Consider the following 232,835-nt stretch of genomic DNA (forward strand, 5'->3'; position numbering starts at 1 on the left):
CAGGGACCTAGAAAGCTGGTTGTTTACAAATGGAGAGGTAGCACAGTTGACCGTCGCTCCAAAAAATGCAAGCCACAAAATGTCGGACAGCCTGAAGTCAAAGGGTGAGGTTTTATTTGTGGGTTGAACCACAAGCCATCTCGCCTCTTCAGTCGAGAGTGCCCCTCCGCGATCCATGTCAGTCGTCTCTGCAGAGGGAGGACACGACACGGGGCTTATAAAATGCGGCTTCCCGGCGGAACGCGAAAACGGGCCACTTTAGGCCCGTTGGCCCTCGGAGCAGATTCCCGGGACCCAGGCCCGCCTGGCCGCGGATGCGGCGGCGTGAGGCCGGCGGAAAGGCAGCGAGCGGGGATGTTCGTTTTATGAATGAAAAAGATCTCCACATTCCGCCACGCCAGCCACGAGGAGAGCCTCCCACCCGCGGCCCTGGCTGCTTGGTGTGCGGGGAAGGATGGGTGGGGAGGCCGCGCGCGCCCAGGGAAGCGCTCGCAGCGCAGCCGGCTCTGCCTACGGACGCTTCACGCCGGCGTGAGACAGACACAGGTTAGGCAATCGCTTGCTTAAAAACCACAGGAATATTGAAGTCACGCCTCTCTCTGTTCTCGGGCTCTCTGGCACTCGAACAAAGGCCGGGGAGGCGCCGCAGCGCCGGGCGCGGAGTCGCAGCCCTGGGGAGGCCCCAGGGCCCCTGGGGACGGGGCCGCGCGCAGGGGGACCCCTGGGGGAGAGGCGTGTTGACGCGGCCCTGACAGAACTCTGCGAGTCAGGATCCCGGGTGGGAATCTCAGCTCCTTTACTAACCAGTCCCCCCGCCCTGAGCGGTCTGACTGCGCTTTCCTAGTCTCTGATCCTGCATCTGTCAGCGAGGGTTGCAATGATACTTCTGTGTTGAGAACTGAACGAAGCCGTCGTAAACACAGATTGCAGACCCGGCTTCCTGCTCTAAAATCCTGTGACTGTTCAGTTCAGCTTTGCCCACTGTTGGGCAGCCTGTTTCCAGTTTGTCTTGAAGTTGAAGAGCAGGCCAACCGCGTGCCAGATAGAGCAACACAGAGTTAAAAGACCTGACCGGACTTCTCGTCATCTGCAGGGAGCTTAGAACAATGATGTAACCAGGCGTCAGTATCCCCAGATGGCGGATGGTGACAACCCCGTCCTAATCTGCCTTCTATAGATAAAGCCACAATATGCTGCATCCTGCCTGCGGTGCTTTGATAAGCCTTCAAGAGAGCTGCTATAGCGTTGCTACACTGCTGAGGAGGGCCGGGGGTGGGGGGACACATGGGTGTAGGTAGGTATGTGATTGAATCATTCACAAATGAACTTCTTGTGATGCTAGCAGTGTCGTCACTCACCCCAGCCCAACTCAGCGTTCCTGGTGACTACAAAGAAAATAATAACCTCTTATGGTTCTACTGTGAACAGACATGCCTCACTCCCCACCCCAACCAGTGGTCATGTGTCTGAGAGACCTCCTCTGCTTTGTCATTTTCAGACTGCTTGGGGGGGGGGGGTGAGGTGAGGGTGGGGAAGGGCTCCTGGAGGGGGATGGAAATACCCCTGTACAGAAGGACCGACAATTCCAGCAACTCTGTCTCTCAGACTGAACATGATTTTGTTTCCCATGGGGAGGAAGCTCATCTAATACTTCAGAATTCTCCACCTATGCCTTTCCCACCTGCCCCCATCCCATCCCCCCCAATCCCATCCCCCTAAATCATCCCCAATCCCCCTAAATCAGCTTAACCTTGTACCACACTGTTGCTAAGGCATTGCTCACTGGGGGGATTGGCCTCCTTCAGCTGCTGTGTAGGAGCTGAGGTTACACAGCAATTCCAATAGTTCACCGTAGCCATAATCACTAATGGTTGTCAACATCGTCCGTAAGAAGTCCTCTTTCTGTCCCAACTGAGTCATGTACCATATGTATACAGAAAAGCAATCTTACTTCTCTGATCCTCAGTTTTTTTCTATTATAAAATTTAAGGATAGAATTCATTGAACTTTAAATTTCCTTTTAGTTCTAAAAGTCTCTGCATATTAGTAGTTGTTAAGAATGATATAACCTCCTTAATAAAAATGACTCTCACAAAGAAATTTGATCCCAAGATTGAACGGCATATCCATTTTTTCAAGTCATTAGTATTTTATTAATGTCTGGGCCTCATGCAGATGGTGAGGCAAGTAATAATACTTCCATCGTAGGACTTGACAGTGTGTCCTCGTCTGTTCAGGCTGCTATAACAAAAATGTCATAGACCGGGTGGCTTAAACAACTGAATTTACTTCTCACAGTTCTAGAGGCTGAGAAGTCTATGATCAAGGCACTGGCAGGTCTGGTGTCTGGTGAGAACACACTTCCTCGATGCCAGACAGCTGCCTTCTTTATGTAGCCTCACATGGAGAGAGGGAGGGCAGAGCAAGCTCTCCTGTCTCTCCTTACAAGGGCACTAATCCCATTCACAAGGGAGCCACCCTCATGACCTAAGGACCTCCCAAAGGCCCCTCTTCCTAATATATTACAGTGGTGGTTAGGATTTCTATATATGAATTTTGGGGGATGCAGACATTCAGTCCACAGCACAGTGTGAAATTATATTCTTGTATATAATCTCATTTAATCCTCACAACAACTCTGGAAGATCACCACATTTTCTTAATTTTATGATGTACGTATTTTTACATTTTAATGTTGCTGAAATCGGGACGTATACTACAATTGACACATACTTCTCTCTCCATGCTTACCTTGAACATTTCTTATTAAATTGATAATGCAGCTTCCAATCACTTAGAATCATGGAAATGTTTTATTATTTCCAATTTACAGACAAGGAAACTGAGATGAGGAAGCTCAAGATCTTACAACTTTTAATGGTGGATCTAGAACTGGTCTGACGTCAAGTTCAAAACATTTTCCTTTAAACCACAGTTGCTAATGAGGACTTCCCTCACAGTTACTGGTGGACAGTCTAGGGGAGCTCAGGAATGCAGAAGTCCATGCTCCCTTTCTGTAACAGGGAAGAACAAAATCTGACTCCATGTTGGATCTGTTTCTTTTACTTTAACCTTTGCTCTTCATTGCTTTTTGTTACTCTAATCACTAAAAGGATATTGTCTATAGCTATTGGCATACATAATGGCCTGCCTCAGGGAACCCTGCCCCTCCACCTGAATGTTACTAAAGTGGCTCTGTTCAGCTCACAGGGAGACAATCAGACCCTGTCCACCTGTGGATGCCTGCAGAAAAGAAGAAATTAACATATCCCCTCCCCGAGGGTGGCCATTCCAGGAGATATTTTGCAAGACTAATGGCCTTTTTCCTTTACTTCCTCACTTCCTCCCCCTCTCTGTTCTATAAAAGAAACTGGCATCCAGACCCCAATGAGATGGTTCTTTTGAGACACTAGTCTGCCATCTTGTCAGTCTGCTGGCTTTCCGAATAAAGTCGTATTCCCTGCCTCAACACCTCATCTCCGATTATTGGCCTGTCATGCAGTGAGCAGAGTGGGCTTGGATTCGGTAACATTTCCTCACCCAGGGCCATTGAACGTGCAATTCTCTGCCTTCCCAGGCTCCCCCACCCTCCAGGTTAGGTGCACCTCTAATAAGCTCCTGGAAGTACCCTGTGTTATTCCTCTGTAGCCCTATCAATCATTGACTGCTATTTTTGTTTATGTATCTCTCTCCTTTAGACAAGAAGCTCCTCAAGGATTGGGATCCTGTCTATCTTGTTTCCCGGGTGTATTTCCTCTGCCATTGTCTGGCTCTGACTAAGTTATCCATTTTTGTGGACCAACTGACTGGTTGTCAGTTCAAGAATATCCATCCCCATAAACTTCCTTGAAAAATTCTGGTGGAAGTAATTTTTTTTTTCCTGTAGAAGATGTCAACAGATCCACAGGGAAATTTTCTCTGTTTAATTCTGAGGTTCAAATACGTTATTTAGTTTTTGTTCTTTGGGGGGTGTGTGTGTGTGCACACACGCACACACACCCTTGCGTGTCTTCTCTTAACATCCTTTATTTATTCTTTTTTTTTTGAGATTTAATTTTATTTATTTTTGGCTGTGTTGGGTCTTTTTTGCTGCGTGCAGGCTTTCTCTAGTTGCGGTGAGTTGGGGCTACTCTTCATTGCAGTGCGTGGGCTTCTCATTGTGGTGGCTTCTCTTGTTGCAGAGCACGGGCTCTAGCTGTGCAGGCTTCAGTAGTTGTGGCACACGGGCTCAGTAGTTGTGGCTCGTGGGCTTAGTTGTTCCGCGGCATGTGGGATCTTCCCGGACCAAGGATCGAACCCACGTCTCCTGCATTGGCCGGCGGATTCTTATCCACTGCGCCACCAGGGAAGTCCCTTTTATTTATTCTTGACCTTCTTACTGTTTAACCTGATTATTCCTACTTGGTTCTTTCCTCCTTGATCACCTCCATCTCTATTCTGAACTACTTACAGATCTCAGAAAAGTGGCCCTATATTTAATTTCTAGTGTCATCCCAGTTACTCCATTTTCCATGGCCTTTTTTTCCTTTAAAAGGGAAGCATTTGGACACATCTGAACAACACATTAATAATTAAAATTCTGTGATGCACTGTCATCAAGGCAGAGAAAAACACTGTGTCATGAGTTACTTTATGCTCTAGCATGGTTTTTATGCTTAAAGTCCCAGAAACACTCAAGACGTAAGATGTTACCTCTCCTCCTCAAAAAGCACAAAGAAGTTAAACAATTTACTCTGGGCAACACAGCAAGTTACAAGTAAAACAATCAATCTACTTTGCCCTTTGAATTTTAAGTGTAAAATAGAGTGGAATTTAAGGCTTTATCAGCTAAAAATAGATGCTGTGATCTCAAGCGTAAGAATCCCTGAAACACATTTTTAAATGAAAGCTTATGATATTTTTCTTTTGAGTTACCTTTTGTTTGTTTATTTGTTTGCTTTTTACAATGGAAGAGGAGTCAGGAAATTTTAATAATAAAAATCTACAGCCCAAGAACCATATGGTCTAAAATAATTAGCATTTAACTAGAAGAAAGCAGCCACATCTACCTCTATGCACAGCACACCGCTTCTTTATGGCCAAGTTAATGAGGAACAATTATCACTAGCAACACAAAGCATCCTCTCCAGGGTGTACAACTGGCTTCTTTTCTGGAAGATAGATTCTATAGAGGAAACTTAAAATCCAGCCACTTTCCCCTTCAGACGTCCTTGACTGGTGCTTAACAGTTTCCTCTGTTAACTTTTTGGATGCCAAATAATGACTGTCTCTGTGTCTCTCCCTGCCCCCTCCAATTCTAGACTTTTCTTCTCTATAAATCAGGAGACCTGTTCTTGGAAAGCCTGCCCTTCTCTCACTGCATCCTTTGCAAGCAAAAGGTTTAGAATAAAATCTCAGAAGAAGCAAATTGATTCCAATTTACAGGACTCTATATATCTAGGGAATCTTTATAATGCATGGAAACTAATATTATTACCACAAAAGCAATTTGGGCTTCAAATATTTCCTTATGGTTACACATTTCAGCCATGAAAATTATAACAGTACTTTCCATTTTCATGGCACCTTTTCATATATATTCTCTAATCTGATCCTTACAGCAACACAGACTGGCCTGGGAGATGGTAAAACTGAAGGAGGGGCCCAACCCCCATAGTAGGTTCTCACCAGCCATGCTACTACAACTTGACCCCAAACCTAGGCACAATTGTTTAGTCCAAGGGTAGTACCTGACCAGACTAGGCCAATCAGAGAATCTTTTCTTTCTGAAATGTAAGACTGAAATCCAGAGAGAGAGTCTGGATGGGCCTCTAACACCCAAGTTAAGGAGCGTTGTGGTCCTAGAAAAAGCAATAGAAACAGAGAGAGAAGAATAAAGCAGAAATGCAGAGACAGCAAAGAGGGAGGGCCTCTGAGGGTCCCACATCCTTGCACGCTTCTGAGACCCAGCTATACTCATGCTATTGGGTTCCATAAAACACCCCACTACCCTAATGATATTATGATACCGTATTTTCCTTTCAGAAAAGATAGGGGTTCAGAAAGGAGTTCAGAAACAAAAGATTGGGTTGACCCATGTGCTTATTCAAAGGACTGAGGTAATGTCCTTGTTTAATTGGATACTTCAGTCACCTCTTTTTGGGTGTTGAAATTGTTCTGCTCTCATTCTATTGGATTCTGGCCTTGACTATTCATTGGTTTTGCTCTTTTCATTCCTGCATGCTGTTTTCTTCCCACGGCTTGACCTTTCCAGTCGGCTAAGCTTCCGCTGCCCCTTTGCCCTCACACTGACTACCACTGTACTGGGCCATTGCTTTCCCTTTGGGGGGCCCCCAGCTTCCTCTCCCTGACCATGACAGGAGCCATGGCTCTGTGACGTTATTACTCTCTCCACTTGATATTCTCAGACTGAAAATCAATGGGATGTTAGAATGTACTTGGTGGTACCTGCAAGTCCAATAGCCTCCCATAGTGAGACAGAGGGCAGACCCTTAGGTTGGTAAATGGTAAAGTGCTGTGCGTGGAATAGTAAGTTGGTTACTTGGTGGGAATAAGAGAGATCAGAAAAAGTTGTGGAATATTGTGGGGAAGTGATTTCAAACTCTGATAGCTTTATTCACCCAACGTCTCTGCAAGGACACACCACCAAGGAGAAGAAACTCATAAGCCTCCAGGAAGGGCTGCTTCCCTATGGCGGAGTGCTGAAGACCAGCCAAAACAGTATTGCTGTCCAACTCACTCGCCCAAAGCATTACTTTTGTCAGGGAAGTCACTACACACTTAAGTAGACAGTAGCTTCCTAACATCAGTCATATTTGACTTAGTTCTACCTAAGAATCCACCCAGTTTCGGTAGAAATTTGACAAACCTCCTGGGGTCTGAGGCAGTGTGGACATTAGGAGTGTGGGTTTTGGAGCTTGACTGGATGGGCTGGAATCATGGCTCTAGCCGGGGTAACTTTGGCAAGATGCCTAACCTCTCAGAGACTTGGACTCCTCAGCTGTAAAATGGAAATAATAACAGTATATGCCTTGAAGAGTTGGGACAACTTAGTGAAATACATATAAAACACTAAGAAAAGTGGGCAATGCTTAGTGCTCAACAAACATGACATATTACTATTCTACTACTTTTCTGCCTCCCAACAAATGTCATATGGTTGATTCCCAATAGATATTCATGAATAAATGAACTGCAAGTAGACGATTTTGGCTGGAGTCTAGGGTTGTATTTGGGGATAGTGGGAAAAGGGAGCCGCATATCTTGCAGGAGTTAGAGGAGGAGACGGGAGAGCTGTCAGAACCAATCTATCAGGAAATGAGTGTAGTTCCTGGGAAAAATACAGCCTCTGCTCCAGAGGAGCCTAATACCTAAGGCAGATGTCACAGTCAGGGCAAAGAAAACATAGAGGTAGTAAGCTTGCTGAAAATAGACAACAAGGGTTTTTAAAATACAAAAGAAACAAGGAGAGTCTTTTAAGTATTTACACTATTCATAGGTTAAGGGTTGAATGTTGATTTCAAAACTTTTAGTGAAACAATGCTAAATAAAGAAATTGTGACCAACTTTTATACTTGTCCATCTTTTATATACATGTAACTGGATAGTATTTCAAGACACTCATCAAAATAGTCTCAATAATTTTTTCTTCAGTCATTTCTCTTTATCTCCAGGTCCTCTTATTGAAACTCTGTACCCACTGCCAAGGGATGATTCTCATAGTAGAACCAGAGAGTAAGAAGAGTCAGGTCTTGGCCTGTGACTCCCAAATAAGGTTTTGAACTCAGGGCAAAGACGGTATTTTAAGAGAAAAAAATTAAATTTCAGAGTTTGAATATAAAAAAAAATTCTGAGTTATAAATAATGCGGGACACATACTTTATGTCATAAATAATAGTTTTAGAAGACTATAAGATCGGTTAGTTTTTCCCACCTCAGGATAAAACAAAAACCAATCAAAGAAAGCACCCCTTAGGGGACGAGGAGACAGTGTTAGGAGAGCTGAGATACTGGCTTGTCACCAGGAGGGCGCCACAGATCTCTGCCCTCATACTGGCCCTGCAGGAAGGGATAAGGGATCACAGGCACTTCATACGTGTCAGGGGACCTGAGAGCAGGGCAAGTCAGCGCGTTGATTCCTGGGAGAAGACAAGCTTCTGCAAGCTTCGCAGAGGGCCTGGTGGGTGAAAAGGCAGTGGAGCTGAAATGTGTCTAGACAGACAGGCCAAGGCAGCCCAGCTGGGTCCTGCACTCCCCGCAAGTGCTCCAGAGGCACTAGAATGTTTTTTTCGTGTGTGGCTTATTGCGGCTCACGTCCACCCCAGAACACTGGCAAAGCTAAAGTGCCCTAGTAGGCAGAATCAACAAGAACCGTATGACCAGAAGCCAAGCTGGAAATCTGCTGTCTCAGCAGATGTCAATGTGTGTGAGGATGACAGTTACGTGAGACTAGTTGCTTAGTGCCCCGGTGCAGACACACACTCTCATGATGGAAAGCCCTCCAGGACTCAAGTTCACCCCAGGGAGGAAAGGAGGCGGGGGAAGGTGTTTGCCTGGAAATGACTGCGAGAACACCTAATAGACAGACAACAAATTTCCATCGCCAGCAGAACCGTGGCTGAAATAAAAGCTGAATTCACTCAGAGAGACTCTAAAACTTCTGGAGTTTTCTAAATGCTCACCCTCCTCTCTCTCCAACTCTGAGCTAAGAGTTTGATCAAAGACTTGAGTCCTTTGGACATGTGCTTTGCAGTCTGGTTGAACATCTACTCTGAACTTCTGACCTGCCCAAAGGGGTCAAATCCTGGTGCTACTATGGCTGGACTACTCTTTTCATCCTCGTCCACTCCATCTTCATGTGAACGAGCTTGCCAAAGAGTCTAGAAGCAGGTGATGTGGCCCTAAGAGCTGTGGGATAAATTCAAATGATCTAACATACAGGTAATTGAGTTATGGGAGGAAGAGAGAGAGAGAACAGGACAGAGTGTGATAACTTAAAGGTATATATTGTAAAACCTAGGGCAATCATTAAAAATAAAATAAAGTGGAATAACTAAGTCAATAGTGGAGGTCAATGGAATTATTTTAAAAATTTTCAATTCAGAAGGAGACAGTGAAAGAGGAAAAAGGATTAAAGAGCAGATGTGATAAATAAAAAACAGGTAGAAAGATGGTAGATTTAACCTGTCATATTAACAATTACATTAAATGTCAATGTTCTAATCACTTCAGTTAAAAAGCAAAGATTGTCAGATTGGATTTTATTTATTTATTTTAAAAATTTATTTATTTATTTTTGGCTGCATTGGGTCTTCACTGCTGTGCCTGGGCTTTCTCTAGTTGCGGAGAGCTCTAGGCATGTGGGCTTCAGTAGTTGTGGCTCACGGGCTTAGTTGCTCCACGGCATGTGGGATCTTCCTGGACCAGGGCTCGAACCTATGTCCCCTGCACTGGCAGGTGGATTCTTAACCACTGCACCACCAGGGAAGTCCCAGATTGGATTTTAAAAAGCAAGAAATCTACTTTAAATTTAAAGACACACAAATAGGTGAAAATGTAAAATTATGTAAAAAGATATTCTGTGTTAATACTTATCAAAAGAAAGCTAGAGGGACTATATATTCAAAGTACATTCAAAATGAGAAATGTTGGCAGAAATAAAGAGGAATATTATATACTTAGAAAGGGGTACTTTTTTTTTTGGCCACACCTTGTGGCATGGGGGATCTTAGTTCCTCGACCAGGGATCGAACCTGTGCCCCCTGCATTGGGAGCATGGAGTCTTAACCACTGGACGACCAGGGAAGTCCCAGAAAGGGGTAAATTTAAGAAAACATAACAATCCTAAATGTGTATGCAGAGTGTATTAACAGAGCTTTGAAATATATAAAGAAAAAAATGGAAAGCATTGAAAAAGAAAAAGTCAAGTCTATAATTATAGTTGGAAGCTTCAACACTTCCCTCCAATGGATAAGGCAAATAGACAAAAAAAATCAGAGATGCTATATAAGACCTGAACAACATCACTAACCAACTTGATCTAATTGACAGTTATAGAACATTCCATCCAACATCAGCAGAATACACAGTCTTTTCAATTGCACATAAAACAGTTACTAAAGTAGTCCATACTGTGGGCCACAAACAAACAAACAAACAAACAAAAACAAAAAAACCCTCAATAAATTTAAAAGGATTCTCATCATTAAAACTATGTCTTCTGACCGCAATGAAAGAGCAAAGCATAACCAAAGTAAGCATAAGAAAGGAAATAATGAAGATCAGGGCAGAAATCAGTGAAATAGAAAACAGAAAAATGACAGAGGAAATTAATAAATCCAAAAGTTGGTTCTTTAAAGATCAATAAAGTTGATAAACTCCTAGCAAAACTAATCAGCAAAAAAAGAGAAGAAACAAATTACCAATATCTGGAATTAGAGAGGGGACATCACTATAGAGCCCTAGTCACTAAAAAATAAAAAATAATGAGATTATTATGAGCAATTTTATGCCAGTAAATTTTATAACTTAGATGAAATGGATTAATTCTTTAAAAGACACAAGCTACTCAAGAAGAAATAGATAAGCTGATTAGTCCTTTATCTGTTAAATAAAATGAACTCATAGTTAAAAGCATTCTCACAAAGACTACTCCACGCCCAGGTGGCTTCACTGGTAAATTCTACCAAAAATTTAAGAAATTTTACCAAAAATTTAAAAAATAATAGCAATTTTGGGGAATTCCCTGGCGGTCCAGTGGTGAGGACTCCACGCTTTCACTGCTGTGGGCCTGAGTTCGATCCCTGGTCAGGGAACTAAGATCCTGCAAGCCACGTGGTGCAGCCAAAAATAAAATAAAATAAAATAAAAAGAGTTCAAATAGGGATATGCACCTTTAAAAAAAATAGCTATTTTACATAAGCTTTTCCAGAAAATATGAGAAGGCAACACTTTTCAACTTGTATTACCAGCATTACCCTGATGCCAAAACAAGGCAAAGATCTTACAAGGAAAGAAAGCTACAGACCAATGTCCCTTATGAACACAGCAGCCAAAATCCTTAACAAAATTTTAACAACTCAAATCCTTCAATACATAAAAAGGATAGTACTTCATGACCAAGTGGGGTTTTTCCCAAAAATGCAAGTCTGTTTCAGCATTAGAAAATTAATTAATATAATTCAGCCTATTGATACACTAAAAAAGAAAAAAAAAAAACCTATGATATGATCATGTCAATAGATGAAGAAATAGCATGAGACAAAATTTAAGATCGATTCTTTGTTAAAAACTTTGCACAGACTAAGAATAGCAGGAACTTCCTTAACCTGATAAAGAGCATTTACTGAAAACCTATAGCTAACAGCATACTTAATGGTGAAAAACTGAATGCTTTCCCCTTAAGCTCAAGAACACTGCAAGGAATGCCTTCTACTACTTCTAGTAAATATTTTTCTTGTGGTCCAAGTCAGTGCAATAAGTCAGGAAAAAGAAATTAAAGTCCTACATATTAGAAAGGAAAAAGTAAAACCGTATTTGCATACGACATAATTTTCGGCATAGAAAATTCCAGAGAATTTACCAAAAAGGTACTAGAACTAAGTGGGTTTAGCAATGTTGAAAAGGTCAAGATTACAAAAATTAACTGTATTTATATACGCTAACAATGAAAAATTGGACATAAAAATTTAAATACCATTGTATAAGCATCAACAAAGTAAATATTTAGGGAAAATATTAGCAAAATATGTGTAAGGCCTATGCACTGAAACATATAAAACGTTGTTATCAGGAATTAAGGAAGACCTAAATAAATGGAGAGATATGTTGTGTTCATGGATTGGAAAACTCAATATTGTTAAGGTTTCATTTCTTCCCAAATTAGTCCATAGGTTCAGTGAAATTCCAATCAAAATCCGTGAAGGTTTTTTTCATAGAAATTGACAAGCTGACTCTAAAATTTACATAGAAATGCAAAGGATCTAGAATAGCCAAAAGGATTTTAGAAAACAAACAAACAAACAAAAAAACAGTTGAAAGACTCACAGTACATGATTTCAAGACTTACTATAATACTACAGTAACCAAGACAATAAGTATGGCTTAAAAAAAAAAGATATATATATATATATATATATATATATATATATATATATGGGCAAATAGAGCAGAATAGATTCACACATACATGGTCAATTGATTTTTTTTACAAAGATGCAAAGGCGGTTCAATGGAGAAAGGACACTCTTACTAAGTGATTCTGGAACAACTGGATATTCATAAGCAAAAATCAAGCCCTTGCCATTACCATGCATCATATACAATACATTAATTTCAAATTGACCATAAACTTAAATATAAGAGCTACTTTGATAAAACTATTAGAAGAAAAGCTTTGTGACCTTTATTTAGGCAAAGCTTTTTAGATATGACAGAAAAGGCACAAACCATCTAAAAAGTTGATAAATTGGTCTTCTTTGAAATTAAAATTTTCTGCCCTTCAAATGACACTGTTAAGGAAATGAAAAGACAAGCCACAGACTGGAAGAAAATATTTGCAAAATGCATAGCTGATAGAGGACTTGTATCCAGAACATCAAAAAAATATATATGGGTGAATGATTTGCACAGACCCTTTACCCAGGAACATACACAGATGGCAAATAAGCACATGAAAAGAAGCTTCACAACATTAGTCATTAGGGAAATACAAATTAAAATCTCATGGGGCTTCCCTGATGGCGCAGTGGTTAAGAATCGCTTGCCAATGCAGGGGACACGGGTTCCAGCCCTGTTCTGGGAGGATCCCACATGCTGCGGAGCAGCTAAGCCCATGCGCCACAGCTACTGAGCCTGAGCTCTAGAGCCCGCAAGCCACAACTATTGGAGCCCACGTGCCACAACTACTGAAGCCCACGCGCCTAGAGCCCACGCTCCGCAACAAGAGAAACCACCGCTATGAGAAGCCCGTGCACCACAACGAAGAGTAGCCCCCGCTCGCCGCAACTAGAGAAAGCCCATGCGCAGGAACGAAGACCCAACGCAGCCAATAAATAAATTAAAAAAAAAAATCTCATGAGACGCTACTGCATACTCACATGAATGGTTAACATTTAAAAGTCTGACAATGGGAAGCGTTGATGAAGATGTGGAATAACTGAAACCCGCATCCATCTCTGGTAACAATGTGAAATGGAACAGCCGCTTTGGAAAACACAAATATATCATAGAGTCCACACAGATATTTACCAAGAGAAATAAAAATACATTGTCTACACAAAGACATATTTCATGCAAATATTCAGAGAAGCTTTATTCATAATGGCCAACAACTGAAAACAACCCAAACCTACATCACAGGTGAAGAGATAAATTATGATACATACAAGGGAATATTGCTCAGCAATAAACCACTGACCTGATACGTGCAGCAACGCAGAGGAATCTCAAAAGCATTGCATTGAGTGAAATGAATCAAACACAAAAGGCTATCTACTTTATGTTCCATTTATATGACATTCCAGAAAAGGAAAAAAAAAAAAAAAAGATAGGAACAGAAACACAGTTCAGGGACTGGGGACTGAGGCAGAGAACTGAATGCAGAGGGAGCTTTTGGAGTGATGGAAATGTTCTGTATGTTGATTATGATGGTAGGTGCATCAAAAAATTCATCAAAACTCACTGAGCTGACCACTTAAAAGTGAATTTATTTTATGCAAGTTATATCTGTTAGTTTTCTATTGCTAACAAATCACCATAAACTCACCCACTGAGCTCACAGCTCTGCGTGTTGAAGTCGGGCGTGCTGTGGCTGGGTTCCAAGTTTGGGGTAACACAAGGCTGAAACCAAGGAGTCAGCCAGCCGAGTTCTCGTCTGGATGCTCTGGAGAAAAATCTGTTTCCAAGCTCATTCTCGTCATTGACAGAATTTAATTCCTTGCAGCTGTAGGAATAAGGTCCCTATTTCCTTGCTGGCTGTCAGGCAGGTCACCTCTCGGGTCCTAGAGGCCACCTGTTCTCCTTGCCAGTGGCCTCTCCATCTTAAAGCCAGCAGAGGCAGGTCAGACCTCTGACTTCCTCCTCTGCCGCCAGCCAGAGAAAACTCTCCACTTTAAAAGGCTTATGTGAGGGGACTTCCCTGCTGGTCCAGGAGTTAAGAATCCGCCTTCCAATGCAGGGGACGCGGGTTCCACCCCTGGTTGGGGAACTAGGATCTCACATGCCACGGAGCAACGAAGCCCGCGTGCTGCAACTAGTGAGCCTGCGCGCCAACACAGCCAAGAATAAATAGATAAATCAATAAATATATATATATATATTTTAAATTTATTTATTTATTTTTGGCTGTGTTGGGTCTTCGTTTCTGTGTGAGGGCTTTCTCCAGTTGTGGCAAGCGGGGGCCACTCTTCATCGCGGTGCGCGGGCCTCTCACTCTCGCGGCCTCTCTTGTTGCGGAGCACGGGCTCCAGACGCGCAGGCTCAGTAGTTGTGGCTCACGGGCTTAGTTGCTCCGCGGCATGTGGGATCTTCCCAGACCAGGGCTCGAACCCGTGTGCCCTGCATTGGCAGGCAGATTCTTAACCACTGCGCCACCAGGGAAGCCCCATCAATAAATATTTAAAAAAAAAAAAAAAAAAAAAAAAAAAAAGGCTTTGTGAAAAGGGCAGGCGCATCTGGATAAGATCCCTGGTTTAAGGAATTCCTGGGGGCCAACATAGAATTCTGCCTGCCACAATACCTGAATAACTCTTTCTTTAAAAATTAAATTTCATGTAATTATACATTTAAAATGTTACCTTTCTGAAAATGATAAAACGATTTACATTTGGGACTGTCCCAGAAAATCTGGTATATATTGCTGCCATATGATGTAGTTACTTTCCTGCTGCATACGTTAGGATAGGACAGAGGGGGACTAAGCTAACATATTTTGAATGCCTACCATATGCCAGACACATGCTAGACATTTTACATAAATAAAGCATCAAAGGGCTGCTGATTCAAAGGAATGGTAGGAGGGGGAGATGGACACGATTTCCAATCAGAGTTGAGAGAGTGGAAATGTCAGAATGCAAAGCTGGGTCATTCTGGGATTCTGTCCGCAACAAGGCTGAGAAGAAGGGAACCAGAATGAAGGGGTGATAGAGGTAGAGCAACAAGTAGCCCCCATCTAGGTGTCTTGGGGCACAGAGCTTCCCAGTGGAGGGTCTTGAATGGGTTACGGGTTTTAGGGGCTGGGGAAACCAGGGTAGCCTCCTCTGTTTACCCTGCAAGCTGTACCAATGTCATCATTTTAAAAATGTGCTATCAGGGGCTTCCCTGGTGGCACAGTGGTTGAGAATCTGCCTGCCAATGCGGGGGACACGGGTTCGAGCCCTGGTCTGGGAAGATCCCACATGCCGCGGAGCAACTGGGCCCGTGAGCCACAACTACTGAGCCTGCGCGTCTGGAGCCCGTGCTCCGCAACAAGACAGGCCGCGACAGTGAGAGGCCCGCGCACCGCGATGAAGAGCGGTCCCCGCTTCCCGCAACTAGAGAAAACCCTCGCACAGAAATGAAGACCCAACACAGCCAAAAATAAATAAATAAATAAATTTATTAAAAAAAAATATGTGCTATCAGGTAAAAAAGCTTGAGAAGAGATGGTCTGGGGTAGAAGACAAGCTTCCTGCAGAAGCAAGAAAGAACACAGAGGACCTAGGCAGAACAGAATCATGCTGCATAAGGAAGGGTTCTGGGGTGGGGATCTGTCCTTCAGTCCCACGGAAGTGCTGGCACATCTTTTCTAAACTATAAGGCAGCAGAAAGGTCTGGGATTTAGGCGTTGGAGGACCAAGGGTTATTGATATGCTCTCCTGACTGCAGACCACAGAGGAAGGAACAAGACAGGCCCTGTGAGAGACTGGGGAGCAGGTTGAATGGTGAGCTGCCTGCTACGGCTGCTGCCTGCCCACTGTCCCCAAGGGCCCCCCAGCACTAAGGCCTTGGCACGTACAACGAGCCCAGCCCAGTCCTGAGCTGAGCCAGCCCAGGTGAGGCACTGCGGTGGAAGGGCCAAGGATTCTGGAGGGAGACTCACCTGAGGCCCCTTCCTGATTCCACTGCTTCCCAGCTTTGAGCTCCCAGCAGAGGCCACCACTGCTCTGAGGCTGTGTCCACATCTACAGAATGGGGCTCAGGGGGTGGTGAGCATGACACGAAGTTGCTGTCTGCCTCAACGCCTGGCAAGTGGTGGGCATTCCGTGAATGGGAGCTTGGATCCACCTGATGGAGAGGCCTGGTGTTATGGTGGCCTGGGGGTGCGGTGCCTTTTGGAGATGGGAGAGACCACATACCTATCCTCTGCTGGGTTGACCCAGTCTGCGTATCGGGACTTTCTTCCCTGCCCAACTCTAGCTTTTCTCCTTTCCTCTCCCGTTGGGGGTTGGACCCCGTCCCTTGTCCTTGTGGCTGCGTATCAATGTTCTTCTTCCAGTAAGACCATTGCTCAGGACCACAAGGAAGCTGCACCTTGACCTTCCTCCATTGCTGGTTTAGATCCCTCAGTTCCAAGGCTGGGCTTTTCCATACATCTTGAGGCTTGTTGGAGTCTGCTGGAGGCTGTACATTTGGAGGACTTTCCTCTACAGGATTAGCTCCCCTGGCCCTGTTTGTTTCCCTCCTTTTCCATCCCGCACTGCCAGATCTCTGAATGGTTTAGTCTGTCTGTGTGCTGAGAGCTGAGGGTCAAGAAGCAAGTAAAGGTGACACGAACACGCACAGGTCCCCTCCTCACTCTGGAGACACGGCTTGCTGGGAAGGAACATTGGGTGGTGAAGAGGGCGGGAAGAGGCTTCCCAGGGGTGGAGCTGCTCAGGCCAGGTGCCCGGGAGGACGGGAAGCTTTGGGGTGGGGTGGGTAGAGACACCCAACCCAGAGAGCCACTGCTGACTTGTATCTCATCTTTCCTCCCCCAAACTGTCCTGTCCCCCGTTACTGCTTTGCTAAGATATATTCCTACCCCCAAGCTTTTCCGTATCAGAAAGTTGCACTGCGACTTCCCTGGTGGTCCAGTGGGTAAGACTCTGCGCTCCCAGTACAGGGGGTCTGGGTTCCATCCCTGGCCGGGGAACTAGATGCCGCATGCCTGCCGCAACTAAGAAGTCCACATGCCACAACTAAGAGTTCGCATGCCGCAACTAAAGATCCCGTGTGCCGCAGCTAAGACCCGGGGCAGCCAAAATAAATACATAAATATTAAAAAAAAAAAAAAAAAAGAAAGGAAAGTTGCACCGTCAGCCACGCAGTTGCCTAAGGAAAAACCCAGCGCTCACCTTGGATTCCTCACATTTATCTCACATCCCAGTTCACCACCAAGTCCTGTTGGTTCTACTTGTAAAACTGGTCCGCAGTCAGCCCTGCCTCACCCAGCTCCATCCTCCCTTCTCTAGTTCAGGCCACCATCGTCTTTCCCCTGGACTATTCCAGTACCTTCCTAGCTGATCTCATTTAGTTTACTCTTGCCTCCTTCCTCCCCTCACTAGTCAGTAGCCATAGTGACTTAAAGCACACACACTCTCATGCTGCAGCACCCTTACCACGGCTGGAAATCCTTTTGGTGCCTCCCCTGCTCTTGTGATAAATTTCAGCTTCCCAGTAGGGCCTCACCCCTGTGAAGACAGAGACCCCACTGCCTCCCATTTCATCTCCTGTCCTTCTCCCCTTCGCTCCCCGGCTCCTGCCCCCCTGGCCTCCTTGCAGCTCCCAGGACCCTGCAAGCCCTTCCTACATCCTGCCCTGCAAGGAGGAGCCCCTGCTGGGAATTTCCTCCACTGTCGCCTGCTCCTGGAGAGCCTTCTCTGACCAGCCCCTACTTTATTTATCCTGGGTTTGTTTTTTTGGTTTTTGGTTTGCTTTGTTTTGTTTTTAGTTAAAGAACTTTTCACAATCTGCAATTCTCTTGCTTTCTGTTTATTGACTTTTCTGTGGTTTGCTTCCTGAGTGAAAGTACAGTCTGGAGAGAAGAGACCAGGCCTGTCTTGTTTACTGTTCTCTCTGCAGAGCCTAGCACAGTGTGTGGTACATAGTAGGTCCTAAATGACATTTGTTATTTTATTTATTTATTTATATTAATTTTTACTGGGGTAGAGTTGCTTTGCCACGTTGTGTTAGTTTCTGCTGTACAGCAAAGTGAATCGGCTATACGTATACATATATCTTCTCTCTTTTGGATTTCCTTCCCATTTAGGTCACCACAGAGCTGAGCAGAGTTGAGTGGCATTTCCTGTGCTATACAGTAGGTTCTCATTTGTTGTCTATTTTATACATAATATCAGTAGTGTGTATATGTCAATCCCCATCTCCCAATTCATCCCAGCCCCCCTTCCCCCTTGACATTTGTTATTGATGAAGGCCGGCATTCCCACAGATAAGTAGGTGGGATGAAGTGCTGGCCCTGGGGTCTTTCTCAGGGTGTGTGTCATCTACATGCTTGAACACAAGCGGGAGGCTGGGGCATGGTCTGGGAGGAAGGAAAGCCTCATACAGGCAGGGCTGTGCACCCGCCCAACCTTCAGGGGGGCACGGTGTCCTCCCGAGCCCGCAGATGGGTGTCCTGCCCCACGCCGTGCTTCCCGGCTGTGGAGATGGTGCAGAGGCTGAGTTACCCGGGCAGCCTGCAGACTCACACATGGCGGAGATTAGAGCAGAGCCCCGCGGGGCCCACTAAGCAGCTTAACCGCCAAATCTGCCTCTGCTGTTTGCCAGACATTCCAGTACATTCCGCTCACCCTTCTCCCCGGCCTCCAGCAGAGGCAAACTCATAAAGACCTCTTTCACCATACACACGTGCATGGTGTGTGCCAGCTTCGGGCTATTTCAGCAGGACCTAGAACTGGCTGTATTTCAAAGATGAAGGGATTCTGGTATTTATAGCTTTAGTGAGGGTTTGGGGCCTTTTGGTTGGAAAGCACAAGTAAACTTCAGCTCTCGGAGTTCAGTTCTCTATGAGGTTACTGCATAAAAAGTGCAGTTTAACAGCAGTGCTGACTGCAACCCTTGCAGAAAGGGTTATAACTTGCTCACTGTGGTCAGCACACAGCTCCTTCCCCAGGACACACTGTGAGGGCATTCTCAGGATTCATGCTTTGTGCTTCTTATTTCCAAGGAAAGGGACAAATTCCTGTTAAGTGGAAGAGTGTGTTGCCCAAAACCAAGAGTAGAATTTGTGGATTTACCACTGTCTTCTTCCTTTTTCCCTTAAGAAAAATTTTATCACTGTTGCCGGTGAATTTAAGGTTCCTTCTTCATCGTGAAGGAATTCGGACATGAAGTGATAGGTGAGAATCAGATTTATTTAGAGAGGAATCACACTCCACAGACAGAGGGTGGGCCATCTCAGGAAGCAAGAAGAAAGAGGCCTCAAAATATGGCGTGCTTAGTTTTTATGGGCTGGGTAATTTCATAGGCTAATGAGTGGGAGGATTATTCCAACTATATTGGGGAAGGAGTGGGGATTTCCAAGAATTGGGCCAACCACCCACTTTTTGACCTTTTATGGTTGGCCTCAGAACTGTCATGGCCCTGGTGGGTGTGTCACTTAGTGTGCTAGTATATTACAATGAGCGTATAATGAGGCTCAGGATCTTCTGGAAGTCGAATATTCCACCATCTTGGACCTAGTTGGTTCTCACTAGTTTTCATCATGTATTATGGCTATGTCATTCTTTTAAAGGTTGTGTCCTGCCCCCTTCCCTCCGTTTCATCACCACTATGAATCTAGTTACTCTGTCTGCATGCTGGGTCCAGAAATGATCTGCCTGGAGCTATTGAGAAAAATGGGGGAAAACACTCCTAAAAATGCTAGGTATCTCCACCAGCAATGCTCTGGTCACTGGACTTGCCAAAAAAGAAGAAAAGGAAGAGAAAGAATTCAGGACACGGGTTGAGGCCACTGAGGGGAGCCAAAAGACAAGGATATCTGAAATGTCAATGGCCGGAGGTATTTAGAAAGGAGCTGCAAAAAGGAATCAATAAGTCATAGGGGAATGAAAATTCCTTGTGAGCCAGAACATAAAGTCACAGGATGACTTGCTGATGGTCTTAATGCTTCTAGAATATTTATAGCAAAGAAAAGAAATCAGTAATTTGGCCAAAAGTCTGCACATGAAGCCTCTGTCTAAGGTTGGGGAGCAGGATGTGTTTGAGATGGGAGGCCCAACTGGGGGGCAGAGGGCCATACATGCTGCCATTAATGAAAAGCTCAGGATGTCTGGGAGTGTTACATCTCTTATCTTATCTAAACATTACAAACACCTCTAGAAAGTGGGCACCATCATCCCTATTCTACAGATGCACAAACTGAGGTTCAGAAATGGTTAAATCTTTTTGTGTGTGTGTGAAGTTACAGAGCTCATGTTTGGTAGTCCACATTTTCCTTTCTTGACCCCACTGTGGAATAAGAAGAAGCAGCCTGGTGTAGTGAACATGGCATGGATTCTGGAACCAAACAGGCTCAGGTTTGAACCCCAGCTCCAAACACCTACTAGAGGAGTAGCTGTAGAGCAATTGTCTCACCTCTTCAGAGTTTAATTTCCTCATCTGTAAAAATTGGGGCAGTTTTTAAATAAAACACTAGCAAACAGAATTCAACAACACATTAAAGGATTATACCCCATGACCAAATGGAATTTATTCCTGGAATGCAAAAACTGTACAACATACAAAAGTCATTCAATATACCACATTAACAGAATGAAGGGGGGAAACACACTATCATCTCAATTGATGTAGAAAAAAGCAAAATTCAACACCTTCTTGTGTTAAAAACACTCAACAAACTAGGAATATAAGGAAACTACCTCAACATAATAAAGGTCATATATGAAAAGGCCACAGCTAACTTCATACTCAATAGTGAAAGACTGAAAGCTTTTCCTTTAAGATGAAGACAATGATGCCCACTTTCCCCACTTCCATTTAACACAGTGCTGGAAGTCCTAGACAGAGGAACTAGGCAAGAAAAATAAAAATAAAGGCACCCAAATTAGAAAGGAAGAAGTAAAATTATCCCTGTTCGCAGATGATGTGATCTTATATGTAGAAAACCTTAAAGATTACTTATAACACACACACACACACACACACACACACACAACTGTTAAATTAATAAATTAATTGAGAAAAGTTTCAGTATACAAAATCAGCACACACAAGTCAATTGCATTTCTATATACTAACAATAAGCAACCCAAAAAAGAAATTAAGGAGACAATTCCATTTACAACAGCATCAAAAAGAATGAAATGCTTAAGAATAAACTTAACCGAGGAGGTGAAAGACTTGTACACTGAAAACTAGAAAATGTTGAAAGAAATTTCAAAAGATGCAAATAAAAGGAGAGATATCCCATATTCACGGATTGGAAGACTTAATATTTTTAAGATGTCAGCACTACCCAAAGCTATCTAAGATTGAATGCCAACCCTATCAAAATCCCAATAGTAGTTTTTGAAGAAACAGAAAGATTCATCCTAAAATTGATATGGAATCTCAAGGGACCATGAATAGCCAAAATAATCTTGAAAAAGAAATACAAAGCTGGAGGACTCACACTTCCTGATTTCAAAGTGTACTACAAAGCTATAGTAATCAAAACAGTGTGGTGTTGGCATTTGACAGACATGCAGACAAAGAAATAGACTAGAGAGCTCAGAAATAAACTCTCACATATATGGTCAAAGGATTTTCAACAAGGGTGCCAAAACAATTCAATGGGGAAAGGACAGTCTTCTCAACAATTGGTGCTGGGATAACTGGATATCCACATGCAAAAGAATAAAGTTGGACCGTTACTTTATGCCACATACATGAATTAACTCCAAATGGATTGAAAACCTAAACTTAATAGCTAAAACAATAAAGCTCTTAGAAGAAAACAGAGAGGAAAAGCTTCATGACATTAGATTTGGTAATGATTTTTTTGGGTATGACATCAAAAACACAGGCAACAAAAGCAAAACTAGACAAATTGGACTGTATCAAAATTTAAAATAGTTGTGTATCAAAGGACACAATAACAGAATGAAAAGGCAACCAATGGGATGGGAGACAATATTTGCAAACCATATATCTGATAAGAAGTTAATATCCAGAATGTATAAAGAACTCTTACAACTCAAGAAAAACAAAAACCAAACAACTCCATTAAAAATGGACAAAGGCCTTGAATAGACATTTCTCCAAAGAAGATATACAAGTGGTCAATAAGCACATGAAAATATGCTTAATGTTAATAGACATCAGGGAAATGCAAATTAAAACCACAATGAGATACCACCTCACACCTATTAGGATGGCTATTATCAAAAAACAAAGCAAAACAAAACAGAAACCCAGAAAATGATAAGTGTTAATGAGGAAGTGGAAAAACTGGAACCCTTGTGTACTGTTGGTGGGAATGCAAAATGTTGCAGCCACTATGGATGTAGTATGATGGTACCTCAAAAAATTAAACATAGAATTACCATATGATTTAGCAATTACATTCCTATGTGTACACGCCACAGAACTGAAAGCAGGAACTCAGATATTTGTATAGCCATCGTCATAGCAGCACCAAAGCCAAAAAGTGGAAAAACCCCAAGTATCCATCAATAGAGGAATGGAAAAAGAAAATGTGACATATCCATACAATGGAATAGTATTCCACCTTAAAATAGGAGGGATTTCTGACACATGCTACAACATGGATGAACCTGGAGGTCATTATGCTAAGTGAAATAAGCTGGTCACAAAAAGACAAATACCAGATGATTCTACTTATATGAAGTACCTGGAGTAGTCAAATTCATGGAGACATAAAGCAGAATGGTAGTTTCCATGGCCTGGGGGGAGAAGGGAACAGGGAGATTCAGTTTGGGATGACGAAAAGAGTTCTAAATATGGTGGTGATGGTTGCACAATAACGTGAATGTACTTAATGCCACAGAGCTATGCACTTAAAAATGGTTAAGATGGCAAATTTTGTTATGTGTATTCTACCACAATTAAAAATCCTGTTTAAAACATTGGGATAGTGACCTGTACCTTGCAGGACTGTTGTAAGAATTAAAGAACCTGTGGGGAAAGGCTTAACTCACTCGCTGGCACATAATAGGCTTTTGGTACATACTAAGTTACAGTCTTCTCTTCCAGCAGTGAACATAGAACTCACCTGGAGCCCACGCTTCTCAACAACATGATATTCAAGAAAAATCACTTGTTTTCTTCATTGTTTGTGTTGGTAGCTTTCCCATGTGGCCCACGTCTGTGTCTCAAGGGAGTACTCCATGTTGAGGAGGACCAGAATGTGCAGATGACAGCCGAGGCTGCTCAGACTCTGCTCGCATCGCGTGGGTGTTGAGTGGCACCCACTGGACTGGAGGAGCTGCCATTGAGACAAGAGCCAAGCTGGCAGCAGCCGAGCCTGGTGCTTCTCAGCCAAGACCAAAACTCTTCAGACGAAGCTGAGGTGAGCTAACTGGGGGGGTGTGGTGGGGGCTGAATTGCCTGGATCAAAGTCCAGGGATTTGGTTGTTTGTCTTTCTTATTTTATTTTATTTTTATTGGAGTATAATTGCTTTACAACGTTGTGTTAGTTTCTGCTGTACAGTGAAGTGAATCAGCTGTATGTATACATATATCCCCTCCCTCTTGCATCTCCCTCCCACCCTCCCTATCCCACCCCTCTAGGTGATCACAGAGCCCTGAGCTGAGCTCCCTGTGCTGTACAGCTGGTTCCCACTAGTGATCTGTTTTACACATGGTAGTGTATTTATGCCAAACCTAATCTCCCAATTCATTCCACCCTGCCCTTCTCCCCCTATGTCCATACGTCTGTTCTCTACATCTACGTTTCTATTCCTGCCCTGCAAATAGGTTCATCTGTACCATTTTTCTAGATTCCTCATATGGTTGTTTGTCTTTCTTCTGGAGGAGGGCTTTGGAGTTGTGACACCTGAGACTGAAGTCTCAGCCAACATATAGAGACTATTTCTCTACAAGAAAGATGGAGGCCACCAAGAGGGAGGCCAACAGAAACCTTTTCCCATGAGATTTTCTAGGGTGTGTTTTCCAGGAGTACTGGACAAAGGAGTGTGCTTTTTTGTCATATTGCTTTTATTGACAGCTGGAGCTGCCATGACAAAGTACTGTAGGCTGGGGGGCTTAATCAACAGACATTTATTTCTCACAGTTCTGGAGCTGGGGAGTCCAAGATCAAGACAGGTTCATTCTGAGGCTTCTTCTCTTGGTTTGGAGGTGGCTGCCATCTCACTGTGAGCTCACACCACCTGTTCTTTGTGCACGTGTTGAGAGGGTGAAGGAGCAAGGCACTGGTGTCTCTTCTTACAAGGGCGCTAATCCCTTTGGACTAGGGCCCCACCGTATGGCCTCATGTAACCTTAATTTCTTCCTTAGAGGCCCCATCTCCAAATATAGCCACACTGGGGGTTAGGGCATCAACACATGAATTTTGTTGGGGGCGGGGGCACAAACATTCAGTCCATAACAGTTGGCAACCTCAGGAACACTTAGAAAAGCCCTGGCTCCCTGGGGGGAATGTACTCTCCTCACTGATAACAGGAGGGCCATGTAGACCCACAGGAGCCCTTCTGCAAATGACATGTGTGAGGCTCTGGCTTATGGATGCCCTTTACCAAAAGGTAATTGATACTGAGAGAAGTAGCAGAAAAAGCCTGGAATTCAGAGTCCAAAGACCTGCTTCACAATATACTAACTTTAGACACAACCTAAATCTTCAGAACCTTAGTATCCTCATCTCTAGAAGAGGTGAAATTACATCTGCCCTGTTCTTGGTCACTGGGGTTAGATGAGATGTTGGACATGAAAGGCTCTATAAGCTTAAGAACCTGTACAAAATTTCAGGCAATTTTTATTGTGGTATAATATATATAACATAAAATTTACCATTTTAACCATTTGTAAATATATAATTTAGAGGCATTAAGTACATCCATATTGTTCTGAAACCATCACCTCTACCTGTTCCCAGAACTTTTTCATCAACCCAAACTGAAACTGTATCCATTGAACACTAACTCCCCATCCCCCCTTCCTCACAGTTTCTGGCAGCAACAATTCTACATTTTGTCTCTATGCATATGACTGTTCTAGATACTTCATGTATTTGTATTTGTCTTTTTATGACTGGCTTACATCGTGTAGTATAATGTCCTCAAGGTACATCCATGTTGTAGCATGTATCAGAATTTCTTTCCTTTTTATGGCTGAATAATATTCCATTGTAAGGATGAACCACATTTTGTTTATCCATTCACCTGTCCATGGATACATGAGTTGTTTTTACCTTTTGGCTATTGTAAATAATGCTGCCATGAACATGGGTATACAAATATCTGTTTGAGTTCTTGCTGTCAATTCTTTGGGGTATATACCTAGGAGTGGAATTCCTAGATCATAGGGTAGTTCTATGCTTAATATTTTGAAGAACCTCCATACAGTTTTCCATAGGGACTGCAATGTTTTACATTCCCACCAACATACAAGGGTTCCAGTTTCTCCACATCCTCCCTAACACATCTTTTTCTTTCAGGTTTTTGTTTGTTTTTTTTGTTTGATAAAAGACATCCTAATGGATGTGAGGTGATATCTCATTGTGGTTTTGATTTGCATTTCCCTGATATATAATAATGTTGAGCATCTTTTCATGTGTTTACTGAAAGACACGTGTTTCTTCTTTGGAGAAATATCTATTCAAGTCCTTTGCCCATTTTTGAATGGGGTTGTTTTGTTATTGTTGTTGATTTCAGGCATTTTAAAATTCAACAAATGCTTAGTATTTATCATGCAAGAACCCACTTAAGTCAGCAGGCAATACAAAGATGAATGAGACAGTGGCTCCCATGCAACTTACCACTGTGGTTCACACTGTGTGGGGAAAGGAGGGTGAACAGCTCACTCAGGAGAGACAGTGCAGGGTAATGTGGAGCTCCCAAGGTACAGGGGGGTAAGGGGCCAGGGGAACAGGCAGGTTCCATGTAAAAGAAGATGGCATTTGACTTGGTGGTGAAAGCAAATGAGATTTCAACAGATAGAGATGGAGCAAGGAAATGGCCCAGAGAACATATGAGCAAAGGAACAGCCTAGAACAGATTCAGTTGTGTTTATTTATTAGTTGGAATGTTTGATGGAGACATTCAACTCAAGGACTTAAGTAAAATGGGAATTTATTAGCTCATGTAATTAAAAAGCCCAGAAGTAACTGGCCTCAGATATTGCTGGCTGTGGGCACACAAAAGAGATTATCAAGGCTCTCTCTTGGACAGGCTCTCTTGATGAGAAGAGCATGAATCCTGGCCTTACATTTCACTAATTTTGCAAGTCCTCTCAGGGAGGACTTGACTGGCTGGGCTTGTTCCCCTGTCCATTGTCCTGTCAACTGCTGGACCCCCAGGCTGGGGCAGTGGGCTGGATAGGGATTCCTGACTCACTTGCCCGTGGAGTGGTACTTAAGACATCCCCATCGAGAATGTGCCTCCTCGCATTAAAGTGAGCGCCTATTGTAAGAAGGAGGAGGAAAGGACTTCCCTGGTGGTCCAGTGGCTAAGACTCTGCGCTCCCAATGCAGGGGGCCCGGGTTCGATCCCTGGTCGGCGAACCAGATCCCTCATGCATGCTGCAACTGAGAGTCCGCATGCCGCAACTAAGACCCAACTCAGCCTAAATAAAGAAATAATTATTTTAAAAAAAGAAGTAGGAGGAAGAAATGCTGAGGATGTGTGAACATCAAATGTTCACTACAGACTAGCCCTTTGGATGGCTTACAGTGAGTTTTCCTGAAAGAAGCTGAAATGAAATATTCTCAGCTTGTGTAGGGACAGACAGGAAGAGAAATCTGCCCTCTTCTGGTATTAAGTGATGCCCAGGCCATGCCCCAGTTCCTGAGACCTGTCTGTTTCCCGCCATCACCCCCCTGTACAAACACACACATGTACACATGCATGCCCACTTGCATGTGCACACACAGGCACAGGCATGCACACATGGAGGTTTGTCCCAGGTAGTCCTGCACCTCCAGGGTTCCTGGGCTGCCCTGATTGTCTGGGGTGGGGCTCAGCCCATCACCATCCCCTTCCACCTTCTCCTCTACATCACACAAGGGAAGCTTGGGACAACATTTTCCAGAATCCCCCTCCACATAGTGTTCTGGTCAGAGTTTCCCAATAAGAGGCGCTCCTGAGACGTAGCAGCCGGAAGAGAAGGAGAAGTAATTCTTGTCTGGAGGGATCTGTAGGCAGACAGGAGGTTTGCAGCAGTTTCTGGGCAAGCTCCTGTGAATCACCCATTTTCAGGGTACAGGCAGCTGAGGGAGCTGGCAGCTGCTTCTGAGAATCGCTCATCTGTGCTGCAGGCTAACGCACAGCGAGTGGGAGCTTCCAGGAGGTTCTTGGTCATTGGAGCAGCTCCTGGGTGAACTTCTTGAGAATCGCCCCGTTGTGGACTGAGATAGGTGGGAGAGTAACCCCAGACTTCATGAGATTCGCAGTGGTTTTGGGGTGGATTCTTGAAACCCACTGCTTGGCTGTGCAGGCTGAGAGGAGGGCTGTTGTTTGTCTGACTGTCCATCCTCCATTCTCTCCAATGGCTCTGTGACCACCTAGTCCATTTAATCAACCCTTCATCCCTGCATACATGGAAGGTTCTGCTTCCCTGACCCAGCCTCAACTGATGAGACGGCCTCTCCCAAAGGACCAGGGGCGCCAGTCCCAGCCAGAAGAGAGCCCACCTGCGCATAGACTGAGCCAGCACTTCTCTTTCCTGGGAATTTACAATTGGGACAAAAGGATTCCTAGTGGTTGGTGGAACGGAAATGAGAGAACATTAAGAGGACTGCACGAGCCTTGTTCTTCTAGAAGGAAAGAAATTGAGTTTGTGGAGAGAAAAATCAGGTAGATGCTTAGAGAGAAGCAGAGATGAGAGGCCAAAAACTTCCAAAAAGAAACAGAAAGGAACTGTCTCTGGCTTCCCAGGTGCTGGTTCCAGTACCATGGGAAGCCCAGCATCTTGCACTTGGTTCCGTAAATGTTCCTGCATCTTTTCACTTCATTCCCTTCTTTTTGTTTAAGCTAGTTTGAGTGAGTTTCCATGACTGGCAACCAAAATAGCTCTGACTACAACTAGAGGAGGTCCAGTGTTATTCTTTTGGATCATGAACTGACACAGTCCCTGGCATACGAGGGCTTAAAATTATTGATGAATTATTTAATTAAAGCCCAACCACACTCCTGGACAAAGCACAACAACTGAAATAGTTTATCTTTGGGAAGTAGCCTGTGAAGTAAACACCGATTGCCAAATCTTTTTTTTTTTTAAAGAGGACTCATTCTCACGAATAAAACTTCCTTCAGGGTCATAATTCATCACACAATGGCACAGTTATGGGAACAGAAGCAAGAGGTTTAGAAATAACTTGAATTGGAACCTTAGCACTTGGAGTAAATAAGGGTTGTGACATGGCGCAGGCTAATAAAACTATCCTAACTAGGGTGGCAGCTTGCCATCTCTGTGCTCCCATGGCCTCAGGGCGGTTTGGGATTTTCTCTTTAAAGCAGAGGTGGGCTGCTTGAAGAGGTCTCTTGTTTTTGGTTCATGTCAAGTCTCCTGAGAAGGACATTAGCTCTCACGGCTGGAAACGTGTCTCCTTAAGCTTTGAGCTGCCCCTCCCATGGGACACATGACTATCGAACTCAGCTCAGATCAGGCCCAGGATTTCCCGACACAGCCTTGGAAAGGATATTTTTAAATGGCATTCATTATTTAAGGAGCAAGTGTTTTTTTTTTTGTAGGCATGTCTTCAGAGTAGGCAAGTTTCATAATCATATTAATTAGCTATTCTTCATTTACCGTTGAAGCTAGGAGGGATAGTCCGTTCTTCGTATGGAGAAAAAATTTTTGAGACTACCACCTCCCTCCCCTGCCAAAGAGGTTGAATGACTTATTCAGATTATACAGTGAGTTAGTGACAGAGCTATCTACTCTGGAGGAGAGTCATTGAGCCATTTATGTTTTATGTGTAACACAATAACATGTCCTGGCCAAAGTCAGCTTTTCATTGAAAACTTTTATCTTGGTGGGCACTTGAAGTGTCTAGTATATACTCAGAGAATTTTTAGACTTGTCTAGCAGAATCCTTAATAAAGTACATAGCTGAATCTGTAGGCGTTCATTAATTTTTTAATAAATAATGTCTGAGTACCTACTACATGATGGCACTGCGGATACTGCAAGAAAAACAACAATCAGACATTTCCTTCCCTTGTGAAATTTATAGTTTAATGGGAGGTAGATTTTAAACAAAGAATCATACCAACCAATGTATGTGTACAGGTTTCTTTCTTAGAAAGAGAAAAAGGCTCCTCATTTTCCAAAGCCACCTGCTGGATCTTGGAGAAAATTTTAAACTGGATTCCAATCTGTTAAACTCAGTCCAATCCAGTGCTTCAAATCAGTTCCCTTTGGAGAATTTATTTCCTCACCCTGCACTGACTTCTTTCCAAAACGGCGTCTGGGTATGTAGGGGTTTGTGTGACCACCTTGAGTGGAGGGAAGGGGCCAAACAGGCACCAGTCCCTGGGTGTCACTGACTGGGGTGTGATTAGTGGGGTCATCTGCAGCTGAGGTCATACTCTCTCAGCCTCTCTGTAGCCCTTGGCTCTGGTGTCACGGTGCCTCAGTCTCCACCTTTGTCTCCTCCTCCTTTCTGGCCAGCTCCCCCGAAAGTCTCAGGAGAGGATGGGGACCTCTGTGTGGCTCAGGGCCCTGCATGTGTATGCAGGAGGCTCGGTCTGCCTGCCCGCGCCGCTGCCCCAGGCTGAGCAAGGTCCTCTCCTCCCGGAGTCCCAGATGGGAACCCGGGCACATTCCCTCTGCTTTCTGCTTCGCCTTCATTCCGTGCTGTAGCCTGCTTCCCCACCCTGGGACTTCACCCAGAAAAGGAGGCCGAGGACTTCCCTGGTGGTGCAGTGGTTAAGAATCCGCCTGCCAATGCAGGAGACACGGGTTCGAGCCCTGGTCCGGGAAGATCCCACATGCCGCGGAGCAACTAAGCCCGTGTGCCACAACTACTGAGCCTGCGCTCTAGAGCCCGCGAGCCACAACTACTGAGCCCACGTGCCACAACTACTGAAGCCTGCGCACCTAGAGCCCGTGCTCTGCAGCAAGAGAAGCCACCGCAGTGAAAAGCCCACGCACTGCAACGAAGAGTAGCCCCCGCTCGCCGCAACTAGAGAAAGCCCGCATGCAGCAACGAAGACCCAACGCAGCCATAAATAAATAAATTTATTTTTAAAAAAAAAGGAAAAGAGAAGAAAAGGAGGCCAAGACACATGTGTCTCCACACGCTTCCTTCCCCACAGTCGGTGGGAACAAAAGCAGTGACATCTCACCTTTCCCTTCTGTTGCATCAAGACATCCCCTACGTTTTATTCTCCTTTTGGAAGTAATCGCAGCCTTCCCACCTTCACTGGAGAGAGAGCAGAGAGCAGGGTGCCAGGATAGAAAAATGGCTTACCCATAAGAAAACCTAAACTGAGAAGCACTTCAAAAGCATTAAACCCCTAATTCTAAATTGTGATAATTGTGAGGACGTTCAGGGCATTACCATGAGAGTGTTTAACAGAGAAGTGTAGACTAGACGATTGAGGAAGGTTTGTCTGAGTGAAGAATGTTTAAGCAGAGACTTATAAGCTGAGGGAGAAGAGAAGGGAAGAGGGAGGTTCCTGTGACTGCAGTCAGGTAGCCTGAGGGATCTTTGTGATGGATCCTTGTTCTGTGCCTTGACTGTGGTGATGGTCACATGAATCTATACATGTGATAAAATTGTACAGAACTAAATACACACACAGGATTCCACGTGAACTGGTGAAATCTGAATGTTGATGAATTGCATACACGTCAGTCTCCCGGTTGTGATATTGTGCCATGGTTATGCAAGGTGTTATCGTTGGGGGAGACTGGGTGAAGGGTAAAGGGGTCTCTCTGTATTATCTCTTACAACTGCGTATGAATCTAGAATTTCCTCAAAATTAAAAGTTTATTTTAAAACAAAGAAGAAAGGTGATTAAGCAGTTAGCCTTGTGAAGAATATTCCAGGCAAAGGGAATCACATGCCTGGAGGTGGAGAAAGGGCTTGACAACTTGAGGGAACTAAAGGAGAGAGTGGTCAGAGCTCGGACAGCAAGCAGGCGTGTGGGCAGCAATGAGGCTGGGGAGGAAGGCAGGGCTTACCACATGGGTTTTATGGCGCTCTCAGCTCTTTGGGATTTTTATCTTAAGTGCAATTGAAGGATTTGAAGCAGGACAGTGATGTGATCAGATCTATTCTTTAGAACCATCTCTGACTTCATGGAGAATGGCTGGGAAGTAGATGAGGGTGGAAGAGGGGAGACTTCTGCAAAGGTTCAGGTGAGTGAGGATGCTGACCTGGACTATAATAGATGGGGGTGATTTGGGGAGATATGGACACTTTTTAGAGGTATTTTGCAGGTAGAATTTGCACAGTGCAGTAATGAAATGTATGGTGAGGGATAAAGAATAAGGATGTGTCAAAGAAGACCTCTATGTTTCTGAAATGAGCAACGGGGTGGATAGAGGTGCTTTACTGAGATGGGGAAGATGGAGAAGAGTATTTGGAGGGACACCAAGATGGGTTGATTCTCACACCAATATCACATGGTTCTAAATCCAAAGCTTTTAAATACGTTTGGTATCTGTGGGACAATTCCCCCAACTTCACTTTTCGTTTTTCAGATTTTCCCTGGCTTTCAGTACCTTTTTATTTTTCCATGTGATTAGAATCAGTTAATCTAGTTTTAAAAGTTCATGTTGGCATTTTTACTGGGATTACAGGAAATATGTAAATTAACTTAGAGGTAATTGGTATCTTTATGAGGTTAACTTCCTCTTTGGGGACATAATATACCTTGCCATATGTCTAAGTCTTCTTTGGAGGGACCTCAATAATATTTTCAAGTTTTCTGTAATTCTTGTACTTTTCCTATTAAGCTTATTTCTAGTTAATTCATCTTTTTATTGCTATTGTAATGAGGTCTTTTATTCCATTGTCTCTTCTAACTGGGTATTATTTGTACTGCCTGTACGAAGACCCAACACAGCCAAAAATAAATAAATAAATAAATAAATAAATTTTAAAAAAAAGAATGGATGTTTATAAATGGATGAATCATAATTATATTATTTTTCTTTTGAGAGAATTGCCTTAATATTGAATATCTTTACTGAACTATCCTTGCATTCCCAAAATAAACTCCACTTGGTTAAAAGATTACTCTTTCAACGTTTGCTGGATTCTGTTTGTTAATATTTTATTCAGGATTTTTGTATCAATGTTTATAAGTAAATTTGGTCTGTAGTTTTCTTTTTGTGCTACAGTTGTCAGGTTTGGGTTTGCTAGCTTTACACAAAGAATTTAAAAGGTTTTCTTCTTTGTCTATGCACTGAAACATTAGCAATTGCATTGGAGTCATCTCCTCCTTAGAGGTTTGGTGGAACCTCCTGTAAAATCTTTGAGCCTGGTTCTTTGGGGGTTACAAGTGTTAGAAACAAAACAACAGACCCAAAATGGAGTTGCTTATGCTAAGCCCCATGTCACCAAACCGAGACTTAATTACAACTTCTGCTCTCCCTGAAATGGAATCTTAAACCAGTCAGGAATCTCTTGATCAGCACTAGTGAGGTCATCTGTCCGATAGACCCCTGCCCTCCTCTAAAGGAAAGCCACCTTACAATAACCAATCCTATTTTTACTTAGAATAACTTCCTTGTTCCTGCTCCCTTCTGCCTATAAAAGTCTTTTACTTTGTACGGCTCCTCGGAGCTCCTTTCTATCTGCCTGGTTGGATGCTGCCCAACTTGCAAATTGTTGAGTAAAGCCAATAAGATCTTTCAAATTTATTCAGTTGATTTTTACCGGGAGAGAGATGATAGTTAGCAAGAAGCTCTTGGACAAATTCCTGTTCCTTTTATGGTAATTGATGTGTTTATATTTCCCTTCTCTCCTAAGATCAGTTTCATTTTCCTGGAGAATAGTCCACTTTATCTAGGAATTCAGATTTATTTGCATATAATTAAGAAAAGTAATCTTTCATTATTCTTTTAATTTCCTCTATAACTGTGATTGTTTCTCCCTTTTCATTTCTTATTTTGTGAATTTGTGCTTTCTCTTCTTTTCATGATTAGGTTAGCTGTTTCTCTATTTTATTGATTTTTTAAAAGAAACTGTTATATATGTATTGTTTTCCTTTTTCCTGTTTTAATTTCTACTTTATTTCTTCTTTCTTTGGCTTCATTTTACTGTTCTTTTTCTAACTTACTGAGGCAGATACTTTATTAATTAGTTTTCACTCTAAGATTAAGTAATTATTTCAGGCTACAAATTTTGGTTCTAAAATGTGATATGTTCACTATCATTATTTTATTTGTTTCAGTTTTCCTTCCCTCTTTGACCTCAGACATGCTTGAAACAGTTTTAAAATTTCCAAGTGGAAGGGTATTTTGTTTGTTTTATTTATTTTTGTCTTTTAGTTTTATAATTAATTTCTAGTTTACTTAGAACTATGCTTAGAGATTATACTAGTTATATTTTTTAGGATTTATTGAGATTTTCCTTGTGGCTTAATATGTGGTCCGTTTGTGTGAATGCCCCACGGGCATTTGAAAAATAAGATGAATGTCTCTTTTCAGGGTGGACTGTATATCTTCACTTATTTTTAATCCACTTGGTCTGTTGGAATCTAAGAGAGATGAGTTAAGGTCTCCTACTTCTAATGTGTTTCTATTTCTCTTTATAGTTCCTGCAGTTCTTCCTTTATGAATATTGACAAAATTATTTGCTGTATATAGATATTTTAAATTGTTACATTTTCACTGTGGATTGCATCATCTATCATTAAAAATAGGCCTTCATTTTCTCCTTTCATTTTTTTGCCCTAACTTCAACCTTCTGTGATATTTAAGAATATATCTTAATATATTTTAAATGTATATATTTTTATATTTTATATGTTTAAATATATTTTAAATGTATATTTTAAAAAATATATATTTTAAAATGTATTTTAAATATATTTAAAAATCTGTCAATCCATGATTGACAGATTTTTATGATTTCTTTCTTTTGATTTGCCTGATATTCTTTTATCTATGTCTTATTTTGAAAGTCATTTTAAAACTAATTCTGAGTCCTTCGTTGTGGGTTTATCTTTTTTTTTTAATGAAGTTTTTTCTGTAGCTTCTTTTATGAGCTTATTTTATTTATTTATTTATTTATTTTTGGCTGTGTTGGGTCTTCATTTCTGTGCGAGGGCTTCCTCTAGTTGCGGCAAGCGGGGGCCACTCTTCATCGCGGTGCGCGGGCCTCTCACTATCGCGGCCTCTCTTGTTGTGGAGCACAGGCTCCAGATGCGCAGGCTCAGTAGTTGTGGCTCACGGGCCTAGTTGCTCCGCGGCATGTGGGATCTTCCCAGACCAGGGCTCAAACCCGTGTCCCCTGCATTGGCAGGCAGATTCTCAACCGCTGTGCCACCAGGGAAGCCCGGGTTTATCTTTTTGATACAGAAAATGTTATGTTTTGCCTTGTGATACAACATGGTTGGCCACTTTAATAGGTGAGTTTAGTCCCTTTACGTTGATTGATATTACAGATGTGGTTGGTCTAATCTTGGCATCTCTATTAGACCTGTGTTTTCTGCCTTCATTACCTTTAAAATTTCTACTATGTGATCTGTCTTTGCTTGTTTTAGGTAGGAGTTTTATCTGATAATTTGGACATTTAAAGTTTTTGTTCTGGTGATGTCCTCTATAACTTTATGGAATATATTTGACCCCCTAGGCCCTCAGACAGCATATTCTGACTTGTGACTGTGAGATGAGAGCAGTATGTGTCCATGTTTCCCCTCCTGCCACTCTACCACACAAGGCTTTTGATTTTATTTTTCTTACGTGTTTTACCTTTGCATTTTTACATATATTTATTCTTCCGTTACTTTTTTTTTTTTTTGGCCACACCATGCAGCTTGTGGGATCTTAGTTCCTCAACAAGGGATTGAACCTCGGCCCTCAGCAGTGAAAGCACTGAGTCCTAACCACTGGACCGCCAGGGAAGTCCCACTTCTGTTAATGTGTCAGCTTTACATGGTTTCTTTTGATTCCCTCTAAGAAACTGTCTAACTTATACAACCTCTATATGCTAGATAGAAATGTCTTTCTTTGTTGATAATAATACTCTTGATCTTGAAATAATTTTTGTCTGATATTAATATAGCCACTCAGCTTTCTTCTGATTAGAACTTTCATGAAATATCTTTTCCCATCATTTTAACTTCACTCTATTTGTGTCTTTGTATTTCAAAAGTGTGACTCTTATACACAGCATACAGTTGGCTCTTGGTTTTTGTTGTTTTTTATTTTTTAACCCAATCTGACTATTTCGACCTTTTGATTGAGTGCTTAGTCCATCTACCTTTAATATAATTATTGATAAAGTAGGATTTGATCTGCCACTTTGCTTTTCGTTTTCTATTTGTCTCATCTGATTTTTTTCCAGTTCCTCCTTTTGTGCCTTCTTTTTTGAATCAGCTATTTCTTAGTCCAAATTTTACTTTTCTTATTGGCTTATGAAGCTATATCATTTTGCCTTATTTTTTAGGTGTTTCTCTAGGGGTTATCCTTATGCTGAACATATAACAGTATACTTAATATCAAATTACTTCAAGTAAAATACAGGAATCTTGAAACTGCAGAGTTCTAATTATCCTTCCAATCCTTTGTGCTGTTGTTTTACACATGTACACGTGTGCGTGCATGCGGAAAACACAATGTAAGTATATATAAATACATGTATATTTATACATTATAAACCAAAATATACCGTTTTCTTTTTTATTTAAACAGTCTTATGTCTTTTAGATAATTAGAGTTTTATATTTACCCATATAGCTGTATTTATCATTTCCAGTGCTCTTTATTCCTTTCTGCAGGTCTGACCTAAATTACCAAATGATGCCATTTTTCTTTAGCATGAAGAATTTCTGTTAGCATTTTTCTTTTTGTAGTGCAGGTTGACTAGTGATGAATTCTCTAAGTTTTTGATTTTCTGAAATGCTTTATTTTGCCTTTGTTTTTGAAGGATAGAATATAGAATCCATGGTTGACAGATTTTTTTCCCTTTGAGTGCTTTATATATGTCTTTCAAATGTCTTCTGGTCTCCGTTGTTTCTGATAAGAAGTGAGCTGTTAATCCTATCTCCATTTCTCCCATGTCCTTACAGATTTTCTCCCTACTTGATGTATCAATTCTGAAAGAGGGAATATTGAAGTTTCCAACTATAATCGTGGACTTGTCTATTTCTCCCTTCAGGTCTATCAGTTTTTGCCTCACGTATTTTGATGCTCTGTTAGTAGATGCATATGCATGTAGGATTGTTGGATCTGCCTGGAGAATCAGCTCTTTCATCGTTATGTAATGCCCCTCTTTATCTTTGATGATTTTCCTTGTTCTGAGGTCGCTTTGTAGGAAATTAATATAGCTACTCCAGCTTTCTTTTTTTAATATGTTTTATTTATTTATTTATTTGGTTGCGTCGGGTCTTAGTTGCGGCAGGCGAGCTCCTTAGTTGCAGCTCGCCAGCTCCTTAGTTGTGGCATGCAAACTCTTAGTTGTGGCATGCATGTGGGATCTAGTTCCAGGACCAGGGATCGAACCTGGGCCCCCTGCATTGGGAGTTCGGTGTCTTAACTACTGCACCACCAGGGAAGTCCCTCCAGTTTTCTTATGATTAGTGTCAGTGTGGTGTATCTTTCTCTGTCCCTTTACTTTAACCTATATGAATCCTTATATTTAAAATGGGTTTCTTATAGAAAACATATAGGAGGGTCTTGTTTTTTTATCCACTCTGGCAATCTCTTTTAATTGGTATTTTTAGATCATTCGCATAGTTGGATTAATATCTACCATGTTTGTAACTGTTTTCTATTTATTGCCCTTGTTCTTCATTTCTTTCCTCCCCCTCTTATTCTCTGCCTTTTCTGATTTTAACTGAGCATTTTGTTTGATTCCATTATATCTCTTCTTTTAGCATATAAATTATACGTCTTTTAAGAAATTTGTAATGGTTAAGAAATTTGTAATGGTCCTAGAGCTTGCAATATACATTTTAGACTAGTCTAAAACCACCTTCAAATGAAATTACACTGCTTCACATGTAATACAGGTACCTTTTTTTTTTAAAAAAAATTACTATTTATTTGGTTGCATTGGGTCTTAGTTGTGGCTGGTGGGATCTTCGTTGTGGCATGTGGGATCTTCGTTGCAGGGCGTGGGCTCTAGTTGTGGTATGCAGGCTCTAGAGCATGCAGGCTTCGTTGTCCCGTGGCACGTGGGATCTTAGTTCCCCGACCAGGGATCGAACCCGTGTCCCCCACACTGGAAGGCAGATTCTTAACCCCTGGACCACCAGGAAAGTCTGCAGGTACCTTATTTATAATAAAGTATTTCCAACTTCTCCCTCTGGCCCTTGTGACGTTGCTGTCAGTCATCTCACTTATCTTTGTGCTATTATCACCCAAAACATTGCTACTATTATAACTTTGTTATCTTTTAGATCAATAAAAAGATTTTATTTCACTTTCATTTACTGCTCCAGCATTCTTTATTTTCTAATCTTTTTAAAAGAATTTATTTACTTTTATTTATTTATTTTTGACTGCCTTGGGTGTTCGTTGCTGTGCGCGGGCTTCTCATTGTGGTGGCTTCTCTTGTTGCAGAGCACGGGCTCTAGGCGCACGGGCTTCAGTAGTTGTGGCACATGGGCTCAGTAGTTGTGGCTCGCAGGTTCTAGAGTGCAGGCTCAGTAGTTGTGGCACATGGGCTCTAGAGCGCAGGCTCAGTAGTTGTGGTGCACAGGCTTAGTTGCTCCACAGCATGTGGGATCCTCCTGGATCAGGGCTTGAACCCGTGTCCCCTGAATTGGCAGGTGGATTCTTAACCCCTGTGCCACCAGGGAAGTCCTCCAGCATTCTTTATTTATGTAGATGCAAGTTTCTGAGCTATACTGTTTACCTTCTCCGTGAAGAGCTTCGTTTAACGTTTCTTACAGAACAGGTCTGCTGGTAATGATTTCCCTCAATTTTTGTTTGTCTGCGAAAACCCTTATTTCTCTTTCACTTTTGAAGAATAATTTTGCTGGATAGATTTCTATGTTGGTGTTTTTTTTCTTTTAATACTTTAAATGTTTCACTCAACTCTCTTCTTGTCTGTACGGTTACTGATGAGAAGTCCACTGTAATTCTTATTCTTGTTCCTGAATGGGCAAAGTGCTTTTTCTCTAGCTTCTTTCAAGATTTTCTCATTGTCTTTGTTTTCTGTAGTCTGAATATGATAGGCATAGGTGTAGACTTTTTGAAGGGTTGACATTTATTCCTGCTTAGTAATTTCTGAGATTCCTGGATTTCTCTTTTGGTGTTTGACATTAACTTTGGAAAGATTTGGCCATTGTTATTTCAAATATTTTTCTCAGTATGTTCTCTCTTCTTTTTGTATGCCAATTACATGTATGTTATGCCTTTTGAAATTGTCTCACAGTTCTTGGAGATTTTGGTTTTGTTTTGTTTTCATTCTTTATTCTCTTTGTATTTCAGTTCGGAAGTTTTCTGTTGACCTATAATCAAGCTCACTAATTCTTTACTTGGCTGTGTGCAATCTGCTGAGGAGCCCATGAAAGGCATTCTGCATTTCTGTTACAATATTTTCTATTTCTAGCTTTTCCTTTTGATTCTTTCTTAGAGTTTCCATCTCTCTGCTAACATTACCATCTATTCTTGCATAATGTCTATGTTTTCCATTAGAGCCATTAACATATTAATCATAGTTATTTTAATTTCCCTTTCTAATAATTTCAAAATTGCAAATAATTTCAAAACGTGTTTTTCCTATTACTGTTCAGGAATCCCAGTTATCCGAATTTTTAGAAAAAGATGCTTTTGAAGTAGTCTACTTACAGAAATGTATTAATGTTAAGTGTATTTCTAATGATGAAGAAAATTAAATGTGGAGTAACTACATATCAGGCACCTTTTTAGCCCTTTAGCCTGATATTTTACAGTATTGGAAAAGGTCATGTGTCCAGATTAGCTTTATAGTGTGATCTGGAGACTGGAATTTCTTTCATTGCTAATAGTGAGAATTGCACCTAATTAGGTATTTGAACATTTACATGAAATCAAAATTATCTAATGAAAAGAAATGTGGTCCATATTCTTAAGACATTTTGCATATTTACACATGTGAGTGTATCTATGTGTACATTAACACCAAAATGGGGCTATTTTAAATGTAAAAAAAAAAGTGGGAATAATGATCCTCTTTAAAAGTGTGGGAGTGTTACACACCCATTTATTATAAAAACTCTCCAGAAAGTGGGCATAGAGGGAGCCTACTTCAACATAATAAAGGCCATATATGACAAACCCACAGCAAACTTCATTCTCAATGGTGAAAAACTGAAAGCATTTCCACTAAGATCAGGAACAAGACAAGGATGTCCACTCTGGCCACTATTATTCAACATAGTTTTGGAAGTCCTAGCCATGGCAATCAGAGAAGAAAAAGAAATACAAATCAGAAAAGAAGAAGTAAAGCTGTCACTGTTTGCAGATGACATGATACTATACATAGAGAATCCTAAAGATTCCACCAGGAAACTACCAAAGCTAATCAATGAATTTGGTAAAGTTGCAGGATACAAAACTAATGCACAGAAATTTCTTGCATTCCTATACACTAATGATGAAAAATCTGAAAGAGAAATTAAGGAAACATTCCCATTTACCATTGCAACAAAAAGAATAAAATACCTAGGAATAAACCTACCTAAGGAGACAAAAGACCTGTATGCAGAAAACTATAAGACACTGATGAAAGCAATTAAAGATGATACAAACAGATGGAGAGATATACCATGTTCTTGGATTGGAAGAATCAATATTGTGAAAATGACTATACTACCCAAAGCAATCTACAGATTCAATGCAATCCTTATCAAATTACCAATGGCATTTTTTACGGAACTAGAACAAAAACTCTTAAAATTTGTATGGAGACACAAAAGACCCCGAATAGCCAAAGCAGTCTTGAGGGAAAAAAACGGAGCTGGAGGAATCAGACTCCCTGACTTCAGACTATACTACAAAGCTACAGTAATCAAGACAATATGGTACTGGCACAAAAACAGAAATATAGATCAATGGAACAAGATAGAAAGCCCAGAGATAAACCCACGCACCTGTGGTCAACTAATCTATGACAAAGGAGGCAAGGATATACAATGGAGAAAAGACAGTCTCTTCAATAAGTGGTGCTGGGAAAACTGGACAGCTACATGTAAAAGAATGAAATTAGAACACTCCCTAACACCATGCACAAAAATAAACTCAAAATGGATTAGAGACCTAAATGTAAGACCAGACACTATAAAACTCTTAGAGGAAAACATAGGAAGAACACTCTTTGACATAAATCACAGCAAGATACTTCTTGATCCACCTCCTAGAGTAATGGAAATAAAAACAAAAATAAACAAATGGGACCTAATGAAACTTAAAAGCTTTTGCACAGCAAAGGAAACCATAAACAAGATGAAAAGACAACCCTCAGAATGGGAGAAAATATTTGCAGATGAATCAACGGACAAAGGATTAATCTCCAAAATATATAAACAGCTCATGCAGCTCAATATTACACAAACAAACAACCCAATCAAAAAATGTGCAGAAGACCTAAATAGACATTTCTCCAAAGAAGACATACAGATGGCCAAGAAGCACATGAAAAGCTGCTCAACATCACTAATTATTAGAGAAATGCAAATCAAAACTACAATGAGGTATCACCTCACACCAGTTAGAATGGGCATTATCAGAAAATCTACAAACAACAAACTCTGGAGAGGGTGTGGAGAAAAGTGAACCCTCTTGCACTGTTGGTGGGAATGTAAATTGATACAGCCACTATGGAGAACAGTATGGAGATTCCTTAAAAAACTAAAAATAGAATTACCATATGACCCAGCAATCCCACTACTGGGCACATACCCGGAGAAAACCATAATTCAAAAAGACACCTGCACCCCAATGTTCATTGCGGCACTATTCACAATAGCCAGGTCATGGAAGCAACCTAAATGCCCATCGACAGATGAATGGATAAAAAGATGTGGCACATATATACAATGGAATATTACTCAGCCATAAAAAGGAACGAAATTGTGTCATTTGTAGAGACGTGGATGCATTTAGAGACTGTCATACAGAGTGAAGTAAGTCAGAAAGAGAAAAACAGATATCGTATATTAACACATATATGTGAAACCTAGAAAATGGTACAGATGAGCCGGTTTGCAGGGCAGAAATAGAGACACAGGTGTAGAGAACAAACTTATGGACACCAAGGGGGGAAAACGGCAGGGGGTGGTGGTGGTGGTGTGATGAATTGGGCAATTGGGATTGACATGTATACACTGGTGTATAAAATGGATGACTAATAAGAACCTGCTCTATGAAAAAAATTAAACTAAATTAAAAAAAAAAGTGTGGGAGAGTTACAGATGATTCTTGAGAATATCTCAACATAGGACCTGAAGCCTTTGGAAACTTTCATATAATAAATAATATCTGAATCTGATGTTGATGCTTTTTTTTTTTTTTTTGGCTGCATTGGGTCTTCATTGCTGTGCACAGGCTTTCTTTAGTTGTGGCGAGTGGGGGCTACTCTTCATTGCGGTGCACGGGCTTCTCACTGTTGTGGCTTCTCTTGTTGTGGAGCGCAGGCTCAATAGTTGTGGCTTGTGGGCTCTAGAGCACAGGCTCAGTAGTTGTGGCACACGGGCTTAGTTGCTCCATGGCATGTGGGATCTTCCCAGACCAGGGCTCGAACCTGTGTCCTCTGCACTGGCAGGCAGATTCTTAACCACTGCACCACCAGGGAAGCCCTTGATGCTTGTTTTGTCTCTTCAAACTCAGTATGTGTGTGTGTGTTAATTTTTTTTTTTTTTACTTTTTAACATGCCTTGTAATTTTTGGTTGGAAAATGGACATAATAAGAATTGAAGCAGATTAACCTTTAGCGTGAGGCTTTATATTAATCTAACTAGGAGTTGGGCTGTGTTTGATGTTTGCTGTAGCTGCAGGAGCCTGAGGCTTCAAATTTTTCTAGTTTTCTTGTTTATATCTCCTCTTTTGACTTTGGGGTTCCTTAACTACTCTTCCTTGGAGAGAGTCTGTGTCTTTCAGTTCTTTCAGCTGTAATCCACTGTTATCGTACTGGGCCCTGTGGTTGTGTGATAAAGTGTAGGGGAGAGAAAACATTTTATAATCTTATGATTAAATCTCAGTCCTTTAGTGGGTCTGTGCTTCTGGGCTGTGATCTTCACAAGTATTTCTTAGTTCTCTCTTCCTCCACCCTTGAATGAGATAAGAAGTTGAAGGGGCTGGAGTGGGAGAAATGCTCTTCCTTTATACCAGGTGGGATAGGCTCTGGTAAAGTCTTTTCCCCTGGAGAATAGCCTTTGTTATGGAAAATATTCTGGGCATATTTCACAATGTTCTCTCCACCCTTACCCTTGCCAGAGCCATAAGGGGATTGTTCTTGGCTCTTCAACATGAGAACGTGGTGGAGTTTCTGGAGATAACCATGAAAGGGTAGGGCCCCCTCCCAAGACCGTGACCCCCAAGAGTTTGTCACTCTCTCATGTTAGTCCACACTCAGCCTCCAGCAATTTGTCAAAATTATCATTTAAGTTTATGGCTTCATTGGCTTCAGCTCCAGGTAAGCAGATCTCACTGTACTCTCTGGATTCCCTGTCTCTCCAGATTTGGGGGTGGCAATTTGCTCTGCAACCTCAGTTCTCTGATAGGTCCAAGAAAAATCATGAATTTTTAGTTTGTTTAACTTTTTCTTGTTGTAATTGGAAGTGATGACTTCCAAGCTCTTCACATGTCAGAGCTGAAACTGGAAGTCGCTTACCCTGTATGTAAGATCTTATTTTTCTCTTACTGCTTTCCAGTTTTTCTCTTTATCAGTGACTTTCTGCAGTGTGAATGTCTGTGCCAGGCTGGTTTTCTTTGTATATGTCCAACTTGGAGTTTTTGGAGCTTTACCAGATGTTTTACCAGATGTTACTCATATATTACCAGATATGGGGAGTTAGTGATTTTTATCTTCATATATTTTCTCTCTGTGTCTCTCTTCTTCCTTCTGAGATTCAAATTAAACATTATGTTGGACTGCTTGATATTGCTCTATAGGCTTCTGGGGTTCTGTTTTTATCTCACTTGTTTTTCTTTCTGCTCTTTAGGTTGGATAATTTCTGTTCATCTTCCTTCAACTTTACTGATTCCTTTTTCTGTCATCTCCAATCTTCTATTGAGCCTAACCAGTAAATTTTTTTTGTTTGTTTCAGTTATTGTACTTTCAGCTCCTTAATTTTTATTTGGTTTTCTTTTATAATTTCAATTTCTCTGTTGACATTCCCTTTCTGTTCACTCATTGAACTCATGCTGCTTTGAATGCTTTGACCATGATTGTAACAGCTGCTTTATAATCTTTGTGCTAAACCTAATATCTAAACCAATTTCAGTAAGGGTCCATAAACTGTCTTTTTTTTTTTTTTTTTTACATCTTTATTGGAGTATAATTGCTTTACAATGGTGTGTTAGTTTCTGCTTTATAACAAAGTGAATCAGTTATACATATACATATGTTCCCATATCTCTTCCCTCTTGCATCTCCCTCCCTCCCACCCTCCCTATCCCACCCCTCTAGGTGGTCACAAAGCACCGAGCTGATCTCCCTGTGCTATGCGGCTGCTTCCCACTAGCTATATCATAAACTGTCTTTTTTCCTGAATGTGGGTTACTCTTTCGTGTTTCTTGGCATATCTGGTAATTTTTGGTTGAAAGCTGAATGTTATGGATGGTGTGTCATAGAGACTGCATTCTGTGACATTCACCTGATGGTTGTTGGATTTCGTTCTGTTAAGCAGCCTGAATTCGAACTGTGAACTTTGTCTCCCTTGTAGAGTGCAGTAGCTGATATCTCTGCTCAGACTTTTCAGCCTCCAGCTGCTGCCTTGCTTCTGGGCGTGTTCTCTACCTATGTAGTTAAGCCCAAAGTTCAGGAAGAGTTTACACTCAGATTTAGGGTCTTGTTCTCTCTGAGGTCTCCTTGCTTCCAGCTGATCTGCCAGCCCCAGCTCTGTTCTCTGACACCACAGGCCATTATGGCTTCAGCTTCATGTCACACAAGCTGTTCATGAGTTGGAAACACATACAGTCAAAAGAGCAGCAAATGTTGCCCTGCTTCTGGCTGTCTTTTGTTTTGTCCAGGAGAAAGCCTGCTTGTCAAGGCTCACCTCCCCGAGCTCCACAAAAACAAGCCCAGCCGGAGTCTCCTGGGCCAAGCAAATCTGCTGGTCGGAGACTGCACAGCCATGAACGATGGGGTTCCCACCTGCTGTCCCCTCACCCTGGTCACACACACCGCCCAGGCTGCCCTGCATGGGCTCCAGCATCTCCTGATTTCCTCTGTGGTAATAAACCCTTTCTGTGACAGATAGGAAAAAAAAAAAAAAAAAGCAGCAAGTACTCATGTTGCGCCTGATGCAGTTCTGGCTTTCAGGAACATATTCTTCTCTCACATCTGCCTTCTATTTCTTTGAGGCCCTTGGGGGTCTCTCTTCCATAGGCATAGGTTAGCAGTCAGCCAAGGATATGGGTAGAATTTATACTCATGTTTGGTGACCTACCCTCTCTGCGGTTATTTTGCTTCCAGCATTTCCCACTAAATTTCCAGGTGCTCTGCAATCCTCAGTCCTACCCTCTGACTCTTTAGACCAGTGAGGCTTCAACCTTTGCCATTTAAGCTGAACACAAGTTGGAGAAAATACAGAATCAAAAGAACAGCAAATACAAATCTTACCTGGTTCAGTTCTATCTTTCAAATGTAGACTCTTCTCTTGTTTCTGCCTTTCATGTCTCTGGACAACTGCCCCCCTCCCGTCCCCTGCCCATCACTGCCATACATGCAGAGTTAAGCAGTTAGCCAGGATCTGGGCAAAGTTTATACTCCTATTTTGGGTTCATTCCTTCTGAAACTCTCTTGATTCAAGGTATCCTAAACTCTGTCTTCTGCCATTTTCAGCAAGTTAAAGCTGTAGTTTTCTGGAGTAGGATTTTGGACTTGGGATAGAAAGTGCTCCCAAGCACAGTAAGCCACAAACTTGCAAATCTTACTCTTAAGCATCTTTTGAGAGTAAATTCCCCTGCAGTTTCTACCTGTTTTGGTCACTCACTTTCCAATGCCTTCATATGGTTAAAACATTTTTTTTACAGTCTTTGTAAAAACTTTTGTGGGAAGGCTTGCTGGAAAACTTCATGCCACAGGCATTAGTGGAAGTTCCAAAGAAGTGTTTTGGTCTTGTTTTGTTGGTTGCTATTTGCTTTTATATAACTGCCTCTTTTTTTTTTTTTTTTGGTAGTATCTTGATATCAGTCTTGTGATTTTTCTTTTCGAAACCTATCTTTGAATGAAGTGAGTGCAGGAGGTTCATCTGGGAGGGGGGTCAGAGTAATTTTACTTATCTTACTGGACTGAGCATGTGAATGATTTCTTTAACGACACTTTCCCTCTCAGCAACTGAGAGTGATGGCTGAGGGTGGTTCACAGTGCGATCTTTCTCCTTCATCCAGACACACTGACAGAATGCTCCTTAAAAGTGTGGCTTGTCTATATGATGCCTTGTTCAGCCTCCGTGTCCTCTGCTTTGCTTTAGAACCAAACTGAACCCACCAGAGTTCCTACCAGTGGTCTATGCCCACGTTTCACTTTGCAGGTCACTTCCTAAAAATCTGCATCTTTGAGTGTGCTCTGCATTTTCTTTCACTCCTATTTGACCTTCACTGTTAAACAGCCCTTCCTACTATCTTTTGGTTTGGGGTTTCTAATGTTTCCTAGTTTTGTCAGGGATGGTGTTGGCATGCCTGTTTTTTGTTCTCTTTATTGCTATGGGTTGATTTCCGAGAGGAACCGAAGGAAACCCTGAACTGACTATATCATGTAAAACCAGAAGCAACCACTAAATTTTTTTTTTTATTATTTTTTTTATAATCAAGCTTCCTATTTTCTTTCAAAATTTATTTATTTATTTGCACCAGGTCTTAGTTGTGATGGGCAGGCTCCTTAGTTGTGGCAGGTGGGCTCCTTAGTTGTGGCATGCACGTGGGATCTAGTTCCCTGACCAGGGATTGAATCCGGGCCCCCTGCACTGGGAGCATGAAGTCTTATACATTGCGCCACCAGGAAAGTCCCCTGAATTTTTTTTTTAATTAAACTTTTTATTTTAAGATAGTTGTATATTCACATAAAGTTCTAAGAAATAATGCAGAGAGATCCCATGAACACTTTATTCAGTTTCCCCAGTGATAACATCTTGCAAAACTATGACAATATCCCAACCAAGATACTGACATTGCTACAGTCCAGATACATTTTCATCACCACAGGGATCTCTCATGTCTCCCTTTGATGGTCACACACACGTCACCACATAGCCACCACCCCCTCCTTTACCCCTGACATCCACTAGTCTGTTCTCCATTTTTTGATTGATCGGCTTTTGTTACTCAGCATAGCTCTTTGGAGATTCACCTGGGTTGTTGTCTGTATCAGTAGTTTATTCCTTTTTATTGCTGAGCAGTATTCCATAGTATGGATGTACCACACTTTGTTTAATGATGAAGAATATATGGGTTGTTTTTAATTTGGTGTTATGATGAATAAAATTTCTATAAACATTCATGTACAGGTTCTTGCGTGAACATAAGTTTTCATATTTGTAGGATAAAGACCCAGGAGTGAAATTGCTGGATTGTATGGTAGTTACGTGTTTGATTCTTAAAGAAACTGCCAAAATGTTTTCCAAGGTGGCTGTATCATTTTACATTCCTATTTGCAATTTATGATTGACCCAGTTTTTCTGCATTCTCCCCAGCATTTGTTGGTGTTACTATTTTTTATTTTAGCCATTCTGAGAAGTACTTTGTGATAGCTCATTGTGATTTTAATTTGCATTTCCCTAATGGCTAATGATGTTGAACATCTTTTCGTGTGCTTATTGGCCATCTGTATTTCCTCTTTGGTGAAATGTCTTTTCATGTCTTTTGCTCATTTTCTAATGGGATTGTTTAGGTTTTATTGTTGAGTTTTGAGAGTTCTTTATTCCTTTTTCAGATATGTGGTTTGCAAACATTTTCTCATAGTCTATAGGTTGTCTTTTCATCCTCTTAATGGGGTCTTTCACAGAGCAAAAGTTTTTTATTTTGATGAAGTTAATGGTGTTAACTTTAATTTTATACATTATGCTTTGGTGACAAATCTAAGAACACTTTGCTTAGCCCTGGATTTTTCTCCTAATTTTTTTTTTTTTTTTGCTAAAAGTTTTATAAATTTGCAGTTTATATTTGTGATCCATTTTGAGTTAATTTTTGTGTAAGGTATGAGATTTCAGATGAGGAATCTTTTGCTTTGTTTTTTTGTTTTTTTCCTATGAATGTCCAATTTTTGTTGAAAAGGTGATTTTTCCTCCATTGAATTTCTTTTGCACTTTTATTAAAAATCAGGTGGATGTATTGTGTAGGTCCTCTTCTGGGTTCTTGGTTCTGTTCCATTGTTCAATGTGTCTATCCCTCCACCAGTCCACAGAGCTGTGATTGCTATGGATGTATAATAAGTCTTCAAAATGGGTTGACTGATTCCTCCCATTTTATTCATCTTTTTCAAAATTATTCTAGTTCCTTTGTCTCTCCATACAAAGTTTAGAATAATCTTCTCTGTATCTTGCTGGGATAGGAATTCCATCAAACCTATATATCAGTTTGGGGAGAATTGACATCTTTACTATTTTGAGTCTTCCAATCCACGAGCCTCATACAGTTTTGGTCATTGTATTTTTCACTTCTAAAATTTCCATTTGGTTCTTCTCTGTATCTTGTATTCTTTGCTGAGATTTTCCATTTTTTCCATTTGTTTCAAACTTGTTTGTAATTGCTTACTGAAGCATTTTTATAACTGCTTAAAAAAATCTTTGTCAGGTAATTCTAACACCTCTACTTCTTGGTGCTGGCATCTATTGATAATCTTTTTTTATTCAATTTGACATCTTCTTGGTACTTGGTATGCTGAGTGATTTCCTATTGAAAACCAAACATTTTAAAATTCATTATAAGACTCTAAATCTTATTTAAATCTGATTTAGCTGGCTTCCTCTGACATTATTATGGTAGGGGTAAGGGAGAATGCCAGGTTGCCCAGTTAGCTTCTGTTGAAACCTGAAGGTTTATTCTGGTTTCTTCCAGTTCCCCACTAGGCCTCCACTGCTACCTTCATGGGTGGGAGGGCTAGGAGTGTCTTGTTACTGCTTTCCATGTGGCCTCCGATGACACCATGAGGAGGAGAAGGTTGTTAGGGCCCTTCAGGAATGCCAAGGATGAAAGTTCCTGCTCTCTTCTCAGCCTTCTTTTATACAACCCCAGGGTGGGGACTGGGGTGCCTCATTATAGTCTGGTAAGGGTAGGAGTCTAGGCTCCTCATTTGGCCTTTGTTGGCATGGGTATGGGTGGGCCCATAGTCTTTTTCTATGGAGATTGGCTGAAGTAGAGCTGTTATTGTCTAAAAATCTTCTGTCTTGTTAGGCTGTCCCCTTCCCTGTCCTTTGCCCAGAGAGAGCAGGTTTTTGTTTTGTTTTTTTGTTTGTTTGTTTTTTGTCTGTACTCATCAGTGTTTCCAGGTTGCTGACTTCCGAAGCCCCAAGTCTGGAATATATGAGGCAAAAAGAAAACCCAAGGAACTCAACAGTATGTAATTCCTTGGTATATTAGTTTGTTAGGGCTTCAATAAGAAGTACCACAGACTGAGTGGCATACACAATATAAAATAATTTTCTTACAATTCTGGAGGCCAGAAGTCCAAGATCAAGGTGTCTGGAGGGTTTCTCTTATGGTCTCTTTCCTTGGCTTGTAGATGACTGCATTCTCACTGTGTCTTCATATAGCTGTGTATGTGTGCCCCTGGTGTCTACATGTCCAAATTTTCTCTTCTTATAAGGACACTAGTTATATTGGATTAGAGCCTATCCTAAAGACCTCATTTGACCCGAATTACCTCCTTGAAGACCCTATCTCCAAATATAGTCACATTTGGAGGAATTAGGGGTTAAGACTTCAACATTTGCATTTTGGGGATTTGGCACATGACACTTGGGTCCCAAGGTCCCTGGCCTATCTGCCTTCCCTCCACCTTTCAGAGTCTTTTATGTTTGTTTTACATATAATGTCCAGGGTTTTTAGCTGTCCTTAGTGGGAGGAATAGGGAAGAGTATGTGCACTTTCTCTTCCCAGAAGCAGTCAGAGCATTAAAACATAGTTGATGACTTATGTATGGTCTGGACTAAGGCCATGGAGCAGAGTTCCTTGCACTGGAGCCCTCAGTTCGCAGACAGTGGAGCTCCTGAGAGGGCACCCAGCATAAACGAAAAGATTGACCAAAAAAAAAAAAAAAATCAGAACTAAGATCCAAGAGCCTAGGGAGTATTTTAGTAATAATGTTGCAAAAAGTGAGGTATGAGGTGGCTTAGGAGATAAAACTAGACTTAGAGAGTCTTCAACAAGCCAGAGAATCAAGGAAGGCTTGGTTCTAAGCACAGTACTAGAACTCATTCAAGACACCCATCCCAGGGTGTGGGCTCACCTTGGGAAATGGCTCTAGAGTGAATCTGAGTAACCATAATACCTTGGGAGGAGGACTACTTTTGCTGAGGATAGGCACCCCAATATAGAGTGTGACACAGAGAGGAAGCCACCTCTCATCTGTTTGAAGGGTTGTTGTCTTGGCAAGCTGACAGGGGTCTGCACCCAGGCCAGCAGGGTCCACACCTGTGGCGATGGCAGATGTCCTGCTGCATTGGCCAAAGGAACTGCAGACCACAGGGTCCTGAAGTAGATGCTCATGAAGCCGAGGTCGGCAGACACCAGAGTCGCCACTGGAGTGGTGCTCTGATGGCTGTAGGGCAGGTCCAAGCTGCCCCCACTTTCACCCCTCCTCGGGCAGCAAGAGACTTCTATGAGCATGCCTGGGATTTCTCATGTATCTCTGAGGAGTTTATCCTCTGGAAAAAGCTGCTTTTCTTATTAGTCATGTAGGTGGCTATAGAAGCATCAAGATTTGTGATACTGGTGTAGTAATGACCTGACTTGTAGTTAGCAGGTACATTAAGGGAAGCACATTAGTCATTACTATAGCCCTTGTCTGAGTTTCTGGGCTGCAGCCAGGAGGGGAAATGTGGGTTTTAGAAATGAAAACATAATTTTTATGCAGGAAGTACTCCAACACCTCCTGTTTCTTCACAGTCCTTCAGCCCGTCTGGTTGCTGTCTGGTCATCCTATTTGAGTTAGGCTAGTGCAGCAGGCTAGAGAAAACAGAGAGCCTGTCTGGAGCTCAAGGATCTCCATTGGGGTAGGTAAAACATAGCATGATTCCCACCTTCATTTTCTGGGAGCAAAAGGAGAGCTGGGTCTTTGAATGTTCTGCAGACCCACCCGTCACTGACCCTGGAATACGCATGTCTCCTGTTCGTGAGCATCAGCTCTCTAGTTCCTGATTTCAACTGAGCACTTGAGATCAAGAGTGGAATTTCTCCTTCATTTATTGCCTCAAAAAGGCTCTCCCCAGGGAATTGGGGGTGGGCGGGGGGGAGAACTACACTTTATGGACCCAAGACCTCTAACAAGATGAAAAGAAGTAACACCATTGCTTCCTGCTACCTTGGACAGATTCCTTAGGAAGAGGAAAGTGCGCCATTTTGGTGGGAGTAGACAGGAGCCATATAGAGTCACAGAGTAACATCTTTGATTTTATATAAAACTCAGGTCATTTTTAGTTCTGATTTTCTCTCCTAAGGGCTGTCTCTTTCAGTTACAGCCCATAGCTTGAAGCCAGGACCCCATGGAGGAGCTCTACAATCCTGCATTCCATCTTGCAGTAATTATGCTATGTTCAAGCAATAATGTCTTTAGCGTTTAGAGTGATCTTTCTACAGTGCAAATCTGATCTTGTCAGGCAGGGTTAGATGCCTGACCTCTGTGCCCTTGTGATGTATATACCTTTATCAGCACTCTTATCACACCGTCTTAAAATCCTGGTGTACTTACCTGTCTTCTCTACTTGGCTGTGAACTTAACAAGGATGGGGTCTGCCTATTACTCATCTTACAATTCCGAAACGTGGCAAAAAACCTGAAACATAGGTGGCCCTCAATAAATACGTGTTAGTTAAGTGAAAGGTTGACTAAATGAATGAATGAATGACTAATCCATGACTTTTTATTCGGAAGGACAGTTCAACATGGTATCACTTGCTTACTTCCTAAGTGTTCAGGCATAAAGATTCATTAAACTCAGTAAGTATTTATAGGACACTTCCTTATGTGCCAGCCCAGTACTAGCACTGGAGGTAAAAAGATTAAGAAGCACAGTGCCAGGAAGCCTCAGGTAGCTCCCAATCTGGAAAGTGATGCCTAGAGTAGATAAATACCACAGGCTAAAATAGCCTTACATCAGACCAGGTCCGTTCTTCCAACAGGAGGATTCAGGTCAGGTAGTCCTGCTGAGTAAATGAGTTACGAAGACAATAGCTGGCCTTCTCCACTCGTGCTCCCAGACCAGGAAGCAGGTCTGGGCTGAACACTGCAGCTGTGGGTGTCCTGCCACAGAGCTGCAATGACCCTGGGACAAATGCAGAAGTGGTCTTGTTGCAGGAAGGGGGACGCCTTCCAGGGCCCGAGAGTGGGCTCTTGTCTAACACTCGGAAATGGATTGTCCCAGGAGACACACGTGCTGACAAAGCAACAGACTTTATTGGGAAGGGGCGCCGGGGCGGAGAGCAGGAGGGTCAGGGAACCCAGGAGAACTGCTCTGCCACGTGGCTCGCAGTCTCGGGTTTTATGGTGATGGGGTTAGTTTCCGGGTTGTTTCTGGTCCCTCATCTTGCTTGGCCCATATTTGGTCTGACTCAGGGTCCTTCCTGGTGGCACACGCATCTCTCAGCCAAGACGGATACCAGCATGAGGGCTTCTGGGAGTTTGGCAGGACTCCTCCCTCCTCCTTTCGGCCCCTCCTGAATTCTCCCGGTTAGTTATCGTGGGCAGCACTGCATTCTCTATTGGGACCTCCTGTTGTGAGACAACTCAGGCAAGTTGTCATCATCATGCCTGGCCAAGCTGGGTGGTTTTGGTCAATGGTTCCCTAACAGTCTGGCTGGAAGGGACCGGGGGGGTGGGGCCTGGTGGAGGGGATGGGATTTGTGAAGCTGCGTTTCCTTCCAAGCTCTAAATTAGATAGTGTGGATATTAGGAAGGACTTCTGGTGAGTCTTTTAGAGGGGTGTTGATAGAATTATGGGAATGCCAAAACCTCCAAAGCCACCAGCAGTGTCACCACTGGACTGAATGAAGGCTTTGTTCCCTACTAAAGTTTCACCATATGCCTGTGATAGGGGTAGGACAGTGAGAATTTGGAGACATAAGACCCATCCTGGTATCTCAAAAATCACAGAGTGAAAGGATATTGACTAGAAAGGGTCTTTTCCATTTTTGTTATTGCTTCAGAAGCTAGTAAAAGCTATTATAGAGTTAGGCTTAATAAGGAAGATGGGAAAACTATTAGTCCACTCAGTTGCTTTCAATGTTTTAGTTTTATATACGTAGCTGCATTTCTCTGTCACAGTCTCTCAGTCCCTCATCAACCATCACGAAGGTCAGGAAAGAAGGTAAATAGCCTTATGTCTGGAGAGCCAGACATAAGCTCAGCTCTGGTTGGGACATTTAGTCCCGGATGGGAGAGTAACCAGGGGTTGAGACCAAATTTCTGGTCTAAACATGGTAGAAGCTCCTCACTGCCTTCCCTTTGCAAGAGGTTTTGATAGAGCAAGTGCACATATGATGAAAGGGGGGGGGGGAGGAGGTGAGCGTGAGGGGAGCTCTTTGGAAGCCTGGTATGATTCTGTCATGTTGCATCATAATTACAAGGAGACCAAATCTGAAGTAAAAAATGGCAAAGACTCAAAATAAGTCATGTAGATTCGGTAATGACCTAATTAAAAAGCTACTCTATCTGCTGCCACGTTCTATTTCTAGCTGAAATAGGAGCATTCCTGACAGGAAATATAAATTATACCAAACCTAAGATTTTAAGGCGATAGGCTCAGGTTTGCTTAATAAATCATCCCTGTGTTCATGAGGTTGGATATTTTTATTCATATGATTTTTCCATTTTAATGAAATTGTTAGTTCAATTCTCTTTTCTGCACGAGTTGAGATTCTCGGGATATATTTGCTATTCAGGGATGGTGGAGAGAGAAGGAAAAGGGTCCTTTTGTATAAAATCTTTTGCTAAATACACATGAACTTCATACACACACCATTACCCTCAATACACCTTAATGCTTGTACTCAGTGCTGGCTTTTCAGGTTATATCGTAGCAGGTATTTTTTTTTTCCAGAAATCACCATAAATAACTTTATTATGTTTCACTGAAATCATCACAAAAACCAAACCAATAAGAAAAACAAAATCTTTTAACAAGAAGGATCTAGAGCCTTATACTAAATGTTAAGAGAAAAAAGCAGAATACATATTGTGTGAGTAATCAGGCCCACATTTCTGAAACCCTGGTATCCAGGACCTGGATGGAGATGCCAGCAAATCCCTCACTGTTTCAGGAGGAGGGGCAGAATTAATCTTTCATGGAAGACTGCTTTTTAGTTTTAGGGAAGAAGTCTTTAACAGGTTTTTCAGTTCTATAAAGTGTTCTTTAACCTGAGGATAATTCAGATTTTTTTGAAAAACAGGATGTACAGACCCCTCCCCACACCCCAGTGCTGATTTAAAGTGTTTTTTTTACAGTTCTGTAAAAATAGGTATTTAAAACAAGGTTTGCAGTCTTGATCTTTGTGGCTCTTGTATAACTCTAAAACCAAAACAATTTGTGATGTTTAATTTCACTTGTCAACTTGGCTAGGCCACAGTGCCTACATATGTAGTCAAACTCCAGTTTAAATGTCCTGTGAAAGACTTTTTAGATGAGATTAATACTTAGATCAGTAGACTCTGAATAAAGCAGTTTACCCTCCATAATGTGGGTGGGCCTCATCTAATCACTTGAAGGCCTTAGGAGAAAAGACTGAGGTCCCTGAGGAAAAGGGAATTCTGCTTTCAGACTGCTTCTGGACTCAAGTTGCAACATCAACTCTTCCCTGGGTCTCCAGCCTGCCAGCGCATCCTGCAGCTTTTAGATGCCAGCTCCCATAATCTCACGAATTCCTTAAAATTCTCTCTCTCTGTTTCTGTCTGTGTTTCTCTCTCTCTCTCTCCCCCCCTCCACATAGACACACACACACACACACACACACACACACACACACACTTATATCCTGTTGGTTCTGTTTCTCTGGAGAACTCTGACTAACACACAGATCCTCCACAAGTTAAATAACCCCCAAACTACAAAACCAATGAAATTGAAATGAACAACTCTAACATAATGTGACAGATGTCTGTTTGGTAGTCTCTGATGTTGGGTTTCATGGTGGAAATAAGGCTTCTCGGGATTATTTTAAGTTTTCATCTGTTTCTATATTTGACTTTAAAAACACTAATGCCAAGAAACATTGCTTATATTAATGCATTGTAGAAAACAATATAAATAACTTTAAGCTTTTATTTTTGCAAGTCCTGGAAAATTAGACCTTATATTTAATTAAAATTTTAACAATAAGCAATCTACAAATAATAATTCTATAAAGCTGTTTAATTCATTGGAGCGTAAGATTAAAAACTCTTCAGAAAGTGGGCATAGAGGGAACATACCTCAACATAATAAAGGCCATATATGACAAACCCACAGCTAACATCATATTCAACAGTGAAAAGCTGAAAACATTTCTTGTAAGATCAGGAACAAGACAAGGATGTCCACTCTTGCCACTTTTATTCAACATAGCCACAGCAATCAGAGAAGAAAAAATAAATAAATAAAAGGAATCCAAATTGGAAAAGAAGTAAAACTGTCACTATCCGCAGATGACATGATACTACACATAGAAAATCCTAAAGTTGCTACCAGAAACCTACTAGAGCTCATCAATGAATTTGGTAAAATTGCAGGATATGAAATTAATACACAGAAATCTGTTGCGTTTCTACACACCAACAGTGAAAGGTCAGAAAGAGAAATTAAAGAAACAATCCCATTTACCATCACATCAAAAAAGAATGAAATACCTAGGAATAAGCCTACTTAAGGAGGCAAAAGACCTGTACTCTGAAAACTATAATCTGCTGATGAAAGAAATCGAAGATGACACAAACAGATGGAAAGATTTACCATGTTCTTGGATTGGAAGAATCAATATTGTCAAAATGACTATACTACCCAAAGTAATCTATAGATTCAATGCAATCCCTATCAAATTACCAATGACATTTTTCACAGAACTAGAACAAAAAATCTTAAAATTTTTATGGAGGCCCAAAAGACCCTGAATAGCCAAAAGCAATCTGGAGAAGGAAAAACGGAGCAATCAGGCTCCCTGGCTTCAGACTATACTACAAAGCTACAGTCATCAAAACAGTATGGTACTGGCACAAAAACAGAAATATAGATCAATGGAACAGAATAGAAAGCCCAGAAATAAACCCACACATCTACAGTCAATTAATCTATGACAAAGGAGGCAAGATTATACAATGGAGGAAAGACAGTCTCTTCAATAAATGGTGCTGGGAAAACTTGACAGCTACATGTGAAAAAAAAATGAAATTAGAACATTCTTTAACACCATATACAAAAATAGACTCAAAATGGATTAAAGACCTAAATGTAAGACTGGATACTATAAAACTCTTAGAGGAAAACATAGGCAGAACACTCTTTGACATAAATTGCAGCAATATCTTTTTCGATCCATCTCCTAGAGTGATGGGAATAAAAACAAAAATAAACAAATGGGACCTAATTAAACTCAAAAGCTTTTGCACAGCAAAGGAAACCATAAACGAAATGAAAAGACAACCCATAGAATGGGAGAAAATATTTGCAAATGATGCAGCCGACAAGCGATTAATCTCCAAAATTTACAAACAGCTCAAGTGTCTCAATATCAAAAAAACAAACAACCCAATCAAAAAAAGGGCATTTCTCCAAAGAAGACATACAGATGGCCCAGAGGCACATGAAAAGATGCTCAACATCACTAATTATTAAAGAAATGCAAATCAAAACTATCGATACAATGAGATATCACCTATACCAGTCAGGGTGGCCATCATCAAAAAGTCTACAAACAGTAAATGCTGGAGAAGGTGTGGAGAAAAAGGAACGCTCCTATGCTTTTGGTGGGAATGTGAATTGGTGCAGTCACTATGGAGAACAGTATGGAGGTTCCTTAAAAAAACTAAAAATAGAGCTACCACGTGATCCAGCAATCCCACTCCTGGGCGTATATCTGGAGGAAAACATGGTTCAAAAGGATACATGCACCCCAAGTTCATTGCAGTACTGCTTACAATAGCCAAGACATGGAAGCAACCTAAATGTCCATCGACAGAGGAATGGATAAAGAAGATGTGGTACATATATACAATGGAATGTTACTCAGCCATAAAAAAGAACAAATAATGCCATTTGCAGCAACATGGATGGACCTGGAGATTATCATACTAAGTGAAGTAAGTCAGACAGAGAAAGACAAATATCATATGATCTCCCTTATATGCAGAATCTAAAAAAAAAAAAAAAAAAAAGACACACAAGTGAACTTATTTACAAAACAGAAATTGACTCACAGACTTAGAGAACTAACTTGTGGTTACAGGGCAGGGGGGTTGGGGGAAGAGTCGGGGGATGGGAGAGGGATAGTTAGGGAGTTTGGGATTGACATGTGCACACTGCTATATTTAAAATGGATAACCAACAAGGACCTACTGTATAACACAGGGAACTCTGCTCAATATAATGTAACAACCTAAATGGGAAAGGAATTTGAAAAAGAATAGATACATGTATATGTATAACTGAATCACTTTTCTGTACACCTGAAATTCTCACTACATTGTTAATCAACTGTACTCCAATATAAAATAAAAAGTTAAAAAAAGAAAATTTGAAAAAGAATAGATACACGTATATGTAAAAAAATAATTAATTTAAAAATAATTCTATAAAGTTGTTTAATTCATTGGAAGGTAAGATTAGAGGTACAGTATTACTTAAATCTATATTAAGTATTATCTAATTCAGTGATTGCTGGAACTGGGAAGAAAATAAACTGCTTTAGTTCATGCATATAAATACCGGGCACTCAATGCAACCACTCTAAAATATGAATATGGTGCTCACTGCCAGAAAGCAGGATCTTTGTAAGCAGCATGCTTGTATCATCATATGCGCAAGCTGACTCTATTCTTCTAGCACTGACTTCAAGCTGTTACAAATCCTTCATTCATACAGTGTGCCATGATAGCATGTGGGCTTCAGCTCACAAACTTCACAAGTGCAAATGCAAGCACTAAACATTCTTGCCAGTCCTCATTTACAATTTAGTCCACCAGATAATCCAGAATATACTTTTATTTTTTAAATTATCATTGAGAAGAAAGTACAATATATTTAAAATAATCATATCTCTCTATATGTAAAGAGCTCTTAAATATTAGTAAAGAAAGATAAGTAATCTTATTGACAAATAGAGAAAGAGCATGAATAGGTAGCCCACAAAAAAATGAAATTAAAATGGCATGTAGGGGACTTCCCTGGTGGTGCAGTGGTTAAGAATCTGCTTGCCAATGCAGGGGACACGGGTTCGAGCCCTGGTCCAGGAAGATCCCACATGCCGCAGAGCAACGAAGCCCACACGCCACAACTACTGAGCCTGCACTCTAGAGCCCGCGAGACACCACTACTGAGCCCACGTGCCACAACTACTGAAGCCCGCATGCCTAGAGCCCCTGCTCCGCAACAAGAGAAGTCACCGCAATGAGAAGCCCACGCAACTCAACGAAGAGTAGCCCCCGCTCGCTGCAACTAGAGAAGGCCCGCACGCAGCAACGAAGACCCAACGCAGCCAAAAATAAATAAATAAATAAATTTATATAAAAAGTGGCATGTAAACAAATGAAAAGACTTCTGTTTAAGCATGGCAAATTAAACACACACATTTCCCTTCGCTCCCTCCTATACTCTGCTAACGTTGCAGAAAGTAAAGAAAAATCACAACTCCACTGGGAAAGGAATGAGAGCAGGTGAGTAACATGCATGTCATTTTGGAAACTGGGAAGCAGGTGGATGAGTGGCTCTTGACTTAGCAGTCAGAGTGGAACCTGAGACCACAAGAGTGGGGAGTAAGGGTGGCACGGAAGCAAGAAGCTTCTCACTGCAACCCCTCGAGGGCACAGGAATTGGAGGTTCCAGGTACCTCTGAAAACAGGTTCCAGGTACCTCTGAAATTCATTAATTAAAGGAATTAATTAATTTGGCATGGGGCACGCCAAATATAGGAAGACCTGTTGGAAGTGATAAAAAGGAGTAGTTATACTTCAGATCCTCTCTCCTTTGCTGCATTGCTAAGCAGCTGCCCTCACCCTGCCCCAGCAGAAAGCCAGAGGTTGACTCTCTCCTTCTGAATGTGGAAGCACGAGGTACAACTAAACTGGGGAGTAAATAAACAACCACATACTGAGTGGTAACTCCCCTCCCCCCAGTTTCTTCCCCATCTTGTGTTCAGAGTGTTAATAGGCAGGAGATTGGAGGGGTTTTCTCTGGGGAAAATAATGAGTCCAAGAGAAAAGAACTAAAGCTCATGGCTTTTAAGGGTTTTCCTACAAAGCATTTCCCTCCTGATCACCCTACAAGGAAGCCAAAAAGTGAAAAATTCCCACCCATGCATGCAGAACTTCCAAACAAAGATTTTAAGGTCTCACTTCTAAATATGAATAAACAGTTAAGAATTATCAGTTATCTCAGAAATACCTATAACGTGAAAGACAGAGGCATTGAACTTCCTGACAGCAACCCCAGAAGGGAGAAGACAGGGGAGGGATGCCTTCAGAATTCTGGAGGAGTTATTTCCATACTGGAATTCCATGTGCAGCCACATTGATATTAATACATATTAAGAACGTGGATGGGGACTTCCCTGGTGGCGCAGTGAATAAGACTCCGCACTCCCAATGCAGGGGGCCCAGGTTCAGTCCTTAGTTAGAGAACTAGATCCCACATGCATGCTGCAACTAAGAGTTCACATGCCACAACTAAGGAGCCGTGGAGCTGCAACTAAGGAGCCCGCCTGCTACAACTAAGACCCGGTGCAACCAAAAAAAAAAAACCAAACAAAAAAACAACAGCAATGTGGATGGAATAAAGGCATTTGCAAACATTGCAAGGTCTCAAAAATTTAAATCTCAGGGACCCTTTCACAGAAAGCTATAGGATGATGTTCTTCACCAAAACAAATTAGTAAGTAACTAAAGAGGAAGATGGGATATTCAGAAAATACAGAATTCAAGAGGAGGGGAGGGAAAGGAATTCCTAGGTTTTCCTGGTGAAGAGATTCCTAGAGCAACACGATCAGCAACCTAGAGAAAATAGACCAAATTGGAGCAAGAGAACAGAGGGCTCTAAAAAAGATGTCTTGTGGGAGTGGGCCATCGTCTTATTTGAACATACTGGAGAAGATTATTAAAAATTCTGTCAAAGATCTTGGAGATGAAAGATGCATACAAAACTAGGCAAACAAAATATGAGGCAATTATTAACTCCAGGAAAAATAAACCACACAAGGAAATGTATCATAGTATACAACATGACTTAATTGTGAATAATACTTACATGAACATAATAATAAAATAATCTATATTGATGTAACCAAAAAGAGGCAGAAGGAAGTGTATGATGAAGTGTAGGGCTGAAAAAACAATGTAGGGAGTCTAACTTCACATCTTCCGTAGTGGAACATCAACTGGTAATAAGTTACACTGAAAAATAAGGAATTAGTATTACAACACATTAATTAGAACTATAAAGCAAAGGAGAATGGATAAAAGAGTTAACAGGCAACTGTTGTTTTTCATTACAAGCCTGGTTATAATGTTGTAGTTTTTAAGCCATATATATGTGTATTATTGATCCTTGCCGCTGGGGTTTCATGCCCTTGTGTAGGCTCCTCCCACACTGAATAGGGTGGAATAAGTAACAGGATATTGTGGAAATGACAAAGTGTGACTTCACAGACTAGAGCACAGGGGTACTATTGCATCTGTCCTGCTTTGTCTCCTGGGATAGCTGCTCTGGAAGAAGCCAGCTGCATGCTATCAGGACACGTGAGCAGCCCTATGGAGAGACCTATGTGTGCTGACTGTCAGCCTTGCCAACCAAGCGAGGGAGCCATTTGGAAGCAGCTCCACCAGCACCAGTCAAGCCTTCAGATGCCTGCAGCCCCATCAACATTCTGGCTTCAACTTCGCGAGAGACCCTGAGCCAGAAACACCCATCTAAGCCGCTCCCGAATTCCTGAAGCATAGAAACTGTGAAATAATAAACCTTGTTTAGCCACTAAGTTTTGGGGAAATTTTGTTACACAGAAACAGACAATTACTATAAGCAACCACAGGCTAGAAAAGCTGACTAAGAAGGTACAGGAAGTGACTGGAGAGCCTGGAGCAGCCGTGGTCCAGGGTGAATGCGACTGGCCACCAGGACAGGTGACCCCCCAGGATGGACATGTGAGACATACAAACACCTCTTGGAAACTCCCAGAAATTTTATGGAGTAAAGGCACCGTGAGGATGCTAGTGGGAAGGCTAGACTCCTGTTAATGGGGAACGGGAGGTTCAGGTTGTTGAAGAGTGGGGCGGCACTGCACCATGAATTGGCCAGCTTCCCAAGCCAGCAGTGACATGCACATACAGGTTATATATAAAACAGCTGGAAGAAAATATTAATAATGAAGGTATCTGTATGGTGAGATTATAAGTAAACATTTACCTGTTTCCTTAAACTGTTTTAAACCTTCCACATTTTCTGCAGTAAGCGTGTGTTGGGTTAAAAAAAATCTTTTTAATTATGGTAAAATACACATAACATAAAATTTTTTAGAAGCTTAAAAATACCTTTTTAAAAGTTTTTGGCTGCGTTGGATCTTTGTTGCTGCACACAAGCTTTCTCTAGATGCGGCGTGCGGGGGCTACTCTTCATTGCGGTGCGCAGGCTTCTCATTGCAGTGGCTTCTCTTGTTGCGGAGCATGGGCTCTAGGCGCGTGGGCTTCAGTAGTTGTGGCACGCGGGCTCAGTAGCGATGGCTCACGGGCTCTAGAGCACAGGTTCGGTAGTTGTGGCGCACGGGCTTCGTTGCTCTGCGGCATGTGGGATCTTCCCGGACCAGGGCTCAAACCCGTGTCTCCTGCATTGGCAGGCAGATTCTTAACCACTGCGCCACCAGGGAGGTCCCCACATAACATAAATTTTACAATTTAAGTGTACAGTTCAGTAGTGTTAGGTACATTCACATTGTTGTGCAACCATCACCACCAGCCACATCTCCAGAACTTCTTTTCCCCTTGCAAAACTGAAACTGTACCCATAAAACAACAGCTCCCAATTCCTCTTCCCCAAGCCCCTGTTAACCATCCCTCTACTTTCTGTCTCTATGAAATTGACTGCTCTAGGGATCTCCTGTAAGTGGAGTCATACAGGAGTTGTCCTTTTGTGACTGGTTTATTTCACTTAGCATAATATCCTCAAGTTTCAGACATATTATAGCATATGTCAAAATTTCATCCTTTTTTAAGGTTGAATAATATTCCATTGTATGTATATACCACATTTTGTGTATCCATTCATCTGCTGATGGACACTTGGGCAGTGCATTAGTCTGCTCAGGCAGCCAGAACAAAGTACCCAGACTGGGTGGCTAAAACAACAGAAGTTTATTTTCTCAGTTCTGCAGGCTGCAAGTCCAAGATGAAGGTTTTGGCTGATTCAGTTTCTGGTGAGGGCTCTCTTCCCGGCTTGCAGATGACTGCTTCCTTGCTATGTCCTCACATGACCTTTCCTGGGGGTGTGCACACAGGGGAGAGAGAGTGCTTTCTCTGCTGTCATTTCTTATAAGGACACCAGTCCCGTTGGGTGAGGGCCCCACCTTATGACCTCATTTAACCTTAATTACTTCCTTGCTCCAAATACAGTCTCACTGGGGTTAAGGTTTCAATATATGAATTTTGGAGGGACATATACATTCAGTCCATAACAGGTGTTTTTTTTTTGTTTTGTTTTTTTGTATTGTGAGTAATGCTGCTATCAAAGTGGGTGTACAGACTATGCTGGTTTTATATTCAGCATAAGTTCTTAAAATCAAATTTAAATTTAGAAGCAGCTCAGATTAAGGTAAAAAAAATTTCATCCTGCAATTTTTATCTTTTAAAGTCAATCATCTGACTCTATAAAGCCACAGTTAGGAATTTGTCACTGACATCTTCTAGAGGATTGGATGGCTGAATTGTTGGCTCCCTGGTTGCCTGGTGAGTGTATGTTTACCAGGGAGACTGACTCATGCTGGAAGCTCAACTAAGAGCGGACTTATTAGAAGCACACAGCATGGTTCATAGATAGGAACCATGAACAATTAACCGAGCCTCAGAAGGACAGAGACCAGGACCACTCCTGAGTCTTAGGGACTAGAAATGGGGTCGCAGCCTCATTAGGGCTCCCTTTCTCTCTGTCTCCCCCATCTGCTTACCCCTGCTGGGCTTCATTTTCTCCTTTCACTTCTTTCACTTTCTATGACAGGATCCAGAATCTCTTTCTTCCAAATCCAAGATCTGAGAGCAAAGAGACTCACCCCATCGGCTTTAGAAGAAAAGCAACAAAAAAGAATCCTAACTGGCTTGTTCCTGGACCAATCACTATGCCCGGGGTGCTAGACTGCTGTGCCTGAGACACACGTCCAGCCCTGTGGTCAAGGACTGGATCTGTTGTCAGAACAAGAGGAGGGATGCAGCAAAGATGAGCCACCACAGTAACTTCAGAAATACAGAGTGCGATAAAAACGCGACTTACTGCTAATATTCATTTTTAGTTTATTTGAGACTCAGTTTACCCACCTTTAAAATGGGGAAATAATTCCTACCTGTCTTACAAATTATTGGGGCGTTTAAATGAGATAATGGATGAGAAAGTACTCTGTGAATTATATAATGTGTGCAATGTAAGGCATTTATCACTGGTTAGGTAGTGTATTTTCTCCACTTTATGGATGGAGACTAAGCAAAAAGAAAGGGTCATCAAAACCTAAGTTCCTAGATCAAAATGTTAGCCTGTTAACTTGGTGGATGTTTTCGAGACTTTTCAATAACTAGACTACTTTACTTCTCTTTCTGACTTTATAGGAACTCGGCAACCCAAATCTTCCAGTGTTACTGGGTTCTTTTGCAGCCCTCTTGCTGTGTGCCATGGACATCCCACCACGTGCAGCTCTCCAAGGTCAAACTAGGGGATCACAGCACATGCTGGTGCCGTTCCGGTGGTCTTGCCACCCATGGAGGCATGAGTCACCGACAAGGCAGTGGCCTGCTTGCCCATGAGCACATCTGTGATAGAAAGGGCTGTGCAGAGATTATTAGGGATGGAGGGAGCCAGGACATGCTCTAGTGCAACTACCTCATTTTACTGACAAAGACCCTGGGACCCCATAGCAGATGCAGCTGATCCCCACAGCCACCTGAGTTAGTGAGTAGCTTCAGTGGACGGTTCAGACAGAGGTTGGTGGTTTCCACCTCGGGCATCATTTCTCTACTTCTCTCCCATGGATGCCTGCTCAGCCTGTGTGCAGGGCAGCCTGAACAATGCTGAGGGGGCAAACTTCCACCAAAGCAGGTGGCACTGGTGGCTTGCTCCCCATTCTTCAGTTGGACAACACTTCTCCTTGAAGCTGCCCTGGTGAGATTCAACCCAGGTGACCCAGCCATTAGCATGTCCTTCACTGGCTTTCTCTCTCCGCTGCCTCATGCCCACTCCTTCTCCTGTGCTTCCTGGGATCAGCTCTCAAAGAAGTGACTTGTCCCCAGATTCTTGCCTCAGACTCTGTCTTTGGGAAACCCAAACTAAGCCACCCGGGGAGTGATGGAGGGATGGAGTTGGTACTAGAGCCCAGGCCATTTGACCCCCCTTTAAGTTGCAATTATCAGAGTGAACATGTGTTTGCAATTAGCTGCTCATAATCCTATCTCTGCAACCAATCAACTAACCAAGAAAAGCAACAAACAACCAAGTAACCATCAGCCAACCAACCAACCAGCCAAATAAACCCATCAACCCATCAACCAAACAACCAACCAAAAAACCATACAATCCGAATCCACCAAAATTTCTATGTCAAAAACTGTAGGGACTGAACTCATGGCTTCCAACCTCAGGAACGTCAAATGCTGGGAAGTGGGGTGGACACACCTATTACAACTGAGAAAAGAACTCTGGTTGCAGGGTGACACGTCGCGTGCCTTAGGCGGGGCCCCTGGCTGGGCAGTACTTTGCACGGTCTCTGAGGTTCATAGTCTGGTGTCCAGGTTTTAAAGCCCAGCACTGTCATTTCATCCTCCACGTGGAGCTGGTGAACCTGTGGGGACAGGTTCGCTGTCACAGGACCCAGATCCCTCAACCATGGCAGGCCTGTGAATAAGTGTTGACAAAGACGGTGGCTGCCGTCTCCGCAGGACACCCCACGGGGGGACAGCTCAGGACTCTAGCTCCCAGGTCAGAAAAGGTCTGGTTTCTGTGCTCTAAGCACAAACCAGAGCAGGAGGAACACCCAAGGCAGGCTGAGGAAGTGCCCTTCTCCCCGCTGCAGGCATTCTGGCTAAGGAACAGGAGCGCTCTTCTGGAATTAGGACGCCCTCTCCTGCACGAGATCAGAAAACCCACACTCTAACCTTCTGCCTCTCCAGTTTTTCAGGGTCTGTGTGCACATCACCCCCTGTGTTAGCAGGTCTTGTGTTTAGGTATGGGGTCAACAAAGCTGGTTAGGGCACAGGTTTGAAGTCGCTCCAGTCCTGAGGATGTGAGCTACTCACCCTCCTGGTGGGCTGCACCTCTCCCAGGGTGCAGCATTGATGGGTTAGTTTTCCACTCGTTCCTTTCTCAAAAGGTGCCCCTTCCTCCAAGTCCCAAGAGTTTCTCCTTATGAGGTCACCACCTGTGAGATCTGGTGCTGAGTAGGGGCTGTGAAGGGAAAGGCAGCCTCAGTGGAGGAGAGTACAAAACATAGACATTAACAAAATGGACTTCATAGTGTCATGAACTGGGAAAAGTCTGCTTCACATCTTCGTATCTTTCTTATTCCAAAAGAAATGCCAAAGCCCGGTGTGAAGGGAAATGATTAGACCACTCGGAACCATTTGCCTTTATAAAACAGAGAGTTTCCCAAAGCAAACACCTGAACGAGTTGACCTGATTGCCAGTGGACGTGTGTCTGAGGGCTGATTCACTGGATCACACAGATGCAATTTTCCTAGAGAGTCTTGTCACCCTGGCTGTTGTTTAGACTGTGGAATTCTAGAATCACTAGGCCTACTTTCTGGCATAGCCAGGGGCAGATGCAGGGTTGGACTTTTTTGTCTGATGTCCTGTAGGGTAAAGCTGCATCTTTTATACTTGCTTGGAGGTGAGTGAGCTTCTGTAGTTGGAAACACTCTGGGGCTTCATGGAAATTTGCTAAACCTGCTTATTTTGAAGAAGTATTTGATCCCATGTAAAATCATGAGTCCCTTTAGCGTGCTTTAGAATGGAAAGGCCTGGATCACTCCTCCATTAAAAGTCCAGGGATGTGGAGTTTTGTTCCTTACCTTTGGAAATCCTCAAATTAACTGAATTCAATTAAATTCAATAGGTATTTTATTTGAATACTCATTTGGAGCATGCAGGGTACACACATGTGAACACACACACACACACACACACACACACACACAGCCAGAGTGATTTTCCAAACTGCGTTTCCAAAGGAAATCGAGTTTTAAAAGGTCTCATCCGGACTCACATTAATCAAAATGCCGCAGAGCAGCTGGGCCAATTCAGCCCAGCACAATACCTGCCAGCGAGGTCCTATCTTCCACATTGGAGTCTAATGGGAATTTCTGCCTGAAAGGGAGCCTGGGACAGAGGGCAGCGTGAGGTCACGAGCCCCTTGGAGCTGCCCGGGAATGCACGGAGCAGACTTGATCTGCAGGATGCCAGCATGGAGCTTGGCAAAACAGGGGGCAGGAGAGGAGGGTGCGTGTTTGTAAAGCCAAGAGGCCCAGGTGAGTTCCTTGGATGTTTTTTCTTCAAGAGGAAGTGCATTCCCTGTGTCTACCTTTATGACGTCCTTAAAAGGCTGGTGATGATATCTGCTGCTCCAGGGTGAAATGCCCACCAGTATTCCTTTCCTGGATGCCTTTTCCCTAGATCTGGGGGTCAGATCACCCAGTTAGGAGGTTTTCAGGGGAGAGAGGTAAAGGAAATCATGTGATGCCGTTAGCGATTTAATTTATGCAGCACTTCCTGCCAGGATGAGGGAGCAGACAGATGAGAGATTGACCCCTTAGGGCCTTGGGAGCAGAGCACGTGCTTGATTGGACAGCGTCCAGAACTTCTTCTCTTAAGCAGTGCTCAGCCGCCTTTGCGTTGGAGGTGTTACAGACCAGGGTTCTTGGCCTTCCCCAATCAATAGAAATTGACTCAAGGCCAGATGAGAAATTCAGGCAAGGCTTTATGGGGGCCCTGCTGCAGCAGAGGGGAGAGAGAACAGACTTCAGGTTCCCTGGCTTGCTTGCTCGCTCTATGAGGGGGTGCAGCACGTGCTTTTTCCTTTTACGGGGTGAGGGCAGGGGTGCGTCCAGGGGTCGGGCCGGACGGGTGGCTTAGGTGTTTTGCCCACCCCTTAGGTGATGTTGCGTGCAGGGGGCGTGCGCAGTACCTACTTTTGCTCCCAGCTCTTCAGAAGTGGCAGTTGGGTTTTTTGTTGGGCTTTTGGTTTTTTTTTGGCTTTATTTTTGTCTTTCTGTATCTTTTGGGTCCAGAACTGTGCAAGCACACAGTTATTTTTAGTCCCGTGTAGTTTCTTTGTAGTTTGTCGCTCCAGGAGAGGCGTGTCCAGGTGCAAGATTTGCAGCACTGCAGCCAAGGGTCCCAGGTCCCAGGCCCGTGTCAGAGGTGACCAGATACCTGGGCACTTCAACTTCTGTTCCTTTAGTAACACTCAGCTGTTAACCCACACTCTGTGACTAAATCAGACTTTTTCCTTTTCTTTTTTAAGAAACATGTTTAAGAGATAAAATGATTTCTGTCAAACATTTACTTTCCTTCATTTTGGCAGCTGAACTGTTGGCCGAACAATATATACCTATGTTTCTGTCTCTAAATCACACTTTGATGTTACAAATGCTCTAGTAGTGATAAGTATCACTGAGGGAACAACTACTGAGCAATTTTGGCTGCATCTTCTCACGTAATTTCCACAACTGCAAATGAAGCATTACTACTCCCATTTTATATATGGCGATTTTATGGATGGAATTTAATAGAAAAGCAAGGCAATTAATGAGTGGGGAAAACCAAGGCGCAGTTAAGTAGCTTACCAGTTTACGGAGCTAGTAACTGAGGAAACCAGAGTTTGACCGCGGTGAATCCTTCCCCCACCGCCGTGCACCTTCCATTGGGCCCGCGGCCTCCACCAACTCTGCAAGGTCTCTTTCCTATGTACCTGGCATCACTCGTACCTACGCTCCACTCCGTTTTAAGTAAGATCCCTTCAAGGGCCCAAAGAAAGCCTGGGGAAATGTGTCCCTCGCAGGTTCAGCTCTCCAGCGAGTCCAAACCAGCTGGTCTGTTCTTGAGGAAGGAGGATGTGCGTGGACTTTGGTTCCATGACCACGAGCCGACTCTGGGGCTGACGCCCCACCTTCCCAGGCTCCGTGAAACCTCAGCAGAGGATGCCGACGAGCTTCTCCCTGTGCTTTGAGGAGTGAGGAGTTCACAGACCCTGAACACGAAGGCCATCACCCCTGCAGGAGGAAGAGCAGCGCTTTCCTTCATCCTGGTTAATGACAAGCAGGCCCCAGGCAGGCCCAGAGTGGGCTCGGTGGAGCCGTGGGCTGCCCGGGGCGGGCACCTCTCTCCCGGCCGCTCAGAGGATGCACTTCTGAGCCAGATCTTCCTCGCTGAGCAGACTGTGAGCACGTCATCCAGTATCTCTCAGCCCGCCTTCCTCCCAGGCACTGTCCGCCTCATGCAGTTGCCATGAGGGGCTACAGCAATGAGGGGGGTGTTCAGCCCAGTGCCTGCTTTTTTTTTAAAAAAAACAGACATAAAAACTCCTAGAGGGAGAAAGAAATAGATAATAAGCACAGCCTCACTGTAGGTGTGGGCAGTACTGGGCAAAATGTGGCTTAGAAGACAGTCTTCCTCTCCCACCCCACTCCCCAAGCTCCCCGCCACTGACCCAGCGATGAATGACCAATCTCAGGGTAGCTGTGCCTGCCTGAAGGTGGCCTGAGAAGAGGCCCTTCTAGCCCTCTAAAGCCATGGAAGTCACTTGTGTGCCAGATATAAATAGCATACAAGTAAATCCCTCTGTTTCACAGGGTCCCTTGGAAAAATCTTCCCCTCGTGTAAAAAATATTTCAAATTGAACGGATACGGTTTCCTGGGACTGGTCTCCAAACCACAGTAGGGGCATCTTAAGAGCTAGTGTTCTGGAAACTGACTGCCTGAGTCTGAATCCTAGTCTAGCTACCTATTTGCCTACCTGTGTGACCTTGGGTAAGTTACTTAACTTCTCTGTTCCTCAGTTTGTAATTTATTAAACGGAGAACCAAAGTGTCTACCCCATGGTTCTAAAGGTTAGATGAGGTGATGTGCAAAAACCCTAAACACACTGCCTGGTACCTAATAATGTCTGTCATGATTCAAGAAGCAGTTGTGGAGGATCGACTATTAATCTATGCCAGGCATTGGAAGAGACCAATATCTCAAAAAATAGTTGTAACACTGTGTGTTAAATGCTGCTTCTCACATGGTATTGAAATGAGAAGATAATAGTGGATTATACACAAAGTGCTACAGGATCACATAGAAGGAAGCAAATAAATCTGTCTGGGGGAGTTGAGGAACATGTCACAAAAGTTGAACTTGAGCTTTGTTTTAAAGGCACATAGAGGGACTTCCCTTGTGGTGCAGTGTTTAAGAACCCGCCTGCCAATGCAGGGGCTGTGGGTTCGATCCCTGGTCCGGGAAGATCTCACATGCCGCAGAGCAATGAAGCCCATGCACCACAACTACTGAGCCTGCACTCTAGATCCTGCGAGCCACAACTAGGGAAAGCCTGCATGCAGCATCGAAGACCCAACGCAGCCAAAAATTTTAAAAGACAAAACAGACAAACAAACAAACAACCTAAATTATCTCTAAGGAGGAATCATGATATGATTTTTTTAAGAAAGAAGCTCTTAGTTTTGCTAAGCAGCTTGATGTGTTTGTGATTGCAAATTTGAGGGTGAAAGCCAGAAAGAACTGAATTTGTATGGTTTAGCAATAACTGTGGAGGTTGGAGAGCCCAGGTGGAATCTGGGTAGGAGAAAGAGAAATCCAGGGCCTGGTCTGGGGGAGGATCACAGAGAATAACCTTTGCTCATTAATTCATTTATTCAGAAAATATACATAGAGCTCTTGTCATATCCGGGAACTGGGGCTAGACTGGTGAATCTCAACAGGACTTCAGGAGAACAGAAATATCTACTATCGATACCACGTAGATTTCCAATCCCTGTCATCTCCCCTTCTAAATCTTCAGGAAAATTTACATTCTTGTTACTGCTTTTGGTCTGAGGCTGGAAACTGGAGGCTGTATTTTCTAGTCCAAGGATGTAATGAATTGTGGAGACCATTTCAGGGATGCAGATGCTGGGAGTCAGATGCAGCCAGGAGAGAGTTAGTCCCTGGAATTCGCAGAATTTGTACAAAGCCCAGGAATTTGGAACGTGGGATCCAAAGCAATTCTGTCTAGATCTCTAAGGCCAGGGAGTCTCAACCCCAAATCTGGGTTATTCTTTGTTGCATCATCTTTTCCCACCGCATCCTAAATACTGGCGTTCAACAATGTTCTCATTTTACCCTGCTCTTTTCTCAGTGTACATGTTTCTCCAAGGAATTGTCAACCACCTCTATAATTATGACTCATCAATCTCTCTGGTTCCTACCTCTCTTCTGAGTTCCAATCCCCTGTTTTTCAGTTTGATACTGGACATCTCTTCTTGAACGTCCCACATATAGTAAAAATATGCAAAACCAAATGCATCATCTTCATCCTTAGTTGTGTTTGCCTATGTCCCCTGTGTTGGTTAATGTCTCCACAAACTGCTAAGGATGCCTTTTAATGCTTCTCCTTCCATCAGGCTCTGAGTCCTGTTAATTCCTAAGCATTCCCTAAATTTGTCTCCTTCTCTCCACCCGCTTTGTGATCACTGTTGGAATTCAGGTGTTCATCATCTCTTACCCTGTCAGTTAAAAAAGAGTCCTATTAGCCTCCCCTCTCTATCCGATCGACTCCATCTTTCATACTCTTAACAGAATGGAAAGTACAATTGTTGGTTTCCTACCCAAGATCCATTCGCTTAGTTTTTCCTTCCCAATGACATTACCCATTTCTTCCTTCTTAAGAGAACCTCAATTTTGTTCAGGTATCCTCCCCTCCTCATATAGCCCCTGTGCCTCAGGGGGATGCTGACCCCAACCCTAGTCCCAGGAATTGGTCCAATTATATAAGGGATGTCCCACCCCATTGTTAACAATGGATTAAAAATGGGTGTGTAATTGATTCTGCCTCATTCTGTCTCATTCTGAATGAGACAGGAAGAAAGATTCTTTGGAAGCCACTAAGAAATTGCTTCTTATTCTTCTTAGAGGACTGTGGGAAGCTGCCCAGCAGATGTGAACAAGGAAGCATTTAGTCTCAGTTGCTACTGGCAGCCGTTCTCCAACCAGTAGAAGAGCCAGCTTCAAAATGAAGCCAGCGCTGTGGACAGCAGAATGGAGAGGCCGAAAGGGCATTGTCAGCTTCTGTAGTAACAGACCTCTGTCACCTCTGGACTTCTTATTATGTTAAGTCAACTTCCCATACGTCAGTTAGTTTAAGCCCATTTTAGCTGGCTTTTCTGTTACTTGCAACCAAACGAATTCTATCAGAGACACAGAGTGATTTAAAATAAAGATCCTATTGTGTAAGTCTCCTACTTAACGGGTCTCTCCACTCCTAGAAACAAAAATTCCTCCGCCCTGCTTTAGTGCAGAATGCACCGGAGGCTGCCTGCGTGGCTTGCAAGAGCTGATGGCAAATTTCCCTTCCCAACTCTGCATTTGGTGATACCATGGTGCAGCTTGAAATTGGCCATGGTAGGAGAATTTATACCCAGGAAGTTGGCAAATACTGCAAATCAGGGCTTTTTTTCCTCCAGAGAGCTGGTTGTTAAGCATTTACCAGCACACCGCTGCCTTGGTGTAACATTCCAGACCTTTCTCAGTTGGCCCAGGTCTGCCTCTTGAGCTTTCTTCTCCTTCCCTTAGTGTCCCAGTAGCTCTAGCCACATTGAACTTGACATTTTACAGATATGCTGTGCTGTCTCCTGGCTTTGAGTTCTCTCACTGAATGCCTTTTCCCTCATCTTCAGGGCTGAATTCCCCACCAGGCACATGAGTCCCTGTGCCTGGCGTCCACAGTACTTTCAGGGACCCATAAAAATGTCTTAGTTTCTCTGAAAATCAAGAGAAAAATGAACTTTTAGATAAAATAGAGTGCTTTGATATGTAATATTATATATTTGTCTTTCACCAGTGCCATCAGTAAAATATAATTTTAAGTATTTCTTATGGAGGAGGGAACCCACAAGGGCAAGTGTCCAGGGCCCATGAAATTTATAATGTGGCCCTAGCTCATCTATCAAATTCACCTCTGTGAAGTCTTTCTAAACTCCTCCAAATTAATCCTCCTACCCATCACAATACTGTTTATACTTCTGAATAATTCTCAGAGCAATGTGGGATGTAAATAAATAAAATTCCTGTATCATAACACTTATCATACTAACACTCATATGTGTATAAATAGCCATCCTCTTCGCTAACCTATGAATGTTTTTGAAAATAGCTGTTCTATTTTATTCTACTCTGTAGCTCCAGGATCTTGCATGGGCTTTGCACAGCAGGTGCTGTACATCTTTTCTCTGAATGAATGAATGAATGAAAACCTATGTGTATCAGTTTGCTCAGGCTGCCATACCAAAATACCACGCACCGGGGGCTTCAACAACAATTTATTTTCTTACAGTTCTAGAGACTGGCAGTCCAAGCTCAAGGTGTCAGCAGGGCTGATTCTCCTGAGGCCTCTCTCCTTGACTGGTCACTTTCTCCTGTGTCATCACATGGTCTTTCCTCTGTGTGTGTCTATGCCCTGATCTCTTCTTCTAAGTTTGCCTCATTTTAACTCGATTACCTCTTTAAAGATACTTTTTCCAAATACGGTCGCTTTCTGAGTTACTAAGGGTTAGGACTTCAGCCTATGAATCTGGGGAGACACAACACAGCCCATAACACTCTGCTATAACACATCATATTATCAATCTGTTCACATCTTGGCTTCCTCATTAGGCTAGATTGTGAAGTCCTGAAGGGCAGAAACTCTTGAGCTTTTCCTGTCTCCGTTACGTAGTGGAGCAGGGCAGCTTTACCTGAGTGCATGGCTGGGAAGCCTCGTGGAAGGGCTGGGCATGGCCAGGAAGAAGGCACGGCTGGTGAGGCAAGCCCTTTGGTCCCTACAGACTTCAGAGGCTTTTGCGAGCCGACAGCACTGGGGAGCACGGTGAGAGCGGGAGCTTGACCGTTCTACCTCGAGCTGCAGTAGCTTGTGTTGGACTGCTTTACTCTTGACTTTGATGGATGCTGTAGAGACAGGCTTAGAAAAGCAAACGCTTCTGGGTTTTAATTTTTTTAATTAAAAAAAATATTTGTTTATTTATTTGGTTGCACTGGGTCTTAGTTGCAGCTGGTGGGCTCCTTAGTGGGGCATGCAAACTCTTAATTGTGGCATGAATGTGGGATCCAGTTCCCTGACCAGGGATTGAACCCCGGGCCCCCTGCATTGAGAGCGCAGAGTCTTAACCACTGCGCCACCAGGGAAGTCCCACTTCTGGGTTTTTAAAAGCCTATTTATTAACAGTGATTTGCATAAAATAGTCTTGTAAAAGGGGCAGCTGTTTTCTCTTTTCCAAAATGTTTGTTAGGACCTAATTAATCACAGAAATACTCTCTGGTTGCACCATCCCCAAAAGATGATATATATATATATCTGAGGGGAATAAGAATTTTTTTTTTGATGGGAGGATGGAATAAAGTCCCAAGCCGTATATTTCCACTCAAGCTGCATTTCTATCCTTTGGAAAATTGGAACCTATTCTAAGCTTCCAGGATGCCAAGAGGCCCTGTGATGGGATACGCATTCCTCAGATTATATCCCATGTTTGATTCTGGTCGTTTCGGCTTCTCATCTCAGATGACTGAAGGTTGGAGCTGAAAGTCCACTTCCTCGTGTCCTGGCTGAGGAAACAAGGTCATGGAGTGAGTGAGCTGTTGGGTTGTGACCCAAGTTCCTATGTCTCAGTCTAGGATTATTTCCCCCACCTTCTACTTCCCCTACCACCCAGTTTTCAGGCTTTGCTTTCAATCCCTTCTGGAACAGAGTGGATCTTGAGTAAGTAGGTAAGAGTTCAAGTATCCAGTAGATAGATAAATGGTAAAGCGATCCCTAGTCCCTCGAGGATTAGGTCTCTTGCAGGCCAACGACAGAGTTACAGAAATGACAGAAGTGAGGGACGCCTCGTGTGGCTCACAAAGGCTAGGTGACACTGAGGTCACACCGCTAGGTGACACCGAGATTAGTTACTTAATGCCAAAATAGCAGCTGCTGTGGTCTTGCCTCCATCTGATAACATCTTTGTCCTTAAATCTTTTTCTTAACAGCTACAGTTAAACTCTCCTCAGCGGGACATAAGGTGCGCCTAAATGTTTGCCCCTTTGCAGGTTCAGAAAAGCTCCAAGTTCATAGGACCTCATGTGGAAATACCTCCTCAGCCTAGCTCTCTATTGCTTGGGTTTCCAGGCAAATGAATTGGGATGACCCTGGGGGTCACTTCTGCTGCTGTCTCAGGCCTGGGGGTTAAAACCAAACCTGGGCTGAGATAATCACGTGTGGAAAACAACATTGCTCTTCCACTGTTCACTCCTCAACATGCTACGAGCCCCTCCCTCGTGCTGGTGCTGCCAGATGCAGCAGGCTCAGGTGCCCAAAACACCTGGGAGGCACAGCCTTGGCTTGCAAAGATGCTGTTCCCCTACTTGAATTATCCTCCGCATCAAAGTTGCTAGATGTGCCTTGGAAAGTCGCTGAGGGCCCGGGCTGCGGTTTCTCTGGCCCCCGTCCAGCACGAGTTGTCTGTGTGCACTTGCACATCAGTCTATTTACCACATGGCAAGGCTTCCTCACACGTGCTCAAATGGGGCAAAATGTTTAACAGCGACCGCCGTGGAGGTTCCTAAACAAACCTGAATGGACCAGCACGAGATACTAGATGAGCCTAGAAATCAGGGAGCACCTGCTGTGGAATTGTAGCAATTCCTCTGGCTTCCAGAGAGATCCAGAAGCACCATCCCCATTTCCTGCCCAGGGTCAGGACACCTGGAGAGGTGCTCAGTGACTCTTGGTAAAGCTTGATTTAGGAGTCAGGAGGCAAAGAAAGGAGACTAGAGTGACACCAGAGGGGCTGCTGGTAATGCCAAATTTTTGTTTTTTTAAAAAATATTTATTTATTTATTTTTGGCTGCATTGGGTCTTAGTTGCAGCACGCAGGATCTTTTGTTGTGGCACACGGGCTTCTCTCCAGCGTGGCGCGCAGGCTCCAGAGCGCGTGGGCTCAGTAGCCCTGCGGCTTGTGGGATCTTAGTTCCCCGGCCAAGGATTGAACCCAGGTCCCTGGCATTGGAAGGCAGATTCTTAACCACTGGACCACCAGGGATGTCCCTGATTTTTGTTATTTTATTAAAATGATTATTTCATTAAAATGAGGCAGATTCTGCTGAGAGCCTTGCAAGCTTGTCTCTGGACAGGCCTTGCCCTGAGCAGCCCACAGATTGCAGGCGTTCCAGTCACAGCTGGCTTCGTCTTCACAGTGTGCTGGGTCTTTCCTGCCTCTGTGGGGTGTTGATACACCTTCAGGGAAGCCAGAGTCACCCTTCAGCCTTTGTCATGACACTCTCTGCAACTGGTAGGGACTCCATGTAGTTTCTTTCTCCAACATCTGTTTGCTGCCCCTTCACCACCTGCTGGCTCCCCTTTTCTGTCCTGGTCCCAGAAGGTCTCACAGGTGTTAACACCTGGGATGGGGGTGCGGTTAGGAGGGAGTCTGCCAAAGCAGAGTAGGAGTGGCAGAAGTTAGGGTGGCAAGGTCTAGAAAAGCCCAGAGAGAATGGCTTTGCTTGTCTGATACACCTGCTCCCGCACACGTCAGGACAGGTAAGGTTAGCACACAGCTAGTGCCAGCTGTCTTATCACATCTTGAAGGGGTCAGAGAGATTGGAGGAGTGGACAGGTGGCTGATTGGGGGACCATCCTTTTCTAGTCACGGTGATTTCCAAAACGTTGTCATGGGAGTTTCACTTTTGACATCCAGCTTCTGCCCGCTTCCCGGCACATGCGGTTGTGCTGTGGCCTCAGAGCCTCTCTCTTCCGTGAAGGCGAGGGCCCACCTCTCACCCGTTACACTCTTGAGAGGGGTGAGGTGGTGATGGAGCAAAGGCTGAGTTCTTTACAACCAGCAGCAGAGAGACGGACAAGCCTTTCTGCCTGCACCTTCGGGGGCTGCTTCTTCCAATAAGTCCTCTCTTTGCTTATTGGCCTGAGTTGGTTTCTGTAGCTTTCAACCAAAGAAACTTAATTAAAGCCTTTACTGAAGTAAAATCTTATCCAGAGCCCAAAGTATATAGAAAAGATGTAACTGAGCAGCATCCTATGGGGCCTTCCTGGGACAGACGCCCCCCACCCTATGTTCTCTCGTTTGTAGAGAAACTTTAGCCTCCTAAGCCTTCCCCGAGTTCCAAAGAATAAATTTAATCAGAGAGGTGAGAAAATGTAGAAACAAAGGAAAATAATCAAGCAAGCAAAATAATAGTTTAGTCATTACACAAAGTCAAGGACCTTTAGTTCCTCCTCAAGGGCTATTTATAGCCCTTGAGGAGGAACTAAAGATAGATAATAGATAACATTCTGAGCCTTGTCCTTTGAGCTGTTTGGCAGATACTGAAACCCTCACCAGGTAGAAAAAGTTTAACTGTATGCTGCCCACAAGCACGTAGACCCCAGACTCGTTGGAACCAGAAGGTTGATGAGGTTGACTCCCAGTTACCTCACTACCAGCCAATCAGAAGAAGGTCCACGAGCTGATCACTCACCCCACAACCCCCCTCCCTCACCCCGTCTTTATAAACTTTTCCCTAAAAACCATCAGGGAGTTTGGGCCTTTTGAGCACTAGCTGCCTGGACTCCTTTCTTGGTGCCCTGCAATAAACGCTGCATTTTCCTTCACCCCAACCTGGTGTCAGTAGATTGGCTTTCCTGTGTGTGGGCAAGCAGACCCAAGTTTTGTTCCGTAACAAAGAGATGACATCGTGCATCTCTGTTGAAGCAGGGGAGGGGGGCTTCTGTCAGCTCCACACTTCCTCTGCTTGGGCGCTTTCAGGGCCCACTTGGAACCCCTGGGGCTTCTGTGAACACAGCTTCAAAACCACTGTGGTAGGAAATGACTCCTCCATCAAGGGGACTTGGGGTCCCTGGTAATCACTGGGCTCCTCCTGGCCTCTAAGACCCAGGGAGCAGACACGAAGCTACAGGTAAGGGCTACAACATCAGGCCCACTACAGGGGCAAAGAGAAGGTCTTTCTGGGGCCTTCAAATCTCATCACGCCCCTACCAGCCCACCGTGCAGAAGGGTCATATGATGAACCCAGCCCTGAAACTCCTCTGGTTTGGTTCAACAGCAAGTCAGCTGAAAGATACCCAAAGACCATGTTCTCTCCCTATTGGTGTAACCTTGACAGTGAGGAGACTGCTGCCATCGGAGGTCCCAGCTTCTGTGCCAGGTTGGGGGCAGGGGTTGATCGTATTTGGCTCCAGCCTCTTCCTAACTCACCTGGGCAACTACCTTAGGTGCCCTGGTGTCCTCCCCTGCGAGCAGTCCTGCCGCTGCTCCTGGCCCTTGGTGTGCACACACGCTGTACATGTTCCTGTGTGTGCCAGATGGCCTGCCCTTGACGGCTGTGAGGAGAAGGTGGGGTGGGAGTCTCTGTGAGATTCACCGGTAGCTTCCAATGCATAGACAGGGTGAGAAGGGCTCTTGCACAAGGCTTCTTTGCTAAACCCACCTCGCCACAGTGCTGTGACTTCTGCTTCCAGAGATTTCCACAGTCTCGCTGTCAGCAAGGGGTTGGATGAGAATTCAAATTCAGGTCTATCTGACTCTATGGGCTGTTTTTCAAGCCCAGCTCCTCCAGGAAAACAGCCCCTGGTCCCCGAGACTGCTAGCCCACTTCCTCTGGAGCTGTCTTCTTTGTTCTTAGGCACAATACTTGACCAACACCGTTTCCTCCCAGGTGGCCTCCCCATCTCTTGTGAAATTTTCTTTTGTAATAAGGTTCATATTTGCCTGCTCAGTCCTTCAGAAAGCTTGGGGCAGGCGGTCTCTGGGGCTTTTTCTCTACAACTGGCCCTTTGCCTTGTTAAAGGAACAGAGACTCCCCAACAATCTCTGGGGGTGCTTCAGGGGAGACTGGGAAAGGCTGACATGCCTGGGTCCAAACAGAATAATAATTTGGTCTCAGAAATCAGTTAAGAGGGACTTCCCTGGTGGTCCAGTGGTTAAGACTCCATGCTTCCACTGCAGGAGGTGTGGGTTTGATCCCTGGTCTGGGAACTAAGATCCCACATGCCGGGGCCAAAACATATTTTAAAAAAAAGACATTAGTTGAGAGCATTAGCCCAGATTAGAACAGGACACCATGCAGGACCATAGCTGGTAAAGGATGTGGAGAGACAGTGGTCAGAGCTGGAGAAAGGGGATACTTGATAAATATTCCTTAGCAGCCACCTCCGCAGCCCCCTTGCTCCTCACCAGTCCGTGGGTGAATGATTTCTGTGACTCTGGGTCGGCCAAGGGCAACATCACAGACCCCCACCTCTGGACAGAGTCTATGGGCAAAACTGGGGTTAACAGATAATGCAGCAAGATGCTGAGCTGGGAAGTGTATCTTGTGTCTTTTGATAGGCATGTCAAAGAGAGCCCCGGTTTAAAGAGAAGGGAAGGAAGGGAATGGGAGTGGGGGAGGGAGGGAGGGAGGAAGGAAAAAGAAAAAGGAAAAAAAAGAAAGCAGTCCAAAATTACAAACCATATAGAGGAGAAAATACGCTGTAACCCAGAGAACTACAACCGCATATGTCTTTTGCAAAATCAACTCACTCGATTTTCCTGTAAAAAAATGAAAACAGAAGAGCAAGCACATTAAAATTCCTTCCTGCTTACTTCTGAAAGGGTCTTAATCTTACCAAGGCAGCCGATAAACAGAGTTCTCTTTCAGCAAACACCGATAGAGAAGTTGCATCCTTTTCAAAGGCCTATGGACAGGACAACAATGAGCATCTTGATTCCTTACCCGCCATCCTGCCCCGCCCCCCAGGCCCCACCTGCCTTGGATGCCTGCCTTCCCCTGTTGCCAGCAATCGCTTATAAATGGCACAATGAGATTTGCCAAGTTACTGAGTTTTGACCAAAGAAAATTCAGGCTGAAGGCAAGGTACATTGCAGACACATCTGCTTTTATCTGTGGCCCTCGTACAGATGGCGTCTCAGGTTCCCCTTTCCTGCCTTCCTTTGAAAGCAGCTTTGTCTTTTTCCTGGATTGAAGCATTGCATTTGCTGTAATCACTCCAGGATTTAAAGCGGCCGTTTCTAAGGTGGCATCTGCTTTCATGGCTCACACCGTGAAAACACTGCTAGCCAAAATTCCCCACTCATATCTAGCTATCTGTTGGTTTATAGTCATGTAGAGAGAGAAAATACTGGTTATTTGGTATATTAGTCTGCTGGGGCTGACAGAACAAAGTGTCACAGACTAGGGGGCTTAAACACCAGACATTTATTTCTACCAGTTCTGGAGACTAAAAGTCTGAGATCAAGGTGTCAGCAGGATTGGTTTCTCCTGAGGCCTCTTTCCTTGGCTTGCAGATGGCCACCTTCTCCCTGTGTCTTCACGTTGTCTTCTCTGTGTGTGTGTCTTTTGGAATAGGGCCCATCCCAATGACCTCATTTTCCCTTAATTTCCTCTTTAAAAACCCATCTCCAACTACAGTCACATTCTGGGTTCCTGGGGGTAGAAGCTTCCATACATTAATTTTAGGGGACACAATTCAGCCCATAACGTTTGGTAAAAATTATATTATTATTTTGACTTTAGCCCTTTCTCATGTATAGAACAGCCTAGAGTGCTGGAAAAAAAACAAAAACCCAAAAAACCCAAAAAACCTTTCGGCCAGTCGAGGACTCTGGCCTAGTCAAAGGGAACTTGCCATCTTAAGTATTATGTCGTGGGAAACTGTCTACGGTAAATCATGAGATGCATTTTCTCATCTGATGCTTATTTAATGACCTCAGAAGACTTCACAAATTAATGCACCGAAGTGATGAATAAAGGATAAATAGTTCCCTTAAGCACTTAAGACTTCCGTTAATAGAAATGTATGGAGAAGACCATTTAATGGGTTTCTGGGCTCAGAAGTTGCCACTTGTAGGTCTGAATCTAATGCCTGTCTTTGATCAGCATATTCTCCCATGTCAGGGGCTGTTAATTTTTTTTTTTTTCTTTCTTGATGATATTGTTCCATTTAGTTTTATTAGACCTTTCAAACAGAGGTTTTAAATCAGAGTCATATAAGATAGCATTACAATGTAAGAATTTCTTGTGTGACCAACTCTATGAAGGAGGAAATTCGAATTTTATTGAAGACAGACATGTGACTCACCTCTGCACATGCTAATGGAAGATCAATTCCTTAGACTATTGTCTAGGAAATCAATAAGCCAAAACACTTCTGCCGCGATGACAGAGCCCGTGTTCGTCATCAGCTTTTTCTTCTCGCTTTATACATCTCCCGCATCTAACTAATTCTCAGCTGGCATCTCTCTTCTGAGCTTAGACCCCAGAGACTTCCAAGTACTACGCTTGTCCACTTAATATTCCCCCAGGTAACTTGAACTCAACACGACCCGAAGAGAAACTGTTATCTTGCTCCAAAACCTGCTCCTCCTCCTGTATTGTCCCTGTTTGGTCAAATGACACCATCATTCATCTAGCCTCCCTCCCATTCAACTTACCAATTCCCACAGACTCTACTTCTTAGGACCTCTCCAACGCACGCCAGTCTCTCTTTCCCTATTGCTACTGTCCTAGACTCTGCCCTCAAGTGTTCTCGCATGGAGAGCTGAGACCCTAACTGGTGCAAGGCGATATCATGGTTAATATCATGATTAAGAGATAAACAACGTCACGGTTTGGGCTTTGGAAGGTCTGGATTCAAATTCCAGTTCTACCACTTAATAACTGTTTGACTTTGGGCAAGATACTTCATCCCCACGAGCCTTGGTTTTCTCAGCTGTAAAATACAGAAAATGGTTAACTTCACAGGGTGACTAGGAAACTTAAAGAAGGACTTCCCTGGGGGTCCAGTGGTTAAGACTTCGCCTTCCAATGCAGGGGGTGCGGGTTCGATCCTTGGTCCGGGAGCTAAGATCCCACATGCCTCGCGGCCAAGGAACCAAAACATAAAACAGAAGCAATATTGTAACAAACTCAATAAAGGCTTTAAAAATGGTCCACATCAAAAAAAAATCTTAAAAAAAAAGAAACTTAAATGAGGTAACATATGCAAAGTACTCAGTACGTGCCTGGAATTGCTCTGGTTGCAATGTTTCAATGTCCCTCAGTTTCCTTGGTATGGCACACAAGGCCAGCCCCATCACCTCTCTGATTCCATCTCTTGACACCTTTTACCCACCTTCTGCATCTCCACCATGCCGAACTCTCTGAAGTTTCCAGAATGAACCAGGTTTTCTCTACTGGCTGTACTTTTACGTGAGCAAGATGCTCCCATGACCTGACCACATGCCTCCTCCTTCCCACCTTGTCCATCTTCAAGATCCAGCTTAGGACAGTAGTAGCTTCCTCCTATCATAGCGCTGGTCACACTCAATTCTATTCCTTTGTGTACTTATCTCCCTCCCTTTTCCTACTAGACCTTGCCTTATGCTTTGTATGGGTAATTCCTGGCACTGAGGCTTGTATATTGTAGGCCTTCAATACATGTTGACCAAATGAATGGTAACAGCCAACATTTATTTAGCACTTATTATGTGTCAGGGTAATATGACCCTGATTTCTTTTTGTTGAGCTCCACCAATGCTGAGTCTATTTTGTCTCCGAGGAAAAGAAAAGAAAACAAAAAACCCTTTTTAGAAGTGTTCTGGTGAGGTGATCAGATTTGGAAAAACTTTAAACTTGGCGGAAATCTGCCTTATCACTAATAATACTGGTACATGTCTCCGTCTTGATATTTGCTGCATGTCTATAAGAAGAAAGTTCACAGGGAGGAGGCCAGGCCAGGTCCCCAAAAATCCATTCCTCAAGCAGCCCTGAGAACTGAGAAGTCAGAAGGTTTCTTCTTAGACCACGGTCCTGTGGACAATCTTTTCCCTGGGTCACTCATCAAAACATTATGAAATGAAACTCAAGAACATCGTGCTAAGTGAAAGAAGTCAGACACAAAAGATCATATATTGTATGATTCCATTTATATGAAATGTCCAGAATAGTCAAATCCACAGAGATAGAAAGTAAATTAGTGGTAGCCTAGGGCTGGGAGTGGGAATAGAAATTGACAAGAAGTTATTTTTTGGAGTGATGAAATGTACTAAGATTGGATTATACTGATGGTTGCACAACTTCGCAAATTTTCTAAAAACTATCAAATTGTGCATTTAAAATGGATTAATTTTATAGTGTATAACCCATACCTCAATAAAGCGATTTTTGTATTAATTTCTTATGAGAACTTTCCTCACTCCTACCTTGCTTTCTCCTTGAGAGTCTGGTTCTGGGAGAGATCTCTCCAAACCTTCACCCCCTGCGAACGGCAAGTAGGTTGGGTTTGCGGTTTTACAGCTCAGCCAGTAGCTTGGGGAAGCGGAGACACAGAAGTGTAAGTGATACTTTGGAAAAATTATTCCAAGACTCTGAAGAAGTCGTCTCAGTCTGTGGGCACATCCCCTCTAGGCCACATTCCTACCTCTTATCTGTATTTATGCTGTAACTCAAATTCCTGTACTTGCCTTCCTAAATGGCATAATTTCACCAAGGATGATTTGGCATTATAGTAGCCACACTCAGGGAACTTTTGATGGGAATAAAATTATTTAGTGAAGAGATACTTTAGAACAAAAAATTATTTATTTAAGAGATACTTTAGAAGCATTGCCAAACATCCAATATTCTACATATTTTGGATTGGTATGAGAAAGTGTCCAAAAGAAATTCTAATCCTAAAACTGCTTCCTTAAGAGATTCCTTGGCCATGGCAAAGAAAAATGTGAACAACATAAAACTGTGTCTCCTTTATAATCCCTTAATCACCACTAAAATCTAATAGCCTTTCTTATTTCCGTTCCTCTCTCTCCACTCTATGCTCCTCTATCTTTTCTGTCCCCACCTCACTTCAATCTGCCCCTCTTCCTTCCTGAATAGCCAGAAACTTCAAAGTTCAATTATCTTTTCAATTTAAATCCTCCTCAGGACAGAGAAAACCCCTTATGGTTGCTGTTAAGCCCTGTTCTTGCTCTGAGCTGAGAGCCATTGTCAAAGTTTTTCCAAAGTCTTTGGAGAAGTTAGACAGGATGGAGAGAAATTTACAGAGTTTAAAATAGTCTTAGGACATGGAATCCAAAACTCACAGATCTATACCATTTAGTTCATATATTAGTAGGAACCTCAGCTGGAAAAAAAAAAAAGGTTGAAAAGGCAGAATGGGAAGATACAGGATGACTTAAAATGGCAGAGGAAACCAGAGGAATTTAGAAAAGTTGTGCATGTTAAACAAGACTTTTTAGAAGCTCTCCCCAGCTCTTTCCCATGAAAACAGGTTGAGCTCTGATTCAGTCCTGCAAGCAAAAAAAAAAAAGATGATCCATTGGAGAAATCAGGAACAGGCTCTTTTCCACCTATAGATAGCATTGCGAAGTAGATCCTTTAAGCAGTTGTGACCTCACTTTTTGTAAATGGTCTTAATCCAGAAATAAGGGATTTAATATACAAGTAAAAGCTACAGTGGGAAAGAGCCCCACTGCCAGACCTCCAGCTCTTTGCTGAGAGCTCCAAAAGAAACAATAAGGCTCAGAATAAACTCATGATCTCACAAAAGTTTCAGTAAACTACAGCCCATGGGCGAATTCTGACCCTCTGCCTGTTTCTGCAAATAAAGCTTTGATGGAACACAGCCACCCTCATTTGTTTACACATTGTCCCTGGCTGCTTTCACAACCTCGGAGTTAAACAGTTGCAACAGAGATGTATGGCCTGCAGAGTCCAAAATGTTCACTATCTGCCTCTTGGCAGGAAAAGGTGGCCAATCCGTGGTATTAAGAAAAAATAGCTAGATGCTCCCCTAGTCATTAATCTCCAAAGGAGGACGTCGCTAGGCAAAGACACTTCTTGAAAGGACGTTAGAAAAACATTTGTTCTGAAATTGAGTTATTTGTAGTGAGGTGGATGGACCTAGAGTCTGTCATACAGAGTGAAGTAAGTCAGAAAGAGAAAAACAAATACCGTATGCTAACGCATATATATGGAATCTAAAAAAGTGGTACCGATGAACCTAGTGGCAGGGCAGGAATAAAGACGCAGACGTAGAGAACGGACTTGAGGACACAGGCAGGGAAGGGGAAGCTGGGACGAAGTGAGAGAGTGGCATGGACATATATACACTACCGAATGTAAAATAGATAGCTAGTGGGAAGCAGCCGCATAGCACAGGGAGATCAGCTTGGTGCTTTGTGTCCACCTAGAGGGGTGGGGTAGGGAGGGTGGGAGGGAGGCTCAAGAGGGAGGGGACATGGGGATATATGTATACGTATAGCTGATTCACTTTGTTGTACAGCAGATACTAACACAACATTGTAAAGCAATTATACTCCAATAAAGATGTGGGAAAAACAAAAAAGAAAAACAGTTGTTCTGCATTAGCTAAGAAACTAAAGGGGCAAAAATGAAGTGAGTGACCAGCTAAAGTGCTCCAAGGGGAAAGTAGACACCTAATTTTCTGTTTTACCCTTAAATCAGAAGGAGAAATTTCTCTGAATATTAACAGACAACATTGGCAATTTTTAATTAATTCAGGTGCTATATATAAACTTTAAAGCTACCACTGTCTTAGAGTCAACAACTAGTCAGCTGGTGGGATCTCTAATAACCCCCAAAGGTTCCCAGTGCCAAAACGTCTCCCTCAGGCCTGTAACCAAGGAACAGTCTTTCCTCCTCCCAACACGACAGCTGTTGACGTAACTTGATAGGGAGGGGTTTACCGTGCAAATAAAAATGCCAGATTAAATGTTCTCCGGGGGGTGTCTTCCTTGTAATCCCCCAAAACTCCCCTATTCACAATGAGATCATAGCTAATTTGGATGTTGATTCACTGTTACTCTAGTAACTGAATCAAGCCCAAAATATCAAGGAGGTCCAAAAAAAAATTTTTTTTATTAAAGATTTTTTTTTTTTTGATGTGGACCATCTTCAAAGTCTTTACTGAATCTGTCACAATACTGCCTCTGTTCCCTGTTTTGGTCCTTTGGCTCTCAGGCATGTGGGATCCTAGATCCCCAACTAGGGATCGAACCCACACCCCTTGCATTGGAAGGCGAAGTCCCAACCACTGGACCACCAGGTAAGTCCCCCCCAGTTTTTTAGGTACAGGCAGGATTTAGGAGCTAAAACAATTAAGGTTCAGACTGATTTATCTAAATCTCTGTCCACACTCCACAGTATCCTGTTAAACCGGAAGCTAAAGAAGGACTGAAATCAATCGTTAAAAAGCCTAACAGATGGACTTTCCTGGTGGCGCAGTGGATAAGACTCTGCGCTCCCAATGCAGGGGACCTGGGTTCAATCCCTGGTCAGGGAACTAGATCCCACATGCATGCTGCAACTAAGGGTTCGCATGCCGCAACTAAGGAGCTGGCAAGCCGCAACTAAGCAGCCGGCGAGCTGCAACTAAAGGAGCCCTGGAGCTGCAGCTAAGACCTGGTGCAACGAAAGAAGTAAATAATTTTAAAAATAATAAAAAATAAAAATAAAAAGCCTAACAGAGAAAAAGCTTGTACCAGTCCACGTAATGCTCCTATCCTCCCTGCCAAAAAGTCAGATGGGCTAAGATAGAGATGCATTCAGGACTCAGGGCCATAAATAGAATAGACGTTCCTTGCTCCCCTGTAGTATCAAACCCACATCTAGTTTCATAGTGGTGCCTCCTGAGGCTGCATATCTAACAGTTGTAGATTTGCATTCTACTTTCCTCAGCATCTCTTTAGATGGAAAGTCAACACTTGCTTACATTCCCCTGGGAAATGAACATTATGCCCCAGGAGTTTAGAGTGCCCCTCCAACTTTTCACAGGTCTTCAGCCAGGGCCTCGAGGACCTTCCGTTTCCCTATGGCTCTACTCTATCCAGTACATGATGACCTTCTGTTGTGTTCTGAAGATGAGGTGAGCTCTAAGACTGATTCCATCTATCTCAGTGTTTTAGCACAGAAAGGGGTAGGTTTCCAAAGAGAAGTTATAGTTTTGTCAAAGTTCATTTCCTAGGACATGTTTTATCCCAAGGAGGTAAATCCCTTACTCCTGACACAAGGCAGGACCTTCAAAACTTTCCCAGGCCAGTAACTAAGAGACAATTAAGAGGATTCCTGATCAATTATACTTCAATTAAAAAAAAAAAGAATTCCTGGGTCTCACTGGCTGCTGTGAGCTATGGCTTCCAGCTTCCCTGAAATGGCCTTGCTACCATATGACTTTACCAAGTGCTTGGTAACCAAATCTTTTCCCTGGGACTCTACACATGAATGGTCCTTTGATGAGTTAAAATTAGCCCGTCAACCATCTCCCAGTCTGGGCCTTCCGAATTACCATAAGCCTTTGTACATATTTGTATATGAAACTCACCTTCATGAGGCTCATCAGAGGCCAGTAACTTACTGCAATCTCTCTTGATCCAGTGGCAAAGCTAAGCCACCTAAGTGCAATAACCACAGCAGCCCAATTAGCCAAACTTGTGTGTATGTTTTTAATTGTGTAAAATAAATGCATATAACATAAAATTTTCCATTTTAACCATTTTTAAGTTCAGGGGCTAATTAATATTACAGTCATTATTTTGTGCAATCATCACCGCTATTTATTTCTAAATAATCTTTCACCAACCTTTCATCTTTCCAAACAGAAACTCCCTGGTAACCTCTAATCTGCTTTCTGTCCCTATGATTTAGATATTTTACATAAGTGGAATCATACAATATTTGCCCTTATTTCACCTAGCATAACTTTTTCATGGTTCATCTATGTTGTAGAACATATTAGAATCTCATTTCTTTTTATGACTGAATAATATTCTGTTGTAAATACATTTTGTTTATTTATTCATCTATTTATGGATACATTTGTTGTCTCTATTTTTGGCTACTGTGAATAATGCTGCTATGAACATCGATGTACAGCCTTGTGTACCGATTAGGTCCCTGATTTCAATTCTTTGGGGTAAATACCTAGGAGTGGAATTGCTGGCTCATATGGTAATTCTGTTTAACTTTCTGAGGAACCACCAAACTTTTTTTCACAGAGGCTGCACAATTTTACATTCTGATCAGCAATGTATGAGGATTGCAACTTCTCTACATCCTTGCTAACACTTATGTCTTTTTTTAAATTATAGCTGTCATAGTTAGTGTGAAGTGGTAGCTCATTGTGGTTTAGATTTGCATTTCCCTATTGACTAATAGTATCTAGCATCTTTTCATATAATTTCCCACTTGTGTATCTTCTTTGGAGAACTGTTTACTCAAGTACTTTGCCCATTTTAAAACTGGACTTTTTGTCCTTTTGTTGTTGAAAGGCAGGAGTTCTTTATATATTCTGAATATTAAACCTTTTCACATATATGATTTGCAAATATTTTCTTCCATTCTTTGGGCTGTCTTTTAACTTTCCTGGTAGTGTCCTTTGATGCACAAAAGTTTTAGTTTTGATGAAGTCCAACTCATTTTTTTTCTTTTGTTGCTTGTGTTTTTGGTGTCAAACTTAAGAACACATTGCAAAATCCAAAGTCATGAAGATCTTCCCTGGGACTTCGCTGGCGGTCCAATGGTTAAGACTCTGCGCTTCCAATGTAGGGGGTGCAGGTTCGATTCCTGGCTGGGGAACTAAGATTCCACATGCATGCAGCATGGCCAAAAAAAAAAAAAAAAAGATCTTCCCTATGCTTTCTTCTAAGAGTGTTATAGTTTTGCTCTTAAATTTAAGTCTTTGACCAATTTATTATTTTCTTTGATCCATTTTGAGTTAACTTTTATATTTGGTGTAAGGTAAGGGCCCAACTTCATTCTTTTGCATGTGGCTATCCAGTTTTCTCAGTACCATTTGTTGAAGAGACGGTCTGTCTTCATTAAATGGTCTTGGCACCCTTGTGGAAAATCAGTTGACCATGGATGAGATGGTTTATTTCTGGGCTCTCAATTCTATTTCATTGATCTATATGTCTGACCCTACGCCCGTTCCACAGTGGGGTTTTTTCTGTTGTTGTTTTTTATTGGAATATAATTGCTTTACAATGTTGTGTTAGTTTCTGCTGGACAATGAAGTGAATCAGCTATATGTATACATATATCCCCTCCCTCTTGGACCTCCCTCCTTCCCACCCCCCCATCCCACCCATCTAGGTCATCACAGAGCACCGAGCTGAGCTCCCTGTGCTATACAGCAGCTTCCCACTAGCTATCTGTTTTACACATGGTAGTGTATTTATGTCAAACCTAATCTCCCAATTAGTCCCACCTTCCCCTTCCCCCACTGTGTCCACACGTCCGTTCTCTATGTCTACGTCTCTATTCTTGCTCTGCAAATAGGTTCATCTGTACCGTTTTTCTAGATTACACATATATGCGTTAATATACGATATTTGTTTTTCTCTTTCTGGCTTGCTTCACTCTGTATGACAGACTCTAGGTCCATCCACATCTCTACAAATGACCCAATTTCGTTCCTTTTTATGGCTGAGTAATATTCCATTGTATATATGTACCACATCTTCTTTATCTATTCATCTGTTACTGGAGCTTTGTAGAAGGTTTCATTTATTTATTTTTAATTTTATTTATTTACTTATTTTTGGCTGCGTTTGGTCTTCGTTGCTGCACGTGGGCTTTCTCTAGTTGCGGTGAGCAGGGGCTATTCTTTGTTGAGGTGTGCGGGCTTCTCACTGCAGTGGCTTCTCTTGTTGTGGAGCATGGGCTCTAGGCATGTGGGCTACAGTAGTTGTGGTACGTGGGCTCAGTAGTTGTGGCTCCTGTGCCACGCGGGCTCAGTAGTTGTGGCTCATGGGCTCTAGAGCGCAGGCTCAGTAGTTGTGACCCATGGACTTAGTTGCTCTGCGGCATGTGGGATCTTCCCGGACCAGGGCTTGAACCCCTGTCCTCTGCCTTGGCAGGCAGATTCTTAACCACTGCGCCACGAGGGAAGTCCCTGTAGAAGATTTTAAAATTGGGAAGTGTGAGTCTTCCAAGTTTGTTCTGGTTTTAGGATCTCTTTTAAATTCGATGGTCCTTCCTGCTGGACAATCTTTGTTATTCGTTGAAAATATACATTTCTCAGCATGTAGGCTTACCTCCTATGAAATCCTGTTCCTTCCCCCCTTACCTATTTCCATTCATCATTATAATACCTTGAAACCTGGTACTCTTCTTCTGTTACTTGAAGGGGAAACTCATAATCATCTAACCTCTATTCATGAATGAATAGCTTTATCAGAAATTTTAGCAAAAAGCAGACTCAGTCTTGTTGGTTGATGGGCCATATCATCTGACTGAACCAAGAAAATATCCTGTAACAAATTCACTTTATCTCTAGAACATGCTCTCTTGGCAGCTGCACAATCTGCCCCGATGGCAGAATTCACTGTGCTCACCAGGGCTTGCCAGATAGCTCCAGATAAGAGGGTTAATATATGCATAGAGAGTAAATATGCATTTTGGGTAGTCCATGATTTTGGAATGTTTTGGAAACAAAAAGGACTCTTACCCTCAGCAGAAAACCCAGTTACGAATGGGAGCATATTCGAGAAGAACAGAGTAAGGCATGGGGGCCCTGAACCGGAGTGAAGACCACCCACCTTGTCCAAGTGTTGGTGATCCATCCCATGTTCCTCTTTTTTTATAAGTTTTTTTTTTTTTAAATAAACTTATTTATTCATTTATCTTTGGCTGTGTTGGGCCTTCGTTGCTGCACGCGGGCTTTTTCTAGTTGTGGCGAACGGGGGCTACTTTTCATTGCACTGCGCGGGCTTCTCATTGGGGTGGCTTCTCTTGTTGCAGAGCATAGGCTCTAGGCGCACAAGCTTCAGTAGTTGTGGCTCATGGGCTCAGTAGTTATGGCTTGTGGGCTCTAGAGCACAGGCTCAGTAGTTGTGGCGCACGGGCTTAGTTGCTCTGTGGCATGTGGGATCTTCCAGGACCAGGGCTTGAACCCATGTCCCCTGCCTTGGCAGGCGGATTCTTAACCACTGCACTAACCACTGCACCACCAGGGAAGCCCCCCATGTTCCTCTTTAGATGTAAACATTGAACCTAGTGTAAAGCTGCTGGCATTTGTTAGTTTGCTTGTTGTTTTTTTGTTTAAGCAGAAAATTTCTCTAAAATAGGATTGGCAAAGAGGGTGAGGAGGAGGCCAAAGACAAACCTTTTTGCCTCCTGTGTGAATTTGAGTTACTCTGCTACTAACTCACTCTGGCTGATAGGGCAAGCTTACAATTTGAGAAACTGTTTTGGGTGCTAAGTACCTAAAAGGACTAGCCAAAGTCTGGGAAGGAGTCAGGCTGCATGGAATTCCCCATGCTGCTTTCAAAGGCAAGGAAGACTGAAATAAAACTGGAAGAATGACGTTAAGAAGGATAGATTCACTGAGGAATCAGCTTTTAAAAAAAACAGCAGATTGGAGAAATGGGAGAATTCTTTATTCTTCTTTGATTTACAGAATGACAATTTAAATTTCAAGCTTTCCCCCCTCTTAGTTGCATCCTCAAATTATCCCAGTGTAATGCTCGATCTGGGTTACCTTGCTCTCTCACCTAGCGTGTGATATATAAGTTAGGATTTCCTCCTCTCTCTCTTAAAATCTGCTACCCGGAAGTGAGATGAAACCCAGCCTCTTCCTTCGACTCAGGGGAAGATGAGTCTAAATGTATTTCTTCTGAATGTATTTCTCTTTACTTTCCTGAAAGGTTTCCCTTAACTATTTAAGCCTAAAAAGTTTATTTGCTGGTTACAGTTGAACTGTTTCCTTGGCCTCTTTTCCACCTTAATGGAAAAGCTAACTGAAGACTGTTTTGGGAATTGTTCCTTGGGAACTTCAACTCCCAGGCACTAGAAGCATCTACAGTCAGAGTATCTGAGCCCAGGTCTGGCTTCCTGGCCATTAAGCAGAGTGTCTTTATGCAAGCCACTTAATTTTATCTGTAAAATGTGGATAATAATATGCATTCCATCTGCTAAATCAGCTGTGGTGATGACCAAATGAGATAATGCATGATAAAGTACTCTTTAAAAAGGACACAGTACAAAGAATTGTTACCTGTGAGTGGTGGCATTATAGGCCATCTGATTTTCTTCTTTGTGTTATCTATAACTTACACTTTAAAAAAATAACATTTAATTTGCATTATATGTTCTGTACTTTAAAAAGAAAGCATACAGTGCTACACAAATAAAAGCTATTAAAATTAATCTTCTTTTGATGGTAGGCTCTAATTTTATAAATATTCCTAATAAAACGCCTAAACTTCCAACTTTAAGCCTCAAACTGATGGCGCCAGGGTGTCTCTGTGAGATCTGGGCATGTAGAAAATAGTTAAGCTATGTATACAAACATTAAGAAAAATAGAACTAGGACTTTTCATGGTCCTCAGAAGTAAGCCAATTCTTAGAAGATTGGTTCATTTAAATACAACAAATGCCTTTACCTAGAGGTAGTAGAGCCCCATTACTGAGAAGTCAGTCTCTGGTTTCTCCACTGCCTGCTGACACTGAGTGTTCACCCAGTCTCTCCCCTCTGGCTGTCAGATCTCAGCATCTCCCAGCCCTGTGGGAGGTCTGACGATTGTTCTTTGTCATCACATCCCACGCCTGGGCAGCCAGGCGTTCAGCAAAGGCTTCAGGGTAGCCCCACACAGATTTCTGGACCACTTTGCATATCTCTCTCCTCTCCATGTTCTGCCCGATGAGTTCCAGCTGCCTCCGTCTCTCCACCTACCCATCTCCGTCTCTTCAGGATTGAGCCTTCCCCACTCTGCTGGGATTCTGGAAGTGCCTCTGGATGGAAAGCCAGGGCAACCACAGGACTCTTATTTGTAATCACTCTCTCAGGGACCACAGTCCCTCGTTGCCTGTTATCCAGTAGCCGAAAACAGCTGTTTCCTAGGTTTTGTTCAGTTTTCTAGTTGATTAAGGTGGGAGAGCAACTCTGGTACCGGTGACCCCATACGGCCAGAGTCAGAAGTCCTCAAACAAATTTTTGAAGTTAGAGCCTTCATCTCCTAAAGGAGATTGCTCATATTCTGGATTAGAAATTTGGTGAGTGCGGAACTGATGCATAATCTCTTTGTATCCCTCACAAAACCTGGGAGAGATACAGAGCAAAATTGAGGGATAATTTATTCAACAAATAATTATTGAATGCCCACCATATGCCAGGTTTTCACCCAGCCCTGGGGATAAGATATCAAAGCCCCTGCTTCATGAGGAAAATTGGTAGTGGCCTAGAGGGGGCAATTTAAGGGATAAAGAAAAGTCTTGCTTGTCACCAAAGCATCCTCTACCACTCTACCTGCCACGATATCCCTCCTTATTTGCTCTGAAGTCCCCACTTTGAGTACTGATTCCACAAATCTTTTTTCAGTAACTACCAAGTGCTTTGCCCTGTGCTTGATGCCGAGGATGATTCGATGCTGAGCAGAGCACAACCTCTGCCAACAGGTAGCTTAAAACTGGTAAAGGAGATGAAACATGTATAAAAACAATGAATAAATTTGACTCCTCAGGGCCACTTGTTCCCCAAGAGCATTAGTTTACAAGATAAACTGACACCTAGAAGCACAGTCTCTGCAATCCTCCTCGGGCAGGCCTAGGAAGTGACCTGGTTAGAGGACAGACGTGAAACAGGGAGCTTCTTACCCGAGGCAAGGAGGACACAAAGCAAAGGCACCAAGGGGAGCCAGAGCCAGGTATGGAAACCAGTGTCTAGCCCCTAGGGAGACCAGCTTGTAGAGCACCCAGACAGGAAAAATAGAGTGGGTTTTGGGCAACTGCCTAGAACTTCTGCTCCCATTCAGGACTGCTTTTAAAATTTGACTGGCAATCTGGCAGGTGGATGGTTGCACTTGAGGAACCAGAAACTGACTATAAATCAAGGGATGAAGTAAGTTGGCTAAGGATACGGAAGAGAAGGGAGCTGGGCCCAAAGGAGCAAGAAATGAGGCCCCAGGTGGGTAGGGTGGGCATCTAATAGAGGCAAATGGCCTGAGGATTATGATAAATAATAGGAAGAGATTACCCAAAGGGCAGGCTCCAAGAATAAGGGAAGCACTGAGAGGGCTTCTTCTACGTCATAATTTTGCCTGGAGCCCACCTTGGGAAGGACAGGGGGCAGTGACTGCTTTCTTGATTTCTAGGCCCATATATTTACCTGCCACTGGCCTTCTAATTGGAAGCTTCCCCTATATCTCGAAACTCAATATGTATCCAACCAACTTCTTCACTGTCTCCTTCAAAGACTGTTCCTCCTCCTTATGTTCCTTCTCTTTGGCAGAATCAGCGCCATTCACCTGCTGCCTGAAACAGAAAGCTGGGCTCCCCCTTGCCTTCTCCTTCCTCCCTCAGACCTAGTCAGTCCCTGATACCTGTCAGTCTGACCACCTCCACTCCACCCAACGATGAAGGCCCCTGGTCCACCTGTGCTCTGCTATATCTCTCATATAATAGGTGTTCAAGAGATAGATAGGTACTGAATGAAAGAATACATGAATGAATAGATCCTCACCACTACTACCTTGGTTAATTCCTTCATCTTTTCAGATGAACTGCTCTGATAGTCTAAAAAGGACAGCAAGCAACAAACCCTCCAATCCGTTGACCACAACTCTGCCAAAGGGATTGTTCTAAAATACACTCAATTCTTGTTATTCACATCAGTGATGTTCTATGAAGTTGCCACAAACACTGAATTAGCAAATGCGGAACCATTTCTCCTAAGCGGAAATATAGGATTAGGTTCCTGAGGGCTTCTGGTCATAACATTTTCATCAATTAATCAGTACATAACCTTGTCTTACGTGCATTTCTGTTTAAGCACACCTTACTTAATATATCTTGCTGATTCATTAACATTGAACGAATGTTACCCAGCCACAGCACCACAGTGAATGCCTGAACAATCTTATCTAACAAACACAGTGTTTTCTCCAGAGCACACATCACAGCCTTCTTGCCCTTAGGAGCACCAGATAGCACTTCAGCGCTCAGCATGGGGACCTTTTTAAACAACAACATCACCAGCAAAAAGCACAAAAATGCCCAAAAAGTGGCACTAAATAGACAACAAAAGGGACACTTTTTTAGAGTAGGAACTGACACAGGAAGGCAGAGGTCCCCATGCTCCAGCTCAGCTGGGGACGGGGACACTGGGAGATTCAGATTTTTCACTTCTCCGTCCAGGTCCACAGATGATCACAAAACTGCTACAAGTGTTGTTTTTGAGGTTACAAATAAATTTTACCAAGTAGGCAAGTTGGAAAATGCAGAATCTGCAAATATAGAACCTGTGAATGATGAAGATGGACACCAAACCCCATTATGTCACTCCTTGCCTGAGCCTTCAGGGCCTTGTTTTTGCCTCCAGGGAACTGGGCTTTGTCTACCCCACTTCAATCATAGGACCAATTACGGATATTCAACTTCTGAGCTTATGTGCTGGTCTCCTGTGCTTCTTGAGGGGAGAAACTGTTTGTTTGTATTCCTATCACATAACACAGTGGCTGGTACATGATAGTTATTTAATATACAGTAAATTTAAAAAAATAAGTTAATGAACCAATAAAGTGAAAAAAATTAATTAATAATGGTAGATCTCAGGGTATCTAGGATAGATGACAGAGAAGCCATTACTTTAAAACTTGTTTTCAATGTATTGTTAATAAATCTGCCTGGAGTGAGCACATACATCTATTTAACTGATTAACTTTGGTACCAAACTTCCCACCAGAAAAATTAAAAAGGTAGTAACCTATTGGCCAGATCACACCACTCTTTGCCGTGAAGTTGGATTAATTGGTAGAGCTGAATAAAGCACAGCTAACTTTCACTCTGCTGCATGGAACACTGACGACTTTGTCTGAATTAATTCTGTCTGATGCTCCCGATTCTATGTACATTCCAATTTCCCTTTGCTCTTTGTGTGGATTCTTGGCCAGTGGGTGCCGAGAGCTTTTGGTCTTCTTCCACTTTCTGTCCAGTGAATTCTAACCCCATTATTTGATATTCATTTAAGCAGTGAACAGTGCCAAGTGGGGAAACTCCATGAGTTTTAGTTTCAGTTCAGCTGTTATCTAAAAGGGATTTGCAAATAATCTTCCAACCACAGGATTCTTGGAAACGCTGGCCATTATAAAGGGGGCTTTTGAATGGCTTGTTTCAGCTTGAATCTTGTCAACTGAACGGCTTTTATTGTGTGTGCCAGTCCCAGTGACCAATGTAATCATTCTCTCAACTCTCATTTATTCGAGATAAAAAAAGTAAGCATGCATAGATAGATAGTCTCTGAGGATGATTCTCAAATCTCTGTATCCCACCAGTCATCAAATACTATGTTAGTTTTTGTTAAAGGTCTCTCTCATCCTGCTCTTATTCATCCTCAGAGCCAGGCCCTTGGTGTAGGGGCCAGCTTTAACTCCTGTCTGGACAGAAACATTCGCTTCTTAATTGTCCCTTCCTTCTTTTCTTGTGTCAGCTTCTTCCCCTCCCCGACCCCATCCATCCTGAGCCCTGCCACGTTCATGTTCTAAAATACAGATGTAGCTCATCGTGGTGTGTGCGATTGACTCTGTTCTTGTCGGGTCACCTCACTAGATTTTCAGGATTAAGAGATTCCTGGCCAAGAAACAAAAGCATAATCATCTCATTCTCCAAATGGATTTGGATGAAAACTGGTAATAAAATCAGGTCTAGGGACTTCCTTGGCGGTCCAGTGGTTAAGAATCCGCCTTCCAATGCGGGGGACATGGGTTAGATCCCTGGTCGGGGAACTAAGGTCCCATGTGCGGCGGGGCAACTAAGCCCACGTGCTCTAGAGCCTGCGCACCACAACTAGAGAGAAACACACGAACTGCCACCAAAGATCCCGCGTGCCGCAACTAAGACCAGACCCAGCCAAATAAATAAATAAACATAAATATTTTAAAAATATATAAAATAAAATCAGGTTTAACTCCAAGAGGAGACAGTAGAGATCAGCCGAGCTAGTCTTTAAGGGATCCCACAGGAGACAGCACCATACTTAATGCTGTATCAAGGTCAGGAGCATCTTATCTCATCACCACTAACTGGACAGTTGGACATGTTTTATTGGGAAAATTTTTCTCTTTGCTTCTATGCCTCTGCAGTAGTAGGTTCAGTAATACATATGTGAGACCTTTTGTGTGAAAATATCAAAACACAGATTTCATCATTCCTGCACTAAAAATATCTGTCCTCCCTCTCTGCTGAAGAGCCAGTCCCAGAGCCCTACCTGAACTTTTTGGCTAATGATCCCACCTCGTCTCTGCAGGGTTCCTCAGCCTCAGTTACCTGCGCCATTCACATTACCATCCTCATTCTTGCTCACAGGCCCCCTCTCCCTCTCCTTGCTGTGGAGCTCATGTGGGCCCCTGTCCTGCAAGCTCTGTCTTTTTAACTCCTTAAAGGCCCAGAGAAGTCCAGCTCTTCTTCCAAGTCCTTTCTCTATTGATGATCCCTATTTGTGAACTCCTGTAGTCTGTAGCATTCTATTTTGGCACGTATATTATTCAACAATGCTTTTTATGTTTTTAACCCTTTCATATATGTATATCTGAATTGTAAGCTCCTGGGGACTCAGGACTTATTTTAAGCCAGCACTGTCCAACAGAAATACAACGTGAGCCACAAATGCAAGCCTCATGTGTAATTATAAATTTTCTAATAGCCACATAAAAAATAAACAGATGAAATTAATTTTAATAATATATTTTATGTAACCAAATATATCCAAAATATTTTTTCAACATGCAATCAATGTAAACAGTTGTTAATGAGACACCTCACATTCTTTATTTCATATTAAGCCTTTGGAATCCAGTGCACAGCACATCTCAGTTTGGAGTGGCCACATTTCAGGTGTTCAGTAGCCCTTTGGGGCTAGTGGCTACCATGTTGGACAGCTCAGTTTTAGGTACTCTTAGCCCTTGATATCCCACATGGTTGGGTGATGGTATGACGTATATAAAGAATGTGAGTCAACATACTGTTGTCACACTGGCGGAAGGTCTCTGGCACAAGTTTCAGTCCTTGACCCTGTTCTGTTCATCGTTTTCATTGATGGCTTGGATCGTGCAGTGGTTAAGAACACCCGCTCTGCAAAGTGTATACAGTTAACAATACTGTACTGTACACTTCACCATTTGTAAAGAGGGTAGACTTCATGTTATGTGTTTATTACCACAATTAAAAAAAAAAAAAAGAACATCTGCTCTGAGTCAGAGAAAGCTTAATTTCAAATCTCAGTACTACCACTAACCACACGTGTGAATGTGAGCAAGTTAATTTTCTTCTCTTAACTTTGGTTTCATCATCCATAACTGGGGATAATTACACCAACCTCAAAGGAGTGTTATGAAGAGTAAAAGAGATACTGTCTGTAAGATGCTTACCCCAGTACACAGAACATAGTAAGCCCTTAAAAATATTAGGTTTTACCACTATCATTACCACCATAAATGGTATATTTATTAATTTGGCAGGTGAGATAATTCTGGGGTAAGACAGGTATTAAGTTAGAGAATCAAAAAGTTTTTCCCAGACTGGATGCAATAGGTTGAATAAAACAAGGTGAAATTTCTATAGATAAGAGAAAGTACTGCATTTAGGTTAAAAAATCCAACCATACAAAAATAAGCTTTCAGCTTAATTGTAGTTCATATGAAAAGAGGCACTTAATTGTTTTATAAGTTAAAATTTAATTTAATTCTATAAATTAAAATTTATACTTGACTAAATATAGTTAGGAATATAATTATACCTTTTATATTATCACATATTTAATGTAAAATGCAAATAGTACAAAAGGGTATAAAGTAAAAGGTTAAGAAGCCTCCCTCTGAGAACCCCCTTTCCCACTCCCTAGAAGTAAGGAGCCACTTTCTTACATGTCCTTCCAGGAATGTCCTGTGCCTAAATAAACATATATTTGTTTATCCTTTAAAACTTTTAACACTTATGGGGATAGACTTATTCTCTTGTGCAACTTACTTGAAAAGGGGTTAAAACTTAAGTTGGATTAACGGTCAATATTATTCATAAGTGGGATGTGTCAACTCCAAACTTTAATTTGATTTTAAGCTTCAAAAGAAGTAAGCCAATGGTAAAATGGAGGAAATAGTCCAATGCTTTTTAGAACTTGTCCAACACATCTGGAAATTTTCACTTTCATATGGACACTACCTTTCAAGAAAAATACTGACAAACTGTATGTGTCTGGAGGAGACTGAATAAGGGGGCAAAGAATTCAAAACCATTGTCTTCACAAAAGGTGAGCTGGAGGCCCTCAGGATGTTTAACGGGAAGTAGGAATATCCCAGAGGAGTGGGATGAAAAGCAGCTGTGCCAACCACCTCAAGGAGTAGGCCTGAGCAGAACCAGGTTTCTAATAGTTGGGGGCATATCTTTGACTAAGTAAAGACTCCTGTGGAGATAAATGAGATCATGGACGTAAAAGGGCTTTTTAAATTGCCACCAAGGAGGAAAATTATTTCTAAAAGTTAGAAAGGTCTGCAAGTTGAATGGACAGGTTTCATCAAGTGTGACCCCCGATCATTTCAGATGTTCACGGAGAGGATGGGACCCCATTAACAAAAATAATTACCATGTACTTAAAAGCATTTCATTCATAATCGCAGAGTGACTTATTTGTATCTCTGAGCCTGGCTCACTGCCTGGCACAAAGTAGATCAAAGGGCAAAGAAGGAAGGAAGAGGGGGAGGGAGGGAGACAGGAAGAGAGAAGTGAAGCATTTTTCCCTTCTATTTATGCTTTTTGTCCCCGCTCCCACTAACTTGCCCATCTTTTTTTTTTTTTTTTTGGCTGCATCAGGTCTTAGTTGTGTCATGCGGGGTCTTTCATTGTGGCACGTGGGCGTCTCTCTAGTTGTGGCGCGCGGGCTCAGTAGCTATGGTGCGTGGGCTTACTTGCCCCACTGCATGTGGGATCTTAGCTCCCTGACCAGGGATCAAACCCGCGTCCCCTGCATTGGAAGGCGGATTCTTAACCCCTGGACCACCAGGGAAGTCCCTTCCCCTCTATTTCTCAGTCACCTCTTGCCTGGATTTCTCACACACATTACTCTAGTTCTCTACCCACTTCTCCCTCTCCTCTCCCACTAGATTTGATGACTGTCCCTTCTCGTCTCTGAAGGGCACATTATTGTCTGGTTAAGCCCCTCGGCTAGATGCTTCACCTTGCACTTCAGAAAATCAAGTTTGTGGCGGATTTTTCCCAAATGTTCTAATTCATTTACTGCATTTTCTAGGTTTTTGCACTCTCTTTGGCATTTTTTTCTTCTTTTTTTTTAACTTCAAAGGGCTAGTGAGTGACAGTGTTTCCAAACGCTGGTTGAGAGGTGCTCTCTCTGTGATCTCTTCCATTTCAAGTGTTTCAAGCATCACCTCTAAATGCCCACTCTGGTCCAGCCTTTACACACCCAAACAGCACCTCGGATTCTGCCTCTGGCATCTCCCCGGTAAGAAGACAGTGGCCTTTGGCAAGGTCCCATCATTTACGAGATGAGCAAAACCTAGGCAAGTCAGCTACCTTATTCCTCATTCGTCAGATGGAACTCTAATACTCACCTCCCAGAGGTTGTGTAGGTCAAATGAGAAAAATATATGAGAAATCTATCAAGGGCTAGTTTTCAGTTTCCTATCCTTTGCTTTCCGCCACCTAATTCAGGCCTTCATTTCCTCTCAATTCAAAGATGCATTCGCCTCTCAACTACTCTCCCTGCCTCTAACCTCTGCTTCCACCTGCAACCTGATGGATACGCAAGTGCCAGAATGATCTTCTAAGGCTCAGGCTGTGTTGCTTTAAAATGCTCAGTAGCTTCCCCTGTCTAAGAAATAGAGTCCCAACTTCTGAGCATGCATTCTGAAACCCTCCCTGGTCTAAGGTCAGAGCCATCGTTCTCACCTCTCTGCCCTTTGTCTCCCAAATGTAACCCACCTTCCAACCAGCTAGGACTCTTCCCATCCCTCCCTGGTCTGTCTTCACTTACCGAAAGTCTACTTACCCTTCAAGCCCAATTTAAATGAACACGCTCCTGGTATACGTTTTCTGAATCCCCACGAAGAATCTTTTCCTGCTGGGACTGCCAGTGTTTGCTTTCTACTTCTATGACAATGTCATCTCCCCTGATAGACTGTAAATGACTTGAAGTCATGGATTGAACCTCACCCATCTTTATGTTCATCACAGAGCTTAGCACTGTGGTTTACACATAGTAGGTACTCAACAAGTTACATCTAATGATACGTTCTTTAAAAAAATTTTTTAATACCCCTAGGTGCCTAGCATTGTGTCAGGTGCTATGGCAGCTACAAAAAGCCTTGCCCCTAGGGGCTTCCCTGGTGGCTCAGTGGTTGAGAATCTGCCTGCCAATGCAGGGGACACGGGTTCGAGGCCTGGTCTGGGAAGATCCCACATGCCGCGGAGCAACTAGGCCCGTGAGCCACAACTACTGAGCCTGCGCGTCTGGAGCCTGTGCTCCGCAACGGGAGAGGCCGCGACAGTGAGAGGCCCGCGCACCGCGATGAAGAGTGGCCCCCGCTTGCCGCAACTAGAGAAAGCCCTCGCACAGAAACGAAGACCCAACACAGCCAAAAAAAAAAAAAAAAAAAAAAGCCTTGCCCTTGTCCCTGACTCAACAAAATATTGTTGAGGTTACAAGATTCTTTCATATAGTTTTCTCATATATAAAAACTATATGAAAGAATCCACGGAGACAATACTATGGGAAAGATCTGCAGTGCTCTCCTTACTTGCTGCAAGTAATAAATCCTTCCTTCTCCTGGGGGAAAAAAAAGAAAGAAGAAGAATCTGTGATTACATGCTAAGTTCTTAGTTCCACTTAGTGTCTACACAGTTGCATGTAAAGATCTTTGAAAGGCTTTGTGTACACTTTTAAATTTATAACTTGTTTTAGAAATGACAGAAACATAAGAAATTACATCTTGAAATAAATACATTTGCTAAAATCGGGGCTAAATACATTGCACAATTGCTCTCAAAGTATTCTAATTTTAGGTCTTGACACAAGTGAAAAATGTTTACCACGGACAAGAAGACAAATTTCTCTCTGGTTAGCAGAATTTAAGGTCATCAGCTCTAAAAAGAAAGCTCAATCGAAATTTTAATGTATTTTTCAGGTTCCTTCTGTTCTATCCACAACCTAAGTTATTAAACTTTTAGAATTATAAAAAAGCACAAAAGGACTCTGTGATGTTCCAGAAAGCACACACCAAGTGGGTAGGGATTAGAGGTGGGATGAAGAAGTGGCTGGATTAGTGGAAGGACAGGCAGGAGGGAGATGAGAATGCCTCTTGGTGAGTCTTTGAAAGTTCACTCTGAGCTCACAGCGCACTCCTGGCTGAAAAGGCTGGGAAACAAAGCTGAGATCCACTGTGTGTCAGCAGATGTGAGGTCAGTGCTCCCAGGCCCAGGTCCTGGACCTTGACCTACAGAAAAGTCTAAGAAGAGATGTGGGTTAATGACTAGAGCACTGAATTAAAAGTCTGTATTTTCTGGGACTTCCCTGGCGGTCCAGTGGTTAAGACTCTGCGCATTCCAATGCGGGTGTTGTGGGTTCGATCCCTGGTCAGGGACCTGAGATCCCACGTGCCACGCGGTGTGACAAAAAAAAAAAAAAGTCCGTATTTTCTGACTTCCAAGAGCCTGTGAACAAACAAAACAAAAGAGAAAAAAAAAAAAAAAGTCTGATTTAGCTGCATAGGAGATGGCTGGGGTTCATTCTGGTTTGAGGTCAGAATGCTGGTGTTTCAGACTTGAATTAAAGCAAAAACACATATTTTCAGAAGTTTTAAAAAATTACTTCATTCCTGATATAAGCATGAACCTTAAAAAGTATCTTATATTTGCATTTGAATAAGCAGGTACTATCTGACATGCCCCATGGGTGTCAAAATATTTGGTGGGTTCTTGCATAATTATGTTTTGGGTTTATACAAATAAAGTCTTAATCAGTACCACAGAAATTCTGTAGAAATTTCTACTATTCACACTGGATGTTGTTTGTTGATATAAAGGGGACAATTTCAATGTGTTCATCTCGTTGAGTATATACCTGAACACAGAAACTGCCTTTAATATTGTAGGGTTTGCATCATGTAAACTGTCTCTCTCGTCCTGGCATCAGGGATCTCATGCTGTTATTCTGCTGGCCCCAAGCCTCTTTCCTTCTTGCCATCCATAATTCTCTCAAGTACATGCTTTCAAATGAGTTCAGTGCCCAGATACTTTGAAATTATTTCTTTTCTTATTGTACCATCACATAACCGAACCTCCAAACACCTCACTTCAGTGACTTCTGCTAGCTACTGCAGGACAGACAGCAACCTGACCCCCAAATTAAAGGAATTCATGCCAGGGTGTGAACCAAAGATCAAACGTCCCATCTCTTCCTCTCCCTTAGTCCTGGCACCAGCAAATCTGTAACTCTCCCAGACACCCACTGTTTAAATAGGCGAATGAATGAATCCCTGAAATCCGGAGATGTAACTAGGTAATTACTGGAAGGTGAGGCACGGTGATGAGGAGGAAAATTCTGGGCACTGGGTAGGGTGGGAAGCTTTCCTGATACCCTTGAATCACCCTGCTTGCGCTGGGGCTTCTCCATGTTGCTCTCACCCAGTCGCAAGGGTCCAGCGAGAATATCTGCCAATGTCACAAACATTGATTCTGGAGAGGGCTTTAAGGGGGGTGGTAGATTAAAGGGGAAGAACCCCCCAAAAGTGCAGGGCTCTTTTATGTTGAATGCCTGAAGCGCTCAGAACACTTTATAACTGTGATCCTATTGAATGCATTTAGAACAATTAAGTCCCTTTTATAGTGAAAACCAACGATCAATGGGCATTAAATTTATCCACTCTCTATATACTGCAGTAGTTTTTAATCTGCACTGAGGTTGTCTCTGCAAATCGGTCCCTGACTTCTGTTTTTACCTTTTCTGTCTCTAATCTGGTTATAACATCTGTCATTTTTATTCTTCCTCCAAAGGGTAGAGCCTGCTTCTCTCTCTCGTTTCTCTCCCTCTCTGAGGTGTGAATCGTGTTTATTTTCGCCTCAGAGTTGATGAATAGTTTCTGAGCGATAATCCCGTTCTCCACTCTATTTCCGTTTAGAACGACCCTCGCGTTCACAGCCAGGCTGAAAGACGTGTTCGTTCGCATTTTGAAGTTCCCAAAGTGGATCTGGCGCTCTTCTTGGCTGCTGTCGGCACGGCTGGACGTTGCCATTTACTGAGAAGGCCAGCGCGCCCTGGAGTGAACTAGTGACTCCAGAGCCCCGCCTCCTCCCCCCTCGGTCAGCGCGGACGCCGCCAGGTGGATCCTGGCCTCCGGGGACGGTGACCGCCGGCGGGATCACCAGCACGGCCAAACCTCCCCGACGTCCTGCCCGGCCCGAGGGGGAGCCTCTGTACCCCGACTCCCCGCACTAGCCCGCCTCGTCGGGTGGCGTCTGAGGTGACCCTCCCCCATCAGTACTTACAAGCAGCTTTGGGGGCTGGTGGCGGAGCCCACCTCGCCGGGAGTGGGGCAGCCCGGGCAGGGCTCGATCGCGCGAGGAGGGCGCGGGGGTGAGGCGGGAGTCTCGAGAGGTGCTCAAGGTGGCGCCGGGGATGGGCGCAGCGGCGGGGGTGGGCGCGGGGGGTACGGGGTAGGGGTCCACGGTGAACTGGGACGCGGGGGTGAGCGCCGAAGCGCTGGGGGTCGGGTGGGTGCTAAGTGGGCGGGGCCGTAGGAGAGCCCGGGAGGTGGGGCGCCAAGGGGGCGAGGGCGCGGGGCGGGGACGCAGGGAGGGGCGGGGCGCGGGGCGGGGACGCAGGGAGGGGCGGGGCGCGGGGCGGGGGCAGCGCGGCGGGGAGGGGAAGTGGGCGGGGCGCCGCCGGGAAGGGGGCGGGCCGGGGAGCCTGGGCCCCAGGCGGCGGCGGCGGCGGCGGCGGCGGAGGAGGACTTGCGGGCTAGCGGTCTGGCCGAGCGGGATGAGCGGGCCCGAGGCAGCCGGCTCGGTGCGCGGGCTGCGAGTGGACGGGCTGCCCCCGCTGCCCAAGAGCCTGAGCGGGTTGCTGCACTCGGCGTCGGGCGGCGGCGCGTCGGGGGGCTGGAGGCACCTGGAGCGGCTGTACGCGCAGAAGTCGCGCATCCAGGACGAGCTGAGCCGCGGGGGCGCTGGCGGCGGCGGGGCGCGGGCCGCGGCGCTGCCCGCCAAGCCTCCCAATCTAGACGCCGCGCTGGCCCTGCTGCGCAAGGAGATGGTAAGGGAGGTCCGCGGGCTGGGGCGGGGGTCCTTCCCCTCCCGGCTCGCCGTCCCGGGAAAGTTCGCCGGAAGTCCCCGCGACACCCCCCCGTCTCCGGCTCTTTTGCCCCAAGCGCCGGCGCCGAAAGAGGGACACTGTCCGCTCTGTGCCCGCGACTGGACCCTCGCGCTGGGAGGGTACCCCTCTCAAAAGGCAGCTTTTTGGAGACTGGGCTCCCCTAGTCCGGCCCCAGCTGGCTTAGAGACCCGGGAGGCGCGGCGTGGGGCTGGCGCTTGGCCTAGGGCCGGGGGCGGCTGGTCACCCCTCCCCAGAGGGCGGCGGACCCCCCGGGTCGGGGAGCAGCCATCGCTGCGCGCGAGGGGTTGAGAGTTGTGTGCGATTGTGTTTTCCTGCCCTGAAGAGGAACAGCTTTTTGTCCTTGCGAGTGTAGACGGCAGATGGGAACAGCCCTCGCCCCTCCCCCGCGCCCGAGGCGGCGCGTGCAGAATTGGATTACGGCGGAGCGGCTCCGGCCCGCAGATGGCCGTGAAAGCCGCCGCTCGCCCTGACCGTGTCCGCGCGGTACGCCGACACCCCGAGCCCGCTGGAGAGGAGTGGGGCGGTGGCATCCTCGCCGTCTGGGTGAAGCCCGTTCAGGTTCTTCAGGTTGTGTCCGGGCTCCAAACAATGGGACTTAGTTTTTCGCAGTCGTTGGGAAGTATGTTAGGTGTTTGTGGACCAGGACGCACGACTTAGGGTGACGCCAGAAGCAGCTCAAGGGCAGGGATTTGGGTGGCAGGGAGCCTTTCTCCAGCCTTCGCCAGGCTTAGGCCAGCCTAGAAGAGAACAGAAAAACTTCCTCCCTCTAACCCTCCTGCAGGGCCCCTGAGCACCTTCCCCTGGCCACCCTCTCTCTTTTTAGAATTCGCCCATTCCTTTTACCTAGTGCAGGTTTTCCCCCTCTCCTGGCACAGGTAAATACTTTACTAAGAAAATCTGATGTATGAAAACTGCTTTTTCCCCAAGAATAAATTTGCCAAAAAATTTATAATAGGAATCCTTTAAATATGCATCGAGTGCATTAAGATATTCTTTAGAAAAATTCAATTTATGCGTTTTTTCAGGAGCATATCTGTTCTGCAAACTAAGAATTAAATCTAGAAAAACAGCCTTAACACCTTTTAATCAATTAGATATTGTCTTCCCACTCTGTGGCTGCCGCTGAAGTGATTTCCAGTTCTCTCCGAAAAGATTTTTCTAAGCTTCTTACAGAATGCCTTAAATTCCAAGCCAACTGTTTTAAATTTATTAATAAACATTAATCGACACCAGCATTGCACAGCTGGTAAGCTGTGTTTTAATTAGATAAATCTACACCGAGTATGTTTACAGTCTGAACTTGGATGCAGCATAAATACAGGGGTGAAATAGGAAGACCCATTCTGGTTCAGTTACCAGAACAGAGACAGGAAAACCTCAGAGAGGTTTTTTTCCTGTTGTGAAGCTCTCTCTGCTTTGTAAAAGTGCCTTGGAGTCTCACATACTCCCAAGTGGCAGTAAACATGCCCTTCCCGAAAGTGTTTTTCTAGGTCCCTCCTGGTGCAACTGAAGTGTAGCCACAGCCTTCTCATTATGCCTTGGACCAGAGCTCTCTCAAAGCCTAACTATCTGAAGCACAAGGAAAATAAACAGCCATCTTAGGTCTGTCTGATATTTAGCTGAGATAAAGACAAAATATGGCTACAGGCCTTGACAGGTCCCTTCCAAGAAATGTCACAAGGTCTTTCGAAGTACTCTGGTTTTTTGGCTTTTTGAGATTTACTAACCTAGGGCAGTGGGGTCTGAGTGGTCATCTCAAACTGAGGCTCCCACTGGGGGGCCTTGCAAGATCGGAATGGAGAGTTCGTGCCTGAATTATCTGCCTAGTAGTTTGTGTTGATCTATTGACTCGGAAGGCCTGAGGTCAGATCTGTGTCAAGGGACCTAACTAGAAGTCCTGGCAGAATGAAATTAGTGCCTTTTGAAATAGTCCTGTGCCAGCACAGAAAGAGGGCCAGCTTCCAGCAGCAGTAGTGTGGAAGGCCTCAGAAGGTGGCTGCATTTTAAGAAGAGAGAGGGTGATAGGAGACTAGCAGCACAGCCGGCCCGAAGGGTGCTCCCATTGGAATAGCGCAGGAGTGGACATTGCGGCTGCGAGGGGCTGGGGGCCGGGGCCAGGTGGGTTGCGGAAAGCCTCAAGTAGCAAAGGCACGGGTTAAGCAGGAGAGCTGGCTTTGAAGCGTTGATGTGATAGCAGGGTGCTGAGGAGGGAGAGCTGGGCCTGGCAGATGCTAGAGGTATGGTTGGGGCAGGTGAGAGCCTCCGGCAGCATGGGGACCCGGGAATGGGGAACAAGAATCAAATGGGAGCTACCTCTCTGAAGCAGAATCTGCAGGAATTGCTGATACAATGTTAGAAGTCAGGGATAGTGATGCTGAGGGACCAGAGATGACTTAAGTGTTTTAATGGAAAGTGCAGCTAAGCAAAACAATGAAAAATTACAGCCCTAGCACCTGGAGATAATCACTGTTAATATCTGGGTATATCTCCCAATAGGCACAATGTAAATGCTTTCCTTACATCGTCTTATTTGAATTTTATAACTTCTCCGCAAGATAGGTACTGAAAGTCTCTATTTTTAAAAATATGACTCAGAATTTAAGTAACTCACCTAAGGGGGACAAACTCAACCAGATGTGTCCGGCTCCAAGACCCTGTTTAATCATTGCATTTTACTGCTTTTGGGGGGCACATATTACCAATATTTTCTAGGTCAATGTATACTATAATGTCTTCTCTCACTCCATAGTGTGCCATTTTACGGCAGTCATAACCTTGATAATCCATCATTGGGAAAGTGGGGTTCATCACAGCACTAGGGGAGTCAGGCGGAGTGGCTGCTTATGGGGGAAGGTGGTTTGCCATTACATCAGCGGAAAGAGTATGTTAAACATATCAGAGTGTGGAGCTGGAGGCTGGCAGAGTCTGGCCTGGAGATAACTGATGGATGGATGGTGAGGGCAGAACCTGGGGAAGCTGGTGTCCAGGGGCGCCCGTGTGGGCAGAGGTTCTGTCCCATGACTGGCGATGCCCTGCTCTGCTCTGAGAGTGCTGGTTTCCTGTCCTCGTAACAGGGTAACTCTGAAGTTCTGTGCTCCTGTGAGTTCCCTTCCCCTCCCCTAGCGAGCTCATTTGGAGAGCCACGGGGGTCACACAGATGCTTATTGCTCTTTAGACCTGAAAAAGTCCTTTAAAACAAGACGCTGAGGTTGTTGTTTGTTTGTTTGTTTTCCAACATCAGAGAATATTTTTGGATCATATTCAACAGATGTTGACCAGGTGTCTGCTAGTTAAAAAATGTTCTGGAGGATACAGAGGTGAATAGGAACTATCTAGGTGTTAAGGAGCTTATAACATCTGGTAGAGGTGGGCCTCTTTGCAGCAATATGATTGCTGTAGTTTAGACCACTGGTCATTTTTTCATGTCTGAAGACTCTGCATTAGTAATAGAGACTCAGTTTGAACCAACTCTTGCAAAAGGAGAAACTTGTAGGGCTGCGTGTGTACAGAGACAGACTAGAACCAGGGTTGATGGGGAACCCAGGAAAGCCACTGTATTCTTCTTTCCCCTCCTTTTTATGTAAAAAAATTTTTTCCCTACATTTTGGTATGTGGCTGCCAACAGTGTCCACACTCCCAGTTTCAGCCATGCTTCTTTTTTAAAAATATTTATTTATTTATTTATTTGGTTGCGCCGGGGCTTGCAGATACAGATCTGGTTGCAGATACAGGGCTCCTTAGTTGCGGCTCGCCGGCTCCTTAGTTGTGGCATGCAGGCTCCTTAGTTGCAGCCTGCTGGATCCTTAGTTGCGGCTCGCCGGCTCCTTAGTTGTGGCATGCAAACTCTTAGTTGTGGCATGGATGCTGGAATCTAGTTCCCCGTCCAGGGATCGAACCCGGGCCCCCTGCACTGGGAGCACAGAGTCTTATCCACTGCACCACCAGGGAAGCCCCTCAGCCATGCTTCTTACTGCCACTTTGAAAATACTGTGTGGAAGGATGCCAGTGGGTCCAGCTTGGTGGGGTCTGGCCAGCCTGGGCCAGCTATCGGTGACCGAGGGCAGGATGGTATTTTACTAGGATGGTATGACCACGTGGATGGGGTTTGGGGCTGGGCATCCCTCAAAGAAAGAACAATTTGCAGAAATGGAGCAAGGGGCAGCTGTTGGACAGCCAAAATACTAGATGTGTACCGCGGACCTTTTTCTGGATAAGAATGCTTTGCCCTCAAGGGCCCCATAGTTTAAAAGATTTTCATCTGCCACGCTGACAGGCTAGCTTGGCTCAGAAGATCTCGGTTGGCATTTCAAATCCTTGCGTGTGGTTGAAGGACACAGGTGACTCTCAGGGTCCCCAGGGACCTGGCACACACCTTTCCTTGCAGGGTTCTTCAGAGACCACTGGCCAGCAGCCCTGTGGGGTTAGCCCATCAAGCTTAGGTCCTCAAAAGCGTCCCATGGAAGCGGAGAGACACAACGAGAGCCTCAGCCGTGGGGCTGGGAGATGGCCGTGTCTCTCCTCAGAGACACGGGGTCCGTGTCTTCTTGGGTTCCGCTCCTCAAACCAGCAGCACGTTCTAGTAGCTTTGAAGACTCTTTGCCTCATTTTTTTCTTTTTTTCTTCAAAGTGTCCAACAGTTGCTTTGGTCACCCACTTGTGCGTGAGTGGGAGAAAGTCACCTGCACAGAACTTTCGAGTTCCAGAACTGCAATGGTTTGGGTGAAGAATTTGATGTGAGAAAAAGGATTTGATTCCTGACAGCAGCAACACTTATCTTTCCCGCATTTCAGTTGAGACAACAGCTAAAGGCCTAACGAGCTTGTCCAGTGAACTGTATTCTAGGAGACAGGCATGAGCCTGAATAGTCCAAATCCCCGCAGAGTTCAGTCCTCATCCTACACACGAAACTAGGGTCTCAGGAGGTTTGAGTCTTTAAATGGGTTTCTGGTTGGAGGTCCAATCTCGAGCCAGGCCTGTGAAATGCCATCTGGAATAAGCGCATTAGCTCCCAATGCAGCGTTCTTGATTGACCTTGGTCAGAGACGACTGGGGATGGCCACTGGCCTTTAGTATTGTCTTTGTGTTTCCACTGGTCTTCTCACCAGTCTGGCTTATCTTGGTGTTCCCCAAATGGACCAGCAGCCCCAGAGTCCCCTGTGGTGCTTGCTAAATAAAAATGCAGATTCCTGGGCCCCTTCCTATACCAACAGAATCAGAATGGGGGAGAGGCAGAATCTGCATTTTTAACAAGCTCTTTGAGAGCTGGGAAGCTCATGAGCCAGGCATCAAGAGCTTGAATCCTGTTATTAAATTATGTGCTATAACTTGGGCAAGCCTCTTCATTATTTTAGGCTACAGGTCCCTTATTGGGAAAATGAGATTAAATGCCATAAAGGATCCGTTTGGCAATAGTAGTATAATTCTTTTCCCCTCATGTTTTTATGGGTCATTGTGGTGCCTGTAGAAGACGTTTGCTCTGTCATAGAATAACGTGGGCACGGGGGCAGGTCCTCCCTAATGCAGTGTGCTTAGTGCCCCTGAGGGCCCTTGCACAGCTATACCTGCTTGTTGCAGATCCACTTAACGCAAAAGACTGGGAGCAGAAAAGGAAGAAGGGTGTAAGTTTGCTATTCTTGGACTTCGTTCATCAGAAATTTGGCTGTCTACAATAGTTCTTAAAGATTTTAGGCCATTCTTACCATGTGTAATACCTGTCTCCATCCCAGTATCCACGCAATAAAAGCAAAAGCTAAAAGTCTATATGATAGTTCGTGCGTGTGAAAGCAGACTTGTGTCTATGGGGTCATTGGCCTGGTTTCATTCCCTTTCAAGGTTATCTCTAAGTGAGATTATACTTATGGTCTTAAGATTTGAAGATGTGAAGGACTGAAAGATATTTTTTCGTGCCACTTTCAACTTTTATCTATTACTGTACCTCCCTGTAGAGACTATACATTCACATTTTTCCCGACTCCTAAGTCTCTCACGAATAGCGCTGCCCTTCTGCTTTTCCTCCCCCTTTTGGTTAAAGGCATTCATCTGTTAAGTGTGGCTCTAAAAGTGCCCCAGTTGTTGGCACTTTGGGTACCTCTTCGTTTACAGAGCCAGTGCCCAGGCCTTTCTGCACCCTGCAGGCATCAGCGTCCCCCGCTCTGGGCCCGGGCCTGACGTTGCTGGAGATCTTCGAGGCCACGTGGGCAAGGGTGTTCAGAGAGGGCTCAGGAAGAAGACCACGGCCCTCAGGCAGCTTCTCCCACCCAGGAGCAGTCAGAAGCTGTGCAGTTTTGCTCCTGCAATGCCTGCCTCAACACTACAGGGACTTCAGAACCCAATTTGAGAAGCTAAATTTTTCACGATACTGGGTAAGAAACCTTACGGACAGATCACAGAGTCCCTGAGCAGGAAACCAGCCCTGAGACTGGCCAGGTCAGATGTTTGCCCCCTCTTGCCCGGTGCTATTCTCCAGAGCCCTGGCCTCCTGTTCACCTCACTCCTTGCCCACATTCTCCAGATGTTTCCAAGTGATAAGTAGGCAGGGCTCACAAAGGCTGCTCCTTCTTTCCTGTGGCTCATTTCCCCACAGACATAGCAGAGATGTTCATTCTCCCCCAAGAGACAAACCCTTAGCCTTCCTTGTGGATCTACAGAAATTCGTTAAGAGAGGTGGCTTTCTCAGTTTTTATGAGCGCTCTCTGTTCACTTCCTTGATTGGCCCTAAAGAGCCATGGGCTGGCCTCGTTTTGCAGGTCAGAGAATCCTGTCTTCAAGTATTCGGGGAGGGAGGTGCTGTCCTTGACTGGAGAAGTGGAGGGGGGGTGTGTCCTCTGATCGGTGCTCTCTGGGGGAGGGGTAACGTCTGTGGGATGCCAGGCCTGTCCCAGCCTGGGGAGGCGGGGCTAAGGAAGATTACCAAAATACATATGGAGACTAGAAACTTGGAAGGAGGGTGTTTGGTGTATTCTTAGGTTGTCAGCTGTACTTAGGATTGGCAATAAAATAGCCAAGTTCATGCAGGTAAAGAGAACCGGCAAGGTGTTTAAAATCCCTTATAACCACAGATATGCAAATTAAAACAATAAGGTATCATGTTTTACCTAAAAGATTAGCAAAGATTGAAGAGAAGGATCATAGTGATGGTGTGGGTTCAGGGAAATAAGCACCGCAAAACAGAATGGAGACCAACCACTTTCTCTTGCTTTTTATGTCAGTTGTCTAAAAAACACTAGATGCTGACATGAAGTTTTCTGTAGATTGTCCAAGAACTTGGTTTTCTGATTTTTAGCGTCAGATGGTCTTCCTTAACTGCATCTGCTCTTGCAGAGAGGCAATTTCAATTAGTTGGATATCATTCAAGAAAATGACGAAATGCAAGCTAACCTTCAAATGTGTGTTGAGTTCCAACGTGTCATTAGTAAGTCGTGTGTTTTCCTCTAGTCCCACCTGATTTTTAGCATCAACTGCATACACGTTTGCATTCATCATCTTGAGTAATGAACTTTCAGGCCTTGGACACAGATCCTTGAAGAATGGTCTGCTGTTTGTGGCCCCAGGATTGGGGAAGGATTGGAAGGAAGGCATCCCATTCCCCTTCTCTGCCTTCTCCCCTGCAATTTCATTTTCATAAATTTATCTTACAGAAATAGTCACACAAGGGAATAACAGTACTTGTACAAGAATATCTTTTGCAGTGATATATAGTAGTATTCTATAATAATAATATATAACAGTGATAGAATACTGTATAGTTGTTGAAAAGAATGTAACTAAGTAAATAAACATAGGCGTTCAAGGTATGGAAAAGTAAGTTACAAAACAGCACATGTATACATTTGTGTATGCATGGTGTCTTGAGGGACATATGCTAAACAGCTACAAGTGGATATGTTAAGAACAGTGGTTCTTAAATTGTGGTCTGAGGACATCTAGGGGTTCCCAGATCCTTTCGGGGGTCCGTAATTATGTGGTGGTCACATTGACAAATGTGATTTTCCAAAATAGTACCTAAGAAAATGTATCAATATTTCGAGGAGCTAAATAATTCAGTGAATCATTTTTCCACATTTTTCACACAACCAACGCTTGACACGTGGTTAAAAGATCCATTCAGAGTGCGAGACTGGTGGGTTTTAATGAAACAGTATGAAAAGCTCATTGGCATAGTTTCAAATTCCACACTGGAGCCACCTTAAGGATAGTGTCAAAGAAGAATAGCCACAATTACCTGAAAGGTGATTAAAATACTCCTCTTTTTCCCAATTACATATCTGTGTGAGGCCAGGTTTATTTCAACCAAAAAAAGCATGTTACAAGGATCAAGTACGGAGCAGATAAGCCAGAGATTAAAAAGATTTATAAAATCTCATTTATAAAAATGTTATTTATATTAACAATGGGTATAGTGTTTTTGAATGGATTAATATTAAAGTTTCTCAGTTTCAATTTCCAATAAGGTAACTATTGATAGGTATAACCCACATAAACAAGAGATCTTGGGGACCCTCAATAATTTTAAGAGTATAAAGGGGTCCCAAAACATTTGAAGATTGCTGCTTTAGAACATGAAATTACGGAAGACTCTTTGTATAATTATGAGCCGTTGACTTTTTAATAGTTAGAATATTTTATTTTTGTAATCGGGAAAGTTAAGGAATGTACAAGGACGTTTCTTAAAGACAATGGTTGATCGCTTTTCTTCATCTTTACCTAGGACACAACGAGAGGAAATGGGCTTCACTGGTACTGTCATTACTTTAGGTTAGAGATGAGCAAGAATGTCTTCATGAGAACTGCTGAGTTGCAGAATGGGCTCCATCCATCAGTGCGGATGCCTTCTGGTGTAAGCAGAAAACTCCACTCAAACTGCCCTTCCTGGTCGAGGAGTTTATGGGAGAGTGTAGAGGTGGGCCGAGCTTTGGGTCTGGCTTCATCCCTGGCGAGGCCATGCACCTGGTCTGTTTGCTGTCTCTGAGTCACCAGGGCTCTTCCGAGGCGGTCCTCAGCTCAGTGGGGCTACAGTGTTAACAGGAGACGAGGCTGACTGATGTGCATCCCCCTGGGGAGGAGCTGTGGGACGGATGGAAGCCTGCTTAGGGAGCCCAGAATCACAGCATGCCGGGGAGCTCGGGGTCCTGCAGGGGCAGCTCTCTCCAGCTTCGGCTGCTGAGTTCATAGCTTTTTCTCTATTAGATCAACACCAATGAAGCTGCTCTCTTTGGCTTTCCTTTTCTAAACAGTATGCAGGTCAGCGTCCTTCTGTCAACACATCCTTTATTCAGAAATCAGGTTATGATCCATTAGTCACTGCTTTATTGCATTGCAGTCCTGTGGATGCATACTAGACACTCTCATTAAACTGGGGGCATTTACCAAGTCTTGTCTAAAATAAATTTACAAGCTGTTCATTGGATATGCTTACTCATTCATTACGTTTTCAGAAGATAACTTTAAAAGTTCTCTTGTTATGAATTAATACATATTCACAGTAGAAAATCAGGAAAATTCAGAAAAGCCCCAAATAAAAGGCACTTGTGATCTCAGCAGCTTGCTGCACCGCAGCTGACATGGCGGCATCTCCCAGTGTTGTCCGTGCAGGCAGGGCAAGCTGATGGTCCGGCATGGATGCTGGAGTCCTACCACCTGCTTGCAGCCCCCTGCTCTTAGTGAAGGGCCTGCATCTTTCAGGGCTTCAGTTCCCTCATCGTAACAGAATCCACACCTACCTCACAGAACAAGGATGGGGATTACCTATTTGTGTACAGCTGAGATTTTCTACTCCACGGTCCCCAGAAATGAACTGGTTAGCTGGTTAAAAGTTACGTGAGGGACTTCCCTGGTGGCACAGTGGTTAAGAATCCGCCTGCCAATGCAGGGGACACGGGTTCGAGCCCTGGTCCGGGACGATCCCACGTGCTGCGGGGCAACTAAGCCCGTGCGCCACAACTACTGAGCCTCTAGAGCCCACGAGCCACAACTATTGAGCCTACGTGCCACAACTACTGAAGCCTGCGCGCCTAGAGCCTGTGCTCCGCAACAAGAGAAGCCACCGCAATGAGAAGCTGGCGCACCACAATGAAGAGTAGCCCCCGCTCGCCACAACTAGAGAAAAGACTGCGCGCAGCGACGAAGACCCAACACAGCCAAAAATAAATAAAATTTAAAAAAAAAGTTACGTGATGTTTTAAGGCTTTTCATAGACATTGCCAGTGAGTCCTCCAGAAAGGTTTTACAAGCATGCAGCCCTATTATTACTAGTTTTTAAAATTAGGAGTAACATGCTTGTTGGAAAAACAAATTAGGCAGTACAGAAGGCCGTGAACATCCAGCCCCACTTTTCCAGAAGTAAATTCTGCTAACGGACATTTTCTCTTCTAGTCAAAAGCTTGCACATGTGTGTGCATAGATGTATAAAGTGAGATCTTACTAAACATACTATTCTGTACCTTGAACTTTCGTGCCTAATGGTGTGTGTTGGTCAGTGTCCTACTCTAGTACTTAGAGAGCTGCTCTGTCTTTTAAATGACTACCTGGTTTTTATTGTATGACTATAATATAATTTCTTAAGTCAAGTTTCTATCATCCATTATGTTCCGAACTAAACTTTCACCCGACAGACTTTTTCTGCATCTGTCCCCATATTTTGGGGCCCCCTGTACTGTAGTTCCTGATTCTATAACTTAACTTTGGATCTATACATCCCTCGCCCCATGTGAGGTGGGGTGTTTTTCATCTTAGGTTGAGGAATCACAGCGATAGGAGACAGTGGATTGGCAGGGGAGAGGGCTCATTGCTTATGCTGGCACCAGATCTGCTTCCCCCGCCCCTGGGCCCAGGCTCCTGTACGGAGCTGGGCACAAATAAGGCCATTTCCCTGTATGTTTGTCTTGTTTTCTACTCACTGCTGTGTTTGGGAAGAAGTTGCACCGGTGAATTACCCCAAATTTTGTTTTTAGTTACTTAAATAAAACAGTCTATTTTTCTTAAATGTATTTTTTACTTCTGAGAAAATCTTAAAATTTTTCATGATGCTTTGTCTTCAATCAACATAAATCTCCCATGAAAGTCTTCTTTCATCTTCTAGGCCTTGTACCCTAATGGTAATGTTTCTATTATAATCTGAAAGTCAGGAAGAACTTCCTCCTCAACACCACCCTCCAAAGATATCCAGAGGCTGGGTGACCCCAGACCCAGCTGGGAACCACCACCCTGTCTGAGGTGTATTCATGGGGCCAGCCCACCGTGAACTCTTGAAACCGTCGCGAGCGAGGGTGGTTCAGGATTGTCCGGCCCCATCGTTGGAGATGCTGCGGATTGGTGAGCCACCTGTGCGTGCAGCAGGCTGCGTGCAGGGAGCTCTGCTCGTGGGAAGAGTTCAGGAAGGAGGCAGGAAGCCTGAACAGAGAGAGGACGGAATCACGCTAGCAGTTTAAAGAGATGGAAGCGAGTGGCTTGTTCTGAATTGTCTCAGAGGTCTAGAACGAGGGGCTGCAAATTGCAGGGTCTTAGAATCCTGTGTTTTTCTACAATGAGCCTGTCTGAATTTTTCAACTGCGCTTTCAAATAAGAGCTGCATTTTCTGAATCCAGCTGTGTATCAGGAGAGCAGCTGTCCTTTAGGGACACGTGGGAACACGTCAGTAAGGTGACAGGGTTCTGCTTGCAGGGTGTGGACAGTGGCGAGGGTTAGTGGGCTTGCTGAGGGCATGTTCCCCTGCTTAGCCCGCCCCCCCCCCCCGGCCTCACTTTCTTCTGGAAGAATGAGAAGTTCTTGTTCATGGGTGACTTCATCATGTCCTAAAACATAATTGCAGTTGAGTTCTCTTGGCGTCAGTGTTGAGAGCCTGCTTTCTGGCCTGTCATGAGTTTGTCTTCCAGCTGCAGAAGGCTGGCTCTGTACTGAGCGCTCAGGAAGGAATCTTGGTTTTGTGCCTTCTCCTGTCAGGCAAGAGGTGAGTGCTTTTTTGATGACGTGGCGAGAACCACGTGGTCTGTGGCTTTCCTCAGGGGGACCTTGGTTTGGAGCCAGGGGCCTGCAGATCCTAGTGCGACCCACCGCCAGGACGCTGCCAGGCGTCCTCTGGGAGGGCATCGAGGTCTCCACAGCGAGGCGCTTTCCCTCAGGCAGCCAGTATCCGTGTTTCCTCTGCAAGGTTCTGCGCTGGGTGCTGAGGGACCCAAAGGGGAGATGGGTCCCTGCCTCCTGGGCTCCTCCTACAGTAGGAGAAAGAAGACCGTGTGTGTACCCATAGCATAAGGTAGAGAGTGATAAATGCCAAGAGACAGGCAGAGAAGGCAAGGGAAAGCGAGGCGCACTGGTGGCTGAGCCCATCCAGGTCTGAAGAGTGGAGAAGACCCTGGGGCTGGGCTTCAACAGATGTAGCTGGAGACGGCCAGGGGACACTCGGGGTGAAGGGGCCTCACCCTGAACAGTGCATGAGGCGCAGGGGAGCATAGTTTCAGACCAGATTAGGGGATGCTGCCTAGGGATTTTCAATTTACGTCTAGAAAATTCAAGTGAAAACGTTTAAACAAGCACAGCTGGGGGAGAGGGGTCCTGGCTAGGAAGCTCGGTTGTTCCTAGCTTCCTGTCTACTTAGCCCATGTCCTCCTACCTAATCTGGAGGATTGCTGGTGAATCAGAGGAAGTGGAATCTAGCACCCGAAGAAGGAGATCCGGAGAAGCTGGGTGGGGTGTGGGCGTGTGCGTGCACGTGTGTTGCTTTTAAATCCCTGTAATCCTGTTCAGTTAGTCCAAACGTTTGGCATCTGTTGGCTTGTGTAACAGGCATGTACAGGGCTGCGCTGTATTCCTAGGCTGGTCAGACTTGGTTTCTAGGCCAGCTTTCTGCCCGATGACAAGGCAGCTTTGTGAGTCACTGGCCGCCACGGTGCAGAAAGGTCCAGGTCATGATCCGACTCCCAGCCTAGTGTGTCTCCCACGTAGGCTTGGGAATGCCTTGGAGGACCTCGGCACCTAAGGAGAATAGCCTGGAACCTCGCTTCGGGGGTGGCACGGCATCGTGGGAAGTCGGGGCCTCTGCAGCCTGTCAGGGGTTGTAGAGCCTAGTTTTCTGCATTCACCTGTGCCCACTGCATTCCAGTGGCCCAGCAGGGTGACAGACCTGGGCCAGTCGCATGTCACTCCCTGCTACTTCTGTCTTTTTCCCTTACAGTTTTGGGATTCCCCCAACCCTACTGGTATCAGAGTGACCCAGTAGAAGCATCTCCAGGATTCCGGATGAATGTCTACTACGACTTTCAGAGCAAATATTGGTGGTACTCTGTGGAAGGCGTGACTTCCTTTATTGAAGTTTATGTTCCCTGTATAAAATCTTAGAGAAGGTGGGGCCATGTGAATTTGCCAAGTCTGAACCTTGTGGCTTGGTGGTTGTATTCAGATCCGGATACTGTGGAGGAGGGCTTGGAAAGTCCAGAGGAAAGAACTAGATGATTAATAGAACAGAGAGTCATCACGAATAGTGGAAGGACTGAGGATATTAGCTCGGAGAAGGCAAGTGGTTTAGGGGGTGAAGGTGGTGGAAAGAGATTATCCTCAAATATTTAAAAGGTGGTTAAGAAAGAGAGTAACTCAATTTGTATGTGCAGCGGCGACACCTAGCATCAAAGGGCTCGCAGAGTTTGACTTGGTATAAAGAATAATTACGTCGGTTTGAAATGAACGAACTGGTTTGCAAGGTCCTCTTTGTTGGGGTTTGAAGTAAGACGTGGGAGGGCCTTTCCTCCTTGAGGGTCTGCAGTTACCACTGCTTCCCACAAAGCAGGCTGGCGGGGGGAGCGTGCATCCAGTGTGGCTGCCCCGGCGACGCCGCCCACACTCCGGGCCGGGGACTCCCGCTCGGGATCAGGGCTCAGGGGGCGAAGGAGCGAGGCGGCACGCGGGCGCTGCCCCGGCCGGAGCCCCGAGGTCCCTGCCATTCCTTTCCAAGCTGAAACCCTGCAGGCCAGCAGAGTGGAAAAGAACAGCGAAGAGGGAAACAAGGGTGGCAGCAGCTGCCGCTCTTTTCAGGAGCTGAACACTTGGTCTGCGGTGCTGTCACAGCTTGGATCCGGGCCGGCGGGCAGGCGCCCGGGGCCGCGCCGCGCCCAGGATGCGGCGCCGCGCCCTGGATGCTGCGCCGCGCCCCGGATGCGCCGCCGCGCCCCCTGCCGGCCTGCGGTTCCGGGCGCCCAGGACAGTCCCTACACGTGGCCCAGGAGAGGCAGACGGATACTCCCGTCAAGAACCCTGGTTCTTCACTAGAACTGGACTTCAGGATCATCTGTGTAATTTTTAAAACACAAATGTCAGGGACCCACTCTTCCGACATACACACGTACATGTGTGTGCACTCACGCGCGCGCGCGCGCGCACACACACACACACACACACACACACACACATTAGGAATAGTGATGGTGTCTTGACCCGACAGTGGGATATTGTGGCCGCCCGGTCACCTCTTGGTTTGCCTTCCCTGTTCAAGGTGTACTTTGGAGAGTAGGATGCCTTGGGGCATGTCTGTCCTTCAGGAAACGCCTTCTCCCAGGCGCTCGCCATTCGTTGAGGACTAAGGAGCAGTAGTTTAAGACACAGAGCTCCAGTGTTTGTGTAGCCGCAGATTATTTGGCCCAAAGCTTCCATTTATTGATAGGTTGAAGGCAAGGGCCTCAACAAAGCCATGGGAACTGCCGGAGCTGGGCCTGGAGGCCGCGCCCCCGGCTTGTGGCGAGATGTCTTCCTGGGAACAGCTTCTTTAGGAGTTCTAGGTAGAAGGAATTCTAGAATAATGGGAAATGCTCCAGAAAGAACAGGACCTGCATCTCGGTCTGGGTCTTCCTTTGAGCATCTTGGCTAATATGCAAAGGCGGTGCGAGTGGCTCCGTTTCTGTGGTCTGTTCGGCTGTACTGGAGGGAGGGCCGGTGATTGGGAGTGGTTGACGGTGTGAAGAGTGACCAGGAATTTATCACCCAATCTTGTCACCAGGTGACCGCTCCTTACTGGGCCCTAGCTTCCCTTGTGTAGAAAATCTCCCTGCTGGGTAATTATAAAGACTAATTCCTCTGACACTCTCTGTGTTTTTCTGTGTACTCTTCCCCATGCATCGTGACTGCTTTAGCCTAGTGCTTGATACACAGGAGGCATTTGATTCCTGTTTATTTAAATGGTTGATATTTCATTTGATCCTCCCAATAGATTAAGAGAAAGTATTCCATTTTGTCATCAAGCAAGGCATAGAGATGATAAATAACTTGCTCAAGGGCCAAGGAGCAGAAGGCACGTCTGGTGGCGTCTTGTTTAGAGTGTCTCCCCTCGAGACTCTGTGAGGTTTGCCACCCAGCTGCTCTGCTCGGTGTACCCGTCACCAGTGGCCTCAGGCTTGGGGCCTGAGTCAGAATCTGCAGGCTTAGCAAGATCCCCAAGTGGTTCTCATGCACGGGAAAGTGTAGATGCGCTGGTCAAGGCTGCATTTCTAGGTGAATTAACCCTTCTCCCTTTGGGATTGATGGAAACGACGCATCACCTGTCCTGACTGTGCTCTCTTCCCTGGGATGGGCCGCGGGGAAGGGAGGAACCTGAAGGTAAACAAATACGTGACTTTTAAATGTTCTTGGTTCTGTCATCACTTGTGAAAATAGTTCCCAGGAGAATCTGTAGAGGTCCCGGGTCTTACTAGGCTGATTCGGTGGCCGCTCTGGGGAGTGATCCCACAGCCATCTCAGGAGGAGATGTCCTCTTGTCCAGAAGAGAGGGAGTCTGACCACCTGTGAGCCTGGAGACGGAGCTGGTTGGAGGGTGGGCGCTCCAGGGGTCAGTGTGTGACACTGACCGGTGAGCCAGTGGCGGTGGCAAGGAGACTGTTGCCCCAGGGAGGAGAGACGGCCGTAGCAGGGCAGGCACACGTGGGTCTTCTCTGAATCTGATTGTGGCAAGAGGAAATGACACCCTTGAATCTTGCTGTCCAAAGTGAAGCCAGCTGGGGCTTCCAGAATGTGCAAAGCTGTTGCTCTGCAGGGCGTGCCTGGGCCCCCGCCGCCCTGCGGGTGTGATCCTTCCCTGACATGTTGAGTAACATCTGAGGCGTGGGCATCACGTAGTTAAGGTTTTCTCCAAACTGGAAATCCGAAGCATTCAGGTGATGCTCTGCGTCGTTTGCCACGTGGATAGAAGGTGCTGCCGCGTGGATAGAATGTGCTGGCTGAGGGTACAGCTGAGATGACACTCCAGTGCTGACTTCTCGTTTTTTACCTGCCTGCCCCTTCCCTCAAGGTTGGCCTCCGACAGCTGGACATGTCCTTGCTCTGCCAGCTGTACAGCCTCTACGAGTCCATCCAGGAATACAAGGGAGCGTGCCAGGCAGCGTCCGGCCCAGACTGCACGTACGCTCTGGAGAACGGCTTCTTCGATGAGGAGGAGGAGTATTTCCAGGAGCAGAACCCCCTGCACGATGGGAGGGAGCGAAGACCCCCGAGGGACCCCTCACTGCCCGTCTCCCCCCTCTGCAGCGGCGACTGGATCCTGGAGTCCATCTAAAGGGCCCAGGAGGGAGGCGACTGTCAGCGGGTGCTTCTCCTCTCCTCCCCCACTGCGGGCCGTCCCCGGGCCAGTGGGACCAGTGCCGCCAGTTTAGTCTGCAGGCAGGGAGATCTGCCTGGGCGCGGGGCCTTGGGCCGTTTCGTGGGCCCGTTTCTACTGAGGTGACCTGGAGGCGTTCAGCAATCTCCTCACAGCCTGGTCCTGAGGCCCTGCGGCCAAGGATTTGTACGGAGAGCATACTGAGGGGGTCCCTGGAGAAGACCTTCTCGGGTATTTTGTGTGAGATGAGAGGACCCGTGTGTAGCTGGCTGCTTTCTCACAGGTAGGGTTTGCCTGCAGTTTACAGTGTAAGAGAGCTAATACTTCCCTGCTGCCCTTCCTCGGTGTGTTCAGCAGCCTTTCCTGCTGTTTCCTGAGCTCTGAAGCCACTGGGTTGAGCTTTATTTATTTGTAAGCTGCATTACTCATGGTCCAGGTGACTCAGTAAAAGCTTGTCACTGAAACAGTAAACATTTCAGGTCACACCAATCAAGAGAACTGCATTCTCTTAACCTGTCAAAAATTTTTGTATCATTGTTTGTCCAGCAGATGTGGGAGGAAGGAAGATAGTACAAAGATACTTCAAGTGGGGAAAAACACTGGAGCAAGCTGTGTTTTGTATCACTCACGGCAAGGCGGTGAACGTTTTAGGTTTTAAAGATTCTGAATGTCAGCTACTATGTGAGAAAGCAAACTCTTCCACTCAAAATGGTCGTCACCTTAAGCCTTACTATATTTATTAAAATCTTTTATGCACACTTTACGCTTTGTAGGTGAAAAGTGAGGATAAACTGCTAAACTGTCTGTGGTTGTGTATCGATATTATTTTGGTCTGAATTAAGAATCATCAACTTTCGTCACTTGAATGCGTTGAATCCGATCAACTACTGAAGGAAAATTGCAGTTTGTTTTCTTGCCATTAAGAATTTGAAAGAAGCTTTATTCCTCTCTTAGCTCGTTCTTGGAGTTTTATCAATAGACTGCGGCTTACAGTTAGGTCTCAGTGCTGTTCAGTCATTGAATACTCTGGACCCCTTGCTTCTCTTCTTCCCTTTGGTGCAGTAGTTGCTTATTAGCACCTCTTTGGGAGTCAGAGAGAGGAAGTAAAACTCACCATCGTGAAGCAGCATGTTGACAGCCTGTTATGTACACAACCCCATGTCAGGAATTGGGGTGATATGCAGAGAAGGAAGAGCATTCCTGCTCATTTGCTATGTTGAAAGTCACCATTAAAATGAGGGGTGGCAGGAAACTGCCTTCAGCAAGTGGCGTGACTGTTCGGTGGGGAAAATTTATTTTATTTATTTATTTTTGGCTGCGTTGGGTCTTCGTTGCTGAGCGTGGGCTTTCTCTAGTTGCGGCAAGCGGGGGCTACTCTTCGTTGCGGTGCACGGGCTTCTCACTGCGGTGGCTTCTCCTGTTGCAGAGCACGGGCTCTAGGCGCGTGGGCTTCAGGAGTTGTGGCTCGCAGGCTCAGTAGTTGTGGCGCCCGGGCTTAGTTGCTCTGTGGCATGTGGGATCTTCCCAGACCAGGGCTTGAACCCGTGTCCCCTGCATTGGCAGGCGGATTCTTAACCACTGCACCACCAGGGAAGTCCTTAGTGGGGAAAATTGAAAGTGGCAAAACCAGGTGAAGTCTGGTTGTCTACTGGAACCTCTTCCTTCAAGGCTGGGCCCCTGCTTAACAATGAGTTGAACCTGAGCTCAGCTGTTCTGAACCTTGACCACGTGAGAATCACTTGGAGGAGCTTTCAGAACAATATCGAGCCTGGATCAAGACTCCCCCTTGTGGCCCCCTCGCGCCCACCCCACTCCCCGCTTCGGCCCCTAGCATCATTCAGATTGAATTAGTAAGGAGTGAGGCCTGGGCGCCTGTACGGTTGTAAAAGCTCCGCCCCACCCCAGTGATTCTAATGTGGATCTAGCTGAGATCTAGAATTCAAAATGTAGTCCCTGGAGCAGGCGTCCCCGGAAACGTGGTGCAGAATCTCACCCCACCCAGCCTTCTGCCCCCGGCCCTGCATCTTGACACGATTCCTCCTACGATCATGCTGCAGAAAGTTCCAGAAGTGCTGCTTTAAGTCAGCCCAGCACCAACACTGCCGCTCTCAGAGGGCTGCGGCCCCTCCCTGCAGCACTAAAGAATTGCCTGGCCTGCCCCAGGCGAAGCTTGCAGGGCTGGCTGTGTCTCGGGGAGCCCTCTGATTCAGAATGCTCGGGTTCCCTGGGTCTGCGGGACCTGCAGTGACTCCCAGGACCTGTGAGTTTCTGGGCCTTTGTCTCATCACTGTGGGATGGCCTGTCAGAGTTAGAAGTGGAATGAATCAAGGCCAGCAAGGGGCCCTTCCCTTCCGGCTGGGCTGACACATTCCTCGCTCCTGCAGTGAAGTGGCAGATACACATAAACCACTGTGGTGGTTAGTGCTCCGTCTGAAATATATATAAATCACCCCAGACTTTCTCTTACTCTAAATGTAGTACACTTTAAATACTGTAAATACAGCTTGGCAAGGAATATTAAAGTTTCCCAAATCATAAAATGTTTTCGAATATACCCTTCTACAAAGGTGCCACAGGTGACTAGAAAATAAATTCAGCTGGTTTCCTTTTTTGCTACCTGGCATAAGTCATTGCCTGTAAGTTCAGAGTGGGTCTGTCTTGCTACTCGGTGACCAGCAGAGAAACGTAGACGATAAGGCAGTCCAGCGTTACCTGATGAAAGCTGAAGAAATTGTGAACTACTCTGTAAGGCAACATCCATAGTAGTTAAGAAAAACACCTCTAGCTTCCTAGGCATATGTGCAGTGAACTCAGAATTGTTGCTAATTTAAGCCTTGCAATTCACAAACGATACTGTTCCTCTTATGTCCCCAGTGGAATTCATAGTCGGTTAACCAACCTGACTCCTTGCTTTCATGTCTCTGTAACCTAGGGTGATGTCATTCATTCAGCTAGCATTATCATTTAGCATTTTTCGGGATCACATTGATCCGGGCGCCGAGAACAGATGAATAACGTGAAGAGCCTCTGGCCGGTGCTCTGCTTCCACAAATAGCTTAGCACGTGATGTTAAGTACTGTGATGGGGGAAGTACCATGGGCCACTGAGTGCCAGAAGAAGACTCCACAGCTACTTGGGGATATTGGTGGAGATGACATCTGAGCTGGCTTTGGAGGTTGAATAAGTCCTTCAAGAGGCCAAGAGTGAGAAGGCAGATGTAGTGGCTTAAACAAAGTCTCCAAAAACTTTTACGTGCAGTGCCATGTGCTTTCATAAAACACTTTCATTTCTATAATTTAAATGGGTTAAGCGATTTGCCTAAGACCATGGCTAAATAATAGCAGAGCTGGAGTTCTCAGACACAGTTTGTGCTTTATGTTTAAGGCCCAAGAGGTGCTGGGATAATGTGAAATCTAAGGAGACTGTCTGCTACAGCCCCTTCACCTTCATCACAGTGCTGTATTATTTAATGATTTGTTGTGTAGTGCTTTCCACTGGATCTTGGTCTGACGTCTACATGCACAGGCCTGATTTCTTTCAGAGCCTGTGATAATAAACATATGCCAAGTGTATGTGTGACCCAAAGACCCTACAGCAACCAACATCACTTCACTGGAGGCGAGTTGTCGGTGGAGTCTCATCTCTCTGCCCAAGGAAAACTTAGCGATTGTCAAAGCCCAAGCATGTCCAGTCCTCTTGTCTTCGTGGATTGTACTTTCAGTTCAGAGAGATGTATCTGAGCCCATTCTGTACGGAGGTGTTAGAACTTCGGTTGGAAGGTAACATCTGGAGGTTACACCTGAAGAACAGGTGACACCTGCTGGGTCAGTGTCATGGGTGAAAAGGCTATGGGAGCGTGTGGGCCTCCAGACCACCTAGTGTGGGCTTTGGAGAGGGTGTCAACAGCCTGCCTGATGCCTTTGTTCTAATCAACTGTGATAAGGATGTGTGATTTTCCACCTCACTCCTCTGGCCACCAGTTAACTGAGGACAGGTCCCTGGAGACCCAGCTTCCAACCTGGTTCTCCTGCCTTTCTGAAGAACTTGCACAAGCAAGCTGAGCATCTGGAGAATGTTGCGCACAACCCTTGTTAAATACACGAACAAAGCAAGATTAGCAAAATAAAAGCATGAAGTGATTAGTAGGTTAGGAAGAGTTATAGCCCCAGAGAGGCAGGTCCCTGTGAGAGGGGAGGACAAGAGGATGAGAGAATTACGCACTGTCAACCTCAGGCAGAAGCGCAAAGACCCCCTCTCTCTGCTCTCCGTTCCATCTCCAAGGCAGAAGCACTAATGAAAGTCAGTGACCAGTGGGGCCCCAGGAACACAGAAACCATTGTTACTGGGAAGGCCGATTTTGGTGGGAGGAGTACTTGCATTAGAAATAGACGTGGTTAAAGCCACAGTCACCATACGACCTGGGAGCACTTCCCAAGTCTCTCACAAGGGCACGGTATCGGAGAAGAGAAGTTAGGACTTTGTTCTGGGACTTAGGGAAGAGAGCAGCTTACCTTTCATTCTCTCTCTCTCCTGCCCTCAGGGTGATGAGATGCCAGGGTGGGCTCAGGGAGAAAGGGCGAGAGAGGAAACCACTTAAGATGACCTCTAAGACATCATTTGTGTTAGAGACAAGAAAGCTCTGAAATTCCTGAGTCCAGCACAATGATGGGAAAGCCATGGAGACTTGAGGTTGAAGGGCAGGCTGGTAATAGCGCCTGTTCATCTGGTGTGTCCCTGTGCACGGACGCCTCAGGAATCTAGATGGAGATGAGTTTGGAGAACGAGGAGGGTGCTTGCTAACCAGACTCCACCTGTAGTTGCTGTGTGTCCCCAGCCAGGCCATCGCCAGGAGTACTCCTCACAGAAGTACTAGGGAAGATGAGTTCAGCTCATTTCCCCTGGGGTCATACGCCATGTGACTTTTCTCAACAAGCTATCAAGACACACCCTAAAGGACCATCTCATTGATCAGTAATTTACACCGGCTCAAGCACCCTGCCCGAAGCACTTCCAGTGTGCTCGGACGTCGAATTGGAAGGAGCCCAGTATAAGACGTGGAGGTTGAACTTGAGTCCCCCAGCTGCGGAAGGAAGAGTAGAAACACGCCCCCTAGCGCAGAAGACACACTCTTGTACAGACATATGCCTGGTCACACATTTATGTATTTTAAATGGACTGGTACGATTTATATACCACCTGTGTTTAAAAAACTATTTAAGGCTGCTTTATAAAAATTCACACAACACAATAAAATGCAGTTTTTATTTTTTTTTAAAGTGGGTTTAAAAATCAGCACAAAGGGAATACAGGGCAGGAAAGATAAGATGAAGCCAGGTGTAAAATCAGCACAGGAAAAGACAAGTAGTTCTATTTGCCTGCAGAACATAAATGAAGGAGTTTCTGACCTTGAATTGAAATGAAGGCCATAGATGGATGGAGAAGGCTCAGCTCTAGAGCAGGTGTTTGCGTGGGTGTGTCCCTGCCAAATGAGTCCAAGCAAGGTGATTTCTGGAAAATACGGGAAGGAGTTAGAATGGCATTCTTGACGTGTCGTGAGGGAATCGTCAGAGCTGCACGGAGTCCACTCCCAGCCGATGCGGGGAGTCCCTCGCGGTGCCCTGAAATCTGTGTCCCTGTGACTCTGATGAAGCCACAGATAGAGGGTTAAGTTTCACAGGCGAGTCCTGCTCAAATTTGGGAGGTTGTGTGAGTTTGTGTGTGTGTTGGGTGTGGAGCTGCTATTCGCCAGATAATTTTGTGATAGGCTGAAAAATGGCCCCCCAAAGATATCTGGGCCAAAGATACAGTCTCTGGAACTTGTAAATGTTACCTTATTTGGAGAAAAATGCCTTTGTGGATGTAGTTAAGGATCTTGAGATGACCAGATCATCCTGAATTACCCAGGTGGGTCCTAAATGCTATCACAAATGTCCTTGTAAGAGAGAGGCAGAGGGGGAGGTTTGACTCACGGAAGCAGAGGTGATGTGAAGATGGAGGAGAGATTGGAGTGATGTGCCCAGGAGCCAGGAACTGGCAGCAGGCACCAAAACCTGCAAGAGGGAGGGAACGGATCCTCCCTTAGAGCCTCTGGAGGGAGGGTAGTCCTGTCCACACCTCGGTTTTGGCCCAGTGAAACTGACTCTGGATTTCCTTCCTCCAGAATTGCGAGAGAGTACATTTGTTGTCTTAAGCCGCAAGCTTGTGGTAATGGGTACAGCAGCCACAGGAAACTGGCACAGATTTCTGGGCACCCTTGTGTTCCTCCCGCTTAGCTGTTTATCTCTGTTGCGACAGGACAGCATCATTTAATCTGCCGGCCAAATACACTGTGCCCCCCCCTTTCGAAATACCCAGGATACATTTCCCAATGGGCTCTTAGAGGCAACTTCTAGGGTTATCATGAGGGTTAAGTGAATTAACGATTATAAGGCCCCTAAAATAGTGCCTGGCGCAAAGTAAATAGTATATATAAACTCTTGTTAAATAGGAATGAATAAATATAATCCTGTTTGGGTACTGAGGTTCTTGCTTTTGCAGCGTATTTCCTCTACTGGCTTAGCCAGAGAACACTTTAATTTAGTCTTGGGTTACTAACTTTCCCTTCAGAATGAGTCGCCAGCTTTGTAAATAAGGTTATATCAGAAATGTACAACACAACTCTTAAGGATCACAGCAATTCTGAGGAAAGAATACAATAAAACGCTCATTTTCTTCTACAGCTTTTTCCTTGGAGACAGAGGACTAATATTTAATCTGGCTCTAGTCATTTGAGTTCCCTATTTATTTAAAACTCTGTTGTTCTCTATTCCTAACTGTATTTGAAGAACATTATCCTTTTTCTGAACAAGGTAAGAATGACTGCAGTACCCCCCATTAGACTAGGGGTGGAGACTAATATAGATCCAGGGATCCACCCTTAGGCTAGGTAGTAGTGACCAAGATAGACCCAGGGATCCACCATTAGACTAGGTAGTAGTGACCAAGATAGACCCAGAGATCTCCCATTAAACTAGGTAGTGGAGACCAAGATAGACCCAGGGATCCACCATTAAACTAGGTAGTGGAGACCAAGATAGACCCAGGGATCCACCCTTAGACTAAGTAGTAGTGACCAAGATAGACCCAGGGATCTACCATTAGACTAGGGGTGGAGACTAATATAGACCCAGGAATCCACCCTTAGACTAAGTAGTAGTGACCAAGATAGACCCAGGGATCTACCATTAGACTAGGGGTGGAGACTAATATAGACCCAGGGATCCCGATCCCGTTAGACTAGGAGTGGAGACCAGGTTTTAGGCCCAGTTCTATCACTATATGCTTATGTGACCATGAGCATATCCCTGAACCATTCTAAGCTTCAGTTTCTTCATATAAGACTGATTTTAAAAATATCTTCAGCTTTTCTGTTTGCCTTGTTTTGTTGTAAATACCTAAAAATACGCTTTCTTTGGCTCTCATGTACACCATGATGTTTTCTTCCCGATTTAGTTCAAAGGCTTCAAACACTCTGACAGAAAATCTTCCAACAGAAGACCACTTGTCTGTTTTCTTTGTGCCTTATTCATCTATTTTGTGCTCTCATAAACTGAGTATTTTTTCTCCTGGTTCTTGGCTGTGTTGAAAACTCAAGAGTCAGCAGTGGGCTGTGTAGCCACTGTGACGGTAACTGATCCGTGATTTTAAGGTAGCTTTTCTAGGATGGCTCGGGTGCATATGCTTTTTCAATAAAAGTGTGGATATCTAAAAGTAATTTTTATACCTTCAAGAGAATTTTCATATAAATGCCTTCTTTGTTGTCGTCAGACCATGTTTCAGTGACTGGGGGAGAGGGACGGCTTGGAAGACATAGACGTCATTCTAAGGCACCAAGCATCACCACTACCTCATCTTCCCAGCATAATTGAAAATTCTGCCATTTCAGGAATCACGGGGCAAAATTTAACAACTGTAAAACCTAGGTGGCAGATAGGTGTGTTTTCACTGTACAGTTCTTTCAACGTTTTTGTGTCTTTGAAATTTTTCATAAAACATGTTGGAAAGTAGGGCCACTGATAGCACAAAGATGAACTCCTGTGCTGGGCACTGGGGCACGGCCTGGGCGGCGGGAGAACTGGCCACCTCACAGTGACTTGGAAGGCAGTCTCTCTCCCTTGTTCCTGGAGTCTTGCCCTTTCTTTTCTCACCCCAGCGAGTGATGTGATGAATAGGCTGAGTGGAGTCCAAGGTCAGAGCTGATCAGATGGGCTTCCCTCGAAGTCCTTACCACACATCCTGCAGCGCTTAGCTACCTACCGCTCACGGACACCTCGCCGACACCCCGGAAAGGGATTTCTAACACTTGCTTCGTTTTGAAAGATTAATAAATACCTTTATGGTGATCAAGACAGCCTGGGAATGTATTGAGTACAAATTTATAAATGGGTGATGTGTGTCTCTTTATTTATCTGAGTCAAAGATTTGAAAAGATATGATCAGTGTATTTTTTTTTTTGGCATTTTTTTTTTCCTGATATTTGTTTTCGAATTGATTTTTTTCCTTTGGTTGTATGCCTTTGAACCACGTTTTCTCCCCCCCTCCTTAACATTTACAGCCTCCATCTGGTGGTCAACGGTCCTCTCCAGCCTACGGCTATTCTGTGATGTTATCCCAGTGGGTTTTGTCCTGTTTTTTTTACTTTGGAGTCTTCTTTTTAACTATCTGTGTTGGTTTCATCATCCTCGGGATAAATTACAGCTCACGAGGCCCTTCATAATCCGACCTTTACGTGTCTTCCTAGTGTCCTTTGTAAAACGCCCACTGCCCACATCCCACCCAGCTGGACTGTTCGCTTTCGGCCCCTGCCTGTGCACGTTAGCACCCTGCTGTCTAGGAATGTACGTGCACCGGTATCCTCTCTACCAGGGGAATTGGAAAGTGCGTGTCCTTTCCCCCTCCCCTTGGAAGACCTTCGTGACTCCTGAGACTGGAACAGGTGTTCCCACTCTGCCTTTCCCGAGTACCCTATACTCACCCCTTTATAACACTTATGACACTGTACTGCAATCACCTACTCCTGTTTCTAAATCCATCACTACTCAGTAAATGTCAAGAGGGCCGTGTCTTTTTCACCACTGTATCCATAGTGTCTGACCCAAATAGAGTAGGTGCTCAGTAAATATCTGTTGAATGAATAAGTAAATAATGAATGAAAGAACAAACGAATGAAGCAGGGAGAGAGAAGAGGAGAGAGGTGATATTTATTTATTTAATAACAGCTCTATTGAGATATAATTCACTCCTGTTAAGTGGACAGTTCAGTTGTTTTTAGTTATTTATTTTTGGATCAGCTGATTTTAAAGAGGAACTTAGTTACAGGGGAAGATACTGAATTAAATATTCACAAAAGCTCAGTTTACTGTGACTGCCTTGAGAGAAAAGCGTTTCTCTTGTTGTAAGAACACAAAATATTATTTTAACCATTAACATTTAAATTAAAAAGATATAAATATGTCAAAGGAATGAACAAAGATCTTTTCTTATGTGTGACTCATGAATTCATGTTCCTTCAATTCAGATGCTTACCCGAACCATCTATAATGTACACATCTTCACTTGTTGCCTGCATTAGTTCCTTGGGTTTGTGTGAGTGTCTCTGTGTGTGTCCCTATGTGGTTTAGTTGTTTCCTACATGTAGGGGTGGGGTGGTAGGGTTAGGAGTCCCCAGCGCCATAACCCTTCCTTTCTTTTTCAGGAAGTATATCAAAATCTTTGCTTCATTTTACACAACAGTAACAAGAAGCTTGGTTTGTATTTTACGCCTTCTATTTTACCGATGCAGCTGGTCATGCCCCACAGAGTAAAAAAAAGGAAACTGTGGATGATAAATGAAGTATTCAGAGTGGCATATTCTGCTGAAAATCAAATCAACAGATACTTATTAGGGCAGGCCCTGTACTATGGGAGACACAGTTAACACAGGCATGGCCTCTCCCGGCGCCCAACCAGACTGGGGTAGACAAGCATAAAACATGAGACAACGTAAAGGACGTTAAAGACAGGTGACCTGCTCCTAACCAGAAGCTGTCATGGGTAGCCTGACAAGTGAAGTGCTAACAGAAGGAGGGGACAGGTGTTCAGCACCGGGAGGGTCTCGGGAGCTCCGGCAGCGTGACTGTGCCGAGCTGGGCACCGGGAGGGAGGTCTACGGAGGGAGTGAGCACGACAGACTGGAATGTGGGGAAGGTCTTCGTTCCACGGAGAAGCAAAGGTGACTGGACCTGGTTAGGCGGAGGACAGGCCCCTCCGGGTCCTGGGGAGGGCGTGACATCTTTGGGGATGAGGAGGGTGTGGTAGAGAACATGGGCAGGAGCGTGCCCACAGAGGACAGGTTAGCACTAGAGCTCAGAGAACAGGAAAAGGTGTTTCTCAGGAGGAGACCAGAAGCTCCTGTCCACAACAGGAAAGGATGAAAAATTCAGAGACACACCAGGAGTGGTGCTCTGTGAAGATGGGTTGAAGGTGGGCGAGTCTGTTATAAACTTTGAAGCAGGAGACCAGGAGGCTTGGGCTGGGGTCTGAGTGACAAGATGAGAAGCCATCAGGAAGGTTCTGTTTTCCTGGGGACGGGCGGGCGGGGTACTGAGTTCGATTTTAGAGGTAATGGCCACACCGTCCTGGCAGTATCTCGGAGGCAGTGGAAGGGCATGAGTGACCTGGCAGAGGCGGAGGGCTAGAGGTATCAGATCTGGAAAGATCTGAAAGCAGCCTGCACTAAGAGATGGGTCAAGGCGTGCGGAAGCCGAGCGTCTGCACGGCAGGAGAGAGAAGCGGGGGGGGGGGGGGGGGGGGCTGAGGACGGAAGCCGGGCACAGGGAAGTCAGTGACAGAAAGGGCCCGGGCGGCCTGTGTCAGAAGCCAGCCGCTTCCAGAGCAGAGCGGGGGCGGGAAGGAGCCTGGCAGAGCTGGCGGCTGGCTGCCTTCTGACTTCAGGAGCAGTGGCTCAGGAGACTAGGGAGGAAGTATGTTTTGCAAAGAGGAGAGGCAGTGGAGAGAGGGGCTCAGGGCAGCTGCTCCCAAGTGAAGAGCTGCACGCATCTGTTGGCAGAGGGGAAGGAGCCAGCACAGACGAGAGAGGGTGATGAGGCAGCAATGTCTGAGGGTGTGGAGAGGAAGAGGGTGAGCTGGGCAGGGAGGAGGGAGGCCGAGGTACCAGGAGAGGCGGAGAAGGTCTGCGGGAAGAGGAGGACGCGCCCGCCGACAGCTGCCTCGGCTTAAGGCGCCTGCTCCCTCCTGCCCTGTGCTTCCCTCGCCAGCTGCCCCGCCTTCAAGTCGGCCCCGTCCTGCCTCAAGGCAGACTGCAGCTGTGGTCCAGACCCCTGAGGGTGACCAGAGGCAGGAGGACACCTGCAGGGTGGAATCCGCCCGGGGGGGGGGGCGGGGGGTGGAAAGCTGAGCATAACTCCGAGACGGGATGGAGGGAAGGAGGAAAGAAGGCAGACGCCCGAACAAGTTCTGGAACGAAGAAGGACACTCAAGGAGTTGGTAAGTCTCAATTCTCAGCAAAGTGACGGCAGACACGGAAGTAAGGAGTGCAGGAAGACTTCAGAACAACTGCTCTAAGGCCGCTGTGTGTGTGTGTGTGTGTGTGTGTGTGTGTGTGTGTGTGTGTGTGTGTGTTGGGTCCCTAGAGGTGCCCTCGAGACAGGAGCAGCCACCCGGCCGTGCTCTGTGCAGACACAGGGACCGCCTGCCAGCCTTCACAGAGGAAACGGGTGGTGGACTCACCCCAAGAGCTCTAACGGGGGCGCTGACAGAAGGGCAGGAAGCTGGCTCGTTTCCAGGGACTAACAGAGGATGAGGCAACAGCTGCCTCTAGGTTCCAGGCACAGTTAAAAGAGAGGCAAGGGAGGTGAGAAGTAGAGGAAAGTGAGAGGTTTAGGGAAGAGAGGTACAAAAGGCAGCAAAGGCAGGGGTGATGGGAGGGAGGGAGTGGAACGGTTGGAAAGGGCGGGAGACGGCTGTCGGCGGCACAGATTTCAGAGTCCGAGGTCTTAGTAGGAGTGCGTTGGAGGGAAGGTGTAACAGAACTGTGAGAGCAGGGCTCCAGAAGCAACAAAAACATAGCTATTGATGTCACTGTGGATGACAAAAGAACTAGAGTGCAGGACCCTGAAGACCCCGAGGGAGATGGAGGTGACCTCGAGGCACCTGGGTGCCGGGGGGCGGGTGATGTATTCTGCGACGACATCTGTCTAATTTGAGGAGGACACCTGTCTGCGTGCATGAACACTGAGAGATGCTCTGTACCTCTTCAAAAGTCTTCAGATTTATAGATGGCACAGTCACTTCCAAGAGCCCGTGCCATCCTCTGGAAGAAGTAGACCATGGCACTCTCCACCAGTAAGCCACTCAAGATGGCCAAAAAGGAGAGCTTGCGGTTGACGTTTAGGGTCACTGAAAAAGAGAAGGCAACTGATAAGTTCTTAAGAGTTTAATTAAATGATACTGGCATGTAAATTATGTGGTAGTGTGAATGGAGTTGTTTTGTAAAGCTGTTTTTAGAAAATCTCTATTTGTTCTTATTAATCTAGGCTGTTACTTTTCCATCTGCAAACCTGCTGAGAGAACCAAAGCATCTGCTTATGACAAAAACACTGAGCTTCTCCTGCTCGCATCAAGACACGGATTCCCATGAATATTAAACAGCAAAATGAAAGATTCTAAGGTTATAAAGAGAGTAACAGAAAAAAATTGATACTCTTGGTTTTACAGTTTACAAGATGATAAACGTTGTAAGAAGTATCAGATAATAGGTTCATTTAAAATAGCACTTCTCACAATGTGTGGGAAAAAGGAAGACACACAGGGCTGCTTACCCCCTTCCTTGATATAGTAAGAACTGTTCTGAGCTGGGAGGCAGGCTGGCACCCTACCCCGGCTTGGCAACTGCCGGCCATGTAACCTTGGACAAGTCACCCCGAGTCATAAAGTGCAGATAATAATGGCTGCCCTACAGACCCCACGGTGTAGATACAATGCATAAAGAAGGCATTTTGAAAACTAAAGAGTACCATGTGGTTAAAATGAACAAACACCGAACACGTGCTATATGTAAGGCACTACAGAAATGTTCGGCATTGTGATTATTCTACGAAGAATTCCAGTGTTTAACAGGTTATATAAAAACTACTCTATAGAAACAAGACTTTAAGCCTTCAGATGGGTTGAAAGCTGAGGAAACAATAAGACATAAACATACCTCTAATTGCCTGAAAATTTGACGTGAGGACAAATATTTTAATGAGTCTGAGGCACAGGGGTGTGTAGTCATGCTCCCAAATGACAGCTGGGATCAACAAGAGTTTTCCGTAGCTAGATAATAACAACGCTTTCAGCAGCAAAGCGAAGTTGAGGGTTTTTTTCGCTGTTATGGGTCGTTCTACCCACAGGAAAGTAAAAATGCCAGTAAAATAGGCAGTTTGTTCTAAGGAGGAAATGAGAAATAAAGATATGAATGTCCCAATCCAAACCAGAGCCCCCTAAAAACAAATAAACCACAATTCCAAAATACAGCCTATCAGCTGACCACAAAAGAAATGCTTTATCAAGATCAAATTTTCTTTTTTGTCCCCTTTTCTTCTTCTTCTTCCTTTTTTTTTTTTTTTTTTTAGAATAAACCCCTGTCTCTTGTGTCAAATCCTGCTGGTATGATTTCAGGAACATATTTCAATAATTCTTTCATGAAATACTTCATCATCCTCTGAAGAAAAAGTAACTTCATGAGAATTGTAATCATCAACATTCTAAAGTTCCTTTTAGGAAGTAAGGTTCTGTTTAAACAGCTTTAGTCCTAGAGATCTCCACAGAAAGAACAGACAGGAGAATGGACGCTTTTAAATCTGAAAGATGGGAGCCATCCTAGGAAGTACATATGAAGATGTTTTTCGTTGTTCATTCTTCTACTATTTATTGAGTGCCTATTAGCCATAAGATTTTGAATACTCTGTTACCTAAATTTAAAACTTCCCTTATTCATTTTAACAAACTTTTTGAGTGTAATTCCATATCCTTCCAGAAAGCATTCAGAGACAGAGTCCAGACTAGAAGAAGCAATAGTTCCCCTGGTGTCCCACAGTCAGAATAGAGCACAATCTGTTCTGTTCCCATCGACTAGGAATTTAACATTGCTTTTAACTGCATTATTCTTTTTATTAAGATTGTTAGTGCTCTGATTACCCAGCTGCATACATTTTGAATGGTCTGTCCCTAATTCTATCTTCTCCTATAAGCTGTGTTATTTAGGTTTCTGCAGGATCAGGTTTTTCTGGAACACATGTATCATATTACAGGAGAAACAACTGTGTTCTTTCTAAAATGTTTTATAACTGAATCTAGCCAAAATAAAGAGGTTCCAAATATAGGTGATTAGGATCGATAAACATAATTTAGGATGGTTAGCCCACATGAAATTTGATATATTCTTCAGGAGAGACACACTATCTCAAAATGACTGAAGGGCTTGTCAACTGCAAGGATCTGTTCAAACAGGCAGATCATATAGCCTGGGGTTTGGACTAATAATAATAATAATAATAATAATAATAATAATAATAATAATAAAGAACTCCCTAACAACAAGAACCATCTAACGATGGTGCGTTGTCTCCTGTCACTGGGGATACTCAAACCCTCTTGCAGGAATCTAGAGAGAAGGGTTTCTTGCACTGGACGGAAGGGCTGACTAGGTCACCCTCCATATCTCGCTAGCTTAGAACTTGGGAGACTTAGGGAACTGCACCTGCCCTTGGGCTCTGCACAGTCTTTCACATGGCAGGTGTTGGAGAGCCCCTAGTACTGAAGGCGTTCGTGATCAGGTGGGCTCAGTAGGAGAGGCAGTGGAGAAAACGGGAGACAGGGCGCCAGGAGACCTTCCCCTGGCTCTGCGCTGACAGTAACCTGCGGGGGGACTTACGGTAAACCATCTGCCCTTCCTGTTCTTGTGCTTCCACAACTGCGGATAGGGAAGGAGCCCCAATCTACCCACCGAAGAGGATGGTTGTGAAAACTGAGTTGATAATACCGTAAAAACAGTGTTTAAGTTGTAAAATACTGTATTTGTGTAAAATATTCTTTATAAGTTGTTTTAGGGATTTGAAACCTAACTAGGGATTAGATTAAGACACATAAAAAAGTTAAGTAACAGTAGAAAAAAAATTTCTGATCAAGTGTCAAAATAGCCACTATAGAGTTGGTGCTACAGAAATTCCAAACTATTTGAAAACAAGCCTGGTTTGTTTCTTAGAAATTATGGACATAAAGCAGTTTATCTATAGCAATTCTAAGAGGCTTTGCTTTAAAGCTTAAAATTATATTAGGTTCTGGTTCTTGGTTTAGGTGATGTGTTCAAGGATGTTTTTAATGTTATTACGTACATGTGGGAATTCTCAGCATATAGATGAATTTTAAAACCCCTGGGACTGGATGAATTTTAAAACCACTGGGCCGAGGGAGTAAGGGCAGATTGAGAAGAAAAAGGGACAAAAGAGGACACACAGCCCAGAAATATGACATTGGAGTGGGCTGGAGACAATATTACTAAAATAATATTTCAGTATAATGACAAGATTTTGGAAGCAGAAAAGCATGGAAACCAGTAAGTAATAAAATAGTCACAGAAATTAATTCAGCCCAATTCTGACCTAAGTCACAAATGCAAATTCTGAAGAAAAGCCATTTCAGAACTTAAAGAATTTGGGGGAGTAGCCCCTTCCCTGCATGCAGTCAGGTAAATAACAAGTTTCCCCTATTAAATACACTGCATTAGTACAATGCAGTTAGTATAATACATTGAATAATGCCTGGCAATTATCAATCTGTTTTAATAAAGATGAGATTCAGGCAATCTTCAGATTGGATCATCAGAACTTATATTGAAGAATTTTACTAAAAATACTGTGTCTCAAAATACTTTATGAAACACTCTGATCTGATAAGCATAATTATTTCATGCCATATGTGTGGTAACAAAAAGTAAGAAAGCAGGTGATTTATACAAACTCACCTAGCAGATTAGTGGTACAGCTGAAAATTTAGTCTCAAGTCTTCTGACTAGCTCCTCTTTACCAATGATTAAGACCACATACCTTAATTTTAAAATCAAATGTTAGGTCAACTAAGAATAGAAAGCATGGCTTCTTCCTACCTAGAGAAGCAACTGCAAACATTCTATAGAAATCCCACTCTTTAGCATATCTGATAAAGTCGTCAGGATCAACGCTCCGGCTCGAATCTTGAAGCTGCCACCATCTCAGGTACGCGTCACAAAGCAAACAAAACACGCAGAGTTTTCCGTGCATCTGGTAGTCAAAAAGACATTGCCATTCAATCAGGTGGAGAAACAACTGTACTTAACACCAATAGGCACGGACAGAGCTAACTTCTGTGGTTTTTGAAGAATGTCCCACCTAGTAGCTTGTCAAACTCTGAACTGCCCGATTAAATGCCAATTGTATTCAGTCTGTAACCAGTAGTTCTTAGTCAGCAATGTTCAGCAGAAGCATCACGTGGGGAGGGTTTTTGAAACACACATGTCTACACCCCAGTCCTGATTCGGAACCTGTGGAAGTAAATCCTAGGCACGCATATTTTGAAACAGTTCCAGGCAGAGGGTGAATTTTTTTTTTTTTTTTTAACATCTTTATTGGAGTATAATTGCTTTACAATGGTGAGTTAGTTTCTGCTTTATAACAAAGTGAATCAGCCATACATATACATATATCCCCATATCTCCTCCCTCTTGCGTCTCCCTCCCACCCTCCCTATCCCACCCCTCTAGGTGGTCACAAAGCACCGAGCTGATCTCCTGTGCTATGCGGCTGCTTCCCACTAGCTATTTTACATTTGGGAGTGTATATAAGTCCATGCCACTCTCTCAGTTCGTCCCAGCTTACGCTTCCCCCTCCCTGTGTCCTCAAGTCCATTCTCTATGTCTGCGTCTTTATTCCTGTCCTGCCCCTAGGTTCTTCATAACTTTTTTTTTTTTGGATTCCATATATGTGTTAGCATACGGTATTTGTTTTTCTCTTTCTGACTTACTTCACTCTGTATGACAGACTCTAGGTCCATCCACCTCACTACAAATAACTCAATTTCGTTTCTTTTTATGGCTGAGTAATATTGTATATACGTGCCACATCTTCTTTATCCATTCATCTGTCGATGGGCATTTAGGTTGCTTCCATGACCTGGCTATTGTAAATAGTGCTGCAATGAACATTAGGGTGCATGTGTCTTTTTGAATTATGGTTTTCTCTGGGTATGTGCCCAGTAGTGGGATTGCTGGGTCATATGGTAACTCTATTTTTAGTTTTTTAAGCAACCTCCATACTGTTCTCCATAGTGGCTGTATCAATTTACATTCCCACCAACAGTGCAAGAGGGTTCCCTTTTCTCCACACCCAGAGGGTGAATTTCAATGTGCACCCCTGGTTAAGAATCACTGCTTTAAATAGTAGTTCACCCTTCATTATATTTTCAACATTCGTCTGATACATGGAATCCAGCAAGAATTTATGTGACTCAGAAGAGATGGAAGCAGCAATAAGAGAATAGATTTAACCTGAAGATTTCATGATTCCTCCGAAGAAACGATTAGTCTGAACATGAATTTCTTAAAAAGTGCCCCTAGGCTGGATGAGTATAAATGAAAATAGTGAAAGCAATTAAAAGCTGGAAGTTTTCAAGAGGCTGAAATTTTGGCAAAAACGGAAAATACTAGGCAACAAGAAGTGGCTTTGTTCTATATATTTCTCCCATGGGTTGACATTTATCATTCATTTATCATTTATTTATCTCCCATGGGTTGACATTTATCATTTATTTATCTCCCATGGGTTGACATTTATATAAAGTGGGGAAGAGAAAGTGTGTGTGCAAACTCGATGTGGTCCAGGGACAAGTGCGGTGGGAGCTCCTGAGGCTCCTCCAGCTGGCGCACTGGTGCTCCTGGCTGCACTCTGGAATTGCCCAGGGAGTTTTAGAAATACTCTTTCCTGGATCCCATCCCCAAAGATTCGGATATAACTGGTTCTGGGTGAGGCCTCGGCTTGGAAGAATTAACTGCCATCCCCTCCGTCTCCCCCAGGTGATTCTTATGTGTAGCAAGGTTTGAGACTTAATTATATTACTAATATAAACACTGCCTGGGTTGTTTAACTTGGGGGAGGAGGCACAGGGAAAATAAACTGCACTGTTACTGTCCCCGTTAGCCCAAAATTAGGGGTGCCAGATTTGGCAAAGAAAAATACAGGACACCCAGTTAAATACGCATTTTAGATAAACAACAAATACTTTTTTTGTGTATGTATGTTCCATGCAATACTTAGGACATATGCTAACAAATTATTGTTTATCTGACTTCCAAGTTTAATTGGGTGTCCTGTATTTTATTTGTCAACCCTAGCCAAACTATTAAAAGAGTTTACAAGTCAGTACATTAAATGTATATTTCAAAAAAAAAAAAAAAAAAAATCCAACTTCATATATTAGGACTTTTCTGATTTTTCACCTCATGTGTTCCCTGAACAGCAGAGTATAACATGCAATAAGTTATGTTTTTAAATCTTTTTCTTTCAATGTTTGCTTACTTCTTTTAGGTATAATTCTCTCCCTACCAGGTTATATTTAATTTTATTCTGTTCAAAATTATTGATGTCTGTTTCAAAAGGTAACCTACTAAAAGGCAATCCAGATTATGGTTTGTCAACTTCCTGCTAGTGACCATATTCTTAAATATACACTAAACATTGTACACTTTTTTAAAAAGCAGTGCCTGCTATTTCTAGAAATTTCCAGACATTGTTGAGATAAAAGACCCACTCTTGTTAGAATTTCTTTGTTTAAATAATATTCTTTAATTCTGTTCAAAATTGTTGAGATTATTATTTAAAAATGCAAAATCATCAAGTAAAATTAGAAAAGAAAAAAATTGTAACAACTTACATTTATTTTGGTATTGAAAAGAATATGCCTGTAGGCCTGGGCTCTGCATAAAATAGCATTAATCAAGATGATAACAGGATCATACTCGATATATTTGTCTACAGGTTTCTGGCAGGATTTCTGAAATAATGCAAGATAATATTAGAATAAACATATTCATACATTCTGAAATCTTAAAGGATTTCAAAACAGCAGAGTCTATTTTGGATTTGTATGGCAATAAGGCTATATCAGCATTTATTTAAATAAACTTCCATTCAGATACAAAATGTTCATCTGCATAAGACATGGTTTCAGAAATGACTAAATATAATCTTCTAGGCTAAAAATATTAATCTTTTAATCTCATATTTAAGAAGACCCAAAAGATATTTGATTTAAAGACTGATTTTAGGCAGGAAAGTATCTCAGAACACGCTACTTTCAATTTGTAGGAATTATTAGAAAATAAGTAAGTTTATAATGTACTTTCACTGCCTGTTGGCTAGATGGCCCCAACTTTGTGGTTCTTGAAACATGATTTGGAGAAAAGGGTTCAGAAAAGTAACCCTGCACCCAGAGTTTCTGAGAGCTCCAGGCAGGTAGGAATCCTCGGGTGGCACATACCAAGAGAAGCCTGTCTTTCTCTCCATGGAGAACATGGCAAGAAAATGGTCCTTCTCTGCCATAGTAGACACTGAAGGACGCTGGCTCTATGTAAGGAACGGGGTTGTGGTGCCTGGTTCTGAGTTGCCCAAATCAAGGCTCCCTGGGCTCTCAGCCATTCCTATTAAAGGGCTTTTTTTTTTTTTTTTTTTGGACACACGTGATTACAATGTTATGAAATCCCAATACCATCAGAACATATAAAACGCAGGTATAGGAGAACAAGCTCATTAGAAATGACATTTGAAAGAGTATTAGCTACAAAGTTGCATCAAAGCTCCTATTCACTGCATAAACTAATGGCTACAATTCAAACACAACACATTTTGAAACTTTGAGGGGATAAAATAGAAATAGAAGAAGTGATGGATATGCAAACATACTAGGATGGCCTTTTAATTATATCAAAGTGCTAGAAGAGAAATGGAGTGCACTGAAGAGTGTGAACCCTGCCCTCCCAATGTCATGAAGAGTTAGATTCAATTCCAATTTAAAGTTTCTGCACTTCACTCATGTCATTACAAGAAGTGTGTGTGTTTGTCTCGTCATCAGGTGAACCAATGAAGGGAGATGTGCTATTACTCCAAATTTAAATCCACCTAATAGATCTGAGGTTTAAGAGGTTAGGCTTTTTAGCTGAGCAAAGAGTAAGCCAGTATCTAAACAGAAGCCACAGAATCAGAAATTCTATATACATGACAGAGCTGTTTTCTAGAACCTCTCCCTGTGCTACTTATGTGGAGAACACTTCCTCTCTTTATACAAATGAGAATGGAAGACCAGAGATGCTACTTCACTTTAAAATGAAACTGCAGACTGGTCAGGGATCCTCTCTCTGTCCTTTAAAAGTTCCCTAAAACCCATCTTCTGATAGCATCACAAGTCTAAGATGGGATTTGGACATTTTTTAGAAGGAGGTCGGCAGAAACCAGCAGCAGGAGACACAGCAGCGTAGTTACTCCCTTTGCAATCATTTGTCTGACATATGTGTTTGGAGTGCCTATTACGCTCGTAACAGCTCTCTTTACTTAGCCATGTCTATGGACCAGGCACTTCCACAGTGCTAGATACTTTCCTTGAGACATAAGCTCTACCCTCAAGGACCTTACAGTTTAGAAGGGGAAGTCAAATAAACATGCTACTGTAAAGTGCTACAATGGAATGAGCACAGGGTGACATGAACCCAAACAGAAGAGGCAGCTGCTGGTATCATGGGACATGCTATGTGCTATGCCCATCTTCCCTTCCCAACATGCCGAGTATTTTAGAAACACTGAGAATTCATTAAAGTCCGCTGGTTCCCTCCCTATCAGTTTAGGCCAAATTTTTTCCTTGTTCTGCTTCTGTTATTTGCTTTTCCCTTGAGTGCTTCCTTCACCTTGAATGTAATGAGTCAAACCACACACACACACACACACACAAAACAAACAAATGTGGTAAAACATCCGATTGGGAGATAGCTAAATGTAGTAGAAATGTGTTCTTATTCTGGCAAAATTGTTCTATTCCATATCATTTATTACTTAATAGACAAGTCTCCTGAAAGAGAAAGTTGTCCTCTAAGAAATCCCTACAGCACAGGGACCATGCACACCCTGGGAACTCAAATACTGCTTCCACCAGCTCCATTTTAACATGGATGTGGCTTAGTTTCTGCTGCTATGTTCTCTAATTCTATAGTGAATCACATCTCTTTCAGAATATAAACTGGCCATTTTTTTTTTCATGAATATTCTTGCTGCTTCTTCCTTCCCATCATCTCCAGGACTATCCCCTTCCCCACTCATTCTCAAATTTTAGCTCCACAATAAGCAAACGCATATCTGAGAAGTGGAACCTGTGAGGGCAGTGCTGTCTTATTCATCTTTGCACCCAGCACCCAGGGGTGAAAGCTGCATCTTGTTGTCCCGAACAGAACTAAAACTTGAGACAACCTCAGAGGAGTCTTGTTTTGTTTGGTTACCATAATGGATTTAGCAAATATCTCAGCACTTAAAATAGGCCAGGCTCCTCAGAATATTAAAAGTACAATATCTTTAACATAACTGTAATAAATTGTGAAGCGCTGAAGCAGAGAGAGTGACTAAAAGCAAGGGACATGCTTCCATTAGAAGAAAATTAGAGAAACACAGATAGGCAAGCTGGGAGGAATGGCAGGAAAAAGCAAGAAGAGCAAAGGGAAGGGAGATTAGAGTGAAAAATACTGGTAGGAGATCAGGCTGAGTACACGGCTGACTCCAAATACAGCAGAGATCAAAGTACCTATAAGTTACCGGCTGTAACCACTTAGAAACTTTGTATATTTTTTCACAGCAAATAGGCTGATGTCTAAAAACTTTTTACTTTTCATCTCAGGACTTGGACAGTCTTTACAAAGTTAATTATTTTATGGTTTAATTTTCAGAGTCTGGCATCATATGAATGATTTTCCTGAGTAATGCAATCATGCATATCATTAAGTATTAGCATGGTATAAACAAGGATACTACCTACTCTGTTTCACTAGGGAAGGACTGTGTACAAGAAGCCATAATGTACAGTACCACCATTCAATATTCCAAGTATTACTCTAAAATCTGTCTCCTGGGTGAGAAAGTGCAATGTCGGGGGGGAAAAGAGTGGGGGAGAGTATAGCTGTTGACCTAAATAGCTATCCAATAATTATTTTCTCTTTACATAAGTAAAGGTATAGAGAAGCCAGCGTCTGATGATTTCAACAGGGATTTTGTTGTTGTTAGCCTAGTGCCAATAATTTTTTAAAATACATATTATATTACAAATCACTGCTAACTAAAATGCATAGGCATTTACTAGCTTTTCTTTGGACAAACTGTATTCACAGTTACGTGGCTGTCGTCTTTTAGATGGGCCATTTAATTGGACTAGTCCAAAGCCATTAAGTTTAGACCACATATAACTTACTGTTCTCTCATACCGGGATGGCCTAGGATATGATCATCTAAAAAACCTAGAAATGGTTCATTCATTCAACAAATATTTATTTAATACCTACTATGTGTCAGACACTGTCCTGGGTGGTCCAACTACATTAATGAATAAAATATACACAATCTCTGTCCTTGTGTCGCTTACATTCCAGTGGGAGGAGACAGGCAATAAATAATAAAGTCAATTATATACAATATTAGAAGATGATAGGTACTATGGAGAAAGATAAGCAGGGAAGGGTGATAAGGTATACCAGCCTTGAAGGGGGGATCATCATTTTTAAGAGGGTGGTCAGAGTAGGCCTCTCTACAACATATTCGAGAAGAGTCCTTGAAGGAGGTGAGGGAATAAGCCACACAGATACCTGAGAGAAGACCGTTCCAGGCAGAGAATTTTTACTTCCTCATTTTTGGTTTTTATATCACCAGCGTCTAGCATCGTGCTTTGTACATAATACTGTACATGTAAAAACCACAATGGATGAAGCTTGAAAAAGTATTCTAGGAGAATTTACTATAGGTTATGAAGTGTAAAGATGGTAACATCTATCAAGGGGAGAATAAGAATGAAATAGCTTTGGCGTGAGCCCAAATGTCACCCTAATCCGATTTTTAAATTTCTACGCACAACACCTGCATCCATCTCCGTCCGAGGATTCGTTCGCCCGGATCAGCAAACGTGACCGGTATGAGAAAAGCGCTGTAGGGTATGACTTCTCTACCACTATAGGTATTCATGCAAAGGTTCGACTGAGCAGGAACGGGAATGTCAAGCATCGAACTGAAGTCTGTATTAGAGGACCCTGAAACTCGTTGGTTTTTTATTTTTATCACCCTAAAAATCTGGTAAAGGTACCATGGTCTCTCACGGTTCCCAAACCTCGCTGCGCCATTTTTTCCCCCAAGGACATCCCACACCTGACAACTCACACAGATGGTTATCTTCAGCACGCCGTGGCTGTAGTCTCGATACAGCTCCTTGGCCTCTTGATTGCATTCGATGCACCTGTACTGGCAGGAGGCCGAGGCAGCAGCAGTAGGAGGAGTCACTGCCACCCCATCCGTCTTCCCCTTTCCAGCTGTCACCCCTTCGGTGTTCCCCTTGCCGGGCCGAAGCCCACTCCGCCCATCAGTGCCCATTTCCACGCAACTGCGGGCCAAAACTTCCGATTCAGTGGCGGGGAAGACGTCAGACGCCAGACCGGAAGCCTTGCGCCGCGCGGTGCTTACCGGGACTCGCAGTCCCAGCACCGAAAAGGGGCTCGCAGGCTGGCTGAGCTGGGACTACAACTCCCAGGAGGCATTGCCACGCCCATTCTCCCGCCCCCTCGCCACGGCCCACCTGCCAGCCGCAGGTTCAGGCTGGGAGGCCGCAGAGCGCGGCGAGGGCCGCCGCACATGCGCCCTGAGGGAAGATGGCACCTGCCGGCTCCTGGTGCTGCGCCTGCTGGGGCGGCGCTGTGGCCGCCGCGGGCGCCGCCCGGCGAGTCTTGGATCTGCTGCTGCTGCTGGGCGTTCTATCCAACGGGCCGCGACCGGGCGCCCTAGCCACCGAGCACTACTCGCCGCTGTCCCTGCTCAAGCAGGAGCTGCAGCACCGGCAGCAGCAGGAGGCCCCGGCGGGCGGCGGCTGCAGCCCGCAGTCCGGGGACTGGGGGGACCAGTACTCTGCCGAGTGCGGCGGTGAGTGGGCGGCGGCGGCGGGCGGGCGTCCGGGTTGCCGCGGAGCGCCGGCGCGGCGGGTCCGGGGGCTGCGGGCCCCGGGGCCGATGTGTGGGCCGCCCGGGCCTCGCCGGCACCGGCCGCGGCGTGTGCCCCTGCGGGAGCCGCCTCCGCGAAGTGTCACGCCGGGGCCGCTTCCCGCCGCTCACACCCACGCCGCTGCGCGCCCTCCTCCCGAGGCCGCCGTGGGGAGGGCGGTGAATAGTGAAAAGAGCTGACAGCATGCCCCCGAGGCCAGGGCGGCCTCTCTGCAGCCCTAGCAACTTTTGAGAGGGTGGAGGAGCAGATGGCAGGTGGCCCGGGGCAGCCCCAGTCCCTGCTCTGGCCCCCGCGGGTGCTGTGGGAGCGAGGGAGGGACCGACGGACAAAGAGGACCGGACCCGCGCCCGGAGCGGGGGTGTCTGGCCCATCTTAGGCCTGGAAATCAGGTTTCCTGACCTCCCGATTGACGTATTGTATTAAACATAGCCTGTAAAAATTTGATCCCTGGGAAGAAAGGAGGGAACAAAAGAGTAACCCCGTTTAATCTGTTCATTGACATCTTGCTCCCAGCTGTTTTAAGATTGACCTGTGATCTGTCAGGTGTCTCCCAGAGAGTCACGAGGGCCCTGCGGGCCTGTGTATGTCAGAGCTGTGTGTGTGTTGGAACTGGGCCAGTTCATTCATTAAGATTGGGCGCTATTGGCCTCAGTTTAAGGTCCTGGGCAGATTCCTCAGGGGCAAGGTAGATACACACATTTTTCGTTTTGAAGGTCTGTAGTGGGTCTTTTTAATCCCCTCCTTTGTCCTTTCCCTTTACTCTTGCCCTCCGTGAGTTCCCTTAAGGCTTGCTTTTGAAACGTCTGGGTCTACCTAAGTCACTAGGAGCTGGCTGCTTGCTTTTATGGCCTGACAGCAGTCTAGCATTGTGTACCTGGGGAGACAATAAGTGTTTTTTGGTTGAGATGAAATGTCGAGATTAGCACAGTCTGATTTCCTTTCAGCACGATCTGACTTCCTTGAGGACGTCTCGCTCGCCGAGGGCTATGTGACTTCTGTATTTTGAAGTAAGCCGTGGCTGGTAACAGCATGAACGACATGGCCAGCACTGCACAGTGGAGAGAGAATGGCTTTTACCTCTGTCACTTTCTGTGACTCTGAGCAGGTTAATTGCCTGTCTTTGCAGAATTGCCTCCTCTGTAAATTGAAGACACTGTTCCCTGATTGCCGGGTTTTATTTTCTTCACAAGGATGCTGTGAGGGAAATGGGAAGTCGCGATCGTACACGTACTCAGTGCCTGCTGTGTGCCCTGTGCTGTTGTAACAGCTTTAGGTTGGTTAGGCAATACTCTTAGCCTGTCAGAGCACTGGTAACTACATCATTGGATGCTAGCTCCTTTTCTCAGAGGAAAAAACTAAGCCACAGTGAAATCATCACTTTCCTGAGGGCCCACAGCTGGAAGGGGAGGAGCCCAGGTGGTCAGACTCCAGACAACATTTGTCTGAAACACTCAGTGGTTATAGTTAGGGAAAAAACATCTGTAATATTTACAAGCATATAGTAGGTAGCATGTAAATCTTCCTTTCCTTTCCCTCCTATATTCATGTGATGCTCACTGGCTAAAGGAGACCCAGATTCTAGGCGATGAAAGAAACAAATTATGAAATCAATTGATATTATTGATATAGGTGGCTCATTTCACTTTGTAGCATCAGGCTTACGCCAATGGTTAAGAGTCCTCGTTTGAGCCACCTCTGACTTGTATTATGCTTTTCACCCAAATAATGATAAATGTAGGTTTTCAGAACCAGGGCGTTTGGAGAAATCCTGTTCATCCTCCGTTCCCTCACATATGGAGACCATTATCTAATGTTCTCTGCTTCAGAGGATGAACACTGTATTATGAAGCTTTAAGCATAATTTATTTAAATGTTTCAATTTTCTCTTTATCCCCTCCGTGTAGTACTTATTGTCTTAGTTTGGAATTAAAAACGTGCAGTTGAAAATTGGTGACACGTCTTCCAGGCAGCCTTCCCTGGGCTGACATGAGTGTCCCAGTAGCTGCCGACAGGTGCTGAAGTGGCTTTGCTGCTCCTGCTGTCACCTCAGGAAATGATTCCCAGGGTCAACTGCTTATGCTACTTGGGTCTCCAGGTGTTCCCCTTAGCTTTGCTGGCTGCAGTGTGTGACAAAAGCCATCTCTTTTGTGGTAGAAACTCACCCACGTGTCTCTTATTTCTCCTTCCTTGTCCTAGACAGCCAGGCAGAAGCAAGTGAGACCTGCCTCAGTCCCTCTCTGTTCCAGGAAGAACAGCAATTCAGGATTTACAGCGAGCCAGATTGTAGCCTGAGGGGCTCATGCTGTGCATCCAGAGCCCCCATATGATCAGCATTAGGGTCTAAGCAAGTGCCAGGATCCAGAACTAATCAGTTATTCAGAATCAAGCCCTGCCCTCACCAACTATTAATCACGTCACTGTCGCTGCTGGCTCTTCCAGCGCAAGCCTCTCCAAATCAAGCCAGCCCCTATTCAGAGGGCAGCCGTGGCTGCACAGCCACTTTTCAGAAGCCTTCCCCCTGCTTTGGGGTATAAATGACGGAGTTGATGCCTGCGTGGGTCTGCATCTGCACACCTTCAGGTGAGCTGGTATGTATTCTCTTAAGGCAGAACCTCCAGTGATTGTAGGGCCGAAGAGAACGGCTGGTGGAAGCTGTCTGGACAGCAAAATGGCAGTGGCCGGAATCCGGGCCCCAGGGAGCAGCCTCGGGGCCCAGCTGCCCAGACGACAAGCACGGGTGATCTCAGCGCCACGGACCTCAGCCCGGCTTTCCTGTTCCCCAGCCCCCCTTCAGCTTTTTCTCCTCTAGCACGTTTTTACATTTCGCTTTTTATTTGAAAAGCATGTGTAACCACAGACTTCTGATATTCTGTTTTCCCGTGGTGAAAATTACCTTGCTCTTTTAAAAACACGAACACTGTAATGTACATATTTTTCAAATAAAAGTAAATGTTCCCTCCCTTCCTTGTTATCTTTGCCCTGTTTGTAGTTTGGAACTGTGGGAAGCAATAAGGAACAGAAGTTTGCCCCTGATTCTTTCCCTCGGTTTTATCCTTGTCAACACTGCATCCTTATTTCACACAGTACTTGACACTGAAGTAGGTACTGTTTTTGTCTCCATTTTATGTAAGGGGAAACTGAGGCAAAGAGAAGTTAAGAATGGTCACACAGTAGAGAGTCGAGCCAGGATTTGAACCTGGCCTCCCGACCGTTTGTGAACTTCTCGTCAGTAATATTTGCGTGTTAGCATAATTTCTTACTAATATAATTGATAAAGTCCTATGCCCTTAAGCTTTATTTGTTGCAAGTCATAGTCTTCGGTAACTTGTCCTAGAATTTTATGTTTACATTATGTGCAAGGATGCTCCATTGAACTTAATACTTGAACCATAGAGGGGACTGGATCTGTTCTTTTTTTTTTTTTTAAGATTTATTTATTATTTATTTTTTAATTTTATTTACTTTGGCTGTGTCGGGTCTTAGTTGCAGCATGTTGGATCTTTGTTGAGGCATGCGGGATCTTTCATTGTGGTTGTGGGCTCTTCATTCTGGTGCGTGGGCTTCTCTCTAGTTGCGGTGTGCGGGTTTTCTCTTCTCTAGTTGTGGCGTGCAGGCTCCAGGGCGTGTGGGCTCTGTAGTTTGCGACACACAGGCTCTCTAGTTGAGGCACGCGGGCTCAGTAGTTGTGGCACACGGGCTTAGTTACCCCGCAGCATGTGGGATCTTAGTAGCCTGACCAGGGATCGCACCTGCGTCCCTTGCATTACAAGGCGGATTCTTTACTACTGGACCACGAGGGAAGTCCCTGGATCTGGTCTTTAACTGAAAACCTGTTTGTGTGCCTCCTAGATTCTACTCAGTGTTGTAGACCCTGGGGTTACAGCACGGTCGGCTGAGTTCCTCAGTGGAGCCTGTGTTCTGGTGGGGGAAGGAGCAGCGTGCCACAGGTCTGGTGATAAGCGCCTTTAGGAATAGAGTGGTGTGGGGATGCTTCTTTGAGAGGTGACCTGGGAAGGCCTCTGCTAAGGTGACACGAGCAGAGACCCGGATGGAGTGAGGCTTGGAGAGAGAGCTTAGCCATATCTTAACTTGACCCCCCGATGTCACAGATCTGGTAAAGTAAGGTCTAGTTAAGTTGTAACTTGTCCACTGATTCAAGAATTCAGGTTTTCTCCTCTGCTCTAACTACCAAAGCTAAGCTGCATCTTATTCCAATGCAGCATTCGTCTGTATTAAATATGTCTTTATGTGTTCTTTATAGATGGTCCACCTGTATTTTAGTTCAAACATATGCATTTCTAGTACTTGTTTTAAAAATATTTTTGTTTTCCTTATTTGAAAATGTATTAATAAGAACAGTGAATTTATGTGTTTTTCTTTTTTTTTTTTTTTTTAACTGCCTTCTTGAGAGTTTTTTGTCTGCTCCTAGGTGAGGTAGTTTTGTACTTGATGTCTTTGTGGTCATTTTCATCTAACTGGTGACATTAGCACTATCCATGCTTAATGCCTCAGTCGAGTTCAATGATTAATTTGCAACCTGAAATACTTTTCTTTAGTTTGTTGAAATTAACAATCCCAGATTTGAGTTTATTTCATTTTCCCACCGTTCTTTGTGGAGAAGTGTCTGTCCGATTTGGGAGCTTTAACTGCCAGAAAAACAAGGAAGTAGCTGTGAACCTAGCTCTGTGTTTTTGACAAAGTCAGTCAGACTTAAAGAGATTGTCAGTATTTATGGTCTCTCTCTTAACTGAGGAATTGGTTATTTAAATACATGAAATCGGTCTTATTGTTCACAGCCTTAAATTACTGCTGTGTCTTAGAGGTGGTAAGGAATCAATAGAGGGAAACGTCTATAATGAGAGCTGTTTCCTCTTTTGCTCTGGCTGCGGGGAAGTTAAGAGCCAAGTTTTTTATGCTCAGTTACGGCAGCTGTGGTAACCCTTACTGTTAGTGTATTTGCTTGATCCTTTTTCCCCTTGGCCCTGATTTTCTGCATTAGTTATCATACACAGTTTTGTGGCAGATCTCTTCTGATCTTTTCAAGGCATACACAGTAAATTTGACAGTGTAAAGGAGCTAGCTTATTTTGAGCACAGAGACTGAGGCACAGAGTGATGAAGAGATTCGTGTATTTTTACCTCAACCAGCCCAGACGACTGATCACTGGGAGGGTGAACAGCATTTTTCAGAAAGTCATCTGATTTAGGGGTAGCTCTTTGTCGTGAGAGCCCTATGAAGCTGACAGCCCATGGTATTTGCATACTCGTTAGCTTCTTCCTGTAGATTATGTTGTCGTTAAGAATTACATTTACCTTTTACAAGTTTCTGTGCACTGGTAGATGTGTTCAGCTTTGGGTGACAGAGGTTAATTCTTTTCCCCTCTGGATGAGGGCAAGATATGTGGCCTGGATTTTTAAACCTACCTATGTGGAGCATACTACAGGAAGTGGCAGAGTACTTTCTATATAAAAACTTTTCAAGGAGTCTCTTTTACAGCCTGTAGAGACAGCTTGGCTTCTTTGCACTCAATAGATACTTGCCTGACTGACCAACTTATAAAGCATCCCCTTTTCACAGTGTAGTGTTTTAAAGAGGTCATCTTATCTTTTTGTTTGGGTTTGTTATCTTGCAGATAGAATAAGTACAAAATTTATTCAAGTAACAGAATTTTAATACTTTTCACTTCGGGTTAATGCTCTCCAACATTTTCCTTCTGCTGTCTTTTTAAATTTTTACTCTTTATTGAAATATGACATATGCAGAAAAATGTGTGCATCACAAGTGTAAAGCTCCATACGTTTCCGCAAACTGAGTAACGCGTGTAACCAGAAAGAACCCCCAATCAATAACTGCTATCTGTTTTTAAGCATGCTAATAAAGTCGTATTCTACGTCACCCTTGTTTCATCGGGAAATATTTGCTGTGGCTTCATTTCTGCCTCAGGAACCGGCACAGTGCACGGACTCTGCTCAGGTGCTGGCGTTCTTCACACAGGTACCCGGGGGTCCTGTGTCAGGTGGTCTGTCCTCCGCCTGGCACGGCTTCTGCACGAAAGACCAGTGGACTTCTCTTGTGACTTTTTCCTGCCTGTGTCTGGAGTGTTCTAAGTGACACTGTGTTTCCTTGTCTCTAACGGTTTCACATCACTGCCTAGATCTGCTTCAGCTTTCCCAGTAGAGCTCATGATGTCTGACAGTACGTGTGGGCTTATGCGAAAGTCTTCAGCGCTTCAGAGCGCGTGCCACCCTGAGCCTGCGATGCATTTCAGCGCGCAGTGTATAGCCCCAGGCTAAGTGAGCAGCCTTTGTGGGTAAGGCCCGCTGCCCAGTACGCTGGCGGCAGCACCTGCCATCCTCTTCTGTTCCTGGATCGGCGCCCCGTAACTTGCTTCCATGCTTCTTTTTCCATTCTGTGCAGCTGACCAACTCCGTTTCTTTTGGTTTTATACATTCTTTACAAGCACTTTACTTTTATGTGAGTTAATACAGCTTCAGTCAAATTACATTCATGTTTTGCTGGAAAGCCGTTCTGTCTCTTTTAAGATGGCTTTTGCAGATCCCTGTTCTAGAGGACTAGTTATAGGTTGACTTTATAATCTAATTCTCAGTGGGCAGCCTCTATTTTCAAGTTGTTTTATGATAACTTACACATCTCAGGTACTGATGAATAGTATTTTATTAGAACAGAAGAAGCATATAAATTCTTCAGAGGAGAATTTTCCCTGTTATTACTTTTCCTGTTATTACATTCTAAAGGAAAAGTACCCCCTGGGACCATCCAGCAAGGTAATCTACAACCTCCTTGTTACTGAACCGAACTTGAGTCTGCACGCCCACAGCACCGCAAAGCCAGTCTGCTGACACCGGGCTGTGGTGAAGGAAAGTTCAACGATTATTTGCAGGGCACCAAGCCAGGAGGGCTGGCAGCTCGTGCTCAGAAAGTCCAAACTCCCCGATGGCTATCAGGGAAGGGTTTTAAAGGCAACATTTGGGGTGAGAATTGTAGCCTGTGGACTTTCTTCTGATTGGTTGGTGGTGAGGAAATAAGGTAATGTTTTGGGGATCTTAATCATCAAGCTTCTGGTTCCAACCAGTCTGGGATCTACAGGCTTGTGATCAGCAGGTAGTCGCCGCCCTCCACCTGGGTGGGGTCTTAGTTTCTGCAGAACAACTCCAAGATACGCATCAGATGTTTATCGTGCTTTAGGAGGAACTAGGACTTTTATCGCGGAACTATTGTTTAAGCTACCATTAACGTTTCTCGCTTGACTGCTTTTCCTTACTTTCTGCATTCCCTCACTTCCCTAATTGGTAACTGCTTGAGTCTGCTCTTTGGAACTCAAGGAAGACCTAGGAGACTAAAGCCTTTTTCCACAAACAAGAAACAGGTGACATGGAGGGGCTTTGGTACCTGGGAGGACCCCGCAGGGGTCAACCCTCCCCCCCCACCCACCTTTTCTTTGATACTCCTCAATCTTGAGGGGAACAGGGAGCAGGATAAGAAAGAGAATAAAGTTTTGGATAGAAAGGTTAATCATAAACTTGACCGGGCAGCTCAGTTTCAGAGGGACCTAGCTTCACCCTCAACAGAGGTTGTCTTACAAATGCAGAAACTGATAAAAGCAAAGTTTCTTGGGTTTTAAGCTCTGAAATATATATCACGTTAAACTTAGTCATGGCTGTTCTAAGATATACTTGAGAGAAGGAATCTTTTTGTTCATTTTTTATATGTGTTTTATATCTGCATATCTGCAAAAACGCTTTTACCAGAATTACTCATTAAAGTACAGTTATTGACAAAATAAAAAAAAAAAGCAAAGGCACTACAAGTTGATGCCGTGTAGCACCTGCTTGACCTTCAGGGAGCTCCTCCAGCCACGGTAATGCGGTCTGCTCTTCCCAGGTTTACCCTACACCTGGGACTAGAATTGTCGATAAATACCTGGCACTTGACTTCCAAGTTCTGGCTCCTCCATGGGAAAAGCCCAGTCATCCTTGTGTTCAGGTGAGCCTGGCCCACTGTCTGTTATACCTGGAGCCAGGTGGTCAAGTGATGAGCACAGAAGCGGCTGTGGAATTCCTTATGAAACATTTTCCTTCGGGGAAACGCAAGCTTTCAGTCAGTTTTCCGTTGCAGGACAGGAACGTGTGACAGACGCATGCTCCTTTCAGTGACACCTCCTCTCCTCTCCTCAGCGGGAGGCCATGCTGTCCTCTTATTTGATTGAGAACTTCCACGCTTTCCCACCATTCTAGCTGTCAGCCCGCCCACAGCTGTACTGATAGCCTTTGCCTGCGGTCCTGTCTCCTTGGAGGACTCGTGGCTTCTGCCTGGTGCAGCGCCCATCTTGAAAAAACAGGCAACGAAGACAGGACCACCGAGTCCTTCCAGCCACCACCTCATCTCTCTGTTCCCTTTTACAGCAGAATTCCTCAGAGAAGATGTTTATATACACTGTCTCAATGTCCTACAGTCAGCTCCTGTCTCTCCACCAGAGATGCTGTTCTTAAAGTCAGCTGTGTGTAAGGTTGAGGGGGAGAAGAAAGAAGTTGGATGGCATTGCTGTAGTAGACTATTAGCAGGACCCCGCTTCGGCCGAATGAGCAGTGACAAATGTGCCGTGTGCCCCTATCGATGGGGCGTCCTAGAGCGCATCTGTGGCGAATCTTCGCTTCATTGTTTCTTCATTTGTGTGACCTTAAACGTGTCCATTAACATTGAGCATCATTCCCCACGTGTACAGTGAGCCCAAGGTATGTTCCACCTCCAGCCTCAGAGAATGGAGGACCAAAAGAAATAATGTCTGTGAAAGTATTTTGAAAGCTGTAAAGTACTGTGAAGACCAAAATAAACTTCAGGAAAGCAGGAAGAAGAAATTTACAAGAAAAACCCAGCAATTTTAGCCTAGATGTATATACTAACATTTAACAATCATTCTGTGAACTGTGGGCATTACGTCTTTTCCTCACAGTTGCCCTAAGAGGGTATGTGGTGGTAGTTATTCCTGTTTTACAGATGAGGAAACTGAGGCTAGGAGAAATTAAAGGACTTGCCCAAAGTCAAACAGCCAGCTAGGCATCTAATCTGAGTCAGTCTGGCACCACAGCCTGTGCTCTGAACCCCTCTGTTAACTTTGCTGCAGAACTAATTAATTACATCTGAAGTCAGGGAAAGAGCTTTAAATAGAAGAGCTGGTTGTTTGAAAATAACGGGTAAAGTTTAGACAATCATCTAGCAAGGGTAATCAAGAAAAATGAGAAGAAACAAATACAGCCGACCCTTAAACAGCACGGGTTTGAACTGTGCAGGTTCACTTTTACATGGATTTTTTTCAGTAGGAGATACTACAGTGCTGCACGATCTGTGCTTGGTGAATCTTCAGTTGTGCAGCTGCGGATTTGGAGGGCTGACTACAAGTTATACGCAGATTTTCAACCGCATGGGGGATTGGCATCCTTAACCCCCATGTTGTTCAAGGGTCAACTGTATTTGCACTCTCTGTATAGCTTTATGACAAAGATGTAGAACAGTTCAAAGAAACAGGTAGCCCTTTAGAAAAAGGTAGATTATCAAGTTGATTCTCCCTCTGCCTCTTAAATATCTTGTTCCCACCAGGGTCAGCTCTGCTCTTCTCATTAAACTTAAGCTTCCTAAGCTTTCTTAGAGATCCTGCCTACATTTCCTGCTTAATCATCTACCATCAGTTAATGATTATCAAATTTATATCTGTAGCTCTTTCTCTGGAATTTCCTAACTACATGCAAGACAGCTTCCTGGTTTAGCATCTCATGAGCAATTGCTTAAACCCAGAGTTAGCACTTTACTTCCCTTTAGAAGCCCTCTTCCTCTTAGACTCCCCACTTCAGTTACGGGCACTACCCCTTTCTAGCTGCACACACGGGAAACAGTGCCTCTTTCCTCTTCCTGTATCCAATTTTCTCAAAGGCCTGTCCTTTTTCCTTCATATCTCTTTAGACTCTGGCCCCGTGTTTTGACCCAGTGGCCTCTGCCTGTGTTGGGACTTTCCTGTTTTGTAACTGGCCATGGCCTCCACCTGGCCTCTCTGCTCCGGTCTCCGGTCCTTCTCTCCCCACTGTCTTTGATCTTTCTTCCTGCTGAAGCTTTCCATGGCATCTTAATACTAAAGAAGAAAGGGAATAAATGAACTGGATACTAAACTTGGGAAACTAGAAGAGGAAATAAAGGAAATTGCAGGACTAAGAAGAACAAAGCCAGAATAAATGAATTAGAAACAGAGCAACAACGGAATGGATCAATAGACCCAAGAGCTGCTTCTTTAAAAAAGAATAAAAGATGAATCCGATAAGGCTAACGTGTAAGTAGGGAGCAGATGCAAATGCGCGTAATGAATGAGGGGGTATGTGCACAACTGTAGCGGCTGTTAGAGTGTAAGAGACAACGGTGCAGAAATCTCTGCTAATAGATTAAAAATAAGAAGCAGTAGAGAAATATCCAGGAAGATGATGTAGAAGAAAAAGATCAGATCCTGTAATGTGTTTTGAGACTATTTCTGTAGTAATCACAATGAAATGACTCGTATGACCTGAACAAGGAAGAAAACAGACTTTTCCTAATTTCATGGAAATCTGTAGCATTTAAATACAGCTGGTTGGGTTATTATTTGAAAATAATTGAATCCATAGTGAGTTAAATATTTTTAGATTAAAGAACAAATTTAACCTCCTGTTCCAGACAACTCTAGTTACAACTAGAACAAACTATTTTTGTATCACAGACCTTACCAAACCAGCAAAAAACACTGATGCCAGAATCTGATAAAGTTCGGGGGGAGAAAAGAAAGCTATTAACATAGTTATAAAAATCCTAAGTAAAATATTAGTAAACTGAAGCCAGCAAACAAAAGAATAATCTGCCTTGATCAATTAGTTTATTCTAGAAGTACAAAAGATAGTTCAACTTTTTAAGGAATTGAATTAATCACCTTGATAGATCAAAGGAGAGAAATCATGATTATCATAAAGAAATATGCAAAATCACTTGATAAATTTCAGACAGCTTTCCTGATTTAAAATTTTTGGTAAAGCAAAGAATAGGAGAATTCTTCCTTTATATGGTAAAATACATCGATCTCCACCCTTCCTTTATATGGTAAAATATATCAATCTCAAAATAGGCACATAGAGCAGCTTCCCACTGGATGTTTGTAAATGTCAAAATAGGCACGTAGAACAGCTTCCCACTGGATGTTTGTAAATGTTAAATTTAAAAGTATTACTGTCAAAAGTTGAGGAAATTCTGGGTCATCAAATGACATGTTAACGTCAGGACTAAGCAGGAGTGCCTTTTATCACTAGTATTATTGAGCACTTTGGGGAGGTTTTGTCCAGTAAAATAAGATGCTAAGTGAGTATAAATATTAAAAAGACCTTGCTATAATTACGTGTAGATGGCACAGTTATCCACTGTGTAAATGAAGACATTAATACAGCTGTTAAAGGGTCAATAATGTGGACAGATGAAATCTTCAGCTCTAGTCAGCTACGAAGGCAGAAGATTGACAGAATGCTGTGTTTCTGCCTGGGCCACTCTCCCAATCCTGCCAGCCTGCCATGGACCTTCACCTCTTAAGTCCTTAACTTCGCTTAGATCTGCCTTCACTCTTTCATGGCAGACAGCCAACCAACACCTCCATTGCTTTGCTGGAGGGTGGCCTTTTGCAAATTGCTTAGGCTGTCTGCCTCATTTTCCTCTTCTTTAAAATGGGGATTGGAAGGGTGCCTATACATGGTGACTATATCGGTATTAGCTGACGTTACTTGGTCCCCTGGAAGCTTTTCTTGAGCGCACACACCTCTTCTGATTATGCTCTAGGTCATGACTCTTAAACTGTTGCATTCTGACATTTTTTTATGTGGCTCTGATTACTGTCAGCTTCCCCACTGAATGCTATATACAAGGACTGGGGTCATTTATGGTTTTGACGACCATTGAGGCTAAGGCCGTGACTGGAACATAGTAGGTGCTCAACAAATAATAGATTCAACCACCGATGAATCTGTGGTTATCAAGCGATTTTTTTTTTTAAGATCACAACAGACTTGAACGTGCACATCCTGTATAAAAATTATAAAATTCCACATAGGTTAATAAAAGATTAAATTTTGTAAAGAAGTCAAGTGTTTCTCCCCTCATTAATCTACAATTTTAATGCAATTCTAATAAAAATCATACAGGGCTTTTTGTTTTGGAACAGTAACAAAATGACTGAAGTTTATCTGAAGGAAGAATGTTTATCCAAATAGCCAAGAAATTTTTTTAAAAAAAAGGTGATGAGGCTTTGCTTTTACATTAACATGTATGCACTCATTGTAAGGCTATAGTAATTGAAACAATGATACTGAAGTCAGAATAAACATCATTTTAGGGGATTAGAAAGTCTACAAAACAACAAAATGCAGGTTTATTGTAGAGAAATGAAATTTTATGTCTAAAGTATTAAATTAAAATGATATATAATCTCACCAAGTTTAAATTTAAATAATATAGAAGAAAATGTAATCATATGGTTAAGTGTTTATATTATTAAGTGAAAAAGGCAGCTGAAAAAACAATGTTGCTCATTCAATTCTCACAACCTCATGATAACAATAGTAGCAAACATTTTTTGAGCTCCTTCTTTGTGTCAGAAACTATACCACGTGCTTTACTTATATTTCCTTATTTAGATCTCACAGCCACCCCTGTGATGTAGATAATTTATTACTGACCCTGTTTTACAAATGAAGAAACTGAAGATTGAGGAGGCTAAGTCAGTGGCCAAGAGCTAGTAAGCAGTGGCAGAGAACAGGAATTCAAACCCAGCCACCTCATTTCAGAATTATCACTCTTAATTATACACACCAAAATTTTCATGGTGGTATTCTAAGTGACTTTTATTTACATTTTGTGATTTTTCTGTATTTTCTGCAATGATCGTGAATAACTACTATAATTTTTTAGAAATAAGTGTCCATGTAGAGATTGAAGAGTCATCTGTCAGAGCTATTGCAGACGGTAGATGTAAATCATCTCAAAGATTCCTTTAAAAAAAGGAGCCTAGAAACAGATCCCAGTGACTGTAATGTGTTATAAAGGTGGCATTCAAATCGATAATTTCATAAGTGGTCCTGAGGTTAGAAAGTAGATAATTAGAAATTCTTCTCTAAATCTTAGGCCAGAATAGATCAGATGACTTACAAATTAGCAAAGGATATAAGCAATTTGCAAAAGAGATACAAATGGCCAATAAACCAAAAGTTTAATCTTACTAGTACTATTTTCAGATTGGAAAAGATAAAAAGGATGGCACTCCTCTGAGCAGAGGGAAATAGTGGTGTTATACGCTGTGAATGGGAATGAAATTATTAAGTATTGGGATGGAAATGGAGCAATATATATGGAAAGTCTTAAAATTGTTTACACCCTTTGCCTCAGCAATTACATATGTTATACTGTAGTTTAATTGCCCAGTTGTGTAAATTTGCAAGAAATATAGGTCAAGGATACTCATTGAAAGTGTCTGCATTAAGGAAAAAAGAAAGGACATCCTAATTATCCAATGATAGGGGTATGGTTAAATTCCGTGCAATGGAATACTGTGCAGCCATTTAAAATTAAATAAATGTTTGGACTTCCCTGGTGGTGCAGTGGTTAAGCATCCACCTGCCAATGCAGGGGACATGGGTTTGAGCCCTGTTCCAGGAAGATCCCACATGCCGCGAGCAACTAAGCCCGTGCGCCACAACTACTGAGCCTGCGCTCTAGAGCCCGCGAGCCACAATTACTGAGCCCACGTGCCACAACTACTGAAGCCTGCGCGCCTAGGGCCTGTGCTCCGCAACAAGAGAAGCCACCGCAATGAGAAGCCCGCACACCACAACGAAGAGTAGCCCCCGCTCGCTGCAACTAGAGAAAGCCTGCGCGCAGCAATGAAGACCCAACGCAGCCAAAAATTAAAAAAAATTTTTTTAATTAAAAAAAAATCAGTACACCTGAAACTAATATTATAAATCAACTATACTTCAATTACAATTAAAAAATGAAATTATGTAGATGTTTATGTATTGAAACTAAAAAGAATTCCATAGAGTGGAGAGATTGTTAGAAGAGAGTACAGCCACGTCTATGTAGTGCTTTGCACAGTGCTCAACGTGGTGAATTCTCAAATGGTACCTTTTTTAAAAAGTAAGGGAGACAGGTTATTGATTAAGGTATATCCAACTGCCTATCGACAAGCATTACTGGTTCTTCATTCTTGTCAGACTAAAGCCTTTCTCTGGGTCCATGACTTCCTAGTCTGACCACTCACCTTCCAAACTCATATTTTTTATTTTCCAGCACCAACTCCGTCCTCTAGCTAGGGTGGTCTGCTCACTGCCCCTTTGCATTTGCTTGCCTTTGTGTTTCTGTACACCTCTCATTCTGCCTGGACTATCCATTCCCTTTCTGCACGCCCGTCTGAACCCATCCATCCTTTAAACCCCGCTGTGCCTTGTGAGACTTAACATTCCGGCTTCAGTCCCTGCTCCCCACCAGGGCTCTTGGATCCATCATGTCCTTCTCCTGTCGTTAGGACACACACATGTGAGAATTCAGCTAAATTGGTTCACATGGTTCCCTGAACATAATTTTGTGCTCTTTAATGACTGCTGCATTAGAGCATATTTAAAAAAATAATTTGTTGAGGCAAAATTCACATAATGTAAAATCAGCCATGTTCAAGTGAACAGTTCAGTGGCATTTAGTACATAGACCAGGTAGTGCAATTACCTCAAAACATTTCCATCACTCCAAAGTAAACTCCCTTGCCCATCAGGCAGTTTCTCTCCATTCCCTCCTTCAACCACCAAGGTGCATACTGTGTCTGTGGATTTGCCTATTCTGGACATTTCATATAAATGGAATCATACAATATGTGACCTTTTGTGCCTAGTTTCTTTCACTTAGTTTTTGTTTTGGAGGTTCTTCCATGTTGTAATATGTATCAGTACTTCATTCATTTTTAAAAAAAATATTTATTTATTTTTGGCTGCATTGGGTCTTAGTTGCGGCACATGGGATCTTTCGTTGTGGCACGTGGGCTTTCTCTCTTGAGTTGTGGCACACAGGCTCCAGAGCGTGTGGGCTCTGTAGTTGCAGCGTGGGCTCTCTAGTTGTGCCACACGGGCTCAGTAGTTGTGGCGTGCGGCTTCGTTGCCCCACGGCATGTAGGGTCTTAGTTCCCCAACCAGTGCTCAAACCCGCGTCCCCTGCATTGGAAGGAAGATTCTCAACCACTGGACCACCAGGGAAGTCCCCACTTCATTCATTTTTAAGGTGGAATAGTATTCCACTATATGTATATACCACAATTTGTTTATCCGTTTTCTGTTGATGGACATTTAGGCTGTTTCCACCTTTTGGTTATTGTAAATAGTGCTGCTATGAACATGTGCGTATGTGTGCTTGTTTGAGTCCCTGTATTCAGTTCTTTGGGGTACGTACCTAGGAGTTGAATAGCGGGACCAGGTGGTAATTCTATCTTTACTTTTTGAGGAACGAGCCAACTCTACAGTGGCCACACAGTTTTACATCCCCATCAGCATTGCACAAGGGTTCAGTTTCTCTGCCTCCTTGCCAGCACTTGTGATTTCCCGTTGAAAAAAAAAATTATAGCCATCCTAGTGGGTGTGAAGTGGTACCTCCTTGTGGTTTGATTTGCATTCATTAGTTAATAATGATGTAGAGCATCTTTTCATGTACTCAGTGGCTGTTTGTGTATCTTTGGAGAGTTGCCGGTTCAAGTCCTTTGCCCGTTTTTAAAATGGGGTTGTCTTTTTCTTGTTGAATTTGAGGAGTTTTTAGATATTCTGCATACTAGATCCTTAGCACATACCTTTTAACATCAGGTCTTCCTGGCTTGACTTTGTTCCCCTCTTTGTGATTTTTTTTTTTTTAACCTCTGGGAGATGCTGCCACATAGGAGGTATCCCATGAAAGGATCTTTACAGCTGCGTTCACTGTTGTGAGGACAATCACTGATGCGTGTGTGAGATACTTGGAGACTATAAAATGTTACCCAGTTGTAGAGGTGGAAGACAGGATGCCCCTTTTAGTGTTTTTTACACTTGTCCTTGTTTTGATTTTGTGGATTCTTCACATTGCAATTCATAGTTAAGCACCTAAGAGCCATAAATCTAAGGTGAGGAGAATAACAAAGACTGTTTGCTTTTCAGAGTCATCCTTTTTGAACTTCCATGACTCCGACTGTGAACCCAAAGGATCACCACCCTGTGACTCTTTGCTTTCCCTCAACACTGAAAAGATTCTGGTATGCATCTTCTATGCCTTCTGTTTCTGTGACCTAAAACATGGTGATACTAGTTCCAAAAGGTGGAGATCACGTCTGTTTATCAACTAGGAGTTGAGTCCAATTGCATAAGATAAAGATAGGTCATCTGGTGTTTAGTCACACTGAATTATTATGTCTTATGAATTGGATGGTTGGTCATTCTGGACCTAGGACTTTTTACTTTTAAGTTCCAAGGAATAAAGGAGATCTTGGCTGAACCTTATTTCTAGGAGCCTTACGGATTTGAAGGTAACGTATAATCTTATTTTTCCAGCCTTTGCCTGTGTATCTTTTTTTTTTTTTAAAGTATTTGTTTATTTATTTATGGCTGTGTTGGGTCTTCGTTTCTGTGCGAGGGCTTTCTCTAGTTGTGGCAAGCGGGGGCCACTCTTCATCGCGGTGCGCGGGCCTCTCACTATCGCGGCCTCTCTTGTTGCGGAGCACAGGCTCCAGATGCGCAGGCTCAGTAATGGTGGCTCACGGGCCCAGCTGCTCCGCGGCATGTGGGATCTTCCCAGACCAGGGCTTGAATCCGTGTCCCCTGCATTGGCAGGCAGATTCTCAACCACTGCGCCACCAGGGAAGCCCCCTGTGTATCTTTTATATCTATGTTTTTTTATCAGTACCAACCAAACTGTACAAGAGACCTCTCCATTCCAGGGATGAGTACCTGACACTGTGCCACGTAACGTGCATCTACCTATCGTGCTAGCGTGTGTCCCCCTCTGGCCCGGCTGCCTCAAGGTGCCAGGGTATTTTTGTTCACACTTAATTCTGAGAGGCTGTTATTCTTTCAGTGCCCAAGGTTAACATTTTTTCTCCAGGCCTTTTCCTTCAACATTCACATAGATATTGTTGGCTTCTTTTGTTTAAAATTTCCCTTTAGGATACTCTTTTCTTTTCCAGACAAAGCTCTGCCTTTTCATGTAAGAACTACTCAATATGGGTAGAAACTGCAAACTAGAGAATGATCAACTGATTTTACTTAACTCATTGCATAGCCATCAACGTAGTCTATTGAAAAACTTTTGAATTAGACTTGTCCCAAACCAGAATGGGCTAACTTGTGAAGTAGTGAGTTGGCCATCACTGAAAACATTTAAATAGAAACTGGATAATCCCCACCTTGGAGAAGTGATTAGATTCTTAGAGTTATTAGAGACCTTCTTGCTGATAGTAATTCAAATATTATCTACTGTTTGCCTTTCCAGTTTAAGATGGCACTAGCTAGTAGCCTATGGGAGAAAGCTTATCAGTCTAGGCCTTTTGTTTTCCCTAGGTTGAAAATATGGGAGTTAAACTCTTCATTTATTCATTCATTTTCCAGATATTTATTTTGCACCTATTTTTGTCAAGCATTGAGCTAAGTAAGTACTTAGCCAGAGAGCGGTGAGCCAGATAGGCTTGGTCCCAGCACTTAGGGCTCTATAGCTACTAATCAAATAATTATACAAGTAAGCATAGAAGTATAATTGTGCAAATCATACGAAGGAAAAACAAAGGGTCAACATAATCTCCCTTAAGTTAGGGGTATCAGGCAAGACAGCTTTCAGGAATTGAAACATGAGCAGGGACCTGAAAGGTGGATTGGAGTTAGTCTACTAGCAATGTGGGGTTGTGTGTTTAAACTTCCTTGATCATAGCTGCTCCACTCTGTACACAGAAGATATCTATAGATGCAGTATTAGACATGGGGAAGATTCTTTTTGATCAGGAAATTAATTTGTCCATACTATACTTTTCCTGCCCACTTCTGTTACAAATTTTATTTCTAATATAATAAAAACACTTTAAAATCAGATACGCTCTTCAGTATATTCTTGACGTTGCTTAGTAAATGATTTCTTCTTTTTATGGGATTTCATTTCTGTCCTCTTCCCATCTTTTTGCACAAAGGCTTGGCAAATGGTTGCCAAGGCCTTCGTTGAATATTGGATGAAATAATAAAAAGTGTTTAAAGTATTAAAAGCGTTGTTTATAGACTCCTTTCCTTGGCTCTAAGCAATGTATTAAGTAGAAAATGTTTTGCACTTATGTGTTTGTCTGTAAGCAGCTGGTAAAGAGGAAGGACTTGTGTCTGGTCACACCTGGATGTATGTACAGTGCTGTGCTGCCCTCACGTGTTGTGGAATCTACCACTTCTTAAAGAAGCCGGATGAGGTTCCCATGTGTGGAAGCTCCCAGCTATAGAGCAAAGCAAGAAAGAGCTGACAGAGGTCCCCTCTAGCCATCGAGGTTTTACTGGAAGAAATAAAGTATAAACATTCCCAAAGCAGTTGAATTTTCAGGTGTTTCATTTTGTTTGGGGTCCTGAATGGAATGAGGTGAGAACTGAGTCTCCTGAGAAGGGATGCCCTTCTGACCTGTATCTTTTAACCTGTGTTCTAAGTAGAGGTAGCTTATTCTTGACTTGTTTTATAGGCAAACCAAAAACCACTCTGTATCTGGACATCAATCTTGACTTTAAGAGTGTAGGGAATATAGGTGGAAATACGTGTTGCTCTGTTGAGTCAGTGAAGCCCAAGAGACCATGGCTAATGAGTACCAATCATTAGCTAAAGAGCATATCCATCAGTCAGAAGAGTCACCTGTGTAGAATTATTTGGCTGTCATACATGCCTGTAGGCAGCTGTACAATGGATTAACAAAAAGAGGAATTCAAATAATTGAGATGTCACTGGGTTCTGATCGTAAAGTTTTGCCAAAGGCAACATCTTTAGTCTTGTATTATCTTAGCTTTTCCTGTCTACGTGTGTGTACAAGTTTTAATCATATCTTAGGTGAATCTGGTATGAAGTTATCATTTTAATGTGTACCCTGTAGGCTAAGCATATCACAGCTTAGCGTTGACAGTCAAATCTTCTGGCAAAGTGACAGCTGTTTGCATAATCAGACATGATTTGTCTCCAAAACACAATAGAGCCGTCATTTTGTATGTTGGACCATTGCTGCCTATAAAATCATTCCAATTACTAAGCTAACTTACTTACTTTGTTTTTCCCTAGCTTCTGCTTTTGCTTTAGCTTTTCTGCCAAGTGTGCGTATGCATGTCTGCATATGCATCAAGTAGGATGGTTATGTTCATCGCCTGCTATGCATTATTTAATAGCATGTCTTGTTTCTTGGTCAGGTTTTGCTGGTCCTATTATGGTGTCATCCCTGTACCACCTATAGCTTTTTTTTTTTAAGATTTTTTTTATGTGGACCATTTTTAAAGTCTTTATTGAATTTGTTACAGTATTGCTTCTGTTTTATGTTTTTTTTTTGGTTTGTTGGCCATGAGGCGTGTGGGATCTTAGCTCCCCAACCAGGGATCGAACCCGGGCCCCCTGCATTGGAAGGCGAAGTCTAAACCACTGGACCCCCAGGGAAGTCCCAACAACCTGTAGCTCTTACTTCTAAAATATTTTTAAAGTTTAAAAAGCAGTATTCTGGGGGATTTCCCTGGTGATGCAGTGGTTAAGAATCCACCTGCCAATGCAGGGGACACGGGTTCGAGCCCTGGTCTGGGAAGATCCCACATGCCGCAGAGCAGCTAAGCCCATGCACCACAACTACTGAGCCTGCGCGCCACAACTACTGAGCCCGCGAGCCACAACTGCTGAAGCCTGCGCCCCTAGAACACGTGCTCCGCAACAAGAGAAGCCTCCGCAATGAGAAGCCCGAGCACTGCAATGAAGAGTAGGCCCTGCTCGCCACAACTAGAGAAAGCCCGCGCACAGCAACAAAGACTCAACGCAGTCAGAAATCAATAAATTTATTTAAAAAAATATTCTGTTATCAAGCCACTTTGGAGACCAAACACTAGAATGTGATCTTTGTAACATGATCGATGTCATTGAGTAGTCTGTGGAGGGAGCTTTGAAACAGCCGGGAAGATTAATCCCCATGAAAGTAAAAAGATAGATGTTCCTGGAAACCGAAAACCACTAGTGATAAGGCGAGGAAGCAAATCAGTTACAGCACAAATTGTGTCCCTGAAGTACATGATTGATATGACTTAATGTGAAGATTTTCTTGCTTTCATATAAATCAAATGTAGCTTTAATTTTTTTAAATACAGGTTTCATGGTAAGTTTCTCCTCATCTGCGATAAGCTAAAATGTATGTTTGTTTTTATTTCAGAGCCAGGCCAAGTCTATTGCCGAACAAAAGAGATTCCCATTTGCTACTGATAATGACAGCACAAATGAAGAGTTAGGTGAGACTTGACTCGGGGGCTATTCCTGGGATATTTGCCTAGAATTTATGATCAGATGCAGATCAGGTAGGCAGGATGGTGAGGCAGAAAGAGCACAGAGCCTGGCTCTGCCAGCACGAGAGGTTTGATCTTGGGTAGGGCATTCAACCCTTGTGAGGGTCTCCGTACGATAAGTCATAAAATAAAAGGTCTGGATGGAATCCTTAAGGACTGTTCCACATCTGTGTTTCTATGGAGATTAATAATTATGGTAACGAGTTCTTATGAGCTATTAGCATTCATTAGAAGGTTATTTGTGTGCTGTCATCAAATATGAACAATAGAGAAGTGAAAGCAGGAGAGAATCACACCTACTTCAGTCTTCTGTGTAATAAAATAGCTAGGTTTGAGTTAATTGTACTCACGGGGCCAATCAGTTATTGTTGGGTCTAAGCATGTGGGTGTAGAAAGTTGAGTTCATTCTAATCTGCAAATGGGTCACGCAGTTTGGCTTGTTCAAGGCATGTCTCAAAACAGTCTGGTTTCGCCAGTGTCTGATATGCTCTGGGTGTGTCTCCATCAGTGCCTGGTCAGCTCACACTTGAAAGAGTGGAAACAAAATTGAATAGAGGACTGAACACTGCAGCTGGACAGATTTCACATAAGTGCGTGCTCCCGCATGTTGCCTGGTGGCCCAAAGTACCTGCAGAAATTTTTTTCTGTCCAATTTACACATAACCATTTTATCCTTTCTTCTGCCATATGCGTTTTATGTTAAGACTGAGCACTTCTTGTATTGGCTTCTTCCTTTGTTAGTGCAGATAATTGAGAGTTGACTATTTTCAAAGTATTAATCACTTTTTGTTTATATTCTTTGAGTGGGCTTTGAGAATTAATTATCCTTTAAGGCATCAGATTTGGTCTCTGTTATAGTCCTTGGATTCTGTTCAGCCTTGTATTCATTTAGTAAATACTGAATTAAGAGCCTAACGTGTGCCAGGCCTGTCCTGTGCTCTAAGAATAATCCTAGGACACCCTGGGATAGGATAGGCCCTGAGCTGGCTTAGGAGCTTTTGAACCTCAGTATTTTTTTTTCTTGGAAAAATGACCTCTGTCAACATACATGTTGTGGGGAGATGTGGAATTGCTGGTTATTAACAATTTCTGGGAGATTCCAGCTATCCTAGTTTTTTCTTTATGTCTTTGAACTCCCCACAACCAAATTTAGATCCTACTACGAATAGTTATTTATATTTGTCCAAGATTTAGATTACTTTTTAATGCATACTTTTGCGTTTTTCTCAAAAAAATATTTACTTTTAGATGGAAAGATTTGAGAGCTGCATTTGATTTTATTTGAGTGGAGTTCAGTAGGCTAGCCAAGGACGACAATTTTCAACATGTTCCTAAGTATAACATTTATCTGCTAAAGCCGTATTTGTTTTTATGGGTCACTTATTCATTTGTTCATTCAACAGATATTTACTGATTATGGGAGATAGATAGGAAATTCTGAAAATTTAGATCTGAAAGGAATCTAAGAAAATTTTCTACAGGCTTGTTAAGCAAGACCCAGAGAGTCATGAGAGCGACTGAGGTCCCCGTGGTGACACAGCCAGCGAGTGGCGGGGCCAGAATCTGAGCCCAGATCTTGGCTTTCTAAAGTATCTTCCTACACTCAAAAATGCACAAGTTTATGTTTCAGTCCCTGTTCATCCAATCATCAAGGAATTCAAACCATTTTGCAGTCCGGCCCCGTGCACAGTAGTTTCAGTGTAGCCCAGATTTTTCTCAGGGTAGCGTGTTGGTGAGGAGGGTGGGTCCTGGAGCCAAGCAGCCTGTTTCCTTTGTCTCACTGCATGCTGTCTTTGGACAGTTTAAATGCTTCATTTCCTTGTCTGCAAATGGGGATGACAGTTGCACCTACCTCACTGCCATTAAGGAGTAAATGGGTTATAATACATGTATATAATTAGGATTGTGCCTGGCACGTATTAAGAGTACTGTACGTGTAACTATTATTGTTTTTGTTGTTGTTTTTACTACTAATGCTGCTGATCTCCACCGAAGAGGTCTCTGGTTATCTCCTTGTCTGCTACAACTACCTGAATCGTATCCATTCCCATTATTCTGAATAGGAGTTTGAGCTTAATTATCTTTTCAAAGAAATTAGGATGAAAACAGTCCTCTTTTCATGTTGAAGAATGCCCCCAAAAGCTCTCGTATTATTATGATACTCGATGTTTCTGAACTTTACTTTTCTCAAGTTAGTTATAAAGATACTCTGAATCTCTTTCTGCATTTAATTTTTCTGCAATTAATGTTTTTACTACTTTTTACTGTCAAGGAATTTAAACTCTGAATGACATTAAAAGTTTTAGTTGCCCATCTTCTTGAACACGGAATTATGTCCTTGAATTAGAAGGTTGCATAAAGCTTTTTTTGCAAAGAAATATGATCAAAATAGTATTATATTGAGTTAGGAATACAAGTTTTCAGGGATATTTGGGGCTTTAGGGAGTTAGGGCAAATATTATAGATAGAAATGTAATCTAGAATATTAAAATTTATTGGTTTTTTTGACAGGTGAAAAAGTTTAGTCAAAATTGTGCCATGTTTTAAGAGATATTCATGGCTCTAATTTCAAAATACCACTTACATAAACAATTTGATTAAAAACTATTTGTGATCTTTAGAGTATATTTTGAGTAGTGTCTTGACTATATTTTGAATAGAAGAGCTAGGGAAGAGACTAGTGGTCTTTTGCAGTGGTGTGAATTATATCTACAGTTGAGCATTATATTAATATATATTAATTGGAGCCTCTGTTTTTGTTCTTACTAGGTAATTGGCAGTAAATTCAGCACCTGCAGGAATCGAGATATGTGATGCTATTTGGGTATTTCTTCTAACTTTCACAGTAAAGTCACATTGCCATGTTATATGGATATTATTCAGGCTTATTACTAGCTCTTTTGTATATATAGATAAGAAACATCATAAAGATTATTTGGTATTTGAAAGTGAGTGATGGGCTTAGAAAAAGATAATTACTTCTTGTAGGCAGATGTTTTATAGATGGCTTTAATAATTGAAATCTAGATGGAACTAGACGACTGATTAGCAAGTGCTGAGTGGTAGGAGAATTCAATTACATCTTATTAACTTCTAGGTTTTCTTTAACCGTTTCTAGTCATTGGAGCTGCCTTTTAAGATTTGGTAAAGAATTTAGTTACCAATTCCAGTCTGAGATCCTTTATTCGTTCCTTTAATGTTTCTGTATTTTTTCATAGCTATTGCATATGTGTTGATTGGCAGTGGTCTCTATGATGAAGCAATAAGACATTTTTCAACAATGCTTCAGGTAATTTTTCTTCTTAATTGTATAATTGCAAGTTTATAGTCACGACAAAACTATGGACTTATGCATAGCTAAAGTGCTGCAATAAAACATGGATTTTAAGATTTTACAAGAAAGTAAAGGAAATCAGCCCTGACTGAGCACTTTCTTAGTGCAGGCCTTGTAACGTGCTCTCATTTAATCTTTGCAGTATTACTGTATTTTAAAGGAGGAAAATGAGATCTAAGGAGATCAGGCAATTTGCTTGTAGTCTCCCCACCATCAGGTGGCAGAGGTGAGATTCAAACCAAGTTTCAAAAAGACAAACGTTAGCTTCAGTTCGTTTTCCTCTCTACCTTGCTATCTCCCATGAGATGTGGACACTGGAAATTCTTGGAGTTACGGATGTTTACTCTCCATGCAGGAGTTGATCTGCATGCTTAAGTCCACTCGTGGATTTGTTTCTCACCTTAAAGTATAATTATGAGACTCTTCAGTGGGAGTATTGGGCCTCTGTTGATTGATGGCTGTGTTAAAATCCGGTTCAGACCAAGTGCTTTCATATGCAAGTATAAGAGTTGCATAGGAGACCTGCAATGCAGCCTGACATTGCTGGCTGTGTATCTCGGGTCATGATTTAACTGTACTCTGGTAGATGCCTGGCCATTATCCATTCTCTGTCCAGGAGGGTCAAGTAGAGTTAGAAATACCCAAGTTCTCATCTACTCTGCTGCTTAGTAGCAAGTTATTTAACCACCTGGATTATGGGCATAATAATAACTACCTCCAAAAATATTCTCGTTCAGTTTGAATGAAATATCTTAAAAAGTGCTTTACTAGGTACCTGGCACATAGTAAGTGCTCAGTTAATTTCAGCTATTCAAAGGACCATTCTGGCATATTCATCTGTGCTAATACAGTAAGAGCCAATAGATAGTTTACAATCCAGCAGGCAGACTTAATTTTAAAGTATTATTTTTGAAATTTTTGCTCTGCTTTTGTTTTCTGTTTTTAAACATATGATTAGTTATGTTGACAAGTCTATCTTCACTCTCAAATAATCAATAAGATATCTTTATAGTTATTACTTTAAAGTGCTTACATCCAAGCGGCCATGTGTTTGAGTGGTCATATGGAATAACATTCTTCAGTGGAGTTTAAAGTACGATGGGTAGATTATAAAGTTTTAAAAATCGCCTTTCTGTTTAGCAATGCAGTATTTAAAAAGGTAAGAAAGCACTTTAACACCCTGGTTTGAAAGGGAGGTTTTGATACATTTATAGGAGCAAATGTCAGTTAATTTACGGTAGCCAACAGAAGACAACAGTACAGGCTTGCAGACATATTAGCAATTCATTTAACTTTTTGAAAAATATTGTTATCAGTCCAGCTGAAGGCAATATAACAACGTTAAAGAAAAAACTTTAAGTAATAAAAAATTTCCTAATTCTGCCACTCTACCATTATTTAAGTTTATGGCCTTTTCAAAGTATGCATTTGTTTTTTATAATCTGAGCTCATTTTGGATTACTTTTTTACTTAATTTTACAAATGTTTTTCAGTATTTCTCTACAATCATAATTTTAGTGACTCTATAATATCTCTGTTGTCCATTTATTATTGTAAAACATATTTTTCTTGCAATTGCATTCAGAAAGTAGACCAGAGTTTTTCTCTTTGTGCTAAGAAAAGATATTAATATATTGAAGTTTGATATAACATTTTCATCAATCTGCATTGGGTTGCTTTCGACTGGTAAATTTTTCTTTGAGAATGTGTGGATTATAAGGTTGGACTGGTGATTTTGGCGATTCAAGCTACGATGGGGCAGGAATAGAGATGGTGGAGCCGCAGAAAGTTCAAATGCTACGGGCCCGCAGAAGACAAGACTGCGTCGTCATTCATAACCCGTCTTTACGTGGGAATTCAATGCCTTTGGCTTTCCTGCTGGTGCTCTTCTTGGGGATGTCTCTCTTCCCCTTTGTTTTGGTGCTTCCCAGCCTTTTCTGCATTATAACACATGTGGAAAATCATATGACACAGTGGAGTAAGCGGGAGCAAATTTAGAGGCATCCAGATAGAGCTTGGTGAAAATCTGCCACATTTTCTTTATGTTATATGACTATGATAAATACAAAATACAAAGGTTTGATATTAAGTGCTAAAATTCTTTTTTAAAATTTTAATAAGAGACCTGATCCTGCTTTTCTGGACATAACTTTTCCATATTAGGCTTTATGTTTGAAACTGATGCACATAATTCCTGTTTAAGAGCTTTTCATTGATTTCTTCAAATTTTAAATAACCAATCTCATCAAGAAACTGTACAACCACGTGGTAGCAAGTGTCCAAAGAATAGTTATTGCTACTTCTCTAATTGACCAAAACTCCTTTTCTTACCATGAATCAGAATTTGCATAAATCAGTCTCTTTATATTGTATTTTTAAAGTATGACCATTCTTTAAATCTAACTGCTCTTCCTTTTCTTTTATTGACAAATGCAGCAATACTGGGTCTTGCAGTAATGAAACTGATTTTTACCCCAGCAATACTTTTTCGTATCCAGTATTCAGAATAGTGATAAAGCGTTTCTGCAAGCGTGGAGGGATGCCAAGTTAGGACTCAACTCAGCATCACCAGAGGGTCATTTTTTGTCAGTACATGCTATCAGATGTTCACCTGTTCCTTGCAGAACCCTTCCACATGTGCGAAAACTCTTTATTTTTAAGCCAATAAACATCGTTTAACAAATCTTCAGTGATAACTGTTCACAGACAAGCTTTTCCAGTTTTTTTTAGCTTGTTATCTCCTGACAAAGTGTTTCTCTTGGGCAGCTGCGAACTCCAGGGTGAAACCGGAGTGCATAGAATCGGACTCCATTCATAGAAAGCTGAAGACAGATGGGGCCATGGGGGCTAGGATTTTATTATATTCACCATTTATTATATTCACCATTTCTATAAGATCATTTAATGTGAAATTTGGATCTATGCATGAGGGCCACTCATATTCCAGAGTGACCTTTTATACTTTCTTGTGGTCTTAGCTCCAGCATCAGAGAACAAACTTACGGGCTATTTACATAATCTTTGTTGTTTCAAACTGTTGCTTTGAATATTTATCCAAGTATGGGTTGTTTGGCACGTCTATAAAGGAATACAGCGTTCCTTGAGCATCAAGGTTTCCAACTGAGCACAATTTCAAGCCTTAATAGATCTGACCATCTTCACTGGAACCTCTTGATTTTAAAAGCGTATCAATCAGTATTGTCTCCACGTCAGCGTCCTTGTGTCACTTCCACATGTGTCAGCACCTCCATCATAGTGTTCTTGAAAGTGGGACCCTTTCCTGATGTCTGTGCTGCTTTGATGCTCATGCAGGGCTGGGTGACATAAGTGCTGTGACAGTGTTATGAGGCAGTTGGCCTTTGCTGTTAGTTGTGTGACCTTGAACTCATCTGATTCTGATCTGATTCTGGTGGAATTGAATTCATGAAAGAACTTTGTTTCTTTTTTACATTAGCAGACAAAGTGTAAAACATTCCTCTGCACATGATCTTGTAACCATCTTTTATGTACATATGTATGTGCGCCTGCCACTTACACAGAACTTAATCCTTGTTACATTGCTGTGCAGTGACTTTTTTTTTTTTTTTTTTTTAAATGTTTTTTTTTTTTTTTTTTAATGTGATGATCCATTTATTTATTTATTTATGGCTGTGTTGTGTCTTCGTTTCTGTGCGAGGGCTTTCTCTAGTTACGGCAATTGGGGGCCACTCTTCATCGCGGTGCGCGGGCCTCTCACGTTGCGGAGCACAAGCTCCAGACGCGCAGGCTCAGCAATTGTGGCTCACGGGCTTAGTTGCTCCGTGGCATGTGGGATCTTCCCAGACCAGGGCTCGAACCCGTGTCCCCTGCATTGTCAGGCAGATTCTCAACCACTGCGCCACCAGGGAAGCCCGCAGTGACGTTTTTGACTTATTCGTTTGTCTTTGATCCAGTGACTTTCGAGTTTTAACAAAAAGCCAACCTTGTGGTGGAAAAATAAATATTTGTAAATTTAAAAATCACTATGTAAATAATATAATGAAGATGGTAAATTAGACTTTTATGGGTTTAAAAAAATTGATTCTTTTGAGAATTGAGACATCTAAGTGGACATGACCCAGGAAGATAACAGTCTTATTATACCATGATTTTGCATTTGCATAAAGTGAGTAATATTGGGCGATTGAAATATTAGTTTAATTTAATTCATTTAAAATTCTGAAAATTTTATAAAGTGTAAATATTATTAGACTTGTGTATTCAAAAATACTTTGAAATGATATTCTGCGCTCAATTTGTTTTTAGAAATAAACATTGTTTTTTCTTTGAAACAATAATTCATTGTGATGTTTCATAAAGAAAGAGTTTTGACTTGTTAACATCCAAAGCCAGTGATAAAGGAATAAAGTTGTATCAATCAAAAAAAGCAATAAAATCTACTATTTAAATTTAGGAACCTGTAATACTAGGCTATACTGTGGTATGGTAACAACCACAATAATTATAGATCCTTCTACGCTGTCGGAAAGAAATTCTAAAAAGAACATGTAAATTGAATAATAGAGAAAACAAACATGTGCATCTGTAACGTATTTAGGTTTTCTCCATTCGACTGACTCTTCTTTTCAGAATTTTCTTCCAACCGCACAGAAAGATGTTTAGTTATTGTGGTAGTTATCATAGTTATAGTCTAGTATTACGGGTTCCAAATCGACTGCCTGCTCTCCCCTGATCCCACCAGATCCTCCCCAGCCACAACTGAAAAAGAATTCCTCCTCGTATCCTAGTGTCGCCAAGCTCAGTGAATGGCACCGTCTCCACAGGGTTATGTGAGGCCACATGTTCCACACATGTGTGTGCCACTTACTTCATCACCAGCTCTGTCTGTGTGTCTCCCAAGTATCTCCTTTGTCAATCTGCTTCTCCCGGCTCTGTTCAAACCACGGCTGAGCCACTTCCATCTGCCAGATGACAGATGGGGCTCTCGGTTCCTGGCTTCTCTCCTCACACCCTCCACACACACGCACATGTACACACCATACAAACATGTACTTTAAACACACATATACTTTGCTGCTACTTTTAAGTTAGAGATAAAAATCCTTAATAAGGTCCCTACCTGCCTCTCCAACCTCAGCTTGGAGATGCCGTGTTCCCCGCTTCCCTCTGAGCCTTTGCACCGTCTGCCCCCGCTGCCTGGACCAGTCATTCTGGGATTCCCCCATCCTCTACAGATCTCAGCCCAGCTATCTCTTCCTTAGGAAATCCTTCCTAACCTTGTTTAAGTCTTTATACATTTTCTAAAAGCACCATTTATCACTCTAGCATTTACTGAAGGTATAACTTTACATTTATGTCTGTGATTCTTTGGCTATGCTCCAAGAAGTCAAGAATCTTTTTTGCCTTCTGTGTTGGTTCTCGCTTACTATGGTATTCATAGCACATGGGATGGGACATGGCTCATAGCTGGCCCTGAGTAAATGTTTGTTGAATGAATGACTCACATCCCTATGACATATAGTGGAACAGAGGAGAGGGGCGTATCTATTTTCCAGGGGCATCTGGAAGGAGTCAGAAGAAAGGGTTCAAGGACTGAAGGACTTTCTTGGGCACAGAGGCCGTGGGTGGGTGTTTCAGGCAGATGAGAGCATTTGCAAATGCACCGAGCTTGAGAGACCCTGTTGTATCTAGGGAACTACTAAGTAATGCCAATTATTATTATTATTATTTTTTTTTTTTTTAAGATTCTTTTTGATGTGGACCATTTTTTAAAAGTCTTCATTGAATTTGTTACACAATACTGCTTCTGTTTTATATTTTGGTATTTTGGCTGCGAGGCATGTGGGATCTTAGCTCCCCGTCCAGGTATGGAACCCACAGCCCCTGCATTGGAAGGCGAAGTCTTAACCACTGGACCGCCAGGGAAGTCCCATTAAGCCAATTTTTAGAGCATGAATTGTGAGTGGGGCAGAGGAAGGAGGTGAACAGAGAGGCAGGAAAATGACCAGTACTTTTTGCAAAGGCATTTAGATGTTACCTCACTGTTTTTCAAATTATGAGGCGCTACCCTTCAGTGGGCCCTGAAATTAATTGGTGAGTCAAGGCTAGCATTTTTTAAATGAAATATACCAGACGAGGAAATACCAGATTACATTGTGTGTAGTAAGGCTCTTGATGCGACGTTAGTGAAACTTTTGTTTCTGATGTGTTTGTGTGTGTGTTTATGTATATACGTATGAGTGTACTGGGTTACGGTGTAAAATGTATTTCTTACTGTGGACGAGAGTGAAAATGTTTGAATTTTGCTAGTGCAGGTGCTGGGGGGCAGTGAGCAGTCTCCGCCAGGGGAGTGTCATATCACCCTGACGTGGCTCTTAGTGTGGGCCTGGAGCCTGGATGGGAAGAAACAAGAGAGTGCTTAAGGCCATTGCAGTAGCCAGGTGGGAGAGGAAGGCTGCAAACTGGGCCGTGGCTGATCGATCAGCAGGTGAAAGCACCGGGATATCTTGAGTAGATATGTTGGCTGGGGACATGAGGACGATTCCCAGGGTGGCTGGTGTGGCCACAGGGTGTATGGAGATGTCCATCACGCAAGTAGAATAACTCTTTATTTAAATGCACTTTTTTCTAACTAACCTCCTGTCATCTGGTATAAAATTTTCCTCAGTTGGGAAGAAAAGCTTCTCTGAAAGTGGGGTTTCCTCTCCCTGGACGCCTGTCATCAGCAGGCGTGAGCTGCGTGGCCTCACCAGCCCCACCCAGCCTGGCCGAGGTGCCGCTCTGTTGACTGTTCTGTCTTCTGGCAGGTGCCGTTGCTAGGGAGAAGCGTGAAGACCGTCTGACTTTGATTCCTCAGTGGGGAACTCTTTTTCCTGCTTCTCCTCACCCTCTGTACCTGTATCCCTCTCTCAAACTACTTGCTCTGCCTTTCTTTAAGCCAGGAGGAATATTTATGTGTTTATTTATTTATTTATTTTAAAAATTTTATTTATTTTTGGCTGCGTTGGGTCTCCGTTGCTGCGCGCAGGCTTTCTCTAGTTGCGGCGAGCGGGGGCTACTCTTCATTGCGGTGTGTGGGCTTCTCAGTGCGGTGGCTTCTCTTGTTGCGGAGCACGGGCTCTAGAAGCGCGGGTGTCAGTAGTTGCAGAGCGCGGGTTTCAGTAGTTGCAGCACGCGGGCTCAGTAGTTATGGCACGCGGGCTCTAGAGCTCAGGTTCAGTAGTTGTGGTGCACGGGATTATTTGCTCTGCGGCACGTGGGATCTTCCTGGACCAGGGCTCGAACCCGTGTCCCCTGCATTGGCAGGCGGATTCTTAACCACTGCACCACCAGGGAAGTCCCCAGAGGAATATTTAAATGTTTAAAGTGTTATCTCTGGGTGACAGGATTGTAGGGTGCCTTTTACCTTATTTTCTGTGCTTTTCTTCATCTCCTAAATTTTCTATAATTTATAATAAATTTTCTCTTTATTTATTTAAATACAATATTTTCAATTGACAGTAAAGTTTTCTATTATTTTCTGTAATACGTCTTGACACATTTTTTTTTCTGATTATAACTGTATGTGTGTTTGTTTTAAACAATTAAAAGGAATGCATCAGTGTCTTAAGCAGAATAGGAAGATACCTAATAATCCCACTCGCTAGAGAAAACCGCTGTTAGTATTTTGGAGAGCTTTTTTTCTGTGCACCTACTGACCCACATAATCCTATATAAGTATTATTTATAAGAAGTGACTACCATTCCTCTCTCGTTCTGTAACTCATACTTTTTCCCATTTAGCAAATAGCATGGACAACCTTTCATGTCAGTTACACATACGTTATGCATCAGAAATCCAAAACTCTCTGGGAGCCAGAGAAGCACATTAAATGAGCAAAGTGAATTGCTATAGTGTAGAGACAATGGGTGGGCTCGTGGTAAGCTGGTGAATACACACCCTTCATCGAAATAGGCAGCCGGTGCCTATGTTTTTGTCACATTCTCATGCCCAAATGTGGGTCTGTCATTGTTGGATTTTTTTATTTTCCAAGAGAAGCTAGAAATCTGTAATTATTTACTTGAATTTTTCCAATTTTCCATATACCACGAGGCCCATCTGCTGGCTGGGTTGTAGCCAGTGATGCACCCACTTGCTACCTGAGGTGACGTACCTGATTCTGTTTATAGTAGCCTTTTTTTGTTTTTCAGCGTATAGCATCTTATCCTTTATTTTTTCCCACTTTCTCATCATTGAAGTTGATGTGTCTTTTGCGGCAATACCCGCAGACACCCTATCTCAGATTTGAAACTGATAATAGATTAGCCTGTAAAATAGCTCGTCTGCTGTAGTCAAGTTCTTCCTTCAGGACCTTATAGCCGGAGGCTGTGTACTCTTCTTTCTTAAATATGCAGGGAAGGATTCAGAGAAGAGGCTGAGAATTGCACTGGTTAAATGCAGCCGGGAGTTCATGCCACTGCCCCACGCGTAGGGACTTGATGGCAGGGGCAGCAGACGCTCTGTCCTTGGGCCTGAGAGGCGTTGCATCCGGTCCGCATGGGAGCAGGTTGCAGAAAGGGTCTGGTTCTCGCTCTGACCCGTTAGAATAAAGGACTGTATTAACCCCCAACAGACTGTGGAGCCGACTCACCTCTTGTTCCTTGTTGTGCTGGCTCCGACGGGTTCTTTCCTTTGCAGATTATTGCATGACTACCTGAAAGCAGACAAACTAGGAGGAGGCGTCACCCAGGCCCTTACTCCTGTATCTGCTTCTCCGAACCTCCGTTTTCTCTCTGGGCTGTGTGTGCTGGTGCCGCCCATCATAGAGCTGCTGAGAGGATTGCATTTTAAGTAAGACGACTGTGCGAAAGAAACTAGCACAGCACTCAGTAATGTTGGTTTTCTCTATTTTTAAGTGGTTTTTTTTTTTTTTGATGTAAAACTCTTATTCATGTCTCATTCAAATGAGCTTTAAAAATATAGACTTTTTTGGTTGGGGACTGTGTATGGACTGACATGAGTGGTGGTAGCGTAACGTAGAGCTGTCACGTGTGGCGTTAACGTGCTTTGAGCAGAAACTGATTTGTTTTGTTTTGTTTTGTTTATGGTTTTTGACGTGTTTCTGTTTTGGTCTGACTAGGAGGAACCTGATCTGGTTAGTGCAATTTATGGCCGAGGGATAGCCTATGGAAAGAAGGGATTACATGTGAGTATGGAATAGTCACGCCTGCCATAGTGTCTACGTGACCGGGCTCGGGCCAGGGTCCCCATAGAGGCCCTCACCGCCCCCCGAGCTCTGATGGAACACGCAGTGGTGTCATCCCAGTTCACAGATGAGACTGTGGCCGTAGGGGACTTCTCCAAGATCAAGTGGCTGGGACGTGGGGGGATGGGAATTTCTGCCCAGGTCTTCTGAGGTTACTTTCTATTCCAAAAGGACAGCCTTTGGCAGCCTAAGCTTTATTTCACGATGAGCTGGACATAAGCCTAGAAAAACACGAGACCTTGACTGAATTCCCGAGAAACACTCATTGCTGTAAAAGAGAGACGGGGCATCAATAGTGTGGTAGGACTTAGAATCTGAGTTCCTTCCACAATTTTTAAAGGTTGAATAAAAGAACAAAGTTTTTTTTGTAAAATTTATTTTTAATTTGTTACCATACATTACACTTTCCCAGATAGATATGTCTTTGGAGCCTTATTCCCCTTATTTCTCTGAGGAGTGCAGGGGGAAGGTTATAATAAGTATTGGATGGCCAGAAAGTTCCTCCGGGTTTTTCCATAAGATGTTCATATTTATTTCTAAATAAGTAGTTGTGTCATTACTAAATTACTAGTTTTTTCAGAAAATCTATTGAAGCTGGTTTTGAATAACAGTATGTCTCATGATGTTACGGAAAAACCCGGATGAACTTTTTGGTCAACCCAATATATTTTGGTCAAACAAAGGCACTACGGTATAAAAGTGAAGACTTTTCCTGAGAGTATATAGTAAATAATGAAGTGGTCTAAGATCAGATGTCCAAATTTTCAGTCTTGAACATTCTACATAAACTTTTTCTATTATTTTCTATTAAAAATATTCAAATGAAATTATGTCTTGAGGGAGAAACGTCACTTTTGTATCTTTGCCAATTAAAAAAAACTGTCCTAATGGCCTACCGGCCTACTGGAGAAATCTTATATAGTATTTGTATACTTCTGAGACTTGAGAAGGAAGACTGAGCAGGAACTCAGATTTGGGAATGAAGACGTTTAGGAAGGAAACAATGTTACTTTCAGAGCATCAATAAATAGCCCTAGTTAGGTTCCGGGCATCAGTAAATGACCGAAGTTGCCCTAGTAAAGGTCAGCGATAAACTGCTTTTTCCTCATTCTCGTCTCTTTTAATTTTATATCTTGATGTGAAATTTGCTTGTATCTTTAATGCACTTTTGATGTAAAAGTAACATGCTCATATATTTTTGATATAAAGTACTGTGTAAATTTTAAAGAGAACAGGTTTACCTAGACTTCTCCAGGTGTAGGTGTGTAGGCCTAGGGGTTTTGGTGAACACTGACACGGGTCCTCTCTGTTCCCACATTGCCACTGGTCAGCATCATTTTGTACACTGGTGCCCCTATGCTCATCCCTTGAAATTTGTTGATGCGGTGTTTAAATCGGTTAAACTGAGAAAATGTCTTGCCCTCCGTGGAACTTGGGATAGGTAGCCAGGTCCCACGTGCTGTTGATGGGTAGGTAGACTTGAGTGAGTTAAATGATTGTAATAGAGCTTATTTAACTTGGCCGACCTCTTATTTAGAAGCTACGTTCCTATTTATTTCTGAATAAGTAGTTATGTCATTGCTAAATTATTAGTTTTTTCAGAAAATCTATTCAAGCTGGTTTTGAGGAACAGTGTGTCTCATACTAAGCTAATGCCTTTTCAAGGACATTAAGAATGCTGAGCTTGCTCTGTTCGAACTGAGCCGAGTAATTACCTTGGAACCAGATCGTCCAGAGGTATTTGAGCAGCGAGCAGAAGTGAGTGCGGTTTTCTTTTTCCCTCTGTTGTTATTGGATTAGTCGAATCTCAGATTTTTTATCCTATTATTTTATTACTTAGAAATTTTAAAACTCCCGTATACCTATTGTGTTTTCCTCCATACATACATAACGCCTTTAAACACAGTTGAAGTTACTAGAAAACTATGGGCCGAGTGATACTCCTGATTTAACATATGACAGTAACATTGAGTATGAAGGTGTACAGTTATGATGTGTACTGCCACTGTCAATGTTTGTTGAAAAATATGTCACCGTGTTTACTGTATACATGACATACTTTAGCAAAACAATATGACAGTATGGTCAAATGAGATTTATAGCCTTTGGAAGCGTGTGTGTGTGTGTGTGTGTGCACGTGTGCGCACTTGTATATAATTTTTATGAGATATACCTATCTACGTAGACACGTAGATCAGGTAAGGGTGACCATAACCGGAACTTGGGACTCACGGTGGAGACAGAGAGGCAACACGTGGTGACAGTTCCAGGTAACGTGTGTGACAGTGGACACCGAGAGAGGGGCTGCTTGGTCAGGAGCAGAGAAGCATGGTCTGCTGGAGCCCTGGAACAGATTGGCGAGGGGAGAGGCGTGGGCGGTGTTTGCAGAGCCCTCACTGAAGAGGTGATGCTGGAGCTGGTCAGAAACCGTGTCCTGGGGAGCAAGGTAGAGAAGGACGTTCAGGCCAGAGAAAGGAACGTGTGCAAAGGCACCCCTATTAATGTTTTTAAATGAAATGGGTCCATTTTACCATTTTCATAAAACAATAGTAAACTCTCCAGGTTTCATGTTGTATTTATTTTACTGCACATTTAACCATATGAAATGCTTTAGGATTTATGTTAATGTTTTCAATCTGAATAAGACGTAACTTTTAATTATCTGATCTGGTGGGATTTCATAGTTGGACTAAAGGGACAAATGACTTTTTCCCCCCTCTCTTGGGGGAGAAAACTTAGCAAGCAAAGGGCACACTATGTGTTTTAGTATTTTTAAAACTGCATTTGTGATGTTTTTGTTCTCAAAATTATAGTGTCTTAAGTTACAGTTCAGTTTCTTAAAATGAGTTTTTTGTTTTACTGGGGATTTGGCTTTCTGAAGGAAATTCTTTCTCAATTAATGAAAGAATTCGTTTTCTCATGTCACTTTTGGATTGTAACCCTAAGGGTTAAGTGACCGTAATCTGTTCACTGCTGCACGAGAGTCCTGTTGGTTTTTAGGGTGAGCGTTGGGTGGCTCACTTGGTGACCTTCAGCTCCAGGGAGCGGGTGCTGTGCTTTTCCCCGGCATTATGCTGATGCTTTGCTAAAATGTTATGATAAAGCATGAATTTAATTAAGCACACTTAGAAAGAAGACTGATTTAGCAGCTTTAAAAAATTTGTATATCTAATAAAAAGCTAATCGTGTACCCCAAATGATGTTAGTAATCAGAAAAGTCATTTCCAATGATCTTAAAAATATATAGTAATATCCCCCTTTTCTGGCATTATCAGGCAATAGTGTCATGACATAGTGATTCTTCCAGCTAAGTTACAGGATACCATTTATATATGTCAGGAATTATTTTATAAGAAACCTTTCGCTTTTATACTTTCTGAAATGGTCTCTATTTAGTGAACATAATTTAACCTTTTTTAGTTACTCGGGTCATTATTATGCATATTGATTGCTGTGCTGGGGTGTGATAATTCACTTACGTCTCTAGGGGTTAATATGCTGGGTTGGGATGTTCTTCCTTTGAAAATATAACCCTAGACCACTATGCTTCTTGAATTCTAAGGGCATATTTTCCATTTCTTTCCTCTCTCTGAGCTTTCTTGCCCCTCGTGATGTGCCTGCCTGAATCTTCTCTCTCTTGCTGGTTTTAAGTTCCTGCAGAGGAGGAAACCAGCTAGTAAAACTTGATGGAAATGACCTATTATAAGAACAAAATTAACCCTAATTTAAGGACATTTGTTCTGGATAAATTGCTTGAGCTTGATTGCATGAATACTGATACCCATTTTGGGTTTTCTTATGTCATTTGGGTGAACTTCTGCATTCTGAGCTGTCTTCTGTATTGTCATTGTTGCCTGAACACAACTGATTGCTGGATCAAAAGAGCATTCAGAACAGGCCTGCAGATGTTTCTTCACGGCCTTGCAGATCATGACGGATGAGTTGAGAGTCGTTCACAGAAGAGGGCTTACAAAACACCTGGAATCCTAGAAATTGCCATTCAGCACTTAATACTACAGACGGCATAGCTAGACACCATGGAGGACTCCAATCTGCGTTTAACAATTCCTCTATTTTAATGGTTCAAAGTTATCTTTCAGATTAATTTGACATGCCAGATTTTGTTTTGAAAGGTAAATGATAGGTTGGGGAACAAATGGTCACACTGCAAGAAAAGCAACATCTGTTTTGACCTAGAACATGAAACAATGACAAGGCAATTGCCATGGTCATAGTTCATCCGCATCCCCTTGGCTGGACAAGATCGGCAGCCCCTCAGCTGTTGACTTTGAACCTCACTGCATAGTGCGTGGTGTCAAGGGTTCTAGACTGCTGAGAGAGTCACACTGTGAATGTGGGGTGGTGAAGCGGAATTGAAAAGTCAAAAACATTGACAGTTGTAGGGACGATCATTGGGACTTTTCTCCCCTAATTACATTTTTGGGTTTATAGATTCTGTCCCCTCTGGGACGAATTAATGAAGCAGTGAATGATCTCACTAAAGCTATTCAACTTCAGCCCTCAGCACGGCTGTACAGACACCGCGGGACCCTGTACTTCATATCAGAGGTGAATTGTTCTTGCCTTAAAACATGCCCTTTCATGATGATAAAGATTTTGCCTTTCCTTCTACTTCAGAAAGCTGCTATTTCATAGATTTGGGTTTGGGGCTGTATAATAATAGTTCGTGATATAAGACAGTTATGAAAGCATTTTCTTTAGCTGAAGTCGAACCCAGTGGAGAAATGTTAAGTACCAGGAACACATTTTCTTGCTTGAACTGTCAGCAGTAACTAATTCTGGGCTGGGGGAAAAAAGAAAGAGTGAGAAACAGAAGAAGAGAAATTTGGTTTACAGATTATACCTTAACTGTTCTTGCAAATGTCAGCATAGAGAAGCAGGTATGCATGTTGTCAATGTGTGATCATTCAACTTAGAGGTACAATTTGAATTTCTTTGGGCATCACAACGCGAAAACCATAACCTGAACTAATGCGGCTTCCCAGACTGTAGCTTCTCAATCTAGCAAGATTATCTTTTATCATCAGAGTGGTATTTATGACTGCCATAGCTATTTTTGTGGGCTTACAGTCATTTTAATAACAATTTTCTATTGCAAAAGAAAGTAGATTTAAAAAATCTCAACATGACACATTTTAAGGTTGATCTATGTCCTAATTATTTTAGAATTCAGTATAAAATGCTAGTACCAGAACATAATTTGTAAAATTTCTGTAACAGATTATGACTTTAATGGAATTTAAAATAATATTCTTTTTTGTGGTCGAGACAGTATGCTTAAATTAAACGTTTGTGAGTTTCTCCTGTCAATTGAAATCAACTCTTTCCACAAACAGTGTGAGCATTCTTCTAATATTCGTGGTCATGAAATGTTTCCTTTAAAGCCAGAAAGGGCACAAACTAAATTGGGATTTTTTTTCCTCTATCAGTCGAAAGTAGGACATGTCCAGATATCTAACGAATACTACTTTATTTATTTTTTTTCATTCTCCTTTTTGTAGGACTATGCAACAGCCCACGAAGACTTTCAGCAGTCCTTAGAACTGAACAAAAACCAGCCCATAGCTATGCTATACAAAGGTTTAACTTTCTTTCACAGAGGACTTCTGAAGGTGAAAGTGCCGTGCAATACGTGTACCTACAGCGATCCTGCTTGTCCTTTGCGGTGAATTGAGCGGGGTTTAGTCTGGCAGGTTTTAAAATGACGTCTCAAGTGTCTCATTGGTTTATTTTAGAAAGTCGTTTGCATCAAGATATTTATTGAGCGCCTACTATCTGATAGGTACTTGGAGGAAGGTGCAGAAGGGGAGAGGATGAAAGGTTATAAGGGAGAAATAATGCTTTACACTTGGGACGAATACAGTTTACAAAGGCTTTCCCCACAGATAACTTCTCATAGGGTGAATACACTAAAGAAAGCAGTAAAAGCAAAGTGCTTTGGAAGCAGAGGTGAGAAAGATTCATTTGAACTTGGGAGTTAGGGAAGGTCCAGAGAACAAGCAGACTTCGTCCTGACCTGGAAGGCAGAGCAGGGTTGGGAAGGAGAAGGGTTCTGAGGACGAGAGGAAGGTGTGAGTGATGACGTGGGGAGCAGGGCCATGGTCAGGCCCTTGAGCAAATAGTCAGGCTGAGTGTGAGGGGCTGGAGCGCGGGGCAGGAGCCCTGTAAGGTCTCGAGTACTGACTTTAGTTGGTAGGCCCAGAGGAGCTGTGAAGTCTAGATCTCGGGGGAAATACAGAGTTGAGACCCAATCTGTACTGAGGAAGTGGTTACTGATGCAGCGGTGGCCGAGGAGGATGGGGACAGGGGACTGATGAGGGGTCGCTGGCCCCGTTCAGGTCAGGGGCGGCCAGACTGCCTCGGGTCCTCTGGGGGCTGCAGGAGCGGTCCCAGCACTGCCCCTTGAAGACTGCTGTCGGGAGAAGGAGACGAGGGACAAAGGAGAGGCTCCGTCTCAGCTGAGTGGGGCAGGGACGTCACTGCCAGCCTGCCTGCCCCTCCTCCTGCCCGGGACTCCGTGTTCTGTCCTGCAGCAGCTTCTCTCCGGCCGGGGCGAGGGGCAGAAACACGGCTGAGAGTGGAGCGCTGGCTCTCACCCAAGGCCTGACACTCCAAACTGCCCGACTGAAGACAGCCGGCCTGAGAGTCACAGATGGTCTGCCCGCCTAGGTGAAGACACTCATTCTGACCAGGAGGTGGAGAATTCAGAGTAGGTCGCACTTAACCCTGAACTTGGAAAGGCGGGAAGAGCTTCAACGGCGTGGGGCAGAGAAGGGTACTCTGGCAGAAAGAACATGCGTGTTATTATTGAAAATAGTTCTGGGGATCTGACACACACATAAACACACACACTGGGAGGGTGGGGAGAGGGTTTACCTCTAAACAGGCCACAAGTTATAAGTCCTCCGTGTTACAGACAGTGCCTGTCACATAGTAGGTGCTCAGTAAGAATCCGTGGGGTAAATGCATATCAAGGGCAGAGAGCTGAGTTGGAGTTGGAAGGCCTTGCTCTGAGCTCTTGCTCTGAATCTTATTAACTGCACTGCTGAACCCGCTGCTTGAACTCTTTCAGCCCGTCCTTCCACATTTATCAGGCAGAGGTGATGCTACTCTCTGCCTCTTGAAGTGACAGTGAGGATTCCATAAAACAACATGTGTGAAAAGTCCTTTATAAACTGTAAACCTGAATCAGGTATTGATTATGATAGATTATTTTACATGTGAGAATGTAATTTAATCGAAGTTTTGTGGACTCTAAAAAATAACCCCCGTCCATTAAAAACCAAACTAGAAGGAATTTTGCAAATCTTATTTCATACACCTCATCTCCGTTTTGCAAGTATGTGGAGGTGGTCCTAACAGGGACCCTCTCCGTCCCCCTTCGAGGATTCAGACAGGCAGTGCAGGCTTTGAGTTATGTAACATGAGCTTTGAGCAGCTGCCAGGTGATATCTTCCAGTTTATTTTGTCTCTGCCCTCTGTCTTCTCATCTTCTCTCAGTCCCCTTCAGTTAAAAAATTGAGACTCACAATGCTGTGTTCAGAGTCTCTCCCTTGAGTATTGCATGAAGGAGAAAGAGATCTGAAATAGAAAAAAAAAGAGGCCAATTATTAGTACTAAGAGGGTACAGATGATTTTTAAAGTAAACAAATGCAAACAGTTGATTTCACTTTTAACTATAAAGCCATGTTTAGGAACATGGGCAGGGCCCTTTGTGTTATTTCGAAATGAGAATTTTTCAGAAAAGAGCCATAACAGAGACACTAAGTAGAAAATGGACATGGACCAAAATTCAGTTTGGTTTATTCCAAACCTCCCGGATGAAGACCTAGAAACAGTGCTTTCATTCTCTGAGTGTTAGCAGCCCCTCAGTGAACCAGTCTTACCAAATGGTTTGGTCTTCCCTCCTTTTCACCATGCCTACCGACACAGCAGCAACGTGTGTAATAGATGGGAACTTTTTCTTTGCATTTTATAGATCTGCCGTCCGAGGAGGTCAGAGTGTTTACGTAGTGTCTCACTCATCCCAAAAGCATCCCCGTGAAGTACAGAAGGAGCAGAGGGTGTCCCAGTTACAGAGATTGGAAAACTGAGTCAGTGGTGAAATGCCTTAATTACATTAATGAACTTAGTTCAGATATCTCTCTTTCTCTCACTAACTGTAGAGGCGAAACATTAAATGGACCAATGAGTTTGAGCTATCTCTGTATGCTAAAGGTGGTCTCTCCAGGTCAACAGCAGTTTAGAAATTAAGCGGGTGATGGCTTATTTACTTTATGATATAATACATTAGAAATATATTAGGATATATTACATGACAAATTTCACAATTGTCCAATTCAGAAGATATATCAGACATTTTGGATTTTCCTAGGGAGTAAAACAGCAAGAACTTTTCTACTGAATTCTACCCATGTTGTAAGGATATTTCAAAAATTGTATATTATAAGCCTTTACTTTGAGAGTTACCTGCGATTGTTCTGTTCAGTTATACCAAACAGCCCAAGGGTGATGGCTGCCCTTTAGCTAGTGAAGAAGATGGTGACTTAAGTGGTGATGATTGCGTTCACGATGCCAACGAATTCAGAGCCAGTTCATGTGCTTAGAGATTGATTCAACGAACGTAGTTTCTTTGTTCCCAGTGGCTCAAAATCTTGATTCTGCTATGTCCCCTCTTTGGCAGAATGAGGTAGAGAGCTGTGCAGTGATTAGACAGGAACCCCGAAACCAAAGACTCTTAAAAGCTGAAGAGAAATCAGACTTTGAAGAACTGTGGCGTCCAAGCATGCAGTAAGTGCAGTGGGCAGCAGCCCCCTGGGCACCTCCACTAGACGCCCACAGACACCCCAGACATCACACGCCCCAGTGGACTCACGACCTCCCCCGTACTTCCTAACGTTCCTCAACGCCTCCCTCCACCCTGGCTCTCAGCCTAAACTCTTCCTGCCCTCTCTTCTCCCTCATCCCCCCCTCGTACCCAGACAGCCACCAAATTCTCTCTTAGTTTGCCTTTAAAACTCTCTCCCGAATTTGACCCTTCTTTTCCTCTCCTCAGAGACACTGTCTCAATCTGAGCTTCTATTATCTCTTGCCTGTTCCATCACGGCCGCCTCCCATCTGGGCTCCAGCCTCTCCCCTCTCCAGCGTGTCTTCTCCTTTTTTACCAGCAGTTTTCATATTTACAAAAGAGTAAATTTTGTGAGGTCCCACACCTCCTCAGAGCCCCCAGTCCTCGTTGCTTCCTTCCTTCTGGCCCCGGCTTTCCCTCTTCCCCACTCCCCCCGACCCCATGCCCCCTGCGCTCCTGCCCCTCCGGCTTTCCCAGCGTCGGTGAGCGCTCTGTGCCGCTGTGCGGTGCCCCCTGCCCCGTCCAAGATGCCCTCTTGCTTTACCAAACTCCTTGTTCTTTAAGACCCAGCTCAGTTGTCAGCGCCTCTGTACAGCCTCTTCTGGTCTCCCAGGCTCAGTTGGTGGTTTCTTTCTCTTTATTCCCAGAGCCTCTTCCTCACATCTCTGCTGTAGCTCTTAGTTTGTATTCTAATAACCTGGTTACCTACTTGGCTTTCTAACGACACTGTGAGTTCTCAGAGTACAGAGGTAATGACTCACCCGTCTTCGTGTCCCCTTACCTCCTGCTATCCCTGGCACATAGTAGGCGCTCAATACATGTTTGTTGAATTAAAAGTACAGTTGTACAAATCCCAAAAGATCAAGACTATGTCACGGCAGGAAGCCCAATGAAGAGTGGTCTTTTACATTTCTTCGCTGTTAAAATTTATCCATTCTCATCTTTCACCCAAACAGTAGCTATTCAGTGGCATTCCTTCATGAGGCGATTTTGTCCTCAGTATTGCCTTTGAAGAGTTTCAAAGCCAGCCTCTCTTGCCCTGCTGGCCCCCTCTGAGAAAATCAAGAAGCAGGGGCTGAATGACTTTCTGAAAAGAATCAAGATTGTATAGCTTTTGCAAAACTATTTTGTGTGCCTACCGGGGCATTAAATATTTATTGAGTGCCTACCATGGGCAAGGCATTTGATATCTTTAGTGGTTTTCTGCTCTGAATTCTCTAATCAGGTTGAAATGATCCATTCCAGAAGTTTTAAAGTCAAGTCTTTCTCAATTAAAGCTCTTAGAGATTGTGAGCCTTTATAGCCGTTAAGTAAGATATGTCTTTTCCTTGGGAAATGTGGGAAATGTCTTCGTAATTTTTTTTTTATCACAATAAATAAAGTCATAATGAAAAGTACGTTCAATCCCAGTGTAAGCCTAGGATGTTTATTCTGAAACATTTCATCACCAATTTTTATTTTATCACCAATTTCCCCAGAGAGTCCCCCCTGCAGCCAAATGCACTGTGGTTCCGAGGGCTCCCCTGAAAGCATAGTGTGTGCAGCTCTGGGCCCTTAGTGCCGCCTTGAGCTGTGCTGGCAGGAGTCATGCCCACCTGCCCCCAACTTGAAGGTTTCTCCTGAATTTTACGGTTTCTTTTTTCCTCGTAGATCATGGGAATCCTTCAGGTAGCTATCCTGGGAGCCTTTCTTCTTGTTCTATAAGTAATTTCACATTGGGCTTGCTTTTTTTTGTCTCTTCTGTTGGTTCACTTTCAAGTGCTGCTAGCTGTGATCATTTTGCATCATTTCACACAGCTATTAGGCTTACTTTTGTTCCATAGGGTTTTTATTAATTAAGGAAATGATATTAAAATGCAGGTGTTATCAGTACTCAAAGTCCTAATGAAAAAGATAGTGAGAAGCTGTTTTCCCATTTTGGAAGGAGAAACTTAAGGCTCTGTTGTTGTTCATAGTAATGCATTTGTTTACTATTGAAATTAAATCCTCCAAACTCATAGTTTATTGTACTTTCTACCTCTCTCTTTTTTTTAAGTCCTCCTATTTAAAAAAAAAGTACTCAGAGACCATGTATTATACATATACATATATATACATATATATATGTATGTCCTTTAGTGATTTGAGAGAAACTCAATTTTAACAGTTAAGCAAATGAAATAATTTTCTATATACTTTTTACAGGAAGCTATTGAATCCTTCAAAGAAGCTTTGAAGCAGAAAGTTGATTTTATTGATGCATATAAAAGTCTGGGGCAGGCCTATAGGTAAGTAAAGTACTAATAGTTGGGGTAGGAGGGAGGGCGTAGAGTGGGATAGCCTCACATAATAGTGATTTAAAAAAAAAAAAAATGCATTTCTTAACCAAAAGAGATGGTCATTCTAAATCACATCGGCATTCACATACTTATTGAGATCTTCTGTGGAACATAGAAAGAACCATGGGTAAGAGGATATCGTGATGCCTGTTACTGTGTCTTAAAACAACCTCGGTCTGTATATATTAATCTAGAAAACGTTAGTCCTTCAAGGGTTGTTGCTTTGAATAGTGGCATTATAAGCTGCTGAGTTACAGACGCTGCTGCCTTTTTGGGCAGTAACTAAGGTTAATACCCACATCACTAGGATCTGTTTGAAGATTCCTAGAATTGTGGGATGGAAATGTTACAGTTATGATGCATCTCTATTGGGAATGAACAGTTGTGCCTGGACCGTGGCTTCCTGACTACATGCATTGCCCTGACCAGCAAAGCTATTCTGACTTTTGGCTTAAAAAATTTTTAACATTCTGACTTGTATAAAGGTACTATAAAAGTTAGGAAAGAGAGAGACAGTAATAGAAATCCCCTGTAAAACCCTGTTAGGTGCCTTATTCAGGAAGGATTACATTTAAGAGCTTATTTATCTGATGCCATAGTTGGAAAAGCTCTCTTATACTAACTTGGAGAAAGTGTGTTTGGATTTGTTCTAGGTTTAAGGGATGATATTTATCTTTCCTGTCTCACAAAATTGTTGGGTATATAAATTGAAAACAGATTTGAAAGCACCTAGGAAATAGTAAAGTGCTGTATAAATGTAAGTGGGTGTTATATATATATTTTTAAAATCTTCATTATTTATAGAAAGTTGACATATGGGATATTTTGAAGGTTCTTCAATTATTTATAAAAATTTTGATATATATAAGAGGGCAAGGCTGCTCAGTAATAACCATTTCCACTCTGAAATGATCACAATTCTGAAATATACTTCTTATTTCAGAATTTTAAAGTAGATCATGATTTACTGGATTTTAAGTGAAGTACCTTCAGTGACAGAAAAAATTAAATTATAAGCCTATGAATTTGATTCGCAATGATATACCTCTGTATGATTATAACCTACTTACTTTGTAAGTAACATATGTTTCTATCCAGATAACTAAAGTTTACACAAAATGTTTTTAGGGGTTGGAGCTGATCATGAGTTGGGGAAAGGGATTTGAATAAGCATTTGTCTTTGGAAATCAATAAATTAATTTTCCCCCAAAGAATTTCAAGAGCTCTATGATGATCCTATAGTCTGGTAAGATTTAGAAAAAGTAAATAGGATATGATGCATCAAGGGCTAAGTAGCTATAAAGTGGTAAAATAAAAAAGCAAACACCCACATTAAAGTATCGTATTTGTAGATTGAACCATAATTCTGAGATAACTTATTCTGTATGTTTACTGAAATGCCTGTACTGTGTTCATTACTATTGTTAAATACCTAGAGAGCTGGGCAATTTCGAAGCAGCCACTGAGAGCTTTCAAAAGGCTCTGTTGCTGAACCAAAATCACGTGCAGACCCTCCAGCTTCGGGGAATGATGCTTTACCACCACGGCAGCTTGCAGGAAGCCCTTAAGAACTTCAAGGTGAGCATCCGTAAGTGAGAAGCCCCATAACTGCAGTTCTGCGTCATTCGTCAACAAAGTTCAGTGAAATGAATGGGGTCAGCGGGGAGGGCGGGCAAGAATAGTGCTTATCCTTCAACAGAAAGAAAGAGGAGAAAACCATGGCCTGGTCCTGTAGACTGATTTACTGAGGATGTATTTGGTCTGATTTAACCTGGAGAGAAAACTTTCCTAATTCCAGATTAAAGAAGAAAGCACTTTAAAGTTTCCTTAAACTGTATTGATTCTAATACAGCATTTTCTCCTTCGATGCCTCAGCGGTGTCTGCAGCTGGAACCATATAACGAGGTGTGCCAGTACATGAAAGGACTCAGCCACGTAGCAATGGGACAGTTTTATGAAGGGATAAAAGCACAAACTAAAGTTATGCTAAATGACCCTCTCCCAGGCCAGAAGGCCAGCCCAGAGTACCTTAAAGTGAAGTATCTCCGAGGTAAGTCAAACAGCTGCAGAATCACTGACCCTGAGTGCTTGGAGTAGGAGTCATACTGCTTGTGTCTCTGATGTTCCGTGTTAGGCAGTTGAGTCTCAGAGCAGCTGGGTGACTTGTCCTTAGCTGCCCCTTGGTTAGTGGTGGTGTCTGGACTAAAGGGATGAGCCCATGTCTTCTAAAGGCCAGTCCAGTGCTTTTTTTTTTTTTGCCTCTTCCTCACATTTTTTCTTTCTAAAGTTGAAAAATTTTACTTATGCCAAAAAAAACATATTTTGACCTAAATGTGACAATCATCTGGGTATCCATGACTTGTCACACCTCATCCAGAGATATAGGAATGACAGGAAAGGAACATTTTATGAGGTTTTTACTGTTAAATAAAAACTTGGTATCTCTGATCTGTCATTCCTTCATATCAGAATTCCCACATAGTTTGGAGAATTTAAATTGAGACGAAGAAGAAAGCAGATCTTTGGGTTATCCTTTTATTAGTCAGTCTTACCCTTTTTCTGCCATACATAAAGACATTTTTGTTTTTCATATAAAGCCCAAATCTTTACTTTTATTCCTTCTCTTTCCTTTATCATTAGCCCTCTGTATTAGCACTGTCCAAGTGAAAACATTTACAAGCCATGTGTGTAATTTTAAATTTCTAGTAGCCACATTAAAAAAGTAAAAACGAACAGGTGGAATTCATTTTAATAATATATTTTATCTTATTTAACTCGGTACATCCACAATATTAGTTCAATATATAATTAATATGAAAACACTATTTATTGGATATTTTACATTTTTTCATACTAGTCTTTGAATATGGCATATATTTTACACTTACAGTTCATCTCAATTTGGATGCTAAATTTTCATTGGAAATACTTGATCTGAACTTAGATTTCATAAAGTTTAAAGTTGTAAAAGTAGACTGATATATGTACGTTGTTCCAAACATATGGCAGTTTTCTAATAATTGAATAAAATATCAGTTTTAAGTTTAAATTAATTCAAATTAACTAAAATCTAAAGTTCAGTGTCTCAGCCACACTAGCCACCCCTTAAGTTGTCAGTAGCCAGCTGGCTAGGGACTACCTTTTCGACAGCACAGCTCTTTACTCTAAATTGTAATTCCCTCTTTTTTCCTGGTTTAGGAGAACTTGGACTTGTGAACTATAGACTGAAGATGGGGGCACTCCATATCCTGGTTTTTTCTCTACCGCGTCCCTAGAGATAAGCAGCAGTTGGTCAGTCAGTTGATGAAATCGCATACGTAGTCAGTAGATCTATTAGTTGACAAGGAAGCAGGCTCTGTCTCACATTGAACTTGCATTCCCACACTCTGGAACTGAATAGTGAGATCTTTGGTGTTGCTTATGGAAAGGTGGTTAAAATTTAGCCGAAGTGGACCCCGATTGACTGGCTTGTATTTGACCCTGGTAACTCAAGTCAGTGGCAGGCCACCTCCATTATCATATAATAGTGACTTGCTAAAATTTGGAGTCTCCATTTAGAATTCTTGTAATTTTTAAAAATCAATTTATTTTTGGCTGTGTTGGGTCCTCGTTGCTGCACGCGGGCTTTCTCTAGTTGCGGCAAGCCGGGGCTTCTCTTCGTTGCGGTACGCGGGCTTCTCATTGCCGTGGCTTCTCTTGTTGCAGAGCATGGGCTCTAGGCGCGCGGGCTTCAGTAGTTGTGGCGCGTGGGCTCAGTGGTTGTGGCTCGCCGGCTCTAGAGTGCGGGCTCAGTAGTTGTGGCGCACGGGCTTAGTTGTTCCGCAGCATGTGGGATCTTCCCAGACCAGGGACTGAACCTGTGTCCCCTGCATTGGCAGGCGGATTCTTAACCACTGCACCACCAGGGAAGTCCCAGAATCCTTGTAATTAAATAACGGTTTGTTATGAAGTATTTGTACAGACTGGCTATAAAAAATTACAGTTAGCTATAAAAACCGTCTCTTTGGCATATGCGGGTGTGTCAGATCCCATTTCCCATCTGCAGAGTATTCTCGATATCTTCATGCACACCTTGATACTCCCCTTACGGAATATAACATTGACGCGGACCTGCCCGGAAGCTTTAAAGACCACTGGGCTAAGAATCTGCCTTTCCTCATAGAAGACTACGAAGAGCAGCCAGGGCTGCAACCCCACATAAAGTGAGTGCTTTATTTATTTATTTATTTGTTTATTTATTTTTTACATCTTTATCTGAGTAGAATTGCTTTACGATGTGGTGTTAGTTTCCGCTGTACAACGAAGTGAATCAGCTATACGTATACATATATCCCCACATCCCCTCCCTCTTGCGCCTCCCTCCCACCCTCCCTATCCCACCCCTCTAGGTCGTCACAAAGCATCGAGCTGATCTCCCTGTGCTATGCAGCAGCTTCCCACTAGCCATCCATTTTACATTTGGTGGTGTATATATGTCAGTGCTACTCTCAAAGTGAGCGTTTTAAATGAAGTTTTTTTTTTTCTTTTTCAACACTGAGCTGTAAGTTCATCATAATATCTCTTGGTCAATAAATGGCTTTCTATTCATGTTTCTGATGAATTTATTTTTGAATTGGATATGTCCGCAAATATTTCTTTTAGCTTACCTTTGGACATCATCTTTCCTTTTAGCGCGACATTCCCTGCTAATGTGGGGTAACTTCAAACTTCAAATGTACTTATACTTCTTGGTAACGTTTGATATGCATTATTCCTTTACCGTGTTACTTTAAAACAAATTTCTTAACATATTAAAAGTTTGAAATTACAGCACTGACCAATACTGCTGCAATATGGCAAAATGGATATGCTAAAAGGCTATCCCATTACAGAACAATTAGATTTAGAATAGAAATTAATTCCTGGCAGTCTAGCAGTGTCTTAAAAATTAGGAAAAATCTGTAAAGATCAGCACCCCCCCTCCCCATGCCTAAAAAGAAAGAAAAGAGAAGGTATTCAAACTACAGTGATGGATGGTAAACACATTTTAAAGGAAGAAGGTATCCTATCCAATGGAGTGCCTTGAGGCATGGCAGGGTGGGTCTGTTGACCTTCAAAGGGCTAAAGTGATCCCATATTGGAGGCATTCCCAGGATCTCAACAGAAGCAGACGAAGATCCTTCCTGGGGAGAAATTAGTGCCAATTTGCACCCCAAGTATTCCCACAGATTAAGATCATTAGTGTGAGAATGAAAACCAAGATGACCAAAACCATTTGTGAGAATCAACAGAAACAACAAACAATAGACTTTGACACTTAAGGACTTTAGATATTGGAATTGTTGAAAACAGACTCTACAATAACTCCAAATGAACTGCTTAAAGAAATTATGAAGAGATCACAAACATGAGCAAGAAACATGAGATTATAAAAAATGACCAGACAGATGCCACAGACCCACATGCCGCAGACCAAAAAAATAATTGGAAGCTCTAGGAATAGAAAATATAATCATTGAAATGAAGAAGTCAGTATACAGGATAAAAAGCAGATTAGATATAGCTGAGAGAAAATTGCAGAGTTGGAAGACAGAGCACAGAGAGTCAAGGAGTTAGAAAACTTGAAAGAGAGAAGATATGTAAAATGTAAGAAGGGCTAACACGTGTCTAATTGAAACTCCAGAAGGAGAAAATGGAGGAGAAGCAATATTTGAAGAAATAATGGCTAAGAATTTTCCAGAACAAAGGAAACACATACACTCATAGATTTTTTTTTAAAAAAAAAGCAGGGTAAATGAAAAGAAATCCATTCAGACACATCATAAGTAACTGGAGAACACCTAAGGTAAAGAGAAAAATCTTAAAAATAGGAAAGTCATATCACCTACTTAGGGTCAATTATTGGACTGACTGTAAACCTTTCAACATCAACAGTTTCTACAAATAAAAGTCAAACAGCTAATTAGAAAAGTGCAAAAGACATGAACAGGTAATTTCACCAAGGGGAAAACATGAATGGCAAACATATGAAAAGATGCTTCAATTCATAAATATGTAAGACCACATGAGATGCTTCACCCACCAGGTAAACAAATATTAGCAATACAAAGTCTGATAATAGTAGTATTGACCAGAAGGAGGATAAGGGGAAATTTCATATAATGGGGTATAAATTGACCCATGCACTTCTGCCAGCAGTTTGTCATTATTGTGTAAAATCGAATATTTGCACGTCCTCCAGTCTTTAAGTTCTGCTCCTGTGTAGATTCAGGAGAGAACCATGTCCTTGTGCACATGTCTGCTTGGAGACCTGTTGATAGCAGTTTATTTGTTCACAGCTGAAAACGAAATCATCCCAAATGTTCATGAACAGAAAAATGGATAAATGTGATACTGTCACATAGTGGGGTATTATACAGCAGTATAAACAAATGACCCAAGCAACAGTGTGGACTAATTTTGAAATATAAAGTTGAGTAAAAACAGCAAGCTCGTACACTGCAGTGTCACATCATTTTTCCCATAAAGCTCATAAGCAAAACTATAGAATATATTGTTTAGGGATTTACATATGTAACCTATTTTTTAAAAGAAGAACGTCAGGGAATTGTGAACACAAAGTTCAAGTTACCTCTTCCTGGGAGGCAGGAGGATAGGACAGGAAAGTGGCATACAAGTAGGTAGAGCTACATAATTGTTCTAGTTCTTTCGTTGAGTAATGAGGTTGTATGCTTTTGTAAGTTTCAATAATCAAGATAATGAAAACAAAATAGATTGCTCAAAGAGGTATGTATGTTCTCTAGCACCCCTTTTTAGAGGAATACTTATGTGCAGAAAAGAGGGGGGCCTGAAGGGCTGTCCTTGGAGAGGTCTGCTCACCAGGCTGGCCCTGGGCTGGCGTCTGGGAACGGGGATTTCGGGATCTCCCCCCGCCCCCAAGTGCCCAGAGCTAGGAACGGCTCCCAGCACCTGCACCATTTGTATGAACAGTGCGATTCATGCTGAACACCTGCCCTCCTCTGGGGGCCTAGGGTACCTGCCAGGCAGGGGTGCTCACGTGGTCAGCCCCCAGTACAATCCCTGGGCACGGCGTGTCCAGTGAGCGTTTCACTCGGGGAATTAGTGCCACGTGTCTCCCCAGGGTCCTGGAAGTGCGCCTGGATTCCTCTGGACCTCGCCCCACGTGCCTTTTCCCTCTGACGATTGTGCTGTGTCCTCAGAGCCACGAGGACAACAGTACACAGAGCCTGGGAGTCCTCCTAGTGAATTACTGAACCCTTGGGGACGCTGACACAGTCTGTAACTTAGAATTGCAGTCTTTGTTATGAAAACTTTTAGCAGGTTGGCGGGTAAACAATTGCAGTCACATACACAATCCCAAGTACACTTGGCATCATGTAACTTGGGACCGGAGCAGGGGATGGACATAGGGTCGGGTTTGGTTGGTTGTCAAAAGAGGCAGTCCCTGTGTTCTGGAGAAGTTTACAGAACAAATAAGGCTCAGACGTGTCTTCTGAATTGCAAACTAGTTATCAGCGTTGCTAACGAGCACGTGACAGCGACCGTGCCCGCACTGTCCTGAAGAGTCCTTCTTTGAATTTGTGTCTGGTTGGGTACAGACCACTGAAGTAAAGATTATGTGGTCAGAAGTTCCTTGATTATTTTTCCAGTGGAGGAAGCGACTGCTTTTCAGGTGAAATTGGATAACCAGATATCTGTGGTAAAAGTCTTTATCATGTACGTAATGTTTCTTCCAGAGATGTGTTACATCAGAATTTTGAGAGTTATAAGCCCGAGGTCCAAGAGCTGATTTGTGTAGCTGATCGTTTGGGATCTCTGATGCAATATGAAACACCTGGTTTCCTGCCAAACAAGAGAATACACAGAGGTATTTTAAAACTATCTGAAAATGGAAGTGTTTATGACAAAGGAGCAGAGGATTGGTAAACCGTGTTGTACTTTTGAAAAGAATCATTTGTTGTGCTTACTGAAAATCTCCATGTGATCAGAACAGAAATGTATAGATTCATTCACACTGAATTCTGAGAGAAGACTGCTTCCAGCTTTGGCTCTTATGCCGTTGCTTTGGTGTAGATGTAGAAGGTAGGTCTTCAGTCATTGCTGTAAATCAGCTCATCCACCAGAGCTGTCTCCTTACTGTAGGGTGAGGAGGGATTTGAACCTCAGTTCTTTCAGGATTGGGAGGAGACAAGTGTGAGGTTGTCTCCAATTTCCTCTGATAGAGTTGAGTTTTAGTCAGGCCATCATGTAATGCATCTCTGGCCCTGTTAAATTACCAATACTTGTGATTCTTTTTTTTTTCCCCCGGTTTATTTTCATATTTATTTTTATTTTTATTCATTTTTTTCGCCTTTAAAATTTTTTGTCATTTTTTTTTTAGCATCTCTATTGGAGTATAATTGCTTTACAATGCTGTGTTAGTTTCTGCTGTATAACAAAGTGAATCAGCTATATGCATACGTATATCCCCATATCCCCTCCCTCTTGCGTCTCCCTCCCACCCTCCCTATCCCACCCCTCTAGGTGAACACAAAGCACCGAGCTGATCTCCCTGTGCTATGCGGCTGCTTCCCACTAGCTATCTATTTTACATTTGGTAGTGTATATATGTCAGTGCCACTCTCTCACTTCGTCCCAGCTTACCCTTCCCTCTCCCCGTGTCCTCAAATCCATTCTCTATGTCTGCGTCTTTATTCCTGTCCAGCCCCTAGGTGCATCAGAACCAATTTTTTTTTTTTTTTTAGATTCCATGATTCTTTCACCGAGTTGTCGGCAAAGATCATTCCCTCTAAAGGGTACCTACAAACTCTGTTTTCCCCACATTTCCTTCTTTTAGCCATGGGTTTGGCAGCCTTAGAAGTCATGCAAGCTGTACAGCGTACGTGGACCAGTTCAAAGGTTCGAATGAATGGGAAAACGCGGCTGATGCAGTGGAGAGACATGTTTGACATCGCAGTGAAGTGGAGACGGTAACTGACGTTTCAGTGAAAATAAGCTAGACGTCTTATCATTGTCAGAAAATGTTAAGTCTCCTCTAGTTCACAGGTTTTGAATCCCATTTTATTTACTAATAATGGGCCTTGTAAGTTATGTTTTCCTCTCTGAAGTTCGTCAGCAATTCCTGACATCATTATTCTTTGAAATACACTCGACGAACATTTATGAAATAGGAATTGATTGTTGCCGTGCTTCCGAGCACATTTTTAAGTGAAGTGTTGTAGAAAAAGTGGTCTCTCTGGAAGAGCATATCATTCATTACCTGTGGTACCCCGTCTTCTTATGCTTGAAGTGTGGGCCTAGCAACTAGTTACAGTTTAGAGGGGGAACCGCTGATACTCATTTTCATGAGAAAAATCCTGCTCTACTAGTAAACCTGTACTGACTTCTTCCTTGGTCCAGTTAGAACATCTTTTTGGAATTTGCAGGTTTGTGTTTCATACTTTTAGATGTAATGGACTGAGCAGTTGTTTTCTCCCCACTTTTCCAAAGACCTCTACTTGTTTTATTTTGAATGCTTTTGAACATTTCTAGGTTTTATAAGGTCTTCATTTTTAAATAAGCTCTATTTTACAGGATTGCTGACCCAGACCAGCCAGTGTTATGGTTGGATCAAATGCCAGCACGAAGTCTTAGCAGAGGTTTTAACAACCACGTCAATTTAATCAGGTATGAACATTCCGTTTATCTTTCCTGTTCTCCTAGGAGTTTATTTTAAATCGTCAGTTCATGGAGACCACGAGCAACCCAGTGGTCCCTCCTCGGTGACTTTTTGACACAAATCAGCTCTGCACCTGCAAGGTCCTTCCCGCATTCCTTTGAGCTAGCCTGGTTGCAGAAAGAAATGCTGTGCCCCTTCTCCAGGCTCTTTGCTGCAGAGCTCAAGTGAAGGGTAGAGTGCCTGATTTTTGCCTAGATGTCAGTCTTTAAAGGGTCCTAAAACATCATAGAAAGTAATTAGATGGAGAATATTACATTACCATAAAATCCCAATAATATCGTGTGGCTTAAAGAATTCTTGTGGTGAGGGAAAGACTCCCCCTTCCAACCCTGCAACACCTGAGGCGGTTGGATGAAAAACACTGTCTGGGTGCTGAGCTGCCTTCCTGGGAGGATGAGCCAGGTTAACTGGAGAGCTTTTGTTTTGTTCAGAGGCTCTGGCAAGTTAGGGGCGTGGGTGAGGTGCTCACCTCGTTACCCGAGCCTTCATGTGCTTAGCCACCCTCTAGATGTATGATGAGCAAATATCAAAGAGTGTCAGCTTCAGTATCAGACCCACTGAATTTAATTTTAGGTAAATTTTACACCTATGGTAGTTGTGTCACATCCAAAATGCTTCTAATTCCAGAACCCTGAACCAAGAAAATATTATAGTATACAACTTTGACATTTAAGTTTAATGGAAATGTTCTTAAGACATTTATTTTTTTAATCCCTAGAAAATAAATTTCCTTTCCCCTTGTGACTTGTGTATTCCTGTTTCTTACGGAATAATTTGTGACATTCACAGGTAGACTCAACTAGCTTTAACTAAGGGCCCCTCTCCATGTGCTGTGCGGCATGATGGTGATTTAGCCGTGAAGTACAGCCTCTCCCTGCAGAAGGCTCGTAGCTTAGGGAGGAAGATGGACCTCACTAAGCTATGAGCCTACCATGTAGTGTGTTAAGAGTGGTGGTGGTCACGTGTACAGGATGCCGGGGGTCCCGGTCCAGCCTTCAGGGGATGCTGTTTGGGAAGATGGAAAGCAGAGAGAGGTGGATGAGGCATGGACCCACCTGTGAGTCAGGCATGGACCCACCTGTGAGTCAGGCACGGTCAGGGAGGTATCACTAATGCATTATGACTGGTGATTAGTTTATGATTGAGGGACTGTCAGCAGTCGAGGCTGGAAAGACAGGCAGAGGCCGAAACATAAATAGCTTTTTTTCCCCAAAATATAGCTAACATATCCATGCTAAGGCACTTTTTGTCCTGAAATAAAAGAGAGTCATTCAGAGATCATAAGCAGAGATGTGGGCTGAACAGATTGACACGTCTGGGTGATCACGTTGGCCACAGGTGGCAGAGTAGATGAGAGGGCAGCGACTTCCCTTGGAGGCGTGGGACTGGTTAGAAAGTTGTGGAACACTCCCTCCGGTGCGCTGGTACCGAGGTCTGGAAGGCTTTGTGGAAGTGAGCTGGAGGGGAAGAGTGGATACTGAGAAGGCAGGGTCGGAACACTGGGGGGGGGTTAGAAGTGAGGGCGAGCGTGCAGCTGCGGGTAGGCTGTCCCATTGCCGGGCGGGCACGTGGTTGCCCCAGTAGGCCAGGAAGCCCCAGGGCAGAACGTAGGTGAACACGCTGGGGAGCTGGAGTGAGTTCCGGAACTTGAGGTCTGACACGCCTGTGGGGAGTCCAGGGAGCGGTGTCCGGGAAGCAGTCGGCTATGTGTGTTGCCGGACACGTACATCAGTTGGATGGGTGCCTCGGCGTGTTGGCTGTACATGAGGTTCTGGGAGAGTTTTACAAATGGGGGTGGGGATAGAAACGGGAGGAAAATACTATTTAGAGTGGTAGAGGAGATGAAGACAGCTAGTAAGCTAGACAGCAAGAAGGAGTATTAGCAGCTAATGCTATCAGGAGCGCCGAGGGACGAGGGAGCACATTGCCGAAAAAGGGAAAGGATCCATAAGGGGAAAGGGGCATACAAGTCTGAGCCCCGTTTAAGTACCTGAGGACTTTTCTTCCTGTTTTGGCATCTCCAGGGCTGAGTTTGGTGCCTTTCCCACCAGAATAAGCCCAGTCGCTGACCATCAGTCTCGCTTAGACAGGTGTTTGTTTCTCCCGTTCTTTGGCTGCAAACAAGCGAATTTCCCAGCTCTCTTATTGTCCTTTTGAATTAACTTTGAAATTAGATATTGTGTGGAACATATTTCTTTGTAAAAACATTCTTAATTGTTTTTTCTTACAGGGGTCAGGTGATCAACATGAGATACCTGGAATATTTTGAGAAAATTCTTCATTTTATTAAAGATAGAATTCTAGTTTATCATGGGTAATCTTTTAATTTTCTTTTCATAGTCATGGATAAAGTTTATGTATTTTACATTAGTTATATTTATGAAACTTGAAAACCAAGCCTATTGACAGACTAAACAAAATATGTCATATTTTTACATAGTGTTTGGAATCATAAAGCCTTTCATAATCATTTATCAACCTTCTTTGTAAGAGCTTCACAAAATCCATGGACCTTAACTGAGTATTTTTATCTTACACACAACGCTATGACTTTTCTAGCCTCTTTGAAAGCGTCTAGCCTTTCTTTGAATTCAAAGAAAGCAGGATGTTTCTTTGAATTTCTTAATTAGGGATTAAATGAGGGATTTCCGCCTTAATACTCATTCTCCCTCAACTGAGAGGCAGTACAGTATAGATAAGACAGTGGACAGAACGCTGGGAAAAAAGGAATTCTGAATGTTAGTTGTCACCAAGTAAATATAAAATTGGTGTAAGAGCCTAGTAGGATACTTCCATTGGAGCAACTTTAGGAAGAAAAAGCATTTACTTCTAATTTCATAGTTGGAATAGGAGAATCAAGGTTTTCTGACCAAGCCCAGACCCATGCATATCCACACAGACATTGGCTGTCCATCCTTTCAGGTTTTCCCCAGTTCACATTCTGCTGTCTTGTTTCCTTAATTCTCATCTGTAGCCCAATACTCATTAGATTAAACCATCCCATTATTTCAAAACTTTGTTTGTGGTCCACCGTTTTGAATATTGAACCACTAGTAATTAAGGATGATTTATTTAAATTAAAGGTAAGAGCATAATTAATTATTAATTTCTGTATTAATTTTAGTTGCCATCTCTCTGTCTTTCCCTTTTTAAGAGCTAATAATCCTAAAGGATTGTTGGAAGTTAGAGAAGCTCTGGAAAAGGTCCACAAAGTGGAAGACCTCCTTCCAATTATGAAGGTAAATTTATCATCAAAATCGCAGTAGGTGTTTTTAGGGGAAACAATTAGTACTTTTAAAAAAAATTTATTTATTTTATTTTTCTATTTATTTTTGGCTGCGTTGGGTCTTCGTTGCTGCGCACGGGCTTTCTCTAGTTGCGGCGAGCGGGGGCTCCCCTTCGTTGCGGTGCGCGGGCTTCTCATTGTGGTGGCTTCTCTTGTTGCAGAGCACGGACTCTAGGCTCGTGGGCTTCAGTAGTTGTGGCACATGGGCTCAGCAGTTGTGGCTCGTGGGCTCTAGAGTGCAGGCTCAGTAGTTGTGGCGCACGGGCTCCGTTGCTCCGTGGCATGTGGGATCTTCCCTGTCTAGGACTCGAACCCGTGTTCTCTGCATTGGCAGGCAGATTCTTAACCACTGCGCCACCAGGGAAGCCCAGTACTTTTTAAAAAAAGAACTCATAATTATTAAATGCATGTTTGTTAATAAGTATTTTAAGTGTTATAAAGTGTGCTACTTGAAAACACTGATAAAAACACATTCTGCATAATAACCAAAATAAAACAAAACAGACCCTAGAAGGTAGGAAAATGGAATAAAGAAAACAAAGTCAGTTCAACTAAAAGCTTACAGAAAGAGAGGGGAAAAAAGGCAAGGAAGAAATGTCTGTAATGGATGCTGTGTCTCAACATGACATTAATAATCGATCCCTCACTGAAAGAACGAGCATCTCAGATCGGTATTTTAAAGCCCAGCTATGTCCTGTTCATAGGAAACACCTACAACAAGATGACATTCAAAAAGTTGAAGGCGGAAAGGTAGGCAGGCAAATGCCACTGAAGAAAAGCAGGTGTGGCAGTGTCAGTATCAGAAACATTGGAATTCAAGATAAAGGGCATGTCAGGGGACAGAAATTATATTGTTTCAATGTATAATCCATTAAGAAGTTATTATTTTATGCACCTTTTCTCCACCTAGGAACATAACTACCCAAAAATGCGCCAACAGCAGGTAGATTTGGTTTTTTTCAGTTAATGGTTTGAACTATAACATAAAACTTGAATCAATGTTCTCCTTGTAGCTATAGTAGATAAGATTGATTTACATCAAATAAACATTAAGAAATTTCTATGACTGACCAAAGCTTATCCATTTCTAAAGAATAACCAGGAAGCATCCCGTCATGGACAAAGCCATGAGCTGACTCTGCACCCAGGGTCCAGTCTGCTCGCCGGGTTTGACAGGCTCTCTCGGTCTCATCCCAGGCTCTGGTGTGCTGGAGAGCTGTGATTCCGGCCGACCTGGTTGTTTAAGATCTCATGAACTGAGGCAATGGTTCTCAGTCTTCTCCGACCCGTCTTCACTCAGTAAACATGTTCAGATGACCCCTTTACTGCACTAGAATGAAATTCATAAAGAATGTATCCCACCTACTCAAAAAATTCTTTCAGAAGTCACCATAGTGCCGTAAGGGAGTTCTAAAAGGTAAGTTGTTTATAGTAGAAAACCATGTATTTCAGTATGTCAACATTCAGGCATGTCTTCATGAGAAGCCACAAAGAAGTAGCCAGTTGCTTGCACATATGTGTAAAATCTTGGTGAACGTGACAGCGACAGATGCAGCCCTGTATCCATGTGTCATTTGGTGACTCAAGTATCATGAGCTACGATGTCGGCGATACGGTTTTCTGTCATGGTAAACCACACTTAATAAAGTTCCACACAAAGTATAGTATCCTCTTTCCTCAATTTATATGCTGTTTGCATTCCTAGGAAAGTCAGTGTGTATTAAAACTGTAACAAATATTTAGCATGTGAGTGTAAAACGGAGTCTGGTTCCAGGCCTAGATAAACATTACATTATAAACAGGTTCTTCATCTACATGAAAGTCCAGTGGGAGTCGCGCCTGTGTGACCGTCCCCTGCACCTCATCCCCGCAGCCACCACGTTCTCCCATAAATTCCGCAAACGCCCCCCGAGGGGCAGAAGGGCCGCACCGAGGGCTGCTGGTTGCACCAGACAGAAAGAAAACGAGAGCCTGACTCAGGTTTTAGTCTTTAGCTGTCCTGTGGGTATTTTAGGCATTTAAATTTACTATATTAGGCAGCATACAAAATCAGCTTAGGGATATTTTAATATATGGATATCTCTGTCTAAAAAGAAAAGCGCAACGGACAAAAGGCTGCAGTTACCTGGAGAGCAGCTAAGGGGCCGGGCATCGCCCGCCCAGTGCCTGGCTCCCAGTGCAAAGTCACTGCCTATCTGGCCACATCTGGGAGTGGCCATCCCACTGTGGTTTTGCTCACCGCACCTCCAGCCAGGCTGTGGGTACACTGGCCTTTCTAAAGGCACACGTAGAAGTATATAAAAATACGCCTTTGTGTTTAAAGTGCTTGGTGAATATGATGCCATGACAGCCTCCACTGAGATATACGTACTTTTGCTGAAAAGCCAAGTTCAGAGGTACCTCAGCTCCCCTCAGGGCAGCTGGTTAGTAAATTAGGGGACTGGACATCGAGAGGGCCTGGGTCCCTGTTTCCACTCTGCCGTTCTCTCGTGCCAGCTCGGGCCAGACCTCACCTCACTTCATCTCACCGACTCGGTTTCCTCACCTATAAGATGGAGGTCGTGTCCTGTCTTATGGACATGCTGTGAGCGTTAGAGAGCATTGGCACGTACTAAGTGTGCCAATGCTTCTGCCTCTACAAGTCCTTGTCCTCATGCAGGCCACCTCCCGTCTCGGGCCCTGCTGCCGGCTCTCCTGCTGACGTCCATTCACCTATGTCCTTCTCTGGACCTTGGTGAACGCCTGCTGGCTTGTCGCTGCTTTTGGACAAACTTTCCCTCCAATATGTTATGCGAAGCACGACCTCTTTTAATTTTACCATTGATTCTCTTATTCAAGTCTGTCAATCCTAAGAACATGTTGGCTACACTAAATAACCGAATTGGGGAGGATTTTTCTGGAGCAATTTATTGGCATTTCACTTTGTCAACAGTGTTTTCAACAGAAAGCCGTGTTCATACTCATCACCCTTAAGGGCCACTCTGATCTCTGTGTAATTCCTTGAGAATACTCTGCTTTGTCACGCTGTGGTCTGCAGAGTTGGGGTGTGTGCCTGTGTGTGTATAACATTCTCAGTTGACAAAATTCGGAGTACTTTTCAGACAGATGAGAGTCTACTTTGAAGAAGCACTAGCATAATAAACACGAGGTGCCCTTTTGAATTATAGGATGTTGAGTGCAACTATTCTGCACAGTATCAAAGTGGCTGCCACGTAAGATGAACGAGAGAAAAGACCCAAAGGGAACTCTTAGCAGTGAGCAGGGGCCTTGCCATTGCAGGGAGGCTGTGTGCCTTTTGCTCTGAGGTTCTCTGCTGGCCTCTGGCAGGGGCCACGGGGAGCGGGACTCGGGCTGAGAGTCTGGGTCGGGGCATGGGGCCAGGACAGAGAATACACGGTGTCTGGCACACCGTGACCCTTCTTAAAAACATGACAGTCGGAGTCGGCGCTGCAGAGTTGGGGATTTACAGTGAATCTCACCACTAACGTGAATTTTCTTTTTCCCCGAAAGCAGTTTAATACTAAAACGAAGGATGGGTTCACTGTGAACACAAAAGTTCCCAGCCTCAAAGACCAAGGGAAGGAATATGATGGCTTCACGATCACTATTACAGGAGACAAGTACGTGTGCTTCCCACGTGTGGGTGTGCAGATGGGGGCTGGTGTGAGAAGGCATGCAGACGCTTGGTGCTGCCGCGGGAGATCGGACCTCCTGGGCTTTGGCTGTCTCCTGAAACGGAGATTATCAAGGTCCAGTGTGTAACGAGAACCAGCTTTTTTTTTTTTTCTTTTTTTAACGTGACATTTAGATTATTACACCAGCAGATAGATTTTCTGACTGTGCTAAATCTAACAACTTTCTAGATATTAAGTATAATGTCTGATGTGGTTTGTGGAAAGCATTCTTCCGGGTTCTTGAAGTTTGTCGTGGGGAAGACTTTCACTAATTAAATGGACAAAAGATGAGAGATTGGCAGGTTGAAGGCTATTATTCGATTTTTAAATATAGGTTTTAGTGTCGTATGAGAGTATAAGTGCAGTCTTATTGAAACTTTAGAATACAGATAAGCAAAGATTAAAAATTTTTAATCATTATTTCCTTTAAAAACTGAGATTATACTGCACATATTGTTTTATAACCTGTTTCTTTTCTACCCTTACTACGAACATTTCCCCCTATCCTAGTCTTAGAAGCATTTTTAAAAAATGCATAGTATTCCATTTTAGGGATATTGTAGAGTTCCTCCTAATTTTTTTGTCATTGATCATTTAGGGTGTTTCCCATTTTTTCACCTTATCAGTAGTAGTGCCGCAGTGACCGTTTTTATTAATGATCATTTTATTTACATCTGAAATCCAAACTTCACCTAGGAGCCTCCATATCCCTTGAGTTCTGGGTGGAATGACCTTGACCCTCTCCATTCACTGCCGTCCCCGAAACACGCGCTCCTCAGTTGCTTCTCTGCGAGGCTCCACCACTTCTGCATCAGGGACTCCGGCAGCTCAGCGGTGGGAGCCACGTCCTCTCAGCCCCTCCTGGGCTCTGGCTTCCTTGTCCGCACTTACACGGGCCTTCACGAGCAAACACCCGTTTAGCAACTTCCAGATTCTATGACTCTTCCACGTCGCTGAGGTCTCCATCTCTAACCCAAGCCACTTACCAAAGTACTTTCCCAGTAAAGGTCATTCTCCCCCCAGAAGGAATTCCAGGGTTTTCTATCGATGTGAAATTTTTTCTCCTACCTCTTCACCCACCCATGATTTTAAATTCCCAGGCAGAAATGGAACTGCCGAGAAAGAGTCCGTAAGTCCTTCCCTGAAACACAGCATCTTTGCTCAGCTGTCTGTCTCACCCCGTTTGTTGTCCGTCTTGCTCGGGGCCTCTGACCCCTACCTAGACTCAGGACCCATGCCTCCACCTCCGGTCTCCTGTGGCTGACCAGTGCTTCCTCAGGTCCTAAGGCCGGGTCCACGGGGCGCTCCCCTGGCTCCAGAACGCCCTCCCCAGTCCGTACCCTGCCAGTTGCCCATTGACACCAAAATCGGCCCCCCTGCCACACATTCAGGCCTTTTGGAATAATGGCCTCAAACAACGCTTCCTGCCTTCCCTGAAGCACTTTCCTACCAGCGCCTGGCCTGCTAATTCAGCTGGACTGCTTGTTTCCCGAGGTCACCTCCCACCTCCTGGCTCTGGGCCTCTGGCATCGCCATCCTCCTCTTCAAGACCCAGGTTCAGGCCCCTTCCTCCACAAGCATTTCCCGTTTTCTTCCATGTCTTCCAGAGTAGATCAGCTCTATCTCCTTGGAACCTCTGATGAACCTTTACGGCTCTACGCATGGTCTCATCATAATCTGTGGCCTCGTTTCTCCCTCCGTCCCTCCATCAAGGCGGCAGCTCTGCTGTGTTGTCCTTTAGAGGGTCTGAGGAGTATTTTCAGCGTTTGGGTACCGGCGTTATCCAGTAAATACCTGTTGCATAGAATTTATATCCTCCACAGAGCCTCACATGGAGCTACACATGCAACAGAAGCTTAAAGAAAAGGAAACAGTGGAGGCCCTGAACTCACTTTCAGGGCACAGCCCCGGCCCCTGCTCTTCTATTGTAATAGGGTGGCTGTCTGATAAAATGTTTCCTGGGCATTGAAATACATTCTACTCTGTGTAGTTTCCTCCTCCTGTGTTAGCTTAAGCTCATATAAGCAGTGCCTACAGTTAGACTGAGCAAAACCGTATTTTGTGGAAAAGCTGCCTGCTGTGAGACACGCCCCATCTGTCTGCTCAGAGAGGCAGAGACAGTCTTCCTCGCGTCCTGTGCCCCCATCGCCACGCTGCCCTCCCCACCCTTCTGTGCTTAGCTCTTTGAACCGTATAATACATGCCTTCGACACACCTTCTTGTATTTCTAGGGTAGGCAATATACTATTTTCCGTGGAAACTCAGACCACAGAAGAAAGAACACAATTATATCACGCCGAAATAGATGCACTTTATAAAGATCTAACAGCAAAAGGAAAAGTACTGATTCTCTCATCAGAATTTGGGGTAGGTTTTTGTTTCTCTTCATTTTATCCATGCTTCTTCTGATTCTTTTGTAAACTTCTTCAAGCCTTTACCCTTTCCTTGGGATTACACAGTTTATGCTTGAAATCAGCTTTAATTGACCGGTAAATATTTCTTTTAATATTCTTATAGAGACAATTCCCGTATTTAGTAACTATAGAAACTGGGGAGGGGGAATGATAAACGTATGCAGCAACTGTGTCATAGTGTCAGAAATTTGGGCTTTGTCAAGATCTAAGAGAACAGGTTGGTCCATGATGGACATGACCTGCGCTGCATTTAGTGACGCTCTCCTGGCCTGTGACCTCTTCCCTCCGTTGCTTCCCCGACTCAAGGGGGGGCTCCTTGGGAGCAGGAGCTGCAATGCCACCTCCGTCGCTGTAGCTGTCACTGTGCGGAGAGTGTGGGGGCCACTCCATCCGCATTCTGGAATGGATGCCCGTGGCCCTTGGGAAGTTACTTTGTTTCTCAGGATTTTAATCAGTTTATACACATAAATTAAGTATACTGATCACCTAAATCTCAGTGGGCGGGGGTAGGGCACTAATCAGAATCCTGGAGTAGAGAGGCCTGTAGTCTGAGAAAGTGTATTCAGTATTAATAAGGGCTTTGTTTTATTTTAATCTCAATGTATATGCTGACATTTCAAGTAACATTATAGACTGAAACAGATGTCTAGGTTTATCAGAAAAGGTTGCAGTTTTAAAGGCAGCTGGGGACATACTGCTCTAAACCGAACTGAATGTATACCCTCTCGTGAGAACAGAAATCACTGGAAAGAGTATAAAATGTTCAAGGCTGTGAAAAGTAGGTTCTTGTAGGAGAAGAATGAAATAATCCTCTTCCTAATGTAAATGCTTCTGATGTGTCTTGTCACCTAATAAGAAATGAGTTTGTAATCTGTTACCTAAGTTCCTAAGCACATGTCTTTTTTTCCTAGGAGACTGATGCTGTTGGCAACTTAATCTTATCCTTAGTTTATTACTTTTATAACTTAATGCCGCTCTCTCGCGGATCCAGGTGAGTGATATCCTCTAATCTGACAGTTTTTGGAGTGAAGAATGCACTCCTTTTGCTTACATCTGCTGTGTGGCTCTGGGTACAGGTACCCCAGCAATGGCGGGAAGACCCCTTGGTTTTTTTTCAAAGTCCACCCAAATATGATGTTCTCGATCTACTGCGTCACCAAGAGTCCTGGAACGTAGTCCTAAAAGAAGGTGCTTGGCGTTTATAGGCTGGAGCTCGAAGTCTCACCGTGTGCACACGTGTGCACCCTGTGCTTTAACTCCTGATATTTGCCCAGACTGTACCCTGCCCTCTTCTCCCCTCGCCCCCAGGTTTTGGCCATTAATTGACCTTTAGCCCTAACGTTTAATACTTTTGTGTCACCAACCATTGCAAAGTATTTTTGTTATTATGAATGAATTCTTGCTACTTACTGAATTCATCAGGCGTCTTTCAGGTGTCATTCAAACAAGGATGTGTCTGTAGAGCTTTCTTTTTCTTCCCTTTTATCTGGTACCGTGTACAGTAAATCATGCGAATGGCGTATGACATCGTTAGCACATGTTTGACTTTAAGATGTTTTGGCTAAAGTAATGCACTTAAATGTCTTGATCTTTAAGTACTACTTTAGAAAGTAAAACTCTCCAAAATGTGGCAGTAAGTTTTGTTATAATATGACAAAAGCGTTGGAGGCGGGTGGGCGAAACGGGCGAAGGGGGTCCCCCGTGTGGTGACGGATGGAAACTAGGCTTGTGGTGATCACTCTGCGGTGTAGACGGGTGCGTGCCCTTACACGGAACTTACATAACGGTAACGACGGCATTGAAACCAAATGGGAACATAAATCTTGTGCCTCAGCACAGTCGTCCTTAGATGTGCCCACGATGGGTGATGAGCAGGCGGCCTCCACGTGCCGCCTTCCGTCCGCCGCCCTCGCAGGCCCCTGCACCTGCTCAGTCCCTCAGTCTTGCTGACCCTGCCCCCTAGCCCTGCCCGCCCATCCCCCGCCGCCCCTCGCAGCTCAGACCTGCTCCATCTCTTGCACTGACCTTTCTAGCTGGTCTCCCCGTTTCCAGGCTTTTCTCCGGCCCTCTCTGCGCTCCACACGTCTTCATACCCGTTGGCAGGTGCCAACGCGGCAGCGTGATGCGCAGCGCCGGTCCCCGCCTCCCCGCGCCCCCTACCCGTGCCCACACCTTCCTGTTCCCGCTGCCGGCCCGCTTCCCCCTCCTCTGCCTCGGGGGCCCCGCCCGTGGCCCTCGAAGATGCAGCGCACGTGGCCGCGGCCTCAGTGAGGGCTTCCCTGGCAGGCGACCCCGGGACGGGCTCGCTCTCTCTGGTGTCCGCTCGCCGGGGCAAGACGTCTGTCTTAGCTGTCTTCGTCCTGAGCCGCCTGGCACAGGGCACAGAGCTGGTGCCACAAAGACGTCAGGATCCAGAGTGAGTCCGGACATGCCGGGAAGTGCCCGTAACGCAGCAGGCTTCGGACCAGTCTGTTAGTGCGTTCTGAAAACGCGTTCTGCTTGTTTCTTCTTCGGGGCCAAAGTGTTTACTGTTTAAACACTAATATTAATATGTTTGCATTTACAAAGCATATCGTATATATTGCGTTTTAAAGCCAAGCCTCATGAAGGTGTTAAAAATATAAGCAGGCACATTTTCTAATTCACTCTTTCACAAGAAGAGAAAAGCCAAGTGAGGAAAAAACTCCTCATTAAAAGAAACTTTATGTTCTCAGAAAAATATTATTCTTACACGTTTACCCTTAAATTAGTAAATCAGTAAATAGTTTTATTAGTAAATTAGTAAATATTTTTAAAGCAAATGAAAATATTCTTATGTTTAATGTCCAGAGAATTCTTAAGAGAAATAAAATGTCATCTCTTAGTATGGAAAATCCGTGGGAGCTCTAACGTGGTAACTGTCCGTGGCCTGGGACTGACTTGCAATTGTTCTTTACCTAAACAGTGTGATCGCTTACTCAGTGATCGTGGGAGCCCTGATGGCGAGTGGAAAAGAAGTAGCAGGAAAAATTCCCAAAGGGAAGGTATGTCGGAGCTGGAGCTGGAAGGGAAACATTTAAATCCCAATCTGTGGAGTTTTGTGTTGAGACATGCAAATGCAACGGATCCCAAAGGGAGCCTCCCCTCCTGTTTGATCACATTCTTAAATTTCTTTCTTTTTCAGTTGGTTGACTTTGAAGCTATGACCGCCCCTGGTTCAGAGGCCTTTAGCAAAATAGCTAAAAGCTGGATGAACTTGAAAAGGTAACTGCTTGATAGGGGTCAAACAAAAGGATGTTACAACTGAAAAGGGAAAGAAGGGGCTCCCCGTTACTTTTGGAGCGTCGTGAAACTGGAATTGTACTCATTTGTATGAGTTATGATTATACAATGAATTTAATCCACTTTTCAAGGTTAAAATGTTTTTGCTGTTGTGTAAGACCCCTTAACAGGTGAGTATATGGATAAACGTGAATAATGAATAAAGTAAGGAAACCGGTTTGTGAAGAAAGGGTTACAAATGTCTTATTTATATAGTCAGATATCCACATCTCTTGCCAAATCCGCCCTTTGTCCCAGACTCTCAGGGTCAGTATTCGGGAGTGACTTTGAACACTGAGCTGCCCCCGATTCGGACTGAGTCTGGGTGGTAGTGCCTGCCTTTCAGCTGCATTTTTCCTGCACTCTGGGTTTTGGGAAGGTGGTACTTTATTGTTATTTAGGTGCGGAATACACGTGAGTCAGGAAACGCTAGCCAGAAATTACCCCTGACGATTACGGTGGGAGAGCCTAGCAGACTCTGCTCTTTCCTGGACCTTGTTTTCAGAAGCACCACGGGGAACGTATAAATTTGCGATGAAATTAAACTCACAGATGCTTTCATAGTTAGTTAAGAATAAGCAAATCTCACTGTCTAACCTTATTTATTCCTGCCCCTTCTCCATGTTTTTTATATCATAACCACCTCCAGTTCTGCCTTTCATTACCTACTGAACACAGCAACCTCTCTAAAAGTTGCTGGATAATTTGTGCTCTGTTTAAAACAGAACTTTGTGTCTGTAGGACACTTTTGTCCAGTTTGCAAGGATTCCACGAGCTCTGTAATGGAAACTCCTAACAGCTACACCTTGTTGCGGTATATTCTTGTTTCACGTTTACTAGTTTACACATGTTTTAGTAACGTGACCATAAGGTCAAAGCCCTCGCCTCTGTTTCCTACATCATTTTACAGTGTTGATCTTTCAACAACTCTTTAAGGAAAAGATAGCAACACTACCCTATGTTGTACAGCTGCCGTTTCACAGCGTACCTTGACACCCATCCCGTGCTCCTGCTAGCTCTGGGAGTTAGGAACCCTCTCCCTCTTGCTGCAGATACGGGAAGCGGGGCTGAGAGGAACCCCTAAGGCTGATAAGGATCAAGGCTGGACCCGAAACCTGTGTCTTCCGGTTCCACGTCTGGCATGCGCCCCGAAGGGACGTGCGTGTGTAACACTCACTGTGCAGATCAGGGATTGATTTTTCTTTCCGAAGACTGGCTGAATTTCCCAGCAGCTCATGGTGGGAGCCTGCCCGTACCCCAGCTCATCGCTGCAGCAGGACCTGCCCTGTTCACAGCGCCCCCTGCTTTGTAACATTGTCTGATGTCCTGTGTAGGGAGTACTGGAAAGTGAATATCCTAACAGGAATGAATAGACCGTAAGCTTTGCCTTTTTCGTACAGCCGTGTTGATTTTCACACCCTCGCTTTGTGTTTTTCTTTTTCAGTATCTCACCTTCTTATAAGACTCTTCCGTCCGTGTCCGAGACGTTCCCAACGTTAAGATCAATGATCGAGGTGCTCAACACGGACTCCTCCCCACGTTGTCTTAAGAAACTCTAGTTACGCTGTGGTATTTATACAAGGGCCGGACCTCTTGCTTCTTAAGTTATTTTTTAAAACATGGAATTATAAAGAAATTAGGTCCTTTATTACTTTTGATACCAATTTTTGATAGGAATTGAATACTTGAAATCATTTTCCTTACCTTTCCGAACCATAACAAAAATCATGGAAGAGGGTTTTGGGGCGACAGAAGAGCTCTGTGGGAGGGGAGGCATACGTATTAGCCAGCGGCCTCTTGGTTTCCACTTACAAAGTCATACAACTCCTTCCTCCCAGTGAAGAAAGTTTATTCCAAAAACCAAAAATCAATCATTAAAAGGAACAAAACCAACAACAAGACAGGAGTGTTTTCATTCCTTTAAAGATCTGGATATTCTTCAAAGACCTTCTTTTTAGGCATATTGTGAGAAGGCATCTTGTTTTCAACTCACATAATCCTCATGCGTGGGCTCTCCGTTTTGTTTGAGCCACGGGAGATTCGTGACCATCCGAGTGCTCCCGGAGCGCGTGGCCGGGAACGTTGAATGAGGCAGACAGTTTTTGCCAGTGATTCAAACACTGAATTATGGAAACATGTTTGTTTTTCTCCTCTTTGCTGGAAAAAAATAAATGGGGGTGATTTCTATAAATCACCAGTTTTTGACACTGGATTATGTACGTTTTCATTGTGTGAACCAGTTTCACTTTCAGGTTATAAGAACAGTCAGAAAATTACTGATTTCCTTTTTCGGACAGGGTAGATGACAGTAAATGGGTTCAATTAAACTGTTGCCATTTCCAAATCATTTTCATTTTTCTTTGATTTTTGTTAAAGAGTTAAAATAGTCACTGCTTCCTTCCGTTATTTAGTTTTTGTCTGGCAGGCTTGCACGAGAGGGGCACAGCAGTGACTGCAGGCGTCCATGCTCGTTGGCAGGGACTTAACACTGGGCCCTGGCAGAGTTGTCTGTGGTCTCAGCAGAACGTGGCCATTTGGTCGGATAGGACTTGCCCTTTGGACAGATGCTGTTCTGGGTCCTGACGTGTGCTTCAGAACAGCCACCAAGATTGGCTCGTGTTCTCCTCTCATCTGGATGGTGATAGAAATTGTCAGGCACACCTCACTTTAGAAAGAGATTTCACACCCACAGGCCAGCTGTCCCCTGGGTCTTCATTTTCATATTACAGATGAGGGAGTTGAGGCTCTGGCAGGTTGATGACTCTCCCGGGTCCCCCAGCTATTAAAAGCCAAGGTGCTAGGATCCAGCCAGGCCTCTCTGACCCCCCAGGGCCTAGCCTGCCTCACCACGGTCTCGAGGCACCAAGGATTCATTCGCAGGTTCTTCTCAAGATTCAGAGTACTTAACACTGTTCCGTGCAAAATCTCCATCTATCTGTTACATTTCTCTGCACTCTCAACTTCATGCTGTTTGACCAAACTGGGCTACCGAAAGACTTCTGAAGCCACAAAGGAGCTGCACCCAGATATAACCTACAGCATTACAAAGTGAGATAGGGATTGCAGAGATTAAACAAAGGAGAAATGAATAAGTTTTTAAACTTTTCCCTCTTTTTTGCTTATTATCTCAAAAGCAAAATCTTTCAACTTTATCAAGGACTTTTCTTCACTTTATCACCGACTCTTCAAGATTTTTAATTGTGAGACACCCGTTTTTCAGTTGGGGAAATGGTCCAAATAAATTAGCTGACTTTTCTAAAATATACGACAGTGTGTTGAAACCCCAGAATTAGTATGTAATTTTTCCTTGAAACTTAGTTTACCAACTCCAAATGACTACGTTTCAGCCTTTATTTAAATAGCCCAGTTTCTCCTCATGCGAGTATTATAACTATCATGTCATTAGACATACTGAAATGCCAAATTCTGTGATCCCAAGATGTGCTGGGAAAACCTTTCATCTTCTCCAAGTCCCAAAATACTTGAGCCAACCTGACCGTGGTCTGAACAGAGCAGGTCTGTTTGGTGGCCGAGAGGGTACTCGGCTCCCGTTCCCATCTTTGAGGGTTCTTGTCTCGAGAAGGTCATGAAGATTTGGAATGCATTTTTATATCATAATGTTTAAAGTTCTCTCATCACATCTTCTGTTACGTTGAACAATTTCACCGAAAAATCAGAATTGCATCATACAAGCTGTCCTCTGTTTAACGCTTTTTAAAAACGTAAGTCTTTAAAATCAGAATCAGGTTCACCTTTATCCTTAAAATTTCATATAGAAAACTTTTGATCATTCTGAAGAAACAAGGCTGCTCTGTGTCTTCTGTCTTTGGTTTTTAGCTCATCAGATACCCTGATCCTTTCGATTTCGTGGCACAGAAATCAGGGCTCTCCTGCTCGGCCTGTGATACCCTGAGCCTACCCCCAGCTCTGTGATGAGAACTGGAAACGCCAGGTTTGAGAGGCTTTTCTGCCCCAGGTCAGATCTGAGTGTGAGAGGCTGGGTTCCCAGTGTTTTGCGGTTTGGTCTGATTGTGTACCTGCGTTTTGGTTCTCTTATGCTACAGCTATTACCATTAGAAATTCTTTGCGTAACTCATTTGCCTACTAGTTGTCTGTCTTAGGACCCCTTTACCCCCTAGATGATTTGAAGTGCGTGTTAGAGGGGGGCTGTGCATTGGTCCAGAAATGTCACCCAGGACACAGTCCGTTAACAAGCCAGCGCTTCTCTCCCTCCTACAAAATACCACCCCCTATCGCTCCACTCGCCCTCAGCTCCATCGCTGTCTCCCCCGTGCCTGTAATCTCTCCTGACCCCTTTCTGCAGTCTCGACTTGTCTTCCCGCTGCTGCTCTGATTAATCCCCGCAAAGCGTCTCAGCGCCCGGAGATAAAACCCAGTCTTCTACAGTAGTGGCCCGGCCCACGCCCGACGTGGCCTCTCTCTGCTCTTGCCCTCACCTACACGCTCCAGCCACTCTCTTTTCTTTCCATCGGCTCTCTGAGGCTTCTCCTTCCACGGGGGCCTCACAGTTAACTCAGCACCATCCAGTGGGACTGTCTGCCATGATGCAGATGTTCTGTAATTTGCCTGGTTCCGTGTGGCAGCCGCCAGCCACATGTGACTGCTGAGGGCTTGAAGTGGGGTGAGTGTGGCCGAGGAACTGAGCATTTACTATTTTAAAGAACTTAAATTCATATAGCCACATGGAGCTAGTGGCTATCATACGGGATAGCACAGCCTAGAGAGTTCTGGATTAGACTAGAAGAAGCTTTGTCATGGGAATAATCCCAAATGATGTCCCCCGGTGGTAATTAACTGTATTATAAACACGTTGTTACAGACTTTTCCAAGTATCTCAGCTCTATGTGTAAAAAGGCTCCTACGAACAACATGTTCAAACTTTCAAAAGACTAAAAGATCCTATAGGTAAGACTTGTTAGCAAACTAGGAATTTTGCGTGGAACATTACTTCTGATGAGGAAAGTGTGAGGGACAGGAAACTAAGCTCCAGCTCTCCAGTGCTTGCCTTTCAGGCAAGATTTATACGAATCAGAGCAGAGATCAGCAAAGTCACCTGAAGAAACCTGTGTGTCCCAGACCAGCAGGAGTTGGCTGTATGTTCACGAACATTCTCAAGATGTCTGTCTTGGTGCCTGTGACTCCTCACCCCAACGTCACTTCCCCCACTCTTCTGTATTCCCTAAGTGACCCCCTCCCACCCAGCAGCTCCGGCCAGAGCCCCAGGGGCCTCCCCGAGCCTGCCCTGGCCCGTCCAGTTGACTCCAAAGTGTCCCAGATACGCTCTTGTCCAGCCATCATCACTGTCACGCCCAAGCTATTTAAATTTAAAGCGGTTAAATAAGATGAAAGTACACACTTGTTCCTCAGTCACACTTGCCCCATTCCGAGTGCCCAGGAGCCGCCGGTGACTGGTGGCTGCCGTACTGGACGGGACAGAGGCGGGAACGTTTCCATCATCACAGAAAGTTGTGCTGGACGGTGCTGCTACCCTGAAAACAGACCGCCCCTCCACGCTTGTGCATCAGACAATAACTATAGTGGGAGTCCCTGTGGTTTTAAGCAAGAGTACAGGTTTTGAGGGGTTTGGGGTAAAAAAAATCACAGAGTTCAGTTGCAGCGCAGGGAGATGAATGGGAGAGAGGAGAGGGAAAGGAAATCACCACCGCCAGCTTGAAAAATCTCCACTGATTACTGACTTGGGGATCTGGGGATAGGCCTGGGGTCTGCGTCCTCCCCGAGGAGATTCACACACAGGTGGTCCAGGAACCACACGTGAGAAGCATCAAGCTAGGATATGAAAACCTGCCTCGCTGCCTTGGGAGTTGTTTTTTTCCTCCTCTTTATGAAACCCCATAGAACCAAGTATCTTCTTGAATAATGTAGCTGCCATTAGAATTATGGTCGTCCTCCTGTTCTTCAAGCTACGTTCCCACGAATATAAAATCACTTTAGTGCTACAATTTGCAAGCCTCAACTTTACCAGTATTGTAGCTGGTAGTCCACAAAAGTTGGGTATGCAAACATATATGAAACTGATAATTCTCTATAATTGAATACAACTCAGTTCACAAGCTCCAGTTTCTACCAGTACTGGAAAATGTAACCCAATCACCGAATCACGGTGATTCGGACATTTCCAGTTTCAAGCTGCCTTATTGGGGGTCTTCCCTGGTGGTCCAGTGGGTAAGACTCTGAGCTCCCAATGCAGGGGACCCGGGTTCGATCCCTGGTCGGGGAACTAGATCCCGCACGCATGCTGCAACTAAGAAGTCCGCATACTGCAACCAAAGATCCCACGTGCCACAACTAAAGATCCCGTATGCCACAACTAAGACCCAGCACAGCCAAAATAAATAAATATTTGAAGAAAAAAAAAAGCTGCCTTTTTGAAGCTCCCCATCAAACAGGACAGGAAGGTCTGACCCGGAGTGGGGCGGCTCAGCTGCCCGCTGTGCTCAGTCCCAACGGGCCCCACTGGGTGTGTCGTGTGCGCCCTGCTCACTGGCAGCGGCTGCGTCTGTGCGGCCACTGTGTCCGGCCATCGCTGGCCCACAGATGCATGCGTGGCCTCTTCACGTCCCCTTCCCCTCGGCGGCCACTGGACAACGTGCTGCGCGAGCAGGACGGGGCTGAACCGTCCACCCACGCTGGAGGCTCCCCCATCGGCTGTCGCTCCTCTGCTCTTGGGGCCTGTGCTGGGCTGGGGACTTCTCCATGGGGCTGGCTGCCATCTTCCCCGGGGGAGGGCCCTTTGGAGCTAACACGTCTTGGCTAACACAGCTAACACAGCACTTACTATGGCTGGCATATTTCTAAGTAAGCACCAGTGTTATCTCTACTTCGATGGCTCAGATGGGGGAGTGACTTGCCCATCACAGCTCTTGAATTTTGCCCGAGTGCTTGCCACTGAGTAAGCAAGCACTTACTTGGGGGGGCGGGGCAGTGGGGATGAGCCCCGGTACCCTTGGCCTTAAGCCCTAAATGTATGTCCACTTACTAAGTCAATCAGATAAAGAAAAATAGAGTTACAATATGATACATCAATCCCACTCCTGGGCGTATATCTGGAAAAGACAGAAACTCTAATTCAAAAAGATACATGTACCCCAGTGTTCATAGCAGCACTAGTTACAATAGCCAAGACATGGAAGCAACCTAAATGTCCATCAACAGTTGAATGGATAAAGAAGACGTGGCACATATACACAATAGAATATTACTCAACCATAAAAAAGAATGAAATAATGCCATTTGCAGCACCACAGATGGACCTAGAGATGATCATACTAAGTAAAATACTTAGAGAAAGACAAATGTCATAGGATCACATATATGGAATCTAAAATATGACACAAATGAACTTATTTACAAAACAAAAACAGAATCACAGACAGAGAAAACAAATTTATGGTTACCACAGGGGAAAGTGGAGGGAGGGACAAATTAGGAATTTGGGATTAACAGATACACACTACTATATATAAAATAGATAAACAACAAGGACCTACTGTATAGCACAGGGAACTATATTCAATATCTTGTAATAACCTATAATAGAAAAGAATCTGAAAAAGGACTTATGTGTGTGTGTGTGTAGCTGAATCACTTTGCTGTACACCTGAAACATTGTAAATACTTCAATTTTTAAAAAGTATTAAAACGAAATAAAGTGTGAAAATTACCATGTTTCATTGAAAAATAAAACTGCCTTGAGTACAGCAGGCCCAGGGATGAATCCCCCCTGGGATTTGACCTGGGCGGACAAAGGAAGGAAGGAAGGGACGGAGGGAGGGAGGCAGGAAGGAAAAAAGCTGTAAAGTGCACTGACTGCTTCCCGCCATATACCAGGTAGAAATGCCACCATGTTTTTAGAGGATCTCCCAGCGGTCATCCATTGGGGGACCATATGGATTGGCTTGTAATTTAATGCAACTCTAGAGATTGCCTAAGAATGAACAAATTTGTCAAGGCTTGTAATCTCAACTAAGACTAACAATTGTTGCTTATTAGGATCAGAATTTAAAATAATACATCTCTGACCAAAAATAGATTCTGAATCAATGAATCTTTCAGTTAGTAAGCTTAGTAGGTCTAGAACAATTTTTACAAGCAAATTAAATCCTAAATTACCATTGTTGTGTAAAAGTCACTCCTGAAGTGAATATAGCATCTTCTGCTTCAGGTAAATATGTGTATGTTAACTATCCATCCCATTTCACAAAGGTTTAAAGTAATGCATAAAAATACATGCAATACAGAAGAATAGTACAAGGGGGGAACCAACAAACCATTAAAATACACACTTCAGGGCTTCCCTGGTGGCGCAGTGGTTAAGAATCCCCCTGCCAGTGCAGGGGACACAGGTTCGATCTCTGGTCCGGGAAGATCCCACATGCTGCAGAGCAACTAAGCCCGTGCGCCACAACTACTGAAGCCCGTATGCCTAGAGCCCGTGCTCTGCAACAAGAGAAGCCACCGGAATGAGAAGTGCAAGCACCACCACAAAGAGTAGCCCCCGCTTGCTGCAACTAGAGAAAGCCCGCGCGCAGCAATGAAGACGCAACACAGCCACAAAAAAAAAAAAAAAAAAGAAAAAGAAAAAATTGAAATACACACTTCACTTTTTAAGGTACATGCCTTTCAAGCATCCAGCAGTTTAGAATGTAAGGGGTTCTCAGATTATCTGGTTGAGCTCTTGCAATTTGTAACAGAAGAAACTGGGACACGAAGAGGTGAGTTTCCCAAGTTACACAGGGAGGGCTGACAGGGCTATAAAGGGCACCATCGCTGATTCTACTGCACAAAGCCTCTGACCACTCCCCCCCATGGGCCTTCTCCTCTTCAGGGTAAATAGCCCCTTACATTGCTCTTCTCCCTTTCTCTTTAAACTTATACCTCCCCTTCTTACTTCTTAAAATGAAACATTTATAAAAATAACAGTCCAGCTATGGTCTGGCCAGCACAGTGGGTAAAGGAGCTATCTTTTTCTTTTAAAAAATCTTTTTGTTGAAGTACAACATAATATGAAAAATGCACATATGTGTTCACATCGATGAATTGTCACAAACCCAACACACCTTTATAACCAGCATCTAGATGAAGAAACAGAACATTATCTGAAGCCCAGGAATTTATATATGTATATATGCGTGGTAAATATATGTCATAAATTTTATATAAATATAACAAAGACTGCAGTAATTCTGTGAGGCAGTTAATCACACTACTGACCTAAGTCAACCAAAAACCCCTAACCTAACTCTTCCCTAGCTGTGACTATGTTTGTTTAATAAAGCTTTACCATTTGATCTTTTAATCTCCATCAAGGACAATCTTATCAGTATGGGTCCATGCTTTCTATACCTGTTTTCTTTTTTTCACTTCATTACAAAATCTAGTTGTCATTCAATACATTACCTGCCCTTTTAGTTTTGTGTCAGCAATAATTGACTTCCTTTCTTTCTTTCTTTTTTTAGTGTGTTCACAATGTTTTATTTGTATATGATTTCATCAGCTAATGGATGAGGCAGAATGTACCACTGCAAACCCTGCCCCATTCACTGCTTTCCAGCAGTTTCTCTCCAGTATGTAATGACAACGTATTGAGGGAAAGGAATTCCCACTCTTATATTTTTACCCAGTATAAGCTCACTCATGACCTATGGTGATCACTGATGATAGGGTCTATCTTCCAAAACACAGCTTTCCTAACCTCTGTATTCATAGGCTTTCTGGTTATACATAACCATATAATCAGCTATACATTACTGCTCAAGGCTTTTCCACATAGAATGTACCAGGTTTTCCCTATGTGTTTTTTGTGTCATAAAATAAGATGTAATTGGCCACTGCAGGCATAACTACATTCAGCGCATTCATGAGGTTTCTCTCCGCACAAACTTTCTGTTATGTCCTGAGGTTGCACCTCTGGCATCTGACTGTTCCATAAGGACTACATTCCTATCTTTGAGGAGCCCACTGATGTGTAATGATGAGTGAGGGGTCGCAGAAGGCATATGCACAGTTACCATATAAACAGGGCTTTTCCCCTGCAGGAGTTCACTAGTATCTAATAAGCTGTGACCCTTTATGGAAGGATATTCCACCTTCACTGAATCTACTTCTTTCTCTCTTGTGCGTGTCCCCTTGTGTTTAACCAGGCATGGCATGTGGGAGAAAGCTTTCCCACACTCGTTGCATCCATAGAGCCTCTCTCCCATGTGAGTTCTTTGATGGACAATGAGCATTGTCTTTGTAGTGAAGGCTTTCCCACAGTCACTTTATCCATAGGGGTTCTCTCCTGTGTGAATTCTCTGATGTTTAATGAGTCCTGATTTCTGTGAACAAGATTTTCCACAGTCAGTACATATATACAGGGAGTCTTTCCTGTATGAAATCGCTGATGCGCTATGAGGCATGCTTTCTGGCTGAAGGCTTTACCACATTCAGTGCATCCATAGTGTTTCTATCCAGTGTGAGTTTGTTAGTGTATAATAAGACTGCTCTTCTGTATGAAACTTTTTCCATATTCACTACATATATGAGATTTCTCTCCTGTATGAACTTTCTGATGCAAGATGAGCTGTGATTTTCTGGAGAAACCTTTCCCACACTCATTGCATACATGGGTTTTTTCTCCTCTTTTGTTTCTCTGATGTATAATGAGCTCTGCCTTCCTGCAGAAGGCTTTGCCACATTCAGTACATTCATAGGGGTTCACTTCTGTACGAGTTCTCCAGTGTTCAGTTAGCTTGAACTTTCTGTAGAATGCTTTCCCACATATACTGCATACATGGGGTTTATTTCCCATATGAGTCTTCTGATGTTCAGTAAGCTGAAATTTCCTGAGGAAGGCTTTTCCACACTCACTGAACACGTAGGGTTTCTCTCCTTTGTGAGTTCGCTGATGTTCAATGAGCTTGAACTTGTTGGGGAAAGCTTTCCCACACACACTGCATCCATGGGGTTTCTTTCCTGTATGAATTCTCTTATGTTTGTTGAGCCAAGACTTCTTGAGGAAGGCTTTCCCACATTTGGTACATTCATGGGCATTCTCTATTTTGTGTATTTGCTGATGTTTAATTTCAGTATAAGTTTGCTCATGATTAGCATGGAGAAAGGATCTCCCATCTCCATTAAACTCAGCAGGCTCCTTTTTAATCACAGCTTCTACTCTGGTTGATTACATCTGAATATGATTTCAAAGTTTTCCTGTGTAAATCAACTACATCATGATTTGGCCTTAAAGGAAAACAACTTTTGCTCTGACAAATAATATTCCCAAACGCATTCTGTTCATAACACTGTTCCATCCTCTTCAGCATATTTTGGTTTTGCCGGTGCGGCTGCACATGATCATCCACTTTCTCAATTTCTGGATGGGGGTGACTATGAACTTAATCTTCTAAGGTCTGTGGTGGTTCTCTTTGTTCCAGGTTTGCTAACTTGATACTCCACTGACACAGGTGGTTCTCCAGCATCACGTCTCAGTACAGGTCCTTCTGAGCAGGGGTCAGGAACTCCCACTCCTCCCAGGTGAAGTCAACAGCCACATCCTCCAGTGTCAGTGATCCCTGAATTCCTCTTGATCCCACTCCCATCTCCTAGTGGCTATACTTAATTTGTGAATTCTTTCATTTTAGGTCCTCTCAATAAGCAATTTCTTATTAGGATTAATCCAATGAGAAAAACTGTATAATATCTCAAGCTTATTCCAGACTTTATGCCTCCAATTTTTAAAAAAAATTCTATCGTTATATAATTGGTATTATATATCTGTTTGTGATTTTAAAACTCTTTGGTCTATGAACATTTGCATCTTAAGTGCCTTTATTGACTAATAAAGTCTTGACTTCTGCAATGCATTCAGTATCAACAACACCTTCATTAAAATAGTCTTCACCTATGCCCATGTTCTTAACCCCTCTTCTCTCCCTTTCTATATCTCCTTCCTCTCCACCTTTGGATCAACTAAACTATACTCTAATATTGGTGATGCACTTGCGTGGTAGCCCAGTCCCAGCCCACCTGGTGAAACACAGACTGATTCAGCCTGAGCAGTCCCAAGCTTCCCAATACTCTGGTGGCACAGGATGAAACCAGAAAGTATTGAGATTACACACTGCTACATTTCTCCTAAAATTTTTTGAACACCCACGCATGTGTAATAATGATTAAACTCAATTGTCTGGGACTTCCCTGGTGGTACAGCGGTTAAGAATCTGCCTGCCAATGCACGGGACACGGGTTCAATCCCTGGTCTGGGAAGATCCCACATGCCACGGAGCAACTAAGCCCATGCGCCACAGCTACTGAAGCCCGCGTGCCTAGAGCCCGTGCTCTGCAACAAGAGAAGCCACTGCAATGAGAAGCGCGCGCACTGCAACGAAGAGCAGCCCCCGCTCGCCGCAATTAGGGAAAGCCCATGCACATCAACGAAGACTCAACGCAGCCAGAAATAAATAAAATTTAAAAAAAAATTATAACTTAAAAAAACCTCAGGTGTCTTTGCCAACCTTGGAACATATAAAACCTGTACCCTTACACGTATTTTTCCTTTTCTGTTGTTATTATGAAATGTACCAAGATAGGAGGACATAACATATTCTATTTGACAATGGGTTTACAACCTCCAAATATTTAGGCATATGAAATGTGGGCTTCTGTCTCTAGTCTTGTTTCAGGCCCTCAGAATGTTAGGGCCGGGCTGGAAGGCGGCGGTCCCGTCTCTGCTCCTGTTGCTGTCTGCAGACCCTCGGTCCCCACGTGGTAGGCTCAGGGCTACCACAAGCACTAGGCTTTGGTCCAGGACCCAAAGACAGGCCATCAGTCTCAGTCCTAGTTCCAGGATGGTCTCAGGGAAAGGACTCTGATGGGCCAGCTGAGGTCAGGTGACCATTGATGGCAGAAGAACCATCAACTGTGGCCATAGGGTAGAGTCCTGTGATGACCTTGTAGTGACGACGAAAAGGGGATGGGCATTGCTGGGCTGACAATCTCCACCTTGTCCAATATGCTTTGATAGAATGTAGTTGTTTTATTTTGTTCAGCAGACCTTTCTTCTTAGCGGTTTCAAGTCGTACATTTACCTGTATTTAGAATAATGTATCTTTTCTAACTGAGCATGATTTCCAGAGGAGAAACTTCCCAAACCTAAGTTACAAGATGGGTGGCCATACAGCCCAGTTTGCTCAGAACAGTCTTGATTTATGCCTGTTGTCCCACTGTAATTATAAATAGTGCCCCTTTTCATTCAAAGATATTCTGGTTTAGATGAGCGTTCATACACTCAGCGTGCCTCTGATCATAAGTGGCCTTTTGTTCGGCGAGCATGAATGTTAATTTATATTCCTGATTGGTCCACATGGAGCCTTCCTCCCAGACACATTTGGCCATCATTTGGTCCCAGCAACTACTAGAGGCCAAGCAGTGTCCTACATAATGCAGTTGGAATTGAGTAAGAAACCCTGTCCCGAAGGAGCCCATGGCCCTACTAGGAGAGAGAACACAAATTAAGTCGGTATAATACAGCCTACGAAATCTGGTGTGAACAGAGCAGGGAAGAAACTCTGCTGAGGAAACTGGGAAAGACCCAGAAAGGATGAAACATAACCCCATAAAGGATGGACCAGGTGACATGAACCTCAAAATTGCTGACTCTGGCATATTGGCTTGCGCCTCTTCTTTTTAAATTTAAATTTATTTATTATTTATTTATTATTTTTATTTTTGGCTGTGTTGGGTCTTCGTTTCTGTGCGAGGGCTTTCTCTAGTTGCGGCAAGCAGGGGCCACTCTTCATCGTGATGCGCGGGCCTCTCACTATCGCGGCCTCTCTTGTTGCGGAGCACAGGCTCCAGACGCGCAGGCTCAGTAGCTGTGGCTCACGGGCCCAGTTGCTCTGCGGCATGTGGGATCTTCCCAGACCAGGGCTCGAACCCGTGTCCCCTGCATTGGCAGGCAGATTCTCAACCACTGCACCACCAGGGAAGCCCCCTCTTCTTTTTATCAGCTGCATAATCCAAAGCTGAGAAGTTCATCATCACACAGATGACTGCTGACAAGAGAGTCACATCAGGATGCCTTTCTGACAGTGAATGTGGGCCACCTCATCCAAGGTCAGTCCTGCACTAGGTGTCTCAGTGCCTGCAGTTAGAGGAGCAGACCGGGATGTGCTGTGCCACGTGTGAGGACACCAGAATGTCCTCACGTCCCTGTGAGATTTCACAGTCGGGAATCCCCCCGAGGCTGCTCTAGAACCAAGGCAGCCACATGAGCTGTGCACAGCATCCAGTCAGGAGACCTGGGTTCCAGAACCAGCCCTGCCGCCTACCACCAAGCAAATCACTTAATCCTTCCAGCCTTAATTTATATGGCAAAGGAAAGTGTGAAGCTAAACAATCCACAGTGTTTCTTCTGGCCCTAAAACTTTTGTTTGTTGTATAGTCATCCCACTACAAATTCTTAAATCAAATGATCTCTAATCAGCTAATTTGAGAAGATTCTTTCAGAAAAGTCAGAGCTACTTTAAAATAGTTTCTCCTTTTTATATGCATTTGGTGTAACCACCAAGACTTTTATACCGATAAAACCTCTACCCAAGGCCTCTGCATTTTGAATCCTTCGTGGCAGACGTGGGAGAAACCAACCACTGTTGTAGTTTGTACCGCTTTGTAGACCAGTACAGTTCTGGCTCTCACTGTCCTTAAACCACCCTGTGTTGGGCATAAGGGCCATAAATAATTTCATAGTCTAAACTTTGGGTTCTTTCTGCCTCCTCAGACTCACTCTCAGGAAAGCCTTTCAAATCCCTCACTCTGTCCTAATGTCAAGAGTTGGATGGGACTTCCCTGGTGGTCCAGTGGTTAAGAATCCGCCTTCCAATACAGGGAACGTGGGTTCAATCCCTGTTCGGGGAACTAAGATTGCACGTGCCGCAGTTCAACTAAACCGGCGTGCCGCAACTACTGAGCCCACGCCCCGCAACTACTGAGTCTGCGTGCTGCAACTAAGACCCGACGCAGCCAAATAAATAAATAAATATTTTTTTAAAAAGAGTAGGAGGCAGAGGGTGTGAGTGTGACTCACTGCCTGTCCTCCTTTACCCTCTTGTTACACAGCTGCTTCTTTCCTCCTCTTGGTAGAGCCTTCTCTGCTCTGTCCAGCTAGGCTTTCTTTCTTGATCTCTCTCCCCACTCCCCTCTCTCCCTCCTTCACTCCCTCTCTCTCTCTGTCTCTCTCTCTGTCTCTCTCTCAATCTCTCTCTCCCTCTCCAGCCCCCAACTTTAACAGCTTTTCTTGTGTTTATTGGCCATTTGTATTTCCTTTTTGAACTGTCTTCATGATCTTTGGCTATTGCATTCAACTTATTAAACAATAAACACAAGGAGTATAAAAAATGATACACAAACACCTAGGCACTCACCACCTGGCTTAAGAAAACAGTTGAAGCCCTCCATGTACTCTTCCCCCAGTCTTATCAGCAGCCCTTGTCGTCCCTAAGAGGTAACTGTGACCCTGAATTGTGAAATCATATGGTCCATGTATCTCTTTATATTTTATTACACATATATGTTTCTCTGCTATTTCTCTTTTTTTTAAATTAATTAATTTATTTTATTTTATTTATTTTTGGCTGCATTGGGTCTTCGTTGCTGCACTCAGGCTTTCTGTAGTTGTGGCGAGCAGGGGCTGCTCTTCATTGCAGTGCACAGGCTTATTGCGGTGGCCTCTCTTTTTGCAGAACACCGGCTCTAGGCGCGCGGGCTTCAGTAGTTCTGGCACACGGGCTCAGTAGTTGTGGCTCGCGGGCTCTAGAGCTCAGGCTCAGTAGTTGTGGCACATGGGCTTAGTTGCTCTGCGGCAGGTGGAATCCTCCCGGACCAGGGCTTGAACCCATGTTCCCTGCATTGGCAGGCGGATTCTTAACCACTGCGCCACCAGGGAAGCCCCTCTGCTATTTCTTTTTGCTTGTGGCTATATCTGCAGCAATTTGCATCATGAGAAAACAGATTCTGTAGAACCATGCTTTTGTTGAGATAGCTAAACCCATCGCTCTTACCTAGTCTACCTTCTTGGTCGTAAGTGTAGGTAGGTAGTTTTTGTCTGGGGAAAAACGTTGGTGCCTATGGTGAAAAGATAGTTCTCAGACCATGACACAGTAGACAAGGGACACGATGTCCACCTCACAGGGATGCGGAGGAGCGTGTGCTATGAAACCTCTCCCTATACTGGTTCTCGGTGTTACACGTGTCTTTCCAATACAAGAAAAAAGAACACGATGGGACACAGGGCACTGCTAACACTGAACTGTCTGTCTCCAGTTCATACATTCTTTCATTCATCCCATCCATCCAACCAAGAGATGTTTACTGAGGACGCATCATGAGTGCTAGGCACTGAGCTAAGTAAGCGTTGGGGAACAGAAATAAAAAAGACATAATCGCTGCCCGCTCATAGTTGAGTTACGGAAAGAGACAAGCAATCATAATAGTCACAGCTGAGAGTTGCTGAGCATTTACTATTTGCCAGGCACCGTGCTAAGCTCTCACTTGTCTCATTTAGTCCTCCTGCGAGACACGAAGAAGCGGAAATAAGATAGCACCTATGTAAAAACGGAAGAGGAGAAAAAGAAAGTCACGTAAGATCACACAGCCAGCCGATGGTGGAGCTGGGGTTTGAGCCTTGGCCACGTGACCCAGAGCCTACGTCTTGACCATCTTCAGCAGGTGTCTCTGGAGAAAATCAGTAATGACGGCTAAGCGAGAGAAGGGCTACGACAGAGGAGTGAGAGGTGCCCTGGGACACTGACATCTGCAACGCAAAATTGAAAAGGGCTTGGGGGTGAGGCCCAGCGAGGCCTCTGTGGAGCAAAGGGCGGCTCTTCTCTCTGCGCAGACACATGATTCCGTCCTCGCCCGACAGACGCTTCGGGTTTCACTTTACTTTCATTAGTTTGGTGTTGGGACATTATAAATAAGCTAGTTTTGAGGCTTGGGGAAAAGGCATCCCCCAACTTGCTAACTTTGGGCAATAGCGAGGTTCCCTGTTTGTAAAACGCAGGGGACGTGGCTCTTGCCAGGTGTCAGTCGGTGGATACCCGAGGGCCTAAGAGCTGCCGGGGAATTTCTCCTTTTTAAAAGCAACTCAGGAAAGCAGGCTGAGCTGTGTGGTCCAGCCAGACCCTCACGAGGCACATGAGGCTCTTTCCCTCACCTTTCTCTACTATGCCTTGGTGTGAAGTCAGAGTGTCCCGCTACTAAACCAACAGACGGTTAGAAGTCACGAGAAGCGAGACTTCCCTGGTGGCGCGGTGGTTAAGAATCCGCCTTCCAATGCAGGGGACGTGGGTTCGATCCCTGGTCGGGGAACTAAGATCCCACATGCCATGGGGCAACTAAGCCCGCGCGCTGCAACAAAGCGAAAAGAAAGAAATCACAAGAAGCAAGAGGTGGCAAGTTAATAAAAGAGCGAGTCGTGGAAGGTTTGAGTATGAGGGCTCGTGAACACCAGGGTAATGACATCTGTGGGCCACACCGTGGACATGGCCACCAAACGCTGCCTCACCTTTACTGGGCTTCAGTCCTCCTCTGCAGAGACCCCTCCCCAAGAAACGAGGAGTTAACCTTTAGTTGCTAAAATGAGCTTAGATGACAGCAACAGGCCCCCAAGTCTTCTGCCTCTTTGCAAATGGGCTTCGATTACTGCAATTTATAGGAACAGTTCTCTGTTTCACATTAGTCAGGAAAATTACCCCAGCCTCAGCCTCTCACAAGGAAAATTCCACTTGTACTCTGGGTCCTGTACGTACGCACATCCACTATGATTATAGCATACATCCCTGTAAATGCAAGTTAAGGCTCTGTTGATACCTTGCAAACAGATAAGCTTGTTTCTTTCCCTTTGGTAGCACTTAATGTTAAACAGTGGACTTGATTCCTAGCAAGAACTATATCCAGTAAAGATCCTCTGTGCTTCCCTTGCAGGGGGTGCTGGTTCAATCCCTGGTCAGGGGAATTAAGATCCCACATGCCGTGGGGTGTGGCCAAAAAGTTTAAAAAAAAAAAACTTGCGATGTTCTATTTAAATGCTTCTTTTAAAGTCAAGAGTTTGAAAAAGTTCCTGGCCTGAAGTCACATTGTTTTAGAAATCAGGTTTTTAAACATCTTAAAAAGCCGTGTCTTTTTTTAATGTATAATTTAAATACTGCATGCAAATTAGGAATAACAATAACTCTACTATTAGGAATAGTAGAGGACAATAGGACAGTAGTAGGAAAAGGTGGACAAGTCAGAGAGAGAAACATTCAGTGGGAAAATGACAATCACATTGTTCTATATAAACCACTGGTTTTTCTTTCTTTACAGCAAAGTGAGAGAATTGAGGAGTGAGAAACAATTTCTCAGTTGTTTAAGCAGCTATGGTGTGATCAATCTAGGTGGACACTTCTCGCATTACATAACCAGCATTTAAAGCTTCAAAAAGACAATAAAACCACTGAGGGGAGCATCCTATAGGAGGTTTTGAAAGAGGTTTTACCAGGAGTCTTGGTGATGTGATCCAATCTGGAAAAGTTGGGAAAGGCGTCAAAATGAGTTAGAAAAGTGTGTTATTAAATCTCAGGAGAGATGAGTGTGTCTGGCCTCATTTTGTTCCCCAGCACCACGAGTGCAGAGCTCCTGGGAGATCAGGGAGGGCTCCGAGAAGCATTTCCTACCAGCTGCCATCAGTGTAAACGAGATGCTGTCACTCCGCCCAGACTTACCAGGTCTGGACCGTGCTCTGTGCTCCAGCATCACCTGCAGATGGTCTCTCGTTTCTATCTTAGCCTCTGATTTGATACCCTTGTCTTACTCTGTCCAGGGCCCTAGCGTTACCCTGGCTTTTGCTATTTTCCAACCGCTTTCTTGTTGGGTGTCTTTTCTTGCTTCCCTCACCTGGATTGCTTGATCTCGGGCTTGATTCAGAAGGAAGACAAATAATACAAAACGATGATGACTGTGGAAGAACAAAGTGCTGTGGGAAAACCTGGGAAGCGGCAAAATTGGGAGAAAATAATCAGAGATGTGAAAGTGCCCGGCACCTTGAGATGGCTTTGTAGATGGGGCTGGAAAGGTGGTGTGGAGCCAAAGGTGGAGATCTTGCACTTGTACTAAGAACTGTGGACTTCATTCTCTGAGGGAGATGTTAAAGCATGGCAATGACTTGATTAGATTTGTTCAGCAAGATGGGCTTGGGACTTCCCTGGAGGTCCAGTGGGTAAGACTCTGCGCTCCCAATGCAGGGGGTCTGGGTTCCATCCCTGGTCGGGGAACTAGATCCCACATGCATGCCACAACTAAGAGTCTGCATGCCACAACTAAGAGTCCACACACTGCAACTAAGAAGTCCGCATGCCACAACGAAGCTCCCGTGTGCTGCAACTAAGACCCAGCACAGACAAAATAAATAAATAAACACATAAATGAATATTTTTTAAAAATAAGGAAAGATGGGCTTTACCAAGTCTGACTGATTTCTGACATCTATGCCTCCTGGTCCTACTTGAGACCTCCATGCTGTTATAGGAACAACAGCCCCCAAACTGGTCTCCCAAGTTGCCAGTTGCTCTCCTGGGTCATCTTATTCTGCTATAATTTCTAAAACACTGTTCTGATTATAGAGAACCATGTATAAGGTAAATATTGAGCAGAGTCCAGATTACCCTTGAATGCCATATTGAAGTCTGACAAACCATCTCTCCAGAAGTCCAACAACAACATTAAAACACAATATTTTTTTCTTCCAGCATGGGGATAGATTGCACTTTCTTATGTCCAGCACTACATAAGGTAGTTTTTTTGCATTTAGAAGCCATTTGGTGGGGGGGGGGGGGATGTATTTGTAAACACTTCTTCTATGAAAGACAAGCAAGAAAGAATTGAAACTGTGGAAAAGGGAAAAGAATTTTCCCTCTACCCTTCTGAGTTCTTGGCTAAGACCCCTGCAACAAAAGGCAGATTAACAAGAGAAAAGCACACAGAAGTTTATTAACATGTGTACCTCAGGTATACCTGGGAGAAACCCAGGGAAAAATGAGAAACTCTCCAAGGTGGCTTAGAACTCCAGCTTAAATACCATCTCGAGCTAAAGACAAAAGGTGTGGGGTAGAAGAGTTTTGGGAGGTTACCTGGAAAAGCACCGTAAACACAAGTGAGGCTTGTTATGCAGATCTGAGTCCAAGCTTTCTCCCTGGATAAGGGTCTAAAGTTGTCTAGGGGAATTAGCCTTTGTCTTTTCTGGTAGGGAGGTGAGGAGGGACAACTTTGCAGATTTACATCCTGCTTTTAGGCAAATAGGGGGAGGGCAGGGAGCTTTTCTGGTATCTTCCTCTTCCAATTGCCTTCAGCTCAAAATAATCCTTAGAACAAAATAGCATGTTTTAGGGTGGCAGGTTCTGCTACCTTTCAAGACTAACAGAGGACACAGCAGATTTGCATCTTCCCCTCTTGTACACACTCCAGGCACATGCTATAGAAAGGGTGACATGGAACATCACCCACAATGCCC

General features: G+C 43.6%; 3 protein-coding genes across 7 annotated transcripts; 2 read left to right on the top strand and 1 right to left on the bottom strand.

Moving 5' to 3' along the window:
- Positions 1–104,209: 104,209 nt before the first annotated feature.
- FAM89A (family with sequence similarity 89 member A) lies at positions 104,210–121,655 on the top strand. The gene is made up of 2 exons (XM_061198738.1): positions 104,210–104,540; positions 120,886–121,655. The coding sequence occupies exons 1-2, from the start codon at positions 104,268–104,270 to the stop codon at positions 121,147–121,149; spliced, it is 537 nt and encodes a 178-aa protein (XP_061054721.1). The 5' UTR covers positions 104,210–104,267; the 3' UTR covers positions 121,150–121,655.
- Positions 121,656–130,425: 8,770 nt separating this feature from the next.
- Positions 130,426–144,941, bottom strand: ARV1 (ARV1 homolog, fatty acid homeostasis modulator). The gene is made up of 5 exons (XM_061182657.1): positions 144,696–144,941; positions 140,173–140,292; positions 137,375–137,528; positions 134,432–134,656; positions 130,426–133,626 (listed from the first exon to the last, which is right to left on the bottom strand). The coding sequence occupies exons 1-5, from the start codon at positions 144,903–144,905 to the stop codon at positions 133,484–133,486; spliced, it is 852 nt and encodes a 283-aa protein (XP_061038640.1). The 5' UTR covers positions 144,906–144,941; the 3' UTR covers positions 130,426–133,483.
- A 194-nt stretch (positions 144,942–145,135) lies between these two features.
- TTC13 (tetratricopeptide repeat domain 13) lies at positions 145,136–214,476 on the top strand. Of its 5 annotated transcripts, none has more exons than XM_061182665.1 (23): positions 145,136–145,448; positions 161,762–161,856; positions 166,003–166,078; positions 169,351–169,421; positions 178,565–178,630; positions 180,356–180,448; positions 183,143–183,259; positions 184,213–184,323; positions 189,744–189,826; positions 191,314–191,455; positions 191,753–191,927; positions 193,923–194,079; positions 197,614–197,744; positions 198,714–198,846; positions 199,451–199,543; positions 201,826–201,909; positions 202,750–202,834; positions 206,392–206,501; positions 208,787–208,922; positions 209,881–209,960; positions 211,914–211,992; positions 212,133–212,212; positions 213,714–214,476. In XM_061182665.1, exons 1-23 carry the CDS (start codon positions 145,181–145,183, stop codon positions 213,826–213,828), a joined length of 2,580 nt encoding a protein of 859 aa, XP_061038648.1. In that variant the 5' UTR covers positions 145,136–145,180; the 3' UTR covers positions 213,829–214,476. The 5 variants fall into 5 exon arrangements, with proteins under 5 accessions (XP_061038648.1, XP_061038655.1, XP_061038663.1 ...); XM_061182672.1 differs by having other exon boundaries at positions 206,395–206,501; XM_061182696.1 differs by lacking the exons at positions 145,136–145,448; positions 161,762–161,856 and adding an exon at positions 168,902–168,956 and having other exon boundaries at positions 165,998–166,078.
- Positions 214,477–232,835: the final 18,359 nt, after the last annotated feature.

Source organism: Eubalaena glacialis, chromosome 1 (genome assembly GCF_028564815.1).
Source record: "Eubalaena glacialis isolate mEubGla1 chromosome 1, mEubGla1.1.hap2.+ XY, whole genome shotgun sequence".
Classification (NCBI taxonomy): Eukaryota; Metazoa; Chordata; class Mammalia; order Artiodactyla; family Balaenidae; genus Eubalaena; species Eubalaena glacialis.

Bases quoted from the DNA above. Each gene is read 5' to 3' on its own strand.
- FAM89A (XM_061198738.1), top strand. From the start codon at position 104,268: ATGAGCGGGCCCGAGGCAGCCGGCTCGGTGCGCGGGCTGCGAGTGGAC. The intron at 104,541-120,885 runs GTAAGGGAGGTC...CCTTCCCTCAAG, and splicing joins CCCTGCTGCGCAAGGAGATG to GTTGGCCTCCGACAGCTGGA.
- ARV1 (XM_061182657.1), bottom strand. From the start codon at position 144,905: ATGGGCACTGATGGGCGGAGTGGGCTTCGGCCCGGCAAGGGGAACACC. The intron at 137,529-140,172 runs GTAAGTTGTTAC...TTTGACTACCAG, and splicing joins TTTTCAATACCAAAATAAAT to ATGCACGGAAAACTCTGCGT. The intron at 133,627-134,431 runs GTATGTTTATGT...TCTCTTTTTCAG, and splicing joins AAATTTTCAGGCAATTAGAG to TGACCCTAAACGTCAACCGC.
- TTC13 (XM_061182665.1), top strand. From the start codon at position 145,181: ATGGCACCTGCCGGCTCCTGGTGCTGCGCCTGCTGGGGCGGCGCTGTG. The intron at 178,631-180,355 runs GTGAGTATGGAA...TGCCTTTTCAAG, and splicing joins ATGGAAAGAAGGGATTACAT to GACATTAAGAATGCTGAGCT. The intron at 201,910-202,749 runs GTAATCTTTTAA...TCCCTTTTTAAG, and splicing joins AGAATTCTAGTTTATCATGG to AGCTAATAATCCTAAAGGAT.